The 271,152-nt window shown below is 37.4% G+C and overlaps 17 protein-coding genes and 3 non-coding genes across 37 annotated transcripts; 10 read left to right on the forward strand and 10 right to left on the reverse strand.

The window, feature by feature from the left end:
- The first annotated feature begins 1,596 nt into the window (after nucleotides 1-1,596).
- Nucleotides 1,597-1,668, forward strand: Trnag-ucc. Its single transcript has one exon. It is a non-coding gene; the product is annotated as a tRNA-Gly (tRNA).
- An 18,198-nt stretch (nucleotides 1,669-19,866) lies between these two features.
- On the forward strand, nucleotides 19,867-27,547 carry LOC123865159. 2 transcript variants are annotated; one of them, XM_045906027.1, is made up of 8 exons: nucleotides 19,867-19,985; nucleotides 20,111-20,240; nucleotides 21,059-21,255; nucleotides 22,250-22,630; nucleotides 23,152-23,302; nucleotides 25,658-25,808; nucleotides 26,417-26,550; nucleotides 27,220-27,547. In XM_045906027.1, exons 2-8 carry the CDS (start codon nucleotides 20,111-20,113, stop codon nucleotides 27,363-27,365), a joined length of 1,290 nt encoding a protein of 429 aa, XP_045761983.1. In that variant the 5' UTR covers nucleotides 19,867-19,985; the 3' UTR covers nucleotides 27,366-27,547. The 2 variants fall into 2 exon arrangements, with proteins under 2 accessions (XP_045761983.1, XP_045761982.1); XM_045906026.1 differs by lacking the exon at nucleotides 19,867-19,985 and having other exon boundaries at nucleotides 20,009-20,240.
- Nucleotides 23,709-23,901, reverse strand: LOC123865826. The gene has a single exon (XR_006796050.1). It is a non-coding gene; the product is annotated as a U2 spliceosomal RNA (small nuclear RNA).
- On the forward strand, nucleotides 24,919-25,111 carry LOC123865827. The gene has a single exon (XR_006796051.1). It is a non-coding gene; the product is annotated as a U2 spliceosomal RNA (small nuclear RNA).
- A 7,317-nt stretch (nucleotides 27,548-34,864) lies between the features above and the next one.
- LOC123865166 (transmembrane protein 165) lies at nucleotides 34,865-63,759 on the reverse strand. 5 transcript variants are annotated; one of them, XM_045906039.1, is made up of 5 exons: nucleotides 63,589-63,759; nucleotides 61,489-61,606; nucleotides 41,933-42,286; nucleotides 36,235-36,508; nucleotides 34,865-35,541 (listed from the first exon to the last, which is right to left on the reverse strand). In XM_045906039.1, the coding sequence occupies exons 2-5, from the start codon at nucleotides 61,597-61,599 to the stop codon at nucleotides 35,471-35,473; spliced, it is 810 nt and encodes a 269-aa protein (XP_045761995.1). In that variant the 5' UTR covers nucleotides 61,600-61,606; nucleotides 63,589-63,759; the 3' UTR covers nucleotides 34,865-35,470. The 5 variants fall into 5 exon arrangements, with proteins under 5 accessions (XP_045761995.1, XP_045761996.1, XP_045761993.1 ...); XM_045906040.1 differs by lacking the exons at nucleotides 61,489-61,606; nucleotides 63,589-63,759 and adding exons at nucleotides 41,142-41,303; nucleotides 53,543-53,975; XM_045906037.1 differs by lacking the exons at nucleotides 61,489-61,606; nucleotides 63,589-63,759 and adding an exon at nucleotides 53,543-53,946 and having other exon boundaries at nucleotides 34,865-35,020; nucleotides 35,458-35,541.
- Nucleotides 63,760-64,919: 1,160 nt separating this feature from the next.
- Nucleotides 64,920-66,746, forward strand: LOC123865164 (exosome complex component MTR3). 2 transcript variants are annotated; one of them, XM_045906034.1, is made up of 4 exons: nucleotides 64,920-65,186; nucleotides 65,274-65,391; nucleotides 65,564-65,723; nucleotides 66,257-66,746. In XM_045906034.1, the coding sequence occupies exons 1-4, from the start codon at nucleotides 65,024-65,026 to the stop codon at nucleotides 66,737-66,739; spliced, it is 924 nt and encodes a 307-aa protein (XP_045761990.1). In that variant the 5' UTR covers nucleotides 64,920-65,023; the 3' UTR covers nucleotides 66,740-66,746. The 2 variants fall into 2 exon arrangements, with proteins under 2 accessions (XP_045761990.1, XP_045761989.1); XM_045906033.1 differs by having other exon boundaries at nucleotides 64,922-65,195.
- A 334-nt stretch (nucleotides 66,747-67,080) lies between these two features.
- On the reverse strand, nucleotides 67,081-67,673 carry LOC123865175 (splicing factor 3B subunit 5). Its single transcript, XM_045906054.1, has 2 exons — nucleotides 67,546-67,673; nucleotides 67,081-67,417 (listed from the first exon to the last, which is right to left on the reverse strand). Exon 2 carries the CDS (start codon nucleotides 67,411-67,413, stop codon nucleotides 67,156-67,158), a length of 258 nt encoding a protein of 85 aa, XP_045762010.1. The 5' UTR covers nucleotides 67,414-67,417; nucleotides 67,546-67,673; the 3' UTR covers nucleotides 67,081-67,155.
- Nucleotides 67,674-67,821: 148 nt separating this feature from the next.
- On the forward strand, nucleotides 67,822-75,808 carry LOC123865177. Its single transcript, XM_045906055.1, has 10 exons — nucleotides 67,822-68,141; nucleotides 69,159-69,464; nucleotides 69,572-69,688; nucleotides 69,779-69,896; nucleotides 70,151-70,360; nucleotides 70,782-70,871; nucleotides 72,497-72,650; nucleotides 73,916-74,082; nucleotides 74,643-74,858; nucleotides 75,562-75,808. Exons 1-10 carry the CDS (start codon nucleotides 67,977-67,979, stop codon nucleotides 75,780-75,782), a joined length of 1,764 nt encoding a protein of 587 aa, XP_045762011.1. The 5' UTR covers nucleotides 67,822-67,976; the 3' UTR covers nucleotides 75,783-75,808.
- A 233-nt stretch (nucleotides 75,809-76,041) lies between these two features.
- Nucleotides 76,042-84,659, reverse strand: LOC123865156 (disintegrin and metalloproteinase domain-containing protein 10-like). Its single transcript, XM_045906022.1, has 14 exons — nucleotides 84,420-84,659; nucleotides 83,638-83,835; nucleotides 83,134-83,249; nucleotides 82,433-82,561; nucleotides 82,069-82,183; nucleotides 81,536-81,731; nucleotides 80,819-80,982; nucleotides 80,385-80,582; nucleotides 79,608-79,716; nucleotides 78,829-78,940; nucleotides 78,072-78,227; nucleotides 77,407-77,563; nucleotides 76,576-76,748; nucleotides 76,042-76,174 (listed from the first exon to the last, which is right to left on the reverse strand). Exons 1-14 carry the CDS (start codon nucleotides 84,586-84,588, stop codon nucleotides 76,061-76,063), a joined length of 2,106 nt encoding a protein of 701 aa, XP_045761978.1. The 5' UTR covers nucleotides 84,589-84,659; the 3' UTR covers nucleotides 76,042-76,060.
- A 1,186-nt stretch (nucleotides 84,660-85,845) lies between these two features.
- On the forward strand, nucleotides 85,846-98,899 carry LOC123865542 (facilitated trehalose transporter Tret1-like). The gene is made up of 7 exons (XM_045906629.1): nucleotides 85,846-86,098; nucleotides 94,724-94,953; nucleotides 95,090-95,413; nucleotides 95,666-95,801; nucleotides 97,228-97,451; nucleotides 97,585-97,770; nucleotides 98,064-98,899. The coding sequence occupies exons 1-7, from the start codon at nucleotides 86,026-86,028 to the stop codon at nucleotides 98,319-98,321; spliced, it is 1,431 nt and encodes a 476-aa protein (XP_045762585.1). The 5' UTR covers nucleotides 85,846-86,025; the 3' UTR covers nucleotides 98,322-98,899.
- Nucleotides 98,900-99,404: 505 nt separating this feature from the next.
- Nucleotides 99,405-152,671, reverse strand: LOC123865794. The gene is made up of 40 exons (XM_045907028.1): nucleotides 152,532-152,671; nucleotides 133,981-134,073; nucleotides 133,018-133,079; nucleotides 132,042-132,137; nucleotides 131,543-131,705; nucleotides 129,762-129,809; nucleotides 129,320-129,403; nucleotides 128,289-128,411; nucleotides 127,278-127,409; nucleotides 126,887-126,949; nucleotides 126,279-126,456; nucleotides 125,883-126,016; nucleotides 125,297-125,436; nucleotides 124,958-125,061; nucleotides 124,698-124,822; nucleotides 124,513-124,625; nucleotides 124,290-124,427; nucleotides 123,389-123,488; nucleotides 122,680-122,780; nucleotides 122,119-122,286; nucleotides 121,569-121,664; nucleotides 116,727-116,904; nucleotides 115,877-116,093; nucleotides 115,246-115,331; nucleotides 114,632-114,783; nucleotides 114,208-114,316; nucleotides 113,709-113,875; nucleotides 112,748-112,875; nucleotides 112,360-112,463; nucleotides 111,898-111,989; nucleotides 111,626-111,664; nucleotides 111,021-111,133; nucleotides 110,577-110,754; nucleotides 110,200-110,300; nucleotides 109,814-109,902; nucleotides 109,490-109,552; nucleotides 108,128-108,223; nucleotides 107,232-107,288; nucleotides 105,912-105,994; nucleotides 99,405-104,996 (listed from the first exon to the last, which is right to left on the reverse strand). Exons 2-40 carry the CDS (start codon nucleotides 134,033-134,035, stop codon nucleotides 104,943-104,945), a joined length of 4,329 nt encoding a protein of 1,442 aa, XP_045762984.1. The 5' UTR covers nucleotides 134,036-134,073; nucleotides 152,532-152,671; the 3' UTR covers nucleotides 99,405-104,942.
- Nucleotides 152,672-159,546: 6,875 nt separating this feature from the next.
- On the forward strand, nucleotides 159,547-163,085 carry LOC123865554 (protein FAM183A-like). The gene is made up of 4 exons (XM_045906646.1): nucleotides 159,547-159,655; nucleotides 159,969-160,106; nucleotides 160,472-160,631; nucleotides 162,351-163,085. Exons 2-4 carry the CDS (start codon nucleotides 159,983-159,985, stop codon nucleotides 162,487-162,489), a joined length of 423 nt encoding a protein of 140 aa, XP_045762602.1. The 5' UTR covers nucleotides 159,547-159,655; nucleotides 159,969-159,982; the 3' UTR covers nucleotides 162,490-163,085.
- A 716-nt stretch (nucleotides 163,086-163,801) lies between these two features.
- On the reverse strand, nucleotides 163,802-165,376 carry LOC123865562 (coiled-coil domain-containing protein 103). Of its 2 annotated transcripts, none has more exons than XM_045906660.1 (3): nucleotides 165,267-165,376; nucleotides 164,659-164,817; nucleotides 163,802-163,974 (listed from the first exon to the last, which is right to left on the reverse strand). In XM_045906660.1, the coding sequence occupies exons 2-3, from the start codon at nucleotides 164,799-164,801 to the stop codon at nucleotides 163,869-163,871; spliced, it is 249 nt and encodes an 82-aa protein (XP_045762616.1). In that variant the 5' UTR covers nucleotides 164,802-164,817; nucleotides 165,267-165,376; the 3' UTR covers nucleotides 163,802-163,868. The 2 variants fall into 2 exon arrangements, with proteins under 2 accessions (XP_045762616.1, XP_045762617.1); XM_045906661.1 differs by having other exon boundaries at nucleotides 164,659-164,828.
- Nucleotides 165,377-167,960: 2,584 nt separating this feature from the next.
- Nucleotides 167,961-183,353, reverse strand: LOC123865528 (titin homolog). 3 transcript variants are annotated; one of them, XM_045906605.1, is made up of 24 exons: nucleotides 183,163-183,353; nucleotides 182,896-183,019; nucleotides 182,443-182,636; nucleotides 180,633-180,747; nucleotides 179,630-179,782; nucleotides 178,974-179,105; nucleotides 178,374-178,477; nucleotides 177,726-177,789; nucleotides 177,030-177,133; nucleotides 176,483-176,549; nucleotides 176,228-176,282; nucleotides 175,126-175,747; nucleotides 174,703-174,772; nucleotides 174,395-174,500; nucleotides 173,650-173,734; nucleotides 172,784-172,894; nucleotides 172,229-172,324; nucleotides 171,803-171,894; nucleotides 171,339-171,492; nucleotides 170,796-170,935; nucleotides 170,059-170,159; nucleotides 169,600-169,721; nucleotides 168,802-169,003; nucleotides 167,961-168,090 (listed from the first exon to the last, which is right to left on the reverse strand). In XM_045906605.1, the coding sequence occupies exons 1-23, from the start codon at nucleotides 183,241-183,243 to the stop codon at nucleotides 168,815-168,817; spliced, it is 3,081 nt and encodes a 1,026-aa protein (XP_045762561.1). In that variant the 5' UTR covers nucleotides 183,244-183,353; the 3' UTR covers nucleotides 167,961-168,090; nucleotides 168,802-168,814. The 3 variants fall into 3 exon arrangements, with proteins under 3 accessions (XP_045762561.1, XP_045762562.1, XP_045762560.1); XM_045906606.1 differs by having other exon boundaries at nucleotides 175,279-175,747; nucleotides 177,030-177,136; XM_045906604.1 differs by having other exon boundaries at nucleotides 177,030-177,136.
- An 854-nt stretch (nucleotides 183,354-184,207) lies between these two features.
- Nucleotides 184,208-199,125, forward strand: LOC123865530. Its single transcript, XM_045906607.1, has 16 exons — nucleotides 184,208-184,372; nucleotides 185,099-185,594; nucleotides 188,557-188,775; nucleotides 189,380-189,554; nucleotides 190,349-190,489; nucleotides 191,107-191,252; nucleotides 191,666-191,756; nucleotides 191,855-192,018; nucleotides 192,410-192,561; nucleotides 193,269-193,357; nucleotides 193,612-193,687; nucleotides 194,046-194,154; nucleotides 194,704-195,686; nucleotides 196,122-196,269; nucleotides 196,632-196,734; nucleotides 197,145-199,125. Exons 3-16 carry the CDS (start codon nucleotides 188,602-188,604, stop codon nucleotides 197,363-197,365), a joined length of 2,772 nt encoding a protein of 923 aa, XP_045762563.1. The 5' UTR covers nucleotides 184,208-184,372; nucleotides 185,099-185,594; nucleotides 188,557-188,601; the 3' UTR covers nucleotides 197,366-199,125.
- Nucleotides 186,200-188,420, reverse strand: LOC123865553 (protein SREK1IP1-like). Of its 2 annotated transcripts, none has more exons than XM_045906645.1 (4): nucleotides 188,407-188,420; nucleotides 187,740-187,924; nucleotides 187,235-187,407; nucleotides 186,200-186,640 (listed from the first exon to the last, which is right to left on the reverse strand). In XM_045906645.1, the coding sequence occupies exons 2-4, from the start codon at nucleotides 187,851-187,853 to the stop codon at nucleotides 186,484-186,486; spliced, it is 444 nt and encodes a 147-aa protein (XP_045762601.1). In that variant the 5' UTR covers nucleotides 187,854-187,924; nucleotides 188,407-188,420; the 3' UTR covers nucleotides 186,200-186,483. The 2 variants fall into 2 exon arrangements, with proteins under 2 accessions (XP_045762601.1, XP_045762600.1); XM_045906644.1 differs by lacking the exon at nucleotides 188,407-188,420 and having other exon boundaries at nucleotides 186,200-186,449; nucleotides 186,480-186,640; nucleotides 187,740-187,963.
- On the reverse strand, nucleotides 198,901-218,628 carry LOC123865537 (protein DEK). 3 transcript variants are annotated; one of them, XR_006795988.1, is made up of 17 exons: nucleotides 218,503-218,628; nucleotides 215,666-215,801; nucleotides 210,585-210,679; nucleotides 209,970-210,071; nucleotides 209,538-209,644; nucleotides 209,206-209,344; nucleotides 208,714-208,842; nucleotides 208,112-208,274; nucleotides 207,680-207,835; nucleotides 207,289-207,374; nucleotides 207,022-207,186; nucleotides 206,719-206,835; nucleotides 206,365-206,485; nucleotides 205,993-206,174; nucleotides 205,549-205,701; nucleotides 204,537-204,691; nucleotides 198,901-203,818 (listed from the first exon to the last, which is right to left on the reverse strand). XR_006795988.1 is itself a non-coding variant. In XM_045906626.1 (16 exons), the coding sequence occupies exons 1-16, from the start codon at nucleotides 218,542-218,544 to the stop codon at nucleotides 203,804-203,806; spliced, it is 1,842 nt and encodes a 613-aa protein (XP_045762582.1). In that variant the 5' UTR covers nucleotides 218,545-218,628; the 3' UTR covers nucleotides 198,901-203,803. The 3 variants fall into 3 exon arrangements, 2 of the variants coding, with proteins under 2 accessions (XP_045762582.1, XP_045762581.1); XM_045906626.1 differs by lacking the exon at nucleotides 204,537-204,691 and having other exon boundaries at nucleotides 215,732-215,801; XM_045906625.1 differs by lacking the exon at nucleotides 204,537-204,691.
- A 2,117-nt stretch (nucleotides 218,629-220,745) lies between these two features.
- Nucleotides 220,746-238,529, forward strand: LOC123865532 (far upstream element-binding protein 1). 6 transcript variants are annotated; one of them, XM_045906612.1, is made up of 17 exons: nucleotides 220,746-220,987; nucleotides 221,272-221,411; nucleotides 222,923-223,074; nucleotides 223,804-223,942; nucleotides 225,744-225,803; nucleotides 226,537-226,708; nucleotides 227,017-227,145; nucleotides 227,732-227,917; nucleotides 228,914-229,044; nucleotides 229,670-229,745; nucleotides 230,159-230,312; nucleotides 231,435-231,595; nucleotides 231,818-231,994; nucleotides 232,351-232,483; nucleotides 233,132-233,298; nucleotides 233,719-233,924; nucleotides 235,825-238,529. In XM_045906612.1, the coding sequence occupies exons 1-16, from the start codon at nucleotides 220,904-220,906 to the stop codon at nucleotides 233,920-233,922; spliced, it is 2,265 nt and encodes a 754-aa protein (XP_045762568.1). In that variant the 5' UTR covers nucleotides 220,746-220,903; the 3' UTR covers nucleotides 233,923-233,924; nucleotides 235,825-238,529. The 6 variants fall into 6 exon arrangements, with proteins under 6 accessions (XP_045762568.1, XP_045762567.1, XP_045762569.1 ...); XM_045906611.1 differs by having other exon boundaries at nucleotides 220,754-220,987; nucleotides 233,716-233,924; XM_045906613.1 differs by having other exon boundaries at nucleotides 220,759-220,987; nucleotides 227,732-227,902; nucleotides 233,716-233,924.
- A 3,436-nt stretch (nucleotides 238,530-241,965) lies between these two features.
- Nucleotides 241,966-259,290, reverse strand: LOC123865527. Its single transcript, XM_045906603.1, has 24 exons — nucleotides 259,111-259,290; nucleotides 258,420-258,574; nucleotides 257,684-257,824; nucleotides 257,060-257,141; nucleotides 256,525-256,620; nucleotides 255,733-255,950; nucleotides 255,119-255,344; nucleotides 254,411-254,526; nucleotides 253,586-253,834; nucleotides 253,056-253,207; nucleotides 252,312-252,442; nucleotides 251,505-251,590; nucleotides 250,150-250,311; nucleotides 249,099-249,287; nucleotides 248,620-248,735; nucleotides 248,195-248,316; nucleotides 247,375-247,734; nucleotides 246,925-247,073; nucleotides 246,331-246,466; nucleotides 244,811-244,907; nucleotides 244,257-244,340; nucleotides 243,878-243,981; nucleotides 243,376-243,478; nucleotides 241,966-242,502 (listed from the first exon to the last, which is right to left on the reverse strand). Exons 1-24 carry the CDS (start codon nucleotides 259,241-259,243, stop codon nucleotides 242,352-242,354), a joined length of 3,558 nt encoding a protein of 1,185 aa, XP_045762559.1. The 5' UTR covers nucleotides 259,244-259,290; the 3' UTR covers nucleotides 241,966-242,351.
- Nucleotides 259,291-259,941: 651 nt separating this feature from the next.
- On the forward strand, nucleotides 259,942-263,981 carry LOC123865796. Its single transcript, XM_045907031.1, has 2 exons — nucleotides 259,942-260,419; nucleotides 263,502-263,981. The coding sequence occupies exons 1-2, from the start codon at nucleotides 260,054-260,056 to the stop codon at nucleotides 263,979-263,981; spliced, it is 846 nt and encodes a 281-aa protein (XP_045762987.1). The 5' UTR covers nucleotides 259,942-260,053.
- The last annotated feature ends 7,171 nt before the right edge of the window (nucleotides 263,982-271,152 follow it).

The following is a 271,152-nucleotide window of genomic DNA, read 5'->3' on the forward strand; positions in this document are numbered from 1 at the left end:
GATACGATAATGTAGGACAGATGTGTTTGGCTGGTGGAAGCAAGTAGGGAAAAATTATGACATTTCAGAAAAACAAGATGGCGACCGACGTGATTTTTGCAACTCTTTTGTTTTCCAACCGATTTCGTTGAAACTCACAATCTTTGAAGAAAGTAGTAAACGATTGATAGAAAAAGTGGAATTTTTTGGAAAAACAAGATGGCCGCCGTACAAATTTCGTCGGTGTCTATCTCGGAGGCTATAAAAGATGGAAGAGTGGTTTCATGGCAAAAGATGATCAGGATCCGAAGGTCTACTCGGTGAAACAAACTCTGCATGCTCGTGGACCACTTTAGTGGTCCGCGCACCCACGCACCCTACTAAATTATTATCCTAATTTTCAAAAAATAATATGGATATCGTTTTCAGGGTTTTTCAGGGTGCTGATTTTGATAATGACATTTATTTTCAAATCCAAGATGGCGGACTTACATTTTCTACAAAAAATAGAAATGCCTGTCATTTTATGGGGTTTTTCGGGGTGAATTGTGTATCTTAATAAATCAATTTGGTTTGATATAATAAAGTTAACCTTACCACGTCACGTGAGCTGCTTTAGCAGCTCGCGCACCGAGCAAAAACTAGTTAATTATACAAAGTATATTCATTTTTTGTATGACTTGTATAACACGACATATAATGGCCCCACAGCCTTCGTGTCATAATGACAATTGCTTCAAATCATTAGTTCTAGCAATATCTAACATTATTTTATGTTTCCCAGCACTTTTAGAAATCAAAAAAATGTATGAAAATGACGAATCTTCGACCTTGTATAACTTGGTTCAGAACAATCTTACAACTTTTCTGCCATATTAACTATTACTCCAAATGGCTAGTTCTAACGATCCGTACCATTTTTTTTCGTTGGCCGGCACTTTCAGAAAAGGCCCAAAAATGTATGGAGCTAGAATGATCTCCTTTCATATAAATCGGTTAAAAGGATCAGCCTTTGAGAATCCCGTGGGAACTCTTGGATTTTCCGGAATAAAAAGTACCCTGTCTCTGTTTCCGGGATATAAGCTAACTCCCTATCAAATTTTATGAAAATCTGTTTAACTGTTGCGACGTGGAAAACTAGCAGACAAACAGACCGTAATAAAATAGTATAGAAGTATGAACATAACAGAAAGGTTTGAAAATGAAACAATTGGTAAGTATTGTGGTACTTATTACACTTGTCACTCCAAAATCGATGATGTACTCGCTGTTGGTGTAGCGCAATAGAACAAGTGTAAATTAAAAATTTATAACACCCCCCACAAGTGAAGGTTACAGTAACTAGAAAAGAGCTGATAACTTTCAAACGGCTGAACCGATTTTTTTTGGATTATAGCTAACTAACAACACCTTCGATCAAGGCACCTTTCAAACAAAAAAAAAACTTAATTAAAATCGATTAATTAGTTTAGGAGCTACGATGCCACATACAGATAGACAGATACACACCTCAAACTTATAACACTCCTCTTTTTGGATCGGGGGTTAATAAATAAATAAAAAATATTATTTGGATCACATTTCTTTTGTATGCAACTTTTACAATTACGTTAACAAGCGTTGGTGGTGTAATGGTCAGCATAGTTGCCTTCCAAGCAGTTGATCCGGGTTCGATTCCCGGCCAACGCACACTTTTGCTTTTTTTCTAAAAAAAAACATCATTAGATGTCATCGGTGAATGGATCGATAAAAGTCATCTAAAGATAGGAGGTATGGTATGGACGGCTCCATTTTTTAGTTTTCGTACCTACCTAAGTATCTGCTGTACCTACCTAGCTAATCCTTGTTAGCCTTATTAGAAAAGTGGTACCTATCTACCGGGTAGCGGCATATCAGGTTATCCATACCTACTTACTAGTATTACTTATTAATACGAAAGTGTGTCTGTCTGTCTATTCTGTTACCTTTTCACAGCCTTTCTGTTTAACCGATTGTGTTAGAGACAGCTTGAGTCACGGAGCCGGGCATAGTAGCTGCCTATATTACACGACAGGTTGAAATGGCCATCGGGGAGGGAACGCCCCGCACACCCGCACATCCCCCGCGTTAATCCAATGCGGACGAGCGCGGGCTCATGTGGCGCGGGGCGTCTCCTCGCCTCATACCCGGATTGCCATCTCAACCTGTCTCGGACTATACCCAGGTACTCTCGAAATTTCAAAAACTTAACACGGGAGTTTAAAAAACCTAAAGAAATCCACGTAGATAAAACCGCGGGTATTGTAAAATTATTTCTAGATAAGCTAGGGACAATTTTTTCAAAACCACTAAGTAAGTATGGTCAAACAGATTACTTTAACCGATTTACACTCCCCGATATTACAGAAAGTTGTGTCGTTACGTGTAACTTTGTAAAGTGGTCTACCGCTAAGGTGCGTCCTTAATACAGTGAAAGTTGACGGCAGATGCTATACTTATTACTTTCACAAAATTATACATTGGCTAACATTGCGTAGTTATTTGTAGCCATGACAAACAGACACTATCTACTACCGATCTATACATGCCTAAGTATTCACAATAGACCTAGCGATGTGTGCTATAAGTAGGTACCTAGTACTTAGGTAAGTATAGAACTTACCTAAGCAATTAAATATCACTTGCTTTAAACGCCGCTAAAGGAACCACCGTCATCAAATTCAAATTCAAATTCAAAATATTTTTATTCAATTAGACTTTTACAAGTTCTTTTGAATCGTCAAAAGCATCTACCACTGGTTCGGAATGCCTTTCCTACCGAGAAGAACCAGCAAGAAACTCGGCGGTTGCTCTTTTCAAAGATTTGATATACAATATTATGCCATGTATAAAAGCAATTGAGGTCCTGCGCATTGCTGGAGCGAATTGCAGGTCAAATCCACGCTTTTTTATCATTTACATAATCTTCGATAGTATAATATGCTTTTCTCAGGAGCATATTTTTAATAGATTTTTTGAACCTGTGTAAAGGCAAGTCCAAAATTGGCTGAGGAATTTTGTTATAAAAGATTATACCCATTCCCACAAATCGTCAGCCATAGTGTGGAAAACATGCGTGAGAGTTCTACATGAAGTTCTCAAAGGTTTGTGAAGACTGCTAATCCGTACTTAGCCAGCGTGGCGGACTATGGCCTAAACACTCAGGTGTGGCTCAGTTGTGAGTGGCCGGCGATGGTTGGTCATGATGATGATAATGATGTGATTAATGGACAGGGGTCACGACTCTCAGCAATGAGACAAACGTCACCGAGAGGTGTTTTTCAGTCTACTTATTTCGCCGGTGCCCGGTAGGTACTTACTTAGATTCGGCAGACATTTTCTCAAAATTCGTTGAAGAACAATCGAGGTGTCGCGTCATGGCGTTAGTCTATCGAAGAAAGAAAAAAGTCGATCAATTGATGACAATCGAGCTGTTTTTACCGGATGGCTCGTGCCTCTGCCATCCTGTATAGGCGTGCAGAAAAGTCTTAAAGAACAATGGATGACTAAAAAATTACCTTGCCTACTAAATTATGTGGATTGTATTTTATTTATTTATTTATTTATTTATGTATATTATAAGAGTAGGTGCCTAGCGATGTTTTCTTTAGCCGTTAAAGCAATAGATGTTTAACTTCGTCTGCGATGGCGTTTGCTGGCGCGCGTGCTGTGCTTGTTTGGAGTGTTTTTTTTGTTAAGAGTGGCTGGTTTTTGTGTTAGTTAGTGTTTTTTGGTGGTGGAACTAACTGGGAAGCGCTCTAAAGGGGCGCCGCGCGTATGTCGGCGGGCGCCGGCGCAGACGGAGTCCATACTTGTATAAATTCAATAACTTGAAAATATCACAAACTTGACATTGGCTAATTAGAGTAAAGCCAGATTAAAGAAAAAAAAATAGATGTTTAATTGCTTAAAACTCATATAAAGTAGGTACTCCGAAAATTTAATGCGTGCCCGGGATTGAACCCAGAACCCCCAAAGAGGAGGCCGACATCTTAACCACCAGGCTAACACCGCTTACTTAAATAATTTATTATTTAATGGCAATTTGTTAGCGACAGTACATCTATTGTCAGCATCTGGCCACTGGCACCAGTGGGTAGGGTGCATTGGGGTAATTTCGACAGGAATTTCTGTGAGATGATCTAACGCCTTTATTTTGGTAAATTATATTATTTAAACAATTTTTCTAATTAAGTCCCTTTATGATTTACCTTTCTTTACATACCTACTGTAAGCTTGGCCCATATTAATTATCTATAAAACATAGTTGGCGCCACTCAAATCATAACATCATATTAGAAGGCGTCATTGATTGGCTGAAGTTGTTCAACATCTGATCGATAAACGTACTGTATATAAAATTCTTATAGTTTTTAGTTGATGAATTGTAGCATAATAAAGGATAATATTTGTAATCAATATATAAGATGAAAACATCTTTATTACTTAGATGATTTGTGAAACGAGCTTGATGATTTGTATATTAGTCACTAAGTTTATTCATTGTACAATTTGGATTGGCCGATAACGATAAGATAAAAAGGGGAGTGGCTAATAAACGTGGAGAGGTTACCTGTAAGAGTGGTTTTAAAACGACGACATTCAAAAATATACTAACGTAAGAGGAACAACATTTATTTGACACAAATGTAAAAGTTAATAAATTTAAATATGAAATAAAAGTGTAATAATTTATCATAAAGATTGTGTTTGTGATTTCGTCAGACCTTACCCAAAAGGTCAGAAGTGGGACATCAAGAAAATATAATATTTTCTTGTCACGCTCACGACTCAGAGAAACAAGTGGAAATATACAGAGGAACGAGAAAGAAGTGGAGGTCTAGTAGACCACAGACATTTTGGAGCACAAGGCCAATATTTGGGCCTCAATATATCAAAGTACCTAGTCATGGCATCAAAGGATTTCTGGATAAACGGGTAGGATCTTTCCATGATTTTATTTTTATTGATACCTATTAATGGTAATTTTTTTTTTATTTGTGTGGGTTTTCGTTTTGTTTGTTCTACATTTAGTTATCATTTTGTTAGAAAGCTTTGCTCCGAGTTGGAATGGAAATTATATAACGTTATGATACCTAGAATTACCCACATGTTTATAATTCATCTTGTATATTGGTTATACAAATGCGATCGACCTTCAAATTGTGGTTTAAATAACATTGAGGTATTTAGAAGGCTTATTTTACAATGAAAAATGAAAAATGTTTATTTACAAAATACAGTCTTGTACAATTTTCCTGTGTCTGTGTGGTGGTACCCGCACTAGGTTATCCTGTATCGTGGGTACAATGGAATAGATAGTGAACATAGTGTTAAACAATATAAAAAGTGTGGTTTACTTAATGATGGGCGTTATTGTTACTTTTAAATAGTTTTCAGGATGTATCTACTATGTCCTGCCGGGGTTTTATTTCTCATTAAATGATTTCACAGGTGAATATCTCACGGAACGTGGTATTTCAATCTTCACACTTGTAATCGTGTGCCGAATTAGTTTGGTTAAGAGTTACGATAGGGATTTATTTTCACATAGTGGTTTTGTTTTACGGAAGGTAGGTTCTGGATTTAGGTTCAATCGTTTGCTGCACTCATTGTATAGATAGATGTTTTCCTTTTTCTAGCACACAGTGACGCGATATTATCACACAGCACTCATTGGGCATCTTGAATGTTGTTTTGTGAAATTATTATTTTTTGTAAACCGCTTTGGGATAAGGTAGAAAAAGTTACATGAAATAGCTTTTCGTTTTACGCCTGCCAGTGAAATAATCCGTCTCTACTTGTAATGGTTACTAAGTGATTGGGGATATAAAATGTTAATTGATAAAAATGAAGGTGATCCGTTGTAATAAAGTAATAGTGACCAGGGTTAATAAATTGAGCATTTTGAGAAATATAAATCCTAAAATGGGTGTAAAAGTAGGTTTATCTTATCTGGTTATTCTTTAACTAAATTTAAAATTATGGTAGGTAGGTAGTCAGATAGTTTTAAAATACGGGGTGCATAAATAAGTGTTTTTTTTTTTTACAAAAGTGAGGAGAAATGTTTTCATTTATCTATTTTTACCACTTGAAACGCGTAATGTTTGAGTTTCAAACATAACTTTGCTGATAACAGCTCACCATGAACAACCCATGGCCGGCCCACTACTGAGCAACAAGTGTCTCCTCACAGAATGAGAAGGGTTTAGGCCGTAGTCTACCACGCTAGATAACAGCTAATTTACTTTTAATACTGGCACAATAATTTGAGTACTACGAGTAGCAGGTAGGTATAGTATATGGGCAGCGGGGTTTTTTTTTTTTTGTTTACCTGTATTCACGCAATTAACTGTGTACTGCCGCATTTAAATGCAATATGATTTTGTTTTTATTGGATTAACATCGCTTGGCGGGTTAAATTCCTGGCAAATGTTCTATTAAAATTAGAGTAAGTTTTTTTTTAATGGTAATATACCTACAGTACTGCCCTTAGGGCAGGGCGCGATTATAAGTACCTACTACCAAAATACTATTTTCTTTGTTGTACGAAAGAAATTTTAGGCAAATATCTTTGCACTACGCTCGCGTTTGTGGCATGACATTATCCCAGAAATATATTTAAAAAAATTTTCACGCTCGCTTGACTCGCTTCGCGATAGTTCAGTTTCGATATGCATTTAGTTAACGAAACTCTCAGGAAACCACGTTTGTTGTGCTCTCGAAATTGATCAGTCTGTTTGATAAAATCGAAATGCGGTGCCTTATAAATTTCGCTTAGGAGCGCCGGTAGTATCTCATGATAATATGAATAGTGATCATAATTTTTTTTTTAGGCTGATTAAGCATTGAAGGTTTTTCGGCTGGTCTGGCATTTCGCCTGATTTTATGTTTTTGCTTATTTAGCGCGTTCAGGAAAGCTTTGACAACGTTTTATAACATGAGTATATATATATTTTTTTTGTTTTAGTTACCGAAACAGAAAAAAAAAAGCATTAAAGATGTGGGACCGAGGGATAAATCTAGTGTGATTTTTGGTTGGATTATGAAGTTGTAGTTAGGGTATTTAAAATAGAAAGATTTCAATTGTAGGAAATGATGTAAAACATGTTGAGGATAAGTTGTGTAATAAAGTCGATAATTCACTTGTTGGATGTCACGCGATCTCATTGCGAGGAGGAATCTTTTTCTTGTCTCTGTTTTTATAAATACGGTGTTCTGACGGGTTTTTTATTTACGTCTCGGATTATTGAATACTTTCGGTGTTTGATTGGACGGTTAGAGGTTGCAAAAGCAATCGCCCTCTAATTAAAACATTTATTTAGGCATTAGTTCAATTTGGATTAAATCTCGCGAAAAGCCACGGTGGCTGTCTCTCGCGCGTCTTGGAAAGACATTCCTAATGCCTGTTTTTCTGAGGGAGGGATGCATTATCAAGTGAGATGAGCTGCAATGTTTGCGGCTGACTATTTTGGAAAATTTGCAATCGTGGCAAGTGGAGTAAAGTTTGACTAAGCTATTTAATGAACAAAGTATATAATGGATTTGGTGAATGGTTATATTATATAACATTTTGATAAATGGATGAATTTGAAGAGTGTATGTATGTGGTTGATGCACATTTGTCATATTTTTACTTAAGTTATAAAGTATTACATTTGGTGAGTAGTTATTTATATTTGGTAGGGTAGGTTTGATAAACAGGTAGTTATCTTGATTAATAAGTGAGTTATCATTTTATAAATGCGTACTTTAATGTTTGATGAACTGGTATACTTGATAAATGTGCATATTTTCATACTTCAAAGACAAGTTGTACCTATTAGTTTCTTCAAGCTTTTAGTTGCTGATAATTATATTAACATTCTTTAGAGCGCATGTCCTATGGACGAAATCGTTTATACATACTTTCACTGTTTGAAATGTTACAATCATAAAGATATAGTTATGACTAGAGGGGGTCATAGCTTGTTGCCGCACTTGTACATCCATGTGTCAACTAGGTATTGTTATCTCAGTATATTTCAGGGAACCTCCGTTCGGGTGAAAGCGATAGCTGTTGGATAAATGCTTGTTGGGTTATCAGAAGACCGTGTAGTCTTCGATGAGGTTACTTGTAAATATTATAGCGAAATAGTAAGTTTAAAAATAGAATGAGGCTAAACTAAAAAAATGAGACAAAGATAAAAATAATAACTTAAAGCATTGAAACAGCATAAAGTGAAATAGTAACTTACAAACTATACATACATATTTACGAATTATGTAGATAGATATAGTATTACTGGATTATGTATATCAAATAAGAATACTGTCAGCTCATGTTTTGTTTTCGGCGTGGTAATTTTACGCTTAAAACTCATAAGAGATATCATGAGGTTCGCTTTCTGTAAAAGTTATTAGCTTTAACAGTTAATTGATTTATTACATTATTTATTTATTATACACTCAACAAGTAAAAGTATTTTGTTTTGACAAAATCCAAAGAAGTACCTATTGGATTAATAAGGCAAGGTACGAAGCATTGGCTGGATTTTACAACATTTAAAGTTTCCTGTTCATTTTTATCATTGAGTTAATTTGAGGCGGAAGGATCCTCTGGAAAATTTTTAAGATTAAGTTATTAGTAAGAAAGTATATTTTGATTAGGTTAGTTTAAAATGTACAGCCGGTAATTTAAAAAAAATATATATATATTTAATTTTACATAATAGGTGAAGCTGGTTGATGCACCAAAAATCGAATTATCATAGGAATTTAATTAAGCTAACATTTTTATTTATTATCAACTTCAAATATACAGTAGCAAACTGATTAGTTGGAATACATGCAGTGATTGGAATATTTAAGTTCCGATAGAAGAATCTATATCGTGGCTTGTTCCTTTATGGACAAGAATATTTTTTTTTGACTCGTGGGACCACTTACACAAAATATCAACGTTCGGTTTGGAGGTCTTCCATGGCTATTCCTACAGTTCCATGAGGTATTGAAGAGGTTAACACTTTGTCGCTCATCACATCAACCAGCACGGCATTTGGGTATGATGGATGGATGTAGATAGGTACACATTTGATGGGGGGGGGGGGTTTAGTGGTTTGTATCAATAGGAACCAGGGGTTGAATGAGGAAGGCTGAGGACAGTACGTGTGGTGCTTACTAGGGAAGGTTTATGTTCAACAGTGACCTTATGATGATGACGATGTAGATGACGATGATGATGATGATGGACGTACGAGGACGAATCTTTTACGAAACGAATAAAGGAAAATCGAACAGATGCGGGTCATTACGGTTAACATATAAAATAATGTATAAGGTACCTACTTTCTTCTAATCTTTATGATCGATCAGCTTGTGATAGAGATCTTGATGTCGTAGAGAATAGAGATGTATCGAACGGAATATTTATTTCATTTTTTTTCCTGCTATTATGTTGATATCGCTTTTCTCTATGAAAAGGAATTAATGATAAACTAATAGGTATCATTCGGCGGCGAGTCGCGACTGTGTCGTTCCCAGGGTCGAATTTGGTAGTTCTGCTTATGTTACTCGAAACGACAAAGTACGCCATATGGTGCATATTATGGCTAAAATAAAATATATAAGTATCATGTGAAATTATAAATCAAAGATTCTTTTTGCATGTAGATATTATATGGTTAAGAGGCACAAGTGACGCAACTACTGTACCCTGGCGTTTGTTTAACATTGTCCATTAGTACTTCAGAATGTGGATTTTGCTAGGAAAAAAAAAAAAAAAAAAAACAATAGGTAATTGTAAGAAATATGGGAAGCGTAATCTGCATTAAAAGAAAAAGTTTGAATTGGAAGCAACCAGGCATAGGATTTTCATACATCCGTAATCACGTTCCTTTCAACTCTCTAACTATCACGGTTCACGATACGCCGTTCACGGTTCAGGCCGTGACGCACGTGCAGACGGACAGACGGACGGAGAGCAGAGGTTTAGAAAATAGGGTCTCGTAGGCACCCTTCGAGGGGTACGGAACTGGAGAAAACTAAATTATAATAATGATAATAGGTTTTCTAGGTTACCAAGTAAAATTACTTCTCTTAGGTCGGATTGTATTATGATGGATGCTTATGAAACAAAATTAAATGAACGGTCTACTCAAAGTGTTTTATGTTTGCAGGATCCAAGGATGTTGGAAATGAATAAATGAGGAAAAGAAAGACCCAAAACTAGGTATGGGTCAGGGACACAAAGTCCCAAGGAAGGAAAGCCCCGAGGTTACGGGCTATGGACAAAAAGTCCTATAGGAGGAAGGAGGTAGACCCTAGGATAAGGGTCATTAAAAATTTGGATCTGGAGGGAAAGAACCCTAGGATAAGGGTCATTAAAAATTTGGATCTGGAGGGAAATAAGGACAATCACATATGTATCCCGGTAGAAGAAAGACGCGCCAAGGCTCGGAATCCGCGATTTTCCAATAAGAAGGGAAGAAGAAAATATGTGCGTAAAACTATTGCGTTGAAAGTGTATGAAAATGTTTTGTGATTTAAATCGAGAACTGGCGGCGATTAACTTTAAGTTTAGAGAGTTTATTTTATCAAAAGGACAAGAAGTTCACTTACACATATTCATATTAAGAATCGCTCCCGATTCTAAATATAAATATAGAAGAAAACATAATCTTTAAAGGTATGGTGACTATACAATAATATAAAAAGTCAAAACACGTTATATTCGTTAACAAACTATACCTACATCTAGCTAAGATATCTATGGTGTTTGACACTGTTTGATTAAACTTTAAACTTTGTAAAAGATTTTTCCTCCAGTATGAGTTTCGGCAAGTACATTATGTAGTAGAGCTAGGTAGTTTACATACCATAATTAGTCCTAGCTTTATGTAATTGTAGCATAATAGGTATGTTCGTTTTGTGTACCATATTTATGAGATTTAGCTTTAAAGTGATGCGTGTACGTACGGACTTTAATAGTATTTTCCTAACAAATAGACATATTTTGAATTTGTATAATTGACTTATATAATATAGTTCATCAGTTTTCTTATATAATTCTTTAGTGGGAAGGAGAGTCTAGTTGGAACAGAACTTTTAACAATTTATTTTGAGATACTTGAAACCCTTTAAAGTAGTTTTTAGTAATTAGTTTTACATGCTCATCCCCAAATCTCTATTGAGTGTTCCTGTAAAATATTGGCTTGTGAGTTATAATTGATGCTTCGGACTTTATGCATATACCTACCTTCTTTGATTAAATTGAGGCCTCCTTTAGTTGCTACTGGTCTCGCAATTTTTGATATCTTTATGATTTTTGAAAAATTATTTATAAATTTAGAGTGTCTGCATCTTTTTATTTTAATATTAGCGGAAGAGAACAGAAAAATGAATTTTAGATTAAAGGCTAAATTTTAGTGCTACTGTAGACTGGCAGGTAAAGTTGCGAGGGTAAATAGTTTGGAATTGAATTGAGTTTATCTGCTATTTTCTAATTATATCGGATGGAAAGGGGTGCTGCGAGTGCTCTAAAATTAAGTTGCAATCATAATCAATACCAATGTATCAATAAAACTGTATATTCCTTCTAGTTAAGTTAGCAAGAATATTAATTTAATTAATTACTATCTTAATTTTTTTTTGTTTTGTTGAACTAAGTCTTTGTCATTTTGGTTGTGAAGTTTACATGTTACTTAAGTTTTAATTTTTTTTTAAAAGCGATGAGACTCGCTTAAAACAGGATGGCCGAGCTGTAAGCTTGGCCCATATTAATTATCTATAAAACATAGTTGGCGCCACTCAAATCATAACATCATATTAGAAGGCGTCATTGATTGGCTGAAGTTGTTCAACATCTGATCGATAAACGTACTGTATATAAAATTCTTATAGTTTTTAGTTGATGAATTGTAGCATAATAAAGGATAATATTTGTAATCAATATATAAGATGAAAACATCTTTATTACTTAGATGATTTGTGAAACGAGCTTGATGATTTGTATATTAGTCACTAAGTTTATTCATTGTACAATTTGGATTGGCCGATAACGATAAGATAAAAAGGGGAGTGGCTAATAAACGTGGAGAGGTTACCTGTAAGAGTGGTTTTAAAACGACGACATTCAAAAATATACTAACGTAAGAGGAACAACATTTATTTGACACAAATGTAAAAGTTAATAAATTTAAATATGAAATAAAAGTGTAATAATTTATCATAAAGATTGTGTTTGTGATTTCGTCAGACCTTACCCAAAACTACCTACTACTGAAGTAGGTATATTTTGAGAAACATGAGTTACTCATAATGCAGCTAGTTTTATTAAGTTTGAAAAATTGGTTATTTTTTCTTGTAATCGGGGTGATTACGATCTGCCTTGACCCTTGGGGTATTTCCGAATTTTATGAAAAGTGGTTTTTCTTGCCGACCAAAGGTTTACGTTTCTTTTTCGATCGTCTTTACCCCTGAAACAAAATATCATCACTTTTACTAGTAGCAAATAAAATAAATAAATAAAAAAACTAGTATTTATGAATACGATCATAAACAGAGCTAACACGTTGTGACCCTTTACCGAATGCATAAAAATTAAAAAGCAGTTAGGTATCTATTATTAAAATAAACATTCGTTCAATTATCTTACCAAGATTCCAAAAAAATGATGTTGGGGTTATCACGAAGCAAAGCATTTTGAAAAAATCGACATACGTCAATGCACGTGCGTTTGACACTAGTGGCTAGTCAGTGGCCTGGCCCTGGAATGTCAAGGACAATAAAGATAGCGTAGAATAGAATAGAAAATTGGTAGAAAATTGAACTTTCGGAATATACCCAAATTCGCATTTACCCCAACGCACCCTACCTGCCTATAATAGGTAAGTACTGAAGCTATTTTTTGTGTCCGTTAATTTCTCCTTTTTGTCTCGACGCCGACAGGCTACGAGCCAGATGAACCCTCTGGGCGGACAATCCAAACAATGGTGATTTAGAGTTCAATACCTATTTAACGGTTAATTTAAATAGCCACTTACCTACCTACTTCCTATCGAGTTTAGAGCAAGAAAATCGATTTTCGAGACCGTGTCCTAGAAATTCATCATAACGGCTTTGTGGAATTTGGGACCTACTTAGACAGGTAGCCTATTAGGTACATTTTTAGGTCCTTTCTACAGACACAAATCTATAGGCGTGAGATAAAAAGTAATTTGGATGTCAGTCATGATGGGGGAGGGGAGTGTGCCATCCCATGGGCATTCTACCTACCTACCTACCTATACTTTCTTATACCACGAGAAGCGAAACGCTGACTTAAGAACTAATCGCACTGCGTCATAGACGTTCCCACCACCACGGCTCACTTCGTACTTACCTACCTAGATACCACATCACCACATAACCTACGAGTTACGACGCAGGTTCAAGTATTTTTTTTACCTGAAGCTTTGTTGTTCCGAAAGAGCCGCACGTGTTCCCACTGCGACTCTGGCGGCTCATAATGCTTTGCTTTTGCGCCTTGGTGATTCTTAGACAGTGTAGGCACTAGGCACCTACTTCGATATTACCTAAAGAATATTAATAGTTACCTTATAATATATATTATAGGTAAGGTAGGTATCTAGACTATAGAGACAGAATTTTGTGGAAGTTGCAAAAATGTTATGCACATTATGATTAGATATAGGTAGGTAAAATTAAGCTTGGATCAGCCTAAGAATGCACAACTTAGGTAGGTACGTAGCTACATTCAGTAGGTACATACCTAATAGTCGTACTTATTAGGTTACCTACAAAATATACCTAAATATACCTTATCACTGATTGTCACTCGATACCTACTTTTACTCGGTCCCCAAAACAAATCAGTGCCCCAGGGCATTTCCCCAGATACGAGATGAACCACGATCATTGGATGCTGCGACCGCCCCGCCCCCGTGGAGATCAGCCAATCACACGCCCGCATCTCACTACGCAAGCGTGTAAATACTTCTTATATATAAATGATGTAACCTGATTGTTATCTAATCTAATAAGATTGACTTTATCTTTATCTTATTAGAATTAGTATTGGAAAACAGCTAATGTGAGAAAAACGTGTGCGATTTGCGATCGTGATTGAAATAAAACTTATTTTGTTTTGTTTTGAGAGTTTGTTTGAGTAGGTAGGGACACCTACCTAGCTCGTTCAATGAGTCTATCTACTCGTATTCTCTATATATATCTATTGTAGGTATTTTGTAAACAGAATGTGAAGACGCTTATTTTTTCAGATCTCTCGAGGCAGGTTGCATAACTACCTAGTAAGAAAATCCAATGATACTTACATCAGTTTTTCGGAAACGTAATATTGACTTTTCGGGAATCGAAAACATATTTGCGAACGTTATTTTATTTCTTACTACCTACCGAGTACCGAGTCTCACGGTTTACCTAAGTGAGCTTCCAGTGTGGAGCAGGCTGGTGCATGACCAATGCCTTGGCACGAAGCGATGTAGGGTCAGATTTTAAAATATTAAGGTGGTCCAATAAAAAAGCTGGTCCAATGATTGCAACCTTCCCATACATACTTACACGGAATTGTAAGAAACATAGATGAGAGACACTGTACCTTAATAGGTAGGTAGATAGGTACCTACCTATTATGACGGAAGCACTGATCACTCATCTGAAAAAGATATGAAAGGAATGGATGCAGGAAAATCAAATCAAATCAAATCAATTTTTTTTATTGCGAATTTGGGTAAACAGTGGAGATGTTACAAAGATAAAAAGGTACAGCCAAATTCTGCTTATAAGCATGCAATATGTTACATTAAATTAAGATACATTTCGGTCACACAAAAAAAAAAAAAAAGTAATTAAATAATAATAGCAAAATGTCCAAAATTAAAATACAGTTATAACTTTTCTGAGAGGTAATCATTAATTGAGTAATATGTCTTTTCTAATAATAGTTTTTTCAATTTTCTCTTAAATAAAGGAAGTTCACGGGTCTCAATTATATAGCTGGGCAAGTCTAGCTTTCACTTATAACCTCCTCTCGAGGTCGTCCACGCGGACCCTTTCGGGTCCCGGGGTGACTGGTCAGGGCGATGGCCCTCTTCAGTGGTGGCTACGCCGCCTGCGACTGCGGGCGGGGCACGGGGTTGGACCACTGGTCTGGGTGTCAATTCCGGATTGTCATGTCCGGTAGTGGCCGCACGGCAGTGCGATCGAGCCCGCGGATGTTCGCGAGCGATCGGCTACTGCGGCGGCGTGGGATGTCCGCGAGGCTAACGCCCGCGGCTCGGCGAGGTCGAGCCCGCCGGCGATGTTCCGGCGAGCGCCCGTCAGCCAGCGGCGGGGAAGCAGTGGTGTCTTTTCAGGTAGTCAGGTCACGTGGCAGACCTAACTTGTCCGGCGGACGCCGATGGTATGGCGCGATGCCCCGCAGGTGCTGGGCTTGCGCTCCATCGGCGCGCGCGAACATCGAGGTGCTCAGGCGGCGAACGTGGTCGTCGAGGCTCTCCATGCGCAGGTCCCTGGAGATGACCGCGTTCCGTACGAAGCGTGGAGCTCCGGCGATGGTGCGGAGCGCTAGCGACTGCTGCGCCCGCAGCGACTTGCGGTCCGTTTCGCTTAGTAACGCGTACCAAGCTGGGGCCGCGTAAGTGAGTCGCGTGCGGACGTACGTCTTGTAGACGCACAGCCTCGTACGGAGATGCAGGTGGGACGCCAGCACTGGGCGCAAGAGAGCCCGTGCGGCGCGCGTCTGCGCGACCACGTTCTTCACGTGGGATCGCATCTTGAGTCCCCTATCGATGGTCACCCCCAGGTATTTAGCCGAGGGCGTCCACTCGATGGTCTCTCCTAAGAGCGATACCCGTGGCGGCGGGGCAGTCCGCCCGAAGGATACCGCCTGAGTCTTCGCCACGTTGACCTTCAGCCTCCAGTCATTCAGCCAAGCGGGAAGTGCATCCAGTGCACGCTGCATTTTGATCGCCGCGTGCGGTCCTTTGATCGACTTTGTTATGAATGCAGCGTCGTCGGCGTACAACGCCAGCATGGCGTCGCCGACCACTGGGATGTCGTCCGTGTATCTGCCATAGCAGACGGGCGACAGGCAGCTTCCCTGAGGCACACCGGCTCGGATGGGGCGCTCCGTGGACAGGGCGTCTTCAACCGCCACTTGAAATCGCCTGTCTTGCAAAAAGGTGGCCACAGTCTTGACTACTCGACGAGGAATAGTAGACGTGGACAGCTTGTAAATGAGCCCGGTGTGCCAGACGCGATCGAACGCCTTCTCCATGTCGAGGAATACTGCAATGCACCGCTCTCGCTTGTTCATGGCGGCAGCGAGATGGTGCAGTACCCTCGAGACTTGGAGCGTGGTGGAGTGTTCGGCACGGAAACCGAACTGTTCGTCGCGTGGCTGAATGTGAGGCGTGATGTGCAGCAACAGCAACTTCTCGAAGACTTTCGAGATCGTCGACAGCAGCGTGATGGGACGGTAGCTCCCAGGCTGCATGATGTTTTTCCCCTGCTTCGGAATCATGATGACTCGGCCGAGCTTCCACGACGATGGGAAGTGCCCGGTGCGGAGTATCCCGTTGAATAGCCGCGTCAACGTCGCGATTGCTCGCGGGGGTAGGTGACGCAGGGCTTCGTTGGTGACTCGATCGGGGCCGGGCGCTTTGCGCAGTTTAGTTCGTCGAATCATCCGAAGGACTTGTCCAGGGGAAAATACGACGGGGTCTTCCGTCGGCGCTATCGGCGACTCGAAGTATGCCTCCAAGTGTCGCTCGATGGCTTCTTCGTGCTGCACATCTGTGGTCGGGTTCGGTGTGAACTGCGTCTCCAGGTGGTCCGCAAAGATCTCCGCTCGGTCCTCGGCACGGTAACGTGGGGTTCCGTCACCGGCCAGGAGAGGCCTAATCGGAGGCGGTTTCCCGGAGAGTCGGCGGCAAAGGCGGTGGATGCCGGACCAGTCATCGCCGGCTCGCTCGATGGTCATATGCCAAGACTCGTCAGCGATAGTTTGTAACGCTTCCGAGATCTTGGCGGCCAGAGCGTTGAGCCGCGTCTTCATGGTCGGGCACCGCTGGTTTTGCCATGTCCGGCGCAGTTTCCTCTTCTCCTCCAGCATCGCTTGGATGTAGGATGGGAGCTGGCGTGGTTTTCGCATGGCTGCAGTGTCGAGTCTGGACTCTCGAAGCGCGGTGGACATAGTCGCGCTGAGGTCCTCGGCGAGTCGGTCGACGTCTGCAGGGCTCTCCACTCTGAAGGACGGCGAATGCTTGGCCATGTGTTCGGCGAAGATTCGCCAGTCCTGGCGATGCTTTGGCGGAGGGAGAAGAGAAGTCATCGGCGTTGTCTTCAGCGTCAAGAGGACTGGTTGGTGGTCGGAGATGAGGTGGTCATCCAGTACGTCTAACGTCGGCGTGGCGGACAAGCCACAGGTGACGGCTATGTCGATGACGTCAGGCGTATATGCTGCGGCGTACGGGTAGTGCGTCGGGACCTCTGGCCCCAGCACCACGTACCCGTGGCGGTCTGCATCGTCCAGGAGGCGTCTGCCGTCCGGACACACGTGGTTGGAGTTCCACGCCGTGTGTTTCGCGTTGAAGTCCCCGGCGATAATCGTGGGCAGTGGCGAGTCCAGCAAGGTGTGGACATCAGTCACTGCGAGGCGATTCGTCGGCGGCTTGTAAAAGGCGAACACACGGGTGGGTTGGCGATCAATGCAGACCTCCACGCCCAGTGCGTAGGTCGTCTGCAGCTGAGGTACTGGCAGCACTTGGTGGATGACATTCCGACGGACCAAAACTGCTAATCCCCGGTAAGCAGTCCCGATCGGCGAGGCGTGGTCCTCCCGGTAGACGTGGTATCCCGAAAAGTTCAACCGGTCTACTGGTCTGAGGTGAGTCTCGTTGATCAGGCCGATGTCCACTCGACGCTGAGACATCAAGTTCTTGAAAAGACGGGCTTTTTGTGACGAAAGCCCGTCGGCATTCCAGAATGCCACACGGAGCTCACTCAGAGCTGCAGAGCTCCATGATGCAGGCGAGGATCAGCGGGGCTGGATCCCGCTGCTCCTGGATTGCCAACAGAACCTGGTGTAGGGTGCCGATGACTTTGGTAAGTCTGGAGTCCAAGTGGCCGGGGGCCGGCTGAGGTGCCGGGCGCGGCGCGCCCTTCCGCTTCGCCTTCGTCTCCCTCGCGGGAGCGGCGACCACGGTGGACTTGGACTGGGCGGCGGGCGGCGCGGGTGCAGCCGCCGTCGGGCACTTGGTGGGAGGCTGTGGCGCGGCGGGAGCCGCGGATGCGGCCGCCGTCGGGCGCTTGGCAGAGGGCTGTGGCGCGGCCGGCGCCGTGTCTTGGCGCGGCTGCGCGCGCTTGCCACGTCTGCGGCGGCGCTTGCGACCCGGTTGCTGCTGTGGCTGGTTGGCGGCAGCCATGAGCGAGCCGGGTGCGTCGGCCTCGGTTGTCGAGGCGGCGGCGGTTCACTTATAAAACATTGGGTATTCTAGTGTACTAGAATTTATAGACAAAGCTCTACCATGTTTAATCCAAGACATACATACAATACATGTTTTAAAATGTGAGGAAAATTTCCAGTGTAGCTCTTCCAGCTTTTCTGTCCTCTGTGCATAGTATAAGAGAGCTTAGCTCTCAAATTCTCAAATCAAATTCAATATCATTGACCTATGCCACAGAGGCCCTAGAGAGTTGGAAGGTCAGATGTCCCAATGTCGATATTCCAAAGGAACGTTCTACACAAAAACTTTGGGATTTGCCATTGGTTCAGCTGACACATTCAAATTTGCTGCAAAATCTTACAAGTGACAGAGATCAAGCCAGGCTCCTAGCATTATCGGAAAAGGAATCTGGGTATTGGCTTCATGCCTTGCCATCCAAAAATCTCGGCACCCTTTTAGATAATGAAAGTTTTCGTGTGGCTCTAGGTCTCAGATTGGGAACACCGCTGTGCCATCAGCACAGATGTCCGTGTGGAAAAGAGGTTGATAAATTTGGAATCCACGGACTCTCTTGCCAAAGGAGCGCTGGTAGGCTATTTAGGCATGGCTCTCTTAACGACACGATCAAAAGGGCTCTTGCCACCATAGACGTTCCTGCGCTCATTGAGCCGGCAGGGATTAGTCGGGATGATGGCAAGAGACCTGATGGATTGACGCTGGTTCCCTGGGAACGGGGACGGGCGCTAATGTGGGACGCAACGTGCGTTGACACATTGGCCCCGTGTCATATCAGGGAGACAGCATCAAGACCGGGAGCCGCAGCAGAAATGGCTGAAAACGGCAAGCGGCGCAAGTATGCCTCTCTTATTGAGAGTTACATTTTTGTTCCGTTTGCCGTGGAGACCCTGGGGCCATGGAGTCTTAGTGCAAAGAAATTTTTACGAGACATTTCACCGCGTTTAATAGCCTCATCGGGTAACAGAAGGGCTGGCTCATTTTTTGCGCAACGGATCAGCCTGGCTGTCCAACGCGGAAATGCAGCCAGTATTCTTGGCACCATTCCACGCGGGCATGATTTGTATAGTAATTAGATAAGGCTAGCTTTAAGTTTTATTGTAATATCCAAGACTACTAGTGCCATCTATGTTTGCACAAGCTTTCACAAAATAACTTTTCTTTTTAGTTTGCAATAGTGAATTGTTTTGTACATAACAGCCAAATTACAAGTGTTTTGAAATGACATGATTTTTTCCTAATGGATATTAATTACCTAATCACTTAAAATGTCCGAAACTTTTTGTTTTTCATTGACCATGTGGCCATCTAGTGACAAGTAGCACAAGTTAATTTAACCGGAAAAAGGAAATGGGTCTTGAAAAGCTCAAAAACTAGTTTGATATTTAATTTATTTAAAAACTTTGGCAAACATTAATAATTTTTCTTAATTTAATTAATTTTTAGAATTATAAAATAACAATAAATTTTAGATTAGACAAATCAAATAAATTGTAGTTCAGTTATATGTACATTTTTGACTAAAAAGTTAGTATTTTCGCAGACTTTCGAAAGTTTTAACTATTTTCTTTTGCAATATTTATTATTTTCATTTTTTCTTATGTTTTTTGTTAAATAGCTGTTTAATGTTATGTTAAATGTTGTTCCAAAAGATGAATACACAATCCACAGGAATATACCATTGGAAATGGGGAGACATTGCCCTAGCTAGAGTTTGCAAAAAAGTTTGCGCAAAAGTACAAGTGGTGAAAAATGAAGATGGACTATTTTATGATGAAAAAGGTATTTTCTATTACCTACAAATCAAACTTCTGGTGCACACTGTGCCCAACTTGCGAAAAGATTATAAAAAGATCTGGTCTACAGTTTGTTTCAGGAAAAAAAACCTCTACTCTACTGTTACATTATCCGTTCTTTTTTATCGCACTGAAAACGAAAGGTTGAATATCGAACCAATTGTGCTGCAGACTATAGCCACTCTTAACCGTCGCGCCTCACTTCGTTCCAGCGAATAGATCGATAAATCAACTACCGCGCAGAACGCAAGTAGGAAAGCAGCAAGATATTTCCAGTGGTTGAAAAATAGGTGTCATATGATCTTCCAACCTCCTTTTCAACTCTAGCTTATGGGTTTTCGTGGAATCCTTTCTTAATGGATACCATATGGATACTAACACCTTTGGAATATTACCAACTATCCCAAGAAGGACACCTAGGTACCATTAGATATGTGATTAATAGAAGAGGCTCATAATCATCGATGATAATTGTATCAATAATCAGTAATGAGGAATATGATGCACAAAAACTTATGTGCTAATGTGCCCCAGCCTAGCACTGGTGGAATTTCTAAAAATCCTTGCTTGGTTGGGGGTCTACATTACAAAGAACACCATGCAAACTTTCAAAATCATAGACTGCAGTTTTTATTTAATTTTTTCTTTTTTCCACCCTTTTTTCCTCCAACATGGTGATCAGAGACTACACTCCCAGCTCTACAGTACAAGTTCTACATTATAAGACACTGCAGTTTGAGCTGTGTTAGATATGTCACTGAGTCAGTACTAATTTTTAAATTAATGTCCCAATATGTTATCTAGTTCTAGGGATAACAGTTGAAGAGAACGGCTTAGCAGTAACAACTGAGCTCTGCTACTATGTGGAGACAGTGCGCACCAAACAGCAGTTGTGGCTGCCGTACACCTGCATGCATCTAGCTGAGCGCTCCAGGCCTTTCTATGGATATGATGATAAAAATCCTGTGACAAAACCTGGTGAACAGACTACTCCTAAAAAGGTAACTAGTAACTACTGGTTTTTGAACAAAGTCTAACAATGAAATGGCGTTTTTTTATTCAAATAAACTTAAACTAGCTTTCTTATACTATAAAGCTGTTAGGTGCAAAAAATAATTTTTGATTTATCTCCAAACAAAATGGTTATTTTCAATAAATGATTATAAAGTTCAACTAAAAACTAACTTAAAATCACAGTTTTTAGTTTGGTCCTACATAGCACTCTTTTTTGAACATTATTAGTTTTTGAAAAATCTCACTAAGTACATGAACATTTTTTGCACTTAACTGTTTTATATTTTTTAGTTAAAGGACAGCTCTAGTTTAGGCTTTTAAATTGTGAATTAAATCTACCACTAGTTTGCAATGCCCTTCCTATGTAGGAAACCAGCCAGAAACTTGGCAGTAAGTAGATCTTTTCAAATACTCAACTTACAATATTATAGTAACAAGTAATTGCAGACACATGCATTTATTTTTTATATGAACAAGTTTATGTTGGTAATAGAATAATCTACTATTACATTGAGCTTATTAATTAACCATTATTATTTAATTAACCAATTATATCTGTTGGTTACGAATTTACCTCTGATTCTGATTGTTTAATCTGCAGAGAAGAAGATATAAGTCAATATAATATATATAAAATAATTTATATTTGTCATTTTTCAATCAACATTGATTTATCAAAGTTTTATCGGTTATATACAACTTGAAAACCTATATTTTGTTGATGTTATTTTATTCAGAAGATGTAACTATTTAGGTACCTATAGTTCGCGACAGGTCGACATGGCAATCGGGATATGAGGCGGGGGGAACTCCCGCACACCCGCACGTAACCCACGCACCCATCCGGGTTAGCGTAGGGGCTGTTCGGGTGTGCGGGGCGTTCCCACCCCGATTGCCATTTGACCTGTCGCAAAATGCCATACCTATAATGCCATTTTTGGTAAGTATCTTCTTACTTTAAAAAACTTTACTTTTGTTAAGAGAAAAATCATAGAAGATCACGTACTACCGCCAAACAAGAAACCTATACAAAATAAGGAACCAGATTCTAATCAATCCTTGGAAAAAATACAGACACCTTGCTTACTCAGATATGGAAGTACTTTCAGAGAGTTTGTTAGAATTGGCAAAGAAAAGGTCTTCGATGATTTCTGCAAGGCTTTTTGCTTTGAAAAGGAGAACAACACAAATATATCAGGTTATATTGAGAATAAAAACGTGACTACAGAGGCTAAATTCGAAATTGATATTAAAAATATTGTGACTGGGCAAGAAGTTGACAATCACCTACATCGGTGCTGGAAGTATGATTATGAACAGAAAGAATTTGATTATAATAGTGACTATGAATCTGAGAAAATGGTTAGTATTAACTTCTTAGTCCTAGACCCAATATATTTGCAATACCTGTTACTCTAAAGTTTGAGCCCATTAGCCTACCAAATTATCACTCCATAATGACTGCAGACTCACTTATAAAATGAATTATAAATACTAAACCTTTTTTACAATGTGTATTAATAATTATTTTCATGAAAAATCTATTATATCTATATGTTTCCTCTTATTATCTATATAATAATATGTATATATAAAAATAAGAGGAAAAATTTGTTTGTTTGCAATCAAATTTTTTTTTTTTAAATATTAATAATTCTTTCTCCTAATAACAACCTGCTTTTTTCAGAATTAACTAGGCTATATATTAAATTATTTATAAAGATATATACCAAATTTCAACACAGTGAAGCGTGAAGCAGATGAAATCATCATTATATATGTATTTAATTAAATTTTTAGGGTATTATTTAATATTATTTTAATACTTATATTATCATAATTATTTCATTATTTTAAATGCTAAGAAATAAAATTATTTTCAGCTATTTGAGTTTAGGAACAGCAGTATACCTCTGACTGTGCATGCACCGTGGTGCTTGGTGTGTGGTGACGCGGACAAGTTGTGGGAGTGTATCAACTGTCCTTCTTCCTACCATATTGCATGCAGGAGGGAATGGCTTGTCAATATTATACGTAAGTTATACTTCAATGAAGAAATTCAACTTATATCAATAAGTTACATTACTATAGTTCGCAACAGGTTGACATGGAAATCGGGGTATAGGGGGGACGTCCCCCCGACGCCCCGCACATCCGCACGTCACTTGCATCGGGTTAGCGCGGGGGCTATGCGGGTGTGCGGGACGTCCCCGACCCGATTGCCATGTCGACCTGTCGCGTGCTATAGATATAGCCCTTCTTCCTTAGTTTTTAGTTTGTTTCAAAAATAAGATAAACAAATCTCGGTAATATTTTGTGACCTTTTGGGGGTTAGGTTTTTCATTTGTATCATGATTTTATTGTCAGCAAGAGCTAGTCATCGAAATAGTTTGATTTAGTGAAGCTTTCAGAACTTAGAAGTTGCTGCTATTTCAAATGATTTATGTGGGCCGATCCCGGCGGCACTGCAATGCCGGGCCGACCCGTGACGGGAGTGGAGCGAGCCCCGAACATCCCGTCGAGTTACAAAAATCAGTTTAATATACTGGTCCCACAGTGTGGGAACTTTCAGATATTAAGCTGAAAAGAACAGATACTACACTTTGATCTTAGCCAAAAGGCCGAGAAGCGATGCCGTAAAACCGCCAACCCGCGAGGGTGATTCATTGCGGACGAATCTCATGAGCGCAATGTAATATTTAGTGATGTTACTCCCAGAGTCATCTGTTCAAGCTATATGAAACTAAGAAACTAAACCATTGTGGTAGGTAAGCTATAAACAAAATGTCAAGCCAGTTGTATACCCGACACGATTGCTGCATAGATGTCGCTATCGTCAAATTATTTATTCCAGAAAATAATATTATGACGGTTCGAAAATACGGCGAAACACTTCGAAAAAAAGGTACGTAGCGCCCCGGCCGCCGTTTGGCTCGTCTTGGCGGGGGCACTGCTGTGCCCCCTGGTGTTGTTGATTGAATTACTTTTTTAAATTAATGAAATTGTTGTTTACACATTTGTAACATGCTCCCTAGGACTATCAACTTAACACCTGACAGTTAATTATAGTGCAAGAGAGTAACTAACTTTTGTCGCATCGCGTCGTCGGTACTCGAGATATTAAGAAAATTTAATTTAAAAAAAAATAAATTAGAACCCAGGGTGGGTTCTAATCATCATTAAATAAGCAAGCCCGAAATATTATATAAGAACTCTTAAAGTTGCAATAAAGTTCGCATTGCAAAACTTCCAGAATTTTGAAGTTGATACCACTGACTTTAGATAGCTATACATAACTGAGTTGATGGTTTTAAAATCATGTTACATTGTGTAAAGTGTAAACACTATTTTAGTAAATTAAAAATTAAGATTGGCGTTAAAATAAAATCAGTGAAAAATTAACCTTATCAGTTCAACATATTTATTTTCTGAAATAATTTGAAGACAGCGACATCTATGCAGCAGTCGTGAGGGGGATACAACTGGCTTGACACCTGGTCCTAGCTTGGTACCACACTGATTCAATAGGTAAGTTCATAGTTTCATATAGCTTGAACAGATGACTCTGGGAGTAACATCACTAAATATTACATTGCGCTCAGGAGATTCGTCCGCAATGAATGACCCTCGCGGGTTGGCGGTTTTATGCCATCGCTTCTCGGCCTTTTGGCTAAGATCAAAGTGTAGTATCTGTTCTTTTCAGCTTAATATCTGAAAGTTCCCACACTGTGGGACCAGTATATTAAACTGATTTTTGTAACTCGACGGGATGTTCGGGGCTCGCTCCACTCCCGTCACGGGTCGGCCCGGCATTGCAGTGCCGCCGGGATCGGCCCACATAAATCATTTGAAATCCTTCAACTATTCATAGTTACTTCACTAGTCACTACTACTACTCAGAGCTTTACATAATTAATCGATCTATAACTATAGGAGCTTTGAACTCTTCAAGAACCATTGTCATTTTGGTCCAATTCCTCAAAATACCCACCAAAGCTAACATTGTTGGGGGATTTTGAGGAATTGGTGCCATATGAAAGCTTTTGGGGTATGTTTTTTGGTACGAATACCTACAAAACAGAAAGCATTAATTATTAAAAAAAATAATTTGTTTAGGTTAATCCGTTTTCGTACTCGATTTCGAATGAAATAAATTATAGGCACCCCAAAAGCTTTCATATGACATAGGTTTGGACTCTGTTGAGGGAGGGCCAAGGTCCATACATTTCTGCCCATGGTCTTTTATGTTTATTTTTTGGGGGCTTGACAACTTTATACCTATTCTGGTGATAGAATCTTTAATTGATCATTGAGCTTTAAATCTTCTCATGTGATTTAGCTACTAAGTCTAGTTAAAAAATAAAAATTAAGCCATTTTATTCGCTTCAGACCGTAGAAGTCCGCCCAGAAATGGCCAAACACAAGTGACGTTAGTAGAGAAAATTCTGTCAGGTACCAGAACAATCACATCTGTCCTCAAGGAAGAGAGGGCAAAAAATATCGCACTGTGCCCTAGTTGCATTTGGGGACCCCGAGTTGGGTAAGTAAATAGTTAAATGCCCATACTGGAAACAATTCAACTTTTAAGATATTAAGCTCTAAGTATGAGGTTGAAACTGTATTTTGATGTTAGCTGTGTGGGCGAAATGCCAACATTACCTATACCTATATATATATTATTTCAAACAAGACGATTCCCGCGACTTCGTCCGCGCGAATTTTGGTTTTTTAAAAATCCCGTGGGAACTCTTTAATTTTCTGAGATAAAGTTGCCTGTCCGTCCCCGGGTTGTAAGCTTACTTGGTACTAAATGTCATCAAAATCGGTTAAACTGTTGGGCCGTGAAAAGCTAGCAGACAGACGGACAGACACACTTTTACATTTATAATATTAGTATGGATTTAACATACCTTTGGACTTTTTACCCGACTATAGTGGTAAAGCCAAAAAGAAGGGTGATTTTAGCAGTCTATGTATGTATATTTTTGTAGGTAGGTATGTATGTTTGTATTTATGTATGTTCAACCGCAACGCTTAAACTACTGAACCGATTGTGATAAATGAGGTGTCAATTGATTCTTTATTATATCTGTGGACCAAAATGATCTTATTCGCAAGTTTTTCTGCATGTTTTGATTGATTTTTCAGCTATGGCGATGTGATTTGGCATAAACTGGACACTTGCTCGTGGTGGCCCGCCAAAGTGCTTACTCCGGGTGCAATACCTACTTGTCTTCTGGCCAGAAACCACTCTTCCCACGAAGTGGCACTCAAGTATTACGGTTAGTATATTGTTTCCAGGTCGAAGATGCCTTTTATGCCAAATAACTTTTATCTGAGGAATAAATTTGACAGTCTTTATACAAAAAAATATCTGAGGAATAAATTTAACGTTTTGGCAGATTTCATGTACATATGATAAAAACGTTAAATTTTTTCCTCAGATAAAAGTTATTTCCCCTTAGTCTAGTAAAAGTTTGTGATTTTCCACATAGCGGAATTTGCATGCGCAGCGACGATAGATTATTTTTGAATATTTATATTCTAACCTAATCTTCTTCATCTGGGATTTTACGATAACATCAAATGTGGTTCAGAACCAAATTTGAGTACCAAAGTCTAAAGTAAGGTTAAATTAGAACATAAATATTCATGTGCCCGGCCGCAGTCAATTTAATATCTCCCGGGCGTTAGCCATATCACTAAGGGGGTTGGCTAACTCCCGGCGTATACCATTTCGCTGCGACATTATATAAGTACTCAATCCAAAAACTCGAACATTTGCATGCCGTGAATTGTGCGAAATGAGTGTGAACCTCTATGAAATCACGCCTTATGAACACGCCCACATTTATGTGCACGATACGTCAAAGGATGGTCTGTGAAAAGGTAGCAGACATACGTACTCGTATACTCTTTCGCATTTTGTAATACAATTTCATTATTTCCAGGTACATTGAACTACTCTTGGGGCGATTGGAGTAAAATTTGTCTATTTCTACCGAAACACACAGGATCTTTAGAAGCTAACGAGAAAATCCTTCGCCAAGCAGTGTTAGATGCTAGTGACGACTACATTGCCGTCTACCTTACATAAAAATCGGCCAAGTGCGAGTCAGACTCGCGCACAGAGGGTTTAATCATGCCGCGAGCTCGACGCACGCTTTTTGACGGCCTCCCTGGCGCTGTGGTCTTATCAGTGGGTGGTCCCGGGTTCGATTCCCGGCAGGGGAAATTTGCAATTTTATTATTTTTATTCTAAAATTCCTCTGGTCTGGTCTGATCTGGTGGGAGGCTTCCGCCGTGGCTAGTTACCACACTACTGGCAAAGCCGTGCCGCAAAGTTATTTAACGTTACGGTACGATGCCGTGTAGAAACCAAAGTGGTACGGGTGTAATAAAAACTGCCATACCCATTCCAGGTTAGTCCGCTTCCATCTTAGACTGCATCATCACTTACCACCAGGTGAGATTGCAGTTAAGAGCTAACTTGTATCTGCATAAAAAAAAAGCTTGCCCGCTACTTACACCGCACCTTAACCGAATATTATCTTAACAGCTTTAAATAGTATTTAAGCATTTTTAGCTGTAAGTGTTTTAAACTGCTACCAAATATTTAGTAAGTATAATTTTAATTGTATCGACGAGTAAATCATAACATACCTAGTTCGTGAGGTAGATAGGTACTATTTAACAAAAATATGTATACTTATTTCAATTTTGGTATTGAATGTTTTATTTTTGTTAAAACTATTTTATTTTGTTATTGTGACTATTTATTGTATTAATACTAATTAGTGTTCATGAGTCAATAAATTATGTAAACCTTTGTGAGAATTAATAAATCTTGTTAAAAATCGTTGTTTTACTTAAATAAAAAAAAAATATAAATGCGAAAATGTGTCTGTCAGTCAGCAGTCTGCTATCTGTTCATGGCCCATCTGTTTAATCGATTTTGACAAAATTTAGTGCATCTTGTTTGCATCCAGAGGACTGACCTAGGCCCATTATCTCGGAAAACAGAGTTCCCCGGGATTTTAAAATTCTAAGTACAAGTGGACGACGACGTCGGGGGCAGCATTTATTTGGTACAGAGATAGCTTGCATTTCGGAGACAGGTAAAGGCTACTTTTTAACCGACTTCCAAAAAGAAGATGGTTCTCAATTCGGCCCATATATATTTTTTTATGTATGTACACCGATTTTTTGAGGTTTCTGGACCAATTTGCTAATTTTTTTATGCCAGAAATTCAGAGTTCCCACGGGATTTTTAAAAACCTAAATCCACGTGCAACAAGTCGCGGGCATCGCCATATAAGCTAAAAAAAAATGAAAGTCTTCTATAAAAATAATACAATCGTACTCACACAAACTTAGCGGTAAATAAAATACTGAATTATACGACAAGTATTTTTTTATTAATCTTCTTTACATAAAAATAATACTTTTTACAAACAACCATTCAGCCAAGAGCCAAGCATATTATTCGTATATTGCGATCCTTTTAAGTTTTACATTCATCTTTGTACTTACATTTACATGAAAATGAAAGTAGTTCCTAATTACTTACAATATTATACAGTAAAACATAGCTAGTACACCACACATAATATTTTATCACAATCTCATCATTTAGTGGTCTATATTATAAATCTAAAGGTCCTAGTGTAACTTTTCGAGTTAAGGAGCCTAGCGTGAATCTGTAATTTAATCATGTAGGCTGAGATAGCAATTAACGACCTCGTTTAGTTTTAAATTCACTTGAGAAAAGTCCTCGCCTTCGCCTAGTCCTTCCAACATTACTCGGCCGGCAATTGCTTTATTTCCGGCCTGGACAGATGTACTATATTAACTCTTCCGGAAAATATTTTATTACTAAAAACAAGAGTAATTGGGTCCTTACTATCCACACGCCAGCAATATCCATCAGGAGCTTACCATGTCTGTCTCGTTTTAACTCTAAGGCGTCTATAGAGCGTACTTTGACTCTGTTCAGACTTCAGACACTGTTAAAACAAGACTGTGCTATATATGTGTATCGCTGGCATAAATATGTCTCGTTCAACTGAAACTTAAGTCTGAGCAATGTCAAAGTACGGTCTATAATAGGTCTCAGCGAGCAAAGTCAAAGTATATTAGGGTTAAAGACATTTATTTCTCACCGGTCCACTTATACCTATTTTTATAGTATAGAAGATCTCAGGCTAGGGCCTCAAAACTTTTCCTAGTCAAATTCAGGTGACTGACAAAATTATATGCAACTAAGCCAACGCTCTGTCAAGTATTGACTGCAAGTTATCATTTAAGGCTGCGAGTTTTAATAGGGTAGTTTTTTTCAATGTAAAGAATCGGTTAGGCTACCCTAGTTAGTAAAATCCATCCATTGGACTTTTTATTTACGAACCCAATTTATATCAACTTCATCAACGTCATGCTAAAAAAAAACCAATATTTATGGTTCATAAAAATATTGTTCATATAAAAAGCATCACAGACAAAAGCGGTCAACATTTTTATAATAATTATAAAATAACATAGTAGTCATGTATAATAAATTGTTATATTATGGTTACTGGTTCACTATTAAACGGGCATTACAATTAAAAAGTCAATCGGTAATATCAATACAAAAAGTACTAAATATTATACATGTAATATCGGTACATTTACTATACTTTGTCCGCGGAAAGAATATACAGGGTGTTTGGTAATTACTAATTAGTATATAATGACGACACGTACCCATGCTACTTTGATCTGATAAATACAATGCTGAAGTAAAATGACGAAATAAAATTATAAAAATTTCCATACAAAATTTTAAATTTTTTTTATGACCAAGTTTTCATGACCCTAATGTGCCCTAACTCACTGAGATCGTTGACCTCGGCCTATCTAAAGATGGCCAACGATCTCAGTGAGTTAGGGCACGTTAGGGTCATGAAAACTTTGACATAATTTTTTTTTTTTTTGAATTTTGTATGGAAATTTTTATAATTTTATTTCGTCATTATACTTCAGCATTGTGTTTATCAGATCAAAGTAGCCTGGGTACGTGTCGTCATTATATACTGATTACCAAACACCCTGTATAGTATAGCGCTCTCTCAGTTACATAATTCCATTCAAATGATAGAGGCAAAAATCTCAGTGGGCGCTACCCATTTTGAGTCACAAACAAACGGAACTACGTTTTTAAATTGAATTTCGAATATGTTTTGAAAACAATTTCGAATGTTTATTGAAAACATGTTTGTGATTGGTTCGTGACTTAAAATGGTCACCCGCCCACTGAGATTTTTGGCTCTATCGTTTGTTTGGAATAATGTAACATAGTGAATGCAACTTCTTTCCGCGGATATAATATACACAAATCCTTTCTAGGGCGAGTGGGTTGTTGTACGCGGGCGATGATCTATCATACTTTGTTTTATTCGAATTATCACTATGCTAAAACAGCCGCGTTCGGCTCTAATTTTAAAATATAATTTCAATATAAATCAATATACATTTCAATAATATTAAATACACCACATAATGCTTGATAGTAACTAATTATTTATTATTAGTGATCAACAGTTTATACATAATATGTACATACTTAAAAATATGGTTTAAAAAATGGATTTATTTTCTAAAACTCTCCCAAGAGCGTCAAATCTTTCTATCCGACCAGGAGTCACACAAAAACTTGAGACCCTTAGGCCTCATATATGAGAGCTTTTTTAACATCCGTTAAAAAAGCGTTCACATAGAACAAATGCATACCCAAGTATCTGTTCACACGACAACGCTTTTTTAACGCGCACAACGTTAATACTCGCCGACGCCGGGTTTTAACGCAACGCTTATAACGCTCGTGTGAATTAGCTCTTTCCACACAAACCTAGTCTGGTTCTCATTTGAATCTATTATATTAGACTCAGTGAAATATTCTAGACACATTTTGAAACAATCACGTGTCTGTCTGTTTTGTCAGATTTTCCTAAATGTAGTTCCAAAGTTTCTCCGAAAGAAAGATTTGTTTACGTAGGTACCTAAATCTTTGAGCCTATAAGCAAACCGTAAAAAATCAACCAAAAATTGTTGCTATTAACTTGCATAATGCATATGTATAAAATTTGCGATTGCGATTTACAAAATCCTAAAGTTTGTAAATTATACAGTAGGAAAAGGCCACATAAAAGTCGTTATAATTTTGCCACATTAAGAGTTGATCCTTTAATAGTGAAAAATAAATTCTGAAACTAAAATTTTTAATGATACGTATTTGAGTTCTGACTATTTTTATTGTGAGAACATAATAAAATTATTTAATAAATAATAATTTACTTATATAACATAAATTCGTAAACATTTAAGAGGCTTTTGAAAGCGATTAAGTAATTGACGTGTTATAAATTCATAACATCGAAAAAAACCTCATCAGAGGAATAAAATTAGCTTTTTTGTACAATTTCAAAGTAATATACTGGTCTTTTTTTTACACCAAACGAGTCTACTAAAAAAATATAATGGTATTAATCTTTAGGTCATAAAAAAATAATAAAATTTGTCTCATATAATATTATCATCGATTCCAGTATTCGTAGTACAGTGCCCGGCGAACAACTTGAGCATTGACGCGATTGGATGGCAATTGGTGAGTGCATGCGATTGGTTGATCAGTCGGCGCGGGTGCACGCGATTGGTTGATACGTCGACTTTCACTTCCTGCATTCGCCAACTTTCTCCCACTACACCAGTTAAGGTCCAAGTTGTTTGCCGGCACTATATAACGGAAGTTCTCTCACGGACGAAATTAATAAAATTTAATTAATCCTATCTGTAATCTGTCGATAAGTTACTTAGCAACATTATTGTTTGCCAAAAATTGTATGTACTTTTTTGACCAACAACATTGTTGCTATCAACAGATTCAGATATATTGATTACTAGCTGATGCCCGGGACTTTGTCTGTTTGGATTAAGGTTTTAAAAATCCCGTGGGAGCTCTTCGATTTTCCGGGATAAAATGTAGCCTATGTCACTCTCCAGGTCTTTAACTACATCCATGCAAAAATCGCGTCAATCCATTGCAACGTTATTAAAGGACAAACCAACAAAGAAGCACACATTCGCATTTATAAAATGGGTAGTGATTAATTTCAGCCGTTAGAGAATGCTTTACTGTAGCTAATTCTGTAGTACACAATCTCTAAACTAAACTAAAATGACAGATCTAAATATTATAATGTAAATAATAACATGTAGGTACTACCACGATTCATACGATCATTTTGAAATATCCGTACTTCGACCCATCTATTCGTCTAAATAAATTGCTATCCCTTTTATAATGCTCCCTGCGCAAACGCATAGCCTGTTGATTTAATTTAAAAATTGTGTTCAACAGAATTACTAACATTCTATGTTTTTATTTAAATGCAAAATGTTAAAATTTTGGTAGAATGTTTAAAATAACAGACTTATGCTAAAGCACACTGGTAACTAAGGGAGTGAAAGTTTACTTGTCAAATATCTCCCCAAGATTTTGTGAACGTCAGGATGGCCGGTGTAGTGCTGGAAAACTAATGAGATATATTCCAAAAAATTGTACCTAAATTGTACTATTTAGTACCTATATAGAAATAATTAGTACCTTCATCAATTAAATAATAAACGAAGTTTCTCATACACCGGCGGTCCTGACGTCAGGTTGGCCGGTATGTTTTTGTATCTTGCATATAGGCTACGATAATCATTCTAAATCTTACATAGAAAATTTGTACCTAATTAGTACCTACCAAAACACCCAACGCACAATGAAAATCTAAATGGGATCCCACACAAAATAATATTATTTCATTTCCGCGCCATACAAAATCATGCAATCGCTCGTTGCTAAGTAAATTCTTCGTGTACTAATTGCTTTTGACAGGTGCCGTGGCATAGCGCATGTCAAATTAAATATCTAAAGCTGTTTCCGTTTCCGTTGTAAACATTTAAAAAAAAAACAGTCAAGCGCGCGTCGGACTCGTACACCAAGACTTCGTGGAGGTTTTTAACAAGTAGGTTTTATATTAATAAAATTCTTAAGTCTATGACAGTGACTGAGGGAAAATCCTATATATCCTACTACTATTATTTTATTATTACTATTATATATATTATCCATACTAATATACTAATAATATTATAAATGCGAAAGTGTGTCTGTCGGTCTGCTACGTTTTCACAGCTAAACCTCTGAACCGATTTTAGTGAAATTTGGTAAAGACTTACCTAGGATACATTTCGGGAAGGACATAGGCTACTTTTTTTCTCGAATGAAACAAACGGCTCCCGCGGGATAGTATACTATCTTTCACGGATTTGTCGTTCAATAGCGCCGTAGCAGAACTATGAATTAATGTCATTTTTGCGTAGACATAGTCGATGTCAGAGGACCTACTAAAAAGTGATATAAGTGACCCTATTTTTTGCAAAGACATAGGCGAGGACCTAATAAGCAATAAAGGCTACTTATTCTCTCGAAAAAAAACAGACAGTTCCCGCAGGATAGCGTGCTATCTTTTACGCATTTATTGTTCAATAACGTATAATAGTATGCTATCCCGCGGGAGCCGTTTGTTTCTTTCGGGAAAAAAGTAGCCTATGTCCTTCCCCGAAATGTATCCTAAGTCTGTACGTAGTCTGTCTGTAGTCCAAATTTCACTAGAATCGGTTCAGTGGTTTAGCCGTGAAAAGGTTGCAGACAGACATACTACCTTTCGCATTTATATTATTATTAGCCGATGCCTGTGACTTTGTTCGCGTGGGTATAGGTTTTTTAAAATCCCGTAGGAACTCTTTAACTTTCCGGGATAAAAGTTACCTATGTATTAATCTAGGGTATAATCTATCTCCATTCTAAATTTCAGCCGAATCCGTTCTGTAGTTTTCGCGTTAAAGAGTAACAAACACACACATACACACGAACTTTCGCCTTTATAATATTAGTGTGATTAGTATGGATAGTAATAATAATATAATAGTAGTAGGATATAGGATTTTCCCTCAGTCACTGTCATAGACTTAAGAATTTTATTAATATAAAACCTACTTGTTGAAAACCTCCACGAAGTCTTGGTGTACGTGTCCGACGCGCGCTTGACTGTTTTTTTTAAATGTTTACAACGGAAACGGAAACAGCTTTAGATATTTAATTTGACATGCGCTATGCCACGGCACCTGTCAAAAGCAATTAGTACTCGAAGAATTTACTTAGCAACGCGCGATTGCATGATTTTGTATGGCGCGGAAATGAAATAATATTATTTTGTGTGGGATCCCATTTAGATTTTCATTGTGCGTTGGGTGTTTTGGTAGGTACTAATTAGGTACAAATTTTCTATGTAAGATTTAGAATGATTATCGTAGCCTATATGCAAGATACAAAAACATACCGGCCAACCTGACGTCAGGACCGCCGGTGTATGAGAAACTTCGTTTATTATTTAATTGATGAAGGTACTAATTATTTCTATATAGGTACTAAATAGTACAATTTTTTGGAATATATCTCATTAGTTTTCCAGCACTACACCGGCCATCCTGACGTTCACAATTTTTTCCAGTATTTATACAGGTTGGTCATAAAAAGTATGACATTCGATGTCCATTCATGAACCTCCTGTAATTCTTAAGATAAACTTAGTATACAACGTAATATATTACAGTTTACATACAATATTGTCGCTTACAGTAAAATCGTCTAAGTCAACTCTACTACAGTGCGACAAGGATCATTTGACACTTGAATAACATTGCCAGGGGGGTGTAGTTGTAGAACAAAGGCTGCCAGCAATTAGGATAGAATTTTAGGGAATATATTGAAAATGACAATGTTGACAATCAAGACAATTTTATCTAATTTTAACTGCATGATAAATTGGGAAAGCCATCCCTGTTTCCACATAGGGAAAAAATAATAAAAACTTGCAACCTATCATGTATACTTACCAAGTGCTAAATATAGTGTAGTGCTATATGCAGACAATTTATGCTATAATTATTATTATCAGGATATATCGTGTTATGTTTAAGGAATGGCTCTAATGTTAAAAAAACACAGTGAAATTCAGATTTTTACTTAGCGTGACACTTCACAAGATGTCGGCGTTAGTTCCGATTTTGGCCACGCGCCAAAAGATCCTTGTCGCGTTGTATCTATTTATCTATCTATTCACCAGGACCGATCACTAGCGCACTCACAGCAAAGAACAGGAACACTAATCCACCGATTATCGTAACTGGAAAGATAAAAGATAATATTTTAAACTTTGTCTTTCGACTATCTTATTACGTGACCGATACGAGCGAGGATATTGATCCAAAAATATTCAAGAAAACTTTTATCTCGCCATTGAAAAACGGCTTCAAGTTCAGAGTAAATAGGAATCTTCTGGGCAAGCGCACTCCATCAGGCTGCATCATCAGTTGCTAACAGGTCTGATTGCAGCCAAGCGCTAGTCTACAAATAAAAAAAGGACAGATTTGACTCTGAAAGTCTTAGTCCACTTGGAGTATTTACATGGGTTTATTAATGAAAGGTGGCTAATTATTATTGTGTTGTACCCGACGTTGTTTAGATGACCACTCTATGGTCTTATTAGTGGGAGGTCCCGGGTTCGATTCCGGGTAGCGGCAGGGACAGTTCGGAATTTTATGATTCCTAAATTTTCTCTGGTCTGGTCTGGTGGGAAGCATCAACCGTGGCTAAGCTAACTCGCTTCCATCTTAGATGACATCATCACTTACTCTGTATAATTAAAAATAAATTAAAGTTCGTATTTCCCGTCACTTACTTAAATAACCTCCTAAATATCTTCAAGGGAAGGGCAAATTTGCATCTAGACAAGCGCGCTCCAATCTAGACATCATTGCTTTTATTAAGCATGATTGTCATCAAGCTCAAGCCTATCTTGCTATAAAAAATAACTCACCAGTCCTCACGGATATCTTCTGCGCAACCATCCTCCCTCCTATTACAGCAAGCCCCGTACAAAGAGCATGACCTAATGATCCACCAACAACCACCCCCACGGCGTTTTCTCTCGTCGCCAGCACCACTGTCGCGAGCTGGGACCTGTCTCCCCATTCCGCCAAAAACGTCAAAGATGCAGCCTGCAGCAGCACCTTTAGCATCGCGTTTCGTTTTTTCCTTTTATTCTCCGCTTGGCCTTGTTCTAACATGTCTAGAGTCTCTTCTTTTTCTTCCTGGAAATATGAGAATAACCACTGTGAGTGTTATCGAAAAATTTTAGCGCATGGGAAAATAATGTAAATGAATTTCGTGGGCTGATTGGATTATTGACGTAAATTTTGCTAACGTACTTGAAAACGTTGAAAATGATACAGCTCTGTTAATTACATTTGAATACCAAAACAGTGTTTAATTCGCTAAGATAAGAACGTAGCAAAAAGTTGTTTTCGGCGTAAGTACCTAACTGCCGTGTTTTGCGATGTAATTTTTTTACCGATGCCTAATTATTACTAACTCTAGTATTTAATCAAGTTTGCATTCTTTTTAAATTAAAATAAAACATAATAAAATAAATAATAATAATAAATACAATCTAGTTATACTGTATTTATTATACGACGTCAATTTTCTAATCGGCCCATGAGACTACCTACTATTATAGTTGGTACAAAATATCTAACATGCATACTACGAGTATATGCTTATCTATTTGAATGCGTATCGTCTTGGTAATAAACTAACGTGATATAAATAGGTGATGGACATGAGTGTAGTTTATAGTTTCTGACAAGGATGGGTATTCCGTAATATTTGTACCTACTATATAGGCTTAATGCGCGTACATTATCACATCATAAAAAGCGCAGTTTAGCGAGCAACCGCAAAGTATACCTGTTTACTAAGATCAATAATACCTGACAAACGTATTATATATCATACTATGTACATTGTATATGACCACAAACTTGGAATACCTATAGATGGCGCATTTTCATTAAATAGTAAAAAGGTATACTCTATCCACGAAAACAAGTTAGTTGGCTCTCTCTGTTACGTAATCCCATACAAACGATAGAGTTTGTAAAATAGTTTGTAAGCTGTGACCAAACAAACGAACATTTTTTGGGTTTTTCTTTCATGTTCTAGCTCGGAATAGAAATACATATTTCATACACCTAAAGTATGTTCATGATTATGTACGGAACCCAAAAAAAGCGAGGCCAGACTCGCACTTGAGCAGTTTTTTTGTTAACACTACACTTCAAGGAAATTTCTAAATCATTTTAAATACATATCAAAAATTGCGGAACCGACAATTTTTGTTATTTATTTAAAATTATTTAAGTATATTTTTCGACCTAATTCAACACGTTTAATGTTAGATTAAAAAAAATTGGTTGTCTGTAAAGTCGGTTTACTGACGATAGTTGAACGTGACAACAAAGGCCGATTGTGCTTCTTTGTCGCTCGTTCCGCTCTCTCGCTAGCACTTCAAGCCTTACATGGAACGCCTCAGAGCGAGGTAACGCCGCATGAGTCATGTTTTTCGTGCGTGCAGCCGGCTCTATCGAATTATAAGACGTTGTCACGTCAATAAAAGTGGATTCGGTCCACTTTTATTTTACAAATACTTCGATCTAATACGTCTTTTCCACGATCTTATGTTAAGTAGATGATTTATGACATCAGTTCGGCGTCTATCGAGATATCTGAAAGTGTAAAAGCGCTCATGTCAAACCGCGAGCGCGTTGTTTACCTACCTTATGTACCTTAGTGAATTCGTAATACCCTACCAAAGTGGTAGTCCATGAATAACAGATATATCAGCATCTTTTTTCAAAGGCAACGCGAATAACCAAAAATATATTTGGCAGTGCGAAAATAGTCGATTGACGTCAGTTACTTTTTTGCAGATACTTTGAAACAACATACTCGTACATTACGTCAGTAGCCGGCCTTCCTTTGCAAGTGGAAAATAGATAAGGCAGATTGACTGTGAACGGATGGTCGCGAGACGGCCGATTTGAATGGGCCATTTTTAGAAAATAGATGATTTTACTCGTATAAACTGTTGTGACGTGTAAACTAGTATGCAATCAAATCGACTGAGCATATCACTCTACCTGGTTTAATACCGGAATCCGTATCGCAAGAGTAGCGTCTAACTAATTAAAGTTAAGTACTGTATTATATTAAACAAAAATGTAACTAATTTTTATTAATTGCTATGGATTGACCATGTCGGATAGTCAATAGGTGCTTATCCTTTATCAATGTCGGTGGCATAAGAGTCAAATACCCTACCAGTATCTTCTTAAATCCAAAATCCTTAGATGATAAGCGAGGATACTATTATTAAGGGTATGACGATCAGGAACTAAAATTATGATGTGTATCGATATTGGCGTGAACATTAATATACTATCCTAGAATAATAATAAATCCACATGCTAAGCACATAATTTTTTTTTACATTTAAAATATTTAGGTGTACAAAAAATTTATATTGGTGTTTATAAAATATCAATGACGTTTGCTGCCACCTAACTTATACAATTAAATGTTGCTGTCTGTTGTAATCGCATCGAATAATTCAAATAAACTGCAAAAAAGTCGCGAGATATTTTTAGCAATTCTGTAACACAAGGTTTTATAAGTTTGTGTACACGCACTGGCAGTTTAAAATGTGCTCGGGTAAACACTACGGGTTTATTATTAACTAGCCTAGGTTTTTCAAAATCCCGTGGGAACTCTTTGATTTTCCGGGATAAAAGTAGCCTATGTGCTAATCCAGGATATTATCTATCTCCATTCCAAATTTCAGCCAAATCCGTCAAGTAGTTTTTGTGTGAAGGAGTAACAAACATACATACACACATACACACAAACTTTCGCCTTTATAATATTAGTGTGATATTGTGATTCAATGCGATGTGGCGTGGTATAATTGATTCAATTCAATCTTTTTGACAGCTCAGAAGTGAGCTGCAAGAGCGGAGTGATCCAAAATATGTCTTTGCGTCGCGATTTGTGACTAACTTCTTAACCGCCAATAAATTAGAATCCGTACTTTAATGAAAAGTCGCCAAATAAAATAGGTGGGTCCTAACTTCTAATCTATATCCATCCATACTAATATTATAAATGCGAAAATGTGTCTGTCTGTCTGTCTGCTAGCTTTTCACGGCCCAACAGTTAAACCAATTTTGATGAACGGTACACAATTAGCTTACATCCCGGGGAAGGACATAGGCTACGTTTTATCCCGGAAAAACAAAAAGTTCCCACAGGATTCTCAAAGTTCTATACGTTTAACCGATTTATATGTAGTTCATAGGCAGCTTGCGTCCCGGTAATTGACATAGGCAACTTTTATCCCGGAAAATCGAAGAGTTCCCACGGGATTTATAAAAACCTAAATGCACGCGGACAAAGTCGCGGGCATCATCTAGTCTCAGATAGTAAGAAAAACTAGACTGTTATCTAGATTTATAGCTTGAAATTTCAAAGCGCTGGTCAAATTAATATCATTGAAATCGAGGATTAAAAAATTTCAAACAAAATCGTACGCGTAAGCCTTCAAACACGCGCATGCAGATTTAGTATCACACATAATTTTGATGACATCTTACTTCTTAGAGCGTAACCCTTAACAGGGCTCTCTCCGTCACTCGTTTCATACAATCGTAGTTCCAATTTCATTTGAATATTAAGCAACCAAAGTCCATGAAATTTTGCAGACATATTCTAGAAACTAATATCTGTGTCTGTGGTGTTTTAGATTTTTCTAAAAATATGTAGTTTTAAAATTACAGGGGCTCAAAGATTTGTATGAAAATTCTAAAGACCGCGTTACTTTGAAACCGAATATTTTAACAGAAATCTGGAAAACCACAGACATAGATATTAGTTTCTAGAATATGTCTGCAAAATTTCATGGACTTTGGTTGCTTAGTATTCAAATGAAATTGGAACTACGATTGTATGAAACGAGTGGAAACGAGTGACGGAGAGAGCCCTCTTAAGCATCAGTGAGAAATTATCTGAAAACCGAGTTGGGCTCGCTCACGAAGGGTTCTGTACCATCTTACTAGAAATAACACTTTTAATTGTTTTTAATGACGTAACGACAAATTCACGGTTATTGAATTTTTCCCTTGACTTGTGTTTTGATAGTGTCAACTGCTAAATTTCATGATTCTAGGTCAACGGGAATCACCCTATAGGTTTTGATTACCTTGACCAGTCTTGACAGACACGACAGACAAACAGATAGACAACGAAGTAGTCTTAGTGGTAATAAGAGTTTATTTTTCTCTGGAGATACGGAACCTCTATAAACGATTATTAGATTTAGTTAGCAGCATCTGATACGTCGCACAACTTGATTAACAAATGAATAATTAATAATGTATAGTGTGAGAGGCGACAGCAAAACCGCCAAATTACTTTATACGATACAAAACTAATCGTAAACTTTACTAATCGATACATCAAAATGGGAGATAAAAATGCAATGTTACAATACAATGATACAATGGAGCGCATACAATTAAATATAATACGACTTACAAAGTACCTACATTAACGACAAGTTTGACCAAAAATATCAAGACAAAAGGACTTAAATTCACTAATTACAACTGAGAATAGTCTCATTAAATTACGATTTTTGGTCAAACTTCAATATTACGTCAAATATTTAATGATTCAAATGCTGAATTCCTTTGCAATATTCAAAAATATAAGCTGATATTCAAAGGCAGAAGTGAAGTGATCTGTGCAACGAAACCTAAAAAAAGCTAAGCTAAAAGAAAAAAAACTAATGTGTCATTCGTACTGCCAGGCATAATGACGTAAGATCACCCTCAACGATTCAGATTCTGTCGAGGGTCCCGCTTGGGGCTCCTCTGGTGTCCTAGGGGCTTCTACGTCTGGAGTTTGGGAAGGCCCAGGACTTTGAGACCTTTCTGACCGCTCTGACGTCGTTCCGTCTTCGGGCGATCTCGATCGCTCTTTTGGTGAGCCCTGCATGATGTTACACGGCTTCAATCCAATTAAAACCCCCAAAATATCCTTTACGATATTAAAACATATTCTAGGTACTTTTTTTTATAAAAAATTAAATAACTGTTTCTCAGTGGGAATTACAACTACTAAATTCATGAAATACATTAGACAAATAAATAACCTAAGGAAACGCTTGTTACACATTAACGAGACAAAATAATATAGCTAAAAAAGGAATTCAACATTTGGTAAGTAACTAATATTAAAATTCTTATCGCTCTATCAGATTTTTTAGGCAAACACTTCACTTTACTCGTGTCAGACAAAACTATTTCAAACCAAAACCTATCTAGGGACAGGGTACAATCGTTTCGATGGTTGACGAAGGATCAAGATTAGATAGTAAAATAAGTGCTTTTTATTCTGGGTTTCATGATCGCTATCAATATCAGAAGCACGTACGAGTTATCAGATGAAGATATGAATTGAATGATTGCAAATCGTTTTCTATTTTAAGTGAGAAAATATTCTAACCCTAAAAAAACATTGTTGAATAAATTAATGATCTTAAATTCTTTTAAAAGTTTTCACTAACCAACAAATATATCACTAAGATAATGTGGAATTATTAAACAAAATATCCATACCTGATCTTCTCTTCTTTTTAATTCGTGCTGCACCTCCTCCAGTTCCTCTTGCCCTTCATTCGGGTCCATCTTCCACCCGTCTCTTAACATTTTCAAACCGAATATCGCGAACAGTGCAGCACTAATGTAATGCGTATACACCCTCGGTATCACCGTTGCCACCCATCCAAAGGCCGCGGAAAGAACCGTCATGAAGACCAAGGCAGATATTGCTCCGGCAAAAACTATTATTCTGGGATGTTTCATAGCCATAATGGCTGCAATGAAAAATGTCTTATCACCGAGCTCCGACACGACGACTACGGATATGGAAGCGATGAATCCTTGCAAAAAACTGCCCTGGACTGCTGCCCTCTGTAAGCAGAATAAAAAGAAAATTAGGTGATGGTAATTTGTTCAATTCGATCAGGTATTCCTGAAATTTGAATATACGCTTAATAATCAGCCAGGATTTTATATATACTGTTATTATAATACATATAGTAAATACTAGCTGATGCACGCGACTACGTTCGCGTGGATGTAGATTTTTCAAAAATCCCGTGGGAACTCTTTGATTTTCCGGGATAAAAAGTAGCCTATGTGGTAATCCAGGGTACAATCTATCTCCATTCTAAATTTTAACCCAATCCGTCCAGTAGTTTTTGCGTGAAGGGGTAACAAACATACACATAGACACACACATACACACAAACTTTCGTCTTTATAATATTAGTGTGAAGTGTGATTAGTGTGATATCCACGGTTAACATATAATTCATCATGCTCATTGGATTTTTATCATTGAAATCATCAAATTATTTACTATCGTTTGAAATTAGTGAGAGTAAAATAGATTCGGCATTTATTTCTTGTCTATGAACACTTGTCCGGAGAAGCAAGCTCTCCAAATCGCTAAAAGAGAGATTTTGACTGCTTAAAAAGGTCTTGACATAGAAAGAGGTCGTCTCACGTATGTGCATGCATGCATAAATTCTAATAGCTTAGAATAATAATATATTCAACGTTCACAAGGTGGCATACGACCTCAGCACGTGCTTTATGTTATTGTTTCTTTCTAAATACTTTTATCAAATGTCTAATAGATACGCGGTGCACTTACGCATCTGAAGGTCATGCTAGTATAAATGTATAATGCACACGGACCTTGCTAGTCAGTCAATAAACTCGCTGATCATTTTCATAGTCCGGTCTTCCCAAAATCAACTCTAGGCAAGCGCGCTCCACTTTAGGCTGCATTACCTACTTACTATTTTTTCTTTTTTTTAAATCTAAGTACATGTCAGCCCCATTATAATCACCCACTATTTGATGTGATTCCAGTCAAGCGTATGCCTATTTAGTAAAAAAAAAAAATCTTAAGATTTCGCATCTTGATAAAATACAAAGCGCGTGAAGGACATCTAATATCTATTTATAGTGTTTTACAATTTAGTCTACCGGCGTAATCTCACATTTTATTTTGTTTGTTTGATGCAATCTCAATTCTATGTTTTTTCCATGACATCAAAGCAAACGCTTCATTTGTGTACAGATTCAAGAGATACTTGATCCTTAGTAAGGCTGCGTCTATATTTATCGTTATTCGCATATACTACAAACTTCAGTTGTTTTAAGAAGGAATATATCTGATGAACAAACTTCAGAGACGAATCGGTTTCTGCTACATTCTGTTCATAAATTCCTACAGATCGCCAGAGACGAATCGGTTTCTGCTACATTCTGTTCATAAATTCCTACAGATCGCCAGAGACGAATCGGTTTCTGCTCAGTGACGGATTAACCCTTAATCAAATTAAGCAATTGCCTAGGGCATCATGTCTGAGGGGGCACCAGAAGAAGCACAAAAAAAATTCGTCCTTAGGGCATCACGTCTCACTCTCACGTCACCAAAAAAAGTTTCTAGGACTAATTTGAAAATTCGCGCGTTTTAAGTTGTAAGTAGTAAGTAAGTAGAAACCGACCTAGAGTCATAACCCCACTCCCGCTTGCCCACTCGCTGCCCGCTTGTGCATTCGACAATAATTCGAATGCCCCCGAAAGCCGCAAGGCACATTTCAGTAAATAAATAAATTATGCTTTGTTAGGGTTCCGTACCTCTGTCTGTCTGTCTGTCCGTCTGTCCGTCCGTCCGTCCGTCCGTCCGTCCGTTCGTCCGTCCGTCTGTCTGTCTTTCTGTAACAGATTTTTATTTATTTTTCTGAATAATAGTTTTTAATTTATCGTGCAAAATGTTGGAAAAAATACTCGAGTACGGAACCCTCAGTGCGCGAGTCTGACTCGCACTTGGCCGGTTTTTGATTGTTGTCGCACCTACTCCACTTATAAAGTAGGTACGTTACATCTCATCATCTTAATTAACAAAAAAACTAATGTTTTTAGGAGGTTAAGGTTTAAAGACCGATTCTAGTTGACATACGGATAGGGGGGCCCACAGGCATGGATTGCTTAGGGCATCAAATAGTCTTAATCCGTCACTGTTTCTGCTACATTCTGTTCATAAATTCCTACAGATCGCCAGAGACGAATCGGTTTCTGCTACATTCTGTTCATAAATTCCTACAGATCGCCAGAGACGAATCGGTTTCTGCTACATTCTGTTCATAAATTCTTACAGATCGCCAGAGACGAATCGGTCTCTGCTACATTCTGTTCATAAATTCCTACAGAACGCCAGAGACGAATCGGTCTCATTTCACATCATTATATTTTTAACGGTCCTTCGTTGTTGCGTCAACAGTTACATCCTGTTCATTAATTCCTACAGATCGCCAGAGACGAATCGGTTTCTGCTACGTTCATCAGCAGGGCAGTGTTGCCACAATTACATTGATGGAGTGTTAAATTTTTTATTTTTTTTTCTTTCAAAGCCGTGTTCTCATAGATACGTTTAGGCTTAAACTACATAGTGAGACGAGTCGTTAATGAGTATAATAGCGAACAGATATCATCTGCCCTTAACCAGGCCAGAGCTTTAAGTAAATTGAGCGGGACAAGGACAACGCTTTACATAATACTATTTACTAAGACTACCTACCCTTACGTTGCAAGTGCTGGTTTTTGGTACATGAGATTATTGGATCAGGACGAATATAGGATTCACTTTCAATAGCTACTATACTCTATAAGTGTCGCCATAAATGGGTGCTGCCATCGAAACACTACCTTTACCTATTTACTCGTAGAGTTACTCGTAGAGTAATAACATTATGTTATGTTGCGAAGTTATTTATGTTTTATTTATAAATTACACGATTGCAATAAAAACACCGCCATAATAATTATTGCTAACCGTCTTGCTTAGTGACTAAAACCATATCATTTTATTGCAGGATTGCACGTGCCTTGTCTGACACAGTAGGTACTAATTTCATTATCATTTATCATACAGCATCACTGGGTGGCGATTAGATGTTATTTGATGATAATGGTACGAGAGCGCGTATGAAAATTAAGAGGTTTCACCCAGCTAGGTGAATTCATATTTAAGATAAAATTTCGGGTAAAATAAGAAACGTTTAATTTTTTTCCAAAAGTACCACGCGGACGAAGTCGCGGGGATAAACTAGTCAACGTATACAATCACCGTTTTGAATGCATATAATTTATTACAGGTAGATTAGAGACACTTATGTTTGCCTATAATCAATTTTCTTCTACGACTTAGTATTTCCCCGGTACTTAACCAGAATGTTTATTGTCCTAACTAACAATGAGTAGACAAGATTCCGCAAGAAACGTGTCACCCATTTGATTATCTCAAATAAAATTTATTATTTATAGGTAGTACTTAATTTTTTTGCGCTTTGTTACTCTGTGCACCTTTATTAGTTAGTCATAACACCTGAAAATTATAATCAAGCGTTATTAACAGGGCTCTCTCCGTCACTCGTTTCATACAATCGTAGTTCCAATTTCATTTGAATATTAAGCAACCAAAGTCCATGAAATTTTGCAGACATATTCTAGAAACTAATATCTGTGTCTGTGGTGTTTTAGATTTTTCTAAAAATATGTAGTTTCAAAATTACAGGGGCTCAAAGATTTGTATGAAAATTTTAAAGACCGCGTTACATTGAAACCGAATATTTTAATAGAAATCTGGAAAACCACGGACAAAGATATTAGTTTCTAGAATATGTCTGCAAAATTTCATGGACTTTGGTTGCTTAATATTCAAATGAAATTGGAACTACGATTGTATGAAACGAGTGACGGAGAGAGCCCTCTTAATTGAGTTTACCACCGAAAGTCTAAGATAAACCAATTTTGCATTCATCACAGGCGAAGTAATAACACCTATACCTAAACAGTAACGACGCATAAAGTACAACTTATATTCGCTATACGAGTATATATTTTAATTGTTACAGAAATCACACGACACGTTTCAGTCATAAGCTGGTATTTTCAATTTTACTAACTTATGCCCGTGACTTCGTCTAGACGAATGAACCGATTTTAATTTAGTTTTTTTAGTTTGATCGGGAGTGTTCTTAGCTATCATTCAAGAAAATTGGTTCAGCCGTTTGAAAGTTATCAGCTTTTTTCTAGTTACTGTAACCTTCACTTGTCTGGGGTGTTATAAATTTTTAATTTACACTTGTTTAGATAGATTAATTTATTGTTATTTATATTCTGTATTAAGAAAGAAACCACGAATAAGAGATGCCGATACATTTTAAATTTGAATGTTTTTAAATACATTTTTAGCATATTAACACAACGAGAAACCAATACGATTGAGTGCATCTAGTTTACTAATAGGAAGGAGGCTATTAAGCACTTTTTATCATGAAGGGTGCTATGACTTATGACACAATGAATAGACTATCCAACGTTCCACAAATTAATTAGTAGGTATCGATGGCTCTTTCCACCCCTCCCAAGTTCTCTAGAATGACGTCAGTGGTAAACATTTTAGCTATGTACACACTACACACATCCACTTAAAGGTCCTTTGAATTCTTACTAACTTAATCTTCCTTATAAAAGATTTTGCCTGGCTCTTGTACTATGATGACTTTATTTGCAGTCTGCAGAATCTCTACGATAAATTCATACTTTCATCATTAACTAGAGAATGCCCGCGACTTCGTCCGCGTGGATTTCGGTTTTTAAAGATCCCGTGGGAACTGTTAGATTTTCCGGGATAAAAAGTTGCCTATATAAATAACAGGGACGCAAGCTACCTCGGTACCAAATTTCATACAAATTGGTTAAGCAGATGGGTCTTTAGGAATCCCGTGGGAACTCTTTGATTTTCCGGGATAAAAAGTAGCCTATGTCCGTCCCCGGGATATAAGCTAACCCTGTACCTTTAATCAGAATCGGTTAAACTGTTGGGCCGTGTAAATGTAGCAGACAGACAGACAGACGCACTTTCGCATTTATAATATTATAGTATGGATTATTATTAAGGAAATATAATAACTATTAAATTGGAAAGGTTGACAGAGTTCCGTACCCGAAGGGTGCCAACGGGACCCTATTACTAAGCCTCCACGCGTCCTCCGTCCGTCCGTCCGTCCGTCCGTCCATCCGCCCATTTGTGTCTGTCTGTCTGTCAGTGAGCTGTATCTCGTGAGCCTTGAAAGAGACTTAAAATTTTAAAAAATGTGTTTTTCTATTGCCGCTATAATAACAAAATAATAATAAAAATTTCAAAATGGCCACCATGAAATTAAAAATATTATTAAAAATTGTCATTTATTTTACGATGGTACGGAACTCTTCGTATGCGAACCTGACACGCACTTGACCGATTTTTTTATTAAGAAATTTGTTAAGTAATATTGGTGCAGAAATATGATGCTGTGTCAGTAAACTAGGCAAATAAATAATTTGGCAATGAGAATTAATTTGCCAAAAAATGCGGAAACCGTAACCATAAAAATTGGTTAAAATTAGTCGTCCTTGATTTAATTACTTTCAGTTGGAATGGTTAAACAGTTGTCTAAGAGCACCAGACCTGCAAGACTAGCTTCCGATAGAAGCCAATGGAAGCAATTAATCCACACGAGGCTGCAAGAACACGATCTCCAGGAATGAAGAAAAGAGTAGAGAGAGAAAGATAGAAGAGCGGAAAATCAAACTAGTAGGTAAGTAGGTACACGTAAATAATATTCACTAATAGACCTTTTTTAGGGGCTACAAGGTCGTACTAAGGTGAATCAAACCTTGAAAGCCAATGTTGATTCCTGTCCGCCGCGCTGAGTTCGTGTTTGTTCGGGCTAATCTCAGAAACTACTGAACAGATTTTCATACGGTTATCACCAATAGAAAGAAGGATTATCTAAGAAAGTTATAGGCTATAATTTATGAACATTTTGCAAGAAGTAGCCTCAAAAAGTAGAATCTCAAAAAATTGTACTAGTGCTACACGGGATTGTCTATTGTCTATTGTCTAACGATACCTACTCCATAATATTCCATTATACTAATTTGTTCAGGCATTTGGAAATAACGGTGGAACAAAGAAACTTACATCGTAGGGTAATGGTGAACAATATCGCTGTGACATTTCTATAGCGGACCATCGTACAAGACATCTTTATTGTGATACTAGCCGATGCCCGCGACTTCGTCCGCGTGGATTTAGGTTTTTCAAAATCCCGTGGGAACTCTTTGATTTTCCGGGATAAAAAGTAGCCTATGTGCTAATCCAGGATATTATCTATCTTCATTCTGAATTTCAGCCAAATCCGTCCAGTAGTTTTTGCGTGAAGGAGTAACAAACATACACACACACACACACACACACACACACACACACACACACACACACACACACACACACACACACACACACACACACACACACACAAACTTTCGCCTTTATAATATTAGTGAGATGAGCACAAATTCACAGTTTTCGGATTGTTCCCTTGTACATTGCTACCTGCCAAACAAGGTTCCAGGTCAACGGGAAGTACCCTAGGGGGTTTCCTTTTTCTTTGGAGATACGGAACTCTAAAAATGCGAAAATGGTAGGGTAGCTGGTAAACAATATCTCTGTGGCATCTCTATCTATAAAGGCATTTATCATTCATATTTTATCAAACCAATACGAAACGATATAAAGTTCCATTCTCAAACAACACCGACATTAATCCTAAGCACTTATTTTGACAGTACTATAATAAGATAGTGCTAAATAACGGATTAAGTCCGATTGCGCCTTGGATCATTCACTTAGATAAAGTATAAAGTACGTAGGCACACTTAAGACAACCAAACACACAACCCTCTTTTGGGCTTCGCCGCAGTCGGGTAAGAACTATCGCTTCTACTTTATTATTTCATAGCAGAACGAAAAAAAATACCGCTAACGTTGTATTCTTAAACTTAAATTGTTCGGATAATGTTAAAATAAATCACCTCAGTAAATATACTCCTATTTGTGATTAAGTGGATATTTTCATGGCCACTTTTTGACGTCCGTCAGCTCATTTTTCATTAATGGTTGCGATATCTCTATACAATTTAACAAAAGAAATCGAATTTCTTCATCACATTTCTATACTTCAAATAAAAATTGCGGTATCAATTCTCATTTATTTTTTGCCACACTCTCTAGGTTTTTAATTCTTTATAGGGCAAGAAGGGTTCGAGTAAACGTTTCTTTGAAAACAATAATGCATTTCTTTCAAATACTAATATGAAGACTGTTTTTAAATTACTAGCTTTTTCCGCGACTTCGCTCACGTAATTTATAGCGTGCAGCACTCGGGGATAATGTAGCTATATATCACTGAAAGTATTTTCAGAATCGGATCATACGAACTTACAAAAAACGGCATTATAAAAAAGGGAATATTACACTTATTTAAAGATATGCCACTTGAAATATTATGCTGATATGATCTTTAATTAAACCCAAAAGGAATTACAAATCTAGGCATGCCTATAGTGGCAAATTCTGAAGGGCATTGAAACTGTTCCCCCGGTAACCTTATTATATAAACAAACTTTGAAGGTCAATCTCTTTTTAGGGCTCCGTACCTCAAAAGGAAAAATGGAACCCTTATAGGATCACTTTGTCTGTCTGTCAGCCTGTCCGTCAGTCCGTCTGTCGTGTCTATCAAGAAAACCTATAGGGTACATACTTCCCGTTGACCTAGAATCATAAAATTTGGCAGGTAGGTAGCTCTTATAGCACAAGTAAAGGAATAAATCCGAAAACCGTAAATTTGTGGTTACATCACACAAAAAAAAAATATGTTTCAATTTTCACAGTAAGATAACTATACCAAGTAGGGTAGGTATCTCATATGCAAGAGTTTTACTTGTACATTCTAAAACAGATGTTTATTTATTTATAAGCAATAAGCATAATAGTTTTTAATTTATCGTGAAAAATGTCGAAAAAAATAACCGAGTACGGAACCGTTGGTGCGCGAGTCTGACTCGCAGTTGGCCGATTTTTTCCAAAAATATATTGCCTCAATCAGAGATCACCATTACGTCATTTATTCATTACTAGCTGACGCCCGCGACTTCATCCGCGTGGATTTAGGTTTTTCTAAATCCCGTGGGAACTCTTTGGTTTTCCGGGATAAAAAGTAGCCTATGTGCTAATCCAGGATATTATCTATCTCCATTCCGAATTTCAACCAAATCCGTCCAGTAGTTTTTGCGTGAAGGAGTAACAAACATACACACACACACATATAAACTTTCGCCTTTATAATATTAGTGTGACTAGCTGAGGCCCGCGACTTCGTCCGCGTGGATTTAAGTCGTTAAAAAACCCGTGGGAATTCTTCGATTTACCGCGAGAAAAAGTAGCCTGTATGCAGTACAGTAGTAGACTGTGCAGTATGCCACTCTCCAGGACTACACCCATGTTAAAAATCACATCGACCCGTTGCTCCGTTGCAACGTGATTGAAGGACAAATCAACATACAAACGCACTTCGCATTTACAATATGGGGTGTGACTATTATGATGCCGGTAAATTCGTCCACATAGATTTAAGTTTTCAAAAATCATGTGGGAATTTTTTTGATTTTTCAGGATAGAAAAAAAGCTATTCTGTCTTCGGGATGCAAGCTATACCTGTATCAAATTTCGTCAAAATGAGTTATTTATACGTATGGACTGTGAAAAGTAACAGGCAGGATATACTTTAGCATATTATAACATTGAGTATGGATAATATTATGGCTATTTATTATAAAGTATGTATTACAGAAACCATTTTATGTTTTTATCTATGTACTTAAAAAAAGAAAAAAACAATTATTATTCAATCCAGATAAGCATGGTATTTTTTTATATTTTTATTCAACCTACCTAGTATGGTAGGTTGACTCACCACATAAAAGTACAATCACTCTAAGAGCCCTAACCTTCTTCCCCAATCGCCTCACCTCTAAAACTCCACCCTACATGCGGATTTTGTAACCACCAAAAAATAATTGATCAAGTAGGCGTTACAACACGAATTAGGTAGAGTTCCGAAGCTATACAAAAGTTGCAAAAACTTTTTATTCTTAAAAGGTAGGTTCAAAAAAGTCTAAAAAACTTCACAATGATTTTAAAATATCTATTTAATAAAGTATCGCTCGAAGATGTAAACCAAAATTTTCTCGACTCACACTTTTTATGTTTTGGAGGCTGAAAATTTTCTTTTTAAAATTTAAAATACTAGATTTCTGTGTAGCGGTATTTTAATAGGTTTACTTAGTTTATTTTTAAAATGTTATAGTTATTGTGGCGTGGCACACAGACAGACGGATAAAAACCAACAAACAAACAGTATAATTAATGATTTTGAGTTAAATAATACCACAATTCCAACCTTTAAATGACCATTTTTGTATTATGTAAAGTAAATTAAATTTAAAAATATCCGTTTGGAGGTCAATGCTTCGAAGGTAGCTTCGAAGTTCGAGTTTGCAATATAATTATTTATTAATCTAAATAGTACAATAAACGCATCTGCTTGTGCATTATATTGCCTTGATAAAAGTAACAGATTTAATGTATGCAAAGCACACCAAATTTAGTTTTTTTAAATGTTAAAAAAATTGCAAATATTTTTATACAATCACAGCATACAATTATATTATTAGAGCGTTTTCGGAACCCTTTAATGTATGTCTATGGCAGATTTATAGGCAATCATAGATGTAGGCAATAGGGATGATGACTACTAGTCCAATCAGCGACTTTTTATCAAACGTCAAAACCCTCGCTTAGTAAGAAAAAACCTTTAAATTAAATGAACGTTGGTTTTTACGGACAAGCGTGTGCTAATGGTTTATTATAAGTGAAGACAATGGTACCTAAGTACTGCCAAAGGAATATTATCAAATAGCGGTTTATTGTATATATATATATACAGAAACAATCGGAAGGATTGTTAATGTTTATATAATCAAACACTTGTGTTTTATACCTACTTAGAACTCTACTATACATAGAGAAGTTGTAGAGGCGCTAGTTATAATAATTTTTTTGATGACAATTATATGTCATTTTACGCAATCATAACCCAATCAACCACGGTATTTTTTACCTCAAATTCAATAATTGTTGCAAAATTTAAAAACCCCCGACACAAAAACCTCTTATAATCTTCAAAGGGCTGAACAGATTTTCTTGGATTATAGCTAAGAACACTCTCGATCAAGCCACCTTTCAAACAAAAAAAAAACTAAATCAAAATCGGTTCATTCGTTTAGGCGCTGCTGTGCCACAGACAGATACATAGATACACACGTCAAACTTATAACACCCCTCTTTTTGGGTCGGGGGTTATAAAAGTTATAGTTAATATAGTTTACTTTTGTATAATAGGTTATTACGTATCAAAAATCGGCAGTTAAGTAACACACGTTTCTCCGTCACTCGCCCATACAATCGTAGTTTGGTTCTCATTTGAATATTGACGTGACAGCGTTTAGTAAAGACCTATCTGAAAAACCATTAATTAATAGATAAGAAAATACTTGTCATGTTAAACATGAGTTTGCAAACGGCAAATTTTATATATTAATAGGTAGGTTATATTATTTAACAATATGACAACAATGGATGTTTTTCTCTTAATAAATTTGAATGAAAACTTATTATTCTAAACTGAACTTCATTATCAAATCCGTTAACCATCCCTGGACATCACTTGACGCCGGTTCAGGAGTCATTTAGGTGTGAAAAATTCCGTGGGACTGAAACATTACGTAGGGGTTGAAAACTTTGTAATAAAATCTGTGAAATTCATTTTTAACCCCCGACCCAAAAAGAGGGGTGTTATAAGTTTGACGTGTGTATCTGTGTATCTGTCTGTGGCATCGTAGCGCCTAAACGAATGAACCGATTTTAATTTACTTTTTTTTGTTTGAAAGGTGGCTCGATCGAGAGTGTTCTTAGCTATAATCCAAAAAAATTGGTTCAGCCGTTTAAGAGTTATCAGCTCTTTTCTAGTTTTCTTGTAGAAAAGAAGGTTAGATAACCGTTAGGTTCTTAATATTATGTCAATTGACAAAATGTCAAGATGTCAAGATGCCTTCACTTGTCGGGGGTGTTATAAATTTTTAATTTACACTTGTTTATATTTCAATAGCACGTCACATTGGAAAATTCAAAAAGTTACAACAAACCTTCATTATCAAATCCGTGAGCCATCCCCGGACATCACTGGACGCCGGTTCAGGAGTCATTGTTGTGGAAAAAAAATCCGTAGGCGTGAAAAATTCCGTAGGAGTGAAAAACTCCGTAGGGATTGAAAACTCCGTGGTATCCGTGAAATTCATTTTCGTATATCAATATGCACGATCACATTTGAAAATTCAACACAAGTCACAAAGGTACTCGTAACTTCCACTCGCCCCAAACAAAGCACTGACGGTTCGCGCCAAATCCGACCGCATATTTGTATGGTAACTGATAAACTAATCTTAGCACATCTGATAATAATATTTTATTATTATTTACGTAGTACAGCCCGCTTGGTCGATGGCGTACGACCAATCGCTCGTGGATACGCGAAGTGACTACTCACTAAATAAATACATTAGTTTGGAAAACTGGCGGAATCAATTAGTTGAAGGCTGTGTAGTGTATTCAAAAGCTAAGAGCTGATAGTAATTGTTGGGATTTATAATCGTCAAAGTTTATTTGAGTCGTACTTTTTTTTAATCACGGTCACATGTGAAAGGTGTAAAAAATTTCGACTAAAATAAACGCACGCAAAAAATTGGATCGGAGAATATGCCAAAAACCGGCCAAGTGCGAGTCAGACTCGCGCACCGAGGGTTCCGTACCCGCATATTTTTTCGATATTTTGCACGATAAATTAAAAACTGTTATGCATAAAAACATATAAAAATCTGTCTAAGAATGTACAGGTAAATCTTTTTCATATGATACTTACTCCACTTGGTATAGTTACCTCACTTTGAAAATTGAAAATACTAATTAAATATATGACAAAAAAAATGTGTTCACGAAAAAATTGATTTACTAAATCACATTAACTTACAGTGTTCTACATAAAAGTGTTAGGTGTCTACGTAGGTATATATTGAACGATGGTACGGAACTCTTTGTGTGCGAGTCCAACTCGCACTTGGCCGGTTTTTAACTTAATATCCTGATTTTTATTTGATTTGATCGCCTGCTCGTTTGCTCGTTATTTAAAAAAATTACACTCAGGGCCCTGATTCCGAGGTTAATTTACTTGACAGTCACCAAAAACTTTCATGATCAACCCATAGTCGGCCCACTGCTCGGGTCTCTTCTCAGAGTGAGAAGGGTTTAGGCCATAGTTTGCCACGGTGGCCCAATTCGGATTGGCAGACTTCACACACCTTTGAGTATATAGAGAACTCTCAGGCATGCAGGTTTCCTCACGATGATTTCCCTCATCGTTTAAGCAAGTGATATTTAATTGCTTAAAAACGCACATAACTGAATAGTTAGAGGTGCGTGCCCGGGATCGAACACCCGACTTCCGATTAGGAGCCGGACGTTCTAACCACTAGGCTATCAGAGATTTTACTAACTTTACACCAAAAACTCTAGGCCATCACAATGTAGGTGCCTCCTAATGCATTATTTCTGGCAAAGTAAACTAACTGTGACGCTTTACGATACACATGACTAACATACCGAACCGACATTGTTTAACACTCTTTTATCTAGCGACAATAAGTAATGACTTGCGATTGTAAGTTTATGAGTCTGAAGTTATTTAAAGACTAAGGTCACATTTGAATGTAACTTTCAGGAATCCTTCATCATCATGCTGAACCCATCGCCGGCCCACTAATGAGCACAGGTCTCTAGAATGAGAAGGGTTTATTAGGTCAAAGTCGGCCAGGCTGGCCCAGTGCGGATTGGCAGACACAAACCTTTGAGAACATTATGGAGAACTCTCAGGCGCGCCGGTTTCCCTTCGATGTTTTCCTTCACCGTTAAAGCAAGTGATATTTAATTTCTTAAAACGCTCATAAATCCAAAAAGTTAGAACCCCCGACCGGCCGAAAAGAAGGCCGACGTCCTAACCAGGCTAACTAGGCTATCAGTTATCACTGCTTATTTTCAGGTATACCAAAATCGAAATTATTATCTAAAGTGAGTTTAATCGGCCATAAAGTCTTCCAGTAATACGTTATTTTTACCCGGTGTAAAAATCGGCCATGCGCGAGTCCGACTCTCACACGAAGGGTTCCGTACCATCGTAAAAGAAATAACACTTTTTAATTTTTTTAGTACTCATGGCAGCCAATTTGAATTGTTTATTATTTGTTGTTATAGCGGCAATAGAAATACACGTTCTATGAAAATTTCAGGTGATAGACAGACGGATAGAAGACTGACAGCAGATTATTAAGAATAGGTTCCCGTTGGCACCTTTCGGATACGGAACCCTAAAAATTGACTATTAATGGATAAACGTTACTAAGTATATTGCGAGTGTTTTTATCCAGTCAGATGTTTTAATAATGTAGAACAACAACATTTTAATTGAGTTTATATCATAATACTTATCTATTAATAAAATAATAAATCTAATTGATTAACTTATTTATTTATGTTCCCCAACTTATTTTTTTAAAATCACGTTCAAAAAAAATTGTTTATAATCATAGATGGCATTTGTGATCGTGGTCAGATGAGTTCAAGAAATGCATAGCTGTCCGGTTTGCCTTATAAATAAAACATGTGCTTCTATCAGGTTACGCGCAGTAATATCACGTAAGTGTGTCTTGTTACTCATTTCGCTTTCTGTGATTTCGCAAACATCTTACTTAGGAGTTAGGACCTGTGTCTAAACTGAGAATGTGATTTTTGACCGTATATTATGGGAGTTGCACGATATGTTACACTATAGAATAAGCATACACTTCGTTACTTAACTAGGTTATCAAAATATTTGCCGGAACATCTTCCTTTTAGAGAAAAATTTGAACTCGTCACTTTAGTAATAGACTACAGGCCCATGTTTAAAAATGGGTGGGTCATATGAACCACCAGGTGACGTATACAGGACGATATAAGAGCATAAAATAATAAGTTTCAGCACTATGCCGTCACTTGTAAGCTGTCCAACAGAGTGCTGGTGAGAATTGAAAAGTGCAGGTAGAGTGAGTACATTTTGGTCATATATTTTTGTACGGCATTTTTACCATCGATAAATCCATGAAAAATAATAAGAAAGCGCGCAGTGCCGTAAAAAAATGGTGCGCCACAAAGTCAGTAAATGTTTTGATTTTCTGACAATTTCCGGGGTAAATTTGGTCATTTAATTCTGTACGGCACTAGTTTCATACTGTTTCAATACAGCCTCTAATCCATTATTCCGCAACGCCGTACAAAAATCATGCGACAAGGGGAAAAAATTGAGGGTAGCAACCCCCTCTCTTTCCGTGGTCCGGGGGGTGATTTGAGAAAGTACCCAAAACATTATCTAGCACTCAAAAGTACTATTAAAAATAATGCCGTAAAAAAATTAGTGTTCATTTGAATGTGTATCAATAATTATCTTAATTTCATGGTATACTTAATTTTTAAAGCTGTAAAATCATTTGACTCTGTACGGCAACTTTTTTTTTAACATGATAGTGTAAAATACTATTGTTATATAGTATTGCCGTTCAAAAGAAACTGTTCTAAAAAAATTATAGATAAATACAAAAACTGAAATTTTTCAAATTATTGCAAAAGTTTAAATATTCATAGATTAATAAAATATAGCAATTTTCTACGCTTTTCCCTTGTTTTAAATAGTATTAAGATAAATAAATTAGGAAAAAATTATGCCGTACATTTTAATGCAGACCATATCTTTTAGGCTGATGAAAATGACGCTACCATTTTAAGGGTGTAGTACTTTATGGCCATCTGATACTGTACGGCATTAACATATTTTTGAAGAGAACAATTGATAATATGATAAAATCACTATGCCGTCTAACTGAAGTGAACGGGTGTGTATATAATATCCACATCCCCTACAAACCTTTGGACCAACGAAAATGTACGGCATGTAAAAAAATATTATCTATGCATAAAACACTTTCAAAATAAATTAATTTTATGTTGTTTCAAATCACCCCCCGGACCACGGAAAGAGAGGGGGTTGCTACCCTCAATTTTTTCCCCTTGTCGCATGATTTTTGTACGGCGTTGCGGAATAATGGATTAGAGGCTGTATTGAAACAGTATGAAACTAGTGCCGTACAGAATTAAATGACCAAATTTACCCCGGAAATTGTCAGAAAATCAAAACATTTACTGACTTTGTGGCGCACAATTTTTTTACGGCACTGCGCGCTTTCTTATTATTTTTCATGGATCTATCGATGGTAAAAATGCCGTACAAAAATATATGACCAAAATGTACTCACTCTACCTGCACTTTTCAATTCTCACCAGCACTCTGTTGGACAGCTTACAAGTGACGGCATAGTGCTGAAACTTATTATTTTATGCTCTTATATCGTCCTGTATACGTCACCTGGTGGTTCATATGACCCACCCATTTTTAAACATGGGCCTGTAGTCTATAAAAGCTATCAGTGGCATTGAATATTTTCTGACTTTATTATTATGAAAGAAATAAGTTATAACATAGCTATATTTATTTTATACCAATTTTGAACATATCTCTCCAGAAAATTATAACCCAGTACCAAAATATTAATTTAATATTATTATTGCTTTTCCTAAGTAGACAAAATACTGGCGAAGTCTTAGGCGCAATATGTATATATTTAGACGGACCACTTTTATCTAAAAAATGCCTATACCATACGTAAGACCCCCTTCGTTCGACTGCCTATAGTTCGCGACAGGTCGACAATGATCGACATGGCCATCGGGTTGGGGACGCCCTGCACAGCCTCCGCGCCAACTCGGTATGGGATAACGCGGGTGACGTGCGGGTGTGCGGGGCGTCCCTCCGCCTCACACCTCGGTTGCCATCTCGACCTGTCGCGTACTATAGTAGTAAGGTACCTAATTACTTATCAATGGCAATGGTAATCAATTTAAAATTCAATTCTGACGTGACGAGCCAACCAGCCCGCATAAATAAAAGAATTATTGAGATAATAACTGTGTCCTTATTGCCTCATTTTCTTGAAACAACAGCCTTATCTAGGTCGCACTTCATAACTAGGACGAGTTTAGTCATATTTAAAGATCTATTATTATCTATACCTGACTATAGGCATAACGGGGAGGGGGCATTTCAGGTGTGCATGTTAAAAATATATCCACACTTCTTGAAATTATTATTGTTTCTTTATTTATTTTGCAATGCAAATAATTGGCACAGATTTTTTGCAGGTTTATATTTTGTTTATTATACCTAAGTTAAGCGGCAGCGAACCGAAACGAAACTAAGTTGGTTACGAATCCCCTGGGTCGTCAAATCCTGCCGGTTAGGCAATTTTTGATAAGTATGTATTTAAAATTATTAAATAGTACAATTTGCTGGCACATTTGACTTCATTAAAATTGTAACTCTGTTCACATTACTGTAGTAAAAATACAGAGCAAGACTATATAACTGAACTGCAATGCTACTGGAATAATGTAGAACGGTCAATATGGAATTATAATTTATTCTATACACGCTGTTATTTACCACATTATTTAGATGCATATAGTAAGTGACAGGTGTTGAGCGTTTTCCGCTTAGCCAATAAGAACCCGAAAGGGGAATACCTCTGTCCGCTATGCTTAACATACGTACTCGTTAATTTTCATAATAAAAGATTGTTGAACAAAAGCTACAGCTTACAAAGAAATACTTCGCTCATTTTTATGAAAAACAATGGATGTAAAACATAATATGTTTACTCATCAGGTTTTTGGGCGTATGTAAGTAGGTACCTAATTGTATGTTCTGGATTATTCATTCAAACTATGATGATCGCATATGATTATATATAATGCATTTAATTTATACAAAAAAAAAAATTACGTAAAAAATTACATAACTTTTTAAAATCGGGCTTTGATAATTATTTATTATTGTTTAAAGACAATAATATACGTAATAAATGTCTGAATATTGATAACCACATTATATACAAAAAATGAAAGAATTCCATGAGGAAAAATTGGCAAGAATAATTTCAATAGACATCATATTTTAATAGCCATTGGGAGGGATCCAAAAAATTAAATGCGACAGCAAAATTGCACGTTTTGCAAAGGAGTAAATGTCAGGTTGCATAAACTATCGCAAAAAATCATAAATTATCGCAAACTAGTAAGAACATAAATGAGACGATTTTTAGGGTTCCGTACCTCTGTCTGACTCGCACTAGGCCGGTTTTTTGAACCTCAGAGATTCTGTACGCATTTCATTACATGGAAACGGAACCAATACTTGAACGAATAAGTACTTGAATTGGACGAACTCCCTGGTGCAGTGGTAAGCGCTGTGGTCTTATTCGAGGGAGCGCCCGGGTTCGATTCCCGGTAGGGGTTTAGAATTTTCTAATTTCTAATTCTCTGCAGTCTGGCCTGGTGGGAGGATTCGGCCGTGGCTAGTTACCACCCTATCGGCAAAGTTATGCCGCTAAGCGATTTAGCGTTCCGGTACGATGCCGTAAGCGTTTAAGAAAAACTGCCATGCTCCTTCCAGATTAGCCCGCTTCCATCATAGACTGCATCATCACTTAATACCAGGTGAGACTGCATTCAAGACCTTACTTGTATCTTTAAAAAAAAAAAGAATAACGTAAGTATAGCCTATATCCTTCCCCAGGGTGCGAGTTATCTCTGTACCAAACGTCAAAATCGGTTAAACGGATGGGCCGAGAAAAGCTAACAGAGAAACATACAGACACACTTTCGTATTTATCATAGCAGCCAGTATAGATATTTAAGCCTGAAAACCGGACTTACGAGTAGCAAGCCCAGTGCCAGAATTACCTACTGTTCCTAACGGAACTATTATGTACATAGGTACGTTTAAGTAATTTTAAGTGTCACCGGCCAACGCCTGCTACAATCATTAGCAAGTGAACAAAAAAGCCTTCGTGCACGTAATTTCTTGAAAAGTAAAATATATACCTCTCTGTCTATAATAGCTACCTAATACTATCTGTGATACGGCGAAGAAGTTATTTTGCGGTTTTCCCTTAAAAAAGAATTACCAATGTAATTTTATGATTTTATACTTTGTTGTACCCACCTATTCTTAAACTGTAAATAAGAGCTGTTACTAAACAAAATTGTAAGCGACTGACTTGCTGATGTCAATCTTAATTTTTACACAGTAATTGCATAGTGCCAAAACAGAAACTGCAATACTATTACTTGCAGGAATATAAACACGATTGCGACTGTGAGCGCCATCTCGTAACAAGATAGAGTAACATTTCGTATTGTGGTCACGTGACCCGACCAGCGACCATCTGATCAGATGTCCTCTGTCTCGAAACCTCCTCAGCAAAAAATATAAGTACTACTATTACTCTACCTAAGGTCGCCAGCGCAGCACGCATGTGACACTAACGACAATGACGCGAAACCCACTATCACGACATCATGTTCTCCGGCCTGTAGTCTCACCAGTAAAACACTTACTGACCAACAGAGTTGTTTATATGTTGAATAAATTGCCCAAGGATGCGGTTATATCAAGCTCTGTTAACCAGTTCAAGAATAGATTGGACAAACATTTGGAAAACTCGAAGCACTTATATATAGAAGCATCAGTGAAAGCTGCTTAGTCTATTATAAATAACTAGTTACCAGATGATGCCCGCGACTTCGTCCGCGTGGATTTAGGTTTTTAAAAATCCCGTGGGAATTCGTTAGTTTTTTCTGGATGATAAGTTGCCTATGTCAATTTCCAGGACGCAAGCTACCTCTGTACGAAATTCCATATAAATCGGTTAACAGAATGGCCTGTAAGAATCCTGAGGGAAATTTTTGATTTTCTGGGATAAAAAGTAGCCTATGTCCGTCCATTAATAAATGATTTGGTAATTTTTTGGCATCCTCTTATATGTATCTGATCTGCAAGCAGCAACTTTTTTTGGGCTATTTGTTTTGCAATTACTGTAAAAAGCATAGGTACCTCTGTTGTAGGGGAAGGGGAGGCAGTAGGGGGAGGGTCGTCTGCACTCGATATCGCCCATGTCGCTACAAACGCCACCACAGCCAAGAAGAATGTCCTCCGACGCAGCATTCTCAAGCTGGAAATTATAAAAATAAGTAAAAGGTTACAACAAAATAATCTATTATTAAGGATGCTGAAAAAACCTTTTTACATAGACTACCATACACTCAGAGGTCTATAGTAGTAGTACTGAGAGTACAAAACTGGTAAGAAACCCAAAAGCTACCATGTAAGAGTCAACTTACAGTCTGCATCATAAAGCCTTATTTTATAGAGAGGGGGGGAGCTTCTCAAGATCTCTAATCATGATCTTTGCACATGAATGAAGATGAAAAAGCAAGGTATAATTTGCATAAATATGCAGATGATCCAATATTATTAGCAAACAATACAAATTATGATAATTTAAGTAACTATAGTTAGATTATTATCTTTTGGAGTTTTAGTCAAGTACTCAATAGCCTTAAATAAACATAATATTTAGATATCAAATCAAAACTATTATCAGCTAGTTAGTAGGTATATCTATATAAATATAAAAGGAAAAGCTGACTGACTGACTGATCTATCAACGCACAGTTCAAACTACTGGATGAATCAGGCTGATGATATTTAGCACGCAGATAGCTATAATGATGTAGGCATGTAGAAAGGATTTTTGGAAAATTCAACCCCTAACGGAGTAAAATAGGGGGTTGAAATTTGTGAAGTCCATGCGGACAAAGTCACAACTATAAGCTAGTTCTGAATTAAATTAATTATTGTAAAGAGAATTCACCTGTGCTGTCTTGTTAACTTAGAGAATAACAAATGAAACACTTTGAAACTCAGTTACAGAATATTATTGAAGTGGCAAGTTCATTTCAATGAGCAACAATAACCATGTTATTTGCTTGGGTGGACAGACAACCTCTAGTAGTCTAATTTTTTTTTGACCTTTAAATAACACTCAGAATAATGACGTAGTTTTGAGGTTTGAATTATTAAGACTAGCAATCGTTAAAAAAAATCTTGCAATACGCTCTAGTAAACTTAGGCTTAAACCATACTTAGCTTTATGATAAGACTAAACCTTGACCACTATTAAATTATAATATAATACAAATTAGATTCCTAGACTCCATTATAATAATCCCGGTATATAACTGTTATTTACATTAAAATGTGACTGTCAAGAAGATAAATATTAAATAGTTATCCCTGACTCAAAAGTAAAAGTTATAAGCTGCAGGAAAGATTAAGTCAAACATCAAAACATTACGAGTTATCTAGAAACATTGAATATATGTTTCAAGAGCTTTTTAAGTCAAAAACAATTTGAAATACTGGGTACCACATACCATCACTAGAAACAAAAACATTTGTACACATCAAACATCCTTTAAGATAAACTGGTGCAGAGAGCAAATCAAATTTTGATCATTATTATTTAGAACTAAGTTTTAAGAATTGAAATAAGGTTTTTTTCTTTCTTTTAATTTCTTTGTTGACAAGAGGACAGTCCTGACATACAGCAATGTAAAAGCTTGTAAATAAAAAAATTAAAAAAGAGGTCACTCGAGAACATTAATGGTTGGCTGCTCTTTTGAGCTCGAGCTTCTCTGAGCATATACATCAAACACTGCAACTTCTGGTCTATCTCTGCTTGTCAAGTCAGTCTATCTGATCCTAAATGAACCCTAAGGCTAAAAAATATTGTTAGGACTGTCCAGACAGAAATTTAAGGGCTCACTGGAATTATGATTCTATTCCTGATGATGAAGAGGGTATGTGGAGTATTAACTAGCTACTTGATTCGTGTGGTTTTAAATATTCCTACAGCATAAATGTCTCCACTAAATAGAGAACCCACATGTAAAATCTCGAGTACTAGACCCAGCAATTTGAGTTGTACGTTGATAGTCCTTGTATATAACTAATAAGACTAAGTTCGTGTTTTTCTAATTATAAACCGTTTCTAATGCATTTAAGATGTCACCGGTTCAACATAAATCTCGAAGTGAATGTACAAAACGCCAACAATCGAAGGCTAATCATACACCATCGAACAAAACTTACGTTAATATAAAGATGCTGTAAAATTGTCGTACACTTGGGTAATAAATTAACCATTTAACATCTCAAATCGATGATTGTTTTATTTAATTAATTTAATTTATCTTAAAAATTACATTTTTCAATTTTCCAAATTTTTTATTGACATATTCTCACATCACCCACCAGAAAAAAAAATTATTGACATTGAGTTGTCAAAGTGCCACTTTCACTCTATTTTGACTATGGGAACCAAAAATTGCAGGAAACCCAGAGGAACATCATAGTAGGTAGTTAAAACCATCCTCATTTTTTTTTCTCTCTCGCCTGGCTTTACAAAGACCAGCCAATGTCAAGTTTGTAGTTATTTGTAACAAGTTACAATTAGTTAAGGGGCATGAGACGGGCCTACCCGCGAAAATCAAATTTAATTTGGTTTTTCGCATTTTTTAAACTAATACGACAACGTAGGCTTATGGAATTTTCAATTGCGACAATGGCAGTATCATCCTCACAGGTTTATATAAAAATCTTTACTTGAAAGGTTCCAGGTTAAAAAAATTAGCTGTAGTATCGACTAATTCTAACACTTTAGTCGATACTACAGCTAATTTCTTTACCAATTAGCCAAACTAAATTAGAATTTCGCGGGCAGGCCCGTCGCTTCCACCTTAAACTATACAAGTATGGACCCCGTCTGTGCCGGCGCTCGCCGACATACGCATGGCACCCCCTTATAGCGCTTTCCAGTCAGTTTTAACAAAAAAACACTCCAAAAAGGCAGAGTACGCCCGCCAGCTAACACCAACACAGACGAAGTCCAAACCACAGACCAATAACATAACCCTCCTCTTCCCATTCTGACTGTACATTCTGAAACACCCAGACAGAGTATACCATAGAGAATATTATTCATCCAAGATCACATCAACTGTTCTGCAGCTCGATTCGTATTTAATGCAGCTAAGCGATTGCGATGCGATCGTGACAATGTAGCTGTCAATGTCATTGTACCGCAAATCCATCGTAATTCGCAAACCGGACTTCGTCTGTGATGGCGTTTGCTGGCGCGCGTGCTGTGCTTGTTTGGAGTGTTTTTTTTTTTGTTAAGAGTGGCTGGTTTTTGTGTTAGTTGGTGTTTTTGGTGGTAGAACTGACTGGGAAGCGCTCTAAAGGGGCGCCGCGCGTATGTCGGCGGGCGCTGGCGCAGACGGAGTCCATACTCGTATAAATTCAATAACTTGAAAATATCACAAACTTGACATTGGCTAATCAGAGTAAAGCCAGATTTAAAGAAAAAAAAATCGCAAACCGCAATCGAGCCAAAGAGTATGTAACTATTACGTAGTACGTACAACTTACGAGTCTACGAGCTGACATTTAACAAAATTGTGGCAAATGTGATTGTTGTTTGTTGATATTGTTAAAAACGTGCTTATTATAAGAAAGAAAACATAAAATGCCTTTAGATTACAGAAGATTCAATGGCCCTGAAGATAGTGTTTCATATAAACGTTTCACTGAAGACTATTTAAAAAGTTACGATGAGTTATACAGTGAATTGATTGATGCTAATGAACATCGTAAGGATGGGCGCGAAATAGAAGAGGCGCGGACCATGTGTATGTTTTGTATGTGTTTTCTGATATTTTTTTCTGTTTAAATGCCTATAAAATTAATCATTCTGATTGAATAACATTTTTACATAGATGCTCGTTCAAACATGGTTTCGCAAGCAAAAGGCTCATCATACATCGAGATGAAGAAAACTAAAGTTGTGTGCTCTGTTTTCGACCCTAGGGAGACTATGCACCAGAATGAGTTCAGGTAATATATTTTAGATATTTGTTTTCATCATAAAAACATGCATAAACTTGGACTTAGAACTTTGTGTGACATACTTTTCATATGTGATTATCCCAAAGAAGTTTTCTCCAAATTATAAATATACTTAATAATTTAGTTATTTATTAGTATTGTACCTATATTCTACTTTCAGTACACTTGGTCAATTATTCTGTGAAGTAAAGTTTGCACCCTTCTCTTGTCATCACCAAAGACAGCCTCATGTTCCGGACTCTGAAGAGAAGGCACTGTCAGTAGCATTAAGGAAAGCTCTGGAACCAACAGTGTGTCGCCATTTGTTTCCTAATTTCCAAGTAAGTATTTAATAATGTTTTATCAAAATAAAACAAATGTTTATACTCTGACAGTGCCGATTCGATTGTCTTTCGCTAACCTAAATTTAGAGTATCTGCATCTTATTCTTTTTAATATTGCTAAAAAAAGGTAATGAATTTTACATTTTCAAGACTAAATTTTAGTACACACTACAATTAATTTAAACTATAGGCCCACAACTAGCAGCTAAAGTCATGAGGTTTGATCTGTCCTTTTCACATTACATTAGTAAAAAGAGGATGCAAATACTATAAATATAATTATAAGTAATTTAAAAATCTTAAAATATAATTATTATTTTACTTTATTAATATTTTATAAATATAATTTAACTTTAGTTGTGTGCAGAATCAGTACTAATATTATAATTTATTTAAGTACATTTCAACGTGATCCAATATATTTTTTTCATCCATCATCTAGTAATTCAGATGTTCCTAATTAACTTGACTGAATCACTGCACCTACATTCAATTTTGTTGTAATAATACTTGTTTATAATTTATTTCAGATAGACATTTTTGTATACATCCTTGAAAATGATGGCTCTTGTTTAGCCGCAGCTATCAATGCAGCTGGCCTGGCACTAGCCAATGCTGCTGTTCCCATGTATGACATCATCACTGCCTGTTCCGTGGCTATAATTGGGGACAAGATGTTCGTTGACCCTACCCAGCCTGAGGAACATCTTGCCATAACAAGTCCAGATACAAAAACAAACCATGGACTTATCACTATGTCAATGTTACATGAATTAAAACAAGTAGCGGACTTCCGTCAAATAGGCTCTTTAGATGTTGATTGTGTTCTCAAAGCCACAGATATTTTAGAACAAGAATGCAAGAAAATTGTTCCTAAAATACAAAAAATACTTGTAAAGAATGTTGTCAAAGGTGTGGAACAACAAAAGAAGTTACATGAGGAAGCAAAAGTGCGAGAAGCTGCTTTAAAAGCAAAAATGGAAGAATGGAAGTTGTTATTAAATGGTGGATGAAATCAAATTTTGTTTTTGTTATTCCTCAATTAGTTTTTGAGGTAATTTTAGTATAGTAAATGCCCCACTTTATGGTCTAACAGCTAATTTAATCTTAATTAACTTAGAAATTTATTTCTACTGTGCTTGACGTTTGGTTTCACATGAAAAATATGCAGAGTCCCAATCATAGTGATTCAAGGCATTTTAGTATCATGCTGTAAGCAGCCAGATTATTTCTGTAGATTTTAACTTGGCCAACAACCATTACAAATAAATTATACCTAATAGCTAAAAATCTGAAAAGTAATGTGTTGTTTGATGCAACTTCATTGTTCTAATACTTACAAAATAAAAAACAATTGCATTTTATCCCATTTATTATAAATTATAATTGCTTGGTACAGTACAGACATTACAAAATAAGTAAGACTTGTTTAGTCTTCAGGTTTTTCTGGTGGTGGTCCACAGGGTTGTAACATCCTCTCCATCAAATTAAACTTAACTCTTGCTTTAGATTCATTTTCGACAATCGCAAAATAGCTCAAGAGGTCTGGATGACCCATGTAACTACAACAGGAGTCTCTGTGTTGATTCGTCATCCACTCGTATTTTGTAGTGTCGGCGTGACCCGTACCGATATATTTACTTTGTAAATGCTCTAATTGACTGTGGATGTTGTATCTTTCACCCATTTTTCTGTAAAGAAAAGGCTTATCAAAATAAAATCATCAAAAATGAATCAAAAAATGAATAGCTCTTTTTGACAGCATGTTTATTGCTGCATATACTTTGGCGACAGAAAAATAAGCAATTAAAACAGTTACCTTGCTTGAAGCCTAAAAGTCTTTTAAAGAGTAATTATTAATTTTAATCCGTATATGGTTTGTTTTGCTTTTCTCACAAACAGATTACAGAATCGTTTGAACTCAGTTTGAACTTTGACAACTTGACAAGGATCAAGGTTAGGATTTAGGAATTTGACAGACGTTAGACAATTTGACAGCAAAAAAACCATAGACAACATATAGTGCACAAAGATAAACATCTTATGCTGATCCAACTTTTTAAATATCTGATTTCCGCTGCTGGATTTAGCTTTTTGGAGCTCATTGGCAATTGTGTTGTCATAGAAATTCAATGCTCAAGTTTTTTTGTTATTCGGATAATCGAATTATTTATTCACCTCACGGTAACTATTTTAATTTCAAAACATTATTTTATTAATACGCCAGACGCACAATTATTTTAATATTTTATGAAAACACAATGTATAAAAATGGAAAACAAAGAAAAACTAGAAAATATTAATGAAAATCCAAGCACTTTACGTAAACAAGCTAAGAAAATGGCTAAACAAAAACAACTGTTTAATAAAAGACCAACGCATTTATTTATGCACGAAAAATGTCTAACCGAAATTGTAAGTATATTATAATAGCAATAGAATAACATTTTAAAACTAGATAATGCTTGTGATTTCGTCCAGTCCACATTGATTTAGGATTTTTAAAGTTGCAAGGGAACTCATTGATTTCCCAAGGTAAAAAGTAGGTAGCGGGTAGCCTAGGTATTATCTGTCTTCGAGATGCATGATGCAAAGAATCTCGTTGTTGTTTATTTATTATAATGGCTTTTTGTTGTGCCACACAGCACATCTCTCTTCCAAATATTGATTATGCCGAGTAAAGGTGACAGACAGATAGACACATTTTCACGTTTTATTACTTATATTTCTAGGGAAGACTGTTGTGACAACAGTTAAAGTATCGACTAAGTGAGAATAGTCGATACTTTAATTAATTTCTTAAACTGGATCTTTTCAAATAAAGATTTTTATATAAACCTGTGAGGAAGATACTGCCACTGTCGGAATTAGAATGCCATAAGCCTACGTTGTCGTATTAGTTTACAAATTGCGAAAAACCAAATTAAATTTGAATTTCGCGGGTCGGCCCGCCAAGACGATATTCCGCGCAGTTTCAAAAGCTGCTAAAGATTGGACTGCGCAATTCTCAGTCTTGCCTGTGGAGTTTTAACTGTTCAGGCAGGACGGAGCAATACGTACAATTTGGCATGTTAATTTTTGAGAGTTAAAAACTTGATGAGTCGCCACGAGACGTCGGGTATTTACCGAGTATCCGGTCGCTTTCGAATAATTTCGAATCCAAGATAAGCCATCAACTATTTACGAATTTGCATCTCGCAAATAATATAAAATGGTAGCACTACGACAGTGCAGTGCTCCCAACGCGCAAGAGTATGTGTAACAGAATATTATGTGTATTTGCTGAATACAACGTAAAATGAGAATGATGCCACTAGGTACTTAACAAGAAAATTAAATATGTATAAATCGTTATTAGAATATTTTTTCATTCGTATTTAAGCAAAACAATATTTTGTTAACCTTTATAATTTGACTAAAATATTGTTTCAGCCTAAGCCCAAAAGCCCAACCCATATTAATTACGCCTATTACCACAACAATCAAATAATCAAAATTGAGAATTTAAATTTGCTTTACAACTTAACGCACTTACATCTTCAATGGAATAAAATAACTAAGATCGAAGGTTTAGAGAATTTGAAAAAGTTGAAAAAATTGTATCTTTCAAATAATAAAATAAGTGTAGTTGAAAATTTGGAAGGACTTAAATATTTAGAAGAATTGCATATTGAAAAACAAAATGTAGACGGTGTGGACCCATTGTGTTTTGATCCCCGGACTATGCTTTCTATTGGAGTAAGAATTTGAAGATTAGTAAATAATTTTAAAGAACTGCCTTTTCAACTTCCATTTTTAAATTATGTCTAATTACTGACTTAACTAACTACTTATACAATTTTCAGATGTCTCTAAGAATTTTAAATGTGTCTCAAAATAAAATTACTTATATGTCTTGGGCTAAGCCTCTTCGTCGATTGGAAGTATTAATTGCCAAAAGAAACAAATTAGAAAATGTTGAGGTAGTATTTGTTTTGAGAATAATTAAGTAGGTACTCTTGGGAATAGATAAGGGGTACATTATACGCCATTGATTTAAAAATGATTTTTAGGCGATAGCTGACGATTTGTGTACTTTGGTCAGCTTGGTGGACGTCAACTTTAAGGAAAATCCAATGATTAAGAAACATCGATATAAAGAAACTATAATAGCCAGATGTGCTCAATTACGTGAGTATGAGTACATTTTGTTTTCTTTTTGCATTTGAATATTTTCTCGACCACGATTGAGGATATACATATTGGGCGATGCATACTACCTACTTTAACATTATCTACATAAGATGAGTTTTACACGAATCTTTCCGTCAGATTTCGTATGCTACATATCTTGTCACAAGCGTGGCATACTTTATGTAAGCAAGGTTTCCGGCAGTAACTACACGTCTACTTATGTACTTAATTTTATACAATAATTTTTACAGGAGTATTGGATAATATACCAATTCATAACACGTCTAGAATGTTCTTGAGAAACTTTGATAAAGTTGTGAGACTACGGCAGCTGCACGAGAAAAACAAAATAAGTATGACCAGTCAAGGTGTGGAGGACTTCTTTGAATTGAACATGTTACCTTATCCAAGGGCACTTAGTGCTATGTCTATTTCGGAGTTTTCTAATCAAAAGCCAAAAAGTAAGTACCTATAGGATTAAAAATAGTATAACAGGTATATAAGTAATTGTTTTGAGTCGTCAACATTATTATCAATCGATAGATGTCCATTGCTGGATACAGATCTCTTGAAAGGACTTCCACACGCCATAGTCTTGCGTCCTCTGAATCCAGCGGCTCCCTGTGACTCGTTAGAGATTGCCACTCCACCTAGAGAAAGTCTTCCAACGCTACACTTTCTGCTACGCGGGATGCGAGGTCGCCACTCTAGCATCTTAGGGCCCTAGTCCCAAAACTCTAATTGTTTTGAGTAATGAGTAATGACGAATAAGATAATGTTTTATAACCACTGCTAGATTAAAGTTGCTTTATTTTCGTGAATCTACTTTTTCAATAAGTTATTCAAAGTCTCACATGTTATATTTAAATTATTTATCTGTAGTTTCAGCAATAGATTCAACTTATACCTTCATGCCTCGAAGCATCTGGTATAACAAGAGTTTGCCTTCACCTCGTGAGCATGTAGCACCTCCGATGGAACCTCCACCTATACCTAAAATACCAAATGTAAACGCAGGACAGCCTGTAAAAGGAATACTTAAGAAACCAATGCCTATGAAATATATTTAAACTATATTTTTACCGCGACTTTATTTGATTTTGAAGAAATAATGTGTTTATTTACTAAAAATTTCGTAGATTCTTGTATGGTATTTAGTAAAAATTTGTTCATTTTACTGCTTTTATTTTAAAAATAATGGACCTGTGGATCGCTAAAATGTGTAAATCAGTCAACATAGTTATTATTTTACTAGCTATAAAGGAAGGGATAAGCATTTCCAATAACTTTTTTTTTCTCTCGTCTGGCTTTACAAAGATTAACCAGTCAAGTTTGTAGTTATTTGTAACAAGTTAGTTAAACTATACAAGTATGGACCCCCTCTGTGCCGGCGCTCGCCGACATACGCACGGCACCCCCTTAGAGCGCTTTCCAGTCAATTATAAGAAAAAAAAACACTCCAAAAAGGCAAGCTCCACTCCCAAGCTGGATTGGGTATCCTTTATATAATAATTTTAACGATTTCAAATACTTTAATGTTAACATTAAATAAGGAATAATCTTCGGAAATCTACCACTCGATTTCGTATAAATACTCTGAATATACATCGATGCTCTGAATAGGTACTTTACGTAAATTCCGCACGTGACATGCATATCAAATCACTACGAATCCAGACCATCGAGTAAGAAATAAAAATACATTTGAGTCACTGGTTTGTTCTTTTTTTTAGGTATACTCTGTACAAAAAAAAAGATTATGATTAATGTCAATGTCAAATGTTGGACTTCGTCTGTGGTGGCGGCATATCATATGTTATTGGTCTGTGAGTGGCGTATGCTGACACGCGCGTGCGGTGTCTTTTTGGAATGTTTTTTTTGTTTTAAAAAAGGTTTTTGTGTTTCACTGGTATTTTTTGGTGGTGAAACTGACTGGAAAGCGATCTAAAGGGGCGCCGGCACAGACGAAGTCCATACTTAAATATAGTTTTCCTAACTTGTAAATGACTACTTACTTGACATTAGCTAATCTTTGTAAAGCCAGAAGAGAGAGGAAAAAAAGTCAAATGTTAAAAGTGAGGTTATGTTTTGTGTACATGATCAGGTTAATTTTGATTTTTGTATGAAAAGGTAAATAAATAATAATATGACCATTAAATAAGTCTATGAATATGACCGATAAAATTCTAAGTGCCTGTAGAGTACTTAATGAAGAATCATCAGGTATATTTTATTTCAATAGTTAAATAGTTTTAATTTTAGTTGTCAACAAATACAATAAATTAACTTATTGAAATGTTTTTTGACTAAATAGCTTTATATCTTGGAGGTGATGCAGCAGAGACGAAGTTAATTGACCCGTTGCAATTTTATAGAGACTATGTGTCCAAAAATATACCTGTTATCATTCGAGGTGGGTGCGCAGAGTGGCCGGCCGTTCGCAAATGGAATTCCCAATATTTCAGGTATAAAATATTTAAATTTCAAAGCATACCGCTGGTGCTGGTACGCCATTTTCTGGCATATTTTCAATGGTATATCTTTATGAACCCTTAAAAAATATAGGTAGTTAATTTTAATTATTTCGTCATGCAGGAAAACCCTTGCTGATAAGAAAGTGATAGTAGCATTGACTCCAAATGGCCTGGCCGATGGTATCACACAAGATGCAAAGGGTACAGAGTACTTTGTTATGCCACAGGAGGTTGAAATGTCGATGTCTGAATTCCTGGATACATTAGAGACAAAGAGGTAAGGTAAGTGGCATTATGAAGAAGGGTTATCTTATCACACATAATATCAACTCTTTCTATTCATTTCTTTCTGTCAAACTCTACTGCACTGCACATGTAACAGTGTCGTCGCCTTGTCTAACAACAAGAACCTCTCACCTTTGAGAACATGTTTCCTCAGGATGTTTTCCTTCACCATTAAAGAAATGATATTAAATCACAAAATAATATTTTTTCGTAACAAACTATGTAACAACTAACAAAATAATCATATATTGTAATGTACCTATTAGAGTGTATGTCTATGTATACGTAATTGTATACAGGGTGGTCAAAAAGTCGTGCATCAAACGAAATAGGGAGATAGAGGAGGTCATTTCTAGCAAAAAAAAATTCTACAGCATGGCCATATTTAAATTGCCCTAAGAGTTATGAATATTTTTGGGTTTTTTAACAAAATACCAGATTCTCTTACAATTAGACTAATTAAAAAAAAATTTGATAAAAAACAATAAAACAAACGATGCTGTGTCATTACTAGATAATGTATCAGCACTACAAACCTTCTATTGAGGCTCTGGCTACCAAATTACAAGAGCAATTAATTTTTTTCCAAAACTTTTAAAGCGTTACCAAAAATTAAATGTCACTTTAAAAGCGCACTGTGAAAAAAAAATGTACTACGGAAAAGTGACCCTGTATCAGAAAAACTTGCTGATTTAATGCCAATTTAAATGAGGTATAACACATTACTCTTTGTTTCGTAGTTTTGGTATTATAATCGTTTTTTCCTATCAAGGTGCTTTCAGTAGATTAGTTTAACTTCAAAATAATTTTGAAGATTATCATGCTGCTAGTTAAATTGCTAGTTTTTTGTACGTTGGAATGCTAGAAACATCACTGTGCTTGTCACACTTAAAATTTGTGAAAAGAACAGATACTCTTCACTACCACGACGTGCCAGAACTACCCTTTTGCGAATTTTTTCTATCTCCCTATTGCGTTTGATCCACGACTTTTTGACCACCCTGTATATACATGATGACTCCTCGTCTTATCCTATAGGTTCGAACATACGGGTTACCTGGGAGAGATCACTTTAGTGATAAGGTCGCCCTTTGTATTTTTATCTGTATCATTTATTATTTTCTTTGTAATTTTGTGCAATAAAGATGTTTAAAATAAAAATAAAATAAATATCCTTCCAATTCAGTTCCAAGGTGTGGAATGCAGAGGCCGACTTACACTTGGCCTGTTTTATTTTAAAGTGTAACTTTTTTACAGCGAAAACTTAATTCCTTACATTCAGAGACAGAACTCAAATCTTACAGAGGATTTTAGTGAACTTATAGGAGATGTGGAGTCAGACGTCAGTTTTGCGAGTAAGGCATTCAACAAGAAACCAGATGCTGTCAACTTTTGGATGGGAGATCACAGGGCTGTCACATCTAGTATGTAGTTTGTTGTCATATTTTTTAAATATTTTTTTTTAATCTATAGCTACTAAAAAAAAAATTAGTAGTTTCACAAATTTCATTATTTATAAGGACAAAGACTAACCTGGAAGCTTTAGTATAAAGTAACATTATAAAATACTAGCTGACGCCCGCGACTTCGTCCGCGTGGATTTAGGTTTTTCGAAATCCCATGGGAACTCTTTGGTTTTCCGGGATAAAAAGTAGCCTATGTGTTAATCCAGGACATTATCTATCTCCATTCCGAATTTCAGCCAAATCCGTCTAGTAGTTTTTGCGTGAAGGAGTAACAAACATACACACACACACACAGACACACACATACAAACTTTCGCCTTTATAATATTAGTATATAATATATATAATATTAGTATATTAGTATGTAATATTAGTATGTAGTGTGATGGACTGTATACTGGCGTACTACTGGTATCTCAAATTGTCGATTCCATCAAATAAATATTATTTCGCTCTTCACCATGTCACAGTTCATATGTAATGTCTTAAAACTATTTTTTTTTTGTTTCAACTTTCAGTGCATAAAGATCCCTATGAAAACATATACTGTGTGATAGACGGCTACAAGGACTTTATCTTAATACCACCAACTGATTTACCCTACGTACCATACAACAGGTATCCTCAAGCTCAATTCCAAAGAATACAGGATAAGTGGGACATTATACCACTTGAGGATGACATTGATACCAAAAATGATAGCCTAAAGAATGGTTTACCTTGGATTTGTATAGGTAAGTCCATAATAAGTCTAACAAGACTGTTTTAATATTGATATCTGCTTGATGCAGCCAATGATTTGTAAATCATAGAGCAAAAAATAATGCAGTGCATTATATTCCCTGCAGACCTGAAAACCAATAAAAGAAATCTAAAGAAGGCCCACATAACCCTACTACTTATATTAAGGGATCTCCATAATATGTATAATAATATTATAATTAATACATAATATTATAGGCCTTGCGATTTTTCAAAAACCTAAATTCACGCCGGGTATTACTGTGTCTGTCTGTTAAGACCTTTTCATGACCCATCTATTTAACCGATTTTGAATAAATAAGGAAGGTACAGAGACAACTTGGATGCTAGAGAGTGGGGACGAACATACTATGTATAGTCCGCGACAGGTTGAGATGGCAATCGAGGTATGAGGGACGTCCCGCACACCCGCACGTCGTCGCCCGAATCAAGCGCAGTGGCTGCGCGGGTGTGCGGGGCGTTACCTCCCCGATTGTAATTTCGACCTTTTACATACTTCTTTCTAACCTGGAAAATCAGATTATTTGCACATAATCTTAAAATAGCCTTGAAAAACCTAAAACCACGCGAAGGAAGTAGCGGGTATCATCTAGTTATGCACTTTCCGGTTTTAGTTCCTATGTCCGGCTATGGACATCTATCAGTTGGTGATCTACATTAAGTTTCTCTTTTCAGATCCCCTTAAACCAGACCTGATAAAGTATCCGTTATACGCAAAAGCCCACAAGTTTAAGGTGCGCCTTCACAAGGGCGACTGCCTCTACCTCCCTAGTCTATGGTTCCACCATGTGACGCAGAGCCATGGTTGCATAGCCGTCAATTATTGGTACGATATGGATTTCGATATCAAGTATTGTTATTTTAAAATGTTGGAAGCGTTATGTGATAAATATTAATCTAGTAAGTAAATCTTTTTTGTTTGAATAAATTGTTTCATTTCACTTATTTTATGAGCTAGGTAGAGAGTTTTTCTATTTGTTGGTAGTTATGTACCAATAATATAGATTATATTTTTTTGACGAGGCTAGGCAACCCTTTATGTTTTGTATCTTTGTATACTTCGTATTTAGGATAGATTTATTTGAAACTTGTAATGTTCCGCATAAATAAAATGAAAAAATATAACATTATTTTTGATAGGTATATTTAACAAAATACAAGTAAAAATAAATCACTATGAAAATGACATTTTGCTCCATAAAATTGTGTTGATAATTAACAAGGATTTTAAATTTCCTCTGGATATTGGCGAACAACTCCACGAATCTCGACTCGTACGTTTCACTGCCTGTGATGATACAAAAACAGAATTTTATTACTAATAACGTTTAATTAAATAAAGTTTAATGTACTTCTTAAATCATAAAATTTCTTGCTTTATCATTTTATAATCCAAATTGTTATGTAGGTTACACACTGACTAAATTTAAAAACCTCCATGCAGATAATTTTTAATTAATTTAAAGAAAGACCGGCAAGATTGGTCCGGCTTGTAGGACCATTTACATTTATGGTTATTTTAACAAACATGGTTAATCTTATGAGTACTTTTAAGCCACTCAATAATCACGGGTAGGTACCTACTTGTTGCTCAGATACCTACTCGTATGTCTAAGCAATTAGACTGTATATTCTAAATAGTTATGCTCGGTTGGAAGCTAGACAAAACCAAGGTAAGATGAGGCTTACCTGAATATCCGGGTACACGTTAGAAGTGGGCGTTATCAGCACGCTCTTGCAGTAGCCTCTCGGGGAGCATATGCCCACGGAGTTGAGTGACACGCACACGTCACCAGGTGGCCAAGCGCGTAACTGCGCGATTCTGCATGTATCGTTAGCGCACAGTTTCAGCGTTACATTAGCTGAAAATTAAATGAAGATTAAGTAAGTTGTTACCTCGAGGCACTCTGAGTGTAAAATTATAGTCACATCACAACCAACTTGAAGCCTCAATAGCTCAACGGTTATAGGAGTGGACTGAATTCCGAAAGGTCGGCGGTTCAAACCCCAGCCGTTGCACTATTGTCGTACCCACTCCTAGCACAAGCTTTACGCTTAGTTGGAGGGGAAGAGGAATGTTAGTCATGATTAAAATGGCTAATATTCTTTAAAAAAAACTGTCATTTCACTCATTTGCCCCTCTAGGAGGGGGGTAGAAGGTTTTTACACTATAGAGCGCGTTAGACCCCAATTCCTATCTGTTATCCGAGCTATGTGGCCCGCCGCATGCAACTCCTTGAGTTTATGAATTACTAGATGATACCCACGACTTCGTCCGCGTGGATTTAGGTTTTCCGAAATCCCGTGGGAACTCTTTGATTTTCCGGGATAAAAAGTAGCCTATGTGCTAATCCTGGATATTATCTATCTCCATTCCAAATTTCAGCCAAACTCGTTCAGTAGTTTTTACGTGAAAGAGTAACAAACATACACACATACACACAAACTTTCGCCGTGTGAAGTGTGATATCGGATAGCTATGATAATAATAATAATTAGTTACCATGAAGGAATACTTACGACCTTTATAATCCTCATCGGGCCAGTCAGCAGGCAGTCTGAAGGAAGCCATTAGCTCTCTAGCAGCGAACTCTGCGCTCAGGCACCGCTCCGTATCACCTGCTTGCTTGAGCTTGCAACACACTCCACACATCCTGGCCTTGCCTATCACGCCACCCTGAAACGTAGAGCTAATTAGGAACTCTTTTAACTTTTTATAGATTTGGTACCTTGAGTAGCAAGATGATTTTTGCAAGCAAGAGATCTAACTTTATCCAATTTGGGGAATAATGTTTTCTTAAAATGCGTTGGTGGGGATGGGAACTATACTTATTGGCCGCTGCTATATACTTATACCTACAATAGTATAAAATTTGTAGCCCACCGCCAAGTTATTTGCCAAGCGATATAGCGTTTGACACATAAACATACTCGTAGTACTAGTCGGTGCAAATCATTCAATTACAACTGCCATAGATTCATTACTCATTAAATAAATAGGTATCCCTTTTTACCATCACGTGAGATTACAGTCTAGCTGGTCATCAGTCTACGTTTGACACGTAGAACCAAACCAAAACCTAACTAAAACCTTTACAGATTTTCAAACCTCCACGATGTTTGGCCATGACTCAAATATTACTTTTCAAAGTTAGTTGCTTTTTAGCAAAAGGACAGCAGCATACCGGTCCACTATGAGGGCAGGGGCACTCCCTAAGGCCCAAGATGGCGCACTCAGCAGCGTGGCAGCTGCCATCAGGAAGGCAGCGCCCGCCCAGACCGCACCGACATTCCGATGTCAGGTTTAGACATGCGCACTCCACTTCTTGCATCGTGCAGTCCTGTAAAACAAGGATCAATGGGTAAGTAACCACGTAGAACCTAACCTATGTGATAGCCTAGTGGTTAAGACGTCCGCATCCTATTCGGAGGGTCGGGGGTTCGATTCTGGGCACGCACCTCTAACTTTTCCGAGTTATATGCGTTTTTAGAAATTAATATCAAAGGATACATTAAAAGATTCAAAGGAAAACATCGTAAGGAAAGCATACCTGAGAGTTCTCCATACTGTTCTCAAAGGTGTGTGAAGTATGCCAATCCGACACTTTAACAGCGTGGTGGACTATGGCTTAAACTTTTCTCATTCTGAGAGGCGATCTGTGCCCAGCAGTGGGCCCACAATGGGCCAGCGATGGTTTGATGATGATGAATAAGTAACTAACTAGTCTGCGTCGTTCGTTCGCTCAACTTTGAGGGCCATGGCTCCTTTTTATTCAAAAAGCATCTTGATGACTGTGTCTACGTACAGCGCAGCGCGCGTAGCGAAAAGTGGACTGAAGAATCAATGCGTGTAAGAAGGCACATCATCCGTCGCGACTTAATTTCATACCATCAAAAAGATTAATAAATTACCGTGTATGATAAAAGTGTTCGAAAACTTACAATTCCACTGGCGGTAAGGTTCGCATATTCGCACTCAGATGTGCAGCAGAGGCCTTGTGCGGGGTGGCAGATGACTGAGGGTGCTACGGAGCAACCCTCTTTGTGTAATGCGCTGAAAGGATTTAAGCAATAATTGTACTAAAATACGATGCCGTAGATAAATAAGTATAGAAATCCTAGAATGAACTAAATCGACGTCCAAATGAAGGTAGCGCCAAGGATGGTGGGGTTAAATGTAGAGCAGAGAATATTGAGAGGACGTTACTACTTTAACGGTTTAAGTATAAGAAACCTTGCCTATGTATAGACTTGCTATAAAGTACCTACCAAAGAAATAAACGTTGGTACTTAGGTATACCTATGGAATAGACAGTTGTAAATATATGTAGTAGGTATATATTCTTCTTTTTCTTGCCCTTGAAGCATTTCATTTGGGATCGGAACACCAAAGCAATAAAAGCTTATGGAAGAAACAACTGTATTAGCACACTAGGCATATTCTTCTTCTTTCTCTTGTTACTGTCTCATTTAATTTGGGCCTCCTTGTACGTAAGCACCAGGACTTTCCGTCATGGGTTGTCATTGGCGAGATGTTAACTGGGGATCCTCCTCTCCTTCGTGTTTTGGTAGGCCTATTCAGCACTTTCTTTATTGGATAGTCATTACTTCTCATGATATGCCCGTATAATCGAAGCCCACACTAAGTTTTTCGTATATTTTATGTGTACCTAGTACCTAATGTATTTATGTTTGTGTATATCACGACTAAAATAACTTACCCTTCCTCAAGAATAAGGGCACCGCCAGCTCGCGGCGTGCAACAAGGATCTCTTTGGATGCACAGTGATGGCAGCCCACAGTCGCAAGTTTCTCCGTCTTCTACTATGCCTTGAAAATACGGTTAAAGTACCTACTAAGATTGCCCTTTTACGTACCTATTTAAAAGCAGTAAAGGATTGAGCATAACAATAGATATAAAATAAACGAACAGCACAGTGGATTTATTTCGCTAAGTAGATTTTAAGATCACAGAAGAAAATTGTATCCTGTCTGGACATAAGTATATTTTTTTTAAATTTATTATAAGTAGGTAACTACTAGTAATAACATTTTCCTCAGATGGTTCCAAAGGGATGGATCCTTATAAAGAGCAGGATCGGTATCCTATTATCATAAGAATGGGGAAATGATGAGAACGTATTTGTTTGATCAACTCCTTACATAATTGTCTAAAATCTACGAAAGTAAGAACTTTTTTTGAAGATGGGAGAGGGGATTTTCATAAGGTGCTCGATCTATTTGGGGAGAGATCGGGTAATGTGGCATTTCTACCCACTAAAACTCCCTCGTTGGCCATTCTCAGCACATATTAAGAGGCCCCGGAAACTCTACAAAACGAGCGCCACGCGCATCCTTCCCTTACGTGACGTCCATTGGGCTCATCTCGGGGGATGTAGGTACCTACTTCCCTGAGCTTTTGCACCGTGCATGTAGCTTATAATCTGCCATATTACCCATATAATTACAATAGGAATTCTGTTTTCGAATAATCTTACCATTTCCACAAAAAGGCCGGTCAATCTCCGTCAGACAGTAGCTCATACTGCTGAGAGTGGCCGAGATCAACCGCTTGCTGCATATGGAGAACTCCGAGGGATGTTGGCTCCTTGCGGGAGAGGATTGCGCACCCATAACGTAGCCGCGGCAGTCGGGGTTGGGGAAGTGATCGTCGTGGTGAGCGCCGAAACTGTGACCTGGTATCAAGACCACACATCTAACAAATGCCAAAAGTAGATAGGTATACCTCGACTCGAGGAACTTGTGGCTTGTGTGTGTGGTATCTAATTCTGACAAGTAAACAAAAGTGACTCTTACTGTTTAACTTCTTCGCACTTGACGGATTTTTTTCAATTACTCTCAATACCCATTCATACAAGTCTGGTGGATCAGTGACCCTAGCTAGATTGCAACTTGTTTTGCAGTACATTACCCATCTCATGTGCAAGAGTGAGCGCGGCAACCCGTTCGGGAACCCTCTCGTTCAGCTCGTGGGTTGCGTGAGCTAATGCGAGAGTGTTGAACGATCTCCCGTACGCTCTCCTGTCACATAGACCGCCGGCGGCTCCGCCCATACCACCGCCGAGGGATGTAAAGCTAATGCACACAGATCAGACAAACAAATAGGTACAATCAAAATCTACTCGTAGATTAGAATCTCTTTAGGTTTGGTTTTAAGATTTGAATATTCGATTTTTTTTAATAACCTGAAACTGTACAGTAGCCGTTATTCAACTTTTTTTACACCTCCATTACTTACTCGTTTATGAAAATTTTGACTTGACGTTGTTATTTGACGATTGAGAAGTTGTTATTTTTTCCGAATTAGAGGGTCTAGATTCTACTAAGACCTATAACCAAATAATCTTCACTACCAATGATTTAAATGCGAAAGTGTGTTCATAAGGTTATCCTTTAATAACGCCGCAAGATCAAGTAACGGATCGTCGTGATTCTTCGTGTGAATATATATGGATATTATTAAAGACTTGGAGAACGACATAAGCTACTTTTTATCCTGGAAAATCAAAGAGTTCCTACAGGGTTTTTAAAACCCTAAATCCTAAATATACGCGGACTGTTGCGGGCATCATCTTAATAATAATTTAATATCGGATCTTAGGTGTTGGTCTAATAGGTAGTATTGTACCTCAATCCAAGAGTTCTATTTAGAAAAGCATGCCCCGAAAAGGCAACGCCGAGGCATACTTCGGACAAACGCCTCAGCCTTGAGAACTGCATGAGGTAGCGCCTGCCATCCACTGTGCGATCTCTCACTATGTCTCCGAACACTCGGTTGTTGGTCTCGTGGGATGTGAGCACCAAAATGTATTTGACTGAGAAACCTAAGGAAAAATATCATACCATTAATTACCTTGTTCATTCCGATAAGTCCCTAGAAGATATCTGCAGATATGCTAGGAGTCCGATATAATACTTTTTGCCCCACTGCCCCACTATTGGATAAACGTAGCATTCAACTATGAAAACATATCGTACACCCTGAGGAAGCTACTTTAATTCCAGTTAGAAAAGTGCTACTCTAGAAGAATTGGAGAGGAAATTTAAAATTGGTGGATATTACCTTGGATTCGAGCGGATACCCAAGGGTCTGAACGATCTGTACAACCCCAAAAAGAAGAAGAAGATGAAGTATCCAGGAAACGATGAAGAATTACTTACCAATGTTATCAGGAATACCATCTTCATTGAAGTCAGCATTCCTGAATATAAGATCAGCCTGAGCGACTGCATGCATCATTCTTTGCACAACGTGATTGAGGCTTGAGTTGGCATCCTGGACAACCAGTTAAAAACCTTTAATCTTGGAAAATTATTTTAAAAACTGAACTAAAAAGAAGATAATAGAAAAAGTAGACTAGGTTTCGATCACAATTACAACTCGAGGTTTATAATTAAATGCTCAGTTACTTATAGTAGCTATATTACCTAAGATAAATTATAATCATTTGTCGAGAATTAATTAAACATGTGTTTTGAATGGCTTGAATTATAGGTAGGTAAAGAGTTTTAATATGTGACCAACTTTTTGAAAGAACTCCTTATCAGCCAAGAGAAGGAGATCACAAATTCGTGCCTTTGCAATGCCAGACTTTTCCTGTCTTTCTTCAATGCGGAATGGAAAATAAGGGAGCTGGTCAAAACCCGTTCCAAACTGCAAATAATATGATTAAATACGAGTAACTACCACGTGTGTCTCTTTATTTTCATTACAAAGCATAGTTAGTTAGCATTAAAGGCAACTACAGTATGACGATAGCAACCATGTATGTCGATAGAAGTAGGCGTTACTTTGCAAAACTCCATGATGTACAAGGAACCACAAGCTTAATTCGCGTACAAAGTGTAGGATGCGATATTAACCGCCTGCCCCCCTACTACTAAAGAAGCAGGAAAAGGAAGCAATACACACCACCACACAAATCTTCTAGAACACTTCACTTCGACACCGGAACCACCCAAAGGAAATGTACCTATAGTACGCGACAGGTCGAAATGGCAATCGGGGTATGATGCGGGGGGGGGGGGGGCGGGTTGATTCCACCTTGATTGCCATCTCGACCTGTCATGTCACATACTATTACATAGTGTTAGGTATATCTTTTACGATGGTATGGAATCCTTGGTGTGCGTGTCCGACTCGCACTTGACTGTTTTTTCATGAGCATACGAGCATACTGACGGCTATAGGAATGTAGAGTAATGATATTAACTTCACCTGATCACCTGTGCTTGGCGTCGGCGAGGACGTTTCGGTGCGGCAACATGGTCGTTCTCAAGCAGCCCAAATAACTTTTTCGGATCGTCCCTCCCATAAGGGTCGGCGTGTAGAGTGCGGTTGCCTGCAGGTAATACTTTATGAAAATAATAGTTTTTTAAAGATTAGTAGAAAAAAGAACCACGTTTATGCTTCACCTGACGGTCAGACCTTGTGGTAAATGCTTTAGTTTTTTTTCTAAGTATATTGTGATTTGTGAGTTTATTTGGGTTTTTAAAGTAGAAATTAACTACCTTGCCTTTATGTAAGTTTTTGTGTAAAACGTTTCTTTAAGACAACACGGAGGTTTACGGAATAGACATCTTCACAAGATAATCTTCAAAGCTGCATAGAAATGTGGTGTCTTATAAGAATTCGTAACTTGTAGCCGCCCTTATATTCAAAGTGATGTAGAACTAAGAAAAAATTCCAGCTTTGGAAGTGCAATAAAAGATCTGAAGAAATACAATCACCTATATGCAGAATCCCGTAAAAATGATGATCCTCCCCTATGTAGCCTTCAGCCGAACCAGTATTGGGGTCTTCGACTGGGAAACCGTAGGCCATAGTGATATTTGATAAATAATGCATTCTCCCAGCTTGTATTTCATCTGATCCAGCGTCAGGGTCCAGGAGTAAGCTTGTGCGGCCGGATGTAAGGGGTGAGGTTCCTGGATTATACAATTGGTAAATATCTATATCTAATTCCTTAAGTCAATTGATTTGACGTCTTTTTTATTGAACATTATATTAGTTCAATAACTAAATTGCGTCAAGTCTTCAATTCGTTGATAATCCAAACCCTAAAGACGAAAGTCTTTAATGAGTGTGTCCTACCTGTGATGACGTATGATGCTGAAACGTGGACACTGACAGTTGACCTTGCCTATAAGTTCAATGTTGCTCAGCGTGCTATGGAGCGGGCTATATTGTTGGGTGTGTCTCTGAGGGACAAAAACCCGTAACGAGGAAATCCGTAGAACAGTAGGTAATCGATTTAGCTCAACGAATTAGCAAGCTGAAGTGACCACGTTCATCACAGAACCGATGACCGATAGGTCAGACGTATTCTGGAGCGTAGACCGCGTACCAGCAAGTGCAGGGTGGGACGACTTACAACCATCGATCGATGCTTACAACCTTTAGGAGGTAGCGGGAAATGGATGGACGAGGAAGGTAGAGAATCGTGTGTTGGAGAAGCAGGCTGATTGATTGATTGAAAAGTAGAAAGTGTTTAAAAGAAATAGATAGGTACCTATTTTGCTCATCTTCAGACATAACAAATAGCTTTCATGGCCAAACCTCGCCTCCAACACCTGATAACCGTAAGAACTGCAGATTATTTCGCCTCTCTGCTTTCGTTCTTGAACATCTGCACCAAAGACCAGTAAAGGTAAGAGATTAAGAAGTAGAAGAAAATACATGTTTTTGGAAATTTCGAATATTATAAATGGTTTGGAGTTTTGTCTTCGTATTTTGAGCTCCTAGATGTCATTTCTCGTCATATTTTGGTCATTTTGACAAGGATTTATGACAGAGCAATTACATAAAACGTAATCAGAGAAATTTTTATTGACTGAATAAATCATCATAGTGTATCACAGAGCAATGCAACAGGCATTTCCATTTCGAACCAGTACTTGGTGGTAAATTCAGTGACAATAATTCGAAAGCACTTCAATAAGTTTATTTGAATAAAAAGTCTTTCTATTTTTATTTCAAGCCTATTGAATTACATAAGTTAAATTAAATGATACTCATATTATGACAATAATACTAATTAATTAAAGATAGGTATGGTATGACTATGAAGGCCTCAGATAACACGTACCTCTAATACAAATCGGTTTGTACGCGGCATCCTACCTTAAAAAGTTATTATTCTAAGCCTTCCAGCTAAAGTCTAACTCATCAATATTTATATGAACATTAATAGGTTATTTGTATGACATGTCCCAGCAAGTTGATAGAGACGCCTGTTTATAAATACTCGGCGTGCCTAATTACAGTATACTTTCTTTGATTAATTTACGATTTGAATAGAATTTTGCTGGACATGTCAGCTAGTCACGACATGATGGAGGTACTCAAGAATCCGAACAGCTATGAACTCTTTATTATACATACTTATATAAAACAATGTACTATTAGCCCTTAATGTATTATTACTACCCTCTCGAAAGGAAACAACACGGTCAAATGCGAGGGTATTTCGGAGAGTGTGCCAAACAGCTTTGACGGTTCTAATAAGTACCTATAACTGATTGTGTAAGATGGTAAAAAAAGAATATACGGCTTAGTTTAGGAATTCATTGTGGGCTCTTCTCGTAGCATTAGTTTTCAGTTAACGTAATTAATTACCACCACTACATCATTGATTGACAATCAGAAAGAGTATAATAGTACCCAATTTGAATAAATGACTCTTTGCACAGGAACTTTACGATCTTGTCCATTTCGATCTTCACCATTTTACCACCGCACCGCAAGATAGTCTACCTACCTATCCATAATTTAAATTATCCGTATTACGTTCACATCATATTCATACCCGAAACTGCCATATCCAGATCTTAAATATCTTATCCCTGACAGCCCTATTGGGAATCAGGCACATGAATCGTTTCGTTGTCGTGATAGTCAAGAAAACTATATCGAACCAGACGTTGGGTTGTTTCGTATGTTTGTCGTACGTTCGTCCAAAACATCTATTCTCATTTCATATAAGAATACGGGTCCAGGCGCGCACGCCCGCGCGTCTTCGTAATTTTTTTCGTAACTTATAATTTTAATAAAGCTGTTTTATTTATTTAAGTGCAAAGCTTATTTATATACCGCTGTGATATTAATAAAAAATTAAAATGTTAAAGAACACAGTGAAAAAATATTGTTCCGAAGGCAGCAAAGTTAATCAAGTTATGGTCGCTATTTTGAGTAAGTTTAATTTACAATGTATTTTCTTTTTTAACTGGGAGATAGATTTTATTTTAAATATTTTTTATTAAAATATTTTCTAAGTACCTATATGACTTTTAACGAAAAAACAGCTGTAAGTAATAGAATATATCATAACTTTCAAGAGTTTCAAGTGTAGCACTCAAATGGATAAACCGATTTGAATGCGGTTTGTTATTCGAAAGCCTGTTCCAAATTCAAAAACCGCAAAGTCAAGCTTTTCTCAAAAACTTTTTTTTTGCTGTAAATCGCATCTTATCCGTTCCTCTATCAACCGTTTAGTGATTTTTTTTTTAATTTATTGCCTCATGGGGTGACAGAAGGGCTGGCTCATTTTTTTGCGCAACGGATCAGCCTGGCTGTCTAGCGCCGAAATGCAGCCAGTATTCTTGGCAATATTCCACGCGTGCATGATTTGTATAGTAATTAGACAAGGCTAACTTTAATTTTTATTGTAATATTTTCAATGAAAAAAAATCATAAATTATAAAGATAACGTTATGTTTCAATTTCACAAAGTTCAAAACACTGTATTCAACCATAAAAAAGTCCTTCGGAATTTTGCTTGTGCATGAAAGAGTTTTTCTTGATTCCTGAAGTATTCAATTGAGTGGCTGCGGTTTTTGAAATGACCGATTCAATTATTGTTTAGGTACCTACTGTATTATTTGCGCTTGTCTTATCGACTCAATCCCAACCACAATGTAATATTATGGTAACCTTTACGTATTTTTGCAACTAGCATAATATTCTACAAACTACCTATCATTTTGAAAAGTTATAGCGGAAGTACGTACCTCTACCTACTTAGGTGGGCTCATTGGCTGTTAGTTTAAAATTGTGAGGTTCGGGTCCGCTATAACGCAGGAAGGTGGCACTTGGAACAGTCTCTTAATTATCATCAACTAGATGATGCCCGCGACTCCGTCCGCGTGGATTTAGGTTTATTTAAAAATCCCGTGGGAACTCTGTTTTTCCGGGATAAAAAGTTGCCGAAGTTAATTTCCGGGACGTAAGCTACCTCTGTACCAAACATATAAATCGTTTTAACGGATAGATTCTTAAGAGTCCCGTAGGAACTCTTTGATTTTCCGGTATAAAAAGTAGCCTATGTCGGTCCCCGGGATGTAAGCTAACTCTGTACCAAATTTCATCAAAATCGGTTCAGCGGTTAAGCCGTGAAAACGTAGCAGACATACTTTTTATCCCCAAAATCAAAGAGTTCCCACTGGATTCTTAAAGGTTGGTACAGAGGTAGCTTGCATCCCAGAAATTGGATCCCAGGGAAATCATACGAGTTCCCACGGGATTAAAAAAAACCAAATGCACGCGTACGAAGTCGCGAGCATCATCTACTTTTAAATATAAGTACCTACCTATCCTATAATATTGTCATCCGACTCTGCTAATCATAATATAATTTAAATGTTGCACATTCTCAGTAGGCAAATGCTTTCTCATTTTCCTGGAAAATACTGCACTTACCATAAATTACACAGAAAGAAGGTAGAGACTGTAATAACGCGCCCGCGCCGCATGCGCGCTGCCTGCTATTAAAAAGCTGTCACAAACCGATTTAAACATCATTTAGATATTAAGACGAGCTTTATGCAGCTTTGAAATAAGATTTTACTTTGATAATACTATAGAAATGATCACACTAATATTATAAAGGCAAAAGTTTATATCTAAGTATACGAGTATGTGTGTGTGAATGTGTGTGTGTGTGTAGGTGTATGTGTTTAAGTTTGGCTGAAATTTGAAATGGAGATAGATTAGATCACGAAAAATCGTAGGTCTATGGATTAGATACAATTCAAATTCGAATTCAAAATATTTATATTCAATTAGACTTTTACCAGTACCTACTTTTAAATCGTCAAAAGCGTCTACCACTGGTTTGGAATGCCTTTCCTACCGAGAAGAACCAGCAAGAAACTCGACGATTGCTCTTTTCAAAGATTTGATATACAATATTATGCCATGTACAAAAGTAATTGAAACCCTGCACATTGCTGGAGCGAGCTGCAGGTCAAATCCACGCTCTTTTGTCATTGAAATAATCTTCGATTCTATAATATTGATTTTCTTCGTTTCAATAGATCAACACATAGGCTATTATTTATCCCGGAAAATAAAAGAGCTCTCGCGGGATTTAAAAAGACTTATATCCACGCGAACAAAGTCGCGGGCATCAGCTAGTATTTTATACTACAAATAGGTACAGGTTTAAATGATTAAGTAGAAGAATCTTTTGAATATTTACCTCAGGTTATTGCAGAAATGCTTACTAGGTTAAATTTATAAGCTCGTTTAATAAACCAGCTTTTAGAATTGGCGATTTGATTGGAAGCTTTTCGGAATCTAGAAAAGTTGCTTTCGAAACTTTTAACTCCGTACATTTGATCGCGTAATTGTATCTGAACGTTCCGTTACGTCTGCTTCTTTAGGTGTGAAACAAATATCTCCAAGCTTTAGCTACGAGAAAGCTTCCCTGCAAGCTTGAGATCGGTACAGACGCGAGAACATAAAATTAATAGGCATCATAATCATAATATAAGCCTGCAATAACGGCCACTCAAAAAACCAGCTAAGTGCCAGTCAGACTCGCGCACCGAGGGTTCCGTACTCGGGTATTTTCTCAGACATTTCGCACGATAAATCAAAAACTATTAAATTCATAAAAATAAAAAATTGTTTTAGAATATACAGGTAAATTTCTTTCATATGATACCGCACAATTGGTATAGTTATCTTACTTTGAAAATTGAAAATACTAATTAATTATTTTTCCATGAATACATTTTAATTTTTTTTTTTTTTTTTGGTGAAGTAACCAGAAATCAAGGTTTTTCGGATTTTTTCCTTTACTTGTGCTATAAGGTCTACCTAACTGCCAAATTTAATGATTCTTAGACAACAGGAAGTAGGTGCCCTTATAGGTTTTTTTGACAGACACGACAGACGGACAGACAGACCCTACAACAAAGTGATCCTATAAGGGTTCCGATTTTGCTTTTGAAGTTCGGAGCACTAAAAAATACGAATGAATGTCAAAAGTTATAATAGATTAATAGATAAAGTTAGTAGGTAGGTAGGTAGGTCTAAGTAGAAATCAAACCTACGCAAAGCAACGAGAATCTACCTATATTGTCCCATAAAAATGTATGATAGGCATTATGGCCGTTATTTCTGTAACGAAATAGACAGCGCGTAGGCAGTTTCTTAAGAATATTTTCTCGGTAAAGTGCATATACGGGCGAAAGCTGCAGCAGTCCCATATTTTGATTGACTGTCTCTGTAGTGTGTGTGTCACCATAGAAGTGTTTCTTTATTCCGTAAGATTTTGTGTGGAGGGAATCGAATCAGCATTCTGCTTAGCTGTGATGCTTTTCATGGCCAAATCCTTCTCATTTTGAGAAGAGATCCGTGCTCGGTAGTGTAGCGGTGAATGATAGTGATCAACAATCTACGGTATTAAAACTCACTATTTGGGAACTTACTATAAACTTACTATAGCGGGGGCAATTTGGGAATATATATTTTCTATGCGATTTAGCGTTCCGGTATGGTACGATGCCGTGTAGAAACCGATGCGAAACTGCCACACTCCTTCCAAGTTAGACCGCTTTCATTTTAGACTGCACCATCTTCATCACTTACTATTAGGTGGGCTCGTAGTCAAGGGCTAACTTGTATCAGAATAAATAAATAAAAAATCCCTAGCTATGGCTACGGTAGGAAGGCAGGTAAAACGTCACAGAGATATTCAATACCGCGAACCTGCCCCATTTCTTAATGAATTTAATGATCATCAAAATAACTTCGTGATATAAAGTAGTGCGCAAACACAGGCTCATTAAGCGAATAAACACATTGTGTAGTCTCTGTACTCCTGCAATTGATTTGTTTACATTGCGTGCTCTACTGAGGTGAGGGTGAATGGACGCAGCAGAATTTCACCCGACTTGCGACGAAAACAAAATGATTTACAACCCCTGGCTCGGGTGATTTTATTATTTATTTTTTATTCAGATAGAAGTTAGCCGTTGACTGCAATCTCACCTGGTGGTAACTGATGATGCAATCTAAGATGGAAGCGGGCTAATCTGGAGGGGATATGGCAGTTTTCATTAAATCCACACTCCTTTGGTTTGTACTTTGTACGTGGCAACATACCGGAACGCTACATCGCTTGCCGGCACGGCTTTGCCGTAGGGTTGTAACTAGCCACGGCCGAAGCCTCCCACCAGACAAGAAACAGGTTTTACCTGGTAAAGTGGTATAAAAAGTGCAATTAAATCATATCTGGGAGTTATTATGTAGTAGGTACAATTGCCTATTACCTGAAGATTAGGTCTAATAGTAGGGGTCAGTATTACCTTATGCAGGTATTTATTTTTACCTACATGGTAGAATTTCGTAGTTTCAGTATGCTCTTGGATTTCATAGTGTTCTTAAATATCAAGATGTTCTTCAATTTTAAGGAACGACAAATTTCCAAAATATATTGTATATATGGGCTCTTTTTTACTGGAATCCAAGCTAGAAAGCTCAAGGTTCTAGACCCAGCTGTATGCTGGTAACTATAGCGCTGTCGAAGTAATCCCACCTTACTAGACTCCATCTACCTAATATTACGACCCCCTAATATTATAAATTCCTCGACCCTTCCGGGAATTGAACCCAGATTTTCTTTTATCGTGTGATACTTATATTATGTGTACTGACCAAAGGAAAATCCAAAGGAAATTACTTAATTAATCATTAGGTAGGTATTCATTAATTTAGAATTGATTGTAGTCTAGACTTTTGATGTATCTATTTATGATTACTTTTATTTTTGCGGATTGGTGCAAACTCTTTTTAACCCCCGACCCAAAAAGAGGGGTGTTATAAGTTTGACGTGTGTATCTGTGTATCTGTGTGTCTGTGTATCTGTGTATCTGTGTATCTGTGTATCTGTCTGTAGCATCGTAGCGCCTAAACGAATGAACCGATTTTAATTTAGTTTTTTTTGTTTGAAAGGTGGCTTGATCGAGAGTGTTCTTAGCTATAATCTAAAAAAATTGGTTCAGCCGTTTAAGAGTTATCAGCTCTTTTCTAGTTTTCTTGTAGAAAAGAAGGTTAGATAACCGTTAGGTTCATAATATTATGTCAATAGACAAATGTCAAGCTGTCAAGATGGACGTTGCCTAAATACATAATTATTTATTTGAAAATGATGTTTTGGAAAACTCAAATACTTTGGATCGTCGGGGGTGTTATAAATTTTTAATTTACACTTGTTATTATTTCTATTTTATTTTAATAACATAAAACACGCCATTCTTACGTATACATAATATCTATGTACGTAAATCATTGTTATCAAAGGTACCTTTGCCTCAAACAATTCGTGGCCCATTAAATCGAACCAAATATTTCATAATCGAACACGTTACACGACAAACAATTTAATCAATTGGAACTTTGGATGTTTACCAAAACCTATACCTACATTAAATACCTACAGTTAGTAGGTACTATACTAACTAAGTAGCCTCATAACTTACTGGAAAGCTGTAATTTGGTAGGTATGGGTGGACAAAGTGGTAAAAATAAAATCACGATAAAAATATTTTTTTAGGGTATCCGTAAAGTGGAGTCGAATGTTTTTTCTTGTCTCATTTTCATTACAGTCACTGGAAAGACTGCGCGGTTTATATAGGCACTGAAGGATTTTCGACGGGAAGACAAGTTACAGTTTTGGGGTACCTACCTAACAACCTCATTATCCATACCTATTGAATAAAGTTGAAAACTAAAACCCGACTGCGATCGTCTTAATAAACGCTGAAATATCATATTAAAATTGTTTTTCTGTCGCTTGCTATACTTTAATGTTGTAGTACATTTATATTTATGAACTCAGAATTTTTTCCTCTTTCATTTGACACCCCACTCGATACAATACCAAAAAAAAATTTTGGAGACCCCCACTTTTTTTTTGTGTAATATCCGTCTAGGTCAATTTTTTTCGTATAAGTAAAATGTAGCCTATGTCACCCAGACCTTCACGACGAATCGATTGACACCTCATTCATCAAAATCGGCCCAGTAGTTTAGGCGCTACGGTGGAACACATAGAAATTGGATACAAACATACACACATACATACATACATAGAGTGCTAAAATCATAACCCTTCCTTTTGGCTTTGCCGCAGTCGGGTAAAAATACACATGAGTGCCTATCGTTTTCGATCTTCTCTTGAGTTTTGCGGTTCTTGATCGTTGCCGTGTGCGATCTTTCTTATTCAGTGTCCTGTAGAGTGTTGACGACCACCCCGCGCAGTGACCTTAAAAGAAGGAGGTCGGGGATCCGATTCCCGACAGAGGCAATTTGGGAATTTGTAATTTCTCAATTGTCTCTGGTCTGATCTGGTAAGAGGCTACGGCCTTGGCAAGTTACCCTATTGAAAAAGCCGTGCAACCAAGCGGTTTAGCGTTCAAGTACAATGCCGTGTAGAAAAGAAACCAGTAGTTTGGACCCGTAAAACTTGCATCAATCATTATTACAATCGCAATGGCTGTTATTGGCTATGCTATTCTTGTTGCCAACTAATCTGAGGTGATTGTGATCGTGACATTGTAGCTGTTATTCTACCACAATCGAGCTGTTGTAATGGGGTACATATGGTTGTAACAAAAACTCCCATGCCTCTGCCAAGTTAGCGTTACCATCTTAGACTGCATAATTACCTACCTACTTAGCAGGAGAGATCGCAGTCAGGGGCTAAAAAAAGTGTAAGTAATAGGTATTTAATATCAATAGCAGTATCTAAAAATAAATAACTTGTGTTTTCTAAACTTGGCCTAGTTACAAACTTAGAGCTTATTGTTCAATACATTAGGATAGGTAACGCATTCCTCTCGTTACGTCAGCTTCAATTAGAAGGACACTGAACTTGACAGATGTTGATGAATATTAAATCACAACTTTTAATAAATAATTACTCAGCAATTTAGGTAGGTAGGTACATAAGCCGATTGAGAACAGCTGATGTTTCTAAAAAACTTTGCTACATACCTACCTGCCAACCAACCTTAAAAACTGTGTTCTACGTAACATTATTTTTAAAAACATTAGTTTTCAAAAACTTTCTGGCGATAACTTAAAAACTAAGTATTTTTGCAGTTTTAACCACTTTTTAGGGTCCGTATTAGACATATTAAGACGGCAAATTAGGCAAGATCGCAACCAAGCGCTAAGTTCGAATCGCGTAATGTCAGAAAGTGGGCTGCTACTAAACTAAACGAGCTTTACGAGTAAAAGAGCTTCGCCTTTATTCCTTCAATTAGATCTTATCGCTAAAACACCTCTTTCTAGAAGCATCGTGAAATCCGATGAAGGCAAACATCTGTTGCTGAGTCGGTTCTTTGACCAATTGATCTGAACTTGCATTGAATTGATCGCGTCGCTTTGATTCAAAGCAGTTTTATACCCAGTTATATAGGTACCAACTCTAGTAATGAATCAAATGATTAATGCCTATTATTTAGATAAGATTACAGAGTAGAGACCATTTATTCATTTTGCTGGCGGTATTATATTTTAATAGATGGTCAATCTGTAGTTGCCGGCGTGGTGGACTAATTATAACCTAAGGTAAGCCCTAAACCCTTCTGAATCTAAGAAGAGGCACGTGCTCGGCACTTGACTGGAGAATGGTTGAGATGAAGACTCGTCAATGGATCCTCCATCTAGGAAAGAAATCGCGAAATCCAGCTCTTTAGCTTTTTTTTCAAAGACATTTGACGACTGTATATAACGCGAATGGTTTTTTTTTGGAGACGGTCCTCGGTCTCATGCTACAAAAATTTTCCCATTTTCTAACCAATTCCAGATCAGTCGGTCTACCTACGCTCTATTGACAACAGTTACGCAATTTTAATAAAGCTCCTTATGCAATATGTTTTTGACTCGATACCTATTTGCGGAACAATTAATTTGATCTGCAGCAATCAAACATGTTCATTTGATACCCGTGCTTCTTCCAATGTAAGGTCAAAAGTACGCCAGTTCCACGTTTTCATTAAGACATGTTTACAATTTACATTGTTGCTAACTTCTTTCATCAACTGATGTGATTGATTGAACAAAAGAACTGATTTTACGTTTGATTAGGGTTTATTGTCTATATAACTTTTAACTGTATATTCATGATCCTGAAGACATACCTAGGTAAAGCTTTAAAATTAGTCATACAATTCGAAATTAATCTATTTCTATGATTTCTTCACCCCTGCACACTACTGAATTTTAAGTAAGTCCCAACTCACAGACTGACTCACCAACGCCCTGCCTAAAACCGTTGGATCTAGAAAGCTGAAGTTTTGGACATTGCATTCATTTTATATTGTATATATAGTGAATAAAGTCAGAGTTTTCGAAATTCTCACTGGGTAAGGAATGAAGAAGATTTATATTTATAAGCCGGGGGTGGTCAACCGCACAAAATGCAAATATACCTACTTAAAACACATAATTTAAGATAAACTAGCATATTTTTGAGGATAATTTATACCTACCTACTTAAACATGACTTTTGTTTTTTCGCAGTGGTTCTCCCAGTATTTTCATACGGCACTGCAGTCGGGTGGCTTTCACCAATGGGTCCACGACTGATGTCCAAAGAGACTCCTGCTGCGGAACCAGTACATCCTGACGTCATATCTTGGATGGCATCAGTGGCCTACCTAGTGGGGACCCCAGCAGTGTTCCTGTTTGGGTACATAGTGGATAACTATGGACGGAAGAAAGCACTGATGCTTACATCATTTTCAATGGCAGTAAGTTTTTTGGTTCGCCTTTGACTGAATATCTAAGATGAAAGCGGGCTATTTGTTTGATTTTATATCTCCTACCCCTAATCGGGTTTTAAGGATTTAGTGACCAGGCCTGTCCTTAATTTTCTGGATTTTACAGGTCTGCTGGGGACTGAAACTCTACTCTACTGAAACATGGGCCCTCATCACAGCTCGAGCTATCATTGGTCTCGGAGTGAGCGGTTCCTACGTCGTCACTCCTCTGTACATAAAAGAAATCAGCGAGGACTCCATAAGAGGGACACTCGGCAGCCTAGTAGTACTGAGCCAGAATTTGGGGAACCTAATGGTTTATATATTAGGGGAATACTTATGTTATCACGCGACGTTATGGATCTGCTTGGCGATCCCGTTGGTGCATTTGCTGCTGTTTCCTGCTATGCCTGAAACTCCTTCGTATTTGTTGAAGAGTGGAAAAGTGGAGGTGCGTCAAACATAAGGCCTATTTATTATATTCGTTTACAACTCTGGTTTTGAAATCAACCAACTTATGGTAACTTTAAAAAAAAGTGGATATGGAATGGTTTTAAACAGATCAATGAAATATAGGCTCATCAAAGATATTTTTCTGTTTTTTAATTTGAAAAGCTCAATAGACGAGAATTTAAAAATCTAGGTAGCTCCAAATTTAACAGCATTATAAGTAAGCAGATTTTTATGCCTGTTACTCTTGCAGCAAGCCAGATCAGCACTAGCGTGGTTGCGCTGCCGGCAGACCTCTGATGCAGTGGTGGACACGGAGTTGCAGCTGTTACTGCTGGAGCTCGAGCAGACCAACAATGGAAAGTTCTTCACCACACTGAAGACTCTAGGTAGGGTAAGGGGGATTAGTAGGGTAAGGGGGATTACGCACTCCGATCCGAATCCCTGAAAATACGTCCCGAAGTACTCATAGAACTATTTGTATGGTAGCTCACGTGCACTAGCTTAGACTTCCATTATCTGAGTTCTCTCCGTCAGCCGTGAGAATATCTTGGATGTGCTTCGATTTTAAATCGCCCGGACATAATATGACGTAGATATGTCAAATATGTCCACTGAATGGCTTGGACTTCGATTAGAGATCGGATAATATCCGAGTTCAGCCCGAGTTTTTTATATTCGTATTTTCACGGACTCGGATCGGATGAGTGCGTAACCGCTCTAATTGTATAGCTCTAGTGAAAACTTTTAAGTTAATGTCCGTGCATAATGTTCAGGAAAATATTGTGATTTGATATCTCGATACAATTTTGGCCGATTTAAAGTTAAATTGAGGGCTAAGGCATTGATATAGCTACCTACTCGATCAAGCTTAAGGATCAGGGATAAAAATCCTTCGTTTACTCTATTTCCTAGCGAGCTCCTGGGGAGTTCTTTTTCCATACGAACAAAGTCTGTTCCTTATTTGGATTTTGAATATTGCAGCGGGGCAGTTACCTATAGTAAGTAGGTACTGCATCTCATTTCATCATCCAATGCATTAAGGTTGAATACGACATATGTCGTCTGAATCGTTCCCTAAAGAAGCCCTCATCTTGACGATGAATTTCATTGTTAGCTATCTAACATGGTAACTATTCGATTCGCAAAAATCCATTGTCTCCACACAATCCGATCTGTTGACTCACAGTAACACTGAACAAACTGTAACGGTACCACAAGTGCTCGCTAAACAACTACGTACCAAGGGTCTCCCATCGCAGTAACTAACGAGACAGCTAGCTGTATGTTTATGCATCTAAGTGCTTCGGAAGTGAAGGTTTACCAATTTGCTTTGGTAAACATAACTGTGACGACTGGTAACACGGGTTGTTCTATTTTGAGAACCTGCTCTAATATAGGGCAACATTACCTCGATTTGGGTTTTGAGGTGAATAGGTAACTTATCAGCACTTAACTGATACTGAACTCATTAGAAATACTTACATAAACTGAACTTAACTTATTAGAAGTAGGTACTTAGGTAAAAAATCAGCGCTGCCAACGGTACTTACCCTACTATTACTCCTCCGCTGTCTGTTCGTCCTTCTGTCTGTCAACGGGCTGTATCTCGTGAACCGTAACATGTAGATTTGAAACTTTCAGGGAATGTGTATTTCTATTGTCACTATAACGAGAAATAATAAAAATTTGAAAATAGCCGCTATGAAAATTGTAAAAAATTAAAAAGGTATATTACTATTGTACGATAACACGGAACTCTCCGTGTACGAGTCCGACTCAAACTTGACCGATTTTTTTATTTTATTTTCCCAGTATCTGACCGCAACACATTCCGCGCGTTCAGGATAACCATGGCAATAACCCTCGCCCGAGAGCTGTGCGGCTGCTTGGCGGTCCTACACTTCGCATCGCTCATTTTCAGCCAAGCGAGCGGTGGGTGGGTACTGACCGCCAACCAGCAAGCAGCCGTGCTGGGAGCTGTGCAGCTTGTGGGGTCTTGTACTGCTTCTAGTTTAGTGGAGAGGACGGGACGAAAGGTTTGCTATTATGTATTTAAAATCTACAATCTGACATCAAGTGCAAGCCTATCACGTAATAGATGCAAAAGATTAATAAATGATATAAAATACATCATTTATCCATCTTTTACTCAGAATGTATTCTTTTCAGCCTCTCCTTGGCACCACGTGCTTCGTATCAGGGCTCGCTCTGGGCGCGCTAGGAGCGTGGTTCGCCGTGAGCTCGGGCTCGCACGCCTGGCTGCCCGTGCTTGCGCTGTGCCTGTGCATCTACTGTGACGCGGCTGGCTTGCAACCTGTGCCCTTCGTGGTTATGACTGAGATGTTCTCCTTCCAGGTAAGTACGTTCCTAACTACCTATTTCTTCTAATTTTTATGATCAAGAGTAAGTACCTGTACCACAGCACAACTGTGGAGAAGCCTTATCCATAAAAATAATAAATCCTATGCAATGGATACTTTTGCTCTTATAGCTAAGGCAGGCACAGGGGTAAAGATTTTTAACAGGTGATGTTCATTTGAGTATTGTAGGTACTCCATTTAGCGCTACTTAAAAAAGATATATCCAACTGTAGGTGCACAATGGGATGTGGGTGAGGATGACTTTCATAACATCGTTTAATTTTCCAGTACCGAGGCACAGTCACATCAATCGTCACAGCATTCGCCTGTGCAATAGTCTCAATAGAGCTGCGAGTGTTCCAACCCCTGGCCACCAGTGTTGGCCTCTATCTCATCTTCTGGATTTTCTCCGGGGTGTGCCTAATCAGCACGGTTTACATCGCCTTCTGCGTCCCGGAGACCAAGAGGAGAACTATCGAAGAGATCTACGCGGAATTTGGCGGGAAGAAGGAGAAAGATTTGGAAGCCCATGTTACGAGACTTTAGAGTGTATTGAATATATTTAGAGCTGACCAGCCCCGGTTTCATTCGAGGGGTATTTCTGAAAATCCATTCATGGTTCTTGCCAAGAAAGGATTTCTTGCATGAAGTAGTTTTACTAGACTCGGATCGGATGAGTGCGTAACCGCCCTCAATACCTATAAAAACATTGGATTGCTGAGGTATCGTAAAATAGAGGTTCCATTTAAAATACTCATTTAACTTGCGATACGATCGCGATGGATTTTACTTACCTTATTAAAAAACTTATGCTGCGAGTCATGCATGACTCATGACGGACCGGACCTAATTTAACTAGATGTAGATTGTAGATATATTAATACTTAGGTAAAATACTTAATATTTAAAAAAAATATAACTTGTAGATCTTATTGATAGTGCTGAACGCATTACATTAGAGCATAATTACTGTACAAGGCGAAATTTATAATATACCTACTGGTTGAAAATTTGTTTCAAAAAGCATTTTCTGAAAAACCTATTTTTTCTACACTTGATGTGATAAACCATCAAACTCAGTATCCGATACTGTAAAGACTGGTGATAATAAAATACTATTTAAATTAAAACATTTTTCATTTTTTCGGGTCCCCAGTTCGAACGGGACCCTATTACTATGACTCCGCTGTCTGTCTGTCCGTCTCTCTGTCAGCGGGCTGTATGTATCTCGTGAACCATTGGTGGAGACCTGAAATTTTCATAGAACGTGCTATTTCCGTTATATCAACAAATACTAAAAAAAATAAGCCACCAGGATAATTTAAATAAATTAAAAAGTTATTCCTCGTACGATGGTACGGAACCCTTCCTGTGCGAGCCCGACTCGCACTTGACCGATTTTTTACTATATTATTATAGGACCTGTGGTAGGCAGGCGGTCTTGAGCTCGTGGATTGCTTCTAAGTGGCTAATTTTGTTGTACAACTCTAATCAATAAATGACAGTTCTAAATGTATTGCTATCTCTTTTATAATACTCCCTACGAAAAAAGAATAACACTAGGTTTAGACCTATGTGTCAGTTTAGTTTAGAAAGGTTTGCTGTAGGTAGTTCGAAATAAAAGAAGAGTTCACAAGCAATGGAATGTTTATTTGTAATGACACAGTCCTTACATTATCAAAGATGTTGGTTACAAGCCTCGTCTAGAAAGACGGTCTCACTTTGCCCTCTGTTAGGTATTCAGGCTGAGATTTATAGAGCGGACTTTGACTTTTCTCAGACTGACACTGTTAAAACGAGACAGCGTTATATCGCTGACATAAATCTGTCCGTTTCAACTGAAACTTAAGTCTGAGCGAAGTCAAAGTATCTTCTATACATGTCAGCCTCGTGTTAGGCTTCCTGTAAATGAAATCGGAGCCGCACCGCAAGTTCATCATCATCAACCCATAGACGTCTAATAACCCCTTATAGGTCGCTTGTAAGGACTTCCACACATCACAATCTTGCGCCGCCCTAATCCAGCGGCTCCCGGCGTCTCGTTTGATGTCATCTGGCCACCTAGTGGGGGTGTTCCGACGGCGAGGTCACCATTCTAGTACCTTGGGGCTCCAACGTCTACCTATCTGTTTTTCGAACTATGTGCCCTGCCCTGCCCATTGCCACTTCAGAGTTTAGCTTCGCAACCCGTCGAACTATGTCAGTTACTATAGTTCTCCAATGCATCTCTTCATTTCTGATCTGATCCCGTATAGAAATTCCAAGCATACCTAGCTCTCTCCATCGCCCGCTGAGTGATTCTAAGCTTTCTTAAGAGGCTCAATAGTTACCGACTATGTCTCGGTAAGACCATGTCTCAACCGTAAGTTAGTGTAAACAAATTAAAATTCAACCATCCCACCACTGCCACAGACACCGCTACCACGAATAAAAGTGTACACGAATTCACCGCACTAGGCCCGTGCGGCGATTATACGGCTCATATGCTATTTTTATTTGTTTACACTGAACCGTTCCGGCGCTGGTGCGACTCCGCTTCATGCACAGGAAGCCTTGCAATACTCTACTACTAATAAATAAATAAATATATTTCTCGTGGTATCCTCTACTCAACCCCTTTCGTTGAAGTCACAACCTTACAAATCGCTCTTTAGCTAGGAATGATTTTTTGGCCGGAAAAACAAAACAACAAAAAAAAAGGCCTGACGAACGTCATAATAATATTACATTAAAGAGTATAGACCGAGGTGCTCATTCGGCTGTACTCCCTCAACTAGTTAAATTGATAGGTATAAAGGTGCAAACAAATTGCTGTGCCATGGCGTGTAATTTGTCAGAAGGCGACCTGTGTCATCCCTATTATTAAACATTTATTTTGTTGTAAAATGTGTTTTACTGATTTGTCTATCAATCACGCTGCAAAAATCACGTAAATCCATTGGTCCGCAATGGATTTACGTGATTTTTTGCAAGATTATAGGTAAAGACCTGGACAGTGATATATGCTACTTCTTATCCCTGAAAATCAGTTTTCACGGAATTTAAAAAAATCACGTAATCACGGGCATCATCTAGTATAAACAATATAATACGGTAATACGAATTGCACACTAAACTGCCGCAACACTCTGGAATCCTGACCCTAGAAGCATTCTTCAATCGGTAAATCGGTGCCAATATCCGTTGCGACATCACAGCACAGTTTGTTTGCACCTTAAAAGTAGTGATATTACAATATTTCTTGCGAAAATGGGTTTTTAGACTCATATTTTAGGCTGCGGTTAGATCTGTGAGTTTTACTCACGTGAGTAGCTTACATGTATAACTTACGACAAATTTACTAACGTAAACAAACACTCTTAAGTACATTTATATTAGTAAACTGGTTGCCAAATAATTACGTAAACTACTTACGTAAGTAAAACTTACAGGTGTTATCGCGGCCTTAGTCAAAGATTTGTGTACTAATGAATTAGCACCAATTACAATTTTTTTAAGTACAAAGCAAGACCACCTTTCACCAGCCTCAGTCGGAAGCGTTTTTTACACAAATACAAAAACACTGCATAAAATACTTGATTATGATGTACATACGTGATCCTAACGTATACAACACATAAAAAATCTTATTATGTAGGTAGGTATATATAAATGACACATTATAGAAACAGAGTGTTTACTTTGTGCTTCCTACTATCATAGTAAGTATATTATATCTTACGAATAGACATACATACTACAACCTACGTTTATTATGAAATCTATTATGGTATAAAATACTATGTACCTTATAATATGGATTTCAAATATAGGTCAGATATAGTTAAATATGTTTTTCATCTGTGGGAGGGGGTAGTTTTATAAAATCTAACGCTTAGTGATTTAACTGGAAAAATGTACCTATATTTTCTAAAATAAGTACAGACTTAGGTGCTAGACATAACTTTCAAATGACATGCTATATTTATTCATATTAATATATTTTTTACTATTTTTGTACATAATTATAATATTAACAATGTAAACGAAATAAATAGCAGAAAAAGTTTAAGTTAAAAATAACAAAAACTACGTGGATAATTTTGTATTTCAGAATTAAGTATATAATTTTTAAACTTTTTTTTTAAGATTTTTTTAATCACATAAATGATAAATCTAGCACGTCATAAGATACAATCCCATAGTAACATTATGCTTTGGGCTGAATCTAAATGATTTCATAACATTGCCTAGCTATTAAAAAAAAGATAAAAATTATAATCTATGGTAAAAAAAATCGCATCACATTTCCGGCAAGACAATCCTATCCATACCAATATTGCACTTATATATTACTAAAAATAATCTGATATGCCAAAAACTAGCCTAAAATTTCATAGAATAATTTAAATAATATGGTGATCCCTCAAAGTAACGCTAATAGAATACCTAGTACAGGGATCGAAATAACCTTCGCCAGTTTTAACATCCAAAAGTGGTGTGCGAGTGTTATAATTGCGAGATATTTTTAATATTTTCCGAGCAGTTATCAATTCAATTTAAAAAAAGTTTAAAACCATTAGACGTACATCTATCATACAGTCCGACAAGGCTCTTTTGGCGCGTGGCCAAAATTGGAACTAAAGCTACAACAGCGCCCTCATTCAAGTGCCAAAAGAGCCTTGTCGGACTGTATCACTGAAACGGCTCGGCTTGTGGGAAGGTGACAGTTGACGTAAAATCAAGGAATTCGACATCCCTGTCACCCTCCCACAACCCGCACCACATGGATCGTCTCAGTCAAACGGTACTTTAACTTGCATTTTATACATTTTTTTAAATTTATATTTATATAACTTATAGAATTTATGTAGAGCATTTTTGTTACATTCAGCGCCACAAAAACGAGTTAGTTTTACATAAAACTAGAGTCCGTATACTCTGAGGAAAACACATTTTTTTACAAAATATACAAACAGATTTTCAAGACATATTTTAAGTACATAAACATTGGTAAAAAATACCAAGGTCTGTTATAACAGATCGCATAATCATGGGCCGAAATATTGTTTTTGTAAAGGATAGCAATACATAACCACGCGATTAGGTTCTTTCAAATATGAAGCTATTTCTAAAACAATACAATTCTAATTATTATAAGTAATAAAAGAATTATGACTTAATTAAAGTGCCAAACCTTAACTATATAAAAACAACAAACTAACAAAAAAGAAATAAAAACAATGATAAAATAATATAAACAATGAGTCTCGGTTGTAAAATGTGCTTAAAATCAAAGCCCTTGGACGTAAAGTAGTAAGTAGACAGATAATAATCATAATTTTGATTTATCTATCAGTTAAGCAATTAAATTAACCTGTTTCATGTATTTTGATATAATACAGAATTGTCACGTGGCCTCGATTTAATTTTATTTATTGATACTGCTGTTCTAAGCCGTTAAGACACTACGCAACGCAATACAGATTAAACTATGGATTCAATTGGCCAATTTTTCATGCCAATTATGGTCATTCATGGTTTTACGATTGATTATTATTATATAACAAATCAGTATACAAGAATTTATCGTACTCAAAATGATAAAAAAATATACCATCACAATTTTTACATCCCTGCTAAAAAGGATGGCTTGATTTATCGAAATTTTTTGTAGGTATTATTATAACAGGAGTCACTTTCCAATTCATAAGGACCTAATTATAATTAATTAGCTGTTTCAAATAGCTGCCACAGTACATTACAAACACTTTTTTAAACTAAACAATTTGGTTGGAATAAAATTTTGGTATTTTCACAACTCAGTGGTTGAAATAAAAATCAGTCTTTAATATCAATTAATCTGTTAGTCAGGGACTTTATTAGTGGTGAAAAATAGGAATTATTTATTTTTAGGTAGGTATATTTTTAGAAATAAAATTACACCATTTTTTGATGGATTAAAATGGAAGGATTAAGATTGAATAAAATAATTCCAAATTAAAATAGAAAAAAAATCATAGTTTTAAGAGATTAAAAGTTATTTTATAAATAAAATAGACACAGGAGATATGGGTAAGGAAGTAGCAATTGACATTTTTGTACATTTTGGAAGGAATTGACTAATGGAAGACAGAAAAGGTAAGAAAGGGATAGAGCGATATGGTATTCTTTCGTTGGAAATTAAAAGGAGACTAGGTACCTACATAAAGCTATAAATATTATGCAAAAATTTAAAATTTAACGTCTTTATCTTTGTCTCATAAATATATTCAACTTACTTTTTAATTCCATTCGATTCCAGATTGATCTTCCGATGACCGTCTATTTCAGTATCTCCTTTTTATACAATCCGACTTTAAAATCTAAACTATTTTTTCCTAATTTGACAATTCATATAAAAATTATAACTTCCTTAACTACTAAAGAGATTAAAAATTAAAATGGCGCCATCTCTACACATTCTTGCCAAAGATTTTCGCTCATTCTTGCCTCTATCAAATGTATTTTTATATTTTTTGAGAGTTTAGTAAAAAAAAATCGTAATTTTATGGTCAATGTAGTGGTTAATTTACAGAACCGTCGCCTTAGTAAGATAGCGACGCAATATAATTTTACCCTTTATAGGTACAGTACCCGACAGTATATATTACACATCGAGCATTAGAAAGAGATAATCGGCAGCATCGGCTTCGTATAGCGTCGTCTTTCTCATTGAACTGACAAGTCAACGACAAAACATAACATTACATCTGACTGACATATTTACTGCCGCGTACTGTACGTCACATTAGCTTTTTTAGGGGATATTACCTAAGTGACGATGTACTATTTTTCACTATATCCATTAATATCAGTCTGTCCATTCATTTCTGACTACTTATATTGTATTAAACTAGCATACTTTTGTTGATGATACGGAAAATATCTGTGATCTGTCTTAGTCCGCAATTTCTATGAGTAACTCTAAAGCATGAATAAAGCCAATTAATTGAGGGTGGAACATTAATACTAACTGAAAACAAGACGGGGTGAGTTGAAATACATAATATTATATCATGTCCCAACAAAAATTAAACCTAAACCCCATAATATTGAAGTTCAATAGAGTCTAGCGTATATTAATACAGTATGACAGTATGGTATATAGTAACATATTAGTACATAATATATAAATATTGTTTAGAGCTATGTACGCGGGAAATAGTGTCCCGTACGCGCAGGTAGCGGTGGTGGAGTATCCTGAAAAAAAAAAACATTTATTTTAATAACTATACACCATGATTTTCACAAAAAAAAAAAAAAATCAACATTAAAGTGAAAAAAAAAAAACAAACCTTTAGCAATATTTATGATGTGATAACACTAGATGTCAAACTCTGAAATAAATGAAATTACAAAAAAATAAAAAAGTGCTTAAAAGGATGGACAACTAAATATATGCCCTCAAATAAATATAATTTACAAACAAAAAGCAAAAAACATTTTTTATTCAATAGAATAAATAAGGTGTAAAAAACAACTAAAAATAATTACCTATATTGAAAAAAAATGCAACTTACTAAATTATAAACAAGTGCAAGTTCATTTTCACACAAAACTTCTAAGAATTACTTAAATTATTTATAGGTCTTTTCAGTGGCACTTCTTTAGATTGGACCACTGGTTCTGTGACCGTCACAATCCATAAAATATAATTACATATATTATAACTTTGCCCGCGACATCGTCACCGTGGATTTAGGTATTTAAAAATCCCGTTCGAACTCTTTGATCTTCCGAGATAAACAGAAGCTTATATTACTCTCCAGGTCTTTAACTGTACCCATGCAAAATCACACGTCGGTCCGTAGCTTCGTTGCGACGTGATTGAAGGACAAACAAAATAAACCAACACACTAACTAACAAGCGCTAGTCTATAAAATAAAATAAAAACACTTTTGCATTCGTAGTATAGAAGCAGGCGTTATTTTGCGGAAGTCCATGATATACAAGGAACCCAAAAGCTTATTTTGCTATAATCCGCCAAACCAAAGCATGCATGTCATATGTTGCATGTTGCACCATACAGATTGCTTTGGTTTGGCGGATTATAGCAAAATAAGCTTTTAGTTCCTTGTATACTTTTGCATTCATTATATGAGTAGTGATGATACCTGAACGTTGTTGTCGTGCAGATAGTGGCGAGGCAACTGCGGTCGCGGCATCGGTTCGTCACTATCTTCATCCTCTTCGAAATCTGGCAGATCGGGGATAAATCATTGTTATATCAGAAATCAATAGCATTTTATGTATTGATGCGGGTTATTTGGTTTATCCCCCTGAAAATTCCCCTATGGTGGAAACACGAGTTCATCTATTCCCCCTGGATGGCGGAACAGCTGGAGATCACTTCTATCGTTCTAACGACTTTTTACCCCAAGTACAGTTCAGCGGTAAAAATAGTCGTACACTTTAGCATATTTTTAATAATAAGAAATAAATTAAATACCCAATTACATAATAATATTTCACCTTTACACAACCAGAAAAAAATCGGAACAAAATAATTCCTACTATATCCACCCTAGGGGGATTTTTTAGGGGGGAGAAACGAAATAACCCTTAGATGTCTAATTATTTCAAATCTATCATCAACTTTGAAGATTTCGCGAATTTTGATGTGAAATCGCGTCGTAAGATTGTAAATTCTAAATTTTCGCATCGTACGAGGTAAATATATTTTCATTACTGTTCGTAATAATTTGCTAATTTATATAAAACGAAATACACTTTTGAAAGCACATGTTATAAATTTTAACCATATGAATTAGAAACGTATTAAGTGTTTTTGACCGAATTAAAAAAAAACTGAATTTGAAAAATTGTAATCATGCAAAATTTAACAACCATGCAAACATTTTAACATCAGTGACTTTGTGTCTTCTAGAAATAACGTGAGAATACAAAGAATTAAATTAAATACATTTCGAAAGTTTTTTGAAAACATTTTCTAATCAAATTTCGAATGTTTTTGAAAACATTTTGGAATCAAATTTCGAATGTTTTTTAAATATTTTGTGATTCATTGGTGACTTAAAATGGTTAACGCCCACTGAGATTTTTGTCTCTGTCATTTCATTAGAAAGCTACTTTATCCATAGGCTTTAAATTGCATATGCGTAAAAGCTGGTTTTTTAATATATTGAACGAATTTAACTCTAAATAATCTAGTACTATTAAATTTTAGTATTAAGTCAACAAAAAAAGTTTTCACAGTTACCTCGATAAAAAGTCTTATTTTGGACTTTCCTTTTGATTTGCAATGAGTTGATAAAATGTTTTTATTGAATTTTCAAATATAGATATGATACGCCAAAGATCTTTAATGAGATGGATTTGATAAAAATCTAAGGACTAACAAAAGTGCATGTAAAGTTTAACTAACATCTATCCCCCAGAGTAATTCTGTGTAAAATAAAAACATATGTTCTTACCTCGTCTTTTCCTGGCCTCCAAACCGCCTTTTACCGTATCCTCAGTGTCTGAACCCTCTGTAAAACATTTAGTAACATAAACGACTAAAAAAACATCAAAAATATTAAGAACCTAATCTTGGATAATTAATATGTAATTTACTCGAGTGATCAAATGATGCAAAACCAAGTATGTGAAAAATTCTTCTGGTTTATGTTTGTCTCTGTGGCACGCACGCTTACTGTACATTCATGCTCTCCCGCTTGTACAAGAACAGGCATTTTTTTTTAAATATCTGGTAAGTACGTACTAAAATTCTACACGAATTTTTATAATATTGAAATGTCGGCTTGAATACATTTGGATTTCTTTGTCATTATCAAATCTCACAGTAGTTACGCCTATTTATTGATTTTTTAAAAGATTTTTAGAATTGATAAAGCCAATTAAAACTAAAAAGTTTTTCCTAAGAATTACTTTTGTGTTTATATTCCACTGTATGAATAAATTAATTTTCATTAAAAACTGTAAAATAATATATGTATTTCAATTTGGCAAAAAAAAACAAAATCAAACAAGAGAAATAGGAAAAAACATACATACTCAAAAGATGTCTGTTTGTGACTCTTAAATATATACAGTTTTCGTTAATTTAAGTTCCCACAACTTATTTTTTTTTTCAGTAATTTTCTATATCTGTGTATGTAAAAATGAAAACACACATGGGGGTTTCCAAATGACTAGGTGTGTTATAAAAAACCATGCAAAAAAAACTTGTCAAATGCGTGCCAAGTCACCATCCTTACAAACAGTAAAACGGGGAGGCATGCAAAACCTACGCTCTATTTGAAAATTTTCCTATACATTTATTAAAAAAAAAAGTTTTTTTTTTTTTTGATATTTTTGGTTTACTTACCGGAGTTTAGCTCTCTGACTAGAGTGGACATCGCGTTCGTAACAGAATCCGCGGCGTATAACAAGTCACTGCGTAGGTTCCGGTTGTCTATGCCCACTACAAATTAAAATTTCTATACACAGTGAAATTTTAGTGGTTTAGAGCCATGATTGGCCATTTTTCCAAACAACAATGAGAAATTATTGTTTGGAAAAATTCGCGAACCAGTAGTAGTAGCCCATCGCGTTTCTGTCTCAGAACAGCGTGGTTGTCACGTGGCGCTCGGCCGCTACTAATGTTTTTCACAAATTCGAGTTTATGTCAAGATATTTTTTATTTATTTATTTATTTAAACAATTTTACTGTATAAAAATGCAAAGACAATAATAAATGATACACTTATACAAATACAAAGGGCGACCTTATCACTAAAGTGATCTCTTCCAGGTAACCCGTATGTTCGAACCTACAGAACTATAAGACGAGGAGTCGTCATGCAGCTATATACACAATTATAATTACAATTAATTTTTTGTCAAAAAAGTGCCTAGGAAGTTTTCCGAACGGAACAAGTGTAGTCAATAGTGCTGCTTAAGGCAAATTCACTTAGCCACGGCCCTAAAACCACTAAAATCTCACTGTGTATAAGTTTATAGTCACTGATTTTATATACTAAATGATGCTTATAAGATGCTTAGTGTTCCTCTTCGTAATCAAATCAGAAATGAGGAGATCCATAGGAGAACCAGAGTATGACCGACATAGCTCAACGGGTTGCGAAGCTGAAGTGGCAATGGGCAGGGCACATAGATCGACAAACCGATGGACGTTGGGGTCTCAAGGTGTTAGAATGGCGACCTGGCACCAGTAAACGCAGCGTTGGAAGAACCCTCCACTAGGTGGGCAAATGAAATCAAACAAATCGCAGGGAGCCGTTGGATTCAGGCAGCGCAAGACCGTGTGTGGAAGTTCGTCTAAGAGACCTATGTCCAACAGTCCACAACTATCGGCTTTAATGATTATACTCACTAGTTGTCTATATAGATTTAGGATCTTAAAAATCCTTTGGGAACTCATTGATTTACCGGATAAATATTCTATCTTCTTCCCCGCGGTGCGAGCTACTCGTGTCTCTGTACCACGCCGAAATCGTTTAAACGTATAGAGCGGGAAAAACTAGCAGTTAGACACACTTTTGCTATGACATTAAACACCCATTTCCGGTATTTTGTAACCGACTTCCAAAAAGGAGGTGGTTCCTAATTCAGCCAAATTTTTTTAAATAGTCCAGTTCCGATCCGGTCCCGTTCGGTTTGATCTTTGATCAAGTCCATCTAGATCTATTGATATAATATGATGACATAAAGATTTCTTTATACTCACTTGTCGTAGGTCTTTGATTTTGATGGAAACTTCTCGCGTCACCGCCCATAGATTCCATTGCTCCTGGACAAAGACAAACAAAAAACTATACTTATAAAATTGATACAAGTAATAGTTATATTTTTTTTTTGCAAGATAGGTTTGCATTATACAACAATCATCCATACTATAATATTATAAAGAGGAAAGATTTGTTTGGTTGTATGTTTGTCATCGATAAATTCTGAAACTACTGAAACCAATTTTAACAATTATGCTTTCCAATTATTTGTGAAGGAAGAACAAGGTTTCTGGAATTACCTACTAACGAATAGTCAAACATACCCAGACTATGCGTCATGTCGATGCGTTCCCGTTCTCCCAAAGACGGTGTTTGCGGCGCACTGCGAACCGTCCCACGAGGCGCTGGTTCTCTGCAATATGAGAAGTTAGTATAGGACTCTCTCTGTTACATGATCCCATACAAATGACAAAGACAAAAAACTCAAGTGGGCGTAATTTATTTTGAGTGGCCAACCGATCGTACACACGTTTTCAAAAAAACATTCGAAATTCAATTCGAAAATGTTTTCAAAAATCATTCGAAATTCAATTCGAAAATGTTTTCAAAAACATTCGAAATTCAATTCGAAAACATAGTTTCGTTTGTGATAGGTTGGTGTGTCAAAATGGTTAACGCCCCCTGAGTTTCTTGTTATCGCTAAAGATACCTTTCCGGGGCCGAAGGCTGTGGTTGCGATCCCGGTAGCGGCGGACTTTTTGTCGATCGCGGTGACGAGTTCGGAGTTGATCTTGGACTGGATTGTTGAGTCTGCAAAATTAACGTTACAACAACAATTAACATAATTTAACTTTTTTTTCAATAATAAAATAGCGAGCAAACGAGCAGGCCGGTCACCTGATGTTAAGTGATTACCTCCGCCCATGAACATTTGCAGCATTTAGTTGAAAATCAATTTTAGACGCTATACTAGAGGATAGGTGGCCTTCTAGCTCATCCTAGCACCATCACACTTCTGACCATAGCAGAGTCTGGACTTCTGGACCCTCCCGCTGCTTCCCTTCTACCCATTACTCAGGAGCTTACCTTCAACATCCTCATAAGGCCTTCGAGCTGGTGCATGAGATGCTTCCTGGACTCCTGCAGCGAGGATAGGTGGCCCTCTAGCTCGTCCTTGCGTTGTCGCAGCGCGCGAAGCTCGGATACTAAGGGAGGCGCGGAACCGGGACAACTGCCTCCGCCTACCGCCTCGGCTTCTTGCTGCCTTCTGAAAGAATGGCTGTGTGTATCTGTATGTCCACTAGTTTCTCGCGACTGTTTAACCGATTTTAGGTTCTGGTATAGCTTGCATCCCAGTAATGGACATATGCTATTTTTTGTGGTGGAAAATCAAATAGTTCCCAAAGAATTATTAAAAATTAAAAGTGAGTGAAGTTGTCGCAAGATATCAAGCTGTGCCTGTTAGCATTGGAATAGTGTTAACTATAACATAACGTATAACATTACAGTATCCAATACTTATTACTATACCTCAAACGCGCGATCTCTCTCATAATTTCCCTGTTTTTGGCCTCGAGCTGAGATATGAGTTCGCGCTGCTGCCTCGCCGCGTCCACTTCTGAACCCTCGGACGATGAACGGCCCTGTAAAGACAATTTATTTGAGAACTGCCTGACGCTGTGGTGAGAGCTGTCGTCTTATAAGCGTGGAAGGATGTCCAGGGTTTGATCCCCGGCAGGGGCATTTAGGTATTTATAATTTCTAAATAGTCTCTGGTCTTCTTCTTCGGCCATGACTAGTGAATATTCCACCGGCAAAAGCCGTGCTGCCAAGCGATTTAGCGTACCAATACCATATCGCATAGAAGCCTATAAGGAGCGTGGGTTTAATAAAACTCCTACATCCCTTCGAAGTTAGCCCGCTTCCATCTTAGACGGCTTCATCACTTACCACCAGGTGGCGTCACAGTCAGGGCTAACTTGTATAGGAATAAAAAACTGACCTGCATCAGCCTCACTCGGGTGGAATTCCTATTAATCTAATCTTAATAATTTACAGTGTAGAAGAACACTAACATGCAAAATCTTAAGTTTTTAATAAATATATAGATATAGATAAGAAGAAATAACACTTACCAATTCTGGTGTAAGAGACGCAGATCTTCCAGCTCGAGGCTGCAACAAAAATATGTACCTATGTAAAATAATCCTTGTTATTTTATAAAAGCTGAAAATTTCTAAGGTCTGTCTAGTTTATAAGCGAAAGTTTGGATCATCGTGGCTTTGGCAGATAAAAATAGGTAACAAAGATGTATGGCTCGCGTTTCGCACGTACATAATGGCTCAACTATAATTTTTGGTCAACTCGTCTCTCGCTAATCGTCGGCGGTGGGACAAGTCTCATTTACCATAGTGCGGTTCTCGTGCGCGAGGCGCGCCGCGTAGCGCGCTATGAGCCGGTGCTCGTCGTCCACGCCGCGCGACAGGTGCTCCGCTATACCTGTTGAATATACCACACTGAAGTATTGGCCGGTTTTGAAGTGGAAACTTCTTTAAGCGCGTTGGGCGGTTTTGGGATGGGTAAAAATTTCAAGGTCGCGTCAACGACATGCAAATCTTAACACAAACAGAATTATACTCTAAAATAATCGCAATTAAATTCATTTTACACTATCTGTTATGTGCTAGTTAATCCCGTGGGAACTCTTTGATTTTCCAGGATCAAAAGTAGCCTATGGCCTTCCCCGGGATGTAAGCTAACTCTGTAACAAATTTCATTAAAATCGGTTCACCTGTTGGTACCTGAAAAGCTAGCAGACAGACAGATAGACACACTTTTGCATTATCATATTAGTGACAGGCATACGTACTGCGGTGCGTAGATCTCGACGACCGGCTGTCGAGCGAGCCAGTGTTGACGTATCCACCCACATACTCCGGGAACCCGTTATGTACTGGCACAGGGGAAGGAGGCCTACAACATATAACAATTCCATTAATAAGATATATTATATGGCTCTATAAACTAGAAAGAGTTTTATAAGTATCAATATAAAATAAATTAAATACAAATACACGAAACGAAATACGAAAACCTACACGAAACACATATTTATGGATATTATTATTTAATTTTATATAGCCTAAAAACCCTTCCACAGTGCCTGGAACAAAATAATTCTAAGTATGGAATGTTCTATGAAATTGAGGGGGCGAAAATGAACCTGGCAAATAATTTATTATGATATGGCGACTCACACAATATGGCTAAGGTTGAGGGTCCGCTCGGGCTGGTCGGGGTAGCGCGGCAGCTGCGGGCGCGCGCGCTCCGGCACGCAGCGGAACGACTTACGCAGCGTCGCACCGATCTGTTTCGACGGCGATTTCTGGAACAACAAGAACATTGTAAACTACAAACTGTTGCAAGTACATGAAGTGGTGTAGTATAACCTCTATAATTTATGTTAACCTAGTACATGCAGTACACGGGCTAAACTCCAAGGTTCAAACATATTGTGCGGGTAAACTGGACAGGTAAAATGATGTGAACCTATGTTCTAAAAACAGGGTCATAGCAGACACTTTGCTTTTAGCATCAGCGACCACGATTTAGTTGCTTCTCAGTTGCTCGATGTTTGCAAACACATAAGTGGAGTTGATATAAATCTGTTTTCAAATAACATTTTGCCATCTCTCTTGTACTTGTGAGATTTAAAGAAAGAAACAATAGTGTATTTATTGAACTTATTTATTTATTGAACATTGAACTTATACATACATACAACAGCAAGATCAAATTGCCTACCCTCTGCACTAGGAAATACCTGTATTGCAGAAGGTATGTATATCCCACATACTGGCCAAACTACCAGTGCAGAAGTTATTTTATTTTAGCCTAATCCTTGACTAGATGGATGAACGATCTCAAGTAGCAGGATTAACATAAACGGATAAATTAATTGTTCTACTATGTCCAGCAGTAGACGTGTGTTGGTTGAAATAACGAAGATTTCTTAACTTTCTATAGAGTAAAAATACCAGGATAACATAAATGATAAACATTTGAGGCATGTGATGCGAAGTGACGTGGGCACGCCAGAAAGCTTGCCGAAGACCTATCTCCAGAAGTGCATGTCTATTGGTTGAATTAACAACTCCTTCTTGATAGAGATAATGTAGGATAAAATAAACATAGTGAAGTTGGTGTATAAGAACTCACGTATGTAGCATACTCCTTAACTTCGTGGTCATTTGTATGAGGTGGAGTGACGTGGCCGCGCCAGAAGCAATCCTGGCACAGAGTATAGCCCGCACATCGCGTGCATCGGTACCGGAACCCCGTTAGAGATCCGCGCCTGCAAACGCTGCACGCCAACGGGTGGACCACTATGAAACAATGTTGGATTTAAGACAATGAAATTCTTGATTTTTTGTCGTCAATAAAAACGAGTAATTGTGCCAGGTAGAGTTTAACAAAGTTTTAACGAACTTTGTACTTTAACAAAGTCAAAAGTTAAAGGCATTCAACACAGGTACCATCATTTGATAGCTTAACTCCAATTCAATGGCATTAGACCCTAACCATTCAATTGTAGCCACTCAGTTTAATGCGTTGATTATCGTGATAATTATGGCGTTGTTGGGCATTGACGTTAACCTTAATGTAGCCGCAACATAATAGAATTTAAAAGAATGTTTTAGTAAAATAATTTTTTTACCGTTCTCAACACTAGCCAGTCGGTGTAAAAGTGGCAGCCACACTAGGCAAGGAGGGCCGGGGTCTGACATTAGTGTATCTAGGAAGTCATTCACTGTAATCTTGACATTCTGTAACAATACACGAGTTTTATTTACAGCACAAGGTTGTAAAATACATCTGGTCAGTCAAGCATGGTAAACAAGGCATAGTAATAAAATAATAATGCAAATAAAGTAGCATCTGACTAGCCTAGTTCTGTTTCCAGTTATTTAGGACTTGCTAGATGTTTTTTTAAGGTTACACTTCTAAGAAGTTCTGATATTTAAGAAACTGTTATATTAATATCTTCAAGAGACTGGTTAAATATTACTTTGCCACAATCAATTTAGCATCATTGAGTTTATTGGTACTTCACTCATTATTCCTTAAGTCTATTGTCTCACCTGATTAAATATAGAGATTGCCAAGTTGTCATTGTAGCTAAAGGAAGGTGACTCATAGACAGCTGCAGGCAAGGCTAAGACCTCCCTTAAATAGTCTGACAGCCTTTTCATTAGCAAGTGACCATTGCCATCGGAAAGTTGGGAGAAAATATCTGAAAATAAAGATCCTTTTAACTGTTTTTTTTAAAGCTTGCATCTTAGAAAGATCTTGAAGACTTTTTCATGTTCATCAATCTATTCATCAATTTTTGATAGAACCATTTAAATTTACAGATAAAGAAATTGCACTCTGCAAACATTTTAAATGAATAGCAACTCTTGTAGTCAAGCAATAAAATGCAGTTCAGCTTGCACAGCCCTGCAACCTAAAATTTAAAAAATGCCTCTTCTTCTAACATAAGTCTTACACCGGATCGTACACAGAAGTTATAGATATATTTCTCATGTCACGTGATTAAGTGAGCCTAACCTGATAACACTTTATTTTTTGCTTTTGGCTTCTCACACTTTCAAGTCTATTAATCGGTATTGATCAAATTATTGTCAGCATAATTTTGTGAAGTGGAATGTTTTATTTAACTTGGTTCAAATATCAATAAATAAGTACTACTTACATCTGAGTTTGTCCATTAGTTTACCCGCACACATGGTAGCCAATGCAACTTTTATTGAGAAGACTCTGATTTTGCCAACATTTTCTCTACAAAAAAAAAATTAAAGTTAAACTAAATAAATATGTTTATGATTGATTGATTATACACTCTTTCCAATTAAATAATCAAATGATTCATCAGTTTGAGTGCTGGTAGACAGAGATTGAGAATAAGGAAACTTATAGCACCCCTCTATTTCTTAGGGAGTTAAAAGAGACCAATCTTGCACTTGTGCAATAAACAAATAACCATTGCAATCCATATCCATACTAATATTATCAATGTCAAAGTGTGTCTGTCTGTCTGCCTGTCTGCTAACATTTCACGGTTCAAGAGTTTAATTGAATTTGGTGTACAGAGTTAGCTTACATCCTGGGAACGGACATAGATTACTTTTTATAACGGAAAATTAAATAGTTCCCACAGAATTCTTAAAGGCTCCTCTGTTTAACTGATTTATATGAAATTTGGTGCAGCTAGGAAGCTTGCATCCCAAAAATTGACATAGGCAACTTTTTGTCCCGAAAAATCAAAGCATTAAAAAACCTAAATCCCCAAGGATGCGCATCATCTAGTAACTAATAAGTCTTACCCTGTGCTATATGCAGACAGCAACCAATTCAAAAGTAGTGCAGAACAGGCCTCAACAGAAACCTGGTTGGCTGGTGGCAACCTCTTATTGAGATTGTGGTATAGAGAAGACACCAGTGTCTCTAATCTCGTGACATTTACACAGGCTGTCGGCTCCAATGTGTTTAGAGCATTTTCTCTGAATGCTTCTATGACATTCCATATGTCTATTGCATGTACTGAAAAAGAAACATTGTTGAAAGGAAACTAGCACTTATAACCTAGCTTATAAATTGTATAGGAGTATTTAATCAACAACCTGAAGTCAATAATTATGCTCCATGAAGCATTGAGCTATTAACTAGAGTAAGCAGTGCTTTTATGCCTGTATGAGCTTGACTGCTTTGAAGCCTAGACTAGACCTAACAAAACTAAGTAAATAATGTTACTAACACATAAATATGGACTATGTATAATGGTCTGAAATAAACGTTATTATTATATTATTATTAAAACTAGAGTTTAGGGACTCATTGCATGTCTGAAAGTTCTCAATACTGAGAGAAGACCAGTGCTCTGTAGTGAGCCGGCGATAAGTCAATCATGATGATGATGATAATGAGATCGGACAAATTAGCTTATAAATATATGCACAGGCACCTGGTGCATCTACAAATTAAAGCTAGTAATATGTCACAACTTCACAGTATAAGGTTTTTACTTTCACTATGGAATTTAATTTAATTTATTTTTTTAATGGAAACACTACAATACAATAATTTAATGACAGGCAATACATATAAAAACACTCAAACCAACTGCCTCCAATGAAACATTGAACACAAAAAAAATGTCCAAGTAACAATACTTACAATTGCACTTTTTTTGCACAAATCGTAGTTTGCATGCAGTTCTATAAGATGCAAATCGGATCAGGTCATAGTTCTGGTCTCTCATCTCTTGCAGCAGCTGCGAGCGAGGGTCCTGTGGCCCGCTGCCTACTGGAATAGGGGGCATTACCCCCATACTCTCACGTTCAGACATAGTCACCTTGAAAAGATAAATAGTTTTAAATCAACAATCTGTGTAGTACTACACACTAGATGGGACATTCCCAACAAAAGTAACAGGCTGCAACAGTGATTTGAGTATCTACAAGATATGAACTGATGCAGGGAACCTGTATAGCTCCAACGAAGAAGTAGAAGATATGTAGGTTATCCCAGTGCTCTCTCTCCCACCACTTGGGTATTTATTTATGCTAATGCCTCAAGTAGAAGTGCTAGAATTAATAGTGTTATGATGGCACATAGTGTTGAACTAGCTTCTTTGTTTGATGCTTATTTATAATCACCTTTACAATTATTTTTTCTTTAATTGTTGTAAACTCTCTAAATAATAGATAAAAGACTCTACCAAAACTTAACACAACTGATTATTATTAAAGATTGAGATCAATGCATGTCAAAAGCAATAGAGATGCAAAAATGTGTTTGGTTGCATTCTGTAGGTTGATTTTGGAAACCTGAATCAATCATTATAATCAAATTGTTGTGATTGGCTGAATTTTTGGTTTTCTAGTTGCAAAAATGCATTGTAGTCAATAATGTGCAAGCCTCGACCAATCAGACATGATTGCGATTGTGATAACGTAGCTCTCTTTCTACCCCAATCAAGCCTCAGAATTCTTATGTTCAGAAACTGTTATATAGGCAGGTAGAGATCATCTTGGGAAAGCAGTTGTCACAAAGAGTTATGGGATAGTGTTGAAAATTGTTTAGGGAGGATATAAGGCTAAGGGCCTCTTTTACAATCTTCAAGTAAGGCTGTCAGTAATTGTATCAAGCGAGCAAGTAGCAATTTTTGTCAGACAATATAAGCCTCTTTTTAATTTATTTCTTTTAAAGTTAGGGTGCTACGATTAAAGTACCTTATGGTAATTAAAGTCCTATAAAATAAATAATATTAACAAAAAACTATAAACACAAAGGTTCATAGATTTTATGGCCAATTTAAGCACAAATATTGAGACACTAAAATATTGAATCACAAAACGCACATTACTCATTCTTTGCTGAATACAATACGTCAATTTGCTTTGATATGGTAAAATAACGCAGTTATTCTAATTAACCACAATAGGATAACTTTACTCAAAATATATTGGAATTTAACGTAGAACATGTATTTGAAAACGGAACAAATACAATACCTTTAGCTATCTCATTACTTTGTCCCAAAAGAAATAGTGATATTTTGGTAAAATACGATAGTTTTCCAATTATATCGATCACATAGAAATAAGTGCAAGTATATCGTATTTATAAAAAACACTTTCAAAAATTCACACTCAAGCATAGACAGCACAGCGCACTGTTAAAACTGAACCACCAATCTTTACTATTTTCACAAAATACTGTTTAGTTTAATTAAATCTAAAACATAGTCAAACTCGATTTTATAACAAAATGACAAGAAGACTGCTGAAGACCAAAGAGAATATAATCACTACCACAATCACTACTGAAGACTGCCATGCCATTGAACTAAAACGTTTCTATTACCGCGGACTATTAGCGCATTGAAGAATTTTCATTTTATAAACTAATTTTTTAAAATAATAATATAATTTCTAGTATTAAGTTTCTTTTTCTTGTTCTGCTTTTATTTTAAGCTTATGAATATTGAAAAAAGTCATTAGTTTGGTTTTGTTAAATACAAAAATAAACGTTAATTTTAAACATGCGTGAATCGGAACGTAAAGGGAACATGAGCACAGACATCACTCTTCTTTGAGCCTAGCTAAGGAGCATAGAGTGATTACCATATGGATTACATATATTCTTTGGAGCATAGATTTAGATTATGAATCCTTTACAATCTCGCAGAGGCACAATATATGTTAGCAATTATATTATTATTATTATTAATCTTAAAATAAATAGACTGTGCAATTAATCTAAATCATCTCTATTTGAGAATGCTTAAACGGTATAAAATATATTAAGTTTATCATAGTACAATCGGTATAATAGAGGTACCTATCTAATCCATACTATTATTATAAATTGCGAAAGTGTGTCTGTCTGTCTGTCCATAAAAATGTAGTATCTTTTTATGGCCTAACAGTTTAACCGATTTTGATGAAATTTGGTACAGAGTCCGCTTACATCCCGGGGAAGGACATAGGCTACTTTTTATCCCGGAAAATTAACGAGGTCCCCCGGGATTCTTAAAGGCTTATCGGTTTATCCAATTTACATGAAAGGTACAGAGTTAGTTTGCGTTCGGGAATTGACATAGGCAACTTTTAACATAAAAAAATGTTGCGTGTATCTTATGTAGGTATCAGTGGCGTGCAGCTCATACAGGTATTAAAGTACTGCCTACCCCAGTTGTCATAAATCAACACTTATTTTCCATTATGACCTGCCAGAAGATAAGTGTTTCTGGTTTAGATACTTGAAGAGTAGCTACCATTTTTTTGAAACAGGCTCCTTTTGCATTTTCGTTTTTATTTAAATAAGCAATTTATTTGGTTGGTTGGAAATAAAATAAATACCTATTTTGTATCTAACACCTTTATTTATAATAAATGAACACAGTTCACATCAATATCTAAATATTTTTATTTAAACATAACTCTACTACATAGCGATATTTACAACAATAACTGTCGATAAAACAAAACCACTTCGGTTATATACAAAGTTATAGTTTTAACTCACCCGGAGCATACTCTTAAACTACATGTTACATAAGTAAATAAGATATAAAAAAATCCACAAACTAATGAGAATCAGACATAACACGTATACCTACCTACCTACAGGAATTAATTCAATTCAATCGAAACTGTAAATAATTTATTAGTTTTATCTGACTCATATCAATTACATTTTGGTGAATGTGAGTGCCACCATTGTGAAAGCGCACGCAGATGGTAGGTTTGTTTTGAGGATTTGATTTTTAGATGTGAGGAAGTAACTAGGTAGGTAGTTGTGTCAAAAACTGTTATTAAAACACTCTTTTTTGACTTATCAGGGTTATCCCGTTGGCACCCTTTTGGGATCCTATTACTATGACTCTGCTGTTCGTCCATCCGTCTGTCTGTCAGCGGGCTGTATCTCGTAAATCATAATACCTAAGTGGAGATCTGAAATTTTCACAAAATATGCATTTCTATTGCCGCTACAATAAGTAATTCTAAAAATATCAAAATTGCCACCATGAAAATTAAAAAAATAAATAAAGAGTTATTTCTTGTACGATGGTCTGGAACCCTACCTGTGTGAGTCCGACTCGCACTTGACCGTTTTTTAAACAAACATCTATGTTTCAATAACAGTTATTATGCATCACTTTTAATAAACTATGTTTTAACAAACAATAAATTCTAACATCAATCACAGTTCTCTCAAGTCAACAGTTTGCTATATTTATACATAATTTTGTTTTCGTGTTACACTCTACATATTACTTAATAATAATTATATATTATCTACTCCCTACAAGCTACAACCAATTAATGAATACATTGTACAATATATCTGAATTTTACTCGTATATTTATTATTAAATTTTATGAAGTACGAGAATTCAAAGATCTATAGTTGTAGACCAACATTTATTTATTTATTTACTATAAATAATTTTAAGTTCTCAAAATAATTTCGTAATAATACAACAACATATATTATTATTTAAATTTCGATAAGTTTCAAAATTCGACACTAAAGAAATTCTTATTACACTCAACAGTATAATTAATTACGCCTCGTAATGTTAATGTTTGAAATAATATTTGGATTTGCACCATATAAGTAAAGCAGAGTATATAAGTAGAAGATGTGTACATCATCCAGGTATATAATAATACAAATATGGGGTTTATATACAAAATTATTGTGTTTGTCACAGATCTGATTGCAAGTTAGGTCCTTATTATAGGATGATTTTTTCCCCATAACATTATATTTACACAAACCATCTATATGTAATATTTTTTTGAATATGTACTGTATATTAATAAAAAGCATACGAAAAACATCGAAGGATTAAATAGGTATTGGTAATACAATAAGCATTAACTGATATGAACTTGCTATAATATGATAAAGGGACCCGCCCAACTTTTTTCCATTAGGTAATTATTAAGTACCTAAGTATTATATTTTTGGTATTTATCTATCAAAACTAAATATTTTTTGTACCAAAAAACTGTAATAGGTAACTACCGTTATGGAAACGTCTCTTAAGAATCTTAAGATATACTTAACAATTAATTAACTACCCACAAATATCTAAATTCTACCGTATATTTTACTAATTAAGTTAAAAAAAATATCGCCATCTGTTGAGACCTTCCCGATTAATTTAGTATTATTATTATGAGGACTACCCACGCTATATATCTTGAAGCTAATGCGCACGATCTTCATAAGTTCATACGTTGACCATTATTTTGTATAAAAAAATCGCCATCATGAAATTTTCCCTACTTGGTTTTAAACATTAGTATTCCGAAAAGTTAGAAGTATCATTATATCATACTGTTTATTGACCTTGAAGATCAGATTTCACTATCACTCTCTGCACTGGTCTGCCTTTCTTCTTAGCTTAAAGGGACTTCACTGCCTTTCTTGATGCTGTCCTGCCATTTCAGATCAATATTTACCCATTTTCAAAGTAGATTCATTTCCCTTAGTTTTTTAAACGTAGAGCCAATGTTTCCAAGTGAATCGACTAACAGGAGCTCCACCGCGGATCGCTTCATGTTCTGATTCTGGAGAGATGCAGCACGCTAAACGCTGAAATATTAGAACACACATTTTAAGTAGGTACGTAATAATTGATACCTCTAGTTTTAATGCTTTATCTATGAGAGTTTATAACATGCTTACTTCAGCGGACAATAAAACGAATTACCTATCTAAAAATTCAATCTTAACACAGAATTAATCTAATGCCAAAATGGCAAACATATTATGTTGTCCTCGACGAGAATGTGGATCAGCATAAATTTAAAATGTGGAATTCAATTCAATATTTTGGAGACTGGCAAAAGTGAGCGGTGAGAGTTGAATAAGGTAAAGGTTTAAATTTGGAAATACTTAAGAGAGACAGGGACGGAAATATATCAGTGAATTAGGTATCTGAAGCTATTGCGAAACGACGGCATCTAGTGATGTAAGTTGTAACTTTTTAACCGCCAATAAGTTTGAATCCTTACACCTATTTTTTATTTTGCATAGAAAATAATACCTGTCGACAAGTGCCAGGTGTGGAGACGATTTTATAAATAGCCACGATGGGGATCATCAGAATGGAGGAGCAGGCCAGCCCCCAGCCGAGTACAACCGCCCACTGCGGGTAGGTGTAGTGCTGGTATTGCAAAGGCTGCTGGTACAGAAGGCCGAATACCACGACACCCTGTAATTAAGATCTTATTAAGTCTTGTAAGAATTTGATATAACTAGGAGTTTTTTTAATATTAATACTGCAATCACTGCTATTTTAAACCAAAGTGCTCTTTTAAGACTAATTTAGTAGGTAGGTAGATATTACGCTATTTAGGTTTCCGTGCCTAGTACCCCACTTAGACTCCGCTGTCCGTCCGTCCGTCTGTCAGTTAGGGGGCTGTATGTCGTAAATCGTAATAGGTAAAAAGTTGAAATCACAGAATATAGTACAAAAAAACGTATGCAGTTCACTGTGGTAGAAGGGAAACCGTCAGAAAACTAAACTTCCAGAGAATGAGGTGAATCAAGTAGTAGGTAGGTAGGTATAGCAAAAAAACTTATTGAAAAATATTAAAATACTAACAATAATGAAAACTGGACTGACAAACTTCCAGCATATCCGCCAATAAAGACCGGGTCTGAAGCCGAGCATTTCCTCTACGTCATCGGAAAATCTTTTCAGTCCTGTAACCAAGTAAATTAAAAAAAGCATTAACTTTGCATCTACACTCTCCACGAGGCGACAAGAAGAGTTGCAAGAGTGCGGTTGATGCTCTTGCCTCGCCTCGGTTCATTTCATCTCATCTCCATGCGTTGCGGTTCCCACTACCTATAAAATGCAAATTGTGTTTGTTTGTTGATTTGTCCTTCAATGCCGTAAAGGAGGAACGTATCGACGTGTTTTTTGTTTGAATAAAGTAATTATTTAATTACTTTATCCAAACAAAAAATTAATAATTGGATAAAGTAATTATTTAATTACTTTATCCAAACAAAAAACACGTCTACGCTCACGTCACGCTACTTTTTATCGCGGAAAATCAAATAGTATCTACGGGTTTTTAAAAACCTAAGTAAATCCATGCCGACGTATTCACGGGCATTAGCTAATACCTGTGATGTCTATAATTAGGTTCCGACGTATCTCTAGAGAAAAAACCAATCCATCACTATAGGATTTATCTAGGTGGCCTAAACTCTTCTCAATCTGAGGGGAGACCTGTACTCAGTAGTGGGCCGGCGATGATGTTGTTATTATAGTGGAGATAGTAGGTAAGCAGCAGGTAACTTACCATAAAACCAAGACACCGCCACCGCCTCGAAGAGTGCTGAGCACAGCAACGATATACCAGCAGCGTATGTATCTAGTAAATGGAACATGTAGATCCCACCCTATGAACAAAAATAAAATCAGTCCATGTAGATAGTTAGCAAAGCAAATTCATAGGCAGGTACTGCCAAGTAACTCATTTGGCAATTATTACTGTAGTATAAATCATACGAATGCATCGTGGCACGACGATCTCCAGTCTCCACCATCCATCTCCATGGTAGGACATAACACATCCAATCCACTCGATCGAAACGTTTTTTTTGTTAAACATTTCGGATACGAACCGCTAAGGTGTGGAATGCCCTTCCGGAGTCCGTGTTTCCTGCCAAGTTTAACCTAAATACCTTCAAACCAAAACTGAACATCTTCTACACAAGCGCGCTCCAACATAGACCTCGTAAGCATGATTGTCGTCAAGCACAAGCCTATCATGCAATAAAAAACACAGACCAACCCGAAAAACAGGAACCGGCATGCTTGCCGGCCTGTGAGATATTTGTTGATTTTCTCGTTGAATATCCCCATGTTGAAATCTAGTGAGAAACCAAAACTGCAAAAAGATCTGGCACAACAGGTGGTCGAAGTGTACCAGGCACTCAGGTATTGGGGGTGAAATCGTTTACGATGGCGTGCGGTGTGATTGTAGAAAACATGGAAGGTGGAATAAGGCCATTTACTCAGAATACTCCCCGTTATAAAGGCGATAGAACACGTAAAGGAAGCTTTCGTTTCTGTAGTGCGCCTTTGAAACGAGCTGATTAGTTTAGGACTTTATTAGGAATCAATTTTTGATTTCAAGAAGCCGCATGGACACGCACTGCGCTGCCGTTGAGGCTTTGTGTTTTTGTTGCTATACTTACAGGAGTAATATTGATGCAGGCGACGCAGAAGGAAACGCACACGACGAGTAAGGTGAAATGCTCGCGACGCAACCAATGCGCGCCGCTTGCACGTGCCTGGTCCAACAGACCAGTGATCACACATTCCAGACCACCCATCTGAAATAGACGCATTCTAATATTAAGTATTTTTCCAAGCGGGTTAAATTGTGGTATTTATAAATGTAAATTAAAAAATCCGTACCCCGGAGTCTAAACCCAACATGATGAGCATGAAAAAGAACAGCATCGCCCATAAACTGGCTCCAGGTAGAGTCGCAACCGCTTCAGGATATACTTGGAACACTAGGCCTGGTCCTAGAAACAAAATGAACCGATAAATCATTTATTCATATTGATGTATGTATCCAAGTTTAATATATGCCTTACCTTCCGTAGCAACAGAGGATATAGGCACACCTTGCTTGTGTGACATGAAGCCCAAATACGTGAAGATAACAAATCCGGAGAAGAAGGAAGTGAAGCAATTCACCAGGGTTGTCACCAAGCAATCCCTGAAAATAATACAACGAAGAAAGAGATATTAAAAATTGTACTTAGTCCATTATCATAGAAAAGTTGATGTGGTATACCCTACAAAAGAAAGTGTAAAATGCAAGTAGATACTTTTTAAATATTATAACAGTTACCTGTAACAATTATTATGAAACGTGTTATAGCTCGCGTATGAAAGATGTACTCCAAAACCGGCTCCAACTGAGTAAAATATTTGAACTGCAGCGTCAACCCAAACCTGTAGTTTAAATTAATATTAATACAATCCTAATAATACGAAGATAGTATGAGATATGTACCACATTGAAAATCATTTGAAAAATATTGGCATTGGCCCTAATAGCTCCATTCTGATTAACTGAAGGTATGCTTTTAGATAAGTGTCTTATGAACAACCAAAAATTAAACTGTCCCTAAGACATAGATATCGTATCGTTAGTATTACGAGTATATCGTATGGGTGATATTCTAACCTGTGTATCCTTTAGCCTACTTAATTCCGGATGCAAGTAATAAGCAATGCCGCGGGTAGCGCCTGGTAATAAAAGTCCTCTCGCAAGAAGAATCGACAGCACTACGTATGGCATTGTAGCAGTCAGCCACACTACTTTCCCTAAAACACAAAGGTAACAGATAAGATCAGACAAACTTTTTGTGAAAGGTAGTTCTAAGATAGTTTTTTAGGACACAACGAGGCAAGTGTATCTTTAGATAGAAGATTAAAAAAAAAGATTATTTGGAACGAAATTGTCCCGAAATAACCGTCACATCATCAGTCCTAAAGTTGGAACGGTAAGCAGTTCTCTAAAATTCTTTCAATACCATGTAGGTAAAACAACTGCGAGTTAACAGGTTAATTTAAAATATAAATAGCGAGCAAATGAGCAGGCGGGTCACACGATGTTAAGTGATTACCGTCGCCCATGAACAAATTTTACGCCAGCGGAATATATGCTTAACATTTAACCCTTATGTTGCTTGCTTTTCAGAAATTTGTTGATCCGCCCCTTGAATAATGTAAAAATCTAGTGGGAATACCGCTGAAGGTTATTTGCTTACCAGAACTTTTGACTCCTTTGAAGAGAGACAAATAGAGAGTTAGGTAGACCACGCCAAGGCATAGTGCGAGTTGCCATTTCGGTAAGCCTAAGTCATTGAGTCCTTCAGAGTACTGCATCTCAAGTACCGCCCGACTAAAACAAAAAATAACGGCATAATTCTTCTGGATTTCGGTTGATTTAAGTAAAGTTGTAGCGGATTTCAGTGATTAATGCCTCGTGAATCCGAAGACTTAGTAAAGTAAGAGTAAAAATAATTAGCTCATAGATTTGACCCGCAATATCTCGAACCATTTGTCCACATAGTTTGACAGAAAATAGTTGTATAATTAGGAGTTTCTAGAAAGACAAGCATAGACGTTCAATTAAATATTGGAACCCCTAAATCTACCCTTACTGAAAGAATTCTGAAGCCGGGGTGAAGTGCGAGAGAGGTCCTTGGTACGGGATGTCAGTTCGATTCGTTGCGTTCAGTCTCGCCGCGTCCCAACATTGTTCGGTGTTCCATGAATTGTCACAGTGCAGCCACGGTAGTTCCGATCGAGCTGATGATACGAGGAAGTATAATGCCCACCCTGTGTTGAAAATAAATAGTGATAAAAAAAAAAAACATAAATACGACTGCCAATAAAATAACTAAAAAGTAAATAAAAACAAATTTGAAAATAGAGACGCCATATTCAATTATCCAAACAATTTATAACCAGTGTCACTCGGGATGATGTAAGAATCCTAACAATACCACATACATCCAAATCTGTCCATGTATTTAGAAATTGTGGTGGAATAAAGAAACACACGTATACATAAGAACCCTTCAAACATTTAGGTACCTACACTCTTTTTTTAGACAGTCATGTATTAGCGTCCAATTTAAAAATTCAAATAAGGGTAATCCATTAATTATTTTATTTATTTATTTAATTTTCATTGTTGAATACTATGACAAAGAATAAAATGTGTACTTATTAAATTTAAAATAAAAAAGTAGGTATAGGAACTTACCAATAATAACATTGTAGTAAAAAGATACATAAAACGCCACCATCACAGCACAGAAACCTACACCTGAAAAATAAAACAATGGAATAAGAAATCAAATGTATTATTGTCAAAGAATTTTTATCTTAAATCAATTTAGAGTTAGAATGAACAGAGGCTGAAGCAGAATCTTTGTTCTCTATCAAATATCTTGAGGGAGAACAGAGCTGAACAGATAATTCTTTTAATAATAATTTTAATACATCGATAAGATAAGAACGTATCTGGTAGAAGAAATCCTCTTGCAAGAAGAATCAACAACACTATATGCATTATAGGAGTCAGCCATACTTTTCCTAAAAACTCTGAGGTAGGTAGATGAGGTCAGGCAAACTTCATTTTAAAAGTAGCTTACCTTTGAAAAGAGGACAGATCTTCCATATCGTAACCGGTCCTTGTCGATTGTATTGCCCGAGGATCAACTCCATGTAGAAGAGTGGCACCGCACCGAAGATCAGCATTAGCATATAGGGAATCAGGAATGCGCCTAAATAAAAAAATAAAATAACGTGTTATCATGATCAACCCATTTCCACCCCACTACTTAGTACGGGTCTCCTCTCAGAATGAGAGGCCATAGTCTGCCACGCTGGCCCAATGCGAATTGGCAGACTTCACACATCTTTGAGAACATGGAGAACTCTCAGGCATGCAGGTTTCCTCACGATGATTTCCTTTACCACATAACTGAAAAGTTAGTGGTACGTGCCCGGGATCGAACCCCCGACCTCCGATTAGGAGGCGGACGTACAACCACTAGGCTATCACAGCTTCGTAATAACGTGTTAGTTATAATCTAATTAATCTAAATCCAAAGGTTTTATTTATTATTAAAAATGCGAAAGTGTGTCTGTCTGCAAGATTTACACGGCCCAAAAGTTTAATCGATTTTGATAAAATTTTGTACAGAGTTAGCTTACAACCCGGGAACAGACATTATTAAAACCTTAATTCACGCGGACGAAGTTGCGGGCATCATCTAGTAATATATAAAAGGAAAAGGTAACTGACTGACTGACTGATCTATGAACGCCCAGCTTCAAGTACTGGATGGATCGGGCTGTTTGAATTAAATCACTTAGGTGATAGATTTCAATTTAATTTTATTTTCAATTTATTGTAACTTTTTATTTGAATGTCACAATATATTATTATAAAAATAATAAATTAACATTACTATTTATCGTCGTCACAAAGACCACCCCTCGTTGCCCTTGGACCAAAAGTGCCCATCAAGCTGGCAGCATTGCCCCGCTGAATGGCGATGGACAACCTTTGGACCAGGTAGGCCCCAGAGCGCGGATCGCAGCCTCTTTCCCGCAGAAATTTATTTGGCATAGAATTTAATTTAATTCAAATTACTTACCGCCTCCATTCCTGTAGCATAAATAAGGAAATCGCCACACATTAGCCAGGTCCACAGCAAAACCGATTATCGAAAGAAGAAAGTCCGCCCCAGTGCCCCAAGTTTCTCGCCCGTCATTTATTTCTGCTAAAAGAAAACTATGTTAAAGTCAATGAACCTAAGATATGGCTACAAAACAATCTGTTTTTTTTTGACGTGACAACGTCTTATAATTCGATAGAGCCGGCTGCACGCACGAAAAAACATGACTCATGCGGCGTTACCTCGCTCTGAGGCGTTCCATGTAAGGCTTGAAGTGCAAGCGAGAGCGCGGAACGAGCGACAAAGAAGCACAATCGGCCTTTGACGTCACGTTCAACTATCGTCAGTAAACCGACTTTACAGACAACCAATTTTTTTTAATTTAATGTAGCTAACATTAAATAAAACATAGAAGACGCGTCACTAATAATAATTTTATTGTCATTCGAGAACAGAAGCCATGAACTTAGATACCTAAATAACTTTAACCGATTCAAAAAGCCAACTGTTGGTCGACTCAGTGACAGCAACGAAGTTATAATCGAACTGCAGACGCGAGCGTTATTCGGTAGATTATAAGGGCGTACGTATTACTTTTACTTTTTATCATTTAATGTTTGCCATAGAAACTTCATTATACCCGCTCTCCATTCACGTACTAATCGCAGTGTAAAAGCCAGTGAACGGCGCGAAACAACCATCCATATTCCACACTGTTGTCCGCAGCGTTCACCAGCTTTCATACCGCGATTCACACGCGAGTGAAGAACGGCCTTGTAGCGTTTAGCGCAACCGCAAACTTATACGCGCGGCTAGCGACTGGTGCTAACGAGTACCGTAGCCACTAGTCGTTAATGGTATGGGACCCGTAGCACTGCTACGCATCCCATACCTTTACACTTTCCATTCAGTCCGTACGCCTCGGGTACGTTCTCTTTAAGCAAAATGTACATAGTAAGGCTAATACTTACTTACTTACTTACTTAAGTATTACTAATGGTAATACTTACCAGTTTTCGCAACACTATTTCCTCTAACACGCTTAGAAGATTCACTAAAGTACACTTCTTCCTCGATTTGGACTTTAGGCTCCTCTGAAAAAGGGAAAAACTATGAATAAAGTAACTTAAAGTTCATTTCTATTTTTAATCCCCGACCCAAAAAGAGGGGTGTTATAAGTTTGACGTGTGTATCTGTGTATCTGTTTGTGGCATCGTAGCTGCTAAACTAATGAACCGATTTTAATTTAGTTTTTTTTTTGTTTGAAAGGTGGCTTGATCGAGAGTGTTCTTAGCTATAATTCAAGAAAATCGGTTCAGCCGTTTGAAAGTTATCAGCTCTTTTCTAGCTACTGTAACCTTCACTTGTCGGGGGTGTTGTAAATTTTTAATTTACACTTGTTCATTTTTCTACTGCACGCCCTTGGTACGATTAGGTACTCGTACTACTTACTTTTATAACATGACAGAGTGACGACAGAACCTTTCGTAGATTTGTGCTCTGAAACAAGACAATCAAACATAAAAATGCAAATGGTGCTCACTAGAATCGCAAAAGATCCAAGTATTTACCTATAAAGTCGCGTTATTTCTATCATTATTTAATTAGTAAGAACTACCTAGTACTAGTACTCACCTAATAATTAAGTGAAGCGAGTTATCGAATGTTTACTTACCTATACCTACTAGGTATAATATTTTAAAAGTCCCTATGATTCACCTAAAGTAACTTTATCCTATCTTTCAAAAATATACTCGTACTGTACTTTTTAAATCTTACTATATAAAAAAATACGATTAGATATCTATACCTAACTGAAGACCAAAAATACCGTTCGTACCACAGATAAGGGAATAAGTTATCTGTGGTTCATACCCATTGCAATGCCAGGATCTCTCAATAACGCTGGCATCCGAGCCTACAATATAATGGGATGCCGATGCGAAAAAATGCCGCTTTACCGGAGTGCCGATGATGATCGCCCGATCAATTGAACGTTTAAATTCCTATCGAATACGTTTTCAAACAACTTCTAATTAATTTTTAATTAAAAATTATTTACCTACTGTCATTGATGTCCAATAAAGAAGTTGGAACCTCTCCGTTTTGACCCCCAACCAAAAAAGAGGGGTGTTATAAGTTTAACGTGTGTATCTGTGTATCTGTCTGTAGCGTCGTAGCTCCTAAACTAATCAAGCGATTTTAATTTAGTTTTTTTTTGTTTGAAAGGTGGATTGATCGAGAGTGTTCTTAGCTATAATCCAAGAAAATCGGTTCAGCCGTTTGAAAGTTATCAGCTCTTTTCTAGTTACCTACTGTAACCTTCACTTGTCGGGGGTGTTATAAATTTTTAATTTACACTTGTACATTATAGGTTGATGTAGTAAAAATATTCAACATCTTTACTCTATACCTACTAATATCATAAATACGAAAGTGTGTCTGTCCGTCTATCTGCTAGCTGTTCATAGTCAATCATTAACGACGAAATTTGGTACAGAAATAGCTTGCATCCCGGAGGCTACTTTTTATCCCGGCAAATCAAAGAATCCCCAGGAGATTTTTAAAATCCACGTGGACGATGTTACCGGAAATATTAAGGAAGTATATTAGGTATAAACGTGAATATTTTCATGAGGTATTTATATAACTCCACCGTATCCTACGGTCCACAACCTGCGATACAAATGGGAAACTTGAATCGTGTAGTGACGTCGAGTGTAGGATTTATTGCTTTTGAACAACCCACGTATTTGTCTTTCCGTCAAGGGTTATTTACTCCCAATCTCATCTACTGGCGATATCTTGACATTGAATAAAAATATTTATGAAAGTGTTTATATTATCAAATGCAAAACCCAATAGAAATTTAAATTTTAAGCCAATTCATGTCATTATAAAATCCAGCCTCGTAGCTTTAGTTTTAGTATGTGGTGTGGTGTGGTACGTGATTGATAAATAATTATCGTCCTCCAGGAGGTCGTCCAGTATTTTTTATGCGCAGTTTACCGCTGGTTTACTTGTCAAGAAGTAATGACCACACATACGTAGCAAAGTGCTACGAAGATGAACTTACTGAACCCCCGTACTTCTATTGGAGCAGAGCCGCCATCTCACACACTTCATCCTCTAAGGATTCCTCCAATATTTTTACACGTACATTACCACTGCTTTGTTAGTGAATCTGAGGCAATGAATACACACGTAGGCAAATGCTACGAAGGCGAACTTACCAAACGCCCGAGGCGTACTCCCAGCAGAGCAGTAGCCGTCATCTCTTACGCTTCGTCCTCCAGGGGTTCCTCCAGTATTTCTACACAAAAGCGCGGGACTCGCTCGCTGCTCCTCGTAAGATGGGGCCGTGTGTGTCACCACATTTGCGCCACTTAGTGATGCCTGTAACAGTTTTGTAGGATTTAAAATGGGTCAGTAATAGCACTTAACTGCCTTGTAACGATTGTAAGTCAGGAACATACTCTAAAAATACCATCCCATTTATGTGCGTACATCATAGTCAAATTTTTTATTCTAGCTGGTAAAGTGAATTGCATACCACTACCCATATTATAAATGCAAAAGTGTGTTTATTTTTTGGTTTATTTTTTGGTGGTTTGTCCTTCATGTCATGGGTTGTCGCTATGGAGAAATAGATCGATGTGATTTGCAAATGCATATAGACGAAGCCGCGGGTATTAGCTAGTGATATGATAACTTAACATAAGCAAGGTTTACCACAGTAGGGACTTTGTATTCCCTTTCGTAGCTGGTGGGCCGCCGGGACGGGAGTGAGGTCGATAGATCTGGTCTGTGATCACTCACATCCACTTCCTGTTTCAAAAAAATGGATTTTAAAAAAACGAATTTTTAGGAGATAAGTATCCCACCAAAAACATTTCATGTAAAATGTTGCCAAGACTCACAAGTTCATAATGCTTTCACTGTTAAAAAGTTATGAGATCTCTAGTAGGCCAAGCCCCTAGCTGAGCTTAGATTTGCGCTGCCCATGGAACCTATCCCAAGTTCAAAGTATATATAGCTCTTAAGTGCTCTTGAGTGTATCACATTTATAACAATAAATACCAAATAACTCTACTTACAAGCTCTGACTCTACAAACTCTACATCTTGGTTAAAAAAGAACGGCTTGGCCGTTTAATGTTCGTGGAATTTTTGTCTGATATAATATTTGAGCCCGGAATAGCTTGTGCGACAATCACTTAATACAATACAAATTAGTAATTGTCGCACAAACTATTCCTAGTGGCCTTAAAATATGTTATGTCATGTAATATGTTTTTGATGTCTGTAAAGTTAAGAAGTGATTTTCAAAGTTGCAGTCAACGTTTTATTGTGTTACAACGCGTGACGATCGATCAATCGGAGCGCGCCTGGTACGCGAGCATCATGATCCAACGTGGAGTGGAACGTTGGAGCTCTGTGGTTGGAGCGTGTAGCAGAAGTGCGACTGATCGCTGATCCAAAATGGATCGTCTGGTTATAGACCCAGCTTTTAAAATGTATTACTGTTGCATCACAATATAGGCTCCATATATCTAGCAAGTTGTGATTGGTACAATCGCAATTTAAACTATAAAATAGCATTCATGCTGCAACTGTTAATCTTCACTAAGTATAGTAACAGTGCAAAGATTAACCCATCAGACGCGTGATTGCAATCGTTACACCATCACTACCATATAATAGCATACCTGCCCTTTGGGAGGAGACGAGCCGCGGCGCGAGCCACTACTAGAGGATCTGTTACTTGCATCTAGAAAGAACACGAGAAACGCATTATATTATACAACAACATATTATAAGAAATCCCTCTCCATGAGTCCATACTCCATACCATACTGGCGAGAAATATATCGTTATTAAAAATAAAGCTTATTTTCACGAATTTTTAGAAAACTCATTTTCCCAATTTTTTATTCTCATATACGAGCACGTAAAACTGGATAGGGAATTACTAAGTATATGTTAATATGATAGCATAGAGTTAAACACGAAGTGAAACTTATAATGTATTCAGAACGTGCCCTATTCGCGAGACGAAGGCTCAGATCGTGGTGTGGTCAACTAGAACTAACTAAGATGAACTGGAATAGAACACCCACTTTAGAGCACATCTTTGTCTCATATTGTTAAGATTAATAGTGTCTGGAGTTTTTAATATTTCTTTTATTAGGTAAATATTTAACTACAACTAGTGATAATATTAATATCCTGCCACTACTACAAGTGCAGGATAAGCAAATTTCCTATCCTATGCAATTGTGTGCATTGTAGAGTAAACATCTAAGGATGATCCGGTGTCGGAATGAAACATATGCAGAGTTTGTTTGAGAGTACGTGTCTATGGTGTTGCGTGGTGAAATGCTTGTTTGTAAAAAATGCGGGAGGGCGCGCGCCGCGCCGGGTCGCTTACTCTATGTTCGGAAAGAAGTTCAGTATAGGGTCCCTCTCTTATGTAATCCCATAAAAATGGTAGAGACGAAAATCTCAAAGCAGTGGGCTATAACCATTTTGATTCACCAACCTATACAAACGGAACTATATTTTTGAAATGAATACTACGTCAACGGCGACTGTAGAGGTTGCATGCCTCTACACTATACTAACTTCATTCCGTAGATAGAGTAATAGTATGTACTATGTATCTAAAATACCTTCTCGTAGTTCGCCCGCGCCCACGCTGTTGCCCAACAAGGGCATGCCCGCCATGCCGTCTGCGAGCTCACCACTCCATCATTCTGGTATCACTGCAAATAACATCACAAATACTCTGATAGGTCTAAGTCATCATTTCATCGCTGGCTCACTACGGAGCATGAGTCTCCTTTCAGAATGAGAAGAATTTAGACCGTAGTTCACTACGCTGAACAAGCGCGGATTGGCAAACTTCACTCAGTTTTGAAAATATTATTAATGAACACTCAGGCAAGGTTCCTCAGATGTTATCCTTTACCGTTAAAGCCTTAATATTACTTAATTAATTGCTGAAAAATACGCATAGTTCAGAAAAATTGTAGGTCCGAGACCGAAACTCGAATAGCTAAATAGGAAACCGAATGTTAACAGATAAGATTGAGATTGAAATTAAGATTGACTCAATATCTAGGCAATAGAAAATCTATATCTATATATTTAAAATGAAAAGCTAACATATCAACTTGCAGCTCAAACTACAGGACCTAGCAATTTGAAATTTCGCAGGTATAATTCTAAAAAATGAATTTCCAAACGAATGAAAATGTCCCAAAGACATGGATCGCGAGCTATGTCTAATATTATAAACCCAACCTTGGCCCATTTCAGCACTGAATCATAGATCCATCACAAATATCATCATGTGTGCAACAGTGGAAAACTGGGTTAAAAATGTATTTTGTATAATCTCGAATTCAGGAATGATTTATACGATATTTTCACGTTGTAGCATTTTTGTCAACCGTACATTAATTTCGATTAATCACACAACACTGATCGTCTGACGAACACGCCATCTGATATTACTGAACGGGTTTCTGATAGCAAATAGCACATTGAACGACAGAAGTAGGTGAACTGCTGTGTCGATGTGTCGTTGATCCTTAGACAGCGTGGGGCTTTAAGAGGGGTCTCTCCGTCACTCGCTTCATACAAACGTAGTTCCAATTTCATTTGAATATTAAGCAACCAAAGTCCATGAAATTTTGCAGACATATTCTAGAAACTAATATCTATGTCTGTGGTGTTCCAGATTTCTGTTAAAATATTCGGTTTCAAAGTTACGCGGTCATAAAAATTTACATACAAATCTTTGAGACCCTGTAATTTTAAAACTACATATTTTTAGAAAAATCTAAAACACCACAGACACAAATATTAGTTTCTAGAATATGTCTGCAAAATTTCATGGACTTTGGTTGCTTAGTATTCAAATGAAAATGGAACTACGATTGTATGAAGCGAGTGACGGAGAGAGCCCTGTTAACAACGCAAAAAGCAATAAGTACATTGTAAAGTACGTATCGATGTTATTACCAGTAGCAGAAATGGTTACTGCATTAATATTTCAATACAAATAAATAAAATTAAGACTTACTTAACTGGTAATTTCTAAATAATTTCCTTCTAAACTATTGCTCTTTTCGGCAAGGTTATTTATGGCCAAAATTAATGCTCAATCTATCTTTAAGAGGGCTCTCTTCGTCACTCGTTTCATACAATCGTAGTTCCGATTTCATTTGAATATTAAGCAACCAAAGTCCATGAAATTTTGCAGACATATTCTAGAAACTAATATCTATGTCTGTGGTTTTCCAGATTTCTGTTAAAATATTCGGTTTCAAAGTTACGCGGTCTTAAAAATTCACATACAAATCCTTGAGCCCCTGTAATTTTTAAAACTACATATTTTTAGAAAAATCTAAAACACCATATTGTAGGTATGTTATCAAATTAGAAACATACGTTTTCAAATTTTTATTCTAATTGACGGTACTTATTTTCATTACTTTGTAAGGAATGTAATGTGCCGGTATTCGTGATAACCAGGAATTAGAGAGCGAAGGTTGGCGAGGGCCCATCCTCATATTTCCGTTGCTTGCCCTTCCGTTTTAAATGCAATGCTTTTATATTACTTTGTTAAAACTAAAACTGTGTGTAATTAACTGTACAGTTGACGACATAAAACAAGAACTCTGTCTCATTTTTTTATAATGAGTCCAAACCTAAGAGTTGAAATCATATTCTTAGATAAGTCTAATAGTGAAGGATCTGGGTGGCATTATTCTTGCAAGAAATCCCCTACCATTACTGATGGGATTACGACCCTCAATATAATGTGGAATACGATGCAGAGAAAAAATATTATACAGAAAAATAAACTTTAATGTAGCTAGCTGTACTACGAGTAACATCGTTGTCCGTAGTAGGCGTAGCTGCGTAGACCTGTTCGTAGCACGTCTACGTATTCTACGCTTGCTATAACTATGATGATAAGCTTAAAACCTTACTCCTTTTATAAAGCCGGTTTTAAAGTACTAAAATCACACAAGTAAAGATAATACGCTAAGATAGTAAGTTCTTAGCAATAATATAATTAGTTGAATAATTACGATTTAGCCGTTTTGTCAGATTTGTGGGTTTTATTACATTTTTACTTATTCACTGTAATTAAGTAGCACGAGATCAAATAAACATTATTTTGAAGCCTGTCTATCAATAACCAATAACTATCCTCTTGATAATAGGATCGTTTTATAGCCAACAGCCCAACATCTGTCGGTTTATGCTTGGCGCATCTGTGACATTACGATCTATAAAATTACACATTAAGTACTAATATCTTTCAATTTATGATACAGGTTCCAACCATCTATATTATTATTTAACAGAATCTTATTATTAATCTTAGACCATTACCAAGGTGATAAGTACTAAGGATATTAATTTTAGGAATGGATATACTTTAAATATACCGTGTTCACCACAGAATTCAGATATAGAATAGGTACATGACATACAGAAATGGTAAAGCACTGCAATATCACTTGCTTTAAAAATGTAGGAAAACATGGTGAAAAAGCCTGCATGCCTGAAAGATCTCCATAATGTTCTCAAAGGTCTATGAAGTCTGGCAATCTGCATTTGGCTTGCTTGGTAGACTATGGCCAAACTCTTATTCTGAGAGGAGATCCGTTCTACGTAATGAACCGGCGGGCGACGGATTGTGGATGATCATGATGAAAGCGTTGTGAACTTTTCGCAGCATGGAATAAAAATGAAGCATCAGTGCGCGTGTTAAAAAAGTATTGCACTTATTGCATCGTTACAGGAAATTACTTCTGGATGATTAAATAGCCAAAAGTGGCCTACACGCTGTTCCAATATTTAAAAAATATGCACTGAATTAATAACTTTCTCCTTTTTTGGAAGTCGGTTAAAACGGCAGTTACCATTTTTGGTCCCTGGTTAAGAATTCTGCGGTATGCGTAACTCGAAGGTAGCTCTATAAAAAATTCGACGTAAACACACACAGTAGCTACACAACTACGTAGGTAGGTATATTATAGTTTCGTTGTGAAATATGAGCAGCAACTCAATTAAAAACGGGAAAAATATAATAGTAGTTACGATAAATGAAAACGGAAAATGGCGCTGGACCTGTCTACACGTGTGTGTTGAAATTCGAGACAATACCAATTTATTGATTTCATTGTTTACCTACACTGATGGATGGTGGGAGTCTACTATAAACTATAATATGTAACTACATTATTGCTGAGAACACTACCTGCATTGACTAACCTAAATCTATACATATAATAAAATTGTAGAAAAGTGGTGTCTGTACAATGGAAATATATAAAAAAAAGTAGCAGGGGTTGTTATTATATCGATGCCGAACCCGAAATTGTAATTAATTTTTTTTTGTCTGTTTGTCTGTGTGTTTGTACACGCTAATATCAGAAACGGCTTATTCGATTTAGATACGGTTTTCACTAATATATTGTAGTAAGCTTCACTTAACATTTAGTGTTTATTTCATGTCAACTGGTTCATAAATAAAAAAGTTATGTCAATTTAAAGAATCACGGCGAACATTCACTATTCCACGCGAACGAACTCGCGGGCACAGCTAGTTATTACATATGTTTCGTTAGCTGAACCAAAATGTATACAATTCGCAGAAAATTTCGTGAAGAAAAGCATGTACTTATCCAAAATGTAGATCGAGCTAGTAACTTTTGCAAGCCATTTTATGGCAGATTGTGATTTGTACCTACTTAATAATTTATGTAACATCTTTTTTGTACTTACAATCTTGCAATAAATGAAAGAATGAATGAATTAAACGACGCACTTTATTCTACTCCTACTAAGAACCTACTTAATTGGGTTTTTCACAGTTTCATCACGAGTTTCAATTCGGTAAGAACAACCCATACGCGTCACTTGCTCGTTTCTGCAAAAGCATATAGGTAACTAGTTTATCTTTTACATCAGCTGAAGAAATATAGATTGTAATTATGAAAACGTTTGGAACACCCTGTCATACATACTGAGTGTACAGAAGTGCCTTTCATCACTTTTGTCGGGTTTGAGCTGGGATAATTTGACGGCTGGTGTCGACTCTATGGCCATCACATGCCACCAACATACGCACTCGAACAATTCATATAACTTTTTAAGGTTCAGTCATCGTCATTTTACACAGTATTTATACACCCTATTTCTAAGTGGTCCGTAATTCTGTATTGAAAAGCAAACGTGGGCATGATTTTTACAGTAGTTATTAGACTAGCTTATTTAAATAGCTTATTATCTGTTAGTAGATACTAGATAGGTAGAACAACTAACATTCTTCTTTTGATAAGGTTGAAAGTGATTTTAATAACCTAGGCACCTCCTACTCGTAAATACATAGAAGGAATAGTTATCTTTAAGCAAACGTCGCAATATCGTGCTTAATGTACCATGACACTAATTTACAAACGTGTGCATCCGATAAGTGAAACGCTTACATACGCTCGAACGACCAGCCTTAAGCCTACACATTAAAATATAATCCAGCGGAAAAAGGAAAAGATTTAAGGTTTTCAGTTTTTTATTCGAATGCAAGTTTTTCCTTGAATGATGTTTTACGCTAGGTCTTAGAAGAAGTAATTACGCTATCACTGTCATCATTATAGAAGGTTATAATGACGTTATAAATGTGAAAGTGTATCTGTCTGCCTGTCTGCTTGCTAACTTTTCACGGCCCAACAGTTTAAAAACCGATTTTGATGAAAGGTACAGAGTTAGCTTACATTCCGGGGATGGACATAGGCTAGTTTTATACTGCAAAATCAAAAAGTTCCCACGGGATTCTTAAAGGCCCATCCGTTTAACAGATTTTTACAAAATTTGGTACAGAGGTAGCTTGCATTCCGGAAATTGGCAATTGGCAGATTTTTAAAAGAACCTAAATCCACGCAGACGAAGTCGCGGGCGTCATCTAGTATTATATGAATTCTCCTGGCGTAGGTATTTCTAAAATTAATATTGTGTTACTGACTTTGCCTGGTGAAATGAATTTTGAGGGAACTGCAAATATGTTATGGTAATTTTGTTCCTTACAAAGCAATTTTTATTATTTACAATTTCTTCTATAGTATAAGTTAATTTTAAAGTGATCATGATCAAACGCAATCAAAGTCAAGTGCTAGTATAAGTTACGAAGTAGGTACTTCAGCGTACATGTTCATTAATAGTAGGTACATTATCATTAAGTTCAAACGCTCTTGATAGTTGATAGTTACGTCAACAGACTGTACCTAAGTATACAGTTGATGTCGAGGACATATTGTAAAATTAATGAAGGTATCTCAATACGGTATTTGCCTATGTCAAAAATAAAATTATTTCTCAGTGATTATTAAATAGAGGGTCTTCTAAAATACGTAAAAGTCTTAATTTTTAGTGAAAAAACTATTTCAAATTATCGATAAACTAAACAAGTGTAAATTAAAAATTTATAACACCCCCGACGATCCAAAGTATTTGAGTTTTCCAAAACATCATTTTCAAAAATAATTATGTATTTAGGCAACGTCAATCTTGACAGCTTGACATTTGTCTATTGACATAATATTATGAACCTAACGGTTATCTAACCTTCTTTTCTACAAGAAAACTAGAAAAGAGCTGATAACTCTTAAACGGTTGAACCAATTTTTTTAGATTATAGCTAAGAACACTCTCGATCAAGCCACCTTTCAAACAAAAAAAACTAAATTAAAATCGGTTCATTCGTTTAGGCGCTACGATGCCACAGACAGATACACAGATACACAGATACACAGATACACAGATACACAGATACACAGACACACAGATACACAGATACACACGTCAAACTTATAACACCCCTCTTTTTGGGTCGGGGGTTAAAAAGGACTTCAAATCATTGTGACGTCACAACTCACATGCCAGTATTTTATAGAAGCTCGTATATATACTACGTGCGTGTTTTGACGTTTCATAAAAAGATACTGATTTCACTTGTCGTCAAACACCGGTATTCTGCATATACAAAATTACTATTACTACATACTATTAGTGAGTAGTAGTAGTAGTAGTAGAGTAGCATTCTGAGAGGAGACCCGTGCTCAGTAGTGTATCAGCGTCGGATTAATGATAATGATTCACTTATTACTTACACTGGTCAATTACAATGGTCAAGATTCAACCATCCAACGAAGAGATATAAACAAAACAATAATTATTAATTTACTAGAATAAAGTATGTTAAGTAAATAAATGAAAAGAAAGACAAACTACAAAAAGCTGCAAGTTAAACGCTATAGTGCAGCGTATTGCAAAAACCTTGAATAGGTAGTAGCTATAGGTATAAATCAGTAAGGGCAAATACTCTGAGAAACTTTTCAACTTTCCTTTAAAAATACCTATACCTACTTATGATATTTTTAAAACTTGCTTAGTTACAAACAAAATCAAATATGTACAAACTTGCCGAAATCTATTTTCTTAAATCATTTTAGTAAATCTTCTTTGTTTACTAAGCGATTTTCAAAGATTGATAGTGTCAGTCTGTGAGTTATGGTATCGCTACGAGTAGATATTTACATACAGATAAAAGGACTTCTTGAGTCTTTAGACTTTAGACTAAACTACCTAGGTGTGATGACTAAGTAACAAATTCGAGAATGACCTGCAAAAATTTATCTCTAAAAATGCAGACTTGTAAAAAACTTTGCCAACAATCAGGTTTGTAAAGCGATTTCAAGAAACTTAGCAATTATGGCATGATATCTAGAGCCGTGAATTAGGCTAGGGTTTAAACATCGTGAGGAAACCTGCATGCTTGAGACTTAATGTTAATGTTTTTAAAGGTGTGTGAAGTCTGACTGGAGACCCGTACCGTACTTAGTAGTGAGCCGGTGCGGGGTTGATAGTGAAAATATCTAGAGAGGTGACGGACATAACGGACGATAGCGCCGTAGTTGCACGTCGACGCACTTTGCTTGCGTTGCCATATTTCCGGATGGAGCTTTTCGTAGCTAAACTAAGCTAAACAAGCACTATTCATTGGCCTCGTGCGCTGTGTTAGTTGATTCAGAATTGGTTTATTTGGGAAAATTTCAAAATTTCTCTATCAAAGAGTAATTCAAATTCTAAATCAAAAAGTCTTAAGCCAAGAGAAAAAAACTCTTGTAAAGAAATTATCTAACTTAAATTCAATGAAAACAAAATCGGCTATCTTTTAAAAACTCTTGTCTGACTTTGTACCTCATTAACCACTGCCACAGCCAACTCGACCGATCTCTTTTGTTTACGAAGCGATTTTACGAAAGATAGCTTCAACCTGTGAATTATTGCGCGGTTTTATTTAAACGAGCGGACCTAAATCTTGAGACTTCAATTACTAAAACCGCGATAAAAGGGGGCGGAAATTAGTGGGCATTAAAGTGACAAAGTCTACGGACGTCGTGGATAAATGGTCATTTTTCATTTGTGACCTTTTCATTTTAGGACATTCTTTCTGTACGCCATTTCAAAGAACACCGATCTGCAATCATTCAATTCTATTATAACTAATTGTGCTTTCTTTTCGATGGATGTTCAGCTTTTGAATTTGACGATGAGTCGCGCTTTTATGGGAAAAAGTTTCTCTAAGAAATTCGAGTTTAAAAATAAGAAAATTATAGCTATCCTCCTCTCATAACTACAGCCCAGCCGTAGGTCAAGTTGTTGTTCAAATCTTGGATAACAATCACTACAATTTGTGAATTCCACAGTCTACATCAGAAAAGTACGACATATCTACCGACAAAAACGTATTCGAGTAGTGATTATACCAATAAAGTAGTTAGTAGTCATACAAGGTACGTTTAAATTTTGTCTACAGTCTAGATCTGAAATAAATATGTAGTTACCTAGATGAAAAATATAAATGCTCCACAAAGATTTTAATGATCATTTTCTAGCCTTATTTATTTGAGCTATTTCGAGGGTGAGCAATAACACCTACATACTCAGCGATCCGAATGAGTGAGCTGAACGCGACACGGGTTTACGGTGACTTCACGCCCCCAGGTGTTCACGATTTGGGGCACTCAATGTCAAAACGAATCCTTGTTTTTTGAAATCCGAAATATAAATAAAAAGTCAATGAAGAAGCAAAAATGACCCGATGACACTGGGATGGCATTTTATTAGAGTTGAGCGCAGAACAATACGTATTTTCTGTTTCTAACTCTGCAATTTACTTCTCACTTCGTTTCGTCTTAGTTTTGGTAGAAGAGATTTCACAGCAGATAATCTTCGAAAGCTAAGGATTTAAATTGGGGGGTTTTAGAGACCAAGAACAGTTATTTCGTCGGAAAACGAGTTTTAATAGCGATTTTAGGTAGGAAAGCTACGACGAATTTTAATTACTGAGAAGCTATTAGTATGTGCTAGTCATATGCTGTAATTTTTTTCGTCAAAAATCGGATCTAGCTGACGAGATTTGGTCTGATAACACATTTTTTGAAAATGTAGTAAATATTACGTAACTTTTAACATTTTTGTTATTCGAGCACCGTAGAACTCCCATCCAACGTCTATTAGTTCTTGGACATAATATGATACGCCGTGAGATCTCGTCAATTTTGTTTTCTACTTCAAGCCTGTTTTTCTCCACGTGTCTATGTATCTTCATTTCTCTATTCTACTCTATGAATCCTCATACATTCTTGGTGCATAGGTAGCGTTGCTTGCTGTGACTATTACCTGGTAGAGTGTAATTCGAATACAAAATGATTTCTCGTATCTCTCTAGTCGAAGCAAAGAGAACTTTAATTAAAAATTCTCCAAACAAACTCCGCAGCGACGACGTTCCGGACAGCAATCAAATGTTGATTTTAAGCAGTGTTGATTAATTTCGTCAAGATATTGTTTTCTAGAGATTTTTGTTGATTGAGACTTTGAATTAATTTGCAGTTGATATCTGTGGAAGGAAGAGATTTGGTTATAGAGAAAATCTCAAGACCACATACATGGGTTGAATTGTGCGTTGACATGTCAGTCAATTTTTAACCGACTTCGAAAAAAGGAGGAGGTTCTCAATTCGTCGGAATCTTTTATCCATGCATATTGTGTTCTTTAATCTCTACATAGTATAAATAAAGTTGCTTCCCGCCGTCTGCCCGTATGTACATACCTACACTTAAATCTTTTAAACTACGCAACGGATTGTAATACTGTTTTCAACAATAGATAGAGTGATTAAAGAGGAAGGTTTATTCGTATATTAGTTTAATATTGTTTTGCGTTAATTTGTTGAAATTGATGCTAATTGTTCAAGACGTGGAAGAAATCAAGCCTACTGAGAGCTTTCATCGAAAATGCCGTCTTTCTCTTGAAATAGTTATGCATATCAAAATAACTAAACTGGCACCACATTATACCAGGCAGGTACATTGCACCCGTGCCAAGCCGGGACGGGTCGCCAGTATTTTTTTATAATTCTATTAATTAATACCTAGTCTAATTAAAATTAGTAAAACGGATGAGCCTTTAAAAGTCCCGTGGGAACTGTTTGATTTTCCGGCACAAAAAGTAGCATTTGTCCGTCGGCAGATAGGTAGGTACCTTTTGCATTTATAATACCTACTTGTTATGGATACAAGCGGCAAAAATGTCTAGTTTTCCAATACAAATAGTTAATAATTTTAACCAAATGCATAATATCATATTAATACTAACCGCATTTATTACTCTGACCGTGACCTAATTACACAAGTAGAAATGGATAAAGGTTGAATGTATGGATCAGATTCAGAGTTATATTATAATTATATACCTATCTGAGCCCTGACTCTGGGCTTGCGGCTGTGGTGCCTATGGCAAACCTTTGGCGTCTTACGGCTCTTGCGAGTTGTCTGTTCGTATGTGATTACCTTTATTTTGCTAGGTGAGCTATTTTAGAGTATTTGGCATTCATAATCAGGGATTCGTAATTCACTTTACCATGGCGTCCTTGCTGTGAACGACGCACGAGGTGTTAATATCGCCCTTGACTCCGACACTAATTTTATTACCCGCAGTAGGGTGACCAAATACCTTACTACTCATGGATAAGTCCTAACAATGTATATTTTTCGCGACAGGTCGAGATGGCAATTTTCTAGCTCGGTGACATCACATACTGGGTAATCGATATCGATATTTCTGTTGGTAGGATCCACAAAACTGCCTACAAGCAACAACGAAATCGATAAATGCAGTCAATACGGGTTCTTGCAAAACTAAAAATACGACAGCACGGGTGTGCCAGGCGTCTCCCCTGCACGACTCATTTCATACCCTGATTGCCATCTCGATCTGTCACAAACTATAATTACTAAAACTAAACTACTAACTAAAATTATAGAATCAGCACAATGATCACGGTATATGATCGAGAAACAATCGAAAATCGGTATATCACAAAGCAAAAAATCTTAAAAAGCAAAAAATAAGATGTCTTTATTGCAATATGCTTACATTGGATCTTTTTTATTTTATAGACCATAAAAGACATGTGTAATTGCATTACATCTGGTAAATGATATTGCGGAATAAGCAGCGCTTACGAATCTAGACCATGTCTAATCATTTTAATTTTACTTATTCGCATTATTGATTGATAGCAACATATTGATATTTTTAGAATAAATCGTTGATCCATATTCGTCCACAAAAGTTTTGACTCTACATAATGCATAATTTTTAAGGATTTTTTAATAAACGCTGAAATTTCGCAGCTTTCACTCAAGTATAGATTGATACTCGTATGTACAGATAAAGGGCGATCATTAATTAATTTAAAATTCATAAAACGTAAACCCACGGATCAGTTGGACGGTCTAGATTCGCATACTTAGGCCGAATGTAGAAAAGTATCATGCTACTGTCAACCTTTATCAAATGTCTACACATTAACTTTAAATCCATCCAGATATATGTATGTATATTTTGGATAGTTACAGTAACTTCTAAATTGAAATTCAGGTCACTTACACTAACCCTTGTTAGAAGCGCTACGACATGGTGCCCCTACTCCCCGGTAATCGTCATAATGATAAATCAAACGTCCCCACCTGTAATGAAGAGAACCCTACTGCCTGAATGGTTTTACTACCCGTGTTCGGTGAAAACGTTTTAAAATTACGTGACAACGTATTTATGAGCGTGCAATTTCCTTCCCTAAGACTCTGTCTTAGCAGTTTGACCTTAGTTTATGCAAGATGGGGCGATAAGGCATATTACTGAAAAGTTGAGGTGGCCTCGCGGATACTTTATGGCGACATCAATATAAAACATTTTTAACCCCCGACCCAAAAAGGGGGGTGTTATAAGATTGACGTGTGTATCTGTGTATCTGTCTGTGGCATCGTAGCTCCTAAACTAATGAACCGATTTTAATTTAGTTTTTTTTGTTTGAAAGGTGGCTTGATCGAGAGTGTTCTTAGCTATAATCCAAGAAAATCGTTTCAGCCGTTTGAAAGTTATCAGTACTTTTCTAGTTACTGTAACCTTCACTTGTCGGGGAGGGTTATAAATTTTTAATTTACACTTGAACACAATGAAAACAAAAGTAGCCATATTGGTTATATTTTTAAATAAAGCTTTGCGTTTAGCAATAATCAAAATTATAAGTGACACTGGTGTCATGCTTATATGCTATTTTTTGTGGACTCATTACATCAACTCCTTAATACTGAAGTCTGCCAATCCGCACTGGGCCAGCATGGCAGACTATGGCCTAAGCCCTTCTGATTCTGAGAGGAGACCTGTGCTGTGCAGTAGTGGGCCGGCGATGGGTTGATCACGATGATGAATGAGCTAAGTGTCCGCAGACAAAAATATTCACAAAAAGTAAGAGATATCCAATTTCCACGCTGTATTTAGCGAAGAAATTAGCGTTTTATTAATTCCTCTGAAGGTAGAGATCATGTTCGTAAAGGACCTTTTCATAGAAAGACGTCTGAGAGCACAGATACCTAAGCCGTCCGTCCTTGTTATGATTATACTATACCTAGCATCTTACTTATAATTATTAGAGAGATTACTCTTAGCTGATTTAAAAGATAAACAAATTGCAGAAACCTTCACGTAGAAACGCGTAAATGACGCAGTTTGTCCGGTGATTTAAACCTTCTAGAGTTAGTTTTTCACTTGTCGTCCACGGCAACAAGGTCCAGATGGACTACCACCTCTTTAAACGTATTTCAGCGAGAAGTTAGTTGTTTACTTTTAAAGTCAGTTAAGGAAAAATACATTATAAAATAGGTCATGGAAAGACGTAGTTAACTACTTACTGTTTCTAAGAAATAAGTCGGTTGGTACAACTTACGTAAATAGCGAAATATCCTTCAAAGTTAGAATGATAGAGATTCATCTGTTCATTCCACTTCATTATACATGGACTTGTGAGAAAATACCTACATTATACATATACACACTAGATGGAAGAAACCACAGGCTATCTAGTAAGTACACTGACACATATAGCAAAATCTCTACTGGGAATATCGCTTAAGCCATTTATATGTGTACGAGCTTGAGACACTTTAGAACCTAATGTATGAGATAAGACTAGCACAGTACTAAGAGTACACGCTACACGGACCCTTAAGTCGTTCGCCAAGTCTTGATGTATTTCCGGAGAATAATCTTGGCTATAATATAACTCAGTGTGTTCCAGAATTTAGAGCGCAGTAACACATTGCCAGTAACAACAACTGCGCTGATCGAATGGTAATCTCTCAGAATTCACTAAGAGCTGGTTTAAAATTTTCTATTTATACGCTAATCTAATAGATCTAGTTATCTGGAACGTGTCGTATTCAAACATGGACTGGTACCATCTGCTTCAGATCATCATAATATTTATCACAATTGGGGTAAGGGAGGCGTCATTATAAAAACATTGTCTTAGTGACGTAGGAACGAATATGGACCAGGATAGTCAACGTAGCACCACTTTATTGTCTGGCTAAGGATAGGACATTGTAAATTATACGACGGGATGACGTCCAATCTCTAGTAGAGGAGAGTGACGAAAAGAAGAACCTCCTTAGTAGAATTATATCCGAATCTCCGAACCCGCCAGCTTAGCTTGAAGACAAGGTACAAAGTAGGTCATCTTAGCATCAGAAATTACATTAAAAAAATTATTACCTAAGTAGTATAAAGCACAACAAAAATTCTATGCTATCAAAATCAACCATTAATAATTTACTGACATCAATTTCAACCGTTCATCAAATAGCTTCAAACTTTTTTCAGCAATTTTACCTTTTAAGATTAACCTTGTCAAATCATGTAGCATTAAAGTCTGTAAAAGACAAGAAAAAGATAATTGGGTGGCGGAAATTGGAACCTCGACGGATATTGAAAGGTTATAAACAGGTTTTTACTGATATTTAAGATGTTTCTTCATGTGCTTTTTTATCGAGGCTGGCAGTATATGGAAATGAGCGTAACATGAAAGGGTAGTTTAACCCCTAATTGCTTAATACGAAGCGTCGTACTGGAACAATAAATTGCTGGGTCGTATTGCCTTGCCTTTGCCGGTAAAATGATCTCACTTGATGGTAAGGTAATGATAGTCTTGTAGCTCGAATGACGGACTTGTTTGGGTCTTAAGATGCTTAAACGGAGGCCTTGAGCCGACAAATTCCGTTTTGAGAGCCGCCATGCCGTCATTAGATATATCTACATATGATTTCAGCGATTCGCTAAAAGCCATTGCACACAAGGACCTATCTACAGCAGTGAATGTTTATTTATTAGTTGAAACAATTAATATCCCCAATGCTTATGCAAGTAACTAAATAGGTGAATATATCTGTTCACTAGTAGGTAAATCTGTCAGCGTTGTTAACGTCGTATTGTGGAGCTAGCACACTTACATACAATACATATTGTATTTGGTGAAGTTGATCATACCCTTTTTGGGATTTTTTGCGTCACAGATGTGTGTCCGATTATTTGGTTCGTTTTATACCCCTAGGTATGGCTTTATCTAGCCCAAATAAAGAATTATTAATTTATTTGTAGTTGCGAACGACGAACGCAAACGAAACCTTGTAGAATTTATTCAGTACCATACTGAAACGTCACTCGGCGGTGTGTTCTTTCTCATCTTGGAGTCACCTTGCAATAGAGATGTATCAAAGTCTAGTTAAATAATTACCCAGATTGAACTTAAAAAACAGTAGGAAAAGTGATCTGTCATTCGAAGCCTGAGCCTTGGAATATTGGAACCTTGGAGTCTGTAATAATAAGTTTACCGTCCGCTAATGCGATCTGAGTGCATCCAGTTATTGAGTTCTCAAGTACTTTTCTTATTTCTGCATTATATCAAGGATAAATAAAGTCCAATTCTATTTGCCAAGGCCGCTCACTCCGAGCGGCCTTGAGATATAAGAGACTTTCCGACTTGTTGTCTTATTGAAGTTTATTATTTTCCACTTGCTTGCACCGGAAGTTTTCCTTGTATCTCTCTCTACACATTCAATGAAGGATCTCTCACAACCTGTGCTCTCAACCTTCCTTCCTGTTTACTCTATAGAAAATTAAGGCTAGTAGGTACTGAAATTTTTTAATAAGTAGGCAGGACACAGACAGACAACGTCAAATCTAATTAAAAAAAAAATTGAGACACTTCACAGCGATTCATAGCCTCATCTTGTAATAGAAAGGTTGGATAACCTTTTGCGCAACGGATCAGCCTGGCTGTTCAGCGCGGAAATGCAGCCAGTATTCTTGGCACCATTCCACGTGGGCATAATTTGTACAGTAATTAGATAAGGCTTTAAGTTTTATTGCAATATTTTCAATACTAAGGTACAAATAATATTATGTTTATTTATTCTGATTGTTACCCTTATTGTATAGGATAATATACTATCCACATTATAGATGACTGTTTGATTGTGGAGTTATCCTTCAATCACGTAGCAACAATACAAGGGATTGACGTAATACTATTGTATTGCATCCAGTAGAAAATACTTTGATATGATGAAAACTCGGGAATTATTTCGCCAACAAATGCGTTGAATTACGCATCCGAATAAGTAGGTACCTTTATTTTGCCTATACCTAACCCCTGAAAAGACACTTATCCTTTGCCTAAGTTAATACAATTTCAGTGAGCAGAAGTGTATAGCGTAACTTAGAACTTATAGATAAAAATAGAACTAGGTATATAACTACTCAAAGCTTTTCATTTCAAAGGAGACAAACAGATCTTCACGTGATGACTTTTTGCAAGCAAGTAAAAGACAACAGTATAATATCGCAGTAGGCAGTGCATCAAAGTAGCGGCTTATTTAGCAGCGCCCTTCCTCTACCATTGTAAAAAACATATAAGGGGGGCCGTAGCGTTGCTTTAATCTATGAAAGGAAGAATCCCTATGTAAGACTTACCTAAGTCTAGGTAATATGCCTATAAAGTGACGAGCTTTTGCTTACCCAAGATATTAGTATGGATATTTTAATATCTGTAACTATTCGGTAAAATTAACTTCACACAGCTAACATGTAGTCCATGTTAATAATTTTATAATTTTATTTTGTCCAGTTAAGAGGGCTCTCTCCGTCACTCGTTTCATACAATCGTAGTTCCAATTTCATTTGAATATTAAGCAACCAAAGTCCATGAAATTTCTTGCAGACATATTCTAGAAACTAATATCTATGTCTGTGGTTTTCCAGATTTCTGTTAAAATATTCGGTTTCAAAGTTACGCGGTCTTAAAAAAATTCATACAAATCTTTGAGCCCCTGTAATTTTAAAACTACATATTTACTTTTTTATCCATTTTAATTAAAGCGCATTGTGATTTTAAGTAACATTAGGTGAAAAAGATTTGCATTTTAAAACTGTCATTTAAGGGCTACTTTCATTGGTTCTTTTTATTTGAAATCCTTCTAAGTATTTATCCAACGTTGACTATTCATGAAACCGTCGGGAAATTGAAGAATCTATCTACTTTCTTACCTTTTTTAACTAACCTGAGGCTAGTTTTATTAAGCCTGAGAGGCTTTAGCCGAAACGCGATTCGATTCCCGATTAAATCATTTTCAGTAAATCTTCAGTGACGTACAGACGCTATAGTTACAGCTAAATATTCGTATTCCGGTGGGAGGCTTTGGCCGTGGCTAGTTACCACCCTACCGGCAAAGCCGTGCCGCCAAGCGATTTACCGTTCTGACACGATGCCGTGTATACAACTGAAGGGGTACCGGGTAAGGGCTACCACTGGAATTCATAGTCAAGATATGGGCTTCTTTAGGGAACCATTGAGACGGTAGAATAGAATAGAATAGATTTTTATTCAAGTAGACTTTTACAAGTGCTTTTGAATCGCCAAAATAATTTACCACTGGTATATTGTATCATATTCAACTGTAATGTATTGCAAAGGTTGAATATGAACCACGTCGTCCGAATGGTCTGCTGAAGAAGCCCCTATTTTGACTACGAATTCCAGTACAGGTAAGACCGTCGGAGGACGGGGCGGCATCACGTATGATAGATTTTTCTGGGGGTTCCGAATAGGCGCGAAAAATGAAACCCTACAGAAAATTTGCAACCAGACCTTGTATATATAAATTGTATGTATAAATACAAGGTCTGGTCGCTAAGATTTCATTTTATTGTTAACATTTTAATGTTAAAATTTTAACTTCAATTTAAAATTTCAACTCAAAAGAGAAACGGAGCTTACTGAAATAATGCAAGCGTTCAGGAAATCAAGTGAGCTCAATTTGTAAGTTTTGAAGAATAAAGCTTTTCTAGATTCGAAAACAATTAATGCATTTATGAGAATATTGGGAGTAAGCCTCAATAGTTCAACGGTTATAGGAGCGGACTGAAAACCGAAAGGTCGGAGGTTCAAACCCCACCCGTTGCACTATTGTCATACCCACTCCGTACACAAGCTTTACGCTTAATTGGAGGGGAAAGGGGAGTGTTAGTCATGATTAGCATGGCCAATATTCTTTTATAAAATTATAAAAATTTACGTGTTCAGTCATTTTTATAATTTGGTATCTTAAAAAAACATTATTGCAAGTAAGTATTACACCGTTGTTTTTGAAAAACTTTTTTACAATAAGTTTTTTCTATCTCCTGGAAAGTAGAGGTTCATTTAACTTATTTAAAAGATGCGAGCAAAGGTTGAACTTCGAGGTTCAAGTCCATCTTATTTTTGATTAAAATATTTTGTTTACGCTTTGAAGATGGAGAAAGTTTTGTTAGTACCTAGGTACTGTTAACTTAGCCTAAGTAGTTTCGTGGAATAAGTTGAAAAAATTGCAAACGGAATTATAATCTGCATTCTTTCACCTACGTAGTTTTACCTTTATTAAATCGACAAAAAGAAAAAAATGTGCTTTGAAAAAAAAACACCGTTGCTTTCTTTTCTTTTAGTTTCTGGTAAAAATAAGCATTCTGAAATAGGTGGTAGATTAATGATACCACAACAGGTACAATATACTGAAATTTTAGTAAGCAATCGATTGCTTGTCATAACTGAATCTGAAACTGAGGACAAAATCAACTAGGTAAGTGCTTCAATTTAAGTTTAGATAAACACATGCATTTTTCGAACTTATTTGATGGTAGAACCTTAACCATAAAGTCATTGACCATAGTCCTAAATGATATAATTAGTGGAATTAAAAATGGCCTGCAGAAATACACAGAGAACACCAGTAGGTACCTAGAAATATCCTAGGCACCTAGGTATATCTTCTTATTGTTCATTTGTTTTTATGTAAGTTACTTTATAGTCTAAGTCATAGATAATAATAATTATTGGTCTAGTCCTTTCAATTAAACAGCATAAAAATCTGAGACCTTCAGCTAACTGGTGATGAAAAGTACGTAACTAATGCACTTTAAAGGTCTTCAAAAATAATTAAATATATCAAATTACATAATTGAATTAAAAGAAAAAAATTCAAAATCAATTAAATAAATAGTAATTAATAATAATTATACCAATGTACCAACTAATTTAAATCCTAAATATACATATAATATACAATAAAAGGCATATAGATTAATTATTATTATACACCTAATACAACTTTAATTTCTTTTTTCTATGGGAATTCAATTTTATTACACTTTTTACAGAAACGCGAGTATAGTCACAGGCTAAAAACAATTAATACTTTTTTCTTACCTTCAAACGATTCCATTTAATTAAAACTAAATTAAACCACGATACAAAAGTTCCTCCACTTTATTTTTTAATAGGAGTACATCGATATACTGAAAAGTTTCAGGTTACGACGAGACGCCAGCGTGCGTCTCGCGTGGAGCATAGCGTGGGACTGAAGTGGCGTAGGACTGACTGAATATGAAGTCTCCCTTGCGGAGAGATGATACGGTATCATAGGTTTCAGGATACAAGTTTTCAATGTCAAGCTTTTACCGCGCTGTCACTATTGGTAAAGTAAAAAGCTATAAAATTTATAACACCCTCGACAAGTGAAGGTTACAGTAACTAGAAAAGAGCTGATAACTTTCAAGCGGCTGAACCGATTTTCTTGGATTATAGCTAAGAACACTCTCGATCAAGCCACCTTTCAAACAAAAAAACTAAATTAAAATCGGTTCTAGTTTAGGAGCTACGATGCCACAGACAGATACACAGATACACACGTCAAACTTATAACACCCCTCTTTTTGGGTCGGGGTTAAAAACTTTGTATTACACATAACAGAATGTATATATTATTCTATATTACAGAATTATATGATGTCAAGGCGATATCTGTCTTATCACTTAGTGCCTTATATGTTAGCGATATATTGCATGGAAAGGGGTTGGTGTAACCTGCAAATGGTAAAGAGAAAAAAGAAATTGGTACTTAAGTATTTTTTTCAAACAAAAACTCTTTCGCATTGATAATATGGGTAGTGATTTCAATTATTATAATGTTGAACCAGATTTTTAGGGTTCCGTACCCAATGGGTAAAAACGGAGCCCTATTAATCCAGTCTGCTGTCTGTCTGTCTGTCTCTCACAGATCTCTAACTCGTACAGTTTTAGACCATTTTTGTGATGGGGGCTATCTCAAAACTAAATAAACTAGTTAGGAATATGATAATTCGGTATAATAAGTACCATATTATACTGTATTCAAACAAAAAATACTGAAAATAAGGATTTATAAAATAGTTTATAAGCTGTGACCAAAACAAACGAAACATTTTTGGGTTCTTCTCTCACGGTTTATTCCTATACTAGCTGATACCCGCAGCTTCGCCCGCGTGGATTGGTCAGATCCCCTGCAGCATCAGGATTGAGGAGTTGGAATCCAAATTTTTTATGAAACAAAGTCGCAAAGTTCCTCTATCGATTAAAAAAGAAATGACGCAAATCGGTTCAGAAATCTCGGAGATTTCGGTGTACATAGGTATAAAAACACAACTCCTTTCTTGAAAGTCGGTTAAAAAAGTAGCCTATGTTACACCCTGGTCAATCCTCTACTTGTATGTGAAAATCCTGTTAAAATCGGTTCAGCCGTTCCGAAGATTAGCCTTTTCAAACAGACAGACAGACAGACAGACAAAAATTTTAAAAACGTGTGATTCAGTTATGGTATCGTTCAAATAACCATATGACCTTAATATGTGGTAGTTATTTCGAAATTACAGACAGACACTCCAATTTTATTTATTAGTACCAATTTTATTTATTATTCTAGCTCAGAAAAGAAATATTTCATACACCCAAAACATGATTTTCATAATTAGGTATGTACGGAACCGTGAGAGAGCGAGGCCAGACTCGCGCTTGGCTGGTTTTTTATTTATTTAACGATATTTAAATATAGGAACTTAGAGAAATGTACTTACAACACAGCCTCATCACGATAAGTGCCGTGATAACTCACTTGACGACTTAACGAGATTTTAACGCGTTTGTGGATCCGAGATATTAACATGACACCGCTGCGAAATACTTTTAATTTGAAAAGTTTTCTCTTATTCATATAATTATTATTATTAGCTAAAGTTATTTATCTATTTTCTTCACATCTTCATTAAAGTTTTTCAACCAAAAAACTTTTATTCATCAAAGCTTTTTGTATTGGGCAGTACCTATATACCCAATATTTTTTCCCATATTCTTCTACTAAAATCGCTTAAGATCACAAAGCCACTGGCTCAAAATGCCCTTCCGTTCGAAACTCTCCGCCGATTAAGAAACTCGGCGGTTGCTATTTTCAAATACCTAGTCAATTTACAATATTAGGTATGCCTTGATTATGTCGGTATAGTAATTGAAGTACCGCGCATTGCTAGAGCGAGCTACGAGTCAAATCCACGCGTATTTATCATTTTTAACCCCCGACCCAAAAAGGGGGGTGTTATAAGTTTGACGTGTGTATCTGTGTATCTATCTGTGGCATCGTAGTTCCTAAACTAATGAACCGATTTTAATTTAGTTTTTTTGTTTGAAAGGTGGCTTGATCGAGAGTGTTCTTAGCTATAATCCAAGAAAATCATTTCAGCCGTTAGAAAGTTATCAGCTCTTTTCTAGTTACTTTAACCTTCACTTGTCGGGGCTGTTTTTTAATTTACACTTGTAATTGTATAATATTATGCTGTATGCAGAAGCAAACTTTCATGAGATTTTTAAAGTGGAAAGTCTAAAATTGGCTGTAGAATTTTCTTACAAAAGTAATTTTTGTTTCTTACGAAACTTATGATATAATCTTTTTAAATTACACTCCTTTTTTGAGCAATCGTGTAATAAACAGGCCACCTAGAACTGAAAGTTCTGAAGACTATGATCTAGAGCCTAGAATTATAGTCGACTATTCTTGAGAACTTCAGATTCATTATGATGTGCTTAAAGGTACAATATGGTTTCATGGAGGTATTAAATTGAATAATTTACTAGTAGATGGAGTAGGTACAAGATCCCGAATTAATTTAAATTTGTCTTGAATCTCATTTAAATTAAATTGCGAAATCAATCGCGGTATAGCGAGAAGTGATAATCATCTTCAGATTGCGTACCGCTCGACTTGCACACCTGCGCCAGAGAGTTGTTATTTATTACTCTAGAGGCACCTAGATAGGAAACATTGACTTTCTAGCTACACTCCTCGAACTCCTCGCAATTTTGAACTAACTCGGATTTTGGAGTAAGCCCGACTGGCTGGAGAGATCTAGCGGAGGCGACATCGACAATCTCACCTACAACCATATTTTTTTTATGCGAATGCATTTACGCATCCCTCCCCGGAAGCCAGCCAGCCAGCCGTAGACCAACCAGCCAGCCAGCCAGCCACCTGGGGGAGGGTATATGGGACCTACAACCATCCTACAACTGACGGACAACGTTTCAAGTAGGTATGGAAAGGACCAAAGAAAGAAAGGAAAGAAAAAGAAGAATTACTATTATTATTATAAGGCAGTGATGTCTCGCAATGACCTTGACATCAGCAGGTCGATTCCCGAAACCTGCAACAATCATTAGTACAATCGTAATTGTTGTTCTACTACAATCGAGTACTAGGTGCTACTGGTAGACAATGACAGCTACAATGTCAGTTGTCACGATGGCAATAACCTCTGATTATTTTACGAGTATTTTTATTATATAGACTAGCGCTTGGCTGCCATCAGACCTGCTAGCAAGTGATGATGCAGCCTAAGATGGAGCGCGCTTGCCTAGAAGTTGCCTATTCACTAGTATTCACGTTAGTTGACTCTCGCTCACTATTGGATACAATCTTGGATGTGTTTAATTCATCCAAGGCTACAATGCATTTGCAACAAGAATCCCATAAATTCAGCCAATCATAACAATTGTGATTGTAATAATGATTGATGGTTATCGGGAATAGACCTGCTATATTTAAGGATGTTGACACCTGATCGAAATCGAACAAATTCGGCTTCTCCATTTATATATAGTCTCGATGACCTACCTGCTCATTAAATGCGGGTATTGTCTACTCCACCTAGAACTCTACGTTAAGGAGAACGCATATTGGAGTGGAACTATTATTAAGTTTTGAGCATAATACTTAAACTATGATTAACGCAGTCAGCTGTCAGAGACGCCCCAGTTCACGTGTTATATGCGATCCATCAAAATCACATTAAAAATCAATGATCTCGATGCAGATACCTCGTAAGAAATAGACTGGCGGTCAATTTGATCGCAGATCGCGGATTAGATCATGCATGTAAAGCCGGCTTTACACTCGCATGTAAAGTCGCGCCGTATGAATTGCCGCGATCCACGCGTGAACTGTGTCCCTCCACACTCGCAAGTTTTGTTCGTGACGTTGACGATGCGTTCACGTTCGCGTCGCAAACCCTTTGTCGCGGACCAAAAACCGACACTGATCGGGGAAAGGCGCGAAGCGCGTACGCGAAGGCGTGAACAACATCTACACTCGTGATTCGCAGTTGTCGCGGGCTTTCGCGAGTGTAGAGCCTACTTAACGAATGCCATAATATCAACTAAGTACCTGCAAGGTACCTCCTGTTAGCTATGGTATCTATGTACACTACACCTCATCAAAAAAACCTACGGTTTAGCCAACGTCTTATTAACAGCTGCCGTGTACTCATGTCGTGGCAGTGTCTCGAATGAATACTGAAATATTATGTAGGTACGTCTAGGTATCATTATTCCCAGCCCAGTGTGCTCTCACCTTTCACCCGCCATTAGGATCGAGGGGCATTTGCGGATATTTCAATTATACGCCTTATGAAATAGTTGTCTCGCCGCTGTCGATTTCGCGGATGCCCGCAATATTGGCGCGGCGATAGGCGATCGGAATTTGAGCTGAGCTGTGCACATTCATAAGCGAAGCGTTTTTATTAGCGTTCCGTACCCGATGGGTGCTAACGGGACCCTATTACTTAGACTTTGCTATCCGTCTGTCTGTTAGCAAGCTGTGTCTCGTGAACTGTAATAGCTAGAGAAATTTAAAATTTAAAATTTTCACAGTACCTTTGTGTATTTCTATTGCCACTATTACAACTTATAATAAACATTTCAAAGGACCGCCATGAAAATTAAAAAGTGTTATTTCTTATACGATGGTACGGAACCCTTCGTGTGAGAGTCCAACTCGCCCTGACCGTTTATATTTATTTATCTAGGGTGACTTGAATCAAACTAACTCAAAGAAATTCTCTTGGCTGCAAACTTGGTAGATGGTCTAGTGACGAATATTATTAGGTTTATTGGTAAATCCCCAGGTAAGCGGATTTCTTTGTTAGCTAATGCCTAAATACTAAATCGCATAGCGGAAAGTCCTTACTCTTTGGTAGTAGTGTAGTAACTACTAAAGTGGTGTAAGTTGGTAATAAAATGGAACCACCTATAAGATCAGACCTGAACTAATTTTGAAATTGAGCCCTAGATCTCCCACTTGTAAGCTCACAGCGTATATGGGGCCGGAGAGGTCGAAAAGATGGCCAATTTCAAAATGGGTACCATGCAAATTAATGAAAATTAAAGAGTACATAGTATACATGTACGACCATACAGAATCATTCGTATGCAAGGCCAACACGTACTTGACTGGTTTTTGTGAATAATTCACTTCTGCTTGCTGTCGCGTCCGCCCCCGCTCCGCTCGCTGTCATAACCTCACCCGGAGTGCTTCACGCGCGCTGCGGTCGCATCAGGAATGGCAGATAAAGCGCCCGTTTTTAAAATTCCTCACAGGATCTTCATTGGAAAGCCTCTATTTATTAGATTCTTTATTATTTCTCACCTGCGGCTGTTTTCAAGAGAAGATTTTAAATACCTTTAGCTATAAGTACGAATACCTACGTGTAATCAGACAAACAAACAAACAGACATAAATAACCTGTTTTAGGTTCTTTAATTTTATGTCTGTTGACGATATAGAACTACCATCTGCTGAGGGCCGCAATTGGTCTGCGTGGATTTATGATTTTAAAAATCCCGTAGGAACTTAGATTTTCCGGGATAAAAAGTAGCCTATGCCACTCTCCAACAATACCCGTGGAAAAAATCACGTCAATTCGTTGCTCCGTTGCGACGTGATTGAAGGATAAACCAAGAAACCAACAAACAAACACACTTTCGCATTCATAACATTATATGGGTAGTGATAATATATAGTGTTATATATAGTGATAATGATAGCTTCAAGGCCAATTCTATATCATGCAATCAAAGCAATATCTTGATGAGAAGTTCTTATTATAATGGACAGAAGTCCCACATACTTCCCCCAAAACGTCGAATATCTCAAGAAGATTTGCGCAAGCCAGTAAAAAAAGGTTGCAGAAAGTTTAAATCTTCATACAAATTTCATCCAGCGCGGCTTAAACTATAGGTAATCCGTTGTAATCTACCGCCACCTAATCTGTTCCCCGCGGCCTGAGTGGTATTAGACTCCCATTAAAATTAACACCTGTTGATTAACACCAAAATAGGGCTACCATCACTTGAGTACCCTTAAGACAAGAGTAAATAGGCAGAAGACGAATATCCTATAAGGATCCTATAAGGGTTCCTTTTTCCTCTTGAGGTACCTATAGAACCCTAAAATACTTTGCAGGGTCAAATCAACGTGATTTGGGGTGCAATGGCTTGATTTTCAAATTCAAAATCAAAATATTTTTATTTAAATAGACTTTTACAAGTACTTTTGAATCGTCAAGAGCATCTACCATATGATATGTTGAAATACCTACTCTCTTCTTTGTTCTTTACATTTCATTATGTGAAGATATTGATGGTATACAAGCCGTTTTTTCTACTCTCCCGTGTGCCCATACATACAAATCCTTCATCCATACAGGATCAGAGAGTGACAATGGATAAATCCTTACATTAAAGGAATAAAAATCAAACCAGACAAACCTAGTTCACTCTAGAAAAAACCCTTGACAAAACATAGAATTTGTCAGTGAGACCTTTAAGGACCAAGTGAGACCAATACAGCTAATCGAAGAGTGAGACCATGATCACGAACTCAGAATTCTACTGTCTATGGACTCATATATTACATCATTACATTGATTTGTGGATTTGATATATTTTATTTTACCTTAGAGCAAAGGTATAATAACAAGAATTAGTATTTACTACATCCATGTACCTGCTTTTCATAATAATATACTCTGTCTATTGGATAATATCAAATAATTTTGACTTTGATTGAAATTCATGTCAAAATTAATGAAATATGGATAAAAAAACGGGAACATTGCTACAATTTTTTATCAATGCGATTTTTACATTTTTTATAAACTTTATTATTTAAACTGAATAACTTTATTAACAAGGTAAGTTGCAATATAGCTTTTCGTTTGAAACAGTAGTCAATATCTCTACAAGTACAAGGTTCCCCCTCTTCCTCGAGCCTCCTCTAAAAAGCCTCCCAATGAGTTCTGGCACCAAGAAATATTTAGCTTCGGGATGCATCAGGCACTACGATCAAGTCTTGTACTTAGGATATTTCTTCTTTAAAATAAAAATAAACTAAGCTCCATATACAGCTAACTTATGTACCTATAACTTGTAGGTTCAGTAGATCTCAATAAACATAATGTGATGAATATGTATTATTAAATAATGATTGACCTATAAATGCACTAGAAACTCACAACAAAATGGGCGAAGGAAAATGCACTTTCGGCACTCGAATGCCCATAGACATCCACATGCTCAACGAAATCATCTACAGAGAAGTGAAACACTTCCGCAACTACAAGATATACAGGCCTAACTTTGGTTGTAAGTATAGGAATTATTATTTCGTTAGAGATATTATCTGCGTAGCCTAACAGTCTACTCGTGTGCTACAGTTACACGTCGCTACGACTCGTAGCATGTGCCGTAGCAGGGTCGTAGCAAACTCTACCAACTCCGCGTATATAACATGACGTCACAGTAAACAAAAATTTACTTATCGAAGTGGACTTCTTTGGATGATTTTTATATTTTGACTGCGCCCATACAGCACAACTTGATTTCCTATAGTTTAAAATGTTTCGCCATAAAAGCTTAAATAGTGTTTGACGTTTATTGTCCTTTATTTAAGCTACCTCCCTAAGTATCGAATAGCCACAACTAAATTCATAATCGTATTATTTCAACAGCCATGCCAGTGGCCGGTAAATTCTACGCAGCTCACGATCAACTCAAAGCAGAGTCCAAGGAACAAACTGAAAAAGTGGAGAACTACACCAAAAATGTCTCCCAGACCAGGTCTAAGGGACCACATAGCAAGTATCCTTCGGCTGCTACAGAAAACCAAGAGTAATAACTTATTATAATTTTCGAATTTGCAGCTATGCCCGCGTGAAATTAGGGTCAGATAATTCGCCTTACTAAATGAAATATTCGTAAACGTTTTTTAAGGTTCCGTTGGTTACCTTTTAATGGGGAAAAATGGCAGCGAGTGGGAAGTGCTGACAGAAGTTAAACTTAGTACTAACAAATAACAATGTCAAATTCAAATTCCAAGATTTTTATTCAATTAGACTTTTACAAATACTTTTGAATCGTCAAAAGCAACTACCACTGGTTCGGAGTGCCTTTCCTACCGAGAAAAACCAATAAGAACAGAATGGTTTTTTTAAATTAATTGTAGTATAAAAAACTGTAATTATTTATAGGTACGCATGGTTAAATTATTATGAAACGTTATAGCTACAGATATGCAACATAATTATTAGCATGTCTGTAACGCGACCCTGAAATTTTTACTATCCCAAAATCGCTCAAAGTGCTTAAAAAGAGGTTTTCACTTCAAAAACCAAACCACTTTGTTGTCCGATCTGTCTATCATTTTGTTCTTGAAGTTACAGCTACGAAAGTTCATGAAATTACAACTACGAAAACTATCTAGTCTTTAGTCTCATACTGCTGTAAAAATCAGCTTACTAATTTAACGTATCACAAAGAAACAATACCTAAAAGCACTTTTGCATGCCCACTAAATCCATACTAGTATTATAATCTTATATGCGAAAGTGTGTCTGTCTGCTAGCTTTTCACGGCCCAATCGTTTAATTTAACCAATTATGACGAAAAGTAGAGATAACTTGCATACCGAGGATGGACGTAGGATAATTTTTGTTCCGGAAAATCAAAAAGTTCCCATGGGGTTTATACAAAACCTAATTCCATGTGGATGAAATCGCTGGCATCAATCAAGTCATAGACCCTGATTACACCTGTAAGTTATACTAACGTAAGTAGCTTACGTAATCAATTTACAACAAAACTAATGTAAATGTACTTACTCGTAGAAGAGAGTTACATTGGTTTTATCGTAAGTTAATCACGTAAGCTAAGGTACGTGAGTAAAAGTTACAAGGTAGGTAATCGCGGCCAGATATAAATAAGTACAAAAGTCCCACTCGTTGACGATATGGAACCCTTTTGGGAAGCGAGTAGTAAGCGCACTTGAACGTCTCGTTTATTTTACTAAATCAGCTTTCCTTTTAAAATTGGAATCAGTGTGCCCAAAAAGTTAATCTAAACAAAATTAAATCTAGATCTTTACCTCTAAACGTACGTAAAGACGTAATGAATATTCGTAAATGTATCTATAGCTAAAGGATAAGTAAGTTTTGAGATCCACAGCGATTCAGGCATTTGTTTTCGTAATGTACCCAGCTAGACCTACTACCGGTATAAGTAGTGTTCCTTTTACCGGTATTAATAAATGGTACCCAGGTAATGTTAATGCATGTAGGTATAGTTGTCGTTATTTTTAAATTTTGTAAAAGCATAAAAGTACTTTGGTAATGCTACGAAATAGTACCAGTAATTTGGTCCCTTGACTGAAGAAGCACGTGAGTCCGAACCGCGCACCGCTCTGATGCTATGCTAAAGTAAAAAAAACTTCATTTGAGTTGCTATCAACAAAGACGCTGCGTCTCAGCTCCACTCCATTCTACTGGTGTGCGCTGTGCCTAAAAAATAACAACTTATTTTTGATATTAAAAAAATTGTACTTGTGTGTTTTAGGTACGGCTGGTACTATAAGCCTCTGATCGCGATGGATCGCAATGACAAACGCTTTTACCATCCAAAGAAAGAGAGCAAGCATACCAAGATCGAAATCATAATTTTATCTTCCAATCCTAAGAGTAGAGCTAAATCGTAATAACTTAGAAATAACACACAAACCTCATCTCAGATTGGCTCACCTATAAATACTTATGCCCGCGATCTCGTCCGCGGTGTATATGTAATTTCTGGGGAAAGTAGCTTACTAATGGTCAAAGAATTATTCAAATCGGATAGTAGTTTCAGAGTTTATTGATTACAAACAAACAAACCTTTCCTCTTTATAATATGTATTATAAATAAAGATAAAGATGTGTCATGTGACAATGTTTCATGTGTGTGCGAGATGAATTTCACCAACTTTGTTTGTTTGTCCCAAGCCCCAAACTAAAAACCAATAAACCAAAAAGTTCTTGATTCTAACCTTACCCTTTGTGCGTATGTACCTACTTAGTGCCTACTCTACATATCTAATTTGTCACCCTAAGGGTCTGCGCAGACCAGGGATCGTGGAGAACATAAGTCCCTCATCTTTGACAACGATGTTTCACTGTACTATGTACTGTTAGTCCATCTTGTGCGTTATGCAGTTTATTAGCTTCCCATTTTTGTCCTCCGCCGACAAAAGTTGTTCATCTGCACAGGCCGTTACTAAAAGCTTCAGTTTACACAACTGTAGTACGCGACAGATTTTTTTTTTTAAAAGAATATTAGCCATGTTAAATGACTTTAAATGACTAATATTCCCCTTTCCTCTCCAACTAAGCGTCAGGCTTGTGCTAGGAGTAGGTACGACAATAGTGCAACGGGCGGGGCTTGAACCGTCGACCTTTCGGTTTTCAGTCCACTCCTTTACCGGTTGAGCTATTGAGGCCCCGCACATCCGCACGACACCTGCGCTATCCCGCACCGGGTTAGCACGGGAGCTGTGCGTATGTGCGGGGCGTCTCCACTCCGATTGCTATTTCGACCTGTCGCGTGCTTATAGCTTAATTTTTTTACAAATTCAAGGTTGCATGAGCCACTTAATAGTTGACATGTCCGCTAAGGACTTTTTCAATAGATTGAAATAATGCGGCTCTTGGCGTTGTTGGATCTACGTAGTAACTATCCACAGTAACAAATTGTGGAGCTGGCCAATACAAAACGGTGTAATAGCACGAAATAAAATTTTAAAGGAGTTGCAAAAAACTCAATGGACGCTGTTGAAACTTTACTGTAATAATAATTGTACCGCTTTGATCGAGATCACGAGCATAGTACTAAATTTTGGCACACTTTTAGGCCATTTTGCTTGGAAATTTCAGATTTGTATTAGAGAAATGTCGTCGTTTTGTTCGTCAGATCCTCAATTGTTATCCTTGATCTTTAAATTAACGGTTTTCTCTTTCAAATAAATTCAGCAAACATCATTTTCAAGCAGTTTTATTTTAGTTTAATGAAATATATAGTTATATCTATTTAAATTAAACTATTTCACTCGTGAAGATCTGGAGTTGCATACTTGTTCCAACCCCTTGACACTTTCTTGGAAAAATCTGCTTTTTCCAAAGGGCGTAAATGAGCAGCAGCTACACGGTCCCTGTGAATCGTACAAAATATTATATATTAGGTACATATTAACTGACTGATCACGGCAGATCAGTTACGTATACTGTATCGTTGTCAATCCGATGCAAACTATATCCATGCCCGTAAAGACCGGTTAGGTAGTTAAGCTGTGCAAAGTTAACTTACAGACAGACAGACACATTTTGTCCTTCAATCGCGTCAAAACGGAGCTAAGGATTGACGTGATTTTTTGCCCGGATATAGTTAAATCCCTGGATGACTCAGGCTACTTTTTATCCCAGAAATCAAAGAGCTCCCACGGCATTTTTGAAACCTAAATCCACGCGGACCAAGTCGAGGGCATCAGCTAGTACCAGTAGTAGATAGATATACCTATATATTTAGGAGATACATTTGGCATTTCCTAACCTACTTTCTTTTTTCCTATGGCGGTGGTCCGCGTTGCTGAGTCAGGTCAAGCATCGTGTTATGTACACAATGCATATCGTGTCCCTACAGAAATATTATTTGAGCCGTATCCATATTCTATACATATAAGTCCAAGTCGAATTTATAGGTATGGAATACTATGGATAGGCTACGGTTAAATTCAGTCGTCGCGTCGCGTCAAAAGTCAAAACACGTTTTTCGGTGTGAAACACATAGAGTAAGTTCTCATGACTGCACCATCGGGTTACATAGCTATAAAACTCACGCAAATTCCTCATAAGTTTTAGCAGTGTGGATCGCATCGCACTTCACGGTGTTAACACGCCAGTACTTGCGGTCCTCTTCCACGCTCTGCTTCAGCTGACTCTCCATCGCTGTTATGTCGTCTCGATCGAGGGGCTTATCCATTTTACCTCAAAAAAGTCTATAGATATGCTTTAGATAATATATTAATTATTAATGTTTTTTTTAATAAAAATAGCGAGCAAGTGGGTCAACCTGATGTTAAGTGATTACCGCTGCTCATTGCAGCACAAGAGGTACCGCCAAAGCGTTGCCGATCTTTCAGGAATTTGTTGGTCCACCCCTTGAATAACCCCATGTAATGGGAACACCGCCGAATGGAGTGGATTCTACAGTATGTGCGTGGAAAAAGGATCTGGCACGTAGGCCGTCGAAGTGCACCAGTGCGGTGTTTGACGCGACGAGTATTTATACATCCATGGATGCGACTTTATTAGAATAGAATAGAATAAGTATATTTTTTACATCGATGATTTTTTACTAAAGTAAATTTTTACAAGTGCTTTTGAATCGTCAAAATAAGTTACCACTGGTTCGAAATGCCGTTAAGTACAGACGGATAATACCAACCTGATTGAGGACAATAACTTTACGTCGCTTTACTTAATTTATTTATTATAGCAAAGGATTGTATATAAAATCACTTTTACTATTTTCGATATCAAAAAAGACAGGTTAAAGAATTACTTGACTGATTGACAAAATAATTATAAAGTTGCTATGGCAACCAGAGCAGTATTTTACTTATAGTCAGTACAAAATAAGAACTCACTCGCCATTTGAAGTCTTAAGTTGTAAATCTATAGAGCGCACTTTGACTTTGCTTAGACTTAAGTTTCATTTAAAACGAGATAGATTTATGCCAGCGATATAATAACGCTGTCTCGTTTCAACAGTGTCTTAAATCAGAGCAAAGTCAAAGTGCGGTCTATAGATCTCAGCCTTAAGATCGTACTTTAACTTTTGACATGACAGTTGACACAAAGTTAAAATGCGAGTACGATCTCATTTTGTACGTATTATTTATATTAATTAATGAAAATAAAAGACATTTTGCAGTAAATTTATTTTTTAATCATTACTACATACAAATCTTAAATTAAAGTTTACAATATTTAATATTCTAAATTGTTGTGATAGTCACGTAACTAAAACAAATGCGTCGTCTATGATTTCTTATACTCGAAATCAGTCTTAATTTATAGTTTTTACATTATTTCTAGACGAATTTTTAAACTAGCTATTTTTCTAGACTGGTGAAAAACGACAGTTTTGGGCCCAACTTGACGGGGATCAGTAAGACAGGATGCAATACCAAACTTTGTTGAATGTAGTACAGGAAAAAAGATTTTTGTAAATATATATTGCAGACTTGTTAGCGAAAATAGGCGACTTTAAAGTTCTATTTATGTGCTAATGACAAAGATACGTATATTCTTGATAAAAGAGTTTTATGATTTCAAAACTCCTCTGTGTATGGCCGTAGACTTAATGGCTTGAAAGACGTCGGATAATAATAACGTGCATCTTAGGAACAGTCAGCAACATAGCTAGGTTTGCACCCGTCTATAGTCCCTTGTACTGGCTGGTGCAAACCTACCTTTGTTGCTGACTGTACACTGTACCTTGGCGGGAAGAACAGCATCAAGGACTGTCAATAATATGATTACGTAAATTCTAAAATTCTCAAAAGTTTTGAGTAGGTATAGACAAACTCTGTAACCAAAATGCAATCCAAAATTAATAATAATAACAATTAGACACTATATAAATACAAACTTAAATACATTTGTTTTAAATCATTAATATATTATTATTAATATCTATTATGCTGTCGAAATTATTAAAACAGCGCGTGAAAACTAGAAAGCAAAATCTTTTTCTTTTTAAGATGAACGAACGCACACTCATCCGAGCCTAACGCGTCGAACGAGTCAAACGAAACGAATTTTAGAATTCTGTACCTACATGAAATCTCATGAAACCTCGCACACTTCCGATTCGGACGATTCGACGCGGAGAAGTGTGCGCGGTTTCATGAGATTTTATATACAGAATTTTAAAATTCGTTTCGTTCGACGCGTTTGGCTCGGATAAGTGTGCGTTCACCTTTAAATATTATTACTAGAAAAGACGGGAAATGAATTTAAAATTTAAAGAATTATAGTGCACTCTACTTTAAACAATAGGCTGGCACCTAAAGTCACGAGGTTTGACAGTTCCAAATTAAATTAGGTTTGTCTATCCTATTTGTTAAGAAAGAGATGCGAACATTTGCCCTCACAAACAGTACCAATATAAACTATTTTGGGAAATCTCTGAACATGCTTTTCGCTTTCAAGCATAGACAAGTAGGGTTACCATGTACTTTGTTCATTTCTTGTTGATAGTATGTAGTTCATTTAAATCAGAATGAATTAAATTTTGCAGAAAAATCAGAAAGTTTATAAATAAATTAGCTTACGCCTTCGACATCACGTGGACTACACAAATTTCAAACCCTTATTTTACCCCCTTTTTCAAAAATCCTTTGTTATCGGATGACTAAACACATGATTCTAGGTCAACGGGAAGTACCCTATAGGTTTTGATTCCCTTGACGGATTTTACCAGACACAACAGGTAGACAGACAATAAGGATACCTTTTTTCTTTGGAGATACGGAACCTAAAAAGACTACTCCATTCGCACCCGTCTGCGCTGGCCCTTAGATCTTGCACATGCAAGTTCTAAGGACCGCCGCGCGAAAAGAAACCATTACAAAAAGCAGAAGAACCAAACCACTGAAATGGACATATTCAAGTACACTAGATAAGGTGTGCCTTACAGAGACAGTTATTATTTGTGCCGATTCGATGGGATTCTCTAAGTCCGGAAATTAAAATGGTTTCCTAAAAAAGTTGATAATTTTTGTCTATCATCAAAAGGCATGAATACGAACTTTCATACATTGTATCATAATCTTGTAACAATATAATTAACTACGTAGTAAGTAGGTATATATTATACTTAGGTTTCCCTTAGCTGAAAGGTAAACAAATCTCAAAACCCTCGGGAAAACTAAGCGACATGATTTTTCCGGCGCTTTAGACCTTCTCGAGTTAGGTTTTCACTTTTCACTTGTTATACGATTTCATTATGAGTTTGCGCTAACAAGTTTCTATGGCGCGCGTATAGGGCGCCTCTTACGCATTTCAGCGAGAACCCACTTGTTTATCTTTTAAGTCAGTTAAGGAAAAATAGTTTATAATAAAAATAATAAAATAAAATCGCTAGCAAAACGTTTATTAGACGCCAAGGTGTACTTCATGATATTAATACAAGTACTAATTATACTAACATAACAGTATTTACAGTTCGCCGCCCGCGACTTGAGTTCAGTTGTCCCTTTGCCCTGCAATAAACAAAAACCTCGTTTTTATAAGTTTGTAAGGACCGCCAGAGAAGCGAGCGAGAAAATTTTTCATGAATTTTGCTACTAAATTAGATATCAAATAGATTGCACAATCGATTGATGGGAAGACTAAAAAATCGGTTAAGTGCGATTCGGTGTCACACACGAAGAGTTCCGTACCATCGTGAGACTACTAACATAAATATTGTGGACCTATCGTTGTCTAAAAAAAATAACTACAGACTCATGGTGTCTCGCTCATAACTCGCGCGTACAAAAAATAGCGCGTAAGCAACAACCAATAGCGGACAGAGCGTGCTATGATTGGTCGAGATATTTTTGCACCATTCAAACCTAAGATTTCTGCCCCGGTACAGACAAAGACCAAAAGTCGTTTAGCACCTTAATGATCATATTCGCGTGGCACGGCTATGCACATGCGTTAGGTGTGTGTGGCGTGTTTATAGAAAAAGGTCATAAGTGCGACAAGATCCGTTTTACGCAATCGTTTTACGCAATTGCTACTCGAATTCTGAGGCCGACCGAACAACTATGGACGTGTATCGGTTGACCACGACCTCAATATTGTTGAAGGCTTCTTCAGAGCCCTGAAGCTACAGGTTTTTCATGCTGTTGCATGTTGTTAGTACTCGAATTCTGAGGCCAATCGTACACCGGCGTAACTTGTAAAAGTGGTCGTACTGTACTTACAGTGCACTGGTGTTCACTCCCGGAGCACGGGCAGGCGCGAGGGCGGCGTGCGCCACACGGCCGACGACGTCCGCTTGAGGCGCGCGCGCTCGATGTTGGGGAAGATGTCGCGCAGGTCGGGAGTGTGCTCGCGCACTGAGAACAGTTTGTCCACGTGCGCGGTGGAGATACGCGATTGTATGCACAGCTGTAGTCGACGCGCCTGAAATTTGACGTTTTTTATATTTTTAGGGCCTGTTTCATATAAATTTGACATTTCGACAGATTCCCAATACAAAAACTGTCATAACTAATTTAAAAAAACCCGGCCAAGCGCGAGTCAGACTCGCGCACTGAGGGTTCCGTACTCGGGTATTTTTTCCAACATTTTGCACGATAAATCAAAAACTACTATGCATAAAAATAAATAAAAATCTGTTTTAGAATGTACAGTTAAAGCCCTTTCATATGATACCCCACTTGGTATAGTTATCTTACCTTGAAAATTGAAACACATTTTAATTTGTTTTTAAATGATGTAACACAAATTCGCGGTTTTCAGATTTAATCCTGTACTTGTGCTATAAGACCTACCTACCTACCTTTCATGATTCTAGGTCAACGGGAAGTACCCTATCGGTTTCTTGACAGACACGACGGACGGACGGACAGAAAGACAACAAAGTGACTCTATAACGGTTCCGTTTTTCCTTTTTAGGTACGAAACCCTAAAAAATAGCATATTTACTCGTTAGAAAATCTTCGTCGTCGGAGTTAAGGTACTGGAAACCGTCCTATTATAATGTCGGTGTAGCATACCTTAGAGACGGACCAGGCGGGCGAGGGTACGTCAGGAGCGTTCTCGTCTTCGTCCTCGTCAGAGTTGAGGTACTGGAAACCGTCCTGCATGTATGCCGGCTCCATAGCCTGCGCCGTCAGCACTGCAAATATATAAATCTTTAACAAACCCTTATTTGATAAACATTTACAAGGTAAATCCTAAGTAAACCTAGGTAGCAGCACACAAAATTCCTGGCCCCCAAACTAGAATTCCCAGTGCTATGGAAGCCAATCTTACACCCGAATATGAGTAGGTACAAAATATAGAATAGAATGGAATAGAAACATTTTTTAATCAATTAAACTTTTACGAGTACTTTTGAATCGTCAAATGCATCTATCTACCACTGGTTCGGAATGACGCATCAATCCTTCGTTCAATACAATGCTCAATACTTGTTCAAAACAACAGTTTAATTTCAAAAAGTGGGAACTTACTCCTATCTCCCTCTATTCTCTGTTTCATTTTTTGCCGCTCTATAAACTCTCTCTGTCTCCTCTCGATCTCTTTCTGCATTATTTCCGCTTCTTTTTTCATCCTGTTACAAGAGAATATCAAATAACTACAATTCCATCATCATCGATTTATAATGATGATGCACATCTACCAACGCGCAGCGCAGAGCATTTCACACTAGATACTAGAAATAACCAAGACAAAACAAAGAAACTAAAAACAATTGTATGTAAAGGCGGCCTTATTGCTCAGAGCAATCTCTACCCGGCAACTTTTGGTGAAAGGAGAATCTAGGTGAGTTGGACTAGTAATTATGTCAATTGATTTTCGATATTATTTCAATTAAAATCAATTGTTTTGACGGTGAAGAAAAACATCGTGAGTAAACCTACATGCCTGGGGGTTCTCCATGATGTTCTCAAAGAAGTCTACCGATCCGCACTTGGCCAGCGTGGTAGACTACGGCCAAAACCCTTCTCACTCTGAGAGGAGACCTGTACTCTGTAGTGATGTACCTACTCTCTCTGCAGTGAACCCGGCAATGGGTTGATCATGGTGATAGTGATGATGATGAGGATGATGATTATTTCAAAGGAACAGTCGAAAATGATTAGGCAGGGAAAAATGCCCTGCGCTGCGCCTCGGTAGATGTTCACCGGCCCTCAGTGAGACGCAGTAGCCCGCCGCGGCCGAAGCCTCCAGGCAGCACAATACTCACGTGGCATTCTCTTCGACCTGCTTCTGGCGAGCCTCTTCCGCCCTCTTGAGCTCGTCCGCCAGCCTCTGCTGTCTCGCTTGCTCCTCCGCCTTCCTCCTCTCTTCTGTTTCCGCCACTTTGCGAGCTGTCTCTTGCTTTTTCTGTAGAGGACTTATATTTTAAGTAAGGAAAAAAAGATATAAAAGTGGAAGATAATCTAAAATCAGTAATCAAAAATTACCTAAGTACGTCAAAAATCGAAATCTCAAAAGGGATAGTTTAATGGTTAAGACATCGGCCTCCTAGGATTGCCTCTGCGATTGGTCCACCGCGCCGCAAGATCCATCAGCCGACAGCGCTATACAGAGCAAGCATAGTGAGTGACAAGACAACAGAACGCGTACTGATTACACGCAGCGGTGTATCTACCCAACGAGAAGCCTACATTGGCTCCTAAGCAACACCCCTCGTAGCCCTGGGTGGCCTGCTGGACTCTGGAGGGAGCTCCAGCATCGCCGTCTCCACTGCCACGAGCAGAACACTCGTGGATGGTTGGACACTCACCCTCTCGACCTCCTTGAGCCTCTCCAGCTTGCCCAAGTCAGCGTGCGCCTGCTTCTCCATGCGCTCCCGCATCGCCGCTTCCATTGCCGCGCGCCTTTCTCTCTCAGCCGCCTCTCGCGCCGCCGCCGCAGCCGCCATTTTGTCTTCGCGTTTTCTATTACATACACATACATACATTGTATTAAAGCCTTCTATAGTAGGTACGGCCCAGAGATAAACTATTTCACAAGTAGCTTGTGAAAAATCACGTAAAAAGGCTTTTCATATGTAAGTCTGTAAAAAATTATTTTTCTGTCATTTATTGATGGATTTAAAAAAAATCACAGATTTATTAGATTCGATCTATGATATTAACAACATCATGTAACTTCTCTATTGTAATAATCATTTTGATTTTAGAATCTGAATTCAGCAAGCCGTTCTGGATGTTATAGGGGATCCTAAGGAGAGTAGTGGAGCCTCACTTGCGCTGCGCCTCGCGCTTGGCCTCGAGCAGCGCTTCCTTCTTCTTGCGTGCGTCTTCTCGCTCGCGCCGCATCTCGTCCGCCTCGCGCGCCTGTAGACAACACATTCGCTTTTAAACGGATTTACGGAATGTAGTACAAGATTACAAGTCATGAACAAAAACTCATCATTCAAGTGGCCACGTTTACACACACACACATATACACATCTAGAATACGAAATGTAATAATCATAACATCGAATAATTATTAACTTAATAGTTATACTCGTTTTTAATTTAATTTTTCTGTTGTTTCTGTTATTTTATTTTTTGTTATTTCTATTTCTGTTATTTCTGTTATTTTCTTTTAGTATTGTTTTTTAAATAGGGTAATAATGAGATAATAAATAAATGAGTGATAATAATAGTAAGTAAGTAGTAATACCTTGTTGATGCCACTCAGTTTGGACGCGGAAGCAGAAACTTGTGAAGATTTGGTGGACGGCGTCATTGCGCGAGGCTTCGACACCGACTTCGATACCTGAGAACAAACCAGTAAATCATGCCGCACTTGTAGCATAAACAACATTCGTTGTCTGTCTGTCTGTAAAATGGGGGTTTGAAATGTATGTAGTCCACGCGGACCAAGTCACGAGCTTAAGCTAGTATTATCCATACTTCATACTAATATTATAAATGCGAAAGTGTGTCTGTCTGTCTGCTACCTTTTCACGGCCCAACAGTTTAACCAATTCTGACCAAATTTAGTACAGAGTTAGCTTATATCCCGGGGACGGAAATAGGCTACTTTTAACATCTAGTGTTAATATCATCATCAAGATCACCCAATGGCCGGCTCCCTACTGAGTAGGGGTCTCCTCTCATAATGAGAAGGGTTTAGGCCGCCACACCGCGCTGGCCGAGTGTGAATTACACGTTTAAGAACATTATGGAGCGTCAATATATTTCGTCGTCTGCGGAACCCTAAACAGCGGCTTACCACTGGCGCTTTGCCATTGAATATCATGGAGTTCATCTTGGCCAGGGTCTCGCTGGAGAGCACTGCTGCGGACACCTTGTCCGGGGGAGTCTGCTGTGCCGGTACCTCCTCCTACAACATTTCATATTGTTTTACATCTAGGTCCGTATCAATGGTGTAAATTCCGCAAATACGGAATATTCGTATTAATTCAGACATCTTCATCAGCATCCGCATAAATTAATGCGGAGAGATTAATTAATTAATCTGTCTGTCTGTCTGTCTGTCTGCTACCTTTTCACGGCCCAACAGTTTAACCGATTCTGACAAAATTTGGTACAGAGTTAGCTCATATCCCTGGGACGGACATAGGCTACTTTTTATCCCGAAAAAAAAAAAAAAGATTCCACGGGATACCTACAGACCCATCCGCTTAACCAATTTGTATGAAATTTAGTAGGTACCGAGGTACTCGTAGCTTGCGTCCATGTAATTGACATAGGCAATTTTTTATCCCGGAAATCGAACAGTTCCCACGGGATCTTTGAAAACCTAATTCCACGCGGACGAAGTCGCGGGCATCATCTAGTAGGTTATAAATACAAAAATTTGATTATAAAAAACATTAAAATTAAATTGACTTACAATTATTTATATACTTGAACTATCTTAAAAAATCCTGAAATCCGTATCCTCATTCGCATCCGCAGATGTCAAAATATTTTCATCCAGAACAACCCTGGTCCATATAACTATGGCCACACCTGCGGTGCATAAACACGGGTTGCAAGACGCAATGCGGGAGCGTCGTTTTGTACACAAACTGGTCTGCTTTACAAAATCGCGCGAGTAGTGTAATCTTCAAATAAATTTCCGTTTGTATGTACCTTTTTTGCCATGGCTCGCGTCTTAGTCCTCGTGACTCTGGCAGCCATCTCTTCAAACTGTTGTACTTTCTCCTTCACGGCAGACCTGCAAAAATTCTTTAATAAATCAACGTGCAACGTATATATATCATTTTGCGTACCGTTTTGAGTTTTTAGTTTTGTGCGTTCGGTTTTTTTACTCATATAGGCAAACGCATGTACACAATTACACCTGATGGAAAGTGATGATGTGGCCTAAGATAGGACTCGTTTACCTAAAAGATGCACACAAGATCTGTTGAAACTCAATGCTATAATCTAAACTTTATCCTATCGTATCTTTATATATTTTTTAAAATATTATTATATAAACACTGATGCACAAAAAAATATTTTTTTTTTTTGTAAAAAATGGAAATATAGGCTTAACTTTTATTTTTAATCTTAAAATCTTAAAATAAATTAATCTTTTTTTTCTTTTTTGACAGCCCTAGCACAGACTACGGTCAATTTGGGCTGCAAAATTCCAAACACCAGTCTGTTTTTTATCTAGTGCTTTGGTCTATAACAACTGGTGAAAAATGTTTCTCTTTAAATTAAGTCTATTACTAAATAAATAAATTAAAAAAAAAATCACTCTGGTTTTAAGAATACCCGGATTGTAATTGCAAGGAAACACAGATCGCGGAAGGTTATTCCAAACCTTAGCCATGCGTATGAGGAATGATGACGTTCCAAGTTGTTTCAAGTTAGCATCATTACTTACGTGGGTTGCACGGCTGGTGGTTTCTTTGGTGGCGTCTCTATCACTGCATCACTGTCGTCCGTTAGAAGCGAATTGTCATCCGTTATATTTGGCGCCTTTACATCTTCTGCAAATAAAATAAATTATTATTATTTATTCAATCATCGATATCCGGAATCCATATTGAATATTGCAGTAAAAAATAATAGGAAATTTTTTGGGTACGTAAATTTCTATGTAAGTTTCAATCATTTCTAGTACATTAAATGAAAAGTTTTTAGTTTTGAATATTTTTTTTAACTTCTACTTTTTAATTAATAAGAGCTTACCTTTTTCTAGTACAACAGTTGCATTCATTTGCTGCGGCTTGTCTAGCACCACTGTCTCATTCAGTGCTTGCTGCAATTCAATTTACATTTATTAAAAGGAAATACTGACTAACTGACTAATTTATCAGCTCTGCTCAGACTACGGATAAATCAAGCTAAAAGGCATGTAGATAGCTATTATGAAGAAGACAAAATTCAAATTTCAAAATATTATTATTCAGTTAGACTTTTACAAATACTTGAATCGTCAAAAGCATCTCCCAGTAGTTTTGTTTATGAAAAACAGTGTGATTTTTGTTTTTCAAACCCATGCATAAGTCAACTGATAAAGTTTGTTTGAAGTTTTAAAATTTTTGAACATGCAAGTAGGTGCCAGCTCTGGATAACCAACCTATACTTAAAAAGTAAAATTTATGCACTTACCACAGCTGTAGGTGTGACCGGGGCATGATTATAAACCCCATTAGTCAAAACCATAGTTTGATCCAAATCCTTCGATATAGTCACAGTCGCATCCATTAGACTCAGAACCCTAGTTTTATCAAACTCTATATTATCAGTCACATCTTCACTCACCGTTTCCCGCAAATTCGAGTTTATTTGCTTCAAATTTGAGTTCATTTCTTGTAAATTCGAGTTTATTTCTTTCAAATTCGAGTTTATTTTATTTTTGGTATTCAAATCTTTGATTTCTTGATCATTTTTGTTTTTTATCTTTTTATTATTCACTTCAATCTTATCCTCTTCATTTATATATTTTTTATTTTTAGTTTGTGTATCTTCATGTTTTTTACTTACATTTTTGGTTTGTATTTTTTTAGTATCTATTGTGTCACAATTGTTTACAGTTTTGGTCATATTTTTATTTGGAATATTATTAGTAGTTTCTTTCTCTTGGCTGTTCTGTTTGGTTTCCTGTAGCTTAGTCTTGTTTTGTTTGGAGTTCATTTGTAACACAGGCGACTGTATGACTGGCTTTGATTCTCTTTCCTCTGGTTCAGATTCAGTTTGATGTACTTCTGATAATTTTTCAGCTTCTTTATCCCTGCATACACAAAATCTTTTAAAAAACACCATTATCATGATCAACTCATCGCCGGCTCACTACTGTACATGGAACTAATCTCAGATTGAGAGAGGTTAGTGAACAAGACAATAGTGCCTTCAATCCGGGAGGTCGGGTTAGATCCCAGGTACGCATAACTTTTCAGAGTAATGCGCGCTATTAAATATCACTTGTCATAGCGGTGAAGGGAAACATCGCGAGGTGATCCGTACTCAGTAGTGAGGCGGCGATGGGTTGATCGACTATCGAAGGGCTTCAGGATCAGACCTGAGCGCGTTTGGAGCCCTTGTAGCTTTAGTTTCAAGTTTACGTAATTAATTTATCACCATTATCTTACATTACCATCATTAGCTTACAAATTCAAAAATGACAATCAAAAAGTGTGCAATAATACCTAATTTGAATAAATGATTTGACTTTGACTTTGGCAACACTATAGTTTCGATATGATATACTTACGCAGCTTTCTGTGCCCTTCTAGTGCGTTTTGGTCTCGGTTTCTCAGCTGGCGAAGCTGAAGAAAAATGTAACAATTACATACAATACAAAAGACCAGCGACCAGACCTATACTGTCCCAGTTAAAAAATGTAGAGATTAGAGATTGCAGTCTAGCTCACTACGATCTTAGACTGCATCATCAACTATATACTACACTTACCAGGTAAGATCGCAGACAAGAGCTAACTTGTAATGGGGGAAAAAAGATAACTTACCAGTTCCATTTTCTACCGGCGGCGCTTGAGTGTCTTTCTCCGTGTCAGTATTTGTCGCCTCTGCCGCCTGAGAATATTTATTCTTGATTGAAAACATACACAAATCAATTAAAATTGCTGAGATAATGGGGGCAATATTATGTGGGATTGGTCAATGGGTACTAGGAACCCACTGATCAATCACGATTATAGTGCGTCCTTTTTACTTCTTTAAAACTGAGCAAAAGAGAGCGCCCTATGTTAGCTCGATTTTCTGAACAAGGTATAGTTGGGCTAGTCTTGCGTCGCCTGAATCCAGCGGCTCTATGCGACTCGTTTGATGTCGTCTGTCCACTTAGTGGGAGGACTTCCAGTGCTACGCTTTCCGGTACAATGTCAGTAATCTAGCACCTTGCTTGGGACCCCCAACATCTATCGGCTTTTCGAACTGTGCCCTGCACATTGGCGCTTCAGTTTCGCAAATCAATTATTCCGAGATAATAGGTAATTTTACGTTAGCTCGGCTCCCTGAATAAAGTATAGCTGGGCTAGTATAATTAGTAGTTACCTTTTTAGCCCTGGTCCGTTTGGGTCTAGTCTCTGGTGCCGGCAGATCCTCAATGTCCGTCTGTTTGTTTGTAAGCGGGCTCGCCCGCCGCGCTCTGCTCGACGCTACTGTACAAAAAATTAATGTTTGCATTAAGCATTTTAGCGGCGCGTAGTAGGCGTCATAGTCTTATTATTGGCAGCTCTCGGGTTCGATTCCCGGCAGACTTTTGGAATTTTATACTTCTAAATCTCTGGTCTGATGTGACGGGAGCCTTTGGCTGTAACTAGTTACCACCCTACCGGCAAAAACAAGCCGCCAAGCGATTTAAAGTTCCAGTACGATATTGTGTAGAAACCAAAGGTGTATGGATTTAATAAAAACTGCCATATCCCTTCCAGGTTAGCCCGCTTCCATCTTAGCCTGCATGATCACTTACCACCAGGTGAGATTGCAGTCAAGGGCTAACTTGTATCTGAATATAAATAAAAAATCCACGTTTTACGGAGTCGATCTACGGGGTGATTCGCTAACTCAGCAATCAACATAGAAGTTACATCCATCAAACTCATTTGATATGTTGGTTATACATTACTGCTACACTGAGCAATATTAAAATAATGTTTCATAGACCACCTTCAATGGAATTAAAATAAATATTAAATATCAAATGAGTTGACGGGTCAGAACTTTTCTTTTTATAAATTTAGATATTACCTGTTTCATTTTCTACTGGCGCTGAGGTTTCTTTCTCTGCGTCAATATTTGTTTCTTCAGCCGCCTGATAACAAGTTCATAACCAATTAATATATCCTATATAACAACAATAAAATATACTTATTTATTTATTTTATTTATTACAAACCGGCCCACAGAATTATACACTTAAATTACATATGTTAATCTTAGGGTTCTATAGGTTTCATGTAACTCCATTTATAGGCAGCCCCATCAAGCATTGAAAACAAAAGTCGTACAATTAAATATTACACCCAACCTAATGAACATGAAAAATATACCTAAGCTTATAAATTTTAAAATAATTATCATGAAATGAATAAATTTTAAAATAATTAAGTATAATGAAATGAATACTAAGTTAAATTACAAAATGAAATATATTTACAACTAGGGCCTGTCATATCCTACTAAGGAATCAAGTGATTTAAGTAACTTGATTTTAAATTTAGCCAATTTATCATAAATATAGAAGTCAATATGCTGTGTTAAATTTTAGAAATTTGCTTAGATTCGCTGAATCGACCCTTAACGCCCACTCAGATTTTCGTCTTTTATTTGTATAGAATCACATAACAGAGAGAGTCCTATACTAACTTCTTCCCGCGTATAAAGTATGGTAGTTACCTTTTTAGCTCTGGTTCGTTTGGGCTTTATCTCTGGCAGCAGCGGGTCCTCACTGTCCGTCTTCGTCGAGCGAGAGCTCGCCCGCGTCGCTCGACTTGATGCCGCTAAACAACGGATGAGAAAACATTATAGTATACAGTATTACCACTTTGATAAGTTACACCGATGTACCTGCGCAGAAACTTTATTTTTGAATGGCGCGAAAATATCTGGCCATAGTAAGTGGACCCGGTAGGAGTCTGGAATTTCATAATTTCTAAATTTCTACCACCCTACTGGTAAAGCCGTGCCGCCAAGCGATTTAGCATTTCGGTACGACGTAGAAACCAAAGGCAGTTTCCTTTAAACCAAGGGCAAAACTGCCATATCCCTTCCAGGTTAGCCCGCTACCATCTTAGACTGCATGATCACTTATCACCAGGTCAGATTGCAGTCAAGGGCTAACTTATATCTGAATTTTAAAAAAGGTGCCTGACTAACTGATCCCTTGATTGTCCATCCCACACATCACTTGCTTATACACAATCTCCTATAAAGGACTTTTCAGCTCTAACTGCTTTATATATATATTTAGAGAATTTATATTCCTAAATAGTGTACCAGTCTGCGCGGGCACAGTGTCCGTCTGCTTGCGCGTCCGTCGGCTGCGCTGAGACGTGCGGCTCGAGGTGGAGGAGCTAGAGGCGTCATCATCAGATTCCTCAGATTTCTCCTTTTGTACCTTGCGAGACTCTGAAACGAAATATTACGTTACCCAGGGGCCAAGCAGACTCGAAAATGTAATACAAAAATCGGTGTAAAATGAACTCGCACAGGAAGGGCCCTATCTATACCATCATACATGAAACACTTTTTGATTTTTTCAATTTTCATAGTGACCATTTTGAAATTTTTAATAATTTCAACTCTCTATCAGACAGACGGATGGACAGCAGGGGCTCAGTAATAGGTCCCGTTGGCACCCTTCGAGCACGCAATCTTAAACAAGTGTAAATTAGAAATTTATAACACCCCCCCACAAGTGAATGTTACAGTAACTAGAAAAGAGCTGATAACTTTCAAACGGCTGAACCGATTTTCTTGGATTATAGCTAAGAATACTCTCGATCAAGCCACCATTCAAACAAAAAAAAAAACTAAATTATATTCGGTTCATTAGTTTAGGAGCTACGATGCCACAGACTGATACACAGATACACACGTCAAACTTATAGCAACCCTCTTTTTGGGTCGGGGGATAAAAAAAAATAACTCACTGGGTTTGGGCGCGGCAGGCGGCGGCATGGCTATATCGTCCTCGCTGGGTTCCTTTTTGATAGGAATTTTAGCGATCACCGGCGTCTCTGACGCCAGCACTTCCATTGCCTCGGGCTCAGGCTCCGGCGGGAGAGATATCTTCTCCTGTTTTACTGGAGGATAATTTTAATTATTTATTTATTTATTTTTATTTAAACATCCTTATCGCTTAATACTATGGCAAAGAATAAAAATACAGGATAGATTTAAAAACAAAGAGCAACCTTATCAGTACAGTGATCTCTTCCTGGCAATAATTTTTAATATTTCCCACAAAAATGACAAAATAGTATAAACTGTAGTAGGATGAACCTTTATCATTTACTAGTTGATGCCCGCGACTTCGTTCGGGTGGTACTTTCACTTACTACACTTTCAAACCCCTATTTATTTTACAGGATTTTTAAAAATTCAACACCTAAGGGTTGAATTTACAAAAATCCTTTCTTAGCGGATGTCTACGTCATAATAGTTATTTGCATGCCAAAGGACGATGACCGGCGGATTACAGTGGCATGCCATTGGAGTTTTTAACAATAAATAAAAATGACTTCCCCTAACATAAAAGTAACCTTTGTAAAAAAAAATTTGCTTTTCTGTCAGGTGTTTTATTATACACTAAAAAACATTGATTTTATTGTCATTTCAGCCCAATCCATCCAGTAGTTAAAACTGTGCGTTCATAGATCAATCAGTCAGTCAGTCCTGTTATTTTTTTATTTTATACTAGAAGATGCCCGCGGCTTCGCCCGCGTGGATATCAGTTTTTTAAAATCCTGTAGGAACTCTTTGGTTTTCTGGGATAAAAAGTAGCCTATGTGCTAATCCAGGATAATATCTATCTCCATTCCAAATTTCAGCCAAATCCATTCAGTAGTTATTGCGTGAAAGAGAAACAAACATACACACACACACATATACAAACTTTCGCCTTTATAATATTAGTGTGATTTTAGATTTTACCTTTCACAATAGGTGGGGGCACCAAATTCTCCTTATCATCTTCTTTTCCGCGGCGTTGTCTGCCCTTCTCCAAAGACATATCGCGACGGAGTTTTTGCGTTAAGTTCATATTCACCTGTGTGGAAAAAAATGCTTAAGATCTTGATTATGACAACTTAACAGGTAGTGAGCGTGCGGATTTTGCGAAATTGATCACACCAGTTGAACACGGAAAGGGAAATACGCGGAGAGAGCTATGCTATTCTACCAGGGTACTCCTAGCGGCATCTTTGATTTTAGGGTATTGTAAACCAACTAACCATTTTGTGCTTATTTAGTGCTCACACAATTTATTCATTTTTTTGGTTCTGCAAAAGTGTGTCTTTCTGTCTGATACCTTTTCAGGGTCGATACATTTAACCGATTTTGATGAAAGGTAGAGATATCTTGCATCCTAGAAACAGACATAGAATACTTTTTATCCCTGAACATTAGTTTCCAGGGGGTTTATTAAAAATTCCAATCCACACGGAGGAAATCGCAAGCTACATCCAATTCTAAATAAAATTAATAAATAATCACTACTAAGAACTGAGTATAAGAGGAATGAGAAGGCTCATAGGAGGACCAGAGTAACCGACATAGCTCAACGAAATGCAAAGCTGAAGTGGCAATGAGCATTGAACTATTTGAATCAGGGTAAGCAAAGCTTTTGTGCCTCTATGACCTGCACGCCGCTGTGAGCAAGGCAATCGAAAACACGATAGACATTGGGGTCTCGAGGTGCTAGAAAAGCGATCTCGTAACCGAAAGCGCAGCGTTTGAAGCTCCCCCCACTAGGTGGGCAGACGACATCAAACGAGTCGCGGGAACTGCTGGATTCCAGCAGCGCAAGATCACTGCGTTTGGGAGCCCCTACAAGAGACCTATATCCAGCAGTGAATGTCAATTGGTTGATAATGATGATGATGATGAACTACTGAAACTACACCCTTTTATGAAAGTACTGTACAACACACTAATATACATAACAAATGACAAACTACAAAGTTACCCCGTGTTTTAGATTCACCAGAATGACACTATCATCCAACATCTTCAAACTTCCTTTTACCTATGACAAAAATGTAACTGTGAAAACTTATTTTGGTTTTTTTTTTTTTTTTTTGGTTCAATAATAGTGTTCTCTTTTCTATGGGCTTCACAAGAAAGCTCAACCACTTAGCGGTGATGGAGAGATGCTCTGTGTGTTCAAATCAGAAATGAGAAGATCGATAGGAGAACCAGAGTAACCAACAGCTCAATGGGTTGTGAAGCTGAAGTGGTAATGGGCAGGGCACATGGTTAAAAATACCATAACATTGGGGTCCCCAGCTGCTAGAATGGCAAATGGCAACCTTGCAGCATAAAGCGCAGCATTGGGAGACCCCCGCTAGGTGGAGGCCCAAGACTGTGGCTTGTGGAAGTCTCTACAAAAGACGTATGTCCAGCAGTGGATGTGCATTGGTTGACAATGATGATGATATTTTTAAGCAACTAAGTAATTAAATTCGCCTGCTTTAATGGTGAAAGAAAACACAGTAAGAAAAGTTATATGCTTGAATTCACTTTAGTGTTCTCAAAAGTGGGTGAAATCTGCCAATCTGCACTACCACTATACGACTACACATGTGAAGTTCTTTCATTAAAAATGCAACCTTAACAGTTTGCATTAAGGAGCAAATTTTAAAAACCATTAAAATGATGAGGCCTATTTTAGGAGGAGGAGTATATTATAGGAAGGAACGACTGCTTGTAGCCAGACACTTCCTATACACACTTTATACTGTACCTGTTTACTAATAATGCTCTGTGCTTTAACACTAGCATTTCTCTTCTGCCGTTTCTCTTGCTCAGGACTTTCTAACCCTTCCACCTCATGTTTGCTGCGCTTCTGGGATCTTCTACGCTCACCACTCTCACTTGACGTCCTCTCATCGTCACCTGATTGTTTACATTGGTCCTCTTGTGACTTAGGTGATTCAGCTGCAATACATCAAGTTTCAAGTATTTTTCAATGAATGAAATGAATGAATGATGAGTTGGGAAGCTAAAATAGCAATGTGCAAGGCACATAGATTGAAAAATCGATGTAAATTGGGGTCCTAAGGTGCTAGTGCTTTCGAATGCCGAAATACTGATGATAGAAAGAGATATTATTGTGTAACTATTCACCCACTGTGTAACACTAATTAATGAGGCCAACAGTGTTTTGAAGGAAAGAATAGTTCCTAGAACTACTTACTGTCGTCCTCGTGTATACTCTGAAGGGTTGTTACAGCATTCTTGTCCTTTTGAACTTTCTCCCGGGCTTGTGCCTGGTTATTTTGTAACTCTCCCTCCAACTTATCAAAAGACTGAAACATCGCCTGAAAACGAAATTTCACACACACTATATAACAAAAACACTATTCATTTCACTTTACCACTAAATACAGGCACAAATCACGCGATAATCGCTCTCGAACACACGAAAACTTTTGTATGTAAGTAGCACGTTATTTCGGCGTACCTTGAAGTCATCTTTCTTAGTATTTGTATAACAATTTGTTATTGCAATGACTTTCGAAAGAAATTCATTAAAATTAAGCATAATTATTAGAAAAAGTCTTCACTTTTATCGAGTTTTGTACATTTGAAAAACGCTCTAAAACAACGAAAACAACCAATTCGAAAACCGTTTGAAATTGAAATTCAGTAATACCAACACACCAACTCATGGTATAGACCACAGAGTTAATCTTTTTTTCAATTCAATGTTGTTTGTCTGATACAGATAATACCTATATCCATAGTCTATAATTACAGTAGGCACGGGTAACATTAGTACAATTTGTATTGCTTAAAAATCCTCAAGCCTCAATAGCTCAACCGGTAAAGGAGTGGACTGAAAACCGAAAGGTCGACGGTTCAAACCCCGCCCGTTGCACTATTGTCGTACCTACTCCTAGCACAAGCCTGACGCTTAGTTGGAGAGGAAAGGGGAATATTAGTCATTTAACATGGCTAATATTCTTAAAAAAAAAACGCGCTTCACACACATACTACACAATTGCAACACACGCAGCTCATACGTATCACGTATGCTCCACACACGCACCTTACGCGCTCCATACATGCACTACCCAATGCACCATACACGCGCTACACACCCGCAATATTCGTGCCAGACATGTGCCACATGATACACACGAGCAACATACGCGCCACTTACGCTCACACACTGGCATTCACGTGCCTTACAAGCGTTACACACCTACAACATTTGAGCCACACACGCATGGCACACACACCAAACATACGTCGAACATGCGCAACACACGGCCACACACGCTCATACATGCGCCATACACGCGCCACACACCCACAGCAGTTGCGCCACACAAGCTCTACACACCCGCAACACTTGTACCACACACGCTCCACATGATACACACGCGCCCCATAATTATATCGATGCCACATACACGCAACACACGCGCCATACTTGCTCCTTTAAGCGCAACGCATGCGCCTGTTTCTTAATTTACCTACCTACATAGAATGTCAATCCTAAATACAGCAGCTCGATTACCTACCAATCGCATAGAGATATTTAAAACACTCGGCTGCATCAATTATTTAATGTCGTTAGTCAAGTTGTTGACTCAAGAGACGGTTATTCTCAAAGTTGCTCTGCAATGGTTTTTGGGACTTTTGAACTCCTGCTCTGACTGTTCTACGTAAGTGTCAGCATCATTAAATTAATGTAGCTACAATAAGATCCATTAGGCCGATGATTAGATCTTTTTTAGGTACCTATACCGCCATATACCTACTCTAATATTAGCTATTGACGAACTCGCTGACGCTAAGTGCGTCACATGATGCCTATACTGTACAGCTATTATGATTCCTAGTTCCATGCACGCAGAAGAGCGAATGATGTTATAAGTAGAAATCGGGTCACGACTGTCGAAAGATTAATTCAGGAATTTATATTTTCTGAATTTACTCTTGAAAGTCTAGTTCAGTGGCAGACTTCGGGTGTAACTAGTTACTGTTAGCTGGCTTATGTATGCACTTACATACTTTTAATAGTAGTTAGGTAGTAAGTGCAATGCTCTTTCTTTTCTATATTATGCATGTATTTTATACATATAAAGCTTCGTCTTGAATTATTCTATCTATTGAAAAAACCGCATTAGTCATGCATAGGGACAGACAGCAGGAAGCGCCTGTTTTATACTAACTAGGTATTATATGTAGTGACAGTGATGGTATTGCAAATGCTATTTGAGTTAAATAGCTTAAAATAACGGCTTTTTTGCTTATAAAGATTAGTAGTTAGGTAGTTAGGTGCTCCTAAAATTTGAATAATTTTCTAATTAACTACTTTACTTACTTACCTACTTATTGCTTAGGCAAATGTTAAAGATCGTTATCTTTTTAATTCGCATTTGTTTTAGATCTCCAGCCTTATTGTATGCAAAGAAACTGTTACATCGTATGACCGACCAAGAACTCATGGTAAATCATTTTTTACAAACAGGAATAATTTAGTAGGTACACTGAAGCTCATCAAAGATTCAAGGCGCAGTGTCTAGCAGGAATTCAAATTGTAAAGCTGGATGCGTTCGTTCTAATCATGGTGTGACTGATGGTTGCAACAAAACAATCGATCGAGCTTTCACGGAATTCACATACCAATCGCTAGATGGCGCATCTGTTTGTGAACTTTTGACGTGAACTTGACTAAAACTTTTTTAAGTTTTAACAACTTAACCAAAATACTTGAGCTTTTTGTAGATTTTATATTGTGATACTGATGTAAAATGAAATATAAGTGTGTTTTGATCGCTGTCCTACGGTGAAATTATGTTTTTATTGTTTTCGAACCCTGTCGTACGGAAATAAATCTGTGAACTTAGTCTCTACAACATTTAAAGAATTTGAGTGATTCAGGTAAGAAATATTTATTAATAAACATGCTTTCCTCTACTTTTAAACAATCTCTGTACAGGCTATGCAAAAACAAGATTTCAGACAAAGTTTAAAATCGAATTCTTTACTTTCTCCTTTCGATTTCTAATCCATGGGCAGATTGTTAATTATTAACTTCAGAGATTTGTCATTTGACCTATATTCCTTATTTATTATAATGATATTATGTAAATTATAATAACTTACTGATGTTACTTATATACCTATATAATTTGGTACTTACCTATGACTGTAAAATAGAAATAAGTACTTAGAGATTTTGTAACATTCTAAGTTAGGTATGAGAAACTGGAGACAAAACTAACACTTAAGGCTTTTCGGGGTGGCCCAGGACACTGTTTAGAGGCATACACAGAAAACGATCTATTCTATAAAGAACATAAAAAATTTCTTATGTGCTTGTAAACTGTGCCTACTGCCTATCTCCCTTTCAGGATGTGCTTATGCATAGAGTTTCTCAATTATTACAGTAACTACATAAGTTATTATGTATCTGAACCTGGTTTCAATAGGTATACTTCTTAACAGGATAAAAGTAATTTGTAAAAAAATAAAACAACATTAAAAATATGTAAAAAAAATTGTATATTCAATGATTTCATTCAATTAAATGCATCAGTCTTATGAATAAAAACAATTTAACCTAAATTAATTTTAATGGCATTTAAACATCGTTATTTTACGTAAGGCCTTCCTTTACTACTTTGCACCTTTTATCACTTGTTGAAAAAAAGCTACAAATTACTTACTGCTATACCTAAATATGGAATATTTATACTATGGGGAATTCATGTACAATGTGCAAGGCCAAGTTCTCATTTCTAAAAAGCTATCAAGTGCAATTCTTCATTTATTTTCTACTTTTCTTATGTTCTTTATGAGATTTCTTGGATTTTTTAGACTTTTTCTTGTGTTTTTTCTTTTTCTTTTTGTGTGAATCTGAATCATCACTTTCTGATGATGATGATGATGAACTACTGCTACTTGATAAGGATGTACTTGATGATCTAGAACAAAATCATAAATATATTATGTATTCTTGCTGTGTCAGTGACAGTGTTGTTTAAGTTTTAAAGAAGGATATAGAACTACAACTCAGTCGCGCTAAGTTTGCACCTTACTGGAATGCAGCGCCTCTCTTACTTTGCCGCTCACCGCATACCGTACCTAAGCGTCAGTGTGACGTAATCGACGCGAGGTGCAAACTTAGCTGACCAAGTTCTAAAAAAGATTTTATCTTAACGGGTATGATTTGTTGCCCCAAAGTCTGAACAGTATGTTCTTCTTCATTAAGATCTGCCATATGGGTTGGATTGTTAGCAAGTTTTCTATTATAAATATCCCTGTGCCATATGCCCACACTAGCATCGGTTGCCAAGACAGGAGTGTGAGTGGTTCGATTTACAACCTGTGCTATAGTACAGAACTCTGCATTTGCAAGAGTAAATGCAGAGTTGGCTATTACAAGTCAGACTATTGTGAGGATAAGTAATTATGGTGGGGTACTTGTGAGTAATGGCTATTAATTCTAATTTCTGGTATATATACAACAGATAAGGAATAGAAACACAGAAAATGATTTAAAAATATCACTAAATTACCTAGATCTCTTCCTTTTCTTAGATTTCTTTTTCTGCTTCACTTTGTTCAATTTTTCTTGCAATTTTTGTCTTAACTCTGCCTCTCTTAAGCTCTGCAGTGGTGTTGCATATTCCTCTTCACTGTCACTGCTTGTACTGCTTACATCTAGAACTATTTCTTTATTTGGGTCAACCTACAAAAAAATCAAATTAATAATTTAAGGTATGATAGCCTTCTGGTTAAGTCAGTTGGGGGATCCGGGATTTGATTCTAGACAAGCACTTCTAAGTTTTCAGGGTATGTGTTTTTAAGCTACTAAATACCATTTGCTTTAACAGTGAAGGAAAATAGTGAGAAAACCTGCATCAGCCAGTGTAGAGGACTATGACCTAAATCCTTCTCATTTCACTGTATTTGTCTCTATCTTCTTAGATAGATGCTGACGGTAAAATTTAAGATAAATTTAATGATGAATGTGCAGGTAATATAACATTCAAATAGTGTTTTTGTTAGTATTAAACTTACTTTTATAAAGTTTCGACACTGAAAGGTTAGGTGTCCGGCATAACCACACTTTTTGCACGCCGCTCTCGAGCTGTCTTTACCTATTTTATTTACTAAGTCAGTGTAATTGGACATTTTATTATTTTTCTGTTAGAAAATACGTAAAAAGCTCGAAAATCGTACAAAAACGATTTCTAAATCCAATCCTACACAACGCAAACAGTGTTGCCAACTCTTTAAAACTGTTTGTCGCTGTGATATGAGGCCTTCGAAAAGTCGCCAGATATCGCCATGCGTAGAAAAAAAATCGTTAAAAATTGCTGAAAAAAAAATAGAAAACCAATAATGTACACAATAAATGACAATTTTTTTACTGGATAGTGAAACTTAATAGAAAAAAACCGAGTAGCAGTAACATTATTAATTAGGTTGGACGTTTCTACTAACTTAAAATACGTTGACGAAAAAAATTTATAAATAAAAAAATTACAAATATCAAGGAACTGACTTAGAAGCAAGCCTCATAATTATGTGATCTAAGACCGTGATCTCCATTTCATAGGTAATTTTTTTTTCAACCAAGACACTTTTCAAAAGTATTTTTTTTTGTCACAAAATGAAAAAAGTTCTCGCTTCTTTGAAAATTCATCAGATCTGGCGACTTATCGCTAAATTGGCAACACTGAACACAAACATCGTTGACAGTTGACGTCTGCTGTCTATTTGACAGATCAACTTGACAAGTGACAGTTAAAACCATAGGTAAAAAATTAAAACACGTTCCATTCCACGCTATTTTTTTAAAGAAAACGCTCATAAACCATTATTATTTGAACAGACATGCAAGATTTACATAAAATGAGATAGAAGAAATGTTAAGAAGATGGCAGAGTTCTTGCCACTGTGCGACGTGCTGTTCAACGTGATATCACTCGCTGGGTACTTCTGCGATGTGGTTTTCGACCTCGTGATGGGCTATGCGCTACTAGAACGGGGATATAAATGTACATTTGCAGCCACTATATCTATTGTCATCACGTCGCTACTCATATCACAGGTTTGCATGACAAGATATTCGATATGTGAGGAAAGCTTAAGGCGTTGTCCTAATACAATGCGAATGCGCGATCATTGCCAGTTCGCGCTAATTTTACTCGTATGAACGCGACATAACATACAAACATACTGATCTCGAATAGTTGTTCTAATTAGCATTCGCGCGATGTCGCGAAATCGCGTTGTATTAGGACGACGCCGAAATGCTGTTAAACGTATACCTAACATACCAATGTAATAAATCCGAAAGTATGTACCTATGTCTGTCTGCCTGCTAGCTAGCTTTTCACGGCCCATTCGTTTAACCGAATTCGACGAAAGGCATTGAAATAGTTTGCATCCCAGGAAGGACATAACATTTATTCCGGAAAATCAAAGAGTTCCCGCGGGATTTAAAAAATCTTTATTCCGCAGACGAAGCCACAGGCATCATCTAGTATCACTTAATGGGTACTTTTTAACCACTTCCAAAAAGGAGAAGGTTATTGTGCTTATACGGATTTTCTCGGATTGTATTACTCAGTCTATAAAACAGGCGACTGGTATTTTTCCTTTAAATCCATGAAAGACAAAATACCAATAATTATGGTTCAACACGTTTCCAGGTGTTATCGCTTCGCTGGTACCTGCATGTGTGGTGGGCGAGCGAGGGGCGCAAGGACCGGCCGCCGTGGCTGCCCATACTCCTCCATTGTCTGCAGATGGGGGTGCTGTGGCGGTACGCGCGACTGCTCGTACCCGTCGAGCTGAGACGAGTGAAGCACCAAGTTCGAGATCTATGTAAGTGATTAGTAATAATAATGTCTTTCCGACCGAATTACGGCCAACGGTGGCGACGGCTGTTGCCTAATCTCCATAGAGATAAGCCACTGCGCCGGAGATATTATAGTGCACAAGTGTGTGCGCAAACACAGGTGCACTCTCTATTCCCTCACTCTTATAATCCGATAGGACGGTAATCGGCACGATCATGCGCAGGACCGACGGTTTTAGGTGCTCTCCGAGGCACGGGGGTGCAACACCGCTAACCTCCTTTATACGGGCTATTAGGTACAGAAAATCCTTAACAATATCCAATCCCTGACTATTTTTTGCCCCGCCCTGGGAATCGAACCCAGGAAATCCTCATGTGCAGTCGAACATGCTGCAGTCATGACTCATGAGGCAACGACAACAAAGATCTCTTTCGTGATCATCAAACCCTCGAAGAACTTAGGAAATGACACCAATAAAAAACAATCATTTGGTAATAGATACTGAATTACCTAAGGCTGGTTATACAACTGTACTGAGCGGAGACACAAGTGAGGCGCTAGAACATCGTTTCACAGCAACACGGATTGTTTCGTACGGGACACGCTCCGGGTAGAGTCCGTACCCGTACACGTACGGGTCTTCCGTACTACGGGCGATCCGTACAGATCTCCCGTACAGCTGTGAAACCAGCCTTTCTGTTTCTGATCAGAGTTTCTGGTCTAGTTATCATTTGTATGGGATTACAGAACAGAGAGAGCCCTATACTTATAGCCCTAACTTCTTTCCGTGGATAGATAATAGTATGGAATATTTGGTAGGCATGCTGCGGTTGGTGCACGCGTTCTGCGAAGCAGCACCGATGCTACTGCTGCAGTTGCACATACTGCTGAAGGACGCTGACCTGGACCCCGCCAACGAGCTGGCGATCACTCCAGACCCCACCGTGGATGAGCCTTCAGGTAACAGTCTTATAAATACCTTGCTCGTGTTATTGGCTGATAGCTTTAGCCAGTTATAATACTACCACTTTTATAAATTACTTGAGCAAATTTTGTTGAAATCTATAGATAGACAGCACTTTAACCACTTTAACTTTGCTTAGACTTAAGTTTCAGTTAAAATGAGATATATGCCAGCGGTATAACAGTGTCTTAAGTCTGAGCATAGTCAAAGTGCGCTCTATGATAGTGCGTTCCATCTATAGAGCGCTGTGTGTTCCATCGTAGCGCCTAAACTACTGGGCCGATTTTGACGAATGAGGTGTCAATTCATTTGTTGTAAAGGTCCGGGTGACACAGGCTATATTGTTACGAAAAAATTGACCTATCGGATGTTACATAAAATACTCCAATTTTTTTTTTTACTATTGGTATCGAGTGGGATGTCAAATGAAAGAAGAGAAAATTCTGAGTTCTGAGTATAAATGTATGAGAACATTAAAATATACCAAGCGACATAAAACATTTTTAGTCTTACATTTCAGCGTTTATTACGACAATCATAGTCTGGTTTTAGTTTTCAACTTTATTTTGTTGTTTGTAATAGCCCTTGTATACGTAGTCATTAATGTTGGTAGCGAACAAAGCGTTCGCGGAGCTGAACGTGATATCGGCGTCCCTGTCGCTGTTCTCGGTGTGCTGGGCGCTGGCCAGCTTCAGCAAGAACGTGCGGCTGCAGAACGTGCACCGCCTCGTGCTCACTTGGCTCGGAGTTATTTTTCAAGTGAGTATGCCTTGTTTAACCTTGTTCCTTAATCCAAACTCTTAAGGTTCAATTTTCGATGGAATAATTTCACTTATGCGTCAGCCCCATATAATGGCACAAACCTTTTCCCAGTCACTTCCCAACTGCTTTAAAACTACGATTTTTTTTTCTTGAACGTAAAGTGGCAGCAGCACTCTACTAAGATAACAATCTAGCCTATGAGTGAAGCTAATAAGAAATATAAACGTACTTGTACCTAAGAATCGGTCCATTAACTTATCTCAGTTTATGGTTAAAAGTTTCTATTAGGAGACACTTTGTTCATGTGTTCTTGACTTCGAAAAATATATAAAAAGACAAGATCTAATCTTTTCAGCCTCGCTTGTATTTTATCTAATTATTGTATCTAATTCTTCCATTGTTTGATGCAGTTTTTGTGGCGGCTCGGAACGGTGTCGGCGCGGATATGCGCGCTCAGCGTGTACGCTCTAGTCTACGAGTATTGGGTGTTTTTAGTTATAGGTAAACATCTCCTTATTTCCTACTTACCACTTACTTTGTTCCAAGTATTGTTACTTGGAACGTATTGTCGATGCTAGACTCGTTTCCGTGGTTGCCAGGTCTCCACTGGGTGTCGATGTTCCTGTGGCTGATCTCGCCGAAGAACGTGTTCCACGGCGAGCGCATCAGCCGGCCGCGAAAGGCGTGCCTGTCCGCGCTCATCGCCTTCGTCTACGTGTTCGCGTACATCAACTTGCAGGAACACAACCATAGGCAGAAAATGGTGAGCGTTCATCCTTTGAACTTTCTCTTTTACACAGGATAAAGTTCAAAACTACTAACTATTCCTCTTAATAAACGCTAAAATATTGAAAAATTCTTTTTTGTCGCTTCATCGCTAATATTATATTTATGAACTCGGAATTTTCTTCTCTTTCATTTGATATCTCACTCAATAGGTACGATAGCAAAAAGAAAAAAAATTGGGTTCCCACTTTTTTGGATGTAACGCCCGCCATACTGGTTTTGTCCATATAAAACACGTAGTGATTACATACTCTTTGATATGAAATGCCACCCGGACTTTAATAATGAATAGATTAACATAAACGGCACAGATTATTGGTGCATCTAGAATTGAAAAATCAGCCTTAAATGAAGTAACTTGTCTATAGGTTGTTTTCTACTGTGTGATGTGCGTCGAGAACTGCGTGCTGGTGACGGCTTGGTGGTGGTCGTGGCGCGGGGCGCTGAGGCCTGCCACTCTCGCGGCCTCGGCGGCCTCCGCCACTCTCGCGGGGCTCGCCTTCATGTTACTGTACTACAGGTAAGAATAGAATAGAGAACTGTGTGCTGGTGATGGCTCGGTGGTGGTTTTGGCGCAGAGCCCTGAGGCCTGTCACCCTCGCGGCCTTCGCCTCTCTCATTACTACTGATATTCTAGCATCAGCAAACAACCCAAATGCGCTACAGAAACAAGACAATCCCGTCAGAGGCTTCAACAATTGTCAACCGATACACGTCCACATACATAGATCTCTTGTAGAAACTTCCACACGCCACGCTCTTACGCCGCTTGAATCCAGCGGCTCCCTGCAATTTGGTTGAAGTCACCTGATCCATCTGGAGGTCTATCAACGCTGCGCTTTTCGGTGTGAAGTCGCTATTCCCAGATCGCTATTAAGCTATAGCCATATTTTGAACTAAGTATATGCCACATCAATTGTCACTTCAGTCTCACCGCCCGTTGAGCTATTTTGGTTGCTCTGGCTATTCTACGGATCTCCCTATTTTTTACTAGATCACGTATGGTTCGGCCACAATATCGGGATTCAGCGAATGATTCGTAATATCACCAATTATGTGGCCACCGGCAATCTTATTGTTCCGCTAATTTGCGCTAACCCGAATGTAGCTCGGTGTTGAGTCAGCATTTACCAAATCCCGACTGTGGAGCCGTGGCAGTAGAGAAACTCCGAGCATAGCTTCCTCTATCGCCCACAATATGTATTGATAAGTCCGTTTAATCTGCAGGTACTTCCACGTGCGTCGACTCGGCTACATGTTGGGCGAGCATCAACAGGGCACCAATAGTACAAATGCATCATCACAAAACAAAAATGGTAAAGTATTTTCAGAAAAATGTCAGTATTAAGTTTGCACCTCGCTAGAATGCGGCGCCTCTCCCACTTCCCCGCTCACCTCCCCGCGGTCGAATTGTCGCGTCAGTACGGTTCGCATACCTGTCTATGAGCGTCAGTGTGACGTAATCGACGCGAGGTGCAAACTTAGCTTGACCGAGTAGTATCATAAGGTATCATAGGTAATTTAAAAAAAACCACATTGGTAAGGCTTTTAATTGGCGTCGTTGTTATAGGTAAACCCAGTCAAACTGACAATGCGGTCATACCCGGTGTGTTCAACTGTAGATTTTCCAACCCAGTCAATAATAGGTAAGTAAGTTTTAAAACTATTTTTTTTAACAGCCTAAGAAAAAGTCACAGAAAATATACCTAATATTTCGGTTAGGAGACGAATAGGGGTCTTGGATTGTAGTAATAAAATAATGTGATGTTTTGTATAGTGGTAATTTATGGGGCTAGAATTCATTATTAAAGAGAATAATTTAAAAAATTGGATTTTTCGTTATTTTGCAATAATAATTATAGACCCTCGGTGTGCGAGAAGAACTCGCACTTGGCCGGTTTTTTTTTTAAATCAAATACATATGTAGTTTATTGACTAAATTCCTCTCTATTTGAAATTTCGTTTCACTGGCCGCTCTCAAAATAAGATCCTGTATATCCTTAGCGCAGCAAATGGTCGTAAGAAGAAAAAACCTACCTCGTTCGTGCCCCCGCCCGCCGCGCCGCCCGCCGCCTTCTGGAGGCGCCCGCTGCCCGCCGCGCACAACCATCATGTGAGACTATGACCTGACCAGGAATATAAAAACTTCCTCTAGGGGCGCCACTCATACATGGTCTACTGGCCACTAATGGCCTTGTATGTTGTATGTATTTTATTTTTCTGGTCAGGCTTTACCAATCTAGTTATTACTTTTTCTAGTACTCATACTGTACTTACAGGTAAGTATACTGGACATTGCCACTAATTATATCCACCACCCACTAACTACACTCATAAATGCTCGTTACGTAATGAATTTGTGAATAAAGTTTGAATAAGGCAATAGAAAATTTTAGATATATTTCTGATAAAACTTAAATTAGCTTGAATAAACATAGTGACTCTCTGGTTCCATCGTTTTCACAATGTTGGGATTTATGTACATGTTAAGTTTTGCGTGTTAGGAAGTTTTACGTCGAATAAAACTGCCACCAATACCTACTCATATGTGTTTCCTTCTCGTACTTACCAAAAGTAATCCAAGTTACGGACAAATTGATAACAATTAATTACTTCATTTGAATAACTTAAGTTTTATTTCAATATTTTTCTTATATTTTAGGGTGGCTCATCAGAAAACGAAGGATCGAGCGTCGGGTCCCGAGTGAACATTCAGCAGAAATTACAAGAGAAGAAACAAAAACAACTCGCAGAACTTAGAGTAATAGAGGAGGAAATCAAACAGGGGAAGTTAGCCAAAACCACGCCAGTTGCGGCCGAAGAAATATACAGCAGTCTGCAAAGACAGCCCATTCCGCGGGCGAAAACGCACGCAGAACCACCCGCGTGGCCCAGTATAGAAATGACACATTCATACCAAAACTACCCCGTACTGCCACACACGTGCAATCTATACCCAACTTACACTGAAATAAAACCAGAGTACAACGTCCCAAACTTCCAAAACACAGAGACTAGCAACGATATAAAGATGCGCGTCCAGAATATATACAACCAAGACTCTAGAACTTTCTACGAGAATCCGTCCAATCTTCGAAACGAGGTCCCCAGAACACCGTTAAGATCCTCGAATTATCTAGTCCCCGAAAATAGAAAATACGAATCGAATGCCCAATGTCGGAGTCCGAGAAACGTGCTCAACAGCAGTCCAAGAAATTATCTACCAGATGTTAGCACTAACAATTATGAAGCAACGCAAAATAACGCAAGATCTGTGCAAAATAACTCGAGTATCTACTCTGAGGACCACAGGCAAAGTATTGGGGAATTTTCTGGATATTGTGAGGACAATAGTCAGAATGTGTACGGGAAGTACGGGGACGCCAAAGAGGAGTATGTATCAGCATTACACAATGCTCTAGCAAACGTCCAAAACATAGACAATATGAGGGGAATTTATAACGACGTGGGGTGTAGTCAGTATGGCCAGAATTGTGATAGGGTGTTCCCATACCAGTTGGGCGGGAAAAAAATGGAGCAAATGAGGAAGATGCAGAGGTGTCGTACCCCGGAGATATTGCTGGCGCCTCATTATTTGGAGGGGTGTAACAGACAAGTTTGCTGCAACTGGGGTGCGCCTTATACGTAAGTTTGTTTTTAAAAGGGTTTCTAGAGTTCCAGGACATCTTCGAACCTAGGTCCTAGGTAATTAACCTGGTGTTTATAATACCTCAGCTATTTGAACAGCTAGGTCTGTTGCTCACCTAGTTTTACTTCGCTACCACCATCTTCGCAAAATTCCCGTTATATTGAAAGTTATTGTGGTTTAAAATTATTACCAGAACTCTGTTCACTTCGACAGTATTCTTGGTCGATTCCAAACGGGTAGTGACCAAATGATTAGTGGCTGCTTGTAAGGGATTGCTTTAGCAATAATGCCGCCCTTGCACCTTCAGGTATAGTTTCTTCTGCGTGTTCTGTATATTATGTAATGTTTGTGTGTGCAATGAAGAATTCAAAATAAATAAAAATGAATGATTTTTAGGAGTTTATCAGTGATACATTTTTTTTTTCTCTCAGGAATAGGAAAAAAGAGGAGAACTCCGGCGTATCGGGCGGGGTGGGCAGCCCGAGCGGCGCGGCGGGCGCGGCGCCCAGCAGCGGCTCCGAGTCCGGGGAGGTGCCCGCGCGGGACACGCCGCGCCCGCCCAGCGACATCGACAGTCAGGTAATACTTCTGTCGACTTTGACAGTCAGCTTCTTTCTTATATCTCTTCAAAGCAATTCTCTCGGCTAAGTTCTTAGACATTATAGGATTAGAAGTAGTAACACATTTACTTCTTCTAACCCTTCTTCTAACCTAACCCTAGAAGTAGCAGCGTACACGGGTGCCGAGCGCCGCCTCCAAAGAGGCACTCTTTAAATTAAATATTTTTGAATTAACGACAAAGTTGTGCTTTTTAGGGCTCCGTACCTCAAAAGGAACCCTTATAGTATCACTTTGTTGTCTGTCTGTAGTATTTAAAGATCTTGTTTTAACCTTTAAGTTTTTTTATTAGAAGAAATGCCAAATAATGGGTAATTTCACAGATATCGCTACCACGTTCGTACACACTGCCGCGCGAGTTTCGCTACTGGAGGAGACGTCCTCGACTACGCGACGCTCATGTTCCCAGTAATAACAGCAGTGATGGTAAGTCCGTGTGGGTTTAGATATTTTAAAAATCCCGTGGGAACTCTTTGACTTTCCGGGATAAAAAGTATCCTAATATCTCAGTCTCCAGGATGCAAACTACCTGTACCAAAATATATGATGCCCGCGATTTTTCCAAGAAAAAAAATTGCCTATGTTCATTGCCGAGATGCAAGCTATCCTTATCCCTTCGTCAAAATCGATTAAACGGATGGGCCGTGAAAAGATAGCAGGTAGACAGAAACACTTTCACATTTATAACAATTAATAAAATTAGTATGGAATCGATTTAATTTTTTTCATGTTTTACTAATTGAACTTCTTATTACTTCAATGAAATATTCCCTACCGCCACCCAAAGAAGATTGGCATCAAAAATTTGTGTAACATAATATTTTGTTACTTCCCAGGCGACGTCGATAGCGGAGACAACGACAGCGACCGCCGCTCCAACTGCTCCGCCTCCTCGCAGATACAGCCCCCCACGTACGGCGAGACGTTCCAGTACAACCGTCCCGACATGGTGCCGCGGCAGGACGAGCGCTACAACGAGAACGCGTACGCCGCGTGCCCGGACCGGCGGCGGCGCGGCTTCCGGAAACAGGGGCCTAAGCCCGAGACTAAACTTTAGGCATCTACTCGAAAATTTCATGTACAAATGTCTGGATGCCGCCGTCAAAACGCCGGAATGAATCCGGGCCGGCGGTAATTTAAACGAACGGCGGGACTAAACATTCGGTCCCGGCCGGACCATGAGGCCGCGACAAGACTTATTATCAAAGCGCGAACGTAGCGTGCCCGGACCGACGACGCGCTGCTTCAGAAAACAGAGGCCTACCTAACTCTGACACTAAACTTTAACGTGTAAAATATCCAGTTCCGACGAAATATTTAATTACCTCGTACAAATGCCCGGAGTTCAGGAAACAGGAGCCTACTTTAGGTTGTCCATTTACAAAGAAACATTTCAGTAGTACAAATGCCTGGACATCGCCGTCGAAACACCGATATAATAGCGTGTACGAAGCGTGCCCGGACCGGCGGGACTACATATTCTGTCCATTTACGTAGATTTCAGTATTTACAAAAACAAATGCCCGGAAATGGTGCCGCGACAAAACAACCGTTGCAATGAGAACGTATTGCTTAGACCGATGACAGTGCGGCTTCAGGAAACAGGGGCATAAGCCTACTTTTTTAAGTAATTCTGTTCAATTACAAGAGTAACAGACTTAGCTCAACGAATTAGCAAGCTGAAGTTTGTCGTAGAACCGATGGCCTCTGGGGCAGACGTATTCTAGAGGGGAGGCCGCGTTCTAGAGGGGAGGCAAGCGTAGTGTGATACGACCCTAATAGCGTGATGTGGTTGGATGAGAAATGCGGAAGATCGTGTGTGGTCGCGCGCCCTCGGATAGCAGTGGACGATAACAGGCTGATGGATAAAAATGAAAGAATATTCCAGCAGGTCCAAATACAGGGAGTTGTGGATCAGGGATATGTGATCTATCATCAAGAAATACGTAATGTTCCCGGACCGAACTCACCGAAGACAGCGCGGTTTCAGGAAACAATGAACTTAAGTAAAAAACCTAGGAAGGAACTTAAAAATTTAGTTACATTTATTTTGAGATTAACTTTTAGTATTTATTTAGGAACCGTTAACGCTTCTTCACATTTGTGAACTTTTAATAAGACATCACGGGGTTTGACATCTCAGACGAAATAACGTAACTCCAGTCACGATTTTAACTAATGACTCGAGTTTTATTAATTTGTCCAAATATGATATGTCAAAACGAAAGGTTTCCCCGATTCATAGCCAATTTTCTCCTTAGACGAGTGTCCTATAAGTTCTTATTATGTGAAAATTCTATAATTTGTATATTGAAAAGTGCCTTATCTTGTTTATAAGTGTAGTCCACCACCAAAAAGGTTTTGGTAGAAGAGATATAGGTAAATAAGTAAACTAACAGATTCGAAAGTAAGAAAGTAACTAAACTTATTTTGTAAAGTAAAAAGTTACATTTTATAAATGATATTAAGTTTTATAGGTTATAAAATTGTAAACTTTGTACTATTGTATTATATATATTGTATATTTGTATATTTATGTATCTAAACAGTTGTATAGAAGAAGGATGTATGTGACAAAAAAAAAACATAATATAGACATTTCAAACTTTTATTTGCTTTATTATCTATATTCCAATTGTAAAAGGGAAACCAATCACTCTGTGTCTACTACTTTTCTACGGATCGTCTGCCATTTACACAATATAAAGAAACATCAACCAAAATAAGGTTTAATTCACAATTACACATTTAATGTTGATTAAATCTATCTTAGAACTAATGGTCTGGTCGCACCGAGAGTTGACTGAAGGAGGAACCTATATAAAGAATAACCAAAAATTGTAATAGAATATCGGTGCCGTTTATTTAATAACAGTTTTTCCATTTTTCAGCATCATTTAACGTCACTATCGTCGCTGGTATGCAGGGCCTGACGATGTCCAGGGTCTCATGATGGAGCAACCCCTACTATATATCCATCATAACTCCGTCGCTTGAGCTCGTTGGATTTGTCTTATTCATTTTAGTATATTATAGCTTAAGTAAAAGCTAGTTCTTAAAAAGATTTTTTAATTGATTTTATTTTTATTATCAAAGTGTGCAATGCAAAAAGATGCTGAATTATGGATATAATCTTTATTATATACCTAAGACTTCACCCAGATTGACTTACTTAACTTTTGAAGGCTTGCATAGTACAGCTGTTCTATTTCATGAAGACTGCTCAGCTTTGGGTGTGTTAGTGAGTGTACCGATACGCGTTAACGCATTTGTGTGCGTAACGTAAACGTCGCAGTCGAGACTGACTGTGATCTATAGAGCGCACTTTGAGTTTGCTTAGACTTAAGACACTGTTAAAACGAGACAGCGTTATACCGCTTGCATAGATCTGTCTCTTTTTAACTGAAACTTAAGTCAAAGCAAAGTCAAAGTGCGTTCTATGGATTTCAACCTGAGTGCCACGCATATTGCACCTGTAACAATGTGTACGTGTACACTCACACAAACATAGCCAAACGGTTTCCGTGAAATAGAACCTCTATATTCATACATTGCAACATTTATATTGCGGTCAAAGCAAGTTCAAATGCAGAAAATATAATCACAAGTCAATCCAGTCACAGCCCTAGATATCAAGATATTTCGGAATGCGTCACGGAATAAAGACTTCAAATATAGACATAACAGGTCTCTATACCGGAAGGCATTCTGTAAAATCTAGGTGCGTCCAGACAATTATACCTAGAATGTTAGCTCACCCACGGACTTAGCGACTGTTCGGCCACAAGTAACAGAGAAAAACATACAAAAATGCTATACGAGCACCTTAACAGTGAAAACAAATCATTTATTTAATATTCATGCAATATTTCGCATTTGTATATGAACTTACACATGCCGTCAGGTAAAAAGATCTCATGGCAGTGGAAGCGATGTACCTGCGCGTGGGTAAGGTACTGTACTTTCCTACAGCGCGAGGAGCGAAAGGTCCATTACGGAACTGGAGCGCTTGGCAGTTCCTTGGCCGTGGTCACACCCGTGTCCCTAGAAGTTATCATGGGTATTTTTTTTGACCCGTAGTCCCTCCGAAAAATAGCTAACAAATTAAAATTGTACCTAGATCAAGTCATAATACAGTCAGGCATTATTAAAAAAACAACCGATTTCCAAGAATACACCACAAAGCGAAAAATAACGAATTTAAATGAAAATACGAAAGACACTGAATTCCGAAATCAAAGTTACATACTTTTTACGTTGTAGTGTTTTTCTTAAAATTTCGGTGTTTTTTTTGGAAAAAAGTTTTTAATTTTTTTATTTGATTAAAGACAAAAGTGAACATTTAATGAAAAGTGAAATGCCTTTGGCTTTATTATGACTCGACTCAGGTACAATTTTAATTCGGTAGCATTGTTATTGTATTTCTCGGAGGGACGGATACCTCCTACCATAAACAACCTCCTACAGACTACGAAGGGACTACCATTTTAATTCAGCAGCATTGTAATTTTCGGAGCGACCACAGGTAAAAACCCGTGATACATTCCAGAAACTATGGGAGGGACCACAAATGGCGGCGGCAGGCACCTTCGCTGTCATGCCTAAGTTTGTACCACCAAAAGGATCGATAGATCGCCCACTGCACTCAAAGTCACCTTTTTTACCTATTAGTTGTTAATCTCAGACGCATTGTCTGTTTCATATACTCGGAATAGCGTTATTGCACAAATCGTTACTTATTAAAAACTTAAAATTCTCAATAATTATTATAATAGTAGTTTGCTGCAACTGCTTTTAATTGATACACGAAAATCAAATCGATTAAAAAATATTATTACCATTTCGAACGGTGGCTTCACCAAAATTTTTGTATAAGAATAATTTTTTTTTTTCAATCTACCCGACGATGTCAGCGAAGCGATTCTCAAACGGTGCAGTCCTGTGTATTTACACGTCTTAAAAGTACACTTAATCAAACCTTACATAGATTCGCGATAGTGCTTAGACTGCAAATAATAGTTTACAGCCTACATTAGAAAAATAATCTTACATACCACACCTTTTAAAACGTGGGGCTGTACATAAAATACGTTGCGCAAAACTTCGAGTTATATCCGTAGCTTTCGTCTAATGTGTAAGGTTTAAAAAAAAGAAATATAAATAATAATTCATATTGCCTTAATACAACAAAATATTTATTGAAATTATACTTATTATAATAATAATTATAAACGAACACACTTATTTCTTGTAAGTACAAAAATAAAAATAATGACAATCGATTTTTCTCTCAACTACTCTTAAAACCAATGATTAATACATATTATATTCGCTTAATATACCTTCTAATGCTGGTTACAACCGACGGATCGAACCGCATGCACCGAACGCAGCGCATTTGCACTGAATATGCAGATGTCGCCAACAAAATATGTCGACAACATAACAATGACATCATTTGAGATATTTCTGCTGACGATACAACTCGCACTTTCAGTATCGAGAAAGCTTTGCTTTCGGTGCGTGCGGCCCGCATCGCAATATGCGGTCAGCTTTTGCTATTGCGAACGTATTTTATAAACTACCCCCCAATTAACAACATTTTATACACAGACATACAATCTGATGATACTCTACTAGGCGATTAATATGTTGTTAGTGAAATATGTCCGTCGAAGCCGGATCGAATATTTTGCTCATCGTACACGTTGGGCCAACCCGTCAGGCGTATATTAATTGCCGCGTGTGACCAGCAGACTGATGCACGCTTCGAAGGATCTTGGCGGAATTAGAAAGCGTTTACAAGTCAGCAGGCACTCGCCGAACACGTTCGGCCAACGTGAACTGGAGGCTTTAGATTTTGTACAATATTCGATGCTTATGATATACCAAATGTACGGAGTTAAATAGTTCTAGATAAAAACGAAATGGTCCCGACGCGGTACACTTTTCACAACAAAAGTCAGATTTCAAAATGAAACTTGTTTAAGGCGAATCATCACAGTACGTACGTCATACATATGTCGAATTAAATAAATACAGAATGGTGCTAAATTAGTTGTAATATCCGTACGAAATGCCTTCTCACGCGCCATTTTAACTCGATGGCTCAACTGTCATGTCAAAAGGTTCATCTTTAAAATAAGGTATAGTCATACTTTTGATATGGTACTTGACACAATGTTGAAATGGCGCGTGGGAAGTCATTTTTTATGAGTCATATTTGCTTTTCACATTGTTATCTGTAAAATAGCAATCATGATGGATTATAATCAATTAATACAATAATTTTATTTGAATAATTTTATATTTTTTGTTCCCAATAAATTCTAAATTTATTAATTCAATTCAAATACACACTGATAGCAAAATAATTCAATATAATATTTGTATGAAGTTTATACTGTCATCGTTCTCCTTATATTTTTATATTTTATAATAATATAAAAATAAAGTATTATAATAATTATAGATAACATCTCCATATTCTACCTCTATTGTAAGACATAAATGTAAATAGGATTTAGTGAATGAACCACTAGTGACTTTGATGTCTATACGTATGCTTAAAACCTGGTATATCAATCACGTACCTAGAGAGATAAGCCATAGTTTTTAAGGGAAAAATGTTCCAAGCAAAACTTTTCAAGAAACTTGATGTTTGGTGAAATATTTTCATTGACTTACTAAGGTTTCTAGATTATTTTTTTCAACTTTATGCCTTAAAGCATATGCAATGTGTAGGTAACAAAAAAAAATTAAAAGACATTCAAGAGAACAAGTAGTCACTATTAATTTTAGGCCTATTTGCACGAGGACGGTTTAGTTAAATTTTGTAATGCTGTCATTTTTTGGTAAGAATATTTGTCCCCAAAAGTAGCAGCATTAAAATATTTAAATCAATTTAACACTGAGTAGTTTGAAACAAATTCTAAAGTGGAGATTAAACTAATTTAATCACAAGAATTCTATGGAGACTAATGATTGAATGGGTTAATCTCCGTTTAAATTTTTGAATTTGTTTCGAACAACTCAGCGTGACTTATGCAAGTAGGCCTTACACTGGAATTCATAGTCAAGATAGGGGTTTCTTTAGAGGATGGTACAAACGATATATGTCACATTCAACCTTTATGCAATCGATAAAGGGTCAGATGACACATGTCGTCTGAATCGTCCTTTAAAGAAGCCCCTATATTGACTATGAATTCCGGTATTGTTTTAACTTTGATTTAATTCTATAAGCTTAAAAAAGAAGGTCATAGACAAGTGTTTATCTAGACAAAAGAGGCAGAATATGGATCGTCCAATAAAATTAATGAATACAATTAATACAAAATAAAAAAATAGACGAAACAAGTAATACAATAATGTATTTAGTGAACGCTTAGACTAGGGAACTACCCAGCGACCGCGCCGATGTGTGAGCGGGCGAACGGGAATTAGTCTAACTTATGTCGCTTACTGCGCTAAATGCTTGGGCCGACGTCAGCGCTCACGATGATATGAGCTGCAAGGAAACGAAACCTATTACTATTAGCCAGTGGATACACCTGTAAGTTTTACTCACGTAAGTAACTTACATGATTAAATTACGACAAAATTACTAATGTAAATTCTCTTATATGTACGTTTACCTTAGTGTTGATGTCAATTAATTACGTAAGCTACTTACATGAGCAAAACTTAAAGATGTAATCGAGGCCTTACATAAACTATTACTGTTGGATAATAATTGACGAGCTGATAAAATGATGCAAATTTACGTTAACGGTTACATGTTCGATTTTAGATTTTGCAATCTATTTCAAAATACATTTCTGGATTAAATTGCGCACGTACTTAAGCTGCAAATCGACCGCTGTGGCTGAATGTGACGCTGTAAGAACGCTCCATCTAAAATTCTAAAAGGCAGAACATTCAGCCGCAAACTATTTGCCTAATGGGTTCTAAAACCTAAGGCTACGAATACACCTGTAAGTTTTACTCACGTAAGTACATGATTAACTTACAACTTCACTAATGTAATCCCTCTTACAAGTACATTTACCTTGGTAAATTTGTTGTCAATTAATTAGGTAAGCTACTTACGTGAGTAAAGCTTACAGGTATGATCGCGGCCTAAGTGAGATCGCAACCTCACCCAACTGTAAATATGTAACCAAACGTTGTTACCAACTACAACAGAACAAAAACATGCAAAAAAAGTAAGCATAATAAATCTCTACCTTGGAAAAGAAAAGCGGGAGTTGATTCCACTTGATATTTTATTTTTCATAATATATTATTATTGTAATAATATATAACTATGTCCGTTTATAAACTATAGGTATTCTACGTAGTCATCTACACTTCTTCCTTAACTCCTAACATCTTAAATACACTGCAACAAACAAAAAATAAAAATAAATCAAAAATTCCCGTGGTTGGAACTTTAGGTGCAAAAAGTTTTATGTGACTGACCAGTACGCTTTACGTAAATGAATTTAAGATAATGTCAACAATAATATAATATTATTGTTTCAACTCGATGAATAAAGCATGCGATAAGAGAACTCATTTTGGTCTGGTGTATAAGAACTGAAAATGCATTTTGTAAAAAAAAAAAACATTGAAAGGCGCAACTGTTGTTTTCAGGAAGAACATAAAACCAAACCCTATTAGATTCATCTAATTATTCAAAAATGTGTTAAAAGCTTTTTTTGTAGATTGTAGAGAAAAATGCATTTTAGACAAATACTGGACACATTTACAATCACATAAAACTTTTTGTTTTAAAAGCAGTTAGGTATATGCAAAATTCGAATAACATGCTATAGCAAAAACTTCAAAACTAACTTTTGCCTTATATTTTGAATGTTTAGAACTAAACTATGTAAAGGATTGGGATATTTTAAAATATCTAAAATGATGATTTTGTCTTGAGTTATAATCGTTAAATTAACTGTCTGTTAACATAGTGGGCAAGTTCTATAAATCAAAATACACATGCGTGTGTGTGTGCCGTTTGGATTTGTGGGTGAACAGTAACACTAATATTATAATATCGTAGGTATCACATTCTCTTCATCGTATGTGTGTGTGTGTGTGTGCGTGTGTGAGAGAGAGAGAGAGAAGTTTGAGTGTGTGTGTGTATGACGTATGTATGTGAGAAGTGTGTGTATGAGAGATATGCGTGTGTGTGTTGTGTGTGTGTGTGTGAGAGAGAAATGTGTGTGCGCAACAGTGGGACATGCTCACCGATTTGACGGTAGCCTTGATGAAGTCCTTCTTGTGCGCGAGGTCGAAGTCCGGGTAGTGGCTGTACACCTGCTTGCACACCGTCTTCATCGTGATCTGCTCCAAGTTCGCGCCCTCTAGGATCTGCTTCACGTACTTCTTTATCTCATCGTCCTGGCATTCAATAACAAATACACATTTCAATCTCTGGGCATTAATCTTAATATATAAAACACAAAAAACTATTCTACCTATGTTCGTTATACACTTAGAAATTACCCAAACAATGTGCCCCAACCGGTTTCGTTCGGTTCGGTTTTAGAAAGGCAATAATGAGAAGATTTTTTTTAGCGTTAGTAGTCGTACACGCCGGGTATCCTGCCAGTAATAAATGAAGTGGAAATTGGAACAGCACGCTCTAACAGGGTTGTAAATTGTAGCACCTAAGAGAGGTATGTGACTTACCGTGGGCGGCCGCTTGGCTTTCTTGTTGTCTGCGGGAGCGTCGGACTCTTCTCCGCTCTCATCTTCACTCCCCTCCTCCTCATCCTCTTCCTCTTCGCTGCCCTCCCCGGACTCCTCGGAGGAAGCCTTCTTGCCCTTCTTGGCCGGCCTGCCTGCAGGTTTTGCTGGAGCCTTCTTTTTGGCTAATAGATGACAGCAAAAATTTGTATATAACAGTAAAGCGGATGTTATTTAACTGACTTCTAAAAAGAGGAGGCTATCAATTTGGTGCGTTTTTTACATACACCGATATTTTTATGTATGTATTATATGATTTTTGATTGCAGATTTTTTAATGCATTGGCAGCGTAAATATGTAAGAATGATAGTTACCTGGCGGCGTTGGCGCTTTCCGTTTGGCGGGCGTAGCCTTGGCGCTGGCCTTGGCCACGGCGCCCTTGCGGCCCTTTGCCACTGGCGTGGGCGCTGGACGGCCGCGTTTGGACTTCGGCTCCTGTGGACAAACAATACAACTTAGGGCCTGAACGGACACGATGTATTGTAAGAAGTATGAATTGTTGCCATTTTATGTTAACACAAAAACAAGCCATGAAACGAGTTTTATAACAAACTTGTTAGCTCTACTATTTGCTAGCACAAAGGACAAAATATGTCTGGAAAAAAACGCAATACAAGTTTGACATTTGGCATTTTTACATTCACAAAATAAATACATTATACACTTACATCGGATTCTTCCGCATCGCTACCGGACTCTCCGGCCTCGCTTTCACTCTCCGATTTGTCACTTTCCTCTTCGCTTTCTGATTTTGCTTTTCGCCCGCGCCCTTTGGTAGCAGCCGGCTGGGGAATTAAAATGTTCTTGAAAAGTTGTGTACATTTCGCAGTTCTATAATTGCTGGACTTACTAGCTTAAAGGCAAGTTTACATTATTCCAGTCCAGCAATCGAGGTCCAGGGCTGGATTGCAACTGGAAAAATGTAAACCGGCACTGGAATAGCACATGACAAGCGTGCCACGTACACATACCTTGCCCTTCTTCCCCTTGCTCTTTCGGCCGCCGCGCTTGGTGGGCTTGGCGCTGGAGCGGCGGCGGCTGGTGCTCTTGCGCTTGCGGGTCACGCCGCTCGCACCCTCGCCGCCCTCGGGGTCGAAGTCAGAGTCCGCTTCCGACCCGCTCGGGTTAAACGAACCCTGTCCAAAGTTTAACATTAAATTATTGGTCTTCGGTACCCTTATTTTGACAGCAACTACGTGATTTAAGCTTACGCTTAGTATTGCAAGATGGCAACTTACATCAGAGTCTTCAGATCCATCCTTTGGTGGTTTAGGTCCTTTGACTTTGGTTTCTGGATCAGTTTCATATTCCTCATCTGAATACCCTGTTGGACATAATCATATCGTTTAGTAACTATTGATTAATGCAATTTTTTTTTGATTTACGTCAAACGCAATATTCCTATCTAAGTCGAAAGTATACGGCATATCCATGTAACTTTGGTTGCGTGGGAGTTCGCGCACCAGTGGCACAAGATGTGGAACAGATTGGCACCGTGTCATGATTGACTGGCAGAGGACTAGCAGATGATAAGAGGACTTTCCAGACCGCGAAGCATGGGGGGGATATGCGTTTTTGTGTAAGTCTGCCCCAGAAAGGGATGTACGTGTGCGCGCGTTGTATAATCACCTCGATTGTGTATCTTGACGGCGGCGGATCTCCTCGGACGGCCCCCGGGCGTGGCGGCGGCGGGCGGCGGCCTCGCCACTCCGCGCGAGTGCGGCGAGTTCGCGACCGGCTGCTGTAAGAACCCTACTATCCGAGTCGCCAAGTCGTTGGGACCACCTGAACAATAAAATACAATTAATATGTATGTATGTTTGTTTTTGTTGAGCACAAATCACAAAATAAACATACAAAAGTAGCAAACTGACTGTGAACTGGCAACCGGTACTATCTCAATTCAACTAACTTTATAGGATGAAGGTATAAAAAAAAAATCCTGGCAAGTATGACTTATATACCTTCAATGTAACTCTCTTCTAGACCTCTTTTGATTGAGCATGATTGTCGTCAAGCGTCTATTTCATAATTTAAAAAAAAAACCATAACGGTAAGTACCCTTCTTGTCCAAGTCAAGCATTTCGCACATGGTGCGCAGTTGTTTGAGCTCCATCTTGGAGGTCTCGTCGAGCTTGGCCTTGTACTCCGCCGAGCCGATGGCCCACTCGTAGCCTTTGAACTTCTTTATATTCCGTTTCACGTTGCGATCCAGGCATAGTTGCTGTGACAAAAATTATTAAAAGTAAGACATCATAAATGAAATACTATAAAGTGTAAAAAATAAAATTATTTTTAAAACATTATTTTGAAGAATATAACACCCACATAAATATAAAATGACCTCAATGGGAGAGATCATTCGATCGAATCAGGGTCTGTAATTTTTTTCAACAATGCAGACAGCCATTTTTATAAAACCCAAAATACTACTACTTTATGAGTTACAATAAAATCTAAAAGTTAAACTACAACACTTTAATAGCGGGTGTAGTAATGACATATTTTCCATTGTCTAACTAAACAACAAAAGAAATTTCGTTAAAAGAATTTATGTGCCATCATTTTCACCAATTTCAGGAGGAATCATAATTTATTACAGTAATAATTTTATTTGTCAGTGGTATATGGTTGAATGTTTTAACATGAATGAACTTACTTACCCCATATAAATACTGATGCAATAATTTCTGGTCCTGTGTCTTGAACCGTGATAGCGAGATCTCAACGTTGTTGATGTGTCCCAAGGGCAGGCCCTTGCCCGCTGGCAGCGGCACCGGTGGTTCTGTTGGCTGCAAACAATATTTCGATTGATATACCTGCACCATCTAGAATAATAATGTCTTCACGACCGAATTTCAGTCAAAAAAACAAAAAACCCTACAAATTCTAGAGGTTGTGAGCTTATAGCTCGTAAAATAGTCTAGAAAACACCTTGATTGCAACAGGCCCATTCATTGGTAAGATAAATTCGATTAGGCTCAAAAAATATAACTATTAAATAAAATATTAATTAAAAAGAATTCCGCCATGGGGATTCTTCGAGGATTTTATGAATCCCACATACACATTCATATAATGTTAAAAATCATAATCGTCTCTGCTATGATGCAGACGGGCAAAATTAAATTAAATTGTGCAAGCTAACAAGTTACCTCTTTTTTGGGTTTAGGTTTGGGCGCCTCCTCCTCCTCTTCTTCCTCTTCCTCCTCCTCCTCGCCCTCTTCCTCACCCTCCTCCTCATCATCGCCCTCCTCTTCACCGGCTTTAGCTTTCTTCACCGGCTTCTTTACTCTGTACGACATATTAAAGTCTCATGGCAAGGCATATCGCAACCGTAACTAATATGTATCTCAATTTTATCAACTTTACAGATGGAAGAAAAAACTCGTCTTCTTCAGCTAAAAAGTTAGCCACTGTAACCGTGACCTTGCTAGTATACGTGCTTTTCAAATTTTTGTTCAAAACTAACTGTCTATCAACTTACTTGTCCTTAGGTTTCTTCTCGTCCTTCTCATCTTCCTCATCTCCCTCCTCCCCTTCTTCGTCTTCCTCCTCCTCCTCTTCTTCATCTTCATCCTCCTCCTCAGTATCCTAAACAATAAGCATTTATTTGTGCCCACTAGGGTACGTACATAAAACCTTTGAACGAAGTGACATGTCACAGTGGGAATGGACCTCATTACTCACTTCTGAAACTGGTTTTCATTGATAGATAATAATTAACTCTCTATTTTACTTATTGAAGAAGTTATAGAGATCAAAAGATCATAGTTAGACCATAATATCATTCATAGATAAACTAAAAACCTTGATTGCTCCATAGCATTCTTTTAAGAAAAATTAGTTTTTGAAGCTTCTAACGTTTTTTTTTTTAAGTTAGTGGCATTTTAGTTAAGTGATAATGCAATCAACTTACCTCTTTTTTAGGTTTTTTCTTTAGTGCTGCTTTCTTGCCGCCCTTGTTGTTTTCTTTTACATCATCTTTTTCATTTTCATCGTGAGTTTCACCATTTTCTTCCTAAATTGAGAAAGGAACATAGATTTGTATCTAAGTATATCAAAATACAAAAAAAAATAACGTTCGCTCTCAAAGTTTCGACCTCAAGGTCATTTGAAACGTAGTGCAAATTCGATGTTTCTTTATTTTCCCAATAGCATCATCCGAAAATGCGCAAACAATGTGAGAACGTAAGCCGTGCGGCGCGATCGCCTCGTACGATGTTTAATGGCGCCCATGCACACCTATATGACCACTACACCTGCACGCATAAATCCCTTCTGTTTCTCTCTTTATTTCGTAACTCATGCTACGAAAGCCGAAAAACTAAATAGTATGGATGGGGTCGCGAATTCGCGCCTCGCGGCGTTTTTCGTCCGATGTCGTATCCGTTTTGTTGTCCAGGACACAGGACAAAGTTACTGTGAAAAGGGTTTACTTTGCGAGGATGGAAGGACATTGTTCACGTAGATCCAAGTGTAGAGCAGACGGTATTATGTTAAGTGTGCTGGTGCTACTTCTACTATGACGTACCTTTTTGTCTACGTCAGCCTTTCCGTCTTTTTCATCTTTAGAGTCGCTAGCAGGTCCGTCTTCTTTTCCGTTTGCAGTTGTTGATTTTGCATCACCTGTGTACAACGACATTACAAATTATGAATTACTAGCCGTCACCTGCGACTTCGTGCATGTGAAATTTTGGTATTATCAAGCATATCATGTAAGGAATGGTTCCGTTCAGGCGGTTCATTTTAGGGTTCCGTATCTAGAGAGAAAAAAGAAACCCCCGTTCAACTTTTACGAGCGAGGGGGTAAAATAGGGGTTTGAAATTGTGTAGGCCACGCGAACGAAGTCGCTGGAATAAGCTAGTAATTACTAAGAAATAGTAATTTATTTTTGATTAAGACAACGTCCCAATTAGCAACATCGTGCACGGCCCACGAAGAATAGGCGCTGGTAGTAAATAGCAGATAGCTCCTACCTAAAGCACTAAAGTTGCTCACATTACGCAGATCAGCGATAACTGCACGACACCAACAGTTTGACTGATAACCAACAGATAAAGGCGTAGTTACAATATTACGAATGTGATTCATCATTTAATTATACGTTTATTATTACATGTATTGTTTGATTTGCATCTTTCTTTTATTTCATAGAGTAATATTTTACAGATTCACATCCTTAAGAGTACACCTCTTACGCGCTTCTTCTTACAAACGCGCCTATTTTTATATTACTTGTTCTAGATATTTAAGTAATAAGTAAAATCATAAATAATAAGTAAAATCATATTTATTTTGAAAGTTACAACCTTGAAATATCTCTTTTTAAGCCAAATTTTGAGGCAACTTCGTGCGTAAATAAACCATGTAAGAAACAACAAAAAATTGCAAATCTACTGGCCAAACTTTACTCAATAATGATTTGAAATGTCTTTAGTTTGTAAAAAAAAAATTGCAAAAAATTAATTTAATTAATGTTGATTAGAATAGCATACTCTCACGCTCGCGGGAGAGCATGGAGTGACCATGGAGGGCACTCTTAACCACGACACTGCGTTCGGCGTAATGCTAAGTGCTTGTAACCGTAGGATGTCATTCTAACGAGGACGTGCGAGGCGGACGCACAGTGTGGTATTTGACCATTTTGTCCGACTTGTGCTTTTTATCCGACTGCCCAAAAAAGGAGTGTAATGTTTTCAGGATTTATGTTTGTGAGTTTCTTTATTCCACTATAACTTCTGCCTGGACGGATTTGGATGTATGGAGTATCGTTACAATCCTTACATCATCCTGGGTGACACTGACTGTGATTTTTTTGAAAAAAAAAAAAATCAGTATGGCGGCTGTATGGCGCTATTTTCAAATGTGAAAATTTTGATTTTTAGTTCGCTTTTTGGCAGAGCAGTCGTGTTTACTATTTTTTCATAACGAATTCCCCCTTCTAAACTGGGAATAGAACTTCCCCTTGTGACAAAAGTTATATTTTCGGAGATAATTTTTGAAAATTTCGATTTTTCTTGCCTAGAACGTGAAAAATAATAATTTATTATATTTTATCAATCATTTATTTAATGGATGTATAAGTATGCCTAGAGTCGCATTTTTAAATCACGTCATTGAAAATGTTTTAGTCTGAAATAAAAAACTTGCCTAAAAAAACGGACAAAACCACACTGTGCGCGTCATATTATATTGTGTAAAACGCAGCATTTTCATAGCTTGGCTCATTGAAGCTATTTCCGACATATTATCTAAGATATGAAAATGAAACGATAGTATTGAAGAATTCACACATTTTGGCTAGTCCTGCTTTACACAATCTCTAAGCTGAAGAAAAATTTGAGAGGTCTAAATTTTAATGCTATCCTTTTCTACAGAAAGTATATACGAAAGGGATACCTGTCATTTTGGTTTAAAGACTGAATACAACAGAATTAGCCTAATTATCTCGCTACGCTTCTTCGCACACCCTCTTCAAAAAAGGCATCATATAGGCATTAATTTCACTTAGGGAGAATTCACACGTATCACAACTACATCACCACAACCGGGCACTAATTTGTATTAAAATAAATACTTAGTTTAATTCACAGGGATGACATTTTGTACCCAAATTTAATTGTGTGGAATGTGGATGCTTCTCCGGTAAGAAGCTTCGGCCGTGGCTAGTTACCACCACCCTACCAGCAAAGCTGTGCCGCCAAGCGATTTAGCGTTCCGGTACGACGCCCTGTAGAAACCAAAGGAGTATGGGTTTAACGAAGACTACCATATGCCTTATAGGTTAGCCCGTTTCCATCTTAAACTGCATCATCACTTTCCGCCAGGTGAGATTGCAGTCAAGGGCTAAGTTGTATCTGCAAGAAGCTGCAGCGACACAATTCACACGTAACCATGTCTTGACCACTTTTTGGCGCTGCGCTGTGGTCTATTACGCGACAGGTTCAGATGGCAATCGGGGTTTGAGCGTTTGCCCTCGTTCACCCGCAGCTGGTTAGCGCGGGGGCTGTGCGGATCTACGCGGCGTCCCCACCCCGGTTGCCATCTCAACCTGTCGCGCACTATACGTGTGAATTCTCCCTTAGAATCCGACAGAGGGTGGTCTCGCCTAGAGACAACCAGTCGACTCCACTAGTAACATTGGCTCAAGTCGGCAACTAATAATATGTATCGAGATTCGAATTTGGCCCCCAACCGCACAGATCAAAAAATAAATAAAGTCAATTTAATAGTCGAGATCATTTTCTAAACGGAGCCCCCCGTCATGACTACAGCATATCCAGCGCGAAGACTTTGTCGCGCCTATGTCACGGATCTTGTCGACTTTGAATTGAAATAACCGGTTCTTTCCGGACTTTATTTCCCGCGTAAAATATTTCTTTGCGATCACACTCGAGGGCTATATCAACTCCTGTTAATAATATAGTATGTACTTCTTTTTGATACGCATTGTTGTATTAAACGTTTATTTATTTTTATAAACATTTGTTTTCCGACAAAAATGTAGACCACATTAAAATGGACTGACGGACAACGAGGTGATTCTCTAAGTTATTCGTTCCGGAACAATAACTATAGTTAATTAGTTACTGGTATACTTATCTACTAAGCAATCTTAGCATCTTCATTGCTACATTAACATCAAGTTGTGTGTGGATGTTATTTAAAATGTCAAATGTACAGACGCCCAACTCAGGTTGGCAGCCAACTTGTTGGTACGTCTATACTTTACCCACGGAAAGTTCTACTAACTTCTGAGACAAAAATCTCAGTGGGCGTTAACCATTTTGAAACACCAACCAATCACAAACGAAACTATGTTTTCGATTTAAATTTCGAATGTTTTTTTTTGAAAACATGTTTGTGATTAGTTGGTGACTCAAATTAGTTAACGCCTACTGAGATATTTGTCTCTGTCGTTTCTGTAGGATAAAGATTAACTTATTTCCGTGGATAGAGTACAGAAATTATTACTTCGAGAGTAGATTTTGTACAGTTGACCTGTTCAAAATTAATTTTTATAAATGACCTACCAAGTTAATTAGGTGTTTCGACTTAAATAAATGCCTAAAATTTGTTCAGATGACCTACCAAGTGAATTCCATATTTTGACTTTACTACAATTACAACTAGTAAAAGCGAAAGTTTTGCTTTCTAACTTTTACTAGGCGTATGTTTATTATCTAATTTAAACTTTAAGGTACTCACACACCTACAGTACAACCAAATTAATAATGCGCATAGAAATCTTCGTCACTGTTCGGCAACGGTCGTATGATACACATGATATTGACTCCTATTTGTTTATAACAAGGTGCAAAATGCAAGTGCATTGTTTAGGGCTCTTACGATTTAATGATTCGGAATACGACAATTAGCGAAGATCTGCATGCGCATTATTAATTTGGTTGTACTGTATATTATGGGACAAGGCACAGGCACACAAAATGAGCTCATGAAGATGTACCTATAGTCCGTGACAGGTTGAGATGGCAATCGGGGTATGAGGCCGGGGGACGCCGCACACCCGCACGTCACTCGCATCGAGTTAGCGCCGGGGCTGTGCGGGTGTGCGGGGCGTCCCCTCCCCGATTGCCATTTCAACCTGTCGCGTACTATACATTATATTGTGCAAAAGTTAGAACATGACAGATGACAGAGCACACCTTTAAAATAAATAAGACCTTTGAATCTTTTGAAGTTAATAATGTTTATGCTATTATGAGACACAGACACACAAAATGATCTGTGAAAATGAAGATGTTATATTATACATAATTATTATCGTTCAATGGTTAGTTAATGTGGGTGGCAATACAAACAACCTCTGTCCCTCCTGACTCAGCGTTTTTGCAGAAGTTATGACGAACTCTGTGAATTTGTAATACTAGAAGCATAACAAATGATGATGTTACTTCTTAAGGAGAAAATAGTTTATTCACAATAAATTACTGATGTTTTTATTTCAAATAGGAAACATTATGAATAAGTATAACTTCAACATAGGTAAGTAAGTCTCGTGACAATAAAGAATTAAAAATGGCGGCATTAATCATTCCCTCTCACATTCTGAAATGTATAGAGCGTATTTAGACTTTGCTCAGACGTAAAACAGAGTTAAAAAGAGAGATTTATGTAGGTAGATCATTTCTGTCTCATTTTAACTCAGTCTTGAGTATGAAGGTGGATTCTGGCAAAGTTATTCGACGTTTGGAGGTTAAATATGAATTAATAAATACAGTGTACTGTGAGATGGAATGATTAGCGCTGTTTCATTTCAATTCGTTTCTTTATGTGCACCCGTTATCCCTATACTTGAACCTTAAGCAGTTATAGTTTTTCCATTTCACGAGTGTGCGTGACACATGCCTGTGTTTAAATAGTAGCGGTATAAGTAAATGTGTGCGTTTGCAAGCGCTTGCTCGCGACTGATTGGTCCAACAGCCACGCACACTTACGCAATGTCTTTTATACGACGTAACCACAAGTAAAGATCACGCGCGCTCGTGAATTGCAAGAGCTGCAATACCCTGTGACAAGGACAAAATGATCTCATGAAGTGAAGCCCAGGTTAGAAACAATGTGGGTGACGGAACACAAGAACTTCTGACCTGGCGTATCCTTGGGTTCTACATCTGCGTTACCTTGGACTTCGGCTTCTTGAGATAGGGACTCACCCTTGGAATCCTGTGAAGATTCATCTTCCGTCGTGTGCCCGTCGCCCGCGCCGGATTTCTTGTCTTCATCCTGCACAAGTTTATTTATTATTATATGAAATGGGATGACTTTATTTGCTAATGGTCAAATAAGAATAAGAATAAGAAGTATTTATTTGCTAATTAATCCTGTTGATAGGTTACTTACGGCCGAAAAAAATAATGAAATCAATCTTTAATCTATTGATAAGTTACTTAGCAACATTGTTATTTGTAAAAAAATGTATGATATTTTTTGACAAAATACCAATGTTACTAAGTTACTTATTGACAGATTGATTTCTAATTTCGGTTGTTAGCAATGTTATTTGTCATAAAATATTGTATCGTCTTTTTGACGTATTACGTATTAAGAAATACCAGAAATACGCTAAGTGATTTATCGACAGATTATGGATAGATCAATATTTTACGAATTTCGGCCGTTAGGCCTCATTTACACGATAGGCGTTAAAAAAGCTTCCAAATAGAACAAATGTATTCCCAAATATACGTTCACACGTCAACGCATTTTTGCATGTGAATAGATATGTAGTTGGGAATACATTTGTTCTATTTGGAATTTTTTTAAGGGATGTTAAAAAAGCTCTCATGTAAATGAGGCCTTAAGGTGGTTACAATTAGATGACATTTTTTATTCAGTATGTATAGAATCAATTTATTGTTTTTTAATCATTATCACCATGATTGTCGTCAAACGAAAGACTGTTGGACATAAGTTTTTTTTTCGGACTTTCAGACACGCCAGTCTGGTGCCTCCTGAATCCAACGGCTCCCTGTGAGTAGGTGGTCTCCCAAAGCTGCGCATTCTAGTGCGAGGTCGCCATTCTACCACTTAGGGATACCAATTCCCAACATCATTGTTTTCCAAACTATGTGCCTTGCCTAATGCCACTTCAACTTCTCAGCCTGTTGAACTATGTTGGTTACTCTGGTTATTTTTGATTTTATTATTTATATTACAACATTTTTAGGGTTGTCACTTAAACATTAAGTACATGCCTAACTTGGCGTTGTTTGAACCAAATTCAATTTAAGTGGAGATTACACTAATTTAATCACAAGTCTCCATAGGTTTTTGTGATTAAATTATTTTAATTTAAACTTAAATTTTTGAATTTGTTTCAAACAACACAAAGCAATACAGTTTGTATTTAGCTTAATTTAGTATCAATATAGTTTAGAGATTTATGTACAACAGAATTAGCAGTTTTAAGACTAATTTGCTGAGTAATTTTGTTACACGATTATTTGACTAGAACAGAAATTAAGGCCCCATACATGTTGATTGTTGGGCTAGCACTTTTCTGGCCAACATGTATAGGGTCACTAAGCCTGAGATCTATAGATTTTGCTCATGTCATATGATTTTACATAGTTAAATTGAGGCAGATTTATGTTAGGAACTTAAATAATCATTAACTGTCTTAAGTTTGAGCAATTGTCAGTGCAATTTATAGATCTATCTTATTGTACCTGAACACACAATGATATTAAATATATGGCTTAGTGCATTGAGCCAACATGAACTAGGACCATCATAAAGTTTTGATCAATATAAGGTGTTTGATTTCTAGTGTTTACTTTACAAGTTAGACAAGAGAACCGGTAACTATCACAAAAAATGTATATGCAGCACAAACTAGTACTTTTACTTTGGATAGTTTTGCTTTGTAAGTACCTAATAGTGTCAGTTTCATGATAACAGTTACATTTTTTTTGTATGAGCACATTTATTTTTGTATCATTTTGTGTAATGTCTTAAATGTGTGGTTAGGTAATGTGCTGTGATAAATGGCAAGTCAATACATTTTACAAAACAAAATGAGTCTTTAAAAAAATCAGACTAAATATAGAGTAATGAACAATTTTATCTGGTTAGCAATCAATTCAAAATGTACACCTTTGCTACCAGTGGCGTCAACTACTTCGCCACCAATCGATTCTCAACCTTAAGGTAACATACATAAGAAACAAAGTTCAATACGCCAATACTACACTACCGTATTGTCTATGTCATATACATAGAAGTGTACATTACAACTGTACATAATATTACCAAAAATATGATTTTGAATGTTAAGATCGAATTTATATCTATATTGCGAATAAGTTATATTTGTACAGAATTTCGATCATACAATACATTTGCATATAAGATAAATCGCACGAGACGCGAAAAAAATCGAATAGCAAAACTAAGGAGGTCACCATAAAGGCCCCCGAGACTGGGCTCTCCGGTTTTATTTACATCGCCCGTCGCGTTCGCCGCGTAAATAAGTACGCGCCAAGCAATGGTTCAGTGGAATAACATCATTTTGCGATATGAACGAATAGAAATTTCGCAAGACACAAAATATCAAGGTCATGCGGATTTCCTATCAATGTCATACTATATCTTGCACATTTAACAAAGGCCCTGCAAGCAAATGCAAAGGGGCGGGGGTGCGAAATATCCGAAATAGTGAAAAATATCCCATTAAAATCAGTTTCGTTAACTGATCAAGACCGCATTCACAGTTTTTATTGCGATATATTGACTTGTATCACAACCCTTCGTGGCGTAGTTCCCGCGTTTAGCGGGAAGCAAACGTTCTGTCAGCCATGTTGAGACGCAGGCAAACATTAGTGATATAACACGAAAATAACACCACTTCACAGCTCAAATGGTCCTTATTAGATGCGCACCAATATATTGAAAATTAATACTAATACATTTTTCACAACTATACCTGATTATCACTGATTTTTGCTTTATCGGTATCACCCGACATTTTTCCTATGAAGAAATTGAAAGCGAAATTCCAAGCGTCTTCAAACACCGGACAACACAAATGCACGCACTCACAACATAGAAAAAAAAAGTTTGCGTTTTGTTCCACGCGGTGCAAGTTCATATATTTAAGCTGGTCTTACACATCCGGATTTCAGAATCGTATTTTGAAATTCACATTTTGAAACTGCTCAGTAAAAATGCAGATTTGTCAGTATCTGATTTTTTCAAATCAATTCTGAAAATAAGAATGTGAATTACGAACATTTTTCGACTTAAAGTCTGTTCATTAACATAATGATATCGCTACCTAACTTATGTAGTTATTATTGTTCAGATTATTATTAAGATTGAGAGATCTAAAAGATACATTATGATTAATAATACAATAATATGTTTTATTGAAAAAAATTGGTTGTCTGTAATGTCGGTTTACTGACGATAGTTGAACGTGACAACAAAGGCCGATTGTGCTTCTTTGTCGCTTGTTCCGCGCTCTCGCTTGCACTTCAAGCCTTACATGGAACGCCTCAGAATGACTCATGCGGCGTTACCTCGCCTACGCGAGGTAACGCCGCATGAGTCATGTTTTATCGTGCGTGCAGCCGGCTCTATCGAATTATAAGACGTTGTCACGTCAAAAAAAATCTGTATCTGTTTATTTATTTGTAGTAAAAATTGGTTGTCTGTAAAGTTGGTTTACTGACGATAGTTGAACGTGACAACAAGGCCGATTGTGCTTCTTTCTCGCTCGTTCCGCGCTCTCGCTTGGACTTCAAGCCTTACATGGAACGCCTCAGAGCGAGGTAACGCCGCATGAGTCATGTTTTTTCGTGCGTGCAGCCGGCTCTATCGAATTATAAGACGTTGTCACGTCAAAAACCTCACCGCCACTTTCACCTCCTTTCGTTGGTGTTCCCAGATTTATTTGATTACAAGATGGAGTTATTCAAAGGCCAGCAACGCATTGGCGGTTCCTCTGGTGCAGCAAAATATGTTCATGACCTACTTTCTCGTTTGCTCGCTAATTTTATTTGTAAAAAAAACCAAATTACTGACCTATCAAATACCTGTATGCGAGCAAATTAATGTTCCATTCACAAAGTTGTCCCAAACTATTATAGGCTACCTAACTTCTCTAGAGAGATGAAAGTTTCTCAAGTAACTACTACTTTAGTCACTTCAAAACATGAGTTGAAAAAGTTTTAGGTAGAAAAAGTTTAAGAAAATTCAAAAATTCATCATCATCATTGCCATCATCAACCGATAGATGTTCACCACTGGACGTAGGTCTTTTGTAGGGACTTAGCCTTGAAACCCCAAGTTCTATAATTTTTTGAAAATGCTTTGCTCGTTGCGACTTTAACTTCGTTACCCATTGAGCTAATTATGTCAATCACTCTGATTCTCTTACGGAGTGCCTCATCTCTAATTAAATACTAACTATGTCGAGAAACTCTAAACTATCTCCATCGCCCGCTAAATAACTCTGAGCTGTCTGATCAGACTAATAAATGGTTAGCGACTATAGTCTCGACATTCGAAAGTACGTGAAACTATTTTTCTCTTGTAAAGTATTTACCATCGCGACAGCGCTTTTACAACGGTACTTTCGCAAGTGTAAATCGGCTTTACCCCAAACTATAGTGAACTAAAACTCTGTTACAGTCCAATTTTTAAAATCTTCTTTCTTTTCTTTTTTTTTTTCTTTTTTTCTTTTTAGTCTTTCTTTTTTTTGTATTTTAAATTTTTAAATAATCTTTGGGAACGCATGGTACGCATAGTTCCACAAACCCCGTCATAATAATAATAATTTTTAAAACTTAAAAACCTTCTCTATTATAATAATGTTACCCATCTCTACTGTAATGACTGACAGTTGCAATATTTTGCAATAACAAAACGCTTAAAACCATAGATAATAAGGTGAAAGGATTTGTTACAAACAAAATGTTTACTGATTATTTTCTTTGCAAAAATATAGAAAATGAGTCACTTTTATAACGCTATCTGCATTTAATTAAATTAAACTATTTTTTTTCTTACATAGTCCATAAAAATATAGGCATTAAGGTAAAATTATTCGTAATTTAGAAAGTTTTGGAGGGACGCCTTTTAAAAATTGACCAATAGCCATACAGAATTTAGTTGATGTTGCTTTATTTAAAGAAACGTGATTGGTTCTTCGTTTTGTCGGTTTGACGCATGAAATTTTTGATAACATCTATAAAATTCTTCTTTTGCCTATGGTCCGCGTCTTCCTCAAGTTTGTGGGAAAATAGTCGTAATATTTTTTGGATCTTTTGATCCATTTTAATGGCTGCCCCATTGCGCGATTGAATGGTTGCTTTAATTTAAACATGAGTGATTATTCTTCTATGGCTACGCTTCAAAATAATAGCCAACCGGCGGGATTTGCGGCTGCTTTACAACGTGCTAGATTGGTGAGCGGAACTCTATAATCTGCATAATCGTTATACTTTGACATTTTAGCTTATTTACGCGTATAATAATCCTTCTTTTTTTTTCAATTTACCTCCGTTAATCTTATTTAAAATTGCCTGTTGAATGAGTTTCTCGTTACCCTAGTACTTTGACAGAGAATTGTTCAGGCTAACCTACTTTACTTTTTGCGTACGCGACATTGTGTGTAATCAGTATCACAAAGCACCGCCCTGTCGTCTTTTTGTCATAATGTCGATGTTAGTGTTTGCGTCGTTGCTTGTAGGTTGCCGCCAGAATTGAAGGTGTTGGTAGTAAGAGACCATTGGAAGAAGGACCTGAACCAAGTGCAAAGAAATTAGCCCCAATTGAAAACTCATATCCTCCTCAACCACAACAACAGCAACAGCAACAACAATCAATGAGGTAATTCCTTACTTACTAATATAAACATGAAAGTGGTATGTCAGTCTGTTCATTGGGTATATTATGAGTCGTTCCATTGTTGAGGAAGAGTTGTACCATCGAACCCCTCATAGTACCTACAAAGTTGAGTGGAGGCATACATACATCCTCATGGTTGTTCCCCGACTAGTTGGGTGGATTTAATCCATTCCGCAACAACCACACCTGTCTCTGTGTGTGCATGCAATACCACTCAACAGAAGTCTTTGCAGATTGTAGAAGTAGCAGTGAAGGAGAATTAATGGATACATCAATTCTGCCAAGAGTCGACAACTGAGAACATGTCTGTCAGTTTGTCTTCTAGCTTTTCAGTGCCTATCTCTTGAACTGATTTTGATGATATTTGCTGCTTGTGCCCTGCAAAATTTAAGAGTTTCCATGGATTTTTTAAAAAGCCTAAATTTGTTTTTGGACAAAGTTAAAAACGGACAAAGTTGGCACTATTTGGTACAGGAATGGCTTGCATCTCTGAAGTGGATATAAGCTACTTTTATACATGTAGACAAAATTACGGGCATCGTCTAGTATTAAATATTTCTACAACAACCTACATATTAGTGCACAAAAGGAATAACATAACATACTGAAAAGAGTCAAAACATTCATTAACTGTAACATGTGTAAAGGTTAACAAGTGTAAATTAAAAATTTATAACACCCCCGACGATCCAAAGTATCTGAGTTTTCCAAAACATCATTTTCAAATAAATAATTATGTATTTAGGCAACGTCCATCTTGACAGCTTGACATTTGTCTATTGACATAATATTATGAATCTAACGGTTATCTAACCTTCTTTTCTACAAGAAAACTAGAAAAGAGCTGATAACTCTTAAACGGCTGAACCAATTTTTTTAGATTATAGCTAAGAACACTCTCGATCAAGCCACCTTTCAAACAAAAAAAACTAAATTAAAATCGGTTCATTAGTTTAGGCGCTACGATGCCACAGACAGATACACAGATACACAGACACACAGATACACACGTCAAACTTATAACACCCCTCTTTTTGGGTCGGGGGTTAATAAAGACAATATTATGATTAAACTTTAGATAGAATTACTTATATCTGAACTACTATTTAGGAATATGGTCTCTGACAAAATAAAGAAAATGTGCTATATTCTTGTAAAAACAGCTGTTTATTTATGTAAACATGTTAACAAAGCACAGGATATTTAAAATGTGTATTCAATTTTATATTAAAGCATATTGTCAAATGTCATTAACTTGTAGTAGGTGGGATATTTTATGCAATACTAGTGCATATTGTATATACATTAAACACAATTATGTGCATTTCAAAAAACATCATACCAGTATGAAACTGTCCAGAAATTTATATAATGTTGTATTGGAAATTGTTGGCGTGTTTACCGAAACGAGACAATTGTCTTTTTATTTTAAACAATGAAGCAATTTCTAAGTATAAGAAAAAGATGTTCATGTCCACTGTTTCTGTACCAAGTGCCTCAGCAGCAGCGGCGGCGGCAGCGGCAGCGGCGGCGGCGCGTATCGCCAACTCGGCGCCCACGCCCCCCGCGGGCCCGCCCAACATGAACATGCCTGACCAGGCCATCAATGAATACATCAGAGTGCCCGACAAGATGGTTGGACTAAGTGAGTAAATTTTCTATAGTCTGTTCACCAACATGTTGTTTTTATTTTATTACTAGCTGGCACCCGCGACTTCGTCTGTGTAGATTTAGGTTATTCAAAATCCCGTAGGAACTCTTTGATTTTCCGGGATAAAAAGTAGCCTATTTGTTAATCCAAGGTATAATCTATCTCCATTTCGAATTTCAGCCAAATCTGTTCAGTAGTTTTTGTGTAATGAGAGCTATTTTTTACTGTGCTTCTAGGGTTCCAAATCATAATGGTAAAAATGGAACCCTTATGATGCTACTTTCTCCATCCGTCCGTTTGTCCATCACAATCAATTATTATTAATTGATTCTTTTTCTATTCTAAGAATAAAATAAGAACATTATTTTATGTTATGGTTATTGTAATAAATTACGAATATACATAATAAACACTAGTTAGGTAGCAAAGAGAATTTCAATGAAAAATATGAGTAGGTAGATGCCAAACGGCGCCTTTTGACTATTCGCGGGACGTGCCAAGTGCCGTATCTAAGCAAACAGACTTAACATCGTGCGAAAACCTGCATATCTGAGAGTTCTGATAATGTTCTCAAAGGTGTCTGAAGCCCTCCAATCCACATTTGGCCAGGGTGACGGACTCGGGCCTAAGTCCAAACCCTTCTCATTCTGAGATGAGATCCGTACATAATAGAGAGCTGGCGATGGGTTTATCATGATGATGATGGCACTTGAACTGTCGTAGTAATCGGCCGCGGCGGTGAGCAAATCACGCGTTTGCAAGCAGAGTCAGGGTGCAAGATTCAGATGGCTCCAGACTCAGGAGGCCAGCCAGATCGCCTCTGCACACTCACCGGCTCGAGGGAGGCTATCGCGAGGGCTAAGTATGATTTCGTGTTTATTATACATCGCTTTGTGTTTTGTTTAGCTTTTTAAATATCTAATGTCTTCATACAGTGATCGCAATACAAGTATACCCAATCTGAAGTTGCAACATGGTGGGTTGCGCAGTTCATAGCCTAAGGCCGTGATTACACCTGTAAGTTTTACTCACGTAATTAATTGACAAATAATTTACTAATGTAAATCTACTTATAAGTGACATTAGTATACATTAGGCCATAAGTTAATCACGTAAGCTACTTATGTGAGTAAAACTTACAGGCGTATCCGCGGCCTTAGGATTAGCACAAGCTCGGCTGAGATCTGTTTTCGTACAGTGCGTGGTCATACGTTTCGTATTCAGATGGATTTCTTGTTTTGTGTGCACTATACTAACTTACTTAATATGTACAATTCTTGCACGATTACAATAAGAAACTTGTCACTGTACGATGTGCAAGAAGAGTAGGACGCTTTTTTGTGCCCTTTTCGTGTTTAACTATTTCTTTTTCCTCCGTAAGGTTGAAATCTATAGAGCGCACTTTGACGTTGCTTAGACTTAGGTTTCAGTTAAAACGAGACAGGTATGCCAGCGGTATAACGTTGTCTCGTTTTAACAGTGTCTTAAGCCTGAGCAAAGTCAAAGTGCACTCTATATGTAGATCACAACCTTACGGTTAATAGACTAAAAACGGGCGCACTCGGGATGGTATAAAATTTAGGGGGTCCAGGTATTATGTTATTATGCATGTTCTAACAAAAAAGGGTAGAACATATTTTGATCCTTACTCCTGTCAGCTGTTAGTACATAAGGCCTCACAGAAACTTCACTAAAAAACTACTACATTCGAAAATGTCTAGACCGGATTGATTTAATCCTAATTTTTAAAAAAAATTGATTGTTTGCGACTACAATAGAGTCATGATGGACCATAAATCTTTTAGTGCATGTAAACGTCGGAGCTTGCGGAAGTGGCAAGCTGCGTGATTAGTACATGAACAAGGCAGCATTAGGTGTTAGTATAAAGACGATCGACTAATTGAGCGAAACACAGATAGAGCGATGCCCGGACTGTGTATATCCAAAGGGGATTTGACTAAAGTTAGTTTTGTCTACACGTTGGATATTTCGCGACCGTGTGCTGACTAGCACTTATACAGATTCCCGATTAACTGGATTGCCTGAATAGGTACTCTTGTCAGAATTAAACCTATTAAACTGTAAAGTGCGCATCGAGAGACGTAAATTATAGTATCAAGCGGAATAATACGTATTCGAAATTATCATGTTTTCTCAGAAAATATCGGTAACTTTTCACTCAAGATTAATCATTATTATTTAGTTCTCTACAGATAAGACTAGTCTATTATATTTTCGGAATCGTCTCTCAAATAATTTAATTTTAACACCCCACATTACCATTAACCAAGTTTTTAAACAAATTTTCTAAGAGCAAAACACACCGCAATTAAAATAAAAAATATAAAATCGATAATCCATTTAGCCAAAGTCACTTGTGGTGTCAAGGGCTGATGATATCACATTAGTTAATACCCCTCTGCTTATTGAGAAAGCAGAGTTGGCCAAAACAACTCTGATACAGACACACCTACATGCAGGTTAAAATAAATATACCTCTAAAACTCTCCTTTTAAGCTTTGCTGTATTCCGATAGCCAAAATAACTAACTCACTTTTGTCGCAAGTCGTGCCGCATATCGTATGATACCTACGTAATTTGTCTGTTGCCATTTTGCGTACCTTGAGTAAAATCCTCGTATAAAATGCATGCCACTGCTTTAGATACAGCGCCGGCCCAAGCCAAAGGCGGATGGAGCAAGACTCAGAAATGTCGCCATTCGGGTAATGACAAAGTTATTTAATAATAAAAACTTTTTAAACCCCCCTTTTGTATGATTTTGTGAAAAAACTAAGATTAGATTTGACGAAAAATTAATGTTTTCGAGGGGTGACAAGCAATTATTTTATATTTATATTCAGGAATACAGAGTATATTTTTAACGTCTGAGAACGCTATTATTCAAATAAGTAATTATTATATTTATTGATAACATATGAGTAAATGATTTTATTTCAATGTAGATGTACTGAAATTATAACTTTCGAATATTATATATTAAAATATTAGTGTAGTTACTTGCACAGGCGCCTTTGTAATAAGTCGTCTGGTACGGCGTCACAGTAGGGCTGGGCCGGCCCTGTGCATAAATATAGAGCCTTTGCACTCGACGACATTTTCATATACAGAGGCAATTAAAACGAATTGTTAACGCATTACAGTCGCCTGTTTTGCTTACGTCTACTCTCTACATCTAGTTAGTCGAGTTATTATAACACGCTTCGACACCCGCTAAAATGTCGTCGTGTGCAAAGGCACTTAGAAATAGTAATATAATAAAAGATTCGCCTTTCACCCCTCGATTTAATTGCCTCTGCGTTGAAAACTGATCCTTCCTAGTGAGAATGGGCTTTAGATTTTCACAATGCGATTATCCATAGTATGAATATGATTTTCTGGTATTATCCGTGTGGATTGGTATGCCATTTTCATTCATGTATGTTCATCTGTGGTCAGGGACTTAGTAAACCAGATCGTTAACCACCGCGGTCGTGAAAACGCGCCTCAGCATATGGACAACCCAATTGGGGGAGGCGGCGGTGGCGGCGGCGGCGGTGGTGGTGGTGGCGGTATGCCGCCGATGAACAGAGGCGGCGGTGGTGGCGGTGGCGGCGGCGGTAATATGACGGTAAGTGCGGCATACTAGAGGTATACTTTGTTTAGGGGCCCACAGTTCAAGAAATTGTAGGAGAAATGATTTGTGCAATATATTCGTCATGGAAAAGAAGTGTATTCTGAACGCACTCCATGCAAACGAAGTTCAATTCTTATTTGAATAATAAGCAGCCAAAGTCATTGAAATATTGTAGATACGCTCTATACACTAATGTGTCTGGTTTGATAGCTTTCCGTAAAAATAAGTACTTACTTGATTCAAAGTTACATGGTTTTGATCGATGTGCGCTTTCTTAATGAATAGTAATTCATTGTTCACAGGAAGAGATAACGTTGCCGGGCCCAAAAGTGGGCCTGATCATTGGCAAGAATGGTAAAACCATCAAGCAACTGCAAGAGCAGTCGGGAGCAAAGATGGTCGTCATCCAAGACGGCCCTAACACTGAATATGTGAGTGCGACCTTTTAATAAAATGTATTATTTTGGTTCTAATTTGTTAGTATTTATAGTTCACTTCTAAATTATTATTATTTTCCATTTCATCTGTATTTATTAATAATAATATAATCATCAAAATTTGTGTTAGGGATTTCGAATACTTCACAAATACAAAAACAAAAAAAAAATTTTAGGGATTCATAGATAGATAAATTATTTATTGCCACACAAAACATTACAGAAAAATAAGAAAATATAGAAAAATAAAGTGCATGAGGGCAGTCTTATCACTAAAAGTGATTTCTGTCAGACAGCCCTTTCATTATTATCCATCCATTCCTCTTTTTTATTATTTTCTATTGTCCATTTGTCTTTCAGAGGGATAGGTAGAGAGTTGAAATTTTCAGAGTGTGTATTTTTATTGCTGCTGTAACAACAAATAGTAAAAGACCAAGATGGCGGATTTCAAAATGACTGCCATGAATTTAAAAAAAAAATGTACTTTATGTTGTATCTTGTGCGATGGTACCGGAACTTTTCGTCTGCGAGTCTGACTCGCATTTAAACGGGTTTATTTAAGTTAATTTTGTCAATTTAGGAGAAGCCTCTTCGTATATCAGGCGACGCCTCCAAAGTGGAGCACGCCAAGCAACTGGTGTACGAACTGTTGGCCGACAAAGAGATGCAGCAGGGCGGAGGTGGTCAGAGACAATATGACGACGGCTACCAGCAGGACCAGGGCAACGGCCTCGCTACTAACTCCACTGAGGTGAGGGAACAAAATGTTAGTGAACAAATTTTTTATTGAACACAATGTATGGTCCACAGTTCAAACCATACAAATCTGCACAGTCATCACTGACCTACTTCCATTCTACATAAAACGCATTATTTTATTCACAGAGCTGTGATAGGCTTGTGGTTGAGATGTCTGCCTCCTATTCGAGAGGTTGGGGGTTCGATCCTGGACACGCATTTCTTACTTTTCGGAGTTATTATTAGTTTTGAGACATGTAGGACAGTAGTGATGTCCATGTCAAAAAGAAATTATTTCTTAGTAATTATATAGAGTGCCTTCTAAAATTCGTAAATCCACATTCGATGCTAGTTTTTAGTTATTTGCATTCTAAGTTTGTTTATACTTGATGTGACTTGCACAAGAGGAATAAATTAATTTTCTTTCTTTCTTTCTTTAAAAATCACGATCATGTCATCATCATCACTCATCATTATTAGCATAATGTAGCAGTAAACATTAAATAGCAATCAATAAATTTTATTCATTAAGTATTTTCTATTACTGTGCGATTCCGGCCTGTACAACATCGTATTGTTGATGCCAGTCAGTGGTTGAAGAAATCTTTAAGTACAAAGGCGGGTACAGACTGCTGTAACGTAACATGCAATGTAACACGCAATGAAAGAATTTTAGTATAGGGTCTTGGACTGTAGTAATAAAATGATGTGATGTTTTGTATAGCGGTAGTTTTATGGGGCTAGAATTAATTATTAAAGGGAATAATTAAAAAAATATATAGATATTTCGGAATTTTTAACAATTAATTATTTACAATGATTTGGAATGCCTTTCTTACTAAGAAAAACCAGCAAGAAATTTGGTGGTTGCTTTTTTAAATGATTCTGTTAGCAATATTATGCCATGTATATAAATTTGTGTAAAGGCAAGTCTAAGCTCGATTGCGACGTTTTGTTACTAAGAAGCTAAGAAGTTGTTATGATTTGACTCACTGACAGTGTTTAAAATTCATTTTTAAACCAGGTGCTGGTCCCAAAAGTTGCAGTGGGCATAGTGATTGGCAGGGGTGGTGACATGATCAAGAAAATTCAAGCAGAGACCGGCTGCAGAGTGCAGTTCCACCAGGAAAGAGATGACGGACCTGGGGATAAGAGGTAATAAACTCACCAACAGCAATCCATTAAAAATAATGTGTAGTTTCAACTGACGAGAACAGCTATGTAAATAACATGACTAAATTTTTTTTAATATGATATTTTTACGGTGCTTTTATGACCTATATTATGTCAGGCCCATTGATACAAACTAAACTAAAATCAAATTACTAAAGCTAACAATTTCAGAGAATACTAAGAAATTTATACACTTAAATCGCCGAAACGTTCAAAGGTTTATTAAAAACCAGCACCCGCCCCAGCTTCGCACGGGTAGCTCATTACAATTTTCGTAGGGATCTCAAATTTTTTTGAAAATAAAATATAACCTATGTTACTCAGGAATAATGTAGTTTTCTACTGGTGAAAGAATTTTCAAAATCGGTTCAGTAGTTCCAGAGATTACCCCTTACAAACAAACTTATAAACTTTACCTCTTTATATAATAGTGTAGTTGAAAATACAAATATTCTTAAAATTTTAAAATTTAGTTCACACATTAGTGTTTCTCTTATTGGGATTGCGAACACATGCCGTGCACATAGTAATGGTGAAAGTTGAAACTTCATCTACTTTACCACATAAGTAGACATATTGGTGTAAAATAGATTTTCTTTTTGCCTAGGTGTTATTTACAAGGCAAGCCTCATCAAGTGGATCAAGCTAGACAGATGATAGAAGATTTAATCGCCAGTGTCAATGTAAGTATACACATACTAAGAAAAGATCCCGACGAATTGAGAACCTCATCCTTTTTTGAAGTTGGTTAAAAACACAGACTACACTTATGATTCAATCTTCCATACTACCTTTTTATGTATCTACTTGAATTGGATAAAGATAGTACTTAAATTATTCATCACAAAAACTAATTTATACTTGAGCAGTTTAATGCTTGCTCTAATGTCTATGACGTCATATCTGTGAATTTCATACAAGCTCCCTTACTAAGCGAGCGTTTTGACGTTTGATAAAAAGTTGCTGATTTGGTTAGCAGTCATCATCCCTATTGAATCTTTTCCACTCAAATATTTTACTTAGTGGTTGGATCGGAATTCCGCGAGGTAAGAGGAGCTGTCTAAACAGAAACTGATGATGTTGTTATGTCCCACAGCTGGCGATCCGTTCGGGTCGAGGCCGCGGTCCACAACAGCGCAACGGCTCGGGTGGAGGGGACAGGGACTTCCAGCAATGGCCGGAACAAGGCCAAGAAGTGCGAGTCACCTTCACCGTCACCAATGTCAAGTGTGGACTCATCATTGGCAGAGGTTAGTAGTGTCTGAATGCCACTGTCCCATCACTTACTGATAAATCTATACTAATAAATAAAATTGGAGTGTCTGTCTGTAATTTCGAAATAACTACCTCATATTAAGCTCATATGGTTATTTGAACGATACCATAACTGAATCACACGTTTTTAAAATTTTTGTCTGTCTGTCTGTCTGTCTGTCTGTCTGTCTGTTTGAAAAGGCTAATCTTTGGAACGGCTGAACCGATTTTGACGGGACTTTCACAGGCAAGTAGAGGATTGACCAGGGCGTAAAATAGGCTACTTTTTTAACCGACTTTTAAAAAGGGAGTTGTGTTTTTCTACCTATGTACACCGAAATCTCCGAGATTTCTGAACCGATTTGCGTCATTTCTTTTTTAATCGATAGAGGAACTTTGCGACATTGTTTCATAAAAAATTTGGAGTCTAACTCCTCAATCCTGATGCTGCAGGGGATCTGACCAATCCACGCGGGCGAAGCTGCGGGCATCAGTCATTAAATATATGTTTTTCACTGTGTGATCAATATTTTACCCAACAAAGGTAGGCACAGTTTGAAGCATGCTTGTAGCTTTCGTTCTACCCAAACTTGCGTAGACACCGCACCAGTATCAATGTATGCCGTTACGCACATCCTTGTCACACATACAAGCATACGAAGTTGTCTTTACTCTTAAAAATAGGAATGTGTGAGTTTTGCCTATCTGGAGTTATTATATGTTCGATTTTATCATTAAACCCACCATACACTTCATATTTGTCATATAGCAACTATTTAATTACTAGCTGACGCCCGTGACTTCGTCCGCGTGGATTTAGGTTTTTCGAAATCCCGTGGGAACTCTTTGGTTTTCCGGGATAAAAAGTAGGCTATGTGCTAATCCAGGATGTTATCTATCTCCATTCTGAATTTCAGCCAAATCCGTCCAGTAGTTTTTGCGTGAAGGAGTAACGCAGTTTCGCCTTTATAATATTAGTGTGATATTTTTAATGCTGCAAAGGGGTCCTCAAATTCCACCAGATTTTGCGTGCTTCCTTTTACCTTCTCTTACCTCTATATGGCTTGCTAGGTGTTACAAAATTTTGATTTTAATAAATTATTGTATTTATTGTTAAGGGGGTGAAGTAATAAAGCAGATTAACGCTCAATCGGGCGCCCACTGTGAGCTAGACCGCCGGGCGCAGAACAACGACAGAAACAACCGCACGTTCTATATACGCGGCCATCCTGACGCCGTGGAACACTGCAAACGGATCATCATGGAGAAAGTTGGCATGGTAAGAACAATATAGTACAATCGGGGTAGACTCAAATAACCCATAGCAAGTTTTTGTACGATGGTACGGAACCCTTCTTGGGCGAGTCCGACTCGCACTTGACCGGTTTTTTTCCAGAATATCTAAGTTTTGGTTGTGGGTTGAAACTTATTCAAAAAATACCTCCACTTATGGGATTGGTCTTCGTACATCCCTATTATGACATGAATTTATTATGCGTAGCCGGTGAACTTCATCCCGGACAACGGTAACGGTGGCGGCGGCAGCGGCGGTGGTGGCGGCAATGGCAATGGCGGCGGCAACGGCGGCGGCGACTACTACGGCGCCGCGCCCGCCCCCGGACCCCCGGCCTGGGGCTACAACCCGCATTGGCATCATCAACAACAGCCTCAGCCGCAGGTATGGAGACAGTTGATACATGTCTCTCATGTATTACTCAGCCACTCTTGTGTTGCTAGGTTACACTCGCATATTGCTCAGTTACACTCATTTGTTGTTCAGTTATACTCGACTGTCACTCAATTACCTTTACATGGTGTTCACTATAATGTGTTGCTCAAACTCATGTGGTTATCAGTAACACCCGTTTATTAAGCAATCACCCTCATTTGTCTGCAATTTTCACTTGTGTATCACTGAGGGAAGTGTTTGTTGGTGCTCCTATTTTGTTCATATTTTTATATTTGTGTATTTGTTAGCTTCTTATATTTCTCATATTGTGTTGCATGATTCTAATAATAAATTCTGTTGTACAGCAACAAGTCCAGATAAACCCAGCTACAGGCCAGCCGGACTACTCGCAGCAGTGGATCGACTACTACCGCTCGCTGGGTCTCATGCGCGAGGCCGAGGCCGTGGAGCAACAAGCCAAGCAGCAGCAGCAACAAGGTACTGTAGCAGATACACCCCGAGACAGGCCAGCCAGCCAGCTATTTTAATGCGATTTTTTGCAATGTATAGAGCAAGATTTTATATAAACTGTAAGGTTACTTTTAAAAATTGATTTGAATTGTCAACAATAATATAAAATTATTAATTTATCTAATGCATGTAGTTTGATAAAATCAATATTTGGCTCATTCGATGTCATACAATCTGTTACTAGGAGGCCGACAAGATTGAACTTGCATAAATACGGGTGTTTTGAAGGTTTTAGTTCAGTCTCCTTCTGAGATTCGGAGCGATATCGCATATTTTCGGTATTTGGATTGTGAACTGAATAATTAGATGTTGTGATAGCAATCACGCTCTAATTAAATTACTTATTTTGGCATTAGTTTGTTTAGATTAAAACTCTCGGATAACCTTACACATTGAACTTGTGTTTTTTGTGTTGGTTTTGGAGAGGACATTCCAATAATTCGATAAAAATATTTAAATAATACCTGCTTTTCTGAGTGACGCCAATAATACATACATATACTGGTATCCACACAGACACTAGAACACTACTCGAACTTATAGAACTAGTTACTAGGGTGTATAATGGTAATTTTTGGTTTTAATTTTTCACATGTTCATCTATTTTGTGTTCAGGGGGAGGTGGTCCCAGCAGCGGTGGCAGCGGCGGCGCGCCGCCCGCGCCCGCGCAGTCCGCGTCGCCCGCGCCCGCAGCCGACTACAGCGCGCAGTGGGCCGAGTACTACCGCAGCATCGGCAAGGTCAAGGAGGCCGAGGCCATCGAGGCGCAGATCAAGCAAAAGGTGACCACGTATTCCGTATCTATAGAAATCCATTTGGATTCTATACAGAACAGATAAACGCCGGACTGCTGCTGCCGCGAAACCGGACGCTGGACATGGGGTCTCTTGTATGAACTGAAACACGCCACGGTCTTGCGCCGCCTGATGCCTGCGACTCGTTTGATGTCGTCTGTCCATCTAGCTGGGAGTCTTCCAATACTGCGCTTTCCGGTGCGAGATCTCCATTCTAGCACCTTGGTACCCCAATGTCCATTAGTTTATAATGCAGTGTGAGAAAGTAAAACTCGGTGCATAAACTATGCTCAATGGCTGTCACTTTGATGTTCACAACCACAGTGCAGTTCTAAATCATAATCTACGCACGCACGGTATGAAGTGTGGCCAAAGCTTTCTACAAAATCCAAAATCCTTGTACAGCAGCAACAGTCGCAGCAGCCGTCCAACGTGCCGCAACAGCCGACGCCGCAAGCGACGCCGCCGAACCCCACCCCGCCGTCGTCCACCGCCAACAGCGGGGTAGTGCCGCAGTACGGCCAGTACTACCCGCCCGTGTACCCCGGCTACCCCTACCCCTACCCCGGCGTGCCGCCCGCGCCTGAGCACGCGCCGCATCAACATCAATAAACGTAAGCCACTTGCTACTGATGCTCCTCACAGCGCACCGCTACCCGCCTAGATACCGCGTACACCCTACCCCTGCCCAGACGTGCATCACCATCAATAAACGTGAGTTGATACCCCTCACCTGCTGACTCAACGACCTAAATAGGATTTTGGTTATGCACCATTTCCTACCAATCCACTCATTTGAGAGTTGCGCACTTGGCCACCGAAGTTTTTGACTGCAGATCTGACTAACTTCCTTCAGAGGTGTTGGTAAGTAAAAACAGTTACTGGTCTGATGCTGGTATGAATGCACAAGGAATGACGCGGTGATAGAAGGTAATTCAAAGAATGTCATGAGTTTTGTTTGGAATAGAAAATAAGGACAAAATAAAGTATTGAAGTGTTTACAGTTATAAAAATTATCTTATGGTGCGAGCAAAATAAGTAGTCCAATCTACATACATACAACATAGCAGTTTGCGCATTAGGATTAAATACACAATCCCAGCTGAGATCTGTTTTTGTACAAAGCGCAGTCATACGCCTTGTGTTCACATTGGACTACTAAATACACAGCATGATAGACTAGTAGTGCTTTATTTGGTGCTTATATTTGGTTTTGTATTATATTTGATAATAAGCATAGAAAAAATTACATAAATCTAAGCCAATGTTGAAACTTCTAGCACATATACACACAACTTACAAAATAATTACACCTTTACAGTGGATATCAGTATTTTTTGTACTAACACCATTTTATCTTAAGAACTGGTTACGGAAATGATAGCTAGATACTCTTTATAATATTTTGTCATTGGTATATTATAGCTCTAAAATTTGATTACTTTTTGCAATTGTTATTTGTGATGCTTATTCTTCTATATTTTAGCGGCCGTAGCTATATTTTGTTGTAAATAATTACCAATCTTCAAGTGTATTGCCTTACAGGAATTTTGGTTATATCAAATGCATGATAATTCATAATATTTTCTTTCAGTTTGCACGATATAATTACTATAATAATTTATAACTATATAATAAAATGATTGTAGAGTAATATTGAATTTGAATAGTTAAATTAATGAAACATACATAAAATGTCAATATTTGTTGTGAAAGCGAATATGAAACTGTAAAGGTAAGAACAGACAGGTCCCAAGTACGCAACGCATGCACTGCAATGTTATCAGGTTGGTTGTGCACAGTTTTCCCGCGTATTGTAACGGACGTTTTGAACTTTTTCCGCAAGTCGACGTTGCTCAATGTCATTATTTTAACCTAAAAAAGTAGCATCCTCTATTTATTACTTTATTCTAATTTTTCCTTTTTTCAATATAAATGCGAAGTATATACTATGCTCTTGGTGAATAGTTAAAAAAGTTACTATCAAAGTTTTCAAGTTCACTGTAAGAAAGTCAGTTACACAAACTAGTGCGGGTTTCTAGAGGTAACATCACACTGTTACTTCACTTGATATTCAATTGATATTTTTTTTATTATTCTCTTTTCACTATAACAAGAGGCGGCTGCTTCCTCTGACGTTGTGTCAGAGACAATTTTTAATTATTTCAAAATTTAAAGATTTGTTTTGTGTAGTCTAAAGTGCAATTTTTTGAAAAGAACAAAACAGTGCAATTTTTCCCCATGTTAATTTTGGTATTCCATAATACTAGAGAGCATTGGGTACGTATTCATTGTTACTTGTTTTACCGTGCACAAATGCCATAACACGTTGCCATAGCGCGTTGCATACTCTGCGTACGTGGGATCAGTGTTTTTGCCTTTAGTGTTTTGTTTGTGCGTGTGTGTAGTGTTGCAGATGTATGTAGGCTGCCAGTGCCGGGGTGCCGCTCGACGCTAAACCACCGAACTGTTTTACCGTGATGTTGCCATGTCTGTTTGTTTGTGTGATTGCAGAGCCAGCCGGACCGACCGATACGGAACCGAGAAGATACCTCTCCATTGTAGATTTTAACTGTATTGTATAAGCGAAACGTTTCGACTGTACTCTATCCATGGAGAGACGTTAGTATAGGTCTCTCTCTTTTACGTAATCACATACAAACGACAGAGAGAAAAAACTCAGTGGGCGTTAACTATTTTGGTACAACAACCAATCACAAACGAAACTATGTTTTCGAATTGAATTTCGAGTGTTTTTGAAAACATGTTTGTGATTGGTTGGTTTTGCTTGGTAACTCAAATTGGTTAACGCCCACTGAGTTTTTTTGTCTCCGTCATTTATTTGTATGCGATTACGTAACAGAGAGCCCTGTAGTAACTTTTCTCCTTGGATAGTGTTTAACTCCATTTCGCTCACAATAAATAATCAGGACGCGTTTCAAAAGTTTAACGTAATTACGTTACGTCAGGGAAAAAGAAAGCCCGATGTCCACCAAAGCGGACATAGGCGGGAGATGTTCATGGAATAATAATTTTTTCACGTCATTCATTAATAATCTCTTGGTCTGCCGATTATATCTCCGCTTATGTGGATAAAGGGACGAACTCTGATCTTAAACCTGCGCAGTGGGTGATTTATCGATCTATTTGTTGGTATAAACTCCTGCCGCCGCACGAATGGTTGTCGTTCAACCTTTTGCTTCTCGTACAGTCTGTGCAGACACTCACACTATCATGTAGAGATCTTTTTCCTGACGCCATATGTAACAAGTTTTCAAACAACGTATGATTTTATTTCTTGTGGGTTCATTACTAATTAATATTGTCAAAGCTGTAGAGATTATTTCGATTATGGTACTGATTCTGAGCACAACTAAATTTTAGAGTATTCGCATCCTCTTCTTACTAATGTTTTAAATTAAACTTAGAACTGTCAAACTTCATGACTTTGCTGGCTGGACGAAGCTGGGTGCACTAAAATTTTGAGTCTTAAATGTAAAATTCATGTTCCTTCCTTTTTTAGCAATATTAAAAAGAAAAAGATGCAGATATTCTAAATCTAGTTTAGAAAGAGAACAGAATCGGCGCCATTATGTCTTAACCGCTTCCCAATGGTATATATTATATCTCACGGCCGTGTGGTACATTCTCGTTTGATTTTCTCGCACTGTGTTATTTCACTTGTCTCGTTTTGATGTAATTTTGCTTATTGTATAATTCTGTGCCCCGATATTGACCATTGACGTGCCAGTTTGTCCAGGTTTAAACTTTAGAATGCCACACTGCCTAAAACGATGTAACAGAGAGATCCGACGGGGCTATAGAGTGAGACAGAAAGCGCAAAATGAACGCATAACGAAAGAGACAGAGATACTTCGACCGCTGCGAGGAATCGAGGTAAATGCACTGTATCGAGTGACTAGCTTCTATTACACTTCCACGATGTTACTCCATTGGGTATATCTACTTGTATAACCTCAACCTTCGAATGTGGAGAACGTGTTTTCCGTAGCAAGGCGAGTATTCACAGTAACACATACAAATTTAATGTTCTATGAGTTTTTTTAGCAGCAAAATCTATAAGTCAATTATGTAGTATTTTCCCTCTAAAACCTAATGTCAAAATTAACCAGTTAAACACACTTTAAAATTGAATCACGTTTAAAACTTCATTAGTGTAGTTTTAAATATATAGTAAAACAATCAATTAAAATATATGATTGTTTTCTTAAGGATTTACATATTATTAAATAACATTAAGTACTTGTTGCAAATTCAACTTTTTAGGCTAGAAACTAAATACGAAAAATTTTGAAGCTAAAATTTAAATGTGCGTGAGTTAAGCTTTTTCCTTAAATATTAGATTTGTATGGATTTGTGACGTTAATGATATAATATTAGAAACTTAGTACTATAATATAGCGTAAGAATAAAAATATGGGTCTAGTATACGTTTGGACGTAAACGCTGTCGACGAATGTCTTATTTCGTTTACTGTATAAATATATAGAACATTTTTGCTAATGAATTTCGGTAAAAAATCCAACTGTAAAGTTTAACTTTTAGACGTTATTTGAAGGCATAGGGTTGATTTGTCCTAAACCGTGCACGGTTAGTAACACGGCCGAAGTTCGTTCGTGTTACGGCAAACACACGGTCTACCATAAATCATCCCGAAGAGCCCGGCAAATAACTTGGGCATTGATGCGATTGGCTGGCGTATGGTGGGTGCCGCAGATTGGTTGATCAGTCGGCGCGGGTGCACGCCATTGGTTGATAAGTTGGCTCTTGCTTCCTGGATTCGGCAATTTTCCCCCACTACGCCGCTTAATGTTAAAGCTATTCGCCAGGCACTATACGCCCAAACGTATACAACGCATCAAGCTCCACGTTCGACGTCATTGAATTGTGAATCATATCTAGTTGTAAGTTAGGTGTCACAGATTAGGAAGTCGTCGCGACCTCTCTTGACAGCTCATTAGATTACTAACAATCGACGAACATACTAGCTACATAACTTAGAATTATATATATGTATTAATAATAAAATCTAGCTTTGGTAATAATTAGACGTAAAGAGTATCGAACATAAAGGCAATGTGAGAGTACATTCCCTGAAAGCTGTTTATACAATAGAAGCGGTCATAAGAACCACCTTTCATAACGGGAAGTCCCGACTAATTGTACTATTATTAAGATATAAAGTGTATGTTGATTGACGTGTTTATTTTATTTATAATCATTTACTTCTCTCCACAGACCCCTGAGGTAAGTGTCCCTATAATAAAAAACTAGTATGACATAATAGGTACTATAACTGAAAATTTTTTGAATCTTTGCTACGTCTTTTTAATTTTAATTTGTGTATTTCTAGCTCTATTCTGGGCCCACATCATTTTTATTTGACTACTGTTTGATTGAAATATATTTACCTTTTATACTCGTGTCTGAATTTGATGGTTTCCATATTTGTCTATTGCAAAATGTTTTATTTTGTTACATATAGTATAATATGTGTTATAGGGTCTTTCATGAAGAGTGTCTTATTTTTATTAACTAGATTAAGGAGTGTTCTAGCTAAATATCTTTTGAAGTTCATGTATTGGGCGATAGTTTGTGAAGAGCAGTAAAGTATAAATACAGATTAATAAGATTCATACTCAATTTTATCGACAGATAAATTTTCTTTTAATAAAAACTCTTTCAATGTAGGGACGCGAATTAACTTAGATAATTTATTTCGGAATACATTCAAAAGAGATTTGTCAAGATTTAATAATACACTAAACCCAACCGCTGGTCCAGTTTCATAAAAGGCGGTTAAAGTTACTTTACAGTTAGCATTACGCTTTGTCCACCAATAAAATTCAGTGTAAATAAGTATTCATACCTCCATGATTAAGGATAGTAAAATTTTGGTCCAAAGTTACAAACCATGATTATTTGTGTAATCAATTTATTGAATATTGATGCTCAAAATTTAACGGTAACCCAAATGTAACTTTAACCGACTGTCATGCAAATGGATTTGATATCAGAGGCACTAGTGTAACTTTTCCAGTTAAAAAATTGACTGGGATTACCTAAATATGCCTTCCATAGTGCTGTCAAATCGCGACGTATCCATTTTAAATGTCAGATTTACGGCAATTTGGGTAATTCTATTGTATACAATCTAGATTGACAGGTCTAAATCTTGTGTAAAGAGCATTTTAAAAAGTATAGCAATATACTGAGGCCTGTTATTTTAGTTAGTTCAGAGATTGTATACAACATAATTAGCATAAAGTCGCGTCAGTTCACTTGAAAAGTTACTCCTGGACCACTGGATGAACTGTCAAATAGAACGTTCTTATTGGAAGGCCCTGTACTTATGTCGGCATTTCTATATTTTCATTGCACCAATTTCTGATGTCCCTTATGTAATTTATTTCCTTACATGAATTTTTTGGTGTTTTTTGCCTTCCACAGCAAAATATTTCGCCATTTTTTCAACACTAAAAAACACCGGTGGTATCTTATAATGTTTTTTTTCATATACTGCTATGTGTTATAAAATGATGTGCCAATTGATATGCATTGTGTGTTCCTATCACAGTTTTACTTGACAATGTGTTCGACCACTATTTTTTTGTTTTTATATTTGTATTTCATCTTGTGATATTTCACTGTCTCTATTGTTGTCGGTCTGTTGAAGGTGACTGAAGGCCCTTATATTTTAAACGTTTATCAATAAATGGAATCTGAGATCAATGGTTGGACATTGGCGATAGGTGTGAGCATCCTTCGCGCTCGAGCAAACCTGGTAAGTTCTATAATAAACGAAATTTTTTCTGACGAGCTCTTCATTGATGACATTTTTCTCGTAGGACATAAAGTTTGATTACTAAATACATAAACGCAGCGAAGGACAAAACATAGAAGATGCGTTTCTAAAAATTGTTATTCGAAAATAGAGGCCACAAACTCATGTTTGTTAAACGCGTAACTTCAACCGATTAAATCGTGTATCATAGACAGATAATCCAAACAGGCTCATGATTGATTCGTGTGTCATGCGACGCTGACCGCTGCTGTGATTAACCGACTCCACGCGTGCTGTAGAGTATAAATGCACCACCTACCACGGTAGAGTTTTCGTTACGCCATAATGGAAAGTAGGTATGGAATGCTTCTATGTTTTATCCTTCACGCATAAACCTATCTTACTGCTGATCTTTAATTTGTGACATAATGGCTATACCTACAACCTGAACGTCAAGTCTCTTAGCATTTAGGACGCTTTTGAGTAGGTATTAAAATGTGCCCTCGTGTTCGGCCACTAGAGAAATTTTAGGATTATACATTGTCTATTTTTAATGCAATTCTGATAATTCTAGAATTTAAATTTTTCCACACTTGAATTTTTCTTACTGTGTTATTTACTATTATTCTTGACATGTTAATTGGAACGCAAATCGTAATTCTAAAATATTTATGCCTAGAAATGTGTGCCTAATTCTAAAACATAGTTTATAACCACTGCCCCTGTGTTCAAATATTTTTTCCGGCGCCCTTTTAGAACATAAGTTGATACCAAGAAATTTATATTTCCCAATTTTCAAAGGTTTATCCCATTGATAATATTTAGTTTTTGAATTATGATTATTAGAATGATTTTAAGGGAAAGTGGGTTAAAATGAAATGCCAGTTAAGTAATTTACTGTACCTAACTTTTCACCTCTTCACTCTCGTGTTAGCATTTCGTAGTCATAAAAATAATTTTTACTGAGTACATTACTCTTTTGTTGGCAATTTACAGCATCGGAAATAATTTAGTCTTGGGAACTTTGTACTACATATACCTACAGCTACGAATTCTTTAAAAATAATATATGAACATGAAAATTTGCAGAGATGGAAACTGGCCCGCAGACCACATGGTTAATGGCTTATAAGTTTTCTATGTATTTAATACAATTTACATCACATTCGAAGTACTTTTTACAACTATGTAAGTTTATAGTTATAGGCTGAAAGAGTTGATTTGTTGTAAAACATATTTTCCATCTCAGCAGCCATAAAATAAGACTTATTCCATCATTATATTCTAGCCGTTTTGTTTACTTACTGAAAATAACTACTTAGAAGCTCTCAAAACATCTCATAATGTATCTACGGGTGTCATAATTTACGGGTTCATCATTTACGATTTCTTTATTAAATATAATTTATAAATTACATTTTATCTGCAAAAAGTTAGTTTCTTCAAAGGATGCTCTAGAATATTATTACCTACAGTTTTATATTATTTGGTAGTGTGCTTACGAACTTTATTATTTCTTTTTATAATATATTTATTGTATTTGTAGGAAATTATGAACTTTACATCAGTGATTCGATATTTTATTTATGACTTTGGTTTTTTGCATTTACATCTCTTTACTTTACATCTTTGATTATCTCTATTGTGGTTAATTTTGTTTCACACAATCTCTTAACTAAAATGATAAGTTTAAATGTAATGCTATCCTTCCACCAAACATGAAAGCGATAGCAATATATTTAGACCTGTCATTTTAATTACATTGTGTAAAACAGAATTTGCCACATTGCCCAAAACTATGATTTTTACCTGATTTTCACGTGGAACGAAATCCAATAAAAAACTTAAAGTAATAAGTTGTTTTATTTATTGCTTAAAATTGTTACTGAAATTGTGTAATCTTACAAGTAGTCAACATTTTAAATTTTCTAACATATTATTTAACATAGGAAATATAATTTTCTCATATTCGTCCACTTGCTGCATTCGGAAAAGCTTATTAAAATTAAGTGCACCTTAAATTTTAATTGTTGTGTTTTTACCTTTGGCCCATGTACCAAGTTCAAACATCAAAAAGTTGGTTTTGGTATTTGGTCCATCAAACTCAGTCCAAACATTCAATGTTTAGTAGGTATTTGGTCCAAAAATCATCGCTTAATACTTAAGGTGCCCTTAACTAATTGGTGTTTAGTATTTTACTGAGAGAAACTAGATCTAGACTGGGATAGAGAGAGCTTCAATACCGTTGAGGAGAACTTTCTGGAGAGGTGCGGGAGCTGATTGAGACGGAGGAACTGCTGGAGGATTGGATCAGGCGGGATAACCGGGACAGGGAAGCCGTCGCCCAGGGTTCTAGGGGACTTCCTGTCTCTGGAACCGGAGATATCCTGAAAGATACATAAAATATAACCTGCAGCCTACTGAACTAAAGGCGCAAATACATCATTACTGTGTTGTAGGATGTCGTAAATAGCAAACGAAGTCGTGTACATTCTAGAAAAGGAGACTCGCAATCTGCACCTGAGGGCGCACTTTGGATTGGTTGATTGTCGTGCCAAATTGCCTTGCTAGTTGCATCACACCACAACAGAGTAGGCAGTAGGTATTTGCGGCCTTAGTGTCATACGAATATGCAGTGGTAAGCGCTGTGGTCTTATTAGCGGGAGGTCCCGAATTCGATTCCCGGTAGGGGTTTCGAATTTTATAGTTTCTAAATGTCTGGTCTGGTGAGAGGCTTCGGCCGTGGCTAGTTACCGCCCTAACGGTAAAGCCGTGGCGCCAAGCTATTTAGCGTTTCGGTACGATGCCGTGTAGAAACCAAAGGAGTATGGATTTAATGAAAACTGCCATACCCCTTCCAGGTTAGCTCGCTTCCATCTTAGACTGCATCCTCACTTACCACCAGGTGAAATCGTTGTCAAGCTCACTTGAATCTGAATTTAAAAAGGTCCGTACTACGTAGGCACTTTACATGTTTGTATGTTTATCCAGAACATCGACGAGGTGTTGAGAGAAACTTGTCATTAAAATTGCTGATTCGTTCTCGTACGAATTACCTTATTTTTTTGCTAAAAGTGTGACTTGCTGTACCTTTATATCAGTAAATAATTTGTGGTAAGTGGTTTTGGTCATACCTATTTTAGAAATATCTGGTAGATACCTACCTGCACTGACAGTTATGTTTTCCTTAGTTGGCAAAACTAATGGTGAGATCTAAGCAAAGGCTGGGCTCTATAGATGTCCCCCTAAGTCCTACTCACCTATTACTGCGTCGTGGTCTGGCTGTTTTCGGCCTCGGTTTCTTGCTACCCACTTTTGATTGCGTTGGCGCAGCACTCTCTACTTCCGCACCGCTGCCCGCGCCTGCCAGGAACGAATTTTTGGCATAGTTCAACTTTTTTTGAACAGTTTCGTTAGTATTTTTACGTCGCTGATTTCAGATCTACCCTAATTTTTTTTTACGTTTTTGAGATAAAGGTAGGTGTGATCCAGTCACTAAAGAATAGACTATTTAATCGGCCAAGCCGACTTCCATTACACAAATACCTAAAAGTAGTCGTATATAGAATCGTCTGTCAATGGGTGAATGAGGTGAGATCAAAGGCTTAACTACTAATAATTGTCAGCGTAAAAAACAGATCTCACCGTAAATGAGTTGTTGCACACTTTGCATCGGGAATAAGGAATTGCCTAGTTATAACTTATAATGTAGAGACAAACACTACTACCTAGTTATCTAGTAAATAGCCACCCAATACTAACCCACTATAAACAAAGAATGCTCCACTGGAACTTGTCCAGTAGCGTGTTGTATGCACAATGGACGAGCAGCTCTCATGCGCTCGTCGCGAATGTCGCCTAATGCGCTGAAAAAAATCATGAGTGAAAATAAGCGAGCAAAGAAGCACAGTAGGTACCTACCTAGGTAGTTTTCATGTCAATCAACCACCCAGATTCTTTACGCGGGAATTTTGACGAATGCCTACATAAAATAATGAATATAGGGAGGTCCAAAAATCATTTGTGGGAGTGGGTGTAATCTATTATAATTTATAACAAAATTCCGCAATCAATTTTGGACATGCCCTTACAAAAGTTAAAAATCTATTATAACTATGTTTCTGAGAATAATAGAACTTACGAATTGTTACCCGAACTGATTTGGTCTTCTATAGGCACATCGCTTTCAACGGCACTGCTTTCTGATGCCACAAAGTACATAGACCTAGAAAATATAAGTTCATCGTTCAGACAAGGTGTTACGCGCACCTACATAGTGGAGCTTAGACGCGCGTACCTAGCCGTAACTAGGTAGTTATTTTAGTCTATTACACATTTTATTCTGTGCAATGTTGGTAAAGGTGGAATTAACTACTTACAAGACGGTAGACAATTGTTTCACAAAATGAAGAAGCTGTTTCTTCAACAATTGTATTAAAAAAATTTAAAAATATATATCCATGCATCCGTGGGAACTGTTTGATTTTCCGGGATAAAAAGTAGCCTATGTCCGTCTCCGGGATATAAGCTAACTCTGTACCTACCAAATTTCGTCAGAATCGGTTAAACTGTTGGGCCGTGAAAAGGCAGCAGACAGACAGACACACTTTCGCATTTGTAATATTAGTATGGATGTCCAAGATTTTGAAATTATTATTGTCAGTCAAAGAAATATTGCACGGGGACATCTCTTACCTGGCGGGCACGTAAAGATGCGGCGGAGGTGGTGGAGCTCGACGAGAGGCCGAGCGTGCGCGTCGAGCGCGAGCCGCCCGACCCAGTATCACTGAGTCTGAAATATAGTCCAATCGAAAGGAATTACAGTACAACCAAATTAATAATGCGCATGCAGATCCGATCCGATCAGATATTCCGAATCATTGAATCGTAAGAGCCCTAAACAATGCACTTGCATTTTGCACCTTGTTATAAACAAATAGGAGTCAATATCATGTGTATCATACGACCGTTGCCGAACAGTGACGAAGATTTCTATGCGCATTATTAATTTGGTTGTACTGTACAGTGAACACCAGCGTCTGCTCCAGCCCAAGTAGCGCCAAGATGCAATCAATATCCTGGCGCCATTTAGTCGACGCGTGTTCAATAATGGAATAGGTTTTTAATATTCACTACAGGTAAGCTTGACCCAATCACACCTGATGGAAAGTGATGATGTGGTCTAAGATGGGACGCGTTTACCTAGAAGGTGCCTATTCACCAGTAATTGTAAATTCTGACGCAAATGATGTTGGAAAGCAACAGCCGATATAGCTTTCGCTTGCAGTACCTACACCAATCTCAGGGACTCGTGGGGTCGAGTAAGAAGTATTTTAACAAGAATAAAAAAAAACACAACTTTGTGCTTAATTCGAAACGCTTATTTAATTAAACGTTGTTACCGTAACGTAACATCAATTTTCCATTTTACTGTTTAACTATAAACTTACTAAAAACTAAGATAAGTCAATAGACCGACTCTTAGATTTATTAAGTACCTTAACTACCTATCACTAATATTATAAAGGAGAAAGTTTGTATGTGTGTGTGTGTATGTTTGTTACTCCTTCACGCAAAAACTACTGGACGGATTGGGCTGAAATTTAGAATGGAGATAGATTATACCCTGGATTAGCACATAGAAAACATACATTACACAACATTACACAACATTAACATAGATTTAGGTTTTTTGAAATCCCGTGGAAACTCTTTGATTTTCCGGGATAAAAAGTAGCCTATGTGCTAATCCAGGATATTATCTATCTCCATTCCAAATTTCAGCCAAATCCGTCTGGTAGTTTTTGCGTGAAGGAGTAACAAACATACACACACACATACAAACTTTCGGCTTTATAATATTAGTGTGATTAGCTTCAGTCATAGGCTAGATTGTAATCTCAGTGGCGTAGTTACTACGCTGGCTCAGCACTTTATGAGCAAGAAAAAAAATGTACCTATCTTCCACACAGATGCCTACTTTCTGTGGAGCCGCTGTGGTTCGGTCGGGACTCGGGAGGACATTATTTACAGCTCGTTCACACAGGCTGCGTAAGCGTAGACATAGCGCGAACCATTGCGTTGTAATGTATGGAACTGTATGAGACGTGGCATGGCATGAACGTTCACGTAGACGTAATGCGTGCAGTTATGTCTACGGATTCACGCATGTCACGCGTACGTGCTTGGTATGAGTCGGCCTTAAAAAGTTTTACCTAATACAGGATCACTGTCGGTGTGCTCTTGTCTATCTCGTCTCCAAGCTGCGTCAGGCGGCGGCAAGTCTGCAGCAACTCCGAACAGACCAGACACCGCGCCCGCGACAACCAAACGTGCTGATTTTGCAGCGGCCTACGAAAATCAAATCAATTTTTAGTTCTCAAGTTTTTTATCCTGGCCCGCAAATAAAATTGAATTAGGTGGTAAGTTTGGTAAAAAAAAAATTGAGGCACGAGGAGACATCATCTAGTAGGTAGGTACCATATTCGTAAAGAGCATTTTGACTTTGGCTAAGTACCTACCACCACCACTTGAGTAGGTAACAATGTGGACCGCTGTGGCTGCAATTTCGTTATTTCTAGTTTATTACCTAAACAAAGGTGTCTACTTTAGAATGTAGATATTTCTAATGTGATTACCAGTTTTACCTAAAGATCAATAATGTCAATGGCTTAGTAGCCAGCTTAATTCATTAGTAGTAATTTAGTCGGTGAATATTGCATTTCGATTCCCGGCCATTTCAAACACACTCAATACGTAATATAGGTAAGCAGTGTATTTTTGCCCATATGAATGGCCACACTTTTTACCGTAGCATTGATGTCAATTTCCGGCACTTCTGTGAGATCAGCCGCCTTTTCCGCTAAGGTCCTCACTTCTGGGTTATCAGGACCTGCCTTTACCTCTATAGACACCAGTTCCCAAAGGTAATCTCTGAACACCACTTCGCTTGGTTGTGCTGAAACATAAATCATCTTAAAACAGAAGGTTTAGGATTCCTCTTACATCAATTATTTATTTAAAGCCCAAACCATAGTAACCGAAATCGGATCAATAAATTAACAAATAGGGAGGTACATAACTACTATAGATCTTTAAGAAAGTAGATAGGGACAACGTTTATTTTTTGTTGAACTTATATACAGTAGATAGTTACACCCATACCTATCATTTTTGTAAACAGAATATTGAATTATATAATTTCTCCAACTGTATTATAGGTAATAACTGAAGGATTGTTATTCAAAACAATAACTCACGCATTATATTCATATTCTGCGCCTTCTGTAAATCTTGAGGTGACAAACTCATTCCTAAAACCTCTATTGGCATGGGACCTTGAGCAGTTTGACCAACTTGACCTATAGTGGGCACTTTCATTTGGCCAGGAGTTATGGGCGCTTTCGTTTGACCTGCAGTTGTGGGCACTTTCGTCGGACCAGTCGTGGGCATGTTTATTTCCAAGCTGGATTTCGATGGTGGTTGGTTTAAGGTGACATTCAACTGGTTTGGAGAAGTGATTTGTTTTGTCTTCGGCTGAGGTTGATTGGAGACACCTGTAGCTTGTGTTACACCATTCACGAGAAGATCTGGTGTTGGCTGTTTTTGTAATTCCGAAGCTAAAAAAAAATTGGTTATTTTAGTCTCCTATCTCCATAAAGCGAGAGTGATATAGGATACTTATGAAAACTGAATATTGTTAATGCAGATCAAAATCATACCCTATCTATTGAGCTAGGGCAAGCGCGTTCCATCTCTTCCGTTTTTCCTCATGGTCTTTCTTTAGAGACTGCTTTTTTATCGTAATTTTTTCCACACAGTTGGTGTTAGGAAATAAAAAGACCTCTGGACCCACAGTGGCAGGAATGTAGCTGTTTCCAGAATGCGAAGCGAAAAGTTGTCACGTGGGTACCAATGTGTAGCGTCTCACCTTCCTTCTTACCACAAAATATAGATTGATAATTCACCCACTGTGCAGGTTCAATCATGATGCCAAATGTACCTACTCTAAGTGATTTCACCATTTAAAATACCTACATACGTTATTTATTGTCATGTACGCCACCGTTCGATACTAACCAGTGTTAGTTAGGTCAAGGTCATGGGCAAAAGCCATGACGTTAAGAGCCGATGAAAGAGCCGGCCCCACGCCCGTGCTCGGAGCCTCTGATGAACCCACCAGCTCTGGTGGAGGCATGCATCTATAAATCGGAATATACTAAGAAATATACCTCTACTTATCATTTGTGTATTATATAAAGTTTAAATCATGACCGTAATAAGGGAGTAAAATGGTCCTTTGGACTGTAAAAAAATTAAAATAATTGGTCCTTTGAACGGGATTATTATAAAATTACTAAGTAAGACTATTATTTGAGAATTGATGCCTGGAGCAAACCAAGTGCAAAGTCCAGTGCATTCTTTATTCACTTTTGTGATGCATAGGTAAGTTAAAGTATTTACGCCTAACTAGGTATCTAGTATATTATGTACAGCTAACTTACTGTAAGGGTGCCTTGGTAGGGGTAGATATAGACACTCGTCCCCACATGAGACGCCTCAACTCTTCGCCACTCATGTTTCTTCTACGTAGTTCTGCTATTGTTACTTTTCCGACTCGCTATAAAAGGTAAGTGTAAGAGCATTTAGGGTCAGAATCTGCTAATGCCAGAACCTGTTATGTACCTACCTAGATTAAGCTAGGTGTCTTATTAATTATTTTTTCCTCATAACCTTTTTTAATATACCTAGGTGCCTACTAACTATATCTTTACTTGCAGTTTTTCAACCCCGATTCCTCTTATTTATCACTTCCCAAGAAATTCTATAAGCCCATCCCAAGATATCAAATAAATCCCAGAAAACATCAAAGTTAATGCCTGGGATTTTTCTAGGGTAGATAAGGTGCGCGGTAGGATTATATTCATGAACATAAAAACACTTAGCATTTTCCTCAATTTCTAAAAAAATATTTTCCAACTACCTTCCAATTAGTCAAAGCGCCTTTCCTCTGTTTCGCCCTGGTCTTGGCTTTGCTCTTGATGACCATGACCCCTCGCTGCTCGTACCGAGGGTCGTCAGACGGGCCCAGTCCTATTGAATACTCCTGGAGGTATCGATGAGCATCTTCTTGAGAGACCGATCGTTCCAATGACACTACTATTTTAGCCCACTGAAATAGAAGCCGAAATGTACCTACTTACGAGATTTTTTTGTGGTTCCTAGTGCTCTACTGGAAAATATAATACATTACTATATCAGTATATTATATAGTCTATCAGTAGTAGATATAGTAACATCTCATTTGATTCTAAATGGTTTCAGCAAATAAACTAGCCTCAATTAGTTCCAAAGGATTTTTTAAGAGTTCACACGCAATTTTATTATCGTCCTGTTTCCAAGAATCAAAAAACTTTTTGAGTCTGTGAAACACGAACGATCTCAAAATTCCTTTTCTTGTTGACTTATTTAGTTGGTCTACCCACATTTTGCCGAAATTGGTGTCTATAGAAATAGCACAAGTTCAGTTTGTCATAGGTAGGTACTCAAGTCAGGAAAGGTAGAGCTTGTACTTGTACCTACCTACCATAAACTTCCAATTTCTTTATACTATCCAGTACTCATACCTATAGAAACCTAGAGATAAAAATAAATAGGCAGTTTTTTTGTCAATATGGCTATGGTAAAATGGCTAATATGGTAGTTTGCTAGGCTATGTATGGTATGGTAGCTACACGATACCTAATACGTACCTACCTACGTATTAGGTACGATACCTCCAGCCATCCATCCATCCATCAGCCTGTAAGCGTCCACTGCTGGACATAGGCCTTTCCAAGAGCGCGCCACCAAACACGGTCCTCCGCCTTCCTCATCCACCCGCTCCCCGCCACCTTTTTCAGGTGATCGGTCCAGCGGGCAGGAGGTCGTCCCATACTGCGCTACGATAATTGTCACTATTAGGTACGATACCTAATAGTGACAATTTGGATTCTGGTTTGATCTTGATTCTTGAGTCACTAATTAATAATTACCTGTTTGACCCACTCCTTCTCGGACTGCTCAATGACGTGTGCATACGTATTGCCCATCATAGCTATCAACATGTTGAGCAGCAGGATCGGCACAAACACCATGAACAAGGCAAACACAGTCTTCGACAGGTTCGGGTACGTGGTTTGACTCAGGTCCGTGTACTGTTCAAATAAGTTTTTTTTAAATGAAATAACTAAGCTTTATGAAAAGGAGATATTTTGGTCTTTCGAGCCGAATGCAGAATAACCCAAGAAAGAATCAAATTGAGACCAGTCATAATGCCTTTAGGTAAGTCGTGGGTGACTCATCTTTTTATCATTAAAGTTAGTTTGTTTGTGGTAACAAATGTAATGATTTCCAACTACAGTTGGCGTCAGATAGAAAGGAATTTTGACCTTGAAGTTGTTCAGGTCAGTTCAGGTTTAGGGATATAATTATTGACCTATATTTGGTGTTACGAAGAAAGGCGCGATAGCGGGAGTATTTATTGCCGCCGCACTATTAGTTCGACAGTCAAAGTTTCGCTTCCCGTGCTGTAAGAAAGTACAATTCCTGTGCACAGACACATCACCTTCACTTCTCAGTTCGTAACATTTCTCAGTTAGTCGCTTTAACAACCCATTTAAAAGTGTTTAACAATTATTACGTATTTAACACGTAATTTTATATAGACTAGGTATATCATAGAGTGCTCATTTACGTTACCTAACGCCAATGTTCATCCGTTGATAATATTAGTTGGTACGTTTACAGAAAGCCAAACCTTCACAACGATTGTTTTTGCGTGCCACAAACATTACCATACCCCACCATTAACGCCAACCACCACAATAAAGAAAACCTCTTAGTAAACTCACCAATCCAATACTAAGTGGGTACCTAAATTAAAAACTAATACATGGAACTATGACAACGACACATTTACGATATACATACGACGAAGGAAGAATGGGCGACAAAAAACCTGCCACGCTGTTCTTTGCGGGTAGGTGCACAAATTCAAACATTAAACAGACCACGTACAGTTTAAAGAACAAATAACTCAATATGTACCCTTCCCTTTTTACCCAAAACTAATAAATTACCTCTTTGCGTACTGAAACCTAAAATAAATAAAAAATAAAGCCCAATTTAAAAACTTACTAAAAAAATCAGAAAAAGACAAAAAGAGGGTGCCTAGATGGTTTAATTACTATGTATAATATAATAAGTCTTAGGTTAATCTCTCAGAAATAGGATTAATGTATTTAGGTACTTAAATACCGAATGAAACAGATCAGCGTGGCTAGGTTTTTTACTATTAAAATAGTACCTACCTACGGTCTAAGTCAGATTATAATTAATTCATACGTACACTGTAATCGCCCAATGTAATCTGAAACAGTGCCATCCATGTGCTTGGGTAACTTGAAAATAAAGTTGACTGTACATTGGGAAAACCTGCAAAAATTCAGTGAATATAAGAAACGTGTGTACTGTGCTATACACAGATTACCCCATAAGGGATACCGCAAGCAGGTTTAAGTAAAACTGTCGATGCCCTAGCCTGCTAGAAGGCGACTAGGTGTTTGAATAATCAAGTCATAGGATCCATACTAATATTATAATTGCGAAAGTGTGTTCGTCTTTCTGTCTGTATGTATCTGTCTGACTGTCTGTTAGCTTTTCACGGCCCATCCGTTTAACCGATTTCGATTCAATTTGATACAGAGATTGCTTGTATCTCAGGGAAGGACATAGGCTACTTTTGAGCACGGAAAATCAAAGTGTTCCTACGGGATTTTTAAAAACCTATATCCACGGGAACGAAGTCGCGGAGATCAGCTCTTAGTCAATAAATAAAAAATTAACTTGTCCAGTAGCACAAAGATTCCGAAGATGTCGCATTATACCTTTATGGACTTACTGGCTGATGCCCGCGACTTCGTTCTCGTGGATGTAGGTTTTTTAAAATTCCCGTGGGAACTTTTTGATTTTCCGGGATAAAAATTAGCCTATGTGCTAATCCAGGGTATAATCTATCTCCATTCTAAATTTCAGCCCAATCCGTCCAGTAGTTTTTGCGTGAAGCAGTAACAAACATACACACACACACACACACACACACACACAAACATGAACATGAACACATACAAAGTGAGATATAATTTATAATACTCACCTTTATATAAAAAGTAGAAAGACTGCGAGAAGCCAAAGAGCACGATGCAGTAGATGATGCCAAACGTGAACATGTCCCCCGTGATCATGCTGTAGATCATCGTCACGAATGGACCGGTCAACTTCACTGCCCTGGAAACAAAAAACTTTTACGTTTGAAATCTATACAGTGCACTTTGATTTTGCTCAGACTTAAGACACTGTTAAAACGAGACCGCTCTATATCACTGGCATAAATCTGTCTCGTTTTAACTGAAACTTCAATCTGAGCATAATCAAAGTACGCTCTATAGATCTCAGCCTTAGTGGAATTAGTATGTCTGTCATCACATCGATAGCACCCGCATCATGCGACAAGACCCTTCCGGGATTTTCATACTCATCTCCCTGGCAGTGGCTTCTACACGTCATACCTACTTCATTGGTTCAGTAGAGGTAGATGAACTTGGACTGTTGCTAGTTCGCGACAATCCGCCTTCTATGGCGTTTAAAAAGGTCTTTTCAAGCTTTATCGATTCGCCTTTACAAAAATGTCCTTTTGGATGCCTTTAGTAAAGTTTAACAAGTAGAAAGATAGGTATACCAAAAGCGCAGTATGGGACGACCTCCAACCGGCTGGACGGAAGTGGGTGGATGAGTAAGGTGGAGGATCGTGTATGGTGGCACGCTCTTAGAAAGGACTTTGTCCAGCAGTGGATATAAGCAGAATGATTGATTGGTTGATTGATACCTAAAGAGATATTACCCAGCAAAAAACATAAGTAGAAACCACGACCCTGGCAACACGAAGATGAGTATTCCTTCTTCAAGTGTGGTTTTTCTGCTAAGTCGAGCTGGTATACATGCTAAGAGAAGAATGTTCGATGCTAAAAATATGAACTTTGCTGGTTCGTGGATCTGAAATATACAAAGACTTTAATCTTTTTAATGCTCCCTTGTTTGATTTGCAAGCTCATAATTTGATTTCTTAAAAGAGCGACCAAGCTTTAGTTTGAACAGGTCAATATTAATTAATCAACTTGTATTTCTAGATTCTAATTAATATTTTAGGTATATTCCCATTTTTAAGTTTGTGATAGTATTTTGCGGCTGACATAAATTTGATGCTAAACAACTTGAAACAAATAACGTAGTGGGCGGCCTACGGCAAGAGTGTATTCTAGGCAAGCGCGTCACAACTTAGCCCTCATCATTGCTTTCCTGGATAAGATAATCATCGTCGTCAAATGTAAGCCTTTCTATCCTGTAATGAAAAAGTCGATAGCTTTAACTCACCAGTTGTTTAAAATACGCGATAAGGCCCTGATTCTTAATCTCATCGCCCTGCTGCAGTATAATGTAGCACAGGGTGCTGATGATCGTGCCCAGTTCGGTGGACAGGCGAATGCCGGATCTCGCGTCGTTCACCTCCAGCCCCCAGTCGGGGTGGACGTCGGCCTCCAGGCTGCTGTGGCGCAGGTACACCGAGACGGACAGTAGCAGGAGATGGAGCATTAATATGAGGAGCCTTTTGAGAAATTTTGTCTGTAAGATACGAAAAATTGTGTAAAATCATTTCCGCAGGTAATGTGGAAGGATTTTGTAGCCCATCGCATATTATCCGAAGATACCTCCGAACAATATTTCGCAATTAATGGAAAGGGATTAGTTACAATCCTTTGAGGAATATGAAGCAGAAAGAGTTGTCTATACTGTTGGACCAATAAAAATTCTTAAAATGGCGGTAAGTATAAAAATTCTACCCACGAAGACCCCTCGATGGTTATTCGGTGCATATTAGGCCAAAGGGCAAAGAGTGTGTAATCACTCTGTATACGATAGCTCCAGAATCTATAAGATGCATCAGTGTGTCTATTGTAGGTGCATAATTAGAAAATAGAGATTGTGGCCAGGTGTGGAGTGTCCTCTTGAATAAACTTCATTTGTCCCAGGCCCGGAACTACATAGCAGTTCTCTAAATCGGCTTATTTATTTGCAAGGTTATAACATCGGTAGTAGGTACAGTAATGGATATATGGATGATGTTTTTTTAATGTTAATTAACTCGGTTTTTTTATCCAAGAACGACTCGTTCTAAGGTTTGCCTTAAACTCCACTTACCCTAGCAAAAGTTTTCCATTTTTCCTCCAGCAGTCTCTGAATAATACCTCCGTCCAACATGTTCAAGTGCTCTTGTTTCGTGCCATTCAGAATGATGAACAACGCCGAATTCCAATCTATAAGACATTATTAGTGGATTGTAGAGCTTTAGAGTTTAGAGTAGGTATCATTAGTTTTTAACCTTACCCAGTAACCTAGTCCTTTTTTAAATGTAAGTCGATTATGGGATAAAGCATGATTGTCTAAAACATCTTCCTCATCCTTCATTCCTCATACGCATGGCTAAGGTTTGGAATACTCTCCCGCGATCTGTGTTTCCTACCAATTACAATCCGGGTATCTTTAAAACAAGAGTGAATAGGCACCTTCTAGGTAAACGCGTCCCATCTTAGACCACATCATCACTTTCCATCAGGTGTGATTGTGGTCAAGCGCTTACCTATAGTGAATTAAAAAAAAAAAAACATGTTAAATTTTGTCTTCACCGCAAATTATTTGTCAAAGCACGCATTTTCTTGGAAAAATAGAGCAAAATTTAGTTCTGTCTAAGTCTTTAAATATCCGAAAGTATTATCTTAATAGTCTCTAGTGATTACAGCTGCGCATGCGCAAATAAAGTTTTAAGTCAATCCACTTGGGGGTTTTATATAAATAGTCCATATAACTATTATATGAAAGAAGTAACTAAGTAATATATTATGCACTTACTTGTTCGCCCATCTGGCAACAAAGTATCCAACGCGTTTAGAGGATAAGCAGAGCAGGTGATGTTGGAGTACCTCCAGAACTCCCTGGACGACAGCTCCAACATCTCCCTGAACACGGATGCTCTGCCCAGTTGACAGGCTAGCGTTAGTGGTGTAAAGCCAGCCTTATTGAGTCGGCCATTGCTTGCCGGGAGTTTGGGATGTCGAAGAGCGTAACCGAACATATCCTAAAAACAAAGCCTTTTAATTTTGGATTTGTCAAAGCTCTCGCGAGTTGTAAAATAAGGTGCCTACCGATTTACCCTTTATATTAGAAAGATTAGAAAGACAAAACTAAGACATCAAAAAGACAAAGAAAGAAAATACCGATCAATTGCGGGTCGGACTCGTAGATGAAGGGTTCCATATCATCGTACACGATACGTTTATGTGCAACACTGCAAGTTAATTATAGACAGCGCCATCTACATATGATTTAGTAAACAATTTGTTTGTGTGTAATGTAATCATAAATTCACGGTTTTCAGATTTTACTGAGTAAAAACTAAACCTAATTTATTAATTGGTACATATTTTGTAGCCGCTAAAAAAAAGAGTGTTTTATGAAAATCATACCAGTTTATCACAAACTACAACCATATGCAGTATCATGTTCCCGAACGAATCTTGAGCGTCTGGATCGGCCCCTGAGTCCAGAAGCAGATTGTACACTGCCTCGTTGGCGCAACACGCTGCCCAGGCAAGGGGGTACTCCCCCAGGTAGGCAAGACCTTCGTAGTTGGTCTGACGTGTTGGCGGTACTTTTTGTTGGTCGCGGGGTAGGAAGAAACTACCTGTTTGTACAAAGTAAGTATGAGGTAAGCTATTCAAACAAAATACGATTAAATCGCAAGCTAAAATAAACATTTAAATTTACGTCTGAGTTCTAAAGATCTCGACCACCTCAAATGAGAAATGCTGAATTTCTGCCCTAGAAGATGTATAAGATAGGTTTCGTTTCGCTTTCGTACAGTTCGTATCATGAGAAAGGAAGGCTGGGCCAGAGTGGAGGGAATGTGTCTGCCTATGTATATTACAGTTGTAGGTACTCCAGATCTTATCTAAAAGCCCGCTAAAAAAAAGGTTGATAATACGAATCGATGTGGTGCGATGTCATATATATAAACATCCCCACTGTAGCCCCTTACTCCTGTGCCTTAGGTACTTCATACCATCAAAAATATAGATCGATAAACTGCCTACTGCGCGTGTATAAGTTCAGCAGTCTTTTGCATAAACAAAAAAAAAACAAAGTTCAGTAGCCTCCAATAGTAGTTAGGTACAACTCAACAAGTACTCGTATCCTCGCATTTTTGTTTTCTTGCTAATCTTAGAAAACTTGCAATCATTCAAGTTTAGGGTACTCACCGATAGCTTTTTGACTGACATCTGCCCCAGCCTCGACTAGATCTTGGACCAGCTCATTATTGCTGTATGCGATGGCGAGGTGCAGTGAACTCGCACCTGGAATAAATAGGACTTAATAAAAATGGTGGTAAAATGCCGTTACGTTTAAAATTTTAACCAGCGACCGCGTTGTCACGTGTTACCTACTTATCGAAATTACAAAAAAAAAATGAACCATTTGACGACCTCCTGGCGCAGTGGTGACGCTCTTGTTAGTGGCAGGTCCCGGGTCTGATTCCTGACAGAGGTTTGGACTTTTATAATTTCTAAATCTCTGGTGAGGTTCGTTGGGAGGCTTCGGTCGTGGCTAGTTATCACTCTACCGGCAAAGCCGTTTTGGCACGATGCCGTGTAGAAACCAAAGGTGTATGAGTGTAATAAAACCTGCCACACTCCTTCCAGGTTAGCCCGCATCACTTACCACCAGGTGAGATTGCAGTCAAGGGCTAACTTATATCAGAATAGGTATATTAAAAAAAGAAAATTATCGTCATACCCAAGTATTCTTCTCCTTCGACGACATCCAATGAAAGTTTCGGAAAACATTTTACCAATGTTCTGGCTAACCGTGTGTGTATCTAGAAAGATTGCAAAGGTAAGTATCTAGCTATACTTTTGAACAAAATAAAATTGAAATTTTTGTGTAATTACAGTAAGAACTGTGATAAGTACGAAGGCCACGATGAACCATTTTTCCCACGGAACAAAGATGTAAGTTGGACTCAAAATTCACAAAAAGGGAAATAAACGTTGGCACTCTAAGTTTCTCGAGACGAAAAACTTACCTTGAATGAAAACTATCTCTGTACCAAGTTTCATCAAAATTGGTTAACTGGATGGACCGTGAAAAGACAGACAGACTAACAAACACACTTTCGCTACAGAAGACTAACTATTTAATCGTATTTATAATATTAGTATGGATAAGGATTATGCATGTATTTAATTTATGTATACATTTTCTTGTATTTTACAAAAAAACAGAATTTATTATTAATATAATATATTATTTATATAATAAAAGTTAGAATGGAATATGGTAGGTAATATGGATTTTTGTTTTGATCTATAATAAGGCCTATCCTACTGGAGTCCAAAAATTATCTAGAGTTCTAGGTACCTTAGTATCGCAAATGATGAGCACATGTAGTAGCGACTCGCCGAGCGCACCACGGTAGCTCATTTGCCAGCACGCGGTGTGGTCCTCCCATTTGGCCAGAGGATCGTGAGGGGACAGTGATGCCTCGATTGGTAGTACCACCTAGTAGGATTGCTACAGGTAGTGATTAAACAAATAAAATAAAAACAATCAAGTGCTAGGTACTCTAGGGTCCTCCTATTTGGCCAGAGGACCGGGGGGGGGGGGGGGGGGGACAATGATGCCTCGATTGGTAGTACCAGCTGGTAAAATTTGGTACAGGCAGTGATTAAAAAAAAAACAATTAAATCAAGCGCTAGGTACATCCATGTTTTATAGGAATCGTCCGTCCCGTTGAGTTATGAAACCTCATTTGATCCACCCCATCAAACCACATCATAAAACTTAAAATAAAACAATTATCTTTTCTTTACATATACTAAAACGAAAAGCTGACCGACTGGTTGATCTATCAACGCACAACTCAAACCACTGGACCGATCGGGCTGTTTGGCATGCAGATACCTAGCTGAATAAATAAATATATTAGACATATATATAGAATAGATATATTAGACAAAGAAATCCGCTATGACAGGATGTTTAAAAATTCAACTATTGAGGGGGTAAAATAAGGGTTTCAAATTTGAGTAGACGTCACGGGCATAAACTAGTATTTGTATTTAAAAGCTTGAACACTTAGTAACTACTTATTTACCTGCTCTTGATCCCTGAACTTCCACCTCAAATATTCTGCTCTATTTATGACCCTGCCCCTACCTCCCGCGTACATGTATGCTGAAAACTCTTCACGTATCAGCCGCTCTGCCGCAGCCATTCCACCTTTTGCGTAAGTCTCTAGTAGTAAACCACCTAAAACAAATACAAAACCGCTCAAATGCGAGTCGGACTCGCACACGAAGGGTTCCGTACCATCGTATATGATAATATAATAAGTACGTATAACACTTTTAAGTAGTAACTAGGTACACTGCAAGTTAGGTAATGTGATTGTACATTCATTTTTTCGTGAATATATTTTAATTTTTTGTGATGTAATCACAAATTCACGGTTTTTACCCAAAGGGTCTGTCACTCTGCTGTCTATCTGTCTGCCCGTCCAGACAGATAGACAGCAGAGTGACATTAATAAGGCTCCGTTATTACCCTTTGGGTACGAAACCCTAAAAACTGACCCCACTTTACATGTAGGGGAGCTAAGGAACCCTATAGAAAATGATTTAAAGATTTTATGCACCTCTATCTATTTTTATACCCATGCCAAATTACAACTTCCGAGTTCTTAGGAACTAAAATTAACTAGGAAGTTGTAATAAGAAGTTGGAATAAGAAAATTTAAATTTTAGGTAGGTAGTTAACTAAAATATAACGAATAAACGGTTGCATACCTTTTTTATAATCTGCGAGTTTATAAAGAACTGTGTGGTCTTCGCTACTAGGTTGAGAGATAACTCGGTCAAGGACTGAACCCACCGCCGGGACGCGTGAAGCTGAACACAGCTTGCCCAATGCTTTACCCATTTCACTGTAATATGAAGATACTTGATTACTAAAAGCTTATAAACCTTAAAAAACTAGAATCCATAGTCGTCAGAAATTAAAAAAAAATCGTATTCTCATTCTTTTGTCAACTATTTTTGACAATCGATATCAGTGTTGCTAATTTAGCGAATTAGTCGCTAGATTTGACGATATTTTGAAGACTTTTTTCTTTAAGATTAAAGTGACAAAAAATATTTAGTGCCTTTTTAGCGGTTTTTGAAAAGACGTATCTTTGTAGAACAAAAACTCATGTATTACGAAGTAATTACGTTCCGTAATTCAGAAGTTATAAGGCTCTTACAGACGGATGGATGGACGGACAAGTGCTATCTCATTCAAGTAGAGTCCACTCTTGGTAGAGTCAGAGACCTCGCTTCCCTCGGTCAAAAATTCAAGTAAGTTAATAATTAAGGTACAGTTATATTAATTCTAAACGAAATGTACAACATTATTAGTTACTATTATTGATACCGCTCGTTTTTATTTCTATTAAGTCTCATTACACAAAAAAAAATCATTATTTATTTTGTATTGGTTTTCTATTCTGAGTTTACGAGACTTCTATGCATGGCAAAATCTGGCCACTTTTCGAAGGCGTCGCGACAAACGGTTTTAAAGACTTGGCAACACTGATCAACATTGTCATTTGTCACTGCTATTTGACATTTGAGTTACGATACGAATTACCATGGCGTCAGGAGAGTCCTGTGTGTCTTATTATTTCTCAAACATTACGCGGTTTTTATACTATATGTTGGTTTTTACAAAGTAGTAAGTCTCAAAATCAAAATGTCAGAAGACACGACCAGCTCACCGTACACGGAGGAAGAGTGTGCTGATATGATACAGTGCTACCTCATCAGCGGAAAGAAACTTGAATTAACTCAAATGTGCTATGCAAAACGATACCCTGACCGTAGAAAACCAGCACTACATATCCTAGAGAAGGTTGTGCAAGAGTATCTGACATCCCTCATGTCAAATAAGACGACAAAGTCTGGAGCGAAATTGACTGGGTATACGGAAGACAAAATTGTACGGTATTTTATAACAAATTCTCATGCAACTGTTAAGAAGGCTGCTAGTATATTTGGTGTACAAAATTGGTATATTGAAAAATTACTTGAAAAAAGAAAAGCTGAGATAGAAGCAAAGGTTAGTAGGTATTTTATTTAAGGCTAACTAGGGGCCTGGCTTCGCTCAGGTGAAATTTCTCAGTCAGTTGCTCTGTTTATTCACAAATGTAAGTCAAGATTCATTACGTTTTTCATGTCTGGCAAATTGATAAAAGATAAATATTGGCCAACTAGTTCAAATGCTAGGCCATTATAACTTTTCTGATTTCTCCCAACAGCAAATATTTTAATTTTTAACCATCTATATTGTCTGACTTCCACATCAATACCTCACTATTGGGTAACAGGTACTTAAATATCTTTCATAGTAACTTATTTTTAACTAAGAACAATTGTTTTAGTGGTCACTATACTCTAGACAAGGGGTCTCCAAATTACAGCCCCCAGGCTAGTCTTGACCCGACAGCCATAGTTTCACTTAGCTAAAACACATGTATGACTTCCCAACATTATAGTTATTATTTATAATGTTGGGATGTCATACAAGAAAAATAAGGTATCAAATGTTTTTTTTTTAAAGAATATAGCCACATTAACATGACTAATATTCCCTCCTAAGGCTTGTGGTAGGAGAAGGTGCTACGGGTAGGGTTTGAACCGCCGATCTTTCGTAAATTCATTCTGCACACATGACTATTGAGGCTCTTGATTTTCTTTTACTCAAAAAGTTGCTGAATATTGACAAATCCCCCTTCAAAATTACTAACTTAAACCAGGGAGTGATTTGAATGTTAAGCCATTAGTATTTTAAGGTAATTTAACTCAAACACTGCTCAGGCAGTGTAAACTTTACAATTTTATACATTTATATATATTTTTATTTTTATTTTATAACATTTACTCATATCAGTAGGCAAAATGTGCATAGAAAAAATAATAATATTATGTACGTACTTACTTGCTTTATAGTAGATTCTACAGAAATATTTCAAAACTTTCTTCTATTGCATGTCTTCAAACAAGTAGGATACCTAATGATTTTGATATATATCACATGCTATTTATGAGGAATGACATTTTTACCATTTTCCGTACAATTGAGAGTTTCCCAAGTCCTAAATCCAAGGTCCAAGGTCCATTAAGCCTAAAGCTTGTGCCAGGAGTGGGTATAACGGGTGGGGTTTGAACCTCCAACCTTTTGAAGTTCAGTCCGTTCCTCAACTGTTGAGCTAACGAAGCTTTGTTTTTCTCTTACTTCATACTCTACAGTATATTTTGTAATTATTTTAACTGTCTATTAACTGATCTCCAGATTGTAAATTTGAACTTTTTGAAGTTATAATCTTACACACAGTGACATTTTCCCAAGGTTAAGCACCTTAAAATTATTTCTCAGATTTTTAACTATTTCCAATATAATAAGTTTTGTTTATTAAAATCGAAGTAAGTAATCACTAATTATTTAACATATTGATTTAATTTTGGTTAAATGTATCAAAAAGTGAAAAAAATAATTTTGAGTACAAAATTACACCTTAATGCTACACATTAATTGATAAATAATAGTAATATAAATAATGATAGCAAAGCATTAATAGAAGTAAAGAGTAACTAGCATGTAGAAGTAGTACACTTTCTAACCATCACCAAATCAAACTTATCATGTCTTACTGCACATTTGTTTATATACAACTACCCTCATGTGCTATTTATCACAAAGTGACAAGTCTTTTGAGGAATTACAAAGAAAAATTCCAAGCAATGTTTATACACTCACTCCACTGCAGTTAAATACGAGTTTAACATCAAAAGAGATAAACAGTTGTAGTTGTCACGGCAAGTTGCCATTGGCAACTGGGCTATTTGACATGCCTCTACTTATACAATAAGTACACTGGACCTGCGATTGCCGATCTGATGTGCCATTTTGGCACTGATAGCAGTGCAGCAGTGAGCGTTCTTGAACGAAATGATTTTTTTTTCTTTTTTTTTCTTGTCGGTAGTCTCTCTCTGTTAAAAACGCCTCTGATGTGGTGGTCAGAGGCGTTTTTAGTTGATTTTAAATTTTATAATTTTTTTGTCATAATCTATTGTGCAATTATATGAATTAAATGTTAGTGATGAACTGATGAGACATCTGTAAAAATAGGGTCAGTTTAAGAATAATTTAATTAGTACACTCAGTGTGGCATGCTTCTCATCAGCAAAAAAATAAATGTTATTTTGTATGGCACACCTCTTCCAGCGAACTTGCATATATGTCCATTTCAGTGGCCTCATTGACCTGCTTCAGTGCTTCAGGGCCGGCGGCCGTCACCCGAAACACATGGTAGCAGCCATGTAAAATTCATGAAATCATAAACTCTCGTTAATAAGGTAAACTAAACCTGCCAAGTCAGCACTTGGCAGGTTTCGTTTACTTTTGCTCATTAACATTCAACTTGTCAGCTTTTGAAACCTCCAAACCCCAGAATACCTACTTATTCTATAGAAAATATTTCTAAAAACGTATATGATACGTTAGCTGAGTAATTTATACTCTGTTTAGTTCTCTTCCATCTACAATTTATTATTTCAAAAGTGTGATTTAACCATGTGACGCATAATGAGTTGCAACTCACTAACTCACGAACCTACTCTTGTTTGGCTTCATCATCCTTATAAAAGGAATTTGTTTGTAGCGTGCACCAAGCAAACATAGGTAGTTTAGTTCTCATTTGAATACTTACCAATAAAACTCAGTGTTTTGCAGACACATTCTACAAAACAATATCTGTGGTTTTTCTGTAGAAATGTATAGTTTTAAAATTAGGCGGGCTGGTTAGTAATTTGAGCCCATATAACTTTGAAACTACATACTACAACTATAAAGCGTCATTCGTCGTGTGTGTTCCAAAATGTTGTTGACGATTTTACATGAAAGAAGATTCGTCCTTGCTGCAGAAATATTATTGCTGTGCCGCAGGCAGCTAGCACATCTTACTATGCTTAGTTATCTTATTTCTATGATTAGTACTCTAAGGCCGGCCGCATTTTGACGGAAATTCTTAGAAAAAAAATCCTTAAATAATATTCTCATTATAATGAGAATATTATTTAAGGATTTTTTTTCTGATCTAATTAGTACCTACCGACGTTTTATACCTTCTATTTTTTGACAGCGAAATGAAAATGAGGAAATCAGAAAGCAAGAACAGAGTTCAAACCGCATCTTTAGACGAGAAAAGAAAAAAGTTGAACAACAACAAGAAACTAGTGATTCTGAAGAAGAAACAGTTATTATTAAAGATGAATTAGATTCAGATGAAAGTAATATTGAAGTTATTGAAAAAGAAAGTAGGGGTGGTGTCATTTGCCACCAAGCCATAAACAGTGAGATGCAAGATGCTGTTTTATGCAGCGAAGCTAGTAATATAGATACGGCTGATAATAATTTACTATGCGAAATCATTAGAGACGAAACGCAAGATATTGGAAATTGCAGCGAAACTAGAAGTGAAACAGATGATGATGTTATTTGTTTGGAGATGGAATATACAAAAAAGCGTAAAAAGAAATACTCAAAGCGTAGAGGCACTAAGAAGATAAAAACTTCCGAAAAGAAAAAACTAAAACGTAGCAACCAAGGTGAGTTATTTTAATAGGCTCTAGCCTCTAATCATAACAATTTTTCATAACAATTCCTTTGAGGCATTATTTATCTTATTTTATGTGAGATGAAAAAATAAATGACAAAAGTCCCTTCAATGTCCCTTTAATGTATGTAATTAGAACAGACTATACCTAGTGGAGTACATTATGAAGTATCTTTAAGTAGTAGTTAAGCTGTGGGTGTATATACTGATAACAAATTTCACACTTTTTTTATATTTATTGAACTTGTCGGTTTTACCGGGCACTGCGTTAACTTGATTTAGAGTATAGTTTAATATATTTATTATTTATCAATAAAATAAACTTATCCATAAATAAACTTTTCGGCGCTATGTTTGTTAAGCAATTACATATCATTTGCTTTAACGTTGAAGGAAAACATTGTGAGGAAACCTGCATGCCTAACAGTTCTACATAGTATTTGCAAAGACGTGTGAAGTCTGCCAATCCGCACTTGGCCAGCGTGGTAGTCTATGGCCAAAACCCTTCTCATTCTGAGAGGAAACCCGTGCTCTGTAGTGAGCCGGCGATGAGTTAATCACGATGATGATGATATCACTAACGTAGCTCGAAAATTGGAACACAGTTACAGGATAAGTTCCATACAGCATCAGTGAACTTATAACGTCACTTACGCTTTATTATAAATGAAATTTTTTATTGCAGATTCAAAAACCTTGGAAACATCTCGTATGGTTAATCCTATAGTGTACACAACAAGATTAGAAGAAATGGCCATTTTACATAAGAAAATAAAACATCTTGACAATGAACTTCTCATGGATGAGATTTTGTGGGAAAGTAAACCAAAATACAATTATAGGACACATAAATCAAACATAAATGTGAGAAGAACAATGAGTTTCAAATTATTAAAAATTGTTTTAAAACAGTTAAAAACAAAAGAAAATACCATTGATCTTACTGATAAAGTTGGTAATGACAATGATTTAATTAAAACAGATATGACGTTTAGTGCAGAAGACGCAGTAGCTGTAGGTAGGAGTAATAAATGTAATGTCGTCATTGTAATTAATAATCTGTTTTCAAACTTATGTGACATATACGTAACTGATCTGAAATGTAATCTTATGGAATATTGTTGCACCAAAATAAATGATAAATATGTTTTAAATCAATTTGATAAAACCAAGGTTAGATTGATATTGAATGTATGTTGTTGGGTTAGTAAACAGCACAAAATTGAATCAATTTGGCCTCGAAATGAATGTAATTTTTCTCGATTTCTAATCACAAAACATAAATGTCCTCCAAATCAATGTTCTTGTTGTTGCAAGCCCAAAAAAAGAAACACTGAAGTATCTCTTTTTAAACCAAATGATACTTGTGTTACAAAATCAAATGAGTACACTGAATGCCTAATATTAAATGCTTTAAGGTATAAAAGACCAGAAAAAGATACAAAGGAAAATATGTATACTCGCATTGATCAGAAAATTAGTCCTCGCGTATGTTACTTATTTACAGAATTTTCACCAAAAAAAAGGAATGACTGCCAATACATGAAAAATGAATGTGTTGAAATCGGTAGCAAACAAGACATTGTTCGCTTTCACGCCGACAATTGGCGCGATTATCGCCAGCGGTGTAACCAATGTAAGAATATAACACTCAATAAACCCTATCATAAAGTTTTGGTTTGCTGCAAGTGGAAGCGAGATTTCTTCCTTTACGAACAATTCAAGGCATGTAACATATCAGCTAATACATTACGATTTCTAAACGGTGGCGTGCCTTTCGCGAGTAGCATGTGCAATGGATGCAAATATAATAATGATTGCAAAATTAAAGCAGAAATAGGTCCTAAAACAAACCAAAGTTCAAATTTAGTTGTTGATACACTGGAAATACAGCATACAAGAACATCCGTAAAACCCACGTTATTAAAAATTAGCTATAAGAATAAAACACCATGTACAAACACAAATATTAATAATGTGACAACACAACAAACACCATATTCAAACATAAATATTAATAGTGTGACAAAACTTGCACAACATATTCTACGCGAGACGAAATCTACACCTATGACCTCGGCAACAGAAACAACCACAAAACCGTCGACTATCAAGTTAAATGTGACTTGTAACCAAATCCCCGGGCTTGACTTTGGAATAGACGATGTAGATTATCAGCTAGCGACGGAAATAGTTACAAAATTAACACAGATGAGGTTTACTGTTAAAGAAGATTTAAAAATTGTGCTACAATACCCGTTAAATATCCCAAGGCAGACAACATCTGCCGAGGAATTTCAAATTTTAGCACGAATGCTTCTAACTACCCAAAATTATTTAAAATGTGCAAGTGGTAGCAATAAAATAACGCCAGGATCTGATATTAATTTAGTCGCAAAAATTATTACACCGAGTGGTCTTGAAACTAATAGTAATCGTCAAAGCCATTTTAACATAGTTAAAATTGTAAATAACGATACCGTTGCAGTCGGTGGGGATGGTAATGATATTATTGTAAAACCTACAGAATTAGCAATTTTAAAAGTCCTTGAAGCGTTCAAAAACTCAAATTTCAACAAGCCTACTCCACAAGACTTAAATGTTCATAAAGTGAGCAATACGAATTTGATCACAAATAAAAATCTGACTCTCGGTGATAGCGATATAATAGAAATTCTTCACGATCCTTGCAGTAATCAAAGTACTATTAACAGATTTAAAAATAAAGAACTAAGCAGTACCCAAACATTCAATGAAAAAAACCAAACTTTACTCAATAAAGAGGTACAAACAAAAGGATGGGATAAAAATTTACACAAAAATAAAATCCAAGTGCGTGATGTCCAAGTGGCTTCTTTGAACTTTTCAAGTGATACCTTTGGCAGTGACATCAGCGATATCAATTATGATGCGGTATATACAAGTACACTTAAGCCGTATGATAGCTTTGCAAATGTAATTAGGTGTAATAAAAAATGTTACACACAATCATTTAAATCTTATCTAAACGATGACACTGAAACCACAAGTGTAGTTTTGCCAAAAATTTCCAATGTATTCTCGTTACAAAGCTCTGCTCAGCAAACCCAAAAGGAAACCAATGAAGCAGTTCCTTCAACAAGCAAAGCTGCTGATTCTTCAAATAATTTGAATATTGAAACTCTAACACCTTTACCTAGTTATAATGATAGTAACATTCAAAATAATTTGAATGCTTACCCACCATTTAGTGCAGAACAGCTAATGCTTTATGATCCAAATACAAGATTGGCACAGATGGTACGTTTGACTCCGAAGGGACTACTTGAGCCAGCTGATTATGTGAACACAATCACTCCACTAATTACACAAAATATATTTCCAGCAGAACCAAAAATTACGACACCCGAAAATAATACAAATATTGGCGTCTTAACTCCAATTAATCAAATATGCGATGGTAAAATGACTTTTATGCCAGTCGCTTTGCAACCTGTCCAGGAACATTGTATATTGCCCGATATAATAAATGACATTCCTAAGAACATTGATGCTGGGAAAGGAGAAAATGATAAAGTGATTGTAAAAGAAGAAGCAGATGATGTTGTGGTTTTGGATTCTGATTAATAAATAATTAAATCTAAACCACCTTAAAAGTGGTCATGTGTTTTATGATAAAAGTCCATAATAGATCAAAAATTGTTTAAATCGTTTAATACCCTAATTCACCTAAATTGTTACAAAATCTATCTTTTTATTGTTCTTTAATTTTTTGTCATGCATAATTTTGGGCTCTGACGTCCCGCTTTCAGAGTGTAGAATAAAATTATATCCATAATATTATATTACATCGATTCATATAGTATGGATGTTACTATATAACTAGATATGCATTATGAAAATTACTATTACCACCCCGAAATTATGTTCTTTCTAATTATTATTTTTGTACATTTTTTGTATGGGTGAACTGAGTTCAAAATGGAGAAACGTATTCTGCGAGTAGAAAAGACACGAAGCGTCCATTCTTACTTCAATGCAAATTGAACTTTATCTCTCCCGCTTAATGAAAAGATTTTTATAACTAAGCAAAATGAATAAAAATAAATCTATAATATTTATCAAAATAAAAACCGCTCGAGTGCAAGTTGGATTCGCACAACGAAGGGTTCCGCACTATCGCATAAGACGCACACTTTTATGTGCAACACTGCAAGTTAATGACTGATAGCGCCATCTATATGTGATTTAGTAAACTAATTGTTCATGAACACATTTAAATAATATTTTTTTGTAATGTTTTACACGATTTTCGGATTTTTCACTACTCCACGGTTCAAATTCACGGTTTTCGGATTTTTCTTTACTTGTGCTTTATGACCTGCCTGCCTAGTGCCTGTCAAAAGAATTTTATGTCACTTACATTTATTTTCATCACTGAACACTTCTTGATTGTAATCACAGTCTATCGATTATAATTAGCCGCCGAAATGAGATTTTTTTCAAAATGGCGGACTTGTTCAATGGCAACTAGGTTTAATGCCCTTTCGTGATTCTAGGTCAAGGGAAAGTACTCTATAGGCACATAAGTAGATCTATAGGTTTTGACTTTTGATTCTCTTGCCTTGACAGACACAGATAACGAGTGATCCTATAAAGGTTCCTTATTTCCTTTGAACCCTAAATATAGGAGCGAATATTATAAGCGCGCGTCGATTTTGAAATAAGTTCAATATGAAGTGGAGATAAAGTTCAATTTGTGAGGCATTTTAGAGCCATAACTCAGGGTCGACTAGTCGCCAGATAATAATAAATAATTAGTCTGCGACGGCGGCCGCTTGAATCTGTAATTTATATAGAAATCGCCGTGTCTATGCGCACGGAGCTGCTGCTCATCCAGGCGAGTCAGCGAGTCGCTGCGCAGTCGCAACTTCTTCAATGTCCATTCTGCACGACTACTAGAAACACCACTCGCTGTGAGTTGCCGGGCGACTAGTCGACCGTGCGTGGTTAGAATTGTTGCTTCAACGGCGTAATCTGTCACAGCTTTATTTTTTTATACATATCAATACATTCGACTAGATGATGCCCGCAACTTCGTCCGCGAGGATTTAGGTTTTTGAAATTCTGTGGGAACTCTGATAGTATTTTCAGGAATAACAAGTAGTAGGTACATAATGTAATTAAAAAAACACGACTACCCTGCCATATTGATTTTTTTTTTCAAAAAAATTATACCCAGTGATATTCGATATGATGTAAGGATTCTAACCCCATCCATTCAGATCTGTTCAGGCATTTTAGAAGTTGTGGTGGAATAAAGAAACTCATACAGACATGGTACATGAACTATGAAAACATTTAGTAGGTAATAGGTATACTTACTCCTTTTTTGAGCAGTCGTGTAAAAAGTACCTAGCCTCTGTCCGTCTCCGGAATGCAAAATCTCAAAATCGGTTAAAACGGATGGGCCTTGAAAAGACAGACAGACCAACACAAACTAATATTATAAATGCGAAAGTGAAAGGCACAGAGTATGTATTGCATGCATCCTGGGGACAGAGAAAGGCTAGGTACTTTTTATTTCGGAAAATTAAAGGGTTCCCTTAATCTACGCGGGTGAAGGCGCGGGCTACTTGTAGTATAAATCTAAGAAATTTTAGTGTATTTTAGTTTCAAAACTAGGTATAAGATATAAATTAAACTGAATTTTGTTGTATTCCATCTATATTACCTACTGTAGCCTGTAGGTAGGTTTTTTAAGCGATGACGCAGCCTAAGATGGGGCGTGCTTGCCTAGAAGATACCCACCCTACATACCTACCAACATTAATAATAAAATTTGTTAGTATTAATAAATAACTAAAGAAGTTAATAAATTGTTACCTAATTGTATTTTGCTTTTAATTTAAATTGAAAGTGTCTAGACAGTCACAAACAATTGTTTAATGTAAAAATTAAACGGCCACTAGCGATATAAATGTTACATGTCTTTGCCACAAATGAAGGTATTGTAAGTATTAAGAATTAACCTTATTTTTAAAAGCTAATACAAAATTGTAGGCACTGTTTAAGGTGCCCACGCACTCGAACTGAACTGCAGCGGAACTGCGCGTCGCGGCAGCGCCCCGCACGATATTCTCTCCAGCCGCGACGCGCGTACGTCACTGCCTCGCGTCGCGGCTGGAGAGAATATCGTGCGGGGCGTATTATTAGTATGCTAGTGGTCATTTAATAAAATGAAATACCTATCTTGCTGTAAGTTATTAACTTTAAAGTTTTTAACTGACTGGCCGTTTTTAAAATGGGCTACGGCATAAAAATAAAGAACAACCGTTTGTGGCGGTCTCGGACACTTCCAACCCTCATACATATAAATTATTTACCTGCCTACTTACAATTTCAGTAGGAAACCTGCGCTCGCGAAACGCGCGCCATCTATTGTGTTTTGATGCTATGCTAAACCTTCACGCAAGTAGGTACCGACTACAACTGTACAAAGTTTCAACTCAATCGGACAACCTATGCGCAAACGTAAAGGTACCTATCGGACAGCTACATTAGTTTTTGTTTTAGGTAGGTACGTTTGTAGTTAGTACATAGTACCTAGGTACTTAGGTAAGTACATACTTTCAAAAAATTCTATGCAATATAATTTACTAAAAAAACGGGCCTTGTTGAGAACTTCCTTCTTTTTAAAAGTCGGATAATAATGGCTTGCGCACACTGGAGGAGGAACGACAGGATTTTATATCAACTGAATTTAATACTTAGGTATCCAATCGAAATAAGGTCCTTTTCAATGCTCTTTTCAAACCTTATTTCGATTGGATAAATATTGAAATAATTAATAAATAAATCCTCTGCCGTCCCACCCTATAGTGTGCGCAGACCATTATCGTAAGATGCCTTGATTTCCTTTTCGGCAGAGAAGTGAAGTCAGCTCTGTTACCTTACAATAAAGTGGCATTTTGTGTGAAGGTAGTCGTAAGTAGGTCACTGACTCTAGAATAAGGGTTATCGTAAACAGATGGAATAGTCTTTCGATAATGATAAGCGAATTTGTTAATGTTTAGATCTATTTGATCTGATTTGATCTTTATAGATAAACTTAGTCTAATCTAAATAAGTAACTAGGTAATACAAAATAATTTTGTAGGTCTACGATTGACAAGCATTACGAAACGAATTACCGCGC

The sequence above is a fragment of the Maniola jurtina genome, chromosome 5, assembly GCF_905333055.1.
Source record: "Maniola jurtina chromosome 5, ilManJurt1.1, whole genome shotgun sequence".
Taxonomy (NCBI): domain Eukaryota; kingdom Metazoa; phylum Arthropoda; class Insecta; order Lepidoptera; family Nymphalidae; genus Maniola; species Maniola jurtina.

Bases quoted from the DNA above. Each gene is read 5' to 3' on its own strand.
- LOC123865159 (XM_045906026.1), top strand. From the start codon at position 20,096: ATGTTGTTCCAAAAGATGAATACACAATCCACAGGAATATACCATTGG. The intron at 20,241-21,058 runs GTATTTTCTATT...TATGTTATCTAG, and splicing joins ACTATTTTATGATGAAAAAG to TTCTAGGGATAACAGTTGAA. The intron at 21,256-22,249 runs GTAACTAGTAAC...ACTTTTGTTAAG, and splicing joins AACAGACTACTCCTAAAAAG to AGAAAAATCATAGAAGATCA.
- LOC123865166 (XM_045906040.1), bottom strand. From the start codon at position 53,695: ATGAATTTCACGGATACCACGGAGTTTTCAATCCCTACGGAGTTTTTC. The intron at 42,287-53,542 runs GTTTGTTGTAAC...TTCTGCTTACAG, and splicing joins TCACGGATTTGATAATGAAG to AGGGCAGCAGTCCAGGGCAG. The intron at 35,542-36,234 runs GTGAGTTATTTT...TTATCTTTCCAG, and splicing joins GAAGATATCCGTGAGGACTG to TTACGATAATCGGTGGATTA.
- LOC123865164 (XM_045906033.1), top strand. From the start codon at position 65,024: ATGCCTTTAGATTACAGAAGATTCAATGGCCCTGAAGATAGTGTTTCA. The intron at 65,196-65,273 runs GTATGTGTTTTC...ATTTTTACATAG, and splicing joins GCGGACCATGTGTATGTTTT to ATGCTCGTTCAAACATGGTT. The intron at 65,724-66,256 runs GTAAGTATTTAA...AATTTATTTCAG, and splicing joins ATTTGTTTCCTAATTTCCAA to ATAGACATTTTTGTATACAT.
- LOC123865175 (XM_045906054.1), bottom strand. From the start codon at position 67,413: ATGGGTGAAAGATACAACATCCACAGTCAATTAGAGCATTTACAAAGT.
- LOC123865177 (XM_045906055.1), top strand. From the start codon at position 67,977: ATGAAAACACAATGTATAAAAATGGAAAACAAAGAAAAACTAGAAAAT. The intron at 68,142-69,158 runs GTAAGTATATTA...ATATTGTTTCAG, and splicing joins AAAAATGTCTAACCGAAATT to CCTAAGCCCAAAAGCCCAAC. The intron at 69,689-69,778 runs GTAGTATTTGTT...AATGATTTTTAG, and splicing joins ACAAATTAGAAAATGTTGAG to GCGATAGCTGACGATTTGTG.
- LOC123865156 (XM_045906022.1), bottom strand. From the start codon at position 84,588: ATGTATTTTCTTCTACTTCTTAATCTCTTACCTTTACTGGTCTTTGGT. The intron at 81,732-82,068 runs GTAAGTAATTCT...ATTTTTCCTTAG, and splicing joins TGGTATTCCTGATAACATTG to GTTTCTCAGTCAAATACATT. The intron at 78,941-79,607 runs GTAAGTTATTTT...AAATCCTTTCAG, and splicing joins GCCCTTATTCTTGAGGAAGG to CGCATTACACAAAGAGGGTT.
- LOC123865542 (XM_045906629.1), top strand. From the start codon at position 86,026: ATGTTAAAGAACACAGTGAAAAAATATTGTTCCGAAGGCAGCAAAGTT. The intron at 86,099-94,723 runs GTAAGTTTAATT...GTTTTTTCGCAG, and splicing joins AGTTATGGTCGCTATTTTGA to TGGTTCTCCCAGTATTTTCA. The intron at 97,452-97,584 runs GTTTGCTATTAT...TATTCTTTTCAG, and splicing joins TGGAGAGGACGGGACGAAAG to CCTCTCCTTGGCACCACGTG.
- LOC123865794 (XM_045907028.1), bottom strand. From the start codon at position 134,035: ATGGCGGGCATGCCCTTGTTGGGCAACAGCGTGGGCGCGGGCGAACTA. The intron at 122,287-122,679 runs GTTAGTATTTTA...TCTTAATTACAG, and splicing joins TCAGTCCAGTTTTCATTATT to GGTGTCGTGGTATTCGGCCT. The intron at 110,301-110,576 runs GTAAGCTCCTGA...TTAATTTTGCAG, and splicing joins GCCTTATGAGGATGTTGAAG to ACTCAACAATCCAGTCCAAG.
- LOC123865554 (XM_045906646.1), top strand. From the start codon at position 159,983: ATGGGCGAAGGAAAATGCACTTTCGGCACTCGAATGCCCATAGACATC. The intron at 160,107-160,471 runs GTAAGTATAGGA...TTATTTCAACAG, and splicing joins ATACAGGCCTAACTTTGGTT to CCATGCCAGTGGCCGGTAAA. The intron at 160,632-162,350 runs GTAATAACTTAT...TGTGTGTTTTAG, and splicing joins GCTGCTACAGAAAACCAAGA to GTACGGCTGGTACTATAAGC.
- LOC123865562 (XM_045906660.1), bottom strand. From the start codon at position 164,801: ATGGATAAGCCCCTCGATCGAGACGACATAACAGCGATGGAGAGTCAG. The intron at 163,975-164,658 runs GTGAGTTTTATA...TACGATTCACAG, and splicing joins AAAACTTATGAGGAATTTGC to GGACCGTGTAGCTGCTGCTC.
- LOC123865528 (XM_045906604.1), bottom strand. From the start codon at position 183,243: ATGCTTAATTTTAATGAATTTCTTTCGAAAGTCATTGCAATAACAAAT. The intron at 173,735-174,394 runs GTAAGTAATGAT...GAATTTTTGCAG, and splicing joins CCACCAGCCGTGCAACCCAC to GTCTGCCGTGAAGGAGAAAG. The intron at 172,325-172,783 runs GTAAGCCGCTGT...GTTTGTTCTCAG, and splicing joins TCAATGGCAAAGCGCCAGTG to GTATCGAAGTCGGTGTCGAA.
- LOC123865553 (XM_045906645.1), bottom strand. From the start codon at position 187,853: ATGTCCAATTACACTGACTTAGTAAATAAAATAGGTAAAGACAGCTCG. The intron at 187,408-187,739 runs GTAAGTTTAATA...ATTTTTTTGTAG, and splicing joins AGTGTCGAAACTTTATAAAA to GTTGACCCAAATAAAGAAAT. The intron at 186,641-187,234 runs GTAATTTAGTGA...ATTTTGTTCTAG, and splicing joins AAGAAAAGGAAGAGATCTAG to ATCATCAAGTACATCCTTAT.
- LOC123865530 (XM_045906607.1), top strand. From the start codon at position 188,602: ATGGCAGAGTTCTTGCCACTGTGCGACGTGCTGTTCAACGTGATATCA. The intron at 192,562-193,268 runs GTAAGAATAGAA...TTTAATCTGCAG, and splicing joins TTCATGTTACTGTACTACAG to GTACTTCCACGTGCGTCGAC. The intron at 194,155-194,703 runs GTGAGACTATGA...CTTATATTTTAG, and splicing joins CCGCCGCGCACAACCATCAT to GGTGGCTCATCAGAAAACGA.
- LOC123865537 (XM_045906625.1), bottom strand. From the start codon at position 218,544: ATGTCGGGTGATACCGATAAAGCAAAAATCAGTGATAATCAG. The intron at 207,836-208,111 runs GTACTTACCGTT...TTTATTGTTCAG, and splicing joins GCTTGACTTGGACAAGAAGG to GTGGTCCCAACGACTTGGCG. The intron at 207,375-207,679 runs GTGATTATACAA...TATGTCCAACAG, and splicing joins CGTCAAGATACACAATCGAG to GGTATTCAGATGAGGAATAT.
- LOC123865532 (XM_045906611.1), top strand. From the start codon at position 220,904: ATGAGTGATTATTCTTCTATGGCTACGCTTCAAAATAATAGCCAACCG. The intron at 223,075-223,803 runs GTGAGTAAATTT...GAACTGTCGTAG, and splicing joins CGACAAGATGGTTGGACTAA to TAATCGGCCGCGGCGGTGAG. The intron at 226,709-227,016 runs GTAAGTGCGGCA...CATTGTTCACAG, and splicing joins GCGGCGGCGGTAATATGACG to GAAGAGATAACGTTGCCGGG.
- LOC123865527 (XM_045906603.1), bottom strand. From the start codon at position 259,243: ATGGGTAAAGCATTGGGCAAGCTGTGTTCAGCTTCACGCGTCCCGGCG. The intron at 249,288-250,149 runs GTAATTATTAAT...CTTCTATTTCAG, and splicing joins AGAAGGAGTGGGTCAAACAG to TGGGCTAAAATAGTAGTGTC. The intron at 242,503-243,375 runs GTGAGTAGGACT...TGTATCTTTCAG, and splicing joins AGACCACGACGCAGTAATAG to GATATCTCCGGTTCCAGAGA.
- LOC123865796 (XM_045907031.1), top strand. From the start codon at position 260,054: ATGTCAGAAGACACGACCAGCTCACCGTACACGGAGGAAGAGTGTGCT. The intron at 260,420-263,501 runs GTTAGTAGGTAT...ATTTTTTGACAG, and splicing joins AAGCTGAGATAGAAGCAAAG to CGAAATGAAAATGAGGAAAT.